We start from the raw sequence: 272,339 nt of genomic DNA, 5'->3' as shown, positions 1-272,339 counted from the left end.
CTATATATGCATACATTTAGGAATAATGACGTCACCCTTTCTAACACGTGGCTGTCATGGTGAGTATTTTATCAAGAGGTTAGTTAGCATGAGGGGGTTGTCTTTCCTTAAGTGCGTTGCTTCTGTATTTAGCAGTAATTGTTGTGCAGATTACCCAGGCCTATTTCACTGTACAGCCCTCCCTGAGCCCTTGGAACCAAATTCAAAATCCAGATTCGTTTGATTTCATTTACTTACAAAGGACTGCTGTGAAAAAGGCACATGAATGAAGAAGCAGAACATTTGCCAAATTGCACACAAATAATGGGTTCAACTTTTCGGGTTGGATAGAAACCTTCAAAAGGAGAAATGACTAACAAAGCCTTTTCCTTAAGCGAGGGGCAGTCACAGTGACTATGACCACCTGTTTTCTACCATGTTGATTTAGGCGTTTGTAGCAAAAAAGCATTTTCAGATCGAAGAAGGGAGCAGGATGGGTTATGCCATTTCATCTTACTTTCAAGACACGCGGGAGCTAGGCCGCAAAAGCAATTTAGAGCTATGCAAATAATAGTAACATTCTCTGACTCCTTGGTGAACAGTGCAATGATCCTTGCAGATAAGAACCAGAGTTTCTTTTGGGAAAACCAAAAAAAAAGGACTTATTGCCGCATTTTGAAATCTATGGCGCTGAGGCTTTGAAGATGTTAGAAAGTCCCACATGCATAGCCTTACCGTAATCAACTATTGATTTCATTAATGAACCAACCGTGGTGTCATGGTTGTCCTTAAGTATGAAAGGAGGAATAATCCTGCAAAGCTATCAAAGTTCAACAACAAATGACTTGTCAGTTTCAGCTATCTGGCAGACACGTTTAAATCAAAAATAATGTATTTTATTGGAAAAGGTCATAGGCAGACAGAACTCATCTGCAGAAGGGGGCCGGCATAGTGCATTATTAAGATTATGTTTGGGGCCCAGGAGCAGAAATTATGTTTTGTTTGAATTCAACTGCAGTCCAATATGAAGCATCCAGCAACTAATCGCATCCATAAAGCGGGAAAAGTTACGAAAATCATACTGAGGCACCTTTACACTGACATAGAACTAACATCCGCCTATAAATAAGAAAACCATATTTAGTAAAAATTGATAATAAAGGCGAGATGATATTAACAATGATGGAGGTGGGGGCTGGAGCACATCACACTGTTAGCCCTTCTCTAAATTCAGACAGAATCTAACCAACTGGCTAAGAGTAAATGATATCCAATTACCCTGACCATCTCATCTCTCTTGACACCTCTGACACCCACACTTGAACGTCCACCTCTGATCAGCCTACTCTGTGCCTGAACTGCACTCCGGATGTATTGAGCTCACTGTGTCACTATGTTATCTTGATCTGCAATGTACACTGCAATGACTCTGGTGCTTCTCGACCACTCCAGTTCACACCGTACATAACTGTAACTGTATATTGCCACTTGACAGATACTCTTGTATATTCCTATGTTTATCCTGCACATATGCACCCTGTAACTAAACCACTTAATCACTTAATTCACATTGTATATACTTATATATTGTAACATATTTGACCCCCCTGTATATTCTTTGTATATCTATGTATCCTTGTAACTAAGTTGAACATTTTCGTATCTTTTTTGCGCCCTGATGCCCCAGGGTCTGGTGCGCACTATAAATAAATAAACTAAACTAAACTTTCGTTATACACAAAGAATAAAAAGGACTCAATCCGACCATTTGGGTACTGTCTTGAAAATACCAAAGAAGCCATGTAAGTGGTGCCTCTGAAATATTTACTATGCTGTTAAGTTGACGTAGGAGGACCTGATGATCATCTGCATCGTTGGCTGCGGAGAGGTCTAGCATCATCCATAAGTTGATGCATCCATCATCGACAGGCAACAAGATGTCTTCAGATACAGACACCAGTGGCCCAATTATGAAGCTGAAACGCAGACTCATAAGTATTCCTCTATTGTTTTCTGACATTTGCATAGCACTCCAATACCTAGGGGTCTTAGCCCATTGTTTGTCTCTGGAGTATAGCTCGGGGGCAACATGCTCGCCTTGGAAGCAAGACAGTGTTAGGTAAGATTTTCATAGGAATGATAAATCATCCTGACATGTGTCAACCCCAGAACTTTATGGTTTACTGGTGGATTATTTTTTCTCACACTTCAGTCAGTAGGAACTTTTGTCCACACTCACAGAGTATTTTACACTTTTTATGGGTGTCATTTTTTAGACACTCCATATTACCTTTTAAATTTTATCCTCTTTGACAATATTTGGCACATACTATCTAATGTTGCTGGTTTGTCCTTTGGCCTCCCATTTTTAACTTTCTCTGGCTAACCTTGTGAGAACTACAGTTCCCAAGGGTAGAACGGATCTTTGGATCCCTTTTACATTTTATTAGGTGAAACCAGCACACCTCACCTTATGTGGAGTGCTGGGGAGATACAATGTATCCCCCTTTCACACTAGAACTGTAACAATTTGGTTACAGGGACAAGCTTACCTTTAAGCCAGTCAAGTGGCACAGCGAGTAGAGCGCTCACTTTGACATCCGTGCAGAGCCTGCTAACGCAGGTTCGAAATCCGGCGGGGCCAAACTCAGCCTTTCATCCTTCCGAGGTCGTGGGTAATAATAAGCAGTGCTCAGATACCTGAGGTTCGTAGCGCTATATAAATGCCACATTATTATTATTATTATTATTAATGGCTTGTGACAGTAATACCTTTCACTAATTCGGTGCACCTTTACCGCAGGCTGTTTGCACGGCTGCGGTAAAGGCACCTAAGGGTGCTCATTTTACCAAAGCGGCCCGTGTCTTATTTTTTCACCATTTTAGTGTTTCTTGTCCTTCTCCTGATATCCAGGGTGGGAAATTCCTTTGTGTTATTTTTATCCTCCTGTGTGGGCTTGTCCTGTTTTGTGTTAATCACTAGTGTTGGGAAGCTAAACCGCTCTCTATGCTTCTCCAGCGTACGGGCATATTCTTCACAATACCAGTTTTAAGAGCAAATGCATGAGACTTTGTACTTTCTGACTTTTTAGTCTTGTTATGCATGTCATGTTGTCTGACTTGGCACCAGAACACACTGGCTTTATCTAGAGAGGGGAAGGAGAATTTAGGGTTGGAAAAGGGGTTGAGTGTACTGAAGCAGGGTCATACCCAGGCTAGAGAGGCCTAAGCTCCAGTCTGTTTGTGAAGGCAGGCAGCGACAGAGGAGTCCAAAACTCCACAGCCCTTTGTCTTCCTCCTTCCCTGAATGGGATCAAATCTCAGTTGGGGGCTGGCTGTCCTGAATGGACAACCAGATCGCCCCTTGTTGTAAAACGCAGCGAGAGACTGCAGAAGTTGTGCTGTAGTTCCTGTTAAATGCCCCGGACCAGGAAGCTGAAGACAAGCTGACAATTGGAACCAAAATCAAAGAGGATGATGGAGGATAAGCGACTGTGACGATTTCCAGCGACCAGAGAGCTTGCTGTGTAACCTGTGCCTGCTGTAGCCCTTCCTTCCAATCAACCTGGGGGCACCGAAAACGACGACCCAGAGCCTTGTGAGACCCACTAGACTCAAGAAGACCTGCCATATCGTGCTGCGACCTTGCAGGGCTGCAATACCCTGGGACCCCGAGCCATCTGACAGTGCATGGTCTTCCGAATTCCGAATCTCGCTGAAACTTTGTGGGCATCCTGCTGGAATCCCAGAGACATGATTCGAGTCTGAAAGGTCCCCTCACCAGAGTGCTGGACCTTTGTAACGGCGAGAATCCGACCAGCGATATTCGTTATTCATCAGTGCTGTTTGAAAGGCTCTGAAACCACAAAGAGATGCTGAATCCAAGAAAATCTGTAGCTGATGAAATCCTCTCCCGAGTACTGCCGCAGGAGCCCGCCAGACGTCCTCCCTCTTGTCCTCACGACTGAGCCCCTGGAACAAGGGTCAGCTTGGCTGCAGCAAGGAGGAATCCAGCTGGAGCACTTTCTTCAAACCAAAGGTACTGTGGGGGGTTTGGGGGACTTACCTTATTCCAATAAGTTGTGCTTTCTCACTTCAGAACGGCACTTGCTTAACTTTTGAGTTGATCTCAACTCCCCTTGCACAGGCTTAACAGCTTGCGTTCCTCCATTGATTTTCCTTAACTATCTGACTTTGTGAAAAACTTTATCCAAAGAAGTGCATCAGAACTATTGACATAGTCCAATTGACCGTGGCTGTCCTGGCATCTTAAAGGCACCCTTTTACATCTATTGACTTGGGCATTACTTGTCCCCTCATAGGTTGTAATTTATTGAACACTTTTACTGCTGAGAAATACTTACCTAGATTTCATTAGAGGATTCAAACTGTTTTCATATTATAAGAAAGTATGTTCTAACCTTTCTGAAAAGTATATATAAGGTTGGTTTACTTACCATAGAATTGTTCTGCCATTCTGAAAAGTAGATATAACGTAATTTTACTCACCTGTGAATTGGTTGTGCCTCTTCCCCAAAATTAATGTTGTTGGCTTCACTTAACTATTTCTTTCAGAAAATTAGTGTGTAAGTTTCCCAACTGGGTCTTGCTTCCGCTGACTTGCTGTTAACCTGTCCGGAATACGTCTGCATTAGGTTTTACCTACCTAGAATTACCTTGAGGCATTTATAAAGAGTACCACTGGCTTTTGCTTTCCCTGTTCTGTTTTAGACAGACACAAAAACAGTCTTAAGTTCATACCTACCCCAAGTTGTTGATAGATCCTTGACTATGGGTTTAACTTACCTTGAGTTACCTGTGTGCCATTCTAAAATAAGTTACACGAGTTACTGCTTATCTCAATCTGTGTTTCACCAATCTCAAAAGCACCTGTAATTGAGTGTTCCACTATTCACAAAACATATATTGTCCAGTTGACTTATTATGTGAATTCTTGCTGAGCATCACGGTACAACTGTTAGGGTCTACTACCCTGGTATTACTGAATGTAATCTGAAAGTAACCATTGGTTTTACTACCCAAGAATAGGTGTGTCCTATCCTGAATGGGTTTAAAAAGGTTTGACTTCCCTAGAACTACTGTTAGATGTTCCAAATAAGGTCTTTGGTCTGTGTTCCTTCAAGCATTGTGTTGTTTTGGTTTTTATAATGTGTTTATGACTTTGACCAGTACTTACCCCAAGACTTACCTTGCCCTAATTGTATTTAAAATAAACCCTTATTTTGTATGATACTTCTGTTTGTCAGTGTTCCTATTGATTCATTTGTGTTATATGGTTTCTTTGTAACTGTCTACAGCCCTCTCTCCCTCCTAAGATAAGCCTGGCTGCTCTGTCTACGCTACCATAAACTCAGGCGGTACATCCTTATCCCAAGAGTGTAGTCTTGTACTGTCTCAGTTGAATGGTTTTGATGAAGTTGTGTAGAATATCAGAAAAACTGTCCTAACAGACGGCGCTGAGCAACACAGGTTTGATCCGTGGGTCCGCGCTTAGAAACCTCTAGGTATTAAGCACTTTATAAATACCCAATTACAATTACATTGTTTATTAGGGTTGGCTTCATTATTTTGGAGAATGCTCTATCGTGGCATTGTACTTCATGATCAAGTCCTTTGTGCTAAGACCTGATTGGTACATGACTTTGTATACTGTGATGAATATTGGGAATTCGTCCCTTTTCCCGAAGACTAGAGAGGCGAGCCTGCTCCACAACACCCTCCCTAGGGGTAGAGGGAAATGGAACCTCAATGGGAGGACTTCTCCTTTGGGGACAAAGACTCCAATTCCTGTGAGGAACCTCCTATGAAACCATCCAACTATATCCTTTCACAAACATCCAGTAAGGAATCATATGAAGAAAATACAACTATGTATTATTGCCATCAGGAAACTGTGATTAGTCCTTTTCAAGAAAAATGACCATTTACTGGGACGAGGAGGAGTACCGGTGGAGGAGGAGAGAGGACAAAACAAACAGAGAGAAAGAAATATGGGACTGTGCCAGGGAAGCTCCACAGCTATGTAATAAATGTGAGGGGAGGAGACTGGAGAAAGAGAGAGGAAGCCTACAAGTTAAAAACCAGCTTACTGGCGTACACACAGACGTGACTGGATGCACATTGTCCTGTAACGGAGAAGAAGCAAACTGCATAAGGAGATGTGTAGCAGCGGGAAACCAGAGAGAACAGAAATCAAGATGGGCGCGAGGCATCCAATCCCATAGTTGGAGATAACTGAGTGCTGGCACGAATACAACCGAGCCTTGCTGGACCAGAGGTCCCTTGAACAATGTCAGTACCATGCTGTTATCCAGAAAGGGGAGAGAAGCCAACAGGCGCGAGGCTTCCTTATCCAGAAACAGAGAGAACCAAGTGGTGGCATGACCACAACAGAACTGTGGTGGACCGGAGGCAACTTGAACAACGCCGGTATCACTCTGTTACCCGGAGAGAGGAAAGAAGCCAACGGCCACGCAAGGCGTTGTTATCCAGAGAGAGACAGCCGAGTGGTGGCATGACCACAACAGAACCGTGGTAGACTGGAGGTTCCTTGAACAACGCAGATACCACTACATTGGAATTAACAGAGAATTTACCGTGAGGAGCCAACTTTTATTCAAAATAAAAGGGGGTTGGAAAAGGCCTCACTATCCCTACTCTAGGAGGTATTTCTCTGCCTAAGTCAAAACAAAAGGTCTGTCCATCGTCATAGCGTCCAAAACAAAATGGCCTGTGTCCGAAATCCTATCCTTGCCCTCACATTCTATAAAACAACTCTAATATGTGAAGGGTAATGTCTGTAGGCCTGCTAAGTGCCCAAATGTTCAAGTTCAAATAAAATGTAAAACTCAACAAAAAAGTTCCCAATGAAGGAAAGGTCACAGTTCCAGGGGACAACTCTCTTCCCCAGGTTTCTCTTTAGGATAAAGTTCACAGTGCTAGGGGGCATCTCCTTTCCCCAGGTTTCTGTTCAAGACACTTCAAGTTCCTGTGGGCCTGAATCTTCCTTAGGACTCTTTGTTCAACAAAATACTTGTATATAAAGCACAAGTTGCATATACGTTCCAACTTCCTAGGCAACCTGGTGTACTTACCCTGCCAGCTTCTTTTCCACTTTGTTTAACTTTGCTTTCAGTCTTAATTTTTGTCTGGTGTATTCTCCTGCCAGGACTTCTTTATGTGACTTGTTTTGCACACTTGCAAGCTTGGCTTTGGCCTGGTGTACTTTCCTGCCAGCGCTTTTCCTCTGTTTTACTTCATACAATTGTAAACGTGCCTGTGCCTGGTTCATTCTCCTGCCAGGGCTTTTCATCTGATTTGCTTCATACAATTGCCAAACATTAATTTGCCTGGTTTATTTCCCAGCCAGGGTTTTTCATCATATTTGTTTTATACAACTGCAAACTTGCTTTTCTGTCACATTCATCTGATTTGATTTAACCAATCATAAACTTGCTTTTCTGTCGCATTTATTTGGTAAACCCTTTTTGGGTAATATTGGGTTTCATATTCAGTGATCGAAGGGAGAGGGAACGGTCGGGAGCTTTGTTCCCCGACTTTTATCTTTTTCTGTTTACCATTCCTCTACTTTTTACAACCATATTCACATTCTATATAGAGGATTTGTCCATTCATGTCAATATGCAAGTGTACCGTTCTAATAGGAGCCTTAGTAACTAGTCACACTATTGCAATGTCCCGGCTGCAACCTCTTGTCACATCTTGCACTATGCTTCCGCCTACCCTTGTCCCTGCGAAGACCACAGTTCCACTACTTTTTTCTGTACACTTCTACCACTGTTCATATGATATGATATGACATTTATAACGCACCTATACACAAGTGTTTCTTCTCATTCACTTCATACATGTTTGTCCTTCTACAGCAGCGTTGCCGAAGTGCTCCAGCATCCCATTTTCTCTCTCTCTAGGACTCCCTGGTGTCTTGTGGCATGATGTGATATGATATGGCATTTATACCGCGCCTATACACAAGTGTTTCATCCTTCGGTTCCTTCGCGGTAGACAGGAGGCAGCCCTCCGGTGTCCTGCCTCCACCTCACAGGCTCGCTGGCTTCACCGTACAGCTTCCAAGTCCTTCACGGATCCCCTTTTCCTCTGGGCTCTTGCACCATGTTCGTGTGGCAGTGTTGTTGCGTCCAGCTTCCCATGGCCACAGAGAGGGCTTGACTTCCCCAGGCAGCGTTTGTTCACTCCATGCTGGGAAAAAATGTCACAGCACCTATAACACGCTCACAAACACTTAAGCGTCTCTGGTGCTTCTCGTCCCTGGTGATCTCCATTACTCAATTCAGCCTCCTCCTCCCAGTATTGTTAGATGTATGAGAGTTGTAGGCAGTCCTTGGTCTCTTGTCTATAGAGTATTGGAAGGTGTTACCAGTAGGTCTTATGGATGGTTGAAGGGAATCAGTACAATAGGCCAGTAAGGCCTGTGTAATGGAGGGGGTATCCTTAAAAGGCTAAGGGGGATACCATGTCTCATCCGATGATGTCAGATCACCCCCTGAGGGTCACCTCACCCCATCTGGTCCTCCCTCATGTAACCGCCCCCAAGGTCAGGATCAGGTAGCAGCTGCCATCCCCTGGCCACATGGGCGGAGGCTAGTGCTGGGAAAGGCGTGATGACATCATAGGATTTATCACTTTACCAGCAGACGGGACAGCGAAGAACCCATTTGTGCAGCAATATGAAGAAAAAGCAGGAGAAGAATCATGTGAGGCCAACGTGACAAACTGGAGAGAAGGTATCATCCGAATAATAAACCCAGTGACGTTATCCCTTAACACTGCAGGTAACGGGGAAAATGGGAGACCCGGGAGGGGGACAGAGAATCGTTACTGGAATGCTCATACTCGTCCTAGTCAAGATAAATCATTAACATTTAACGAAGTGAATGAGAATCTTTATTGGAGTATGTATACTTGTCCTAGTCAAGATAAAGCATTGGCATTTATCGAAGTGAATGAGAATCATTATTGGATTATGCATACTCCTCCTAGTCAAGATAAAGCATTGGCATTTAACAAAGTTAATGAGAATCTTTATTGAAGTACTCACACTCGTCCCAGTCAAGATAAAAGACTGACATTTAATGATGTGAATGAGAATCTTTATTGGCATAATCATACTCATCCCAGTTAAGGAGAAAACCATGACAAACTACAATGTGAGAGAGAGAACAAGCGGGACTTCATAGGGAGAGACTCCGCTTCTGGGGACAAAGACTCCTGATCCATGAACAAACTCCCTACAACCCTTTCTCGTGGGTCAACTTTAACATCAGGGCTTACCATGAGTCTACCAAAACAAGCCACTGCTCGTTATTGTAAAATATCTTCCAATGTTGAACATGAAGAAACCACTGAGAAGAAGAAAGTGTAGCAAGGAATGCTGACCGCTCCATGGTTGGATGCCAACCAAACTGTGACAAAGAACAATCGAGCAATACAGATTCCCCACTATAATCCTCCGCTGGGAAGGATCCAGGAGAATACGATAAAAAGAAACGATGGACTAAAATGGCAGAGTCCTGAAACCCGGGTGTTTCAAACCAGCTCATGCCCAGAAGGTGGAAGAGACAGAGGAATCGCCCTTCGGGAGGAACCAGCCTACTGGAGGAGGCTGGAGGCATTGAAAAAACAGGGTGCCAAGCCATGTAGGGGATGTAGGTCACAGGAGAAGGAAGAAAGGCAAACAGTGGCGTGACCTACAGAGGGTGGACTATGCAGTCCTCGAACAACACAGCGGCAGCTGCACCATTGGCTATGCGGAGCTGCGATCCACAGGAAGAAGCAGGAAGCAATCGAGTGAATGCTGAGGCCGTTCAGCATCCCAGTATCGTCCCAACCCGGTATACGGACACAGTGACAGCAAGGTAACGGGAATGGTAGGAGACCCAGGAAGAAACACGGATCGAGAAACAGTCAGGCACTACTCATACTCGTCCCAGTATATGGACAAACAAAGAGAAGAGTGGGGAACACTCAGGAACTACTCCTACTCATCCCAGTATATCGTTAAACATACAGAAGTGAAGAGTATGCAGGGATTACTCATATTCGTCCCAGTATATTGTCAAATGTACAGAGGAATGAAGAGCATGCACTGATTACTCATGCTCCTTCCAGTATATAGTCAAACACACAGAAGAGTGGCGACCACGCAGGGACTGCTCATACTAGTCCCAGTAACTGATCAAACATACACAACAGTGAAGAATACACAGGGACTGAGTGTACTCATCCCAGTATTTGGCCTAAACTACAGAAGAGTGTGGAACACTCCGGAACTCCTCATACTCGTCTCAGCGAGTGGATTAAAACAGAGAAGAGGGGAACTTATCAAGAAATGATTAGTTCACCAAATAGTGTTCTGGAGTAACTAAAGATGGAAAGAGACCCAAAGATAAATAACCCAATAAAGAGGAATGTAAGTTCTGTAAGAATAAGAGAGAGACAAAGGGCCTCATTAGGACCCAGGCGGTAAGGGTTTACAGCAGCGTAAACAGCGCCGACCCTTACCGCCTGATTCCGAGGTCCCTTAGCGCCATGGAGGTTTTAACACCTGCTTTTAGCAGGTGTTAAAATCCATGGCGCTAAGGGACCTTGTTGTTAATTATGCCACCGTAATTTACGGTGGCGTAATTAACGCCTTCCCCACTCCCATTATGCCCTATGGGGCAAAAATGGGAATGGGGAAGGGTAAATGGGTTAATGGGGACTTACCGCCCCACTCACCTCGGAATGGGGCGGTAAGTCCGCCAACCACCATGGCGTAAACAGAGTTTACGCCATGGTGGTAAAGGTACGACCCAGGCGGTAACTTACCGCCTGGGTCGTAATGAGGCCCAAAGCATCTCAGAGATCCAAGGTCAGACTGTAATCCAAAAGTGCCCAAACCCTAAAATAGCAGCAGCAGGAGGTTTGTCAAACAGAAGGACCGGAGCACCAAAAGGGTGGGAAAGCCCCCTTGATGAACTACATAGACTGGTACAAGAAATAGACAAGAACTATTTGAAGATCATCTATTGAGGCGGGGAAGCCTATCCAGGAGAAGGGAGACATTTGCCTGGAATTCAAGCTATTTTCTCTTAGTGGTAGGGACATAGAAGATTTGTTTTGAGACAGAGGACAGACTGATTACTTTTGGACTTCACTATTGGTGACAAGCACCTTATTTAATTTGGTTAGGCAGCACAACCAATAAAGATAGGGATAGTAAGCCCTTTTTCCTTGATTAATTTAATAACTCATTGTTCAAATGCCGGAACCTGGTCTGCCTCCTTGATCTAACCTACAAAATGTGGTGTCAGGAGTGGGATGTTGACAACCCGATAATGAGTTGGTCCACATAATACTTTCCACCAGCCCAACCTCTGAGTTAGAAGTAGAGACCGACCCGGTCTACTTACCAGGGGATGTAGGACTACTCCATGTTTGGATGCCAACCAAACTGTGACGAAGAACAGCCGAGCAATACAAATACAACACGTGAGAGAGAAAATTGACTATAATCCTCCGCTGGGAAGAATCCAGGAGAATATGATGAAAGCAAAGATGGACTAAAATGGCAGAGTGCTGAAATCAAGGAGTTTCAAACCAGCTCAGGCACAGAAGCTGGAAGAGACTGAGGAATCCTCCCTCGGGAGGAACCAGCCTGCTGGAGGAGTATGGAGGCACGGAAAGACCAGGGCGTCAAGCCATGCATGGGAATTAGGTCTTAAGAGAAGGAATTAAGGCAAATTAGTATTGTTATCTGCAGAAGGCGGACTGTGCAGTTCTAGAACAGCAACAAGACCGCTGTAGCCTTGGCTACGCAGGGCCACGATCCAAAGGATGAAGAGGCAGGAAGCAATCGCATGAATGCAGAGGCCGTTCAAGATCCTAGTGTTGCCCGACCCGTTATACGGACTCAGTGATGCTTTCCGTTACAGAACAGGGCAACGGGAACAGCAGGAGACCCCGAAAGGAACACAGGAATTAGGAACATTTGGGAAATACTCCTACTCGTCCCAGTATATGGTCCAACATACAGAAGAGTGAAGAATATTCAGGGTCTGTTCATACTCATCCCAGTATATGTGTGAAGGCATCATGAAGCAATAAACAGAAAACAGACATAAAGTTCTAAATAAAATACTTTATTAAATCACATGTCAGACAGGTAGAAGGCCTAACTTGCCCTATGCTAAGGTTGGATTTCCCTACCTGAATGAAACTAAGGAAGACTGAGTCAAAGAGTTCATCTTAAAATTCTGTCTGTGTCCAAAACCTATACTTGCCCTCACAACTAACGCTAAACAATGTGTAGGGATTTCAATAATAAAAGATTTAGGGGGCGCTGCTGAGCTGCAATAAGATGAGGACGTGAGAGCTTGGTGCTCCGTCATGCCGCTAATATCCTGCACAATATCCTCCTGACGTTTGAGTCTGTTCTGGAAACAGAGCTAAGTGATTGAGTGGTGAAGTGACCAGGTACACATTGTGAGCTTCCCAGCATGAAACGGTGCAAGGAAGTAAGAAAACGCAACACTTCCAGCTTGCGATACTCTGCGGCTCTGAGGAACGGTTGCCATCTTGCCAGGTATCGGGCACAAGACCCTGAGGGCCCAGACTGCGGTCTCCACCGCTCCCCGTGGCAGATCGAGCCAACAGCTGTGGAACCCCAGGGTCAGTGTACCCTGGGGAACCGACCGACGGCAGAGTTCTGGGAGGAGCTGGGGGAACTTCGGTTCAGCAACCGATACCCTGGACCCCGCTTGCATAATGCAGGGTCTGCTTTGAAGTGCCTAGGTGAGAGGGGCGGCGGACCGGCGCACATACAGGGGCCAGTTGATTGGCGTCCTGTCCTACAGGCTAGAGGAGAGGTGGACACCTGTTGGGGGACTGGGCCGGGAGTGTAAGCGGTGTGACGTGTGGCTTGCTCCCGGGTGGGGGCATACAAGGATTGCCCACAACATAAGGATCCCGAAGCAGTGGCTGCCATGCTGTTGTGGCAGCTTGAGGCACGTGCCGCGCCTGATCTGCCACAGACTCTTGTGACGGGTGCGGGCACATCGGGGGCTGCAAAATATTGAAATAATTGGCTCCTGGAAAGGGAGGTGTGACAGAGCTTGAGCCTCAGTGGGGCCGCCTGGAGTCTTGAAGGTGCACTATCTTGGGCTCGAGGACCGAGCCTCTGGAAGTGGGGCTTATTGGGGCATCGAGCCGGTGGGTAGCCCCTTTACTGCTGGGATGATACAACAAGGAAAGCAGCGCAGACAAATTGGTAACAGAGATAAATGGGTGTCCACACAGATTTAGAGGTTGCAGAAGGCAGGTGGTGATATTCTGGGGCGCCCCCTTGGCAGCAGAATGGCAAAAGAAAAGGGAAAGAAGGAAAATGGACCAGTTTGCGGCTGGTGGACCGAACACTCTGCAGACTTCCACATGGATCGTTCAGACCACTGAGGACCAGACTCTAGACCCGGCTATTTCACTGAGAGATATCTGGGGTCATTAATGAATCCCGCACTTCTATGGAGGAAGGATAGATGGCTTGTCTTCAGAGGTCTCTTTCCTACGTCAGAACCTACGCAAACTGTCTTCACAGATGGGGAAGGTGAGCAATGGTTATCGGACGCAGAAGATGTGGTAAAGCATCCTCTGCATACTGGGACTACTGAAAAGAACGGAGGGCCCCAGCATGGAACCTATTTTGGAACAGTGTCTTACGGACCTCATGGTGCCAAAGAAACTGTCCAACTTCTTCTCTGTGGAAAGAGCCCACAGGGACCCCAGTAGCAAACCGGTTCTGGGAGTGCACGCACACACAGTAATAGTGAGACTATTGAACTACAAAGACAGGGATGCTCTTTTGCAGATGGAATGGGCCACCTGACCCATCATACTTAATGGTGTTAGAATTGGGTTTTTCCCCGATTACACAACAAGGGAGGTGTAGCGGGCGAGAGCCAGTGGCATTAAATACGGCCTTTTCTACCCTTCGCAACTGAAAATATATCATGGGGTAAAGGCTCTCCTTTTCACTGCACCACATGAGGCTTGGGAATGGTACGAGATGAACGTCCAGCAGATGGCGGGACCAGAGACACAAAAGGAGACTCAGCAACGGGTACCGGCACAGGTGCCCTCCTCAGCCTGTACTCCCAAGATTCGTCAGCACTGGACGATTTGTGCAGCATTCCGAAACAAGTGACAGACAGATGACGACCTGACACTGAGGACACTAGAAATCGCAGCTCTATGGCATCCCATTGTTACTAACAGACACGATCTTAAACAAATATGGCCCTTCAACGGCGGACTACCAGGGAGTAAACCCAGAAGATGCCCCGCACATCATTGGTTTAGTTAGGGAGTGCAAGGTTTGTACGGCCTCTGGGCGACAGGTACTTCAGTTGGGGGATAAGTGCGGGTGGGGGGAGATGGGGAAGTTTTTCGACTATTGTTGATTCACATTTCCTGGAAAAGATGGGGGTGGGCAACTGTTCAGTCGGTTTAAATTTCAATCCTGGCCTAGGTGTGGGTGGCCGAGATCTCAGCAGATTGAACATGCAAAGACTAATGACTCTGCACCCAGTGGTTAAAGTGTTATGATAGGATATGATATGATAAGTCATTTATGATGCACCTGTAGACAAGTGTTTCTAGGCGTGACAAAACAAGGAAGGGAGGACGGAAGGAGGACAAAACAACAATCTTACTAGGCCTTGTGTCATTCAAATCGCGCAAGTGCAGGGGCAGGAGGGGGTGAAGTGCCAGGAGGGGAGAGTGCAAGTAACTACTAAGTGCAGCCGGGAGGTGGCTCATAAGTGCAGAGAATCAGGGGACTGTATGGTTGCAGATATAGTCCCTTAAGTGGTTGAGAGGCCCGGAGGCAGTGCAAGGGCCACCGGTCATGCAGCAGCCTGGTGCCGTAAGTTCAGTGGGTGGCCAGGTAACCAGTATGCGCAGCAGACAGGAGCATCAGCAAGGGAGATGGAGTTGAGGCAAAAAGGAAAGTCTTGAGTTGCTTCCGGAACCTTAGGTGGTCCTGCTCAAGCTTGAGAGAGGAAAGGAGGCTGGTCCAGAGGGAGGCCCCAGCCGAGGACAGAGATCTACCCCCCACTCTCTGACCCTCAGAGAGTTGGAGGTGGATGAGCCGAGGGCTCGAGAAGGAAGATGTCTAGGAATAGAAAGTTGGGTGTAGTGCGGCCCCTGCCCCCAGAAAGCCTTGTGGATGATGCAGAGGGTCTTGAACTTGATCCTCGCAGCCACAGGGAGCCAGTGCAAAGATTTCAAGGCTGTAGAGATACGATCCCTGGGCTTGAGGCCAAGGACAAGTATTGCAGTCCTGTTCTGGATAAGTTGTAGAGAGCGAAGAGTAGAGGCAGGCAGATTTAGAAAGAGGCTGTTGCAGTTGTCTAGCCTAGGGAGGACCAGGGCTCTGGAAACAGTGAGATTCTGGGGGAAAGTTAGAAAAGGAAGAATACCTCTGAGGAGGTGCAGCTGATAGTTTGACTTCTTAGAGATGTCGGAGATGTGAGGAGAGAAGGAGACGGTGGATATGATTTGTATTTATTTGTATTTATTTATTTGTATTGCGCAGCCTGCCCACGGGCATCAGGGCGCATATTTAGAAAGGTGGTTACAAGAAAGTGTTACAGCAGGCAATTAGAGGTTACACATATATATATATATACATAAACATATATAAATTATGTACAACATTTACAGGGGTAATATACAGATGCATTATATACAAGGTAGCCGGGAAGGTGCAGCATGATGACCCCAAGGTTCCTAGTCTCACTGGAAGGAGCAGGTAGAGGGCCCAGGGTGGGCGGCCAGTGTGAGAGAGGGAAGAAAGGAGCAGGAGTCCCAATGAGGAGGATCTCAGTCTTACTGGCATTAAGGCAGAGCTCCTCTCCGGTTTTGGTCTCCTGCAGTGTACCGCAGGGTTCGGCCCTTTCTCCCCTGCTTTTCAATTTATATATTCGCCCTTTGCTGATCTTGATTCATCTGTTTGGGTTTAGAGTCTTCTCATATGCAGATGACACACAGATGCTGTTTACACTAGACACTTAGCAGGGCGATGTAAGAGATAAGCTAAAAAACTGCCTGGAAGCTGTCCGAGTCTGGATGGAGTCAAATTGGCTCAAGTTGAATGGCGGGAAGACAGAGATTCTGATCTCGGGCCCACCAGGGGCTGCTGATGGATGGTCCGATGCTTTTTGGCCCACATAATTGGGCCCATTACCTAAGCCTTCCATGACAGTTCGTAATTTAGGTGTAACGCATTCGGAATCCCTGGCCCTCATTATGATACTGGCGCTAAACCATTGAGCTATTAGCACCATGGTTGGTGCCGGTATCGTAACGAGTCCGCCAATGTTCAATGGGGAATTACCACCCCATTCCAAGGTTGGCGGGGCGGTAATTCCCCATTGAACATTGGCCCTTCCCCATTCCCATTTTTGCCCCATAGGGCTGAATGGGACTGGGGAAGGCGGTAAGTACGGTACCGCAAATTGCGGTACCGTACTTACCTCGAGATTCCCTTTGCGGGTCCCTACTTTAACGGCTGGTCTAGACCAGCCGTTCAGGTCGGGTCCCGCAAAGGGACCTCGTAGTAAGGCGCTAAGTGTTTAACGGCGCAGCAGTCTTTTACGGCGCCGTTAAACGCTTTGCGCCAGGGTCCTAATGAGGGCCCCTGTCTATGGAGGCGCAGGTTAACTCAGTGTATGGTGCATGCTTTGTTAAGCTCAAACAGCTAAAGCAAGTCCTCTGATTTATTTCAGATACATTTCATGCTCAAGTAGTGGCAGATTGTGTTCATGGGAGTCTGGATTATTGTAATATTGTTTACCTGGCACAGCCTACCTTTCTTATGCAGCACCTGAAGGTGCGACAAAATGCAGCAGTGCGTTTGGTTACCCACTTGCCAGCCAGAGCAGGAGTAACAAAGGCTAGACAATCTCTCCATTGGCTCCCAGTAGAGGCTCGGGTACAGTTTGACGCTTTGCATTTGACAGGATTACAACCTTCACTGATTTCGTCACTCAATTCCGAAAGACCCCCTACTTCCTCACCTGATTCACTGGAGAGAGGCTGAGACTCCTTATCCCGTCTTCTTCGTCTTGAACCTCGCTTTTGTGGAAGAGATATGGTCTCCCTCGGAGGGAAGCCACTATGCCTGCCTCAGTCTGTACTCCTAGGGATCCGTACGTTAACAAATCCAGGACAGGGAAAGGCCAAGGCAGAAGGTCCGATGCCGAGCTCAAAGGAAGCAGGGAGATGCACTGAAAGGTGAGTGACAGGAGGGAGGCGCGCTGAAGAGGAGCGCAAAGCTGGTGTGACCAGGAAGGGGAGCGGGAGACCCGCTGGAAACTGCAGGCTGACGGGAGCTCAGAGAGCAATAGAGTGCGAGTCGGGTGCAAAGGAGAATCCAGAGCAAAGGTAGGAACTAGCCCCGTGCGAGAAATGCGAAACGAGGGAGAGCCTGAGAGAAAGCAAGCAGAGCCAAACGGCTCGAACGGAGCAGAGACAAAAAGAAAATAGCATCTCACCCAAAGGGAATTCAGGGGTTATAAAGCACTGATCGCCGGGTGCCGACTGGCTAAGGCAGCCCGGCGGCGGCCATGTTTGGAAACGACTAGAGTGCTGCTGTGGGAACAACGATGAACGTGGCACAGTTCAATGGCGCCGTAGCTTCCATCGGCTCCCCAAGCACCACTCTAACAGGCGCCTGACAGCATTATGCACCGTGCACTAGGTGGAAATTGATGCTTAGCCATCCAGGAGAAACTGGTTTAATATAGCCTGGTGCGTTGTTTGAGATCCTCAAATGCAGCACTCCTTCAGATACCCAACTACAGGAAAGAACGTTTGGGTGACCAGGCCTTTTCAGTGGCCGGCCCCAGGCTTTGGAATTCGTTGCCTGAAAAAAGCATCTCAAAACGTATTTCTTTAGATAAAGCTCAGAGATACTTACCCCCTTTGACACCTGGGTTCCTTTTGCATCTATCCTGACTATCAGTTGTTTGAGCGCCATGATGCCTTGAGTGTTAGAGCGCTATACAAATAAATTGATTGATTGAATGAACCAGGCAAGGGCCTGGCCAGAGATACCCAGTTTGTCTCGGAAACAATTGAGCAGGATGGCATGGTTTACTTTGTCGAAAGCAGAGGATAGGTCAAGGAAGATGAGGACAGGAGGAAGGTTTGAGTCAAGATTGGAGAGCAAGTCTTCATGGGTGTTCAGGAGAGCAGTTTCCGTGCTTCTGGCTGCTCTGGAGCCAGACTGGTGGTCCTGGAGACAGCCAACAGATTCAGTATGTAGATTAAGTTGGGAGATGGCCAGCTTTTTCAGCAGGAGGCTTCCCAGAAAAGGAAGGATGGAGATCAGGCAATAGTTTTCCAGAGAGAAAGAAGCGGCAGAAGGCTTCTTAAGAAGGGGGTGCACAAGGGAGTGCTTAAGGGGGGACAAGAAGGTTCCAGTGGCAAAAGAGTAATTGCAGAAATTGGCTAAGGCTGGAGCAAGGGTTTGAATGTGGTCTTTGATGGTTCTGGAGGAGCAGGGAAGCACCTGATCATAGATCAGACTTGTCTAGAAAAATTATTGGGAGTGAACAGGGGGAAGGAGGAGAAAGGAAGAGGAGAACCAGCCGGAGAGGGGCCTGAAGAGGCAGTGTAGGTAGAGGAAGAGAGAGTGGACAGGATGAGAAATGGGATGCCAAGGCCATGCAGAGGGCCTGGGAGGGCCAGGGACTGCAGCAGGATTGGCCAGCTCCTTGCATATTTTGAAAAGTTCTGAGGAGATCAAAACAAGGGTCAGACCATCCACCTTATGGCGATTTTGCAATTTGCAAAAAAATCGCAAAATTTGCCATTTCCCGCAATTGCCGCTATAAACCATTAAATGAGCGCGGACAAGACACTTTAGCTTAGTGTGTCCTTTTTCCCGCTCATTTAATGATTTAGAGCGAACACAGCTGGCTGCTGATTGCAGCAGCTTGAGGGTTAACACCTCCAGCTTCGCGTTGCAGGCCCAGGATTGAGGGAGGGTCAAGCAGGCCTGGGAGATGCACAGCATTTGGCTGTGACCCAAGGCACCTCCAAGGCTCACTGAGTGCCCGCCCTGCCGAGCTGACAGAGTTGGTGAAGTGTAGCCAGGTAAGCACTGGCCTGTCCACTCATCTGCCCCCAACTCAGAGCACCCAAAGAGGCCACTGGACTGTTTTCATTACTGGCGCTCGACAGGAAAGTAAATTACTTTCCTGTCGAGCGCCGGAAAAGAAAGCATAAACTTAATGCTTTCTGACGCTCGTCTAAAATTGGTATCATGCAGCCCAAGGCTGAGCTGCATGATACCAATTGAAGACTCTCGTAGCTGTATTAATTTCAAATTGCTTTACAATTATTGTAAAGCAATTTGAAACAAATACAGCTACGAGCGTTTGTATCATGCAGCCCAACCTTGAATCAAGGCTGGGCTGCATGATACCAATTGAAGACTCTCGTAGCTGTATTAATTTCAAATTGCTTTACAATTATTGTAAAGCAATTTGAAACGAATACAGCTACGAGCGTTTGTATCATGCAGCCCAGCCTTGAATCAAGGCTGGGCTGTATGACACCAATTACGCACAAAATTGGGTGTTAAAACTTATGAAAGGCAAATGCCATTCGTCCTGTGCAATTTTGGTGGTTATGCAAAGCCAATTTAATGATATGTGCATATTTCACCTTGATATGCTAATTTCTGATGACATCACATGCCATTGCATTTGTTGATGAGTCCCCCCACTTTAATTTGTAGGACTTGACCCGTGGTAGTGTTGTGACGTTTCATTTCTGTTTGTGGGTGTGTTAAGTCACCATGTGTAGGTGGCATAACCAAGGAATGATGACCACCCAAGAGAGTTCATTGTTTGGCTAGGTATTATGGGCTTGCAGTTACTGCCACTGCATTGCCCCTGTGTCTTGGGCCTCATGGATTTCTTCCATGGAGAAGTGTAGAGTTGTTCCCCCTCTCTCCTGGGGTCATAGGACAAGCGAAAAGCAAACCTATGGGCTTCAACCAGGGTTACACCTTTGAATTCAAGCCCCTCTGTTTATTTGCTTTCCACTTGTCTGCTGGAAGTAGTGGCGCAGCACCATTTCCATGGAGCTGATCAGGCTATAGCCCCCCTCCCCCACCACAATCCAAAATGTTAGGCTGTGGTGACTCGACCTGGCTGTCCAACAGAGCGCGGCCAGACAGAACACAACATTTTGTTCCTCACTAACAAAAGCCTTGCAATTACTTGGTTTTTGTCATGGATGGCACTCTATTAAGAGTGGCACAGGACACCCAGGAAGGGTTTGGGTGGTTGTGCCAAAGTAAAGTGGACAGATAAGTACACACACAGCTGAAAGAAAGGAAAACGAAGAGTAGGCAGGTGTAGCATGGAAAAAGGTACAGAATGGATTCCCTCATGGGGTGTATGCAGATATAGAAAAAGAGTATTCCACAGACCTTAGGAAAACTCTAGCTTCTGCACAGTTTGCTATAACAGAGGCCCACGCTGTTTGCTCATGGCTTGGAACAACAGCTATGGGTGTCTGTAACGCAGAAAACGAGACAAGGGAAGGGGCAGAGGTTGCCTGACGGAAACCAATAGACAAGCTCAATACAAGGGGTCTACAAACAGTACAGGAGAAGACACTAACAGACAAATCCAGGGAAAAGGAAGTCGAAATAGCAAACTAGCAGAAGGAAATGAAGGGAAAGCCATATAACAGGATTGGATAGGAATAAAGAAACAGAGGGTTGAAAACAAGAAAGAAAGCAAGGGAGCACCAGTCAGGAAACAGGGAGACTGCAGTTACTGAAAGTAAATAATGTAGGTAAACTGTTGTGGATAGCAGAAGACGGTAGGGTACAAGGTTGAAAGCTCAGAAAAGCAGGGAAGTAATGAGCAAGCCCAAAGGGAGCAGGGCTGTAAGGAAGGAAGCCCAGAGGGAAAGGGCTTAGGGCAGCAGAGTGAAACAGGCTGCACGGCAAGGAGCCCAGAAGGGCCGGGCAGCAAGGAGTGAGCCCAGAGGAGTAGGGCCGCTGACTGTAGAAGGCTGCAGGAGGACTGTAGAAGGCTGCTAGACTGGAAGCCCAGCGGACGAAGACTGTAGGTTGAAGGCAGCGGAGAGTGATCGGCTGCAAGGTAGGAGCCTGGAAGGCAAGGGCGGAAGGTAGCAGCGGAGCATGATCGGCTGCAAGGCAGGAGCCTGGAAGGCAAGGGCCGAAGGTAGCAGCGGAGCGTGATCTGCTGCAAGGCAGGAGCCTGGAAGGCAATGGCGGAAGGTAGCAGCGGAGCGTGATCGGCTGCAAGGCAGGAGCCTGGAAGGCAATGGCGGAAGGTAGCAGCGGAGCGTGATCGGCTGGAGCCTAGAAGGCAAGGACGGAAGGTAGCAGCGGAGCGTGATCGGCTGCAAGGCTGAATCCTGGAAGGCAAGGACGGAAGGTAGCAGCGGAGCGTGATCGGCTGCAAGGCTGAATCCTGGAAGGCAAGGACGGAAGGTAGCAGCGGAGCGTGATCGGCTGCAAGGCTGGATCCTGGAAGGCAAGGACGGAAGGTAGCAGCGGAGCGTGATCGGCTGCTATGCAGAGAGCCCGGCAGGGCACTGGATCAAAAGCAGGAGTAATGAGGAACCGCAAACAAAGATCCGTAGCTCGAAGCAAAAAGGTGCTGGAAGGACTCTTAATGCAAGAGACTGAGCCCCTCCAGGCAGCAGCTTTTATACTGCCCAGCACAGAGGCACGCTAATTGGTCGCACCTGGCTAAGCACACCTGCAGACAATCGCCCACCTCCCTCTCTGTTCCTGAGCTGGGTGAAGCAGAGCAAATCCCTAGGGCTTCTGGGGATTGTAGTTCCGATGATGACCAATAGGAATAGCCAGGAATAGATGGTTATAGCCAAGTGCATTGTGGTAAGTGAAGTTTGTTGGAAAAAATAGAAAAGTACCAAAGTCTCGAAAATGGGAAATAAGGTCCATATTGATCGCCAATGTATGCGCCCATGGCGCAGGCATGACAGTTTTATGCAGTTTTACGCCGATTTTTTTTTCTTTTTTGTGCCGCAAAATTTTCCATTTCATCTCGCAATTTTCTGGAGGGTATGAAGGGTGTCCCTTGCAGAGTGAGTCGGGACAGAGGATAGAATAGAGAGAGAGAGAGTTGCAGAGGTCGCAAAAGACTCAGAGGAGTAGCTAGTAGCATCCAAGTGGATGTTAAGATCTCTGAGGAGGAAAAGTTGAGAGATAGAGGTAAGGGGGGAGGAGGAGAGGTCAGTCCACTCATAGAGGAAGAGGGTGACCTGGCCAGGCAGCCTGTAGATGGTGGCCACAGTGAGAGGGAGGCCAGTAGAGATAGAGAGCCTGCAGTCCAGGCATTCAAAAGAGGAGTAGGCCTTTGCAGGAATGACAGAAGCAGGGATCCAGTCTGGGAAGATCAGAGCTACTCCCCCTCCAGGACGGTTGGTTCTGGGTTTGGAGAGGATCTTGTAGTTATCAGGGAGGAGTGTCAAAACTCGTGACAGAGCTAGCCGTGAACCAAGTCTCTGTCAGGCCGAGTGCATCAAAATCAAGCTCTTCCACGGGACGGCAGATGTCCAAGGTGTGTTTGACAGCAGAGGGATGGTTAAGAGTACCAACGTGGAACTGATAGCCACATTTGAAAGACTTCGGTGGAGGGGTACAGGCATGAGATGCGCCCAGTGGAAGTGTTAGAGGAGCCAGAGAATGGGCAGAGGAGGAAGGAGGAGATGGAAGGATAGTCAGAGAGGTGGGAGAGAGTGGCGGAAGGAGGAGAAGGAAGACCGGCAAGAGAAGCATGGGAGGGTGCCAGATGAGAAGCGGAGGAAGGAGGCGGCAAAGGAGCCAGAGCGGTGGTAGATAGGCATAGCAGGAGAAGAAAGGAAGTTGATAAAACATGGGAAGTGTCTATCGAAAAGGAGGAGATTAGCCTGAGGGCCCTGGACCAAGGCGGTACCATTTAAGTAGACATTAATGATGGTCTTGGAGGATTGGAAGGGGCCCAGGAGGGCCTCCCACCGGGTACCACCATTAATGGGAGAGGAGGAAAAAGGAGAGAGAACACACACCATCTATGCGGTTCATAGGCCTGGAGATTGAACGACAAAGAGGATGTTGGTAAGGGTCTCTCTGGGGGAAGCACTGGTGTATGTATGAGCGATAGAGAGGCCTGGGTTGGAGACCAGGTTGTTCCCTTTTTAAGCTTCTTCCTACCAGACTTAATGAGAGGGATAGGATATTCGATAGAATAGCAGTTAGAGAAGATAGGGGAGACAGAGAGCACCATAGAGGGTGCAGGCGGAAAGTAAGGGGGGGCAGCCCAAGCAGGAGACGGGGGTCACATTCGTGGAAAACAGGAGGGAGGTACACAGGAGGGTCAATACAAAGAGAGGCAGCAAGAAGTACACCACAGATCAAGCACACTAGGGCCTTGCGAGGTCCTGGCATGAGTGGAGAGAACAGTGCACGCAGCAAAAATACACTACAATGGAACTCAAGGCATGAGACTGCAAGTACAGTACAGAATACACAGTTGGTGGTCAAAAGGGGCCAAAGAGGGGAAGCAAAGAAATGCAAGCACTGCAACACGTACACAATACAATAGTAACCCAACTATTAGCTTGGAATGTAAACGGTCTCTGCTCAGGAATTAAACGCAGACTAGTGCTGCAGTATCTCAATAGGTACTCACCAGACTTTGCCCTTCTCACTGAGACCCACCTGGCAAGGCCACATTGTAGATTCTTTGTGCGGTCCAATTACAGAACCGCGTTCCATGCAGGCTTTGACAGAGGGGCGCGTGGCGCTATGATCTTGATGCATAAAAGGCCACCGTTCTGAGTCATTGAACAATAGTCAGAGCCGTTGGGTAGGTTTGTATTAATTTGGGGGGAACTATGGGGAGCCATATGGGGAATTGTAGCAGTTTACGCCCCCACCCCCTCATTATAAAACAGCTGCTCGATGATCTGCAGTAGCTCATAGTGCAGGGGGAGGCAGAAGTGTGGGTCCTGGGGGGTGACTTTAACAATGTGATGGATACAGGGTTAGATAGGTCGCACATTGGCAAGAGGAATCCAGAGCTGCCCACCAGGCTCGGCTCCTTTTCTCAAGCCATGGGCTGGATGGACCCCTGGAGACACCTACATGCGGTAGAGGTCGGGTACTCCTTCTCAGGGGCTCACTCTACATTCTCTAGACTAGACTACCTCTTCATCCCAATGGCAGAGGGCCATAGATTGATCACGGCAAAACCTTTAGCTAGAGGAATATCCGATCATTTCCCACTCTTGGTCGAGATCAAGAGTGGGCGGGGAAAAAAGGTGCCAGTATGGTAGCTGAATTCATACTATCTGGGGTTCCCGTAGTTCGTTGAGGCGCTAGCACACACCACACAAGAATACTTCTCGTTTAATGAAGGGTCCGTGGATAGCTCGATGACAGTCTGCGAGGGATATAAGGCGGTTCTCAGTGGGGAGGTGATCTCCTGTGTCACAGCGCTTCGGAAAAGGCATGTACGGGCAATTGGGGAGGCGGAGGTGGTCGTGGAGAAGGCAGAGGTACTGGCATCCAACACAGAAGCAAATCAACTTTATTTATTCAGGTAAGCGCAGGAGACACTTTGCAATGTTGCCTTGGACAATGCGAAACAGGCACACCAGATTCATGAAACAGGACAAGGTGGGGAAAGTACTTGTGTTGCTAGACCGAAGGGAGCGGGGAGGTGGGCAGGTGCGCTTTCTACAGAGTGATTACTGGTGAAGACCTGATGGGAGATGCAGGCATTGCACAGGCATTTGTGGGGTACTATGAGTCCCTTTACGGGGTCCCGCCCAGCTGACAAGAGGATAGTGAACACGGGGGATGGGACCCAGTGGTTCTCCCACAACTATCTGATTACCGCAGCACTTTTCCAACTGCAGGCTGGGAAGGGCCCGGGACCGAATGGCTTCCCAGTGGAAGTCTGGAAAAAACTCTGAGGGGTAGTAGTTGGGCCTCTCCATCCCTTTATTTTTGGAGAGTCGGAGGGAGGGCACACTCCCGGATGACTTACGGAAGGCCTGATAGTTGTAATTCCCAAGCAGGGCAAACACCGGATTGTTGTGCCTCATATAGGCAAATTTCATTCATTAATAGATTAGCCAAAATGTTAGCCAAAGGTCCTTGCAAACCGTCTCATACAGGTAATGGGGAGCCTGGTGCATCCGGACCAATGCGGTTCATGCCAGCTGAATCTACCCGCATGACGAAGGGTGCAAAAGGCGATGGGCCAAGCCCGTACGATACCGGGACCGCTAGCCCTACTGGCGATGGACGTTGATAACGTTTTCGACTCAGTGCGCTGGGACTCATTGGCTCTTTGGAAAGCATGGGATTTGGGGAGAACATTATGGACTGGGTGCGCCTCTTGTATAAATCACCGGTTGCAGAGGTATGGGTTAATGGACTCTGCTCAGGGGTCTTTCCCCTATGGCGAGGCACACAGCAGGTTTGTCCCCTCTTCTCCCTGCTGTTTACTCTGGCGGTGGAACCGCTGGCTATTAGGCTCCGAACAAGCATGGACTGGGTGGGCTTCAAATGGCCCTGGGGAGGTGAGGAAAGGATTTCGCTATATGCTGATGATCTTCTGATATATATGGGTGACCCAGCAGTATCCTGCCCAGTCGTGATGAAGATATTACGCGAATATCAATGCCCTCAGAGTAAACTGGCAGACATCGGTCCTCTTCCCCATATTGAGTGGGGCCGCGGCGCACCCACGGGATTGCCCATACCAAATCTACATGTCAGGATTGCGATACTTGGGGATTCAGCTAGGTGACCAGCTCTCACGGTTTCTTGACCTCAACTTACACCCAATAGTGGAAAGGTCTAAGTCCGATGTGGCACACTGGCAGTCCCTCCCCTTGAGCTTGATGGGTATAGTCGCATATTCAAGATGATATCCCTTCCTAAGTTTCTTTACATGCTCCACTCCATGCATGTATATGGGTATTTGAGAGAATATACTGGGTTCTTAGATAATTATTATGGGGGAGCGGGCAGGCACAAGTTGCACTGAAGACGCTCCAATGGTCGGTCTGGGAAGGGGGAAACGACGTCCTGTGTCTGCGACAATACTATTGGGCAACGCAGTTGGGTGTCATGAATGATTGGCTACATGGGAGCTCCACATTGCCTCATATTTCTGCGGAGCAGGGATCGATGAACGGGAAGGCCCAGATGCAGATGTTGTATGGGAGACAGGAGTAGAATGTGGGGCTCCTGCTTATGTCAAAGCACGTGCAACAGGTCTGGACAGAAGCACATGGGCATATTGGTTGGAGGGGCAGGCCGACACTAGGCCAGCCTCTTTGGTGCAACTCACACCTCCCTGAACTTTGCAAGATGGGTCACTTTAGACACTGGGAGAGTAATGGGAGTATGCAACTGGCTAATGTGGTGAAGGAGGGCCGTCTTGTTCCCTTGGAATCCCTACAGGAAGGATTTGCTCTGAGTGGAGGGGAATGTTTCAGATATCTACAGTTGTCGCATGCAATAAGGACCCAGTTCATGGTATTGAGTGAAATCCCACTATGCTCACTGCTGGAGCCGAACATGTCTTCTGGGCGAATTGAGACAAAGGTTACGTCTACATTATACCAAATTGTTTTGTCCTTTGGCACACAGGAGTTAACTCACCTCAGGCAAAAGTGGGAAGTGGATGTGGGCCCGATGAAATCCGAGGCATGGGTAGAGGTTCTGATGTTCCCTTGAGAGATAGGGCTATCCACCAGACTGCGCCTGATACAATATAAGATTCTGCATCAGGTCTACTACACCCGCATCAAATTATTTGACTGGGGGTGAGCTGAGAACGATTGTTGCTTGAAATGCGGGAGGCCGGGATGCACATTTTTTCATACCCTATGTGAATGTCCGCAGATCCAGGTATTGTGGGGGAAGTGTATAAGTAAATATGCAAGGGTAATGAATGTGGAGATCCCAAAGGACCCGAAATGTGTTTTGCTTGGAGTCTGGGAGGAGGTGGGATTTACCAAATATGAAAAGGTCTTTCTGGCCGTGGCTCTGGGACTATGTAAGAAAACAATGGCAGTTAAGTGGGGGTAGTGGGGCACCGAACCGCTCGCGGATAGCCAGTTGGGTGGCAGAGATGGACGTTTGCATGACATTAGAAAGAAGAGTGTATAATGCGAGGGGATGCCCGACCAAGTTTAGTAAGGTCTGGGGTAAATGGGTGGAGAATGGTGGTAGGTAACGATTTTGTGGAGTTGGGAGGGAATGGATGAAGGCAGTAGGGGTTACCAGCCACATCGAATCTTTGTGATGCGTCTTGTTGTCTTACTCCTTCGGTTTACCACTTATGTCATTATGCTTTGCAATGTGAACTATGATTATTTGGTTTCATTTGTTGTTAAAACAATAAAATGTTATATTTTAAAAAGTCATTAAAAAAATAGTGTTCAACTCAAAGTTCTGAGCTTCTTCCAGCAGCCAGCTCTCCTTTTCAGCTCCTTTTCCCCCAAGTATAAGAAAGTTCCACAAACAAGTCTCAAGATTACCTTTCTCCAGTTAAAGGTGATACAGTTCAAAACCAATCCTCGGGGTTCCCTTCCCCAAGTTCCAAGCAACACAGTTCACAGAAAACAAAAGGTCTTAAGGCCTCGTTCTCAAGACCACACATGTAGCTCCTCAAGTCTCAGGGGTCCCTTCCCCAAGGCATTAACATCATCCTCACAATGTCTTTGGTTTTCAACATTTAGGGCTCATTGGTCTAGGTGTAGTTGTCAGACCGAACAGTCCACCGTTCACAAGTCACGCAACCAGGATCCCCGACTCTCGGCCTCTTGGCTTTGATGTGTTGATTTACAATCTTCTGGCTTTTCCTTGTCAGCCTTTTGGCTCTGCCATCACTTGTCACTCATCCTTTCCAGTATTTGGCCTTGTCACACTACATTCATTCATAAAAGTTCAGTTTAAGGGTATTCTGCTCACACCCACCTTCTTGTGACCCTCTGTCACTCTTGTGCCCTTTTCTGTTATTCGTTTTCACATGGGCATTTGGGTTATTCACTTTATTTGCTTGACCCATTTTATTTTGATATTTTATTGGTCATTTGTAGTGCCTATACACAAGTGTTCTGAGGCGCAGCAAGGCAGGAGGAGGGGAGGGTGGAACAGGAAGAAGGAGAGTAGCGATCCTAATAGGCCATGTGATATTCAGATTGTGCAAGTGCTGGGAAAAGTGCAAGGGGGAAAGGAGGTGGGGGAGTGCAGGGGTTGGGTAGCCACAACTAAGTGCAAAGTAAAGTGGCTTGAGGGCTACAAGGGTACAGGCCGAACAGCTAATTGAATGAGCTGGGCCTGTGAGGGCATGTGCAGGGTAAGGTTGGGAGCGTGGGGACAGGGGAATAAGTGCAGATGTAGACTGGGCAGCGGAGGGCCTGGCGCCCTGTAAGAGTCTGAAGGAACCAGGCCACCAGTCTCAGGCAGAGAGGGCATTAGCAGGGGAGAAGGAGGGGGGAAAAAGAGACAAAGAGGAATGTCTTGAGAAGCTTCCAGAACTTAAGCAGGTCCGGCTCAAGTCTGGGCGGGGCAGGGAGGCAATTCCAGAGGGAGGCACCTGCAGAAGAGAGAGATCTACCCCCCACTATCTGATCCTAAAGAGAGTTAGAGATAAATGAGCAAAGTGCTCTAGTGGGGAGGTATTTAAGTAGAGAGAGAGTTGGATATAGCATGGTCGCAGGCTTCAGAAAGCCTTGTGGATTATGCAGAGGGTCTTGAATTTGATCCTTGAAGCAACCGGGAGCCAGTGGAGAGATATGAGGGCTGGAGAGATGCAGTCCCTGGACTTGAAGCCAAGGATAAGTCTTGCTGCCCTATTCTGGATTAGTTGAAGGGGGCAAAGGGAAGAGTTAGGAAGATTGAGGAAGAGGCTGTTGCAGTTGTCCAACCTGGAGAGAACCAGCGCTCTGGAGACATTGGGCCTCATTATAAGCATGGCGGTAGCCGTGCCTGTAAAACAGGCACCGCTGCCGCCGGAGTTGCATTTTTACTGGCACCCTTCAATGAGGAATTACCGGGTAATCTGACATTGCCGGACCCGGTAATTCCTGCATTGCGGGGTACCGGTGCCTGTCAGTCCCCATTCCCATTGAGCCCTATTGGGCTCAATGGGAATGGGGACATCGGATGCACCGGCATCATCAACGACGGTGCCGGTGCATCCAACATGCTGCGCTCGCGGGTGTCGCTCTGCCTGCCAGACCTGGCGGGCTGACAGGCGCCCGCGAGCACAGCTCGTAGTATGGTGGTCCGGGAACTACGGTACCGGCATGCTTAACGGTTCCGTAGTTCCCAGACCGCCATGCTTATAATGAGGTCCATTGAGTTTCTGGGCCCATGAAGGTTTTGATTCCATTCAATACGTTTAATGCTTAACTTAAGGGCTTCATTCAATTCAATATTCAATAAGCATTCATGTCGCTTAATTTTAAAGTTCCATTCAAATCGGTATTCAATATGCATTGGTTTTGCTTAATGTTAAAGTTCCATTCAATTCAGTATTCAGTAAGCATTGGTTTCGCTTAATTTTAAAGTTCCATTTAATTTGGTATTCAATAAGCATTGCTTTCGCTCAATTTTAAAGTTCCATTCAATTTGGTATTCAATATATATTTGTAGGAGTGCCCCAGTGTTCAAGCGTCCTCCCCGACACTCACCGGCTCGTTGCCTCTCCTTCTGGCGGTTCCCTCTACTTCTCCTTCACCGCTGAGGCCAGGAAGTTCACGCTCTCGAGCTCCGCTCACCTGCTACGTATCTCTCTTCATGCTGGCAACAGGAATGCTTTTTCCTGAATGCGGACAGCATCCTTTCTTCTTGGGACTCTCTCACAGCGCCTGCTGCTGATCAACTGTCACAGAGGCTCCCACACTTGTAATAAGTACACAGCCCACTGGCTATGTCTGTGCAAGTCCTGTGGGGAATTTTTCGGAGTCCTGGCTCCTTGTCCGGTCCCATCCCGGCTGCCTCTTCTGAAGCAAGGGCCCCTGCGGGTATCTCGCACACAGGCCTCCCTGTTGCTCTCTGCTCCACTGGTTTCTCTTTATACACCTGGATCCCCTTGACAGGCTGCAGGTGTGGATCTCTTATGAGACTTGCCTGACCGTAATTAAAGCGACATGCCGGACCCTCTTAGCTCTTTATAAGCATCTTCCTTGTCCCAGTACTAAAGTGGTGAAAGTGTAGTGTTCATTACTTTTAGTTGCCTCTTCCTCGTCCCAGTACTAAAGTGGTAAAATGATGTAGTGTTAATTCCTCTTAGTTGCCTCTTCCTCGTCTCAGTACTGTAAAGTGTCATATGTGGGAAAAGGAGGGGAACAGCTTTACAATAAATGATAAAGGACATTGGGGGGTTTGTTTGATTCCTAACAGGACAAGGGGATACCCTGTCTCTCCTAAGGGTGCACCACTTTTAACCCCTCTCCTTTCCCCTCTCCTCCTCCTGCTTCTAGGCTGGCAATTTTCTTTGTCAATGGGATAGGGGTAACAATATCCCATGATTGCAAATGGGATAGGGGATTCTTTGAGAGAATGAAGTGTTAAATATCATCTCACCTGAGGACATCTCGTCTCCAATCTCCAAGGATTCTCCACCCAGGTTATCCTCCCTTCTCTTGTCCACCCCCATGGTTGGTATCCAAGAGCGATGTTCTTTCCCTAGTCACCTGAGAAGAGGTCCCAAGGGGATTATATGTGAGGACGACATCAGGGTTCTCACCTATGGTCAAAGCTACAGAAGAGTGAGGAACACTATGGGACTTCTCATACTCGTCACAGTATATCTTCAAACATACAGAAGAGTGAAGAATACAGAGGGATTACTCATACTAGCCCCAGTATATGGTTAAACATAGAGAAGAGTGAAGAATACTCAGGTACTGATCATACTCGTCCCAGTATATGGCCAAACTACATACGAGTGAGGAACACTCAGGGACTACACATACTAGTCCCAGTATATGGCCAAACTACAGACAAATTAGGAACACTCAGAAACTCCTCAAACTCATACCATTGAGTGGACTAAAATTGAGAAGGGTGGAACATATCAAGAAATTATTAGTTCACAGAATATTGTTCTGGAGGAACTAAAGACAAAAAAAGACCCAAAGATAACCCAATAAAGAGGAACTTAAGTTCTCTGACAATAAGAGAGAGACGAAGCATCTCAGAGACCCAAGGCGAGACTGTAATCCAAAAGGGTGAAAACCCTAAAATAGCAGCAGCAGGAAGATTGTGAAATAGAAGGACCGGGGCACCAAAAGGGTGGAAAAGACCCCTTGATGAACTACATAGACTGGTAAAAGAAATAGCCAATAACTCTTTTTTTGTTTTAATTCAAAATGTTTCAGTTTAAAATAAACTTTTCATTTTGTCTTATCAAACATCTTTCATATACATTTAGTTTATATACATATCAGTCAATTCTCTTTTTCAATTTTGTCCATAATCTTATTCCAAAAGTGAAAAATTATATAAATCACCCGTTTCTCAATACCTAACAATACCCGCGCCCATCTTTCCTCGGGGCTCAATGTCTTGTGTGCGGTCTCGAAATAGGATCGGCATACATTTCTCTCATGTTCAAGAGCAGGACAGGACATAATAAGATGATACAAGTTTTCTGTTTCCGTTTGATTTTCACATATCCGACAAGAGATTTCATTATTTTCTTGTTGTTTAGTTCTTACTAGTGTTTCTCTTGTGGGTAGTATGTTTAACCGGAATTTCATGAAAAACTTTCTGATGCCTTTATCGGGAAATATAAACAAGTACGATGGCAATTCGTTGATGGCTCTAATCTCAGTTTTACTTGTCTGATTTTCGTTATAACGGGTTATACTTTAATTTGTATTTATCCAGTCATTATACGTGGTTTGTTTCTTGGCATGTTGAGGTCTCATTTGTAGCATTTCTTCTGTTATATCTTCTTTACTTAGTGCTAATGTTATTTGTTGTTTCCATTTTAATAATGCCCTTGCATTTATAGGATTAGGCTTTGTCTGAAAAATTTCTAGTGCTGGCACTTTTTGTTCACATGTTATTTTTCGATAAAGATCTTTTCCAGCGTACCACTGAGGCGAGCAATTGAACTGCTATTTCGGCCCGAATACAGGCTGGAAAAGATTTAGGCAGCCTCATTATTTTCCACCAGAAAGTAGCTTCTAGTATGGGCCATATTCTCTCAGACAGATTTAGTAATGTTTCACCTCCGTATGTAAGTATCGGAATAACCTTGCTCCTATGGAATGTAATAATTGGCCGGAACGAAAATGTACCATATTTTTCATGGAGTATATACCCAAGTCTCGCCAATACCATTACTTTTTTTTGTAGATGTATCTCTCATTCTTTTTCTTCCATTGTTTGTTTGTTTTTATTATTTGTAATGCGCACCTAACCCATGGATAGCAGGGCGCAAGAGCAACAAGAGGATTGTATAACTTAGGTTACATATGGCGAAATGGATGGAGTCTAGCTATGGTTACAGTACTGGACACATCCGCATCATTGAGAACAGATACAATAAAACATATTTGCACGCACCCAAGGAAGTACAGAAAGTACTGTTGGCTGTGGAGAAACACTACGAGCTATGCTCGAAATCCGAACAGGAGGAGTGATTTCAATGCAGCACCGTTTTTGGATTAAAAGCCTGCTGGACCTTTAAGAAAAATCTTGATCCTTCGATCATGTGATGTTCTAAACCCGCCCATCAGGAACAGTTAAATACCCAGCTTCCTGCGCACCCTGCGCGCGCACCCAAGGAAGTACAGAAAGTACTGTTGGCTGTGGAGAAACGCTACGAGCTACGCACGAAATCCGAACAGGAGGAGTGATTTGAATGCCGCACCGTTTTTGGATTAAAAGCCTGCTGGACCTTTAAGAAAGTAAATATTCACGAACAATCACGAACATTGCTGTGCCAATATAAGCACTTTGAATGAACGTTCGCGTATGTACTGTGTAGTCTGTGTAATCGCCCCTTTTGACAGCGATTATTGAAGTCTGTTCTCTGTTTTCATCTCAGAATCTTGATTGATATGTATATAAACTAAATGTATATGAAAGATGTTTGATAAAACAAAATGAAAAGAATCTTGATCCTTCGATCATGTGATGTTCTTAACCCGCCCATCAGGAACAGTTAAATACCCAGCTTCCTGCGCACCCTGCGCGTGCACCCAAGGAAGTACAGAAAGTACTGTTGGTTGTTCACTGTGCGATAAGCGACAAGCAAGGTGCAGTGTGGAGGAATTTTAGTAGGATAGAAGGGGGAGATAACTCGTAAAGATTACTTCAAGGGTAAGGTAGTTTGTGTTGGTTGATTAGTTGTCCATTGTTTACGGTTGACTCCTTGCTTGAGGTTAGATCAACATTAGAATAGGCTCACAAGCTGTTCACTGAACAGTGAGTTCTTTCCTCTTTTTTCTTGTACATTGAGAACTCTCTTGTTTGCCAGCTTGTACGTACGTTTGTGTACCTTTGTGTACGTCCACACTCCCCTTAAGCCAAGTCACCAACTTCTCATTGACGTCAACTAATTAATCAGTTTTGGTTACTGAAATCTTGAAAACTTTACGGTATTTAGAGCCATGGCTGGGGGATTGCAGAGCAAATGCAATGAGTTGGGTGCTCTGACTCTTGCATCTACTCATACATCTACTAGTATAGATGCGCTTGTTTGTAATGGCCACACTTCCTATATTGAACCCGCCACCTTAGAAGTAATAACTTCAGGCACTCCCGTGGAGGTTAATGCCTGCGCAATTCTTCCATCACATGCGGTTATGATTCATGCCACTGAAAAGAGTTTACCATCTACCCCTTTCTCTGCACCTCTATCCCGTCATAGAAAGACTAACAGCCCTGCAGGGCGGCCCCCAGATGATGTGTACGGAAGCTGTTCCGAATCTCCATTGACTAATCAACTTCTCAACGAACAGCACGATTTCACTATAAAAAACATGGTTGTCCTAGACGACCAGGTGTCTCGTGCTATTGGCATGCTAACCCTGCTCGTCTGCGGCCCTTTGAAAATGCACCATTTGGTAAACTCTCATCTATTATGCGATCAAAGTCCTGTAAATGAGCCTGATAGAGATTGCAATCATGAGGTGCCGCCGCCTTGTTTATCATACTCCTCTGACTCGGCTGATGTTTTTATTAGGCCCTCCCAAATCGATCTATCAGGGGTCCCTATTCACACTATCGAGAAAGACTTGCAATCCCCGTGCACTTTTCCAGTGATCATAAAAATACTTGATTTACTGGATAAAGGACATGATTTGACCCTCTTGGAGCTAAAGAATGTCAAAGTGACTTTACATCACCTATGCTCCCAAATGGATAAGATAGAAGGGTTTATAATTTGTGCTGATACGATAAGATCTATTAACAGTCAACCCATTCACTTGGCTCCTGCTCAATTGGAAAAAAGCATCCAATTGAGTTATGAGGTAGGCTCATTGCCTACCCCCCTGCCAGTTATCCCCTCTGCCCCCCCCAACTTGTAATTGTACTCATGAAATAAAAGAACTTAAAGCCTCATTAGAGGCAATGAATCTCATAATTACCTCTCATTTTGCTCAGATACTCCAACCGGCTGACTCTCCGGATAGCCCTTCGACCTTGGTGAAAGTACTTAATGAGCAGCACCAGAAAGAACAGGAAGGTTCTCCCACTGAAGAGAATTTCTCTTTTATGTCACGCCGTGCAAAATAAACTAATCTAAGAGTAATGAAAAGATATGCTAAGAGGAGAAAGGAAGCTATGGCCAAAAAGTCCACTAACAATGTGGTTAATAATCCGGTATTACCATTACCTGATCCCTCTCAGACTCTAGGCCAAGAAACTGTGATAGTAATTTCCGATGAGGAAAGCATTGATGTTCTACAATTATCCAAAGAAAGTCAGGAAGCACTTATACCGATGCCAAATTTGAAAGCAAAATTACCACCAAAAATCAAAAAGACTGATATAAGCTCTAAAAATCGATTGGAAGCTGTGAAATTGACAAATCTCAATCTTACTTCAGCAGATATACCTAAAAAAATCTCTGTGGATATCGCTGAAATAAGAGCAATTGAAGTAGAGAGTAAAGTGACTGAAATGACCTCTGTTCCTAATATCAAATCAAATTTAAACAGCTACTTTCCGATTTCGGGAAGAAGTTGTACAACTAGGAAAGATTCTATATTTGAACAATCTAGCTCTAATTACAAAACCACTACTGACTCCAAATTGCCTTTGAAAAAATCATACAGTGCTGCGTGTCTTGACGCATCACGCTGTTCAGAGTCCTCTTTGAAAATGAATGGGTGTAGTAATGCTAATATCTCAAACATGTTAAATGCTAAGGGCAAAATTGCCCATGTAGAAATGGAACCTGGGAAAGGCAATTCTAACTCATTAAGCTCTTTAAATGCAAAGGAAAATACCCCCCTTCCATCTAAGGAGGCGATGATGGGACTTACTACCTTACCCAAAACGAATATCCTGATTGAGAGTGAAGCGATAAAAACTATCTTTGCTCCCAACCGTATTTCCACACATGGTCCTGCACTTAGTAGATCTCTGCCTGAAAACAGTAATAAGGACCTAGTTAAGACCCATCAGGATTCATTTGAAATATTGAGGAAAGCCCTCCAAGAAGGCACGTTTAATGCTGAAACATTAACGAAGTTATTATCATCTGTCCCATCGAAGATGGACAAAGTGGAAACGATTCCTCCCTCTAGTTTTGAACAGAAAATCTCTGAGAGCTCCCACCATGGCACACTTGAAATCCTGAGAAAGGCTTTATATGAGGGATCTCTGAATGTTTAAAAGCCTACTAATCCATCAGCATCCATTCCAGTGCAGATGGTTAGGGTACAAATCGAAGAGAAAAATCAGGAGAATTTAATTGAAGTAGCTAAAATTTTTTACCTCGTTGGCCTTGAAGGAGATATGATTACTACTGCGGGGAGGCGCATTAATCGCTGTTTTATCTTGGCCTTATTTTCACGCATTCCTCAATTGAGAATGATAAAATCAGAGGACATTTTGAGAGTATCCATAGCTCAGACTAACAACTGCAGAGCTATATGTTATCTTAGCTCGGTGACTATTTTGAAGTTTCTTTGGTTTAATCATGAAGAGATAAAAAATCAAGGACTTAACCTATCCACTTTTGAATTAGAATCAACTGCGGTCGATTTTTTAGCATATACTAACCCTGCGCTTGTTAAGACATCGGCGTCTGGAGAGATTACTCAGATATCTAATCTCAATGCTGACTGCGACTTGCATGCTCTTCTAACTCAGGTAGACACGACAACATGTATCCCATGGCTTGAACCATTGATCACTGCCATCGTGGGGACGAAAATCCAGCCCTCTACCTCATAGCAGCCTGAAAAAACTCCCCTAAATGTCCTCTCATGGAACTCATGTGGCTATGCTAACTTCATGGGCTGGCACTCATTAACATTGCCTGAGAACCAACCAACGATTTTAATTTTACAGGAAACAATGAAAATGAGTTCCTCTCCTATTCCGGGATAGACCACATATTGCATGCTTGCCAAGAGGTCTCTTCAAGGCCGACCGAGCGGGGGCCTTGCAATTGCAATTAACAATTCTGTCAATTTACAGTCAAAGTGGATATGGGAATCGGCGAGTTTACTGGGTGTAATCGATAAAATTCCCTTTAATTTTAATAATATCATTATATTGGAATCCTGCCGGTGTTACGATTGATGCAATCTGGATGAACTTGTTGATTGTTTAGAAAATATATCCAGCAAACATCAGTCTTTAGAAATTATCATTGGTGGGGACTTTAACTGTGATTGTAGATATCTGAGTGAGAGTGGAACTTCTAAATCTTCTCACGTATAACGTGGAAGGGGTGCGAAATTCAGAGAGTTACTTGGTGACTGGGACATGGATATGGTTGTAAGTGTGGATATGAAATCACAAATTACTTGGCCACGAGGAACTAAAGCTTCAACAATAGATTTCATATACACTACAAGAATCCTTGCCTCACTCACGTCACCTTTACAGACCAGCCATATATTAGCTAGTGATCATGCACGGATTTCCTGTACGCAGAACTTGGAATGTGAACTATTGGCCTTTGAGCCAGCTTTGGCTTTAGTAGAGATTGATCGCCCTGAAGTTTCCATTAGATGGAATCATGGTTTGTGCCTGCAATTTGTTAAGCATGTTTCGCATGAAATATGAGTACTCGGCCATCCAAAAACTAATAATGAAATGCCAATGATTAAGTCCTACATAGAATTGATTAATAAAGCACTTATTCCTTTTAGCAAAAGGTATATAAAGGTTGACCATCCTCATCCCTTTGATTCTACTTGCAAGCTTTTAAAAAGAGAGAAAATAAGGCATTAAGACAACTCAAAACAACTTCCTTGGGAGTATTGTATTGCCGAAACAAGCGGCTGCAAATCCTGAAGGCTTACAAGCAGAATCTCAGACATGCTCGCATCCTTAAATATAATAGGGAGAATTGTGACCTCATAAAAGCTATAAAATCACATGACACTCGAGTAATCTGGTGCACAATTAAGAGTGGCGACAAACGCTCTGCACTGGTTACTTCTAACTGTATATCTGACCAAGTATGGCATGATTATATAACAGCTAAATTTCACATTCCAACTAAATTTGAGGCTGTCCCAGATGTACAGCTATGCTATAGTAGGATCACACCTTTGGAATGGTCTTTGAAAGATCTTAAATGGGCCATCACAAGACTATCTTATTCCAAATCTAAAGGCCCCGATGGCCTTTCCCCTTGTCTTTACAAAGCTGATCCTGAGTTTTGGGTGGGATTTTTGAAAACCAAATTTGACTTCATTATCAATACCGGCTTTATCCCCCCCACATGGACCACTGCGAATATTGTTCCAATTTTTAAAAAGGGCGATCCTACCTTACCGCAGAACTACAGGCCCATCCCTCTGATTGATACGGATGCAAAGCTGTTTGCTATTCTCCTCCTACATGATCTTGAAAAATTCATAGAGGAAAACGATCTGTATTCGAAATATCAAATAGGCTTTAGGAAGGGAATGAGTACTTCTTTGAATGTTGCTATTATGGCTTATATGATAGTTGGCACAAGAGGAAAGAACTCCCAATCTGTTTACATAGCCATGATAGACATGACGTCAGCGTTCGATAACGTAGTACGAAATCTCTTGTGGAATAAAATGAGAACCATGGGAATCCCTTCAGTGTTACTTTATTGGTTCATTAAACTCCACACTAACACTTCCTATAAAATTAAAATTTCAGTTGATGGCAGAACTACAGAACCAATTAGAATATCCATTGGGCTCAAGAAAGGCTGCAACCTTGCCGCAACATTCTTTAACTTATATCTTTCAGATCTTGATAAAGAATGGGAACACAGCAACCTGTTCTCTGTTAAAGTCGGTTCTTTGTGGATTGCGTTTGCAGATGATATTATCATTGTTGACCCTATTCCTGCGGAGCTGCAAACGAAGCTCTTACTTTTTGAAGAATTTGCAGTCGCTCATAATTTGACCCCAAACCCTGCAAAAACTGCTATTTTGAAATTTGGCACCAAACAAAATAGCAAGGGATATCGATGGGAGATCATGAAAACCCAAATCCCTAGCTCTACTAGTGCGATTTACTTGGGTTACAATCTCTTATCTCAAACCTCAATCAACGTTTGGACAGACTTAATTAAAAATAAGACGCGTCCATTACTGTCCCAACTAAAAATGATTTACTCAAAAATTTTGTAAATTCTTACTAACACCAATGATTGATTTTTTGACGTTAAAAATAGAAAGTGCCATCTTATATTCTCTTGACATCTGCCTGTGTGACATGAGTGCTACATTAGATTGTATCCAGGGGTCATTGATAAACATTTCTATGCATCTACCAATGTCCGTACCAAATGCAGTATTCCGTCATGAGTTTGGGCTTGTGGCATTATCTGGATGGTGGAAATGGCGACAATTATGTCGCTACGAAAAAATTAATTTTCCTCCCAAAAATTCACTATATGAAGATTTGCAAAACATGCTGGATTCTTCTAATTTGGCTTCCTTTTCCCAATACCAATCTAAAATGCAACATCTACTGAACTCTTTATGTATCTCAATCGAAGACGTCCATCAGCGTCCAGGTTATGCCAAAAAGAAGCTCTTTGAACAGGATTGGCGGTTAACAATAGAAAGAATATCTTCTTATAAAATGTATAAGGAGTACGGCGCATTCATCAAACAACGTATACCAAGATTTAATCATGTTGTTTTATTTCCATGTAACCATACTAAAAAGCTTACATATGGTACAGAATGAACCTATATCATACCAGGGAAAGAATTGCTAATTGGAGCAACAAAGATGAACCTAAACAAACTAAATGTTGTTTTCGCTTATGCAACAAGCCCTTTGAAACTATGAAACACCTTATTGTTGAATGCCCTCATTTAAAATCAATGCGAACTAACCGTCTGATGACATTTGTAAACATTGATTTTGAGGACTGTCTGCAACTTCTATGGGACCGAATGATGCAAGGTACGCATAAACCCCTGGTCTTTGAATTGGTTAGCCTGTGTAAGCATATTGAAAAAAAACTTCTTAGCTTTAATAACTAGAAGATATCTATGGCAAGTTGTGATAATTTTTCTTTTATCTGTAAATATCAATGTAAATGTAAATATTTTATTGTTCTTTTAAGATTCTTTTGTAAAGTTTCTACATTTTGTAATTGAACCATAAACAAATACATTTTTAAAAAAAAAAACATATTTGCAGAAAGTATAATATACAACATTTACAAGTTATAGCTAAGCATATATTAGTGTTCCTTGATCCAGTGGATAAGATTGGATCTAAATTGTGTGTAGGGAAGGTCTTCCCTTAGGGGTGGCGGTAGAGAGTTCCAATGTTGTGCAGCTTTAACGGGAAAGCTACTCCCCCGGTCGTAGTGCATTTGAATCTCGGCACCAAGAGGAGGTTAGAGTTGGCCTTTCTAGAGGGGCGGCAGGAAGTTTGTCTGGTAAACCTCTTTGCCAGGTAGAGAGGGGCAGAATGGTGGAGACATTTGTGGATCAAAGAGACAGATTTAAGGAAGATCTTGTCTGTCATGGAGAGCCAGTTGACAGATCTTCTAATTTCTGAAATGTGGGCTTTCTTCGGGAAACTGAGGGCTGCTCTTAAGGCATTATTTTGCAAGATTTGAATCTTGTTTGTGATGTATTTGTTACTGCCTATGTATAGCGCATTACAATAGTCCAACTTGAACAGGATCAAAGCTCTAGCTAGGGTAATGCAATTATTGGAGGATAGGAAAGGTTTGGCTGCTCTGATGAGTTTGCAAGTATAGGATGTGGCGGAAGCCATAGCGTTTACTAGTTTTTTAAGTGTTAGTGTGGAGTCTAAATGGAAGCCAAGGGTTTTTACGGCAATGGTATTATTGTCAATTTCGAATGAACAGTAGTTCTGGCCAAGTTTGTTAAGGTTAGCTGTTGTGCCCAAGATGAGGAGTTCCGTTTTGTCATCATTCAGGCATAGACCATGGGAGGCCATCCATGCCTGGATGATGAGGTACACTCTGTTTACAAAGGCCCAATCCTTGTCATAATGCCCTGTCAACGGGATGCGGATCTGGGTATCATCGGCATAGTTCGTGTAGGTGATACCCAGAACGTCAAGACCATCGAAAAGGGGCTTTGTAAAGATGTTGTACAGCGTGGGCGAGACGCAGGAGCCCTGTGGCACACTGCAAGTTATAGGTATTGGGTCCGCAGCTGCTAACGGGGAGAAGACTCGCAGTGTTCTGTTGTTGAGAAAGGACTGAATCCAATCGATTGCCTCTTGGGGGAAATGGGCTGCCGTCTCTAAGTGCTTGCAGAGGATCTTATGGTCGACCAAATCGAATGCTGCTGAGAGATCAAGGAGCAGCAGTAGTGCCATCTTGCCCTCGTCTCTCAACTCAACAATTTGTGCCTTAGGGTCTATAAGCGCGGTCTCAGTTCCATGTTGGGGACTGAAGCCTGACTGTCGGACTCCTAAGAGGTTGTTGTATTCAAGTTATTGTTGGATTTGTAGGTATGCTATTTTATCAAGGATTTAAGTAGGAATGGCACTGTGGTGATAGGACGGTAGTTAGTGGGGATGGAGTGATCTACGTTTGTTTTTTGAGGAGAGGGAGGACCCAAGATTGTTTCAGGTTGTTAGGTATGATACTTCAGGTGAAGGATGCATTTATAAGTTTGGTAATGAAAGGGGAGAGTTCACGAGCTGCATCTTTTATGAGTTGCGCTGGGCATAATTCACCATGGCAGTTTGAAGGTTTAAGAGTAAGGATGACTTTTTCAACCTCTATAGTGGATACTTTGCGAAAGTTAAAGTGGGGGATGGCTGCATAGGGTGGAGTCAAGCTTGGTAGTGGTGCTGTTGTATTAGTGTTGCTGGATTTGAGGTGGTAAGGAGAGTGTCTTTTTTGTTATTGATCTTAGTTTGTAAGGTTGTAATTTTATTGACCAGAACATTTTGTATGCCCGTGCACCAGCTTTTGTCCTTGAGGCAGGAGTCTGGAGTTTGGATAGGGGATTCTACCTCTTTCAGAATAGCAAAAAGCTCTTTGGTGTTGGACTTGGCTTGGGAGATGCAGAGATTGTAGGAAGTTTGTTTAGCAATGATAATTTCTTTTTTATAGAGGGTAGCTTGTTTGCTCAAGTTATTCTTATTGGTCTCAGATGGATCTAGTCTCCATATTTTTTCGTGACAATGTTTCTCTTGTCCGATTGCTTTTAGGTGTGGAGTGAACCAGGTATTCACGTGTTTGCGAGGTTTGCTCTTTCTCATTTTTAATGGTGCTATGACATCAAGGGATGATAACATCACTTTGTTGTACATATCTACCATAGTGAAGGGATCAGTGTGGTCTGAGATAGAGTTGAGAGTGGATGATATCAAAGGGAAGAGGATTTCTGGAGTAATATTTCTTTTGTTTCTGGTGGGGACTGCTGGTGCTATACTGTCGATAAGCAATGGAGCTGATGCCTCTTGTGAGAACATAATCAGATGATGGTCGGACCAGGACTGGGGCATTATGGAAGTGACCATGATTGGGCAGTTGTGCTCGGCAATCCAGTCAAGGGTTCTGCCTTTGGTGTGGGTGGGAGCTGTGATATTTTGGGTAAAACCTAATTCCTCTAAGGAATTGTAGATTAGGGGTGCATTAGAGTCTAGAGGGTCACTGAAGCCAAGGTTAAAATCTAGTATGATGCTTTGAGAGGAATTTTTAAGGTTGTTAGACAAGATGTTAGTTAGGTCCACTTCAAAGGATCCTAGAGGGCCTGGAGGTCGGTATATAAGGTGGATGGATACTGACTGCGTGTTGGATATGGCTAACTTGGCGGTTAGAAATTCACAAGAGTCAGTGTTGTGGGGTGGAGAGAGTCTCAGTGTAAGGTTAGTTTTAGCTATTATGGTGAGGCCTCCACCTCGCGAGGTGGTACAATCTAGTCTTAGCAAAGTGTAGTCATCTGGGAGGCTAACATAATTGCTGGACCAGCTGCGGGGTGGAGCCAGGATTCAGTGATCGCTAGGAAGTCCATATTTTCTTTTTGTAATAGATCGGCTATTTCTGTTGCGTGGGAAACCATAGAGCGGGCATTTATAAGAGCACCCTTAATCCCAGACTGTGCTGGTTGGGGCAGTGTAGGCTGTACCCTAAGATTGCATTTCAGGGCAGAAATGGGCTCTCGGAAAGTCTGCTATTCAGTTGGAGGGGATGCTGTGAATGGCTAGTTTTGCAAGGGCTGGTAGTAGCATTACTTGATGCTTTTTTAGGTATAGGGTCGTACAGTCTTGGGAGTCTTGTGCGTAATTTGAGGTTCCTCTTTAATAGGGTACAAGGTCTAGAGATCCTGTCAATCTGCTTAGGGAAGTTGTGCGCGGACGCTAGTGGAGGTGTGTAGTGTAACATAGTGAAGTCTTGCAGGGTGATTATGTGGAGGAGTGTCCTTAGTAGGACCGTGTAGAATAGTGGGAGGTACATATCGTGTGCGTAGGGCTGGTTGCGGGGTGGACCAGGGATAGATGTGCTGTGTGGGTAGCTATGAGGCAAAGTTCATAAATGGGACCACAGGTCTATAATTTGGCAACTGAACATGTGACACAAATAGTGGGTTGAACAATGTAGAGCTACTTTCTATTTGCAAGCAAGGCAGAGTAGATCTAACAGCACTAGCATAATGCATGTGCATAGGACCTAAGGCTAAACAGTAGGTTAGATGCGCATGTGGCGTAAATAAGCTGGTATGAGGCTAGTATGCTAGGTAACACAATGGGGGGCATACAATCATAGGCATTATAACTTGAATAGTGCTGTGTTGAATACAGTATAGCGTGCTAGTAGCTGTAGAACTACTGGCAAACACAGTGCACAGTACATTGGTTGTTCACCTAGCATTGATGGCGGTTCAGATGGCAATGCACTAACAGGCTAAATGCAGCTATCAAATTACGATGTAGTGACAGGCCAAATGCAACTATCAACTGGCGGTGCGCTAACAGGCTAACTGCAACTATCAGGTGGCAATTCAGTTATCAAATAACAGAGTAGTAGCAGACTAAATGCAACCATCAAATGGCGGTGCGCTAACAGGCTACCTGCAACTATCAGGTGGCAATTCAGTTATCAAATCACAGAGTAGTAGCAGGCTAAATGCAACTATCAAATGGCGGTGCGCTAACAGGCTAACTGCAACTATCAGGTGGCAATTCAGTTATCAAATAACAGTGTAGTAACAGGCTAAATGCAACTAACAGCTGGCAGTAGTATGCATGTGCAATTGTAAGGCAATACAGTAGGTATAACTCACAGAAGGTGATGCAGCAGGTGGCTTGGTATAGATAGCATGTGGCATTACTTGGGAGCAATTATCAAATGGTGCTACAAATTGGGGACAAGTGGTAGCACAGTTACAGGCAGACAGTGTTTACATTTAGGTTACCTCTGTGATGTAGAGTACTGCGTTGGATCACCAATGAGGTCTGGTGTGCTGCGAAGACAAGGTCCAAGGCTTTGGGCCTGGGTGAAATTGATAGGCTCAGGACCTAGATGGGCAAGGGCTAACTTGTGGACAAGTGGGGCAGTAAACAAGGCTAATGGCGGCAGAGATTGGTGCCCTGGTGCAGCCTGCAGCTCGGTCAGCTCAGTCAGGATCCAAGCCTTTTCTGAGAGCCTTCTCTCGAAGGCCGGCTCTCGCCTGATGGCGATCCGATTGGCTACTTAGCCGAAGGATGGGCCAATCACGGCGATTTAGTGCTGCCTCAGAGGGGTGAAGAAGAGGTAGTCCTGGAGGCGGCCAACTTGGAGTGGCTTAAAGGCCTTGTGGCAACTGATGGTGCAGATGGCATCTGGTAGGTGCAAACGGGGTAAACTCCTCAGATATGGAGGATGACTAGGCGGGTCCTTCTCAGTTTACCAGTGGAAATGCAGAATAAATAAAAGTGCCGATTTCGGCAACTTTCCAGTGCACTCGCGAGGGGCTAAAGGCGAGTGAATTATGTAGTCCTCTCTTGCCTTCTGACTGATCACAATTCCCAGATACTTGTAAGAGGATGCAATGCTGATTGGACAGCTATTGATGAGTATCACTGGTTTCTTTTAATTTTGTTTCGGTTTCATAATAGCCATGATTTTAGCTTTCACTATATTTATTTTTAAGTAATTTCTTTCCATATAGTCTGCCAGCAATCCAAGACTCTCCTGTAGACATTTAGGTGTTTTATCAAGCAATATGATGTTGTCTGCATACATCATTATTGGCAGCTTTGCAGAGTTTATTCTTGGTGGATTTATTCGATTAGACTTCATTTCACATGGAAGATCTGATGTGAACAAATTGAAAAGGGTTGCTGCGAGCGGGCAACCTTGTTTTAGCCCATTCCCGGTCTCAATATAGGCAGTCATTTGCCCATCTTCAGTTAACCTTACTCGTATTTTTGTTGAGGAGTAGAGTAGCCGTATTGGTTGTAATATATGTGTGGGACAGTTTCACTTTTCCAATTTGTTCCATAGCAATTGTCTATTGACACAGTCATACGCGAGGTGTAAATCCACAAAAGCTAATCAGACTTGTTGGTTGGAGGTCTTCGCTTCATGTTTTATTAGATTCAGGAGAAAGAGGTTGATATTTGTGCCAACTGCGCGGACAAAACCAGTTTGTCGAGGAGCAATCCGTTTATTTTCCGTAGCCCACTCCGTTAGTGTCCTCAATAAAATGGTAGCAAATATTTTTCCCAATGGGTATAATAATGTGATGGGCCTGTAGTTTGTTAGAATCTCTTTGTCCCCTTGTTTAAAGATTGGAATAAGAATCACTAGTTTCCAAGTTGAGGGTATTTGCTTCAGTTGGTTAATCAGAGTGATAACTTGTAATATCATATCCACCCATATCTCTGGTGACTCTCTGATTTTTGCATTTGTGAGGCCATCTGGCCCTGGTGCTCGCGAGTTGTTGAATTTCATGATTATTTGTAAAATTTGTTGTCTTGTTATTGTGATTTTCCATCTGTTCATTTTAGGTTGAACTATAAGTTCAGAGGTTACCTTCTTCTTATATAGAGCAGTGAAGTGTTCCAGCCAACGGGCTTCGGTAACATTTTGTCTTTCAATGTTGGGCAAATTGTGTTAGATTTAATAGACTCCATAGGTCTCAGGTGTTACGATTAGTAAGGCAAGACAGCATCTGCTCTGAATCACGTTGTAACATGAAGCTTTTATCCAATTCTGATATTTTTGTTTGGCTGTGTAGATTGCAAGCTGGGATTCTTTAGTTCTTAACTTATTTAAGTCTCTGCATAGTTTTTGAAGCTCTCTTTTTTTCCTTGCAATTAGCAGATCGTAACTATGGGTGTGTTGCAAGTGTTGTTTTTTACGAACTTTTTGGGGTTGATAATGCGGTTCGAATAGCCACTCGTAATTTCTTTTTTCAAGATCTTTTTTTTCTGTGGCTTGGTATATCTGAGTTAAGCCTATTACGTCGACAGGTTTTAGTCTCAATCTTGTGGCTATTGCATTCAATTCCATAGAGGGAAGTGTAATTTTCTCTTGGTAGTAATCTTGCTTCGGCCATATCATAGAAATCATGCAATGGGCACTATTGATATTCACTGTAATTTCTGATTTTATTAGTGTCTTCACAATGTTCGCCGAAATGTATATATAGTCCAGTACTGCTTCCGAAGTACCTTATGACCATGTCGGAATTAATCTTTGTTTTGCGTTCTGGTAAGTTCCCTTAAGACACAGATTTCTTGTTTTCATTTCTTTCATCCAAGATTTGGCCCTCTAGGACAAGTCGTTCTTATCTTTTTGATTTCCAAATTTATCAAAAATGTGTATATTCAGGTCTCCACAAATTATTATATCAATTGCCAGAAACTTGTTGACAAGTTTATCGAGAGCTGTCAGAAATGTATCTAAGTATTGTGTTTCATTTACCGCTAAGGGATTCCAATACATGTTAAATATAACAGTCCATGCGGGCTGTTTACAGTGAAATTTATTTTGTTGTTATAGCACTACATATTGGATCCAAGGGGTCAAGTTTCTTGATTCAATCGGTGTCCAAAGAGAGGTAATTTTTATCATAGTGATCTGTCCTGACGACGGTCTTCCTTTCTGTTGTGTGATTCCTGGATTATTTGAACTATTTGAAGATCATCTATTGAGGCTGTGGAAGCCTGTCCAGGAGAAGGGAGTCATTCTCCCAAACTTAAGTTGTTTTCTCTTAGTGGTAGGGACAGACTAAATTAGTTTTGAGACAGTGACAGACTGATTATTTTTGGACTTCTCTATTGATGAGCACATTAGTTTGGTTAGGCAGAGCAACCCATAGATTAATAAATTATTGTTCAAATGCCAGAACCTGCTCTGCCTCCTTCATCTGAACTACGAAAAAGGTTTAAATAAAGAAGAGAGATATAATATGAGCGAAACAGAGAATACAAGTAAAGCCCAAAGAGGAACCAGAGACTGGGAAAAATATACCCAACACTAGAGAATCCAAGGGGAGAGCCTTAAGTATTGGATATGATTTCCTTGGGAAAAGAGAAGGATAACTATACATCAAATAAGTCATGAAAAGAACAAGAAAGAGAATAGTCACCAAAGGGCAAAGAAAAAGAAGTTGAGTGACCCTATAACTAAACTGTATGAATTGATTAAAACAGTCACCAGGAACTACGTGAGGATAGTTTACTGAATTTTGTGCAAAACAAGTTTTTAGGAGAAGGGGCTCATTCTCCTGCTTTTGTTTGTTATAATATGTAAGGAAGGTATGGTATCAAAGTAAGACAGACACAAGTGATCACAGTTCAAGGGTGTTTATTAAACTGTAAAATGGGTGAGATAAACGCCTAATCTAAACCTATATCTAAGATGGAAGCAAGCTATGACCATCAAATAATAATAATACAGTCATAGTGGAGTCTTGTCAAATAATAAGGGCCTATACTAAAACAAATCGATTGCCAATCCTTACAGCTATGCTACAAAATAGTGTGGGATAATGTTCACATAAAAAGAAAGAAATGTTCACCAAATGATAAGTCAGGATTTTATGGCTGGGTCCGCCTTCACCACGTTTTTAGCACCGGACAAGGCGGTACTCTTGAGCACAGTGCACTCCTGGCCTTCTCTGACACAAGGCTACAGTTCCTTTTCTCCTTATCAGGGCCTTCTGTACTCAAGTCTCTTTTATGCAAAGTCTCTTGCTTCAGAGGGACTTATGTGCCATAAATAACAAAACAAAAGTTCCTTCTATTTTTCTTCATGTCGGGCGATTACTCTTCAGCCTTGGAACCCCCTCAGCCGGGCTCCCATCATTCTCTCAACGTTAGCCTTACTCAGTCGGGCTCAGACCAACTCACCATGGACATCCCTCAGTCGGGTTCACGTTTGTCATCACAATGTTCACGGGTGTATTACTGCTCACCCTAATTCGCAGGCATCCCTCAGCCGGTTTAACATTTGCCAAAATACACAGTTCAGTTAGCTTTTTCACCATGCAGGATTCACTTCCCTTAGCTTTCTCCTGGTATCCCTCCATCGGGTTCATATTGTAATTTTCGCATAGTACAACAGCGAGTTATCCTAGACCCTTTGGGTTCTTCACTTACCTAAGTCCGGGTCTTAGCCCGCAGTCAGGTTTTCCCTTAAGCCCCCAGTCAGGCTTTCCCTGAAGCCTCCAATCAGGCTTCACACAATTCTATCACCAAGAGGTGCCCGGGTGTGTTACTGTTTGCCCTAATTCGCAGGCATCCCTCAGTCGGACTCACATTTGCCCCACTAGCATAGATCACTTTGCTTCCACAACTTGTCAAAGACTTTCGACTGTACTAGGGGTTTGGCTTGTCCCTCGTATGACCACTTTGACACCCCCTGCTGGCTCCCCTAAGGCCTCTGGGTACTTGCAGTTTTAATAATCTTAGTTCAAAACTTTCCTTGTTCAGTAGAGGGGCGGCTGCCAGAGACCTTCGAATGAGCGCCCTCGTGGTGCTAGACCACTCTGTCTCTGGTGCCAATTTTACACAAGGGTCTCCCTCTGCCGGGCTCGAGTCTCCGCTCATAATTCACAAAAAAGGTTTTGGGACTTCTAGTCCTAGAATGCACTGTCCGGATTTTGCTCCCACTTCTCAGCTCCCCAAAACAGCACTTCTGGCATTGGAGCTGCAGGAGCTAAAAGGGGATAATGTCCTGAGGTCAGTCTCTCTTCTGCTGACCCTCAGAGAACTGGATTCACCTGACTGGCCCAGGGAAGGAGTCTTGCTGTGGGTACTACCAGGCAACCCCAGCTGCCTCTGGTCTTGCCTTCTGGAGGTACAGCTCCCTCTCCACAGTGCAGTCTCTCCTGGACTCACAGGGCCAGTGTCAGGGCGGTTTCTCCTCTTCCCGGTCTCCCAGGGTATCTGCAGCTCTTCCGGTCTTCCTCTGGCTTCAAGCACCTTCCAGTATCCCCATCTCGCTCTAAGTGTGCTCTCCTGCTCTGCCTTTTATTCTTCCTGGGAGTAGTGATTGGATCCAGGTCTGAGTGGTTGGAAGGGAATGCCTGACCCTGCCTATCCTCGTTAGCGGGACAACATGGCGGTCATCCATAGGAGTTAATAGCCCAGGGATTCCAATGGGTAATCCTTATTCCTCCTTGTGGCTTCCTCTTCTTCGCAGTATTTGAAGGACACAGTGAATGAAGGGGATTCTGGGAAATCTAGCGAGTCGTAGATTTTGCAAGCAAATCGGCTGGATATTTAAAAAAAGGCGTGTCAACAAAAGAACAGGGATTATAGGGTTTGTAGGGTTCAACTGAAGAGGAGGGCAGGTTATTGTTTGAAAGGGGGGAACAGATGTCCCGTTGTGGATGAATGGGTTTTATCCTGCCTTTTCTTAAAGGAAAGCACTGGGGTAGGATGGGACTGTGGTGGCAATATTCTAAAAAGACTTAGGGGTTGTCGGGTATGGGTGTATTCCAGAAAAAGGGATATCATGTCTCGCCCAAGGGCGTTCCTTCTGCGGCCCCTAAGGGCCCCTTTCCCAGGTGATCCTCCCTCGCTTTTCCACTCCCAGCATCTAGATGTTTGCCGCTTTAGGCTTGTTACGTTGGATATGACTGCCTGCTTTGCTCGGCTCCATCAGGCATTCGAGAGTCCTCCTTGACTCGTCACACAAGTTGCCTCTACCTTTATTGCTGACACTCCTTGCATTTTGGAATCCTGATTTCCAGTCACTGGCTGGTGTACTCATTCTGCAATTCCAGCGTTCCACTATGTTCACTGTCTAAATAATCTGAATCACCGCCTCGTGCCTACCTCCTGCTACCAGAACTCTTACTTGGACGCTCATCTGTCAGCATCTTCAATCCCTGGAAAGACACCATTTGAATAGGATACTGTGCACATCCAGGACGCAATGCAGGTACACCTTATGCACCAACCTGGCTTAGTGTGGCCCTTGTGCCGGTCGGGCATAGTTTCCCATACTAACATTCCTGTTATTATTTTATCCCAGTCGTTGTTTGGATTCAGTTTTTTGATTCTTCACCACCCACTGCAGTTTAATCTGTACCAAGTTAGGAAGGGTCTCTCATTCTTATTGTAGTCTTCTTCCACATCTCTGTCAGGGGATAATTCTCACCACAGTCTTTTAGGTCCTTGACGGGGGGCGGGTCTGGCACACTTCGCATCTGAGTATTCAGTGCTCAAGCAGGTGAAATTTATTTTCTGCTTAGGGGGTTGTTAACGCTCTATTGTGTGCTAATCATCTTGTCTTTTCTTGCAGCCTGGTTTACTGGCGGTGTGTTCTCCCTGCTCTTTTTTTTTATTTGTTCCTCGGGCGGGTTACCTTTTCTACTGCAGAGGGGTATATCATAAAAAAGAGTTCCCTCAAGTGAGGAGGCCTAGGTTAAGGTATAACCCAAGGCTCTTCAATCAAGACCATCCTGACTCACAATTGGCTGTCACCACTGCTCCTCCGGAACTCTTGGTTCAGTGAGTAACAGAATCAGAAGCCATGGAAGCATCTGAGACGCTGGCCACGTTGATACAGATGTTCGTGGACCTCCAATCTGAAATGTCTGCTGCTCACGACGCATTGCATCACAGAATTGATGCACTACAAGACCTGGCCCATTCCTGTGCCCATTCATACGATATGGCCGGGGCTACTGCATCGGCTGTAGTTTCCCTTTACCCAGACAAGAGCCCATTCAAGCCCTGATGTCCGCGCAATTCCATTTGGCCCCTCCGGAAAGGTTTGCAGGAGACCCCAAGCAATATCGCACCTTCATTAACCAATAAAAACAGCATTTTCTATGTCGCCCCTCCTCTTTTCCAAATTCAACGTAGGAAAGCTGCCTTCGTCTTGTCATATTTGGGAGGAGCCGTGGCAGCCTGGGCCAATCCTCTCCTTGAAACCAACAGTCATATGCTGTATGACTGTGACGCCTTGATTATGGCCATGAATAGGGTCTTTGACACAAGCTATAAAACTCAGGGTAATGATCTTGAGTTTTTTAATCTTCGTCATGGAACCACCACTTTATTGACGTACCTCACCAGGTTTAACCAACTGGCAGCAGACTGGCCTGAGGAAAAGAGGGCTGCAGTCTTCTATAAGGATCTGTCTGAAGACTTTAAGGACATGCTATCCACTGTTCCTGTGGTTCCTACCTCATTCACTGACCTACTCGATTTGGTCCTGCAAATCCATGCACGTTGTGCCGAGTGCAGAGAGGAGAAGAAGCCGGGGTTGCTAGTCACCACGGCTCATGAACCAGCAGCTCCTTCGGTACCTGCCCCGGAACCCATGCAGGTCGACGATTGTTAACCTTTAACAATAACTATTACTTCCAAGTGCACACTCCCCTGGTCAGACAGCAAAATCCAGTGGAGGAGACAAATGCAGAAGTGAAAGACCTCCCGGGCAGCCCTGCCCCTCCCTCACCGGGAATCATATGACCAGTGAGAGAAAGAGCACAACTCCCAGGGAAAACCTCTGTGGGAAAAAAACCTGTGTAGATGCAGGCAACAGGACTTCAGGAATAAGTCTTGAGATAGGTCACAGTCCTCTGGAGTATGGAAGGCGTGATGGCTGTGGTAGATTCTCTAAGGATGAGAGACAGAACAGGTAAGTATTCTGTAAGGAGAAGGCAGAGTAATGAAATAGGAAAGGTTGGGAAGCTAACACTTACTTACAAATCCTAAATGAGGCAAGCTAAAGTGCATAAGTAGACCCAAATTGCTGTAGATAAGAGCACCTATGTCCAGAAATTCTAGGAGAAATCTGCCCTAAGGAGAGAGAGCGGGTTACTTTCTGAGAACAATGGATGAAGATCCAATAAGAGAACTGCTGGCAGAACAAAGACTCACTTTCCTGCGAAAGGCGGGAAAATTGCAATTCGCTATGTGGTAGATGGATGTGTAAGAATCGCTTGGTAGAATGGGAGTAAGAAACGGAAGCCACTTTGGGATCTCGGCAGAAGAAGAGCGCCGTTGGGAATGTCTAGATGTAGAAAGATTCAGATAAGAAAGTTTAGAAGGTAGAAAGTACACACATTAGTGGACGCAAAGCAGAAACCTAGGAACGAATTTACGGAGCACCGGTATACACAGTAGCGACGCATCGGATTGCTGTCATTCCGTCCATATATGGAATCACGTGACCAGCCGGTAATGTCCCTTGTGAACGTGAATTGACTGCACCGCTGTCTCCTGCACAGTCAAGGAAGTCGGCGCCCATATTGGACGTACTCTTTCGTATCCCTCCACATAGCCGTCTGCGCTGCCAAAGAGACCAGCGCTGGTATGGTGTAACAGTATGCCTCCTCCTCAAGGGTGGTGACCCCGCCTTCCCCGATTGGAACCGGAAAAACTGTCGCACCAAACGGGGAGCGTGAACTCCAGAAGCTGGTCCTCAGGTTCATTCAGCCGGGGAATACCCCTTCCAATCTATGAGGAATTGAAGGCAACCCCTATGATAACGAGACTCACATATGCTGGCCACTTTGTATTCAGGTCCTGTCGCAGTCATCACCGGGGGAGGAAGAGCCTTGGTTGTTCTTAGAAAACGGTCTTTCACTGACAACTTAATCTGTGAAAGATGAAAGACCGGATGTATGCAAGACCATGAAGAGGGTAATGCCAGTCAAACTGCGGCTGTTCCCACCAAAGACAAAACTTTGAAAGGACCGAAGAATTTAGGAGACAGTTTAGAAGAGACTAAATGCCTGGGAAGAAAATGTGAGGCTTACCAGACCGAGTCTTCCACATTCAGTGCTGGTATCTCGCAGCGATGGCGTTCTGCATAACATTTAGCTCGATTTTGTACAGCTTGAAGGGACAAACGAGCGATCCGATGCTGTCAAGACTTGATTGTCGTGAAGATTAGAGAAACCTCCGTCCACAAGTACCAAACAGAGAGAATGTAAGACCACTCTCTGTGCGATCTTTCAGGCCACAGGTGGGAGGTTCTTGAAGACCGGAACTGCGGAACACTGGAACCCCAAGGCCGCTGTAAAGCAAAATGCCAATTAGCATCAAACGATCACAGTCAGAAATACAGTGTACGTAAAGGACTATGAGCGGCTGACCTAGGAATGGCAGTGATGTTGTTGCTAACCAGACAGGGCTTAGGGATGGACCAGACAGGGTTTAGGGATGGTTCCGTGGAGAGGGCACGTGAGCAGCACCCCAGATGGAAGTAGGGTGGGTTGAGAGGACTCACGGCGGCGTGTAGTGAACACCACCTGGCCCATCTGTAGATGAGATTGGAGAACACAAAGGAAGTCCGTGATAACAATCCTGAAGTTTGCCAAAGGAAAACCAAGAGTGGGTGTAGAACGCCGAGACAAAAGGAAATCCAACAGTAGTCCAAGTTGCAGTTCCGTGGTCTAATAGTCCGTGAAATCAGAGTTCAAAGTCACAAGAGAAGGGTATATCCAAACAAAGTCCGTGTGAGAGTTCCAAGGTCGTAAGGTTCGTGGAGCAAGTACAAACAGTGGTCGCCGTACAGAGTTCCGAGGAAACAGCTGTGAAGCAAAGAGTAACGGGCGAATCACTGCTTAAGTACTGATCGCTTCCGCATCACGTGACACACAGCCGTACCACGTGACCGGGAACCAACTGTTACGTGACATGGACGCGAACGTCCACGGATGCTTTCCCCAATGCGCCATGGCAACCGCCAGTGAAAGAAGGGGTACCTCAATCGGGGCTGAACACAGCGCCTGCCGCGCCCCAAATAAGTGGCATGGCCCAGAGGGAAAAGGGGAATTTGCCACTCACGTGACCCCCGCCCTACGTGAGTAGCAGAGGAGGAAGGTGCAGGGTCTTGGAGCGGTATGGGGCACCTAGATGTTGTAGGGACATGTGTGGGAGTGTGGTGTGTGACAGACGGGAGCGTGACAGATGCCCATTTTGTATATCTGTTATGAGGCTGTCCACCCCAGGACAACAGGAGGAGGGTGATGTTACTGTAAGTACAAATGAAGGATGATACCCATAAGAACAGTGAAAGGGACTAGTCTTCAGAGCAGAATGAGTAGCGTTGTTGTATGCGTATTCTGCTAATGGTAGTAGGCCCACCCAGTAATCCTGTGCTGCTGAGACAAAACAGCGTAAGTAGTACTCTAGTGTTTGATTAAGGCGTTCTGTCTGTCCATTGGTCTGGGGGTGATAGCCCAAGCTAAGTGCTCTTTTGATCCCCAGTATGTGGCAAACGTTTTTCCAGTAGAGAGAGATGTATTGGGTCCTCTATCTGACACAATAGTATCTGGAAGGCCGTGTCGGGAAAATACTTCAGAGATGACTATCTTGGACATCCGAGTGGCCCCTGGAATTTTGAGCAATGGGGTAAAGTGAGCCAGTTTAGTGAAATAATCTATGGTGACCATAATAGTGGTGTGATGAGACGAAGGAGGAAGATCCACTATAAAATCTGACATATCACTTGCCAAGGCCTATCCGGGATAGGCATACGGGCTAACAGACCAAACGGTGGAGATCGTGAAGTCTTGGATTGTAAACAAATCACGCACACTGCTACATAGTCTCGTACGTCGGATTGCAGATTGGGCCACCAGAAATGGCATTTGATTAGATTGAGGGTGGACTGATAACCTCAATGACCAGCAGCCCGGGAATCATGGCACATTTCAAGCACTTCCTTTTGAAGAGCAGGGGTAGGGACAAGGACTTGTTCCTCGTAGAAGTATTAACCCGATCTTTAATGAGCTGATGAGTAGACGCAAGATTCTCGCATAACTGCCAGTGTTGGGAAGTATCTTGTTTTAGCATTTGAAGAAATTCAGTGATCACTGCAACAAATTTAGCTTTTGGAAATAATCTTTCCGGGTAGAATCTGTTAGTTGGAGGATCCTTGCAAGAAAGGGCATCTGCTCGTAGATTTAGATTCCCCGGTAGGAAGGTGAATTCAATCCGAAAGGGTAAAAAAAAATGGGCCCATCGCGCCTGCCTGCTATTAGTGGTATGAGCTTGCTGAAGTACTTTGAGATTTTGATGGTCTGTACGAACTTCCACCGGAAAAGGTGAGCCTAACAAAAGATGTCTCCATTCCTCGAATGCCCCTTTGATGGCTAGTCGTTCCTTCTCGAGGACAGAATAGTTTTCTTCTGATGGATTAAAGGTCTTTGACAGGTAAGCAATGGGTCTTTCTTCCCCCTGATCAGATCTTTGAAGGAGAACTGTCCCTAAAGCATGGTGAGAGGCGTCCGTTTCGACAATAAATTGTCGAGACTGGTCAGGAGTGGACAAAATAGAGGCAGATGTGAATAATGTCTTCAGAGTCTCAAAGGCTTCTTGGGCTTGCCTATCCCAGGAAAACGAAACCTCCTTTTTTAGGAGTCTGGTGCTAGGAAGAATTGTCTCTGAGAAACAGGGAATACATTTACGATAGAAATTTGCGAAACCCAGAAATCGCTGGATTTCTTTAATGGTCTCCAGAGAAGGCCAGTCCAATACTGCAGACACTTTCTTGGGGTCCATAGATATTCCTTGAGCAGACAAAACGAATCCCAAATAGGTAACCCGTTATCGGTGAAATTCGCACTTCTCTACTTTACAAGATAGTTGGTTGGACTGTAGACGGTCTAAGACAATGTTGACATGTCGAATGTGTTCTTCTTTGTTTGAAGAAAAGACCAGAATGTCATCTAGGTATATGATGACAAAATGGAGGAGAATATCTGCAAATATATTATCCATAAATTGTTAGAAAATTGCTGGCGCACTGACCAGACCGAATGGCATAATGCGGTACTCGAAATGGCCAAATGGTGTCCGAAAGGCAGTTTTCCACTCATCACCAGGAGCAATCCGCATAAAAAGAGACGCACATTGGAGGTCCAACTTTGTGTAAAGAGACGCCCCCCGAACCGCTTCTAAAATATCGGTTTTCAAAGGCATAGGATATTTGTCAGATATGGTGATCTTGTTGAGGCCTCGATAGTCGATACAAGGTCTAAGTTTCTCTGAGTCTTTCTTGGGGATGAAGAATAGGGATGCACCAGCAGGAGATTTAGAATCAGTTATGAGTCCATTCTGTATATTGGAGTGAAGATATTCTTTGAGAGCTGTCTTTTCTCATTGCGAAAGTATATACATACGTCCAAATGGAATTGGCTTGTCCGGGAGTAAATCTATGTGACAGTCGTCTCTCCGGTGAGGAGGTAATGTTGGAAATCTGGGCGTCGAAAACACACATTGACATTGTCGATGACATTCTGGTATAATACCCAACAAGACTAATTGAGGGAACAACACAGGTCTCGGCAACCTCTGAGGAATCTGCACCCCTACTGAATCTTGGGAGAGACAATGAGTTACACAATATTCTGAGCCTAAGAAAAGAGTGCCCGCCGTCCAGTTTATGAAGGGGTTATGAGTACGTAACCAAGGAACACCTAAAATAACAGGGAAATGGGCAGCCTTTATCAGCCTTTATCAGATCGAATACTAAGGTCTCCTTGTGAGATGCAATCACACATGTTACTGGTTTGGTTTGTTCTCGAATGGGCCCAGACCTCAAGGGGCTATCGTCTACCCCTTGAATAGGAGTGACAAAAGATTTGGCAACTCTAGCAAACCCTTTTTCGACAGCCCATTGATCATCTAGAAAGTTTCCAGCTGCTCCACAGCATAACTCGATCAGGTAGTAGTATAGTCAGGGATAGAACTGTCATAGTCTAATTGACTGCGGAAAATTCAAGAGATAAACCGATCCTATGAGGCGAACCCTTTTTGTGTACTCCTGCCATGGTTCCCCCCACGGCAGGGGCTTGGCGTTTCCTGGAACAGTGATTCGTATATGGCGGGGAGGAACTACCAGACAATCCCGTAGAATATGTGAGGATGACCCACAATACATACATGAACCTAAAGTCTTTCGCCTTTCTCTCTCGATAGCAGAAAGTGGACTTCTCACCGATCCTATTTGCATGGGTTCTTCCACTGGTATTGGCTTGCTAGTGGTTGGAGTGTAATCTGTGTGTGGTCGAACCCCTTTCCCTCTCTTCCTCTCGTGTGAGCGTTCTTGGAGGCGGTAGTCGATCTGCATGGTGAGGGTAATCATGTCTGCCAGGTTTGCTGGATGAGGAACTTTAGAGACTTCGTCCTTGAGTTCCTCAGAAAGTCCTTGTCGGAATAATGTGAGAAGTCCGTCATCAGGCCATCCCGTTTCGGAGGACAACTGTTTAGATTGGGTGATATAAGACATAGGGCCTCATTACACGGAAGGCGGTGAACCATGGCGCTATTAGCGCCATGATTCATGCCGGTAAAATACCGGCACCGCCTTGGTGGAAAGGGGAATTACCGCCCTATTCCAAGGTTGGCAGGGCGGTAATTCCCCCTTCCACCATTGCCCTTCCCCAATCCCATTTTTGCCCCAAAGGGCATAATGGGAATGGGGAAGGTGCTAATTACGGCACCGCAAAATTGCGGTACCGTAATTAGCTCCCTGGTCCCTTTGCGGGTTGGTTTTAACGCCTGCAAAAAGCAGGCGTTAAATTCCCCAACCCGCAAAAGGACCTCGTAGTACGGCGGTAAGGGTTAACGGTCACCGTTGCCATTAATGGTGACCGTTAACCCTTACCGCCGTCCGTGTAATGAGGCCCATAAGGTCTTTGGTCCCTTGTTTTAGATCAAGAAGCTTCTCCTGGGTAGTTACTGAGATTTCCTGACGGCTAAACATTGACTTTAGACTATTAGTAAAAGCCGGATAGGAGTCAAGAATTGCATTGCCTGAGGTGACTAATGGGATGGCCCAAGCTAAGGCTGCTCCCGATAAGTGTGACATTAGGAAGCCAACCTTGTCCTTATCAGTTGGAAAGAAACAGGACTTGAAGGTAAACTGGACGGTGCAACTATCCAGAAATTCCTTCAGTTTGTGAGGATCCCCATCAAACTTGCCCGTATGCAAAGTAACTGGGGGTGTATCTGAAAATGCTTGGGCGACTTGCTGTCTCAACTGTGCGTTGTCTTGCTTAAGAGACTGCATTTCCAGAGACAGCGACTGCATAGCTGCCATAAGCTTCTGCATTTGTTGCTCCATTGATAATGCTGTCTGCCCACTATTTCAATGGCATCGCTAACTGTTAACTGTTAACAATAACTATTACTTCCAAGTGCACACTCACCTGGTCAGACAGCAAAATCCAGTGGAGGAGACAAATGCAGAAGTGAAAGACCTCCCGGGCAGCCCTGCCACTCCCTCACCAGGAATCATATGACCGGCGAGAGAAAGAGCACGACCCCCAGGGAAACTCTCTGTGGGAACAAACCCTGTGTAGACGCAGGCAACAGGACTTCAGGAATAGGTCTTGTCACAGTCCTCTGGAGTATGGAAGGCGTGATGGCTGTGGTGGATTCTCTAAGGATGAGAGACAGAACAGGTAAGTATTCTGTAAGGATAAGGCAGAGTAATGAAATAGGAAAGGTTGGGAAGCTAACACTTACTTACAAATCCTAAATGAGGCAAGCTAAAGTGCATAAGTAGACCCAAATTGCTGTAGATAAGAGCACCTATGTCCAGAAATTCTAGGAGAAAATCTGCCTTAAGGAGAGAGAGCGGGCTACTTTCTTCTGAGAACAATGTATGAAGATCCAATAAGAGAACTGCTGGCAGAACAAAGACTCACTTTCCTGAGAAAGGCAGGAAAATTGCAATTCGCTATGTGGTAGATGGATGTGTAAGAATCGCTTGGTAGAATGGGAGTAAGAAACGGAAGCCACTTTGGGATCTCGACAGAAGAAGAGCGCCGTTGGGAATGTCTAGATGTAGAAATATTCAGATAAGAAAGTTTAGAAGGTAGAAAGTACACACATTAGTGGACGCAAAGCAGAAACCTGGGTACGAACTTACGGAGCACCGGTATACACAGTAGCAATGCATCGGATCACTGTTCTTCCGTCCGTATATGGAATCATGTGACCAGCCGGTAACGTCCCTTGTGAACATGAATTGATTGCACCGATGTCTCCTGTACAGTCAAGGAAGTTGGCGCCATATTGGACGTACTGTTTCGTATCCCTCCACAGAGCCATCTGCGCTGCCAAAGAGACCAGCGCTGGTATGGTGTAACAATGATGTTCGCGGACCACTGACGCCTGCAGAGCGAGAATATCATCGCTCCCACAACCTCTGTATGTACTGTGGGTCTTCTGAACATCTTCTTCACGACTGTCCCAAAAAACCTGTGCGGAAGGCGGGAAATGCGAATACCCAGCGATGGACAGAGTCCTTATCCTAGGGAAGCCTCTGATGGACTCCCAGGATCATGCTTCTTCTGCTCCTTTTACCCTTCCTGTGTTTTTTTCACAATCCTCCACCAAATCTTTCGCCGCTTTGGCAGTCATTGACTCCGGTGCAACGGGAAACTATATGGACATTCAATATGCACTCACCTCCGGTATTCCAACTCTCAGGAAATCGAATCTGGAAGCTATGAGGGCCGTGGATGGTACTGCTCTTGTGTTACGGTTGGTAACCCAGCAGACCGCTCAGATCCACATGAATACAGAGGGAGGACACACTAAGCTCATTTCGTTCGATCTCATCACGGCTCCTCAGTTCAAGGTCATTCGGGGCCTTCCTTGGTTGCAGTTCCATTACCCAGTCATAGATTGGGGCTCCTGACAAGTCAAGTTTCCCTCCACGGTTTGCTATGACAAATGTTTCCAAACCCATGGTGTTACGCAAAGAACTCCCTGTTGAGACACGATCAACACTTTGTCTCTCATCGGCTCAGTTACTACCACACCCATTTCCAAAATTCCAGCAGCGTACCAGGCTTTTCTGGATGTGTTCGATAAAGGAACAGCAGAAAGTCTACCTCCACATCGGCCCTATGACTGCTCGATTGATTTGCTACCTGGGTCCAAAATACCGACTGGCAGAGTCTACTCCCTCACTTTGAAGGAAGACAAGGTCCTCAAAGAGTATATAGACAAAGCCCTTGCCATGGGTTTCATACAACCATCCAGATCGCCGGCGGCGTCTCCTCTCTTTTTCATTCCGAAGAAGGAGGGTGACCTCATGCCCTGGATTGATTATCGAGCCTTGAACGCCATAACCGTTAAGAACCAGTACCACTTACCTCTAATATCAGTGTTACTGGATCGGTTGGGTTCCTCCGTCATTTACACCAAACTGGATCTCAGGGGTGCCTATAATCTGGTTTGCTTGAGAGAGGGGGATGAATGGAAAGCGCTTTCAAAACCAGATATGTCCTGTTCGAATACCTAGTTATGCCGCTTAGTGTATGCAATGCCCCGGCCACTTTCCAGACATTCATGAACAACATCTTCCATGACATCATCAACCAATATGTGGTTGTTTATCTTGCCGGCTTGTACTATGTACTGTAAGCATGGCATTGGTAGCATAGTGTTAATGATATTTGGCACAGACAAACTAGACATGCTTCCGAATTTCAGTGGCCAACCAATGGTGGCTTTGAGATTCCTCGTATAGAATATTTAGAGTCTATATTGTTGAAGAAAAAAGCTAGACCTGCAGCATTTGATGTATTACAAAATTGGAAGAAAGAAGCTATGCAGCAACTTAAAAGTAGAGAGAAACATGTGCACCGTCATATGTCCAACGCCGAAAAAGCGTTGTTGTATGATCAAAATAAACAATCAGAGTCAGTTAGAAATATGTATAGGGCTTTTCAACTTGGTATTCAGAAAATATATCCGTCTAAAGATTTTCATGTATCTAATTAATTAATTGACAAACTTCTAAATGAACGAAGGCCTGGTGCCACTGCGCCACCTCCGTATGTACCTATTCCTGCTGCTTTACCTCTTCCTGCTGTCGTTCCTGCTCCCGTAGTAATTCCTGCTCCTCCTATCGTTCCTCCTATTGCTCCTCTTCCTACGGTTGTTGTTCCTCCTCCTATCGTTGCTCTTCCACCTGTACTTCCGCCCTTGCCTACTGTTACGGGTCTGGTAAATCTGTCTTCTACACCAGTGATAGCACCTTTGTTACCGATTGTACAAGATTTGTCTACTCTTCCTCTTCCGACTGATTCCGTCCCACTTGTAGTTGATAAAGGAGCAGAATCAAAGATTGTAACTCGTAATACTGTGTCTAAAGAGAGAAAGCGCGACTTGACTGCATGGGCTAGACAGTGCATGGAGAAGGGTGAACAATCTGATGTTTTTGCCACACTCTCTAATCTAGAAAGTTTTCCTGAGAAAAATGTTTTTATCGAAGGGTTGGGAATTCATTTATCTGTAATGTGGAACAGACTGGATGATGTAGATCTCCCACAAGGGTTGAGGGATCTGAATGTTTTAGCATATTCAATAGATACTGCAGAGAAAGTATATGAGCACGTCGAGAGGGTTTTTGAGTATAGAAGGGAGTTGCAAAGGTTACGGAATGAAGAAATTGATGGTGATAGTTTGAATGCTATTTTTGTGCAGAAACGGTTCCTTCCTCGTTGTAAGTCGATGGGTGAGGAAACGCTTATTTGCACAAAAGATGCGATTAGATGGATTTCAGACATGTCGATATCTCCCGTAGAAGTATATGACAGGTATAGTCAGTATACGCCAGAAATGCAGAGGAAAGTGATACAGGTTATGGTAGAATACCTGCAAGATGAATGTATAAAGAGAAAGATTTGTTGTCCCACAGAATTATTGAATATTTATAAGAGAGCCTTTTCGTCTGACACTCCTTCAGCTGCTTTAGCGCTCGATTTAGCTCTGTTGCTCAGTTAGCGTTTGGAATTTCCTATCTCTCAGTTGCCTATGAGAGAGGTTCCGCCGACATTTGTCCCAAATGTTGAGGTTCCAGCTAATGCCGCAGCAGGCACAGCTGCTTATGACATTCCTGCTCATTATGTATCACAGTTTGTTCACGTTCCGTTCTCAAGACAGGAAGTGAAAACCAGTAGACAATCCATCCCAGATATTAGGAAGAATCCGACAGGGTTCTCTAAAGAGATATAATCTGTCTTGCAGTCGTCAGTATTTACTCTGAGTGATATAGATTTGTTATTTCCTGTGCTCCTACCCATTGATTTGTGGAAACAAATTAGGACTGTAGACGATGCAGCAGGGTTATGGGACACATGAGATAATATGGTTAGACAAGATAGAGATAGATCAGCTGGCAAGAGACCGCCACAGGTACTACTGACTTTGCCTGATAGAATAGTGTTGAAACGAAAAGCCATAATCCCTGAGAGAAGGATGGTTTGGGACAAACTTACTGCTTGTGTCCAAGGGAAGTCTGAGGGTGCTACCAAGTCTTTAATCGGTTTGAACAAGTGTTCTCGGATTTCAGTGGACAAGATTTGAGCACAGAGTCTGTAAAACGACTATTTGTAGAAAAATATGTGCATGGATTGTTGCCTGATATCCAGTCGCAAATGATGTCTTCTGAGAGCGCTTGGCAGGCTAAGTCTCAGTCTGAAGTATTGCATATGGCTCAGTACTATGAAAACCGAGTCAATAATGAAAAAGAGAGAATTGAAAAGAGAAAGGGAGACCTGAAAACTAAAGTTCTATTGCAACAGATTGTTAGAGGCCCTAGAGGGGGTTTGAACACAGTTTAGGGGACAGTATGTTCCACAGGGTAATGCACCATTGGGTCCTGTACACGCAAACCAATGTGCTTATTGCAGACAAGAGGGTCATTGGCAAGCACAATGCCCTATCCTCCAGCAGAGGTCGAATAACACATTTGGTGCCATGGGTCGACGATCCAGAGGCCGCCCTGGGGCAGGGGATCCTGGTAGAAGCCAGTTCTCTCAGAATTCGCAGTCTTTTTCACAAGACAATCAGTCACCGAGTGTGGATAATTTAAAAATGTTTTATCATCCTTCTACTGCATATCTCTCTGAAGACCTTCCTTTTGATGACATTTTGTTTCGCTAGGATTGCCTGAAGCAGGGTCTGGAGCCAATGCCTATTCCCGTTAATCAGAAAGGTCCCTGCGTTGAAATAATAGTGGGAAATAGGAAACATCTATTCTTGATAGATACAGGTGCACAGAAGTGTCCAATTGACCATTCACGGGTTCCTAACATTCCACTGTCAGGGCAAACCAATGTTTCTGTAGGGTTTTCTGGTACACCAGTAGTTTGTCCGGTTTCTTCGCCGGTACCGATTACACTGGGTCCATTTACGGATCACTGTCCATTTCTTTTGACAACGAACTGTGGAGAGAATTTGTTGGGGTTGAATCTGTTGAAAGATTTAAATGCGGTAATTCATTGTTCTTCGGATGGAGTGCATGTGACGATTTCACCACAGCAACTTTCTCCCTCATTTCCCGACTAGACCTTTGCCGCCTGAATTTAGTGATGTTCCGGAGTGTTTATGGGCGATTGATGACAATGATGTTGGTGTTCTACAAATTGAGCCTGTTAAATTAATTTTGAAACCAGGAGTAAAGTTGCCACATATTCCTCAGTATAAGATTTCGGTTGATGGTGAGCAAGCTTTGAAGTGTATAGTCTCTGATTTTGTACACTGCGGGGTAATTGAGGAAATTGCAGGTAGTTTGTGCAATAGTCTGATTTTGCCTGTGTATAAGAAAGGCAATAATGCAATTCCTTTTCGTTTTATCATTGATTTACGCGCTATCAATAAGATTGTTGCTCCACAATTTCCTATTGTGCCTGATGTAACGACGATACTAACTATGATTCCAGCTTCTGCTACTCACTTTAGTGTTGTAGACCTTAAGAATGCTTTCTTTAGCATTCCTATACATAAGGATAGCAGATACCTGTTTGCGTTCACCTTAGGGGGACAATCGTTTACATTCACCCATGCGCCACAGGGGTACACGGAAAGTCCGAGCATTTATAATAGGGCTTTGAAAGAGCAGCTTGAATCACTCGAGTTGCCTACCACATGTACACTGCTTCAATACGTAGATGATCTTCTTTTAGCTGCATGGACATAAAGCTTCACTCAAAAAGTTCCAATATGTCGACAGGAGGTCGCCTATTTAGGCTATCTCCTGTCAAAGGAGGGAAGAAGGTTGACACCTGAATGGATTAAAATCATTTCTAGCATGTCTGTCCCAAATACACAGAAGGAAGTTAGAGCCTTGATAGGAATGGCTTCTTACTGTAGGCAGTGGATCCCGAACTTTTCCTTAGTGATTAAACCAATGTTGGCTTTGACAAAGAAGGGCATTTCTTTGCCATTGCCGTGGAACTTGGAACACCAGAAAGCGTTTGATCTGCTCAAGCCTGCACTGTGTTAGGCACCAGTTTTGGGCACACCAAATTATGAAAAGGCCTTCGAGTTGTATGTGCATGAACGTGATGGATGTGCTTTGGCTGTATTAACGCAGGAACATGGAGGGAAGAATAGGCCGTGCGGCTACTTTTCTTCCGCCCTTGAACACAAACGCAACACCTCACCTCTGCACGATTAACGAGATACGAATTGATCTTGTTCGCACCGCACATTAAAATTCAGAGGTGTTGTGTATTGAATCCGGCTGAACTTTTACCTTTCCCGCAAGACACTGCTTGCAGTGACGAAGTGTCACATGACTGCCTTTACACCACAGAGCAGGAGACTAAAAGCAGGATCGACCTGAAAGTAGGGTTGTAACGATAAACCGGTATACCGGTATGAACACTGTGAACAAGTTAACTATCATTAAATTACCGTTATCTTGTTTGTCACGGTATACTGATATCGTGTTTGTAGTGCACGTGTGCAGTGCACTTTACAATATGCAAACCCGGCTGTGGAGGCACTGGCTTCTATTTGCAGTCAGTGAGCCTGGGACTGGAGGAGGATTTTGCCCGGGGGCACTGGCTTCTGTTTGCATCCAGGAGCCTGGGCCTGGAGGAGGAGTTTGCCCGGGGGCACTGGCTTCTGTCTGCAGTCCGTACGCCTGCGACTGGAGGAGGAGTTTGCCTGGGGGCACTGGCTTCTGTTTGCATTCAGGAGCCTGGGCCTGGAGGAGGAGTTTGCCTGGGCTGCTTACAGTAGATGTGCCCGACGCCGACACGTGTCTCTGAGTGAAGTCAGAGAGACAGTTAGCTCAGTACTGTCGGAGTGCTCGTTCGGGCTCCATAAAACCACCCTGAACAATTCACGGCCGGTGCTGCTGTTAGTGGAGCAGATTCAACAGAAGCTACTCGAGTGACAACAGAAAGCAGATTACAAGCGGGTGTTGGAACGGGCTAATTACATTTGCAGCCCTTTGCCACTCCAACATGGTCTGGTACCCTGGATTCTGAATCAGACGCGGCAGCAGGTAGCACAAAAAGAAAGGTATGTGTTTCTTTCCCCAATTGCATGAAAGTGCAATATAAATAAACGGCGCCTTCTCCTGAGCCAAATAGGCTGCATTCAAGCACTGGCAGTTTTCCGTGGCTATGCAGGTCTGCAGGCATGGGGGTGAGGTGGACTGGGGCCAGTACTGAGGGGATAGGTAGGCATTACAAGACGTGGCCTGACGAGGACTGCCAGAGGTGGAAGAGGCAAATAGTTAAAGTGTGGATTAATAGGGAGATGAGACCTCGGGTAGGCTTTGTGGAATAGTACAGGTAGGTCGGGTGGTACAGATTGGCAGTGCAAAATTATACAAGTGGGTGGGTGTAATTATACGACAGTGAGGTGAAACGGAGGGGCATCCATGAGCTAAAGTAAAGGTATGAGTGTATAGGGTATGTGCGGTCAAGGAAGGTATCCCACCTTTTGCTGTAGCGAGGATGTGGGGGGCAGTCCTTTGAGACACAGTGAGATGTTACAGCCACTGTTTTTAAATCGGGCAGGGGTCAGAAAAAAGCATAGGGGAGCCACAGAGCCTGGCATTAAGCTTTACCTGAGGGGGGTGAGTAAGAGATCAGCAGCCTTTTGCTATGGCGTGGGAGGGTGCGTGCGAGCCTCTAACTCCAGCATTAAACCTGGTTGGGTGTGACTGTGAAACCTGCAGCCCTAGCCTACGGTGAGCATCGGGGTTTAAATGCAGGCTTTACCTGAATGGGCATGTGGTGGGGGTCTTCTGACCTTAACCTGATGACAGAACTGCCTGCAACCTTGAAACCTTATGGGGATGGGAATGGGGGGAGGGCGTATAGGTCTTTACCTGACAAACAGCTGCAGCCTGGGGAGGGGGCATGCAACCTAGCGCGTGTTTGTAGGGTGACCTTGACGAGCTACTAGTTGCTGTATTAAAAGATGGGGGCCGTAGAAGGGGGGGGGAAATGGGAGGGGTGTCGGAGGCAGCAAGGTACTGCAAGGGCAGGTGCTCAGGTTGCAAACACATTTCTTTTATCAGTGGCATGATGGAACGTTTCCAACTCAAAGAGCTTGCAAAGCACCAGTTACTTTGCAGATCTGTGATAGTTAAAGTGAGCCACACAAAGCACCCATTTAAAGCCATCTTGAAATGCAAAAAAATAAAGTTGCTTTATGTCACTCACTAATCAATTGTCCTCAACATCACAATGAATAACAACGAGCCGCAGGTTTGTTGCAAGGCATCTCCATACCCATCTGAGTTTATTACATGTCTGAATGTACACAGTTGGCTTAAATAGATTTTTCACTTTGATTGACATCTTGCATTCTGGGACTTATAGTTTACCGTCCGGGATGTAGAAATTAAAGCCACAATGATATTCATGTGGCTTTATTATGCAATTGCAATTTTCATTTTTTGTAAGTAAACTTATTATTACTGTAGGCCTTGAAATCCAAACTATTTTTACTGAGTAAAGCTTGGAAAGTAGATATATGGTCAAATTTGAAGAATGGATTAAAATCCCTGCTTCACTCACTGTTCAGGCAAAGTTTGTGACCCTGGTCTGGCCCCCGGGCCCTCCCTCTCACCCTCGCCATCTGCCCGGCCATCGCACTCCCTCCTTTTTGGATGCAGCCAGAGAACCACGCGTTCCTTTTTTCACTTCCACCACTGCCTAACTGGCAATTTCATGTACATGGAGCTTCCCAGGGGCAGCTTGTTGCAAAAGTGCCCAGGTGCTTCCTGCTAACATTTTAACCTTCTAAAATAAAATAAATGCTCATGTTGTATTGCCCTTTATATACAACAAAACGTGGGGCTTGCAGCAGCCCTCTCCAGTCCACTGACTCCAGCCCTGTGCCACTCACCGTGATGGCCTGGAACTGCAACTGGAAAACGAGTTCATCTGATCTTATTTGTACAGATCAGCTCGTTTTCCAAATTGCACAATACAGACCAAATGCACAGCACACTCGAATTCCCATGCAATTGCTTGCAAGGTCGCTGTACCATCACAAGGTGGGATCAGAGCTGGAGTGGAGGTCTGCTGCAAGGAAGGCGGGCCCCATTGTTGTGGCCTTAAAGGACGACAGGATGCGGCAGTGGGTCTTTATTGCAAGACAAACAGGTGGGCATAAACTTGGCTGAGTGCAACAGGGGAACTACTCACAGTTCAGTTCAGGGCCCTCCCAGTTACATCACTGGGGGCAAGGTGTGCACAAGGATGGCACGCTGCAAGCTTCCAGAGCCCCCATGTGGCCTCCTATGGCTTTGGACTTATGCCCTGGAAGCTGGAGTCATTAGGCTCTTCAGGGCCTCAGCTTCAATGGCTCCTTATCAGGAGCAGCGCTCTCGGTCGACCTGTTTGGTCTGGCGCTTCGCCAACACTGGCGCTTCGCCAACACTGGCGGGAAACATTGTCTCGCGGAGCGCGGGCTCGCGAGATCTCGTTATGCCCAGAACTCGCGAGACCACACTCCCGCGATCAGGTGACGTCCCCACACACCTCCTTTACTGGGAAAAAGGATGGATGGTCATTCCATGACAAAGTCTGCAAACTTGCTGGGTCTCCTTCTCTCCCTCTGGGGTCTACTCCGATCTGGACATGGGGCAGGACTGCGGGAATGCTCTTGAAGAGGTGCAGGCGATTCGAGTTCTCCTTGTCTTGCTCTTCGCTGTGACTCCCTGAGTGGGGTTGAGGAGTTGGGGCTTGAGAACTCGTTGCCGTAGTGTGACTCCGAGTTATCTCTTTCTGAGAGGTGAGAGTTTTCAGATGTCTCCTGGTGGTCTTGATCTTCTCCGGCTTCCCAGTGTGGCTGTTCAATGGATCCTTTCCTGCGGTACATGGCCACCCTTTCTAGATTCCATTTCCTTCCGTCGCTGGTGCAAATGTGGTTTGACCCTTTCTCCAGGACTTCTATGGGACTGCTGTATCTGGAGCCAGTCGAAGTGTCTTTGTGGGGAAGGTGTATCTTTACTAGGTCGCCTTTGTTAACTACTGTGTGGCGAGCGGCTCGACGCAAGTCCCCTTGAGCCTTCATGGCTTCTTTGTTACGCTGCATGCGGAAAACTACGTCTTCCATGTCCACTTCTTCGTCAGCCCTCACTTGGTGGAGCCACAGTGGTACCAGCGTGGATGCTGCCCTTCTCCCCCTTAGCAGATGGAATGGCGAAACACCTGTGACGGCGTTGGGGGTGATGCGGTGGGCTGCTACAGCTTCCTTGACTGTCTTGTACGGGTCTAGGCCCGAGGCATGCACCAGTTGCAGCACCCCTTTGATGAAGCGGTTTGCCCGCTCAACCAGGCCGTTGGCCTGTGGGTGGTAAAGACTTGCTCTCCGCTGTCGAATGTTGTTGAGTTTGAGGAATTTCTCCATTTCTCGAGAGACCAGCTAGACTCCGTTGTCCGTGACAAGTTCTTCTGGTAGGCCTTCCCGCTGGAATACGGCGGTGAGTGCTTCGATGACTGTGCTTGTGGTGATGTCTGAAGAGAAGTCAACTTCGACCCATTTGGAGAAATAGTCGACCATGACTATCCCGTATTTGTCTTCTGGGGGCATGTTGTCCAAAGGCCCAATGAAATCCAAACCTAGTTTGCGCCACACCCCTTTGGGGACTTCGGTGGACAGCATGGGAGCTTGCCTCACGGCTAGGCGCTTGTCACTGTTGGTGCACTCATGGCACCTTTCGACCATTTGTCGTATGTCCTGGTCCATGCCTGGCCACCAGTAGGCGTCGCGTATCCTGCATCTGGTCATGTTGCATCCCAGATGGCCTGAGTGTGCTCTGCACAGTATCACTTTGCGGATTCCGCTGGGCGGGATGACTTGATCACCTCTGAAAATGAGACCGTTCATGGTGGTGATTTCCTCGTTCACCTTCCAGTATGGATGAAGGCCTTCGGGGATCGCTCTCTCGTCGGGCCACCCTTCGCGAACCCAGGCACCTACGCGCCGTAGGCCATCGTCCTGCTCGAATTCCTCCTGCCAGTGGCGCTCACTCAGGTCCATATACTCGCCGTTCCTCAAGTCACTGATGGAGGCTACTACACACTCATCTTCCAAGAATGTGGTACCAGGGGCGCTTTGGTTCAGGAGCCTGGACATGCAGTCCGCTTGTGCGTTTTTCCAACCCGCAATGTGGACTATCTCATATGTATATTCTTGAAGCTTTGCGGCTATCCTGGCCTGCCTCGGGGTGGCAGTCTTGGTGCCGCCCAGGCTCAACATGTGAATGAGGGGTTTGTGGTCGGTGACCAACCTGAATCTCGTGACCCAAACGTAAGATCTGAAGTAGTCGATGGCCCAGGCACATGCCAACATTTCTTTCTCAACGGTGGAGTAATTCTTCTCCGATGATGATAGCGCTTTTGATGCAAACGCCACAATGTTTTCAGTGTCTCCCTTTTTCTGGGTCAAGGTGGCCCCCAGGCCGTATGCGCTGGCGTCTGTAGTAATGCAGGTGTCCCATTCAGGGTTGAACGGTTTCAGGCATGGCACGTGTAGAATTCTCCTTTTGATTTCACCGAACGCTTTGTTTTGCTCTGGGCCCCAGGAGTAGGCTGCCCCCTTCTTCAGAAGCTCCCTCATGGGGGATGTGATCTCGGTGAACCTTGGGACGAATTTAGCATAGTACTTGGCTAGGCCCAGGAATGAGCGTAGTTCCTCTCTGTTACATCGGAGCTGGGGCTTCTGTTATGGCCTCCATGAGGTTCTTCTTGGGGCTGACGCCTTCACTTGAGTTGCAGTACCCAAGATATTCTACCTTGCTCACTCCAAAGACGCATTTTTCGTGGCGTAGATGAACGCCCGCCTCTTGAAGCTTGTTCAGGACTGCCCTAAGTGCTTTGTCATGGGTCTCGTTGTCTTTTGCATATATGAGAATATCGTCTTGAAAGAAAGAAACATTTGTGAGCTCTTTAAGTAGAGAGTTCATCATCCTCTGGAATGCGGACGCTGCCAACGACAACCCAAATGGCATGCGGATATATTGAAAGGTGCCGAAAGGAGTGATGAACGCTGTCAGGGGGCGGGAGGATTTGTGCAGATGAATCTGGTGATAGGCATCACGCATGTCCAGCTTCGAGAAGATTGCTGCCTCTTTCGTCATGAGGACAATCTCGTTGATGCTGGGGAGAGGAAAGCTATCTGTGACTACCTCTAGATTCAGGCTTCTCAGGTCAATGCATATTCTGAGGTGGTTGCTGGATTTCTTTTTGACCAACACCACTGGACTCAGCCACTCCGAAGACTCCACGGTCTCGATGGTTCCTTCTTCGACCATCTTCCGAAGGTGGGCATCCAATGCGGGTCTCGCTGTGGCAGGTACTGCCCTGACTTTGTGTTTCACCGGGACCGCGTTGGGTTTCAAACAAATCTTGTGGACAAAGTTTCTCACTTTCCCTGGGTTCTCGGAAAACAGGCTCGGGAAAATCTTGAAATTTTGCGCTGCTCCTGAGGAGACCATGAGTACCTGTTCCGGAGTGCTGGGATCTAGTTTTATGCTGAGTTTGTGTTGATCGTCCCATCGACAGTTGCACCCCCGAACACCGTCGGTTTTTGCCTGGTCGTTCTGATCCCTACTTGTGCTTGTCCCATCATCTCCTTATATGTGTTGATGGGAAGGATTGTGAGGTCAGATCTGCCATGACACGTGTTTCCATTCCGTCCACTTTAATGGTGCAGTGGGGCTTTTCCCTCCTGGCATGGGGGGCGTTGACCATGACGACCATGGGTCTGTCCTGTAGTTCGTCATCATCGCTTTAAGCGCAGTTGCCATCGACGCAGGAAAAGGTTTTCTCCCGCCAAGTACATGCTGGGGCCACGTGACCAATGCGTCCGCACTTGGAGCACTCCTTATTCCTGGCGGGGCAGTCGCGATCATTCGGCATGTGCTTGGTGCTTGCGCATCTATAGCATTTCGGCACCTCCTTTTGCCTGGGGCATTTGTCTCTGGGGCTATCGCGGGACTGCTTGTCTCTGTGCCCTCTCCATTGTAGCTCCGCAAGTTCGGGCACGGGCAGGTGACTTCCCGCCTCTTTGCGTCTGCTGGAGGTTTCTTCCTCCGCCCTGGCAATTTGGATGGCCTTGTCAAGGGTGACCTACTTTTCTTGGATGAACTTGTCCTGGACTTTCCTAGAGTTAGTGTGAACGACGAGCATGTCGCAGATAACTTGTTCTGCATTTTCGCCAAAGGCGCAAAGAGAAGCCAGCTCCCTCATCTTGGTGACGTAGTCGTCCACGGGTTCGCTCCTTTCCTGTTTGCTGGTGTAGAACCTCAGCCTGTGCAGTACCACGTTCTCCTTATTCGTGAACCTCTTCACAATGCGAAGAGTCACTTCCTTGTAGACGTCGTCGTCGGCCGCAGGTATTGTTTTCAAGCTGGCAAAAATGCACTGACCTTCAACCCCCAATGCATTTAGCAGCATCGCCCTCTTCCTGACGGGGGCATATCGCGTGCCTCCCACCGCCTCCAAATAGGTGGAGAAAAGGGGCTCCCACTGCATCCATGGAATTGCTGGGGTCCCTGGCGAAGGGAGAAATGCAGGGGGCGGTGTGGCGCCTTGCATGGTGGGCCCGTGGGTCTTTTGATATCCTCGTCGCCACTTATGTTGTGGCCTTAAAGGACGACAGGATGCGGCAGTGGGTTCTAATTGTCTTTACTGCAAGACAAATAGGTGGGAATAAACTTGGCTGAGTGCAACAGGGGAACTACTCATAGTTCAGTTCAGGGCCCTCCCAGTTACATCACTGGGGGCAAGGTGTGCACAAGGATGGCACGCTGCAAGCTTCCAGGGCCCCCATGTGGCCTCCTATGGCTTTGGACTTATGCCCTGGAAGCTGGAGTCATTAGGCTCTTCAGGGCCTCAGCTTCAATGGCTCCTTCTCAGGAGCAGCGCTCTTGGTCGACCTGCTTGGTCTGGCGCTTCGCCAACACTGGCGCTTTGCCAACACTGGCGGGAAACGTCTCACGGAGCGCGTGTTCGCAAGATCTCGTTATGCCCAGATGTCGCAAGACCACGCTCCCGCGATCACGTGACATCCCCACACCCATGTTTAATTCCTTTGGAAGCATAACATTAAACATGGCTTTTTTTTATTTAACACAAAGTTAATTCTGTCAGCCAGGCCCGTTGCTTTGGGATCCATCCCCAACCCCTACCAGTCCAGTACCAGTTAAATGTTACTGTTTTGCCCAGATCCTCCAGCACGTGCAGTGCCACGTTAATAGCCCTGCTTGCACTTGCAGTGCAGAGCACACAGCAGCACATGCTTTGCAAGGGCTCATCAGAGGGGAGATAGTGTAACCCCACTGGTCTAGTTCTACCATCCGAGGCAGAGAAGACTGAGCTATTAACTGCAAGAGTCCAATAGTCTACACATTACATAGCCAAACAATAAACTCTCTTGAGGGTCATCATTCCTTGCATGGCAAAACTATTTAATAGCCGGTAAGATAGCAGCAGGCCCTTAACTTGCTGAGCTATCTGTGTGATCTGCATGTTCCAATCCCTACTAAGTCAACTCAGCCTGTCATCTTTCTAAATGGGCTTTAGTCCCAGCTCCTCAACCCCCCTGCAATTTTGGATTACAGTTACTTGACTATTTGGCATCCCCAATGCATTCCCTGTACATTAAGTAATAAGGCAATACCTTTGGGGAAAGAGGGCCTACATTTTCCCACACTGCTGAGTCCTGACTGAGCCAAATGTAATGCATTGGCTTGCACACAATCACACATGTCATATGATCCGAAAAGTATAACTTTTTATATGGCCCTGTCCCCCCTGACCCAACCTACTATGCTTTAAATGTCTTCCAGATGTGTGCTTCTTTTTTAACCATGCTCTTTCAGCCTACAAGCAGCAGCACCACAGCTTCTGAACCCCTGCAAGTACTTTTGACACCATGCCTCAGTGACTAGAGCTTCCTTCCTCCTCCTTGTGACTTCATTTGAATTTACACCCTTGTGTGTGCTATGTCGCGATAACCGCGGTATACCGTCATTTCAAATGAAGGTTATCATACCGTCAAAAAATCAATATCGTGCTATCCCTACGAAAGATACTCCTTTGAACAACCCACAAGGGGAGCTGTTTTTCAATGGATCCTGTTTCAAACTTCCGGATGGTACATCCACAGCTGCTTATGCCATCACCACATTGAGCACGATTGTGGAAACCAAGAGAATCACGCATAACTGCGCAGGCTGCAGAGATTATTGCATTGACTCGAGCTTGTGAACTTTCCGAAGGGCTTAGAGTAAACATATATACTGATAGTCAGTATGCTTTTGGGGTAGTTCACAACTTCGATAGATTTTGGACAGAACGATGTTTCTTGACCTCAAATGGAACAAAGATCCAATATGGCTCCTTGATAGTGCGGTTACTTTCATCGCTTGTACTCCCCACTCAGTTAGCGATCATGAAATGCGGAGCGCATCAGAAAATCATAAATGATGTAGGAGAAGGGAATGCTTTTGCTGACCAGATAGCCAAACAAACTGCCACTGATCTCTATTCAGAAATGTACACTGCAAGGGAAGCCACAAATGTCTGTACCATAGATGAGGGTATTGAATCTGTAAAGAACATCCAAGCCGGTGCCACGTTAAAAGAAACTAAGCAATGGGCTGAGGGTTTGACGAGGTTGGATGATGACGGGTGTTGGGTGGATAAGTTATAGGGAAAATGGATGCTGCCAGACGCGTACATTACAATGATGGCCGCAATGGCTCATGGGCCCACCCACATCTGTGCAAGGAAAGTGTGCAAAATGTTAGAAAATGTCTGGGTGAACGATAAGATCTCGAAAACAGCTGACCGCTTTGTCCAAAGTTGCATGATTTGCCTATAGCATAATATGGGAAAGGGTCCATCGACACCAAGGGGTAGTTTTGGTCCACCTTCTGTCCCCTTCGAAGTCATCCACTTTGATTTCATTGAAATGGAGCGTTGTAATAATTTTAAGTACGTCTTGGTTGTTATTTGCGCCTTTAATAAATGGGTTGAAGCCTTTCCTGTGAAAGACCCTACAGCAATGACAACGGCGAAAACCATGCTCAAGGAATCTTTTCCTAGGTTTGGTTTGCCAAGAGTCATCTGGTCGGACAATGGTCCACATTTTATCACTGCTGTAATTCTGCAGATAAGCGCGGGATTGCAGATCGATAAACGGTTCCATTCGGCTAGACATGCTCAGAGCGCCGGATTGGTAGAGAGACAAAATGGAATTTTGAAAAATAAGCTCGCTAAGATGTGTGCCGGCACCAAATTGAAATGGCCGGACGCCTTACCGATAGTGTGCTTTCTATGGACTGGGCTCTCCCCCTATGAGGTGGTTATGGGAAGGCCAGCTAACATTTGGAATGTGCCAAACCCCCGGTCCCTGAGTGATATTGAACATGTACTTCTTTCTGACTACTGTGACCGGTTAACTAAAAATCTGTATTTGATTCGAGGGGCCAGGTCACAGCATCCGACCAGGCCAGTGGGTGTGGGTGCTCGTGAAAGCATTAGAACGAGCATCCTGTCTCGCACCCCGCTGGAGAGGCCCACACCAAGTTCTTCTGGCCACACAGACTGCGATCAGGGTTGAAGGAAAAAGGCACTGGATTCATGCGTCGCATGTCAAGAGGATTCCCTTCCCTTTGCCACACGATACAGAAGATGCAGAAAATCCTACCTGCTCTGCTTCTAACGATCACTCAGCATTAAGAAGTACTCAGAGTGCTTCGGAGACACTCCCTGAGCCCGTGGGGCCTGGGGAAATAGCCACTTCATCTCCACACTCTCCTACAGATCCTTTTGCACCACTGTTAGGTTCTGTTTTGAATTCACCACTTCCATCAGGAAGCAACGACACGTTGTTCGCAGATCACGCCGTACCAGGAGTCACAAGGTACAATCTGCGTCCACGGAGCTAGACTTACTGCACGGTTCGGCTTTGCCACCAGGAAAATCACCATAGGGCTTGTCTTTTGGCCCTGTCTTTTTGCATACAAAGAATAATTGTTGGCTAGGGATAGGGAAGGACTAAGAAAACACGCGATCAGGAGATCGACAGCAAACAAACTCTGGAGTTTTCATTTTGAACAAATAATGCCTGCTACTGCCTCCACCCGTAGGGAACAAACAAGTGATAGTGTGGCCAGTATAGACAATGGACAATCGAATGCACGGTCTCTTAAAACGTATTGTTGTCTTGTAAGCATGTTAACCGGTTTCACAATAGTAATTGCTTTGAGATTTTGGTATTTAGAAGAGGTACATCCGCTCGAAATTCTTTTGCCCACTGAAAATGTACCCACTGTATCTACACCTTTCGTGCATCTGCACACGATATCTCCTAGAGACTCTCAGCATAGACAGTGTTATTACAATAATACTTTACTACTTATAATGAATGCAACACATGCCATTTTGAACAAGTCTAATTGCTGGGTCTGCTCTCATTTACCGCAACATGGAGCAAGGGGTTGGGCTGGTATATTCATCTTTTGCCTCTGACTACTGCATGTTATGCTCCTTTAAGGGCACTATTCTTTGGCCGATGGAATGATAGCATCTCGGGGAACTTTGATGGAACAAATCTGAATGAGTTTGAAAAACGAGTTCTAACGCCCCTGGGATGCTCACTTTTTGCAAATAGGAGCAAGCTTAACGTTGCTTCAATTAGGCCTTCCGATAGACTGTCTCGACCTTTTCAATCTCTGATCTCTTTCAAGATGGCTCCTATAGGCAATAGGGATGCCATGCCAACTTCCTACACTGTTAACCATAGTCCCGACTCAGTTTCTTTCTGCATACAGAAGAATGGTACTCAGTCAATGGGTGATTTCAAGGGTTGCACCAACGTTGCAAACTTGACCAGTGAGGACAGACCTTTGTATGTAGGCGAACCTGTCTACTTCGTTTGCGGTAATGAAGCTTTTCCATGGTTACCTAGGGATTGGCAGGGAACCTGTTATTTAGGAATTCTGTTACTAGGGGTATTCATAGCAAGTACTACAGAAATCTCTAAGGCTCGTCCAAGGCGGGATGAGAATGCCGATACTTCATCACAAGTTCTGGGTGACATAGCGAAATCCTTTGTACCTTTTTGGGGGCAAATACTAAACTCTGAGGATATCAGAAGACTAGCGAGAGTACTGGAGAGAACTATCAACCGGACCACTGACATACTCTATAACATGACTTTAGAACAGAAAGTGATAAGGTTAGGGGCACTACAGAACCGGGTGGCATTAGACGACATCCTAGCTGAGCGTGGTGGAGTATGTAAATTAATGGGGTCCGCTTGTTGCATTTTTTCGTACCGGATTCCTCCCCAACCATATTTAAGGCAATACAGAATCTGCATGTCCTTAGTTCAGAAGTGCATGTTCAGAGGGAAATTGGGATCTTAGCACTTGGTTCTGGGACTTCTTACGATCTGGGGATGGAAGCTACTTTCGGTCTTATTGATTATTCTGGGTATTTTGTTGTTCTGCTGTTGCTGTATACAATGTCTTCCTGTCATATGATCAGTGTTAGGAGGATGTTGTGCACAGGCTATGGGAACATTAGGATAAAAGGAACGCGCACCAGAAAGAATGACCAATGAATTTGTGTTGAAGGAAATTTCTGTCACAGACCTTATGGCGATCGATATCTCCGATGATTGTGATTCAGGTTGTATGGACATTGAGACGTGGAGTTACTTGTAAAGTGACTAAAAGTAGTTTGGCGCTTGGCTTAGGCCAAAAGGAGGGTTTATTAAACGGGAAATCATATTGTGCCTCCTTCTGATATATATTGGCCTAAGCCTAGTCGCTCCCGGAAGAAAACCGCATTCCAAAGTTCTGATTTTAGATCGACTTCGCCGCCATTTTAGGATCATCCGCCATTTTGATTTCTGTTCATATGTAATTCTCTGTTCTAAAATGGTGGACTGTGTTTCCAACTTGTAACCAAGCCTTCCTGACCTTTGTGCCTCGTTAATGGTTAGACTATCCGCGGGCTGAATGTTTAGACTAGGTAATGAGACCTTGTCCCGAACATGATTTGTGGTCTAAGGATTGTCTGCACTAACAAACCTCATCCACGAACACACATTAAGGACAATGTAATGCAAATGTCGAGCGTGGACACTGGCAGAACTACATTGTGAAGGGATATGTGCTAAGGCTTACTGCTAAATCCAGGAATACACTCTGCCATTGTAACTTGTTGGTAATACAAACCTATGTAATCCATGTGCATATTATAATATGAGCTATATGTGAACTCGGCACGAACTCTAGACCACAGATTATTAACCTGTAGAGGGGCTGGACAATATTGTTGCAAATGTATAAAAACCCGAATGTTTAGATGTCCAGTACCTCTCTCCTCACTCTGATGGGCTGGTACTCAATGTGATGTATTGAGAGCCAGATAGCTATCTGTATTTCTGTTTCTTTGTAACTGTACAGTAGATTAAAGATCTGTGAATCTTTATACCCCATGTTTGGTGTATTTCCTTTTGTGGCACTCAGCCTCGATATTTCCTTGTTTTTACAATGTGAACAGTGTTCTACCCATGTTTGCACTGTGCTCCAGTGCCTGTGGGATCATAACCTCTATGTGAAGGCAGAGAAGTGCGTTTTTTCCTCCACAGAAGTGAAATTCCAGGGGTACGATTTAACGTTCCACGGCATTAGGATGAGCCGCTCCAAAGTGAAAGCTGTATTGGATTTTCCCATGCCTAATAACATCAAGTCACTCTAGTCGTTCCTGGGATTCGCAAACTTCTACCATCGCTTCATACATTCTTTCTCCCGCATAGCAGCTCCTCTCACAGTACTGACTAGCGCGAAGAAACCGTTTGTTTAGAACTCCGAGGCACAGAGTCCTTTTGAGGCACTGAAGACTGCTTTCTCCGCTGCGCCCTTCTTACAACACCCAAATCCAGAGCTACCATTTTTGGTAGAGGCAGACGCATCCAGCATGGCAGTGGGGGATATTCTGTCACAGTACTGTCCGGATTCTGGTGACATCCATCCTGTTGCATTTTTCTCCAGGAAACTTGCTCCTTATGAGCAAAACTACACTGTCACAGAAAGAGAACTGCTAGCCATCAAGGTTGCCTTCAATGAGTGGAGACAACATCTGTTGGGGGCTTGTCATGAAGTTACTGTTTACTCTGACCATCGTAGTTTGGCTTTCCAGTCCATGAAATGTCTCACAGCCCGACAAACACGCTGGCACCTCTTTTTCTCCCAGTTTGAATTCCGGATCACTTACCGCCCTGCTTGGATGCATGCCTATGTGGACACGCTTTCCTGGATTCATCCTGGTTCCCGGGCAGTCAACAGTAACGTCTCCCAATTGCTTCCTAGCCAGGTGGCCTGTGGCTGTACTCCTCAGTCCTCATTAAGAACCCTTATTAGAGAATGGGTTTCCACCCATCCGGAAGAGTCCCTCAATCTTAGCCTGGACATTGTTCAGGGTCTCCCCTACATCCAGGGGAGACTGTTCATATCCCCCGGGGAAGCCAGAATCTGCGCCCTCCATTGGTCACATGATTCACTTATAGTAGCGCACCCAAGTCAACAAAAAACCTAAGAACTACTATGTAGTTGGTCATGATGGCCTTCCATGGCTCTCAATGTGGTTAACCACCTCCACTCATGTGCTGGCTGTGCCCAATGTAAGACTCCTAGAACCAGGCCCGTTGGTCTACTGCAACCTCTTCCCGTGCTACACAAACCATGGTATATGCTCTCAATGGATTTCGTTGTGGAGGTACCTGCGGTACGGGGCTTTGACACCATCTGGGTAGTCATTGACTAGTACACCAAAATGGCCTTGGTCGTCCCTTGGGCTGGGCTTCCCTCGGTGCCAGCCTTCGCCACACTTTTCCTAACAAAAAGTCTTCCGTCATTTCGGCTTGCCTTTTGTCATCATCACGGATCGAGGCACTCAATTCACCTCGCATTTCTGGAAGACTTTTGCCGCTTCTCTTGCTATCGATGACAGGTACTCCACAGCAATCATCCACAGACGGACGGCCAAACGGAAAGGGCCAACGCCACAATGGAACAATATCTCAGGTGTTTGTGCCAACAATTCCACGACAATTGGTTGTCAGTTTTGCAGCATGCAGAGTTTGCTTACAAGAACTCGGTTTACTCCGCTACTGGCGTTTCACCTTTCTTTGCTCTATACGGCCAGCACCCGCATTCCCTGCCACTAGATCCTACGCTTCCTGCTGACAACTCGGCGCTCACGCTTGTGTTATAGATCTAGACATGAACTACGCGGATGTCCATGCCCATTTGCGTCAAGCACAGGACAAGGCCAAACGGTTTGTTGATGCCTACCACTCTCCTGTGCCTGATTACAGAGTGGGGATGCTTGTTTGGCTATCCACTAAACATCTCGCCATTCCGGGAAAGAAGGCTCTCCTCCCTCGTTATGTTGGTCCGTATAAGATCACTGCGGTCATAAATCCAGTGGCGGTACGTCTGTCCCTTCCTACAAAATGGCGTGTTCATCCCATTTTCCATGTATCGCTGTTGAAACCCTGCCATCCTGTTACGTGGTTGCTTGATCGGCCTGTTCATATCTCTGTGGGCGACCAGGAGGAATACGAAGTTGCAGTTATTCTGGACGTACGCTCACACAATGGACGGCCATTCTCCTGAAGATAGGACTTGGGAGCCACTCGAGAACATCCATGCCCCAATCCTCCTGCACAAGTTCCATGCCTCCAGGGGGGTGCCCTTGCCTTTGGGGGTGGATACTGTTACATCGCCCGTTTCTCGGCCTCTCCGACCACTCAAAACGAGAATCACCCTTTCGGAAATGGCATGTCGCCGCTCCTTTTTTCCATCGTTGGAAGCTGCCCTGGAAGCGTGTAGCAGCCACATTGACACGGCAGTGACCTGTTGCCTTGACAACGGCGGCAACACCATCACGGGCGCAAGGTCAGCTGACTGCTGCCGTCGGCCCCGCCTCCAGCTATGCTTGAAAAGCGTAACTGAACAGAAGCTTGCTGCTTCTGATTGTAGCGACTACCCAATTCTAGTATTCCGATACTTTCCAAATTGATTGCCATGATCCTTGACTCGGCTTGTATTACGGATTGGTTACCCTGAGACGTCACTTCTGGTTCCCATCCTGCTCACGTGTCACTACTGCTTGACGTCTTCTTTTCGGCTCCTGTTTACCCACTTGCTCCAGACTTGCGCCGGATGCGACTCGAGGTACATAACACCTGACCTCTGGTCTCAGCATTCATTGTTCATCTTGGTTGACAACCCTGGCTCTCGCTACAGACTGTGTCCGTTTCTGGCCCCAGCCTTTTGGTAACTTTGCTGTTTGCCACTTTGGGCTTGTTACGTAGGATATGACTGCCTGCTTTGCTCGGCTCCATTAGGCATTCCATAGTCCTCCTTGACTCGTCACACGGGTTGCCTCTACCTTTATTGCCGTAACTCCATGCATTTTGGAATCCTGATTTCCAGTCACTGGCTGGTCTACTCATTCTGCAATTCCAGCGTTCCACTATGTTCGCTGTCTGCATAATCTGAATCACCGCCTCGTGCCCACATTACGCTCTACCAGAACTCTTACTTGGACACTCATCTGTCAGCATCCTCAATCGCTGGAAAGACACCATTTGAATCGGATACTGTGCAAATCCAGGAAGCATTGCAGGTACACCTTGTGCACCAACCTGGTTCTAGTGTGGCCCTTGTGCCGGTCGGGCATAGTTTCCCATACTACCATTCCTGTTAATTATTTTATCCCAGTCATTGTTTGGATTCAGTTTTTTGATTCTTCACCACCCACTTCAGTTTAATCTGTACCCGGTAAGGAAGGGTCTCCCATTCTTATTGTAGTCTTCTTCCACATCTCTGTCAGGGGATAATTCTCACCACAGTCTTTTAGGTCATTGAGGGGAGGCGTTTCTGGCACACTTCGCATCCGAGTATTCAGTGCTCAGGCAGGTGAAATCCCTTTTCTGCTTAGGGGGTTGTTAACGCTCTATTGTGTGCTAATCAACTTGTCTTTTCTTGCAGCATGGTTTACTGGTGGTGTGTTCACCTGGCTCTTTTGTGTGATTTGTTCCTCTGGCAGGTTATCATTTCTACCGCAGAGGGGTGTATCATAAAAAAGAGCTCCCTCAATTGAGGAGGCCTAGGTTAAGGTATAACCCACGCTCTTCAATCAAGACCATCCTGACCCAGAATTGAGCGTCACCACTTCTTCTCCGGAACACTTGATTCGGTGAGTAACACCTGGCCACCTGAACAAAGGATCCCCGGGGCCTACCAGTGAGAACACCCTCGGTTTCTCACAAATAGCGATAGGGTTAGAACAGGTTAGTTTGCACGGTGGACAGATTCTGTTTGGACTCTCACTATCGACTGGCAAGCAACTTAGTTTGTTTGGTTAGGTAGGAAAACCCCATAGTACAGGGAAAGATAGGCATTTATTCTTTTTGTTTAAAAAAAACTCTCAGTGAGATGGATAATCAGAGTATGTGTCCTTCTTCTGACCTGCCACACTACCTTATTTCCACTACCTCCTCATCTCTCTGCTGCCGTCCGCTGCCTTGCACCATTCCCCTTTGCCCCACTCTATCTACATTTCAGCTCACTGTCATGTCTCCTTCCTCAAGCCGTCATCTGAACCATTCTTTGGTTGGCAAATGGGTGTCCCTATTCCAGGACTTCATAGAAGTGTGCTTTCACGGGCGACACTCCCATCACTTGAATCTCTGTTTATATGTTATGTGATAGGTCAGAAGAAGGAGAGGGACCAAATGGTGGCATGGTTACTGATTTCCTTATTCAAATAATAAATGAAAGGCTTATCTCCCCTAACATAAACCCCTACCTAACACAAAACTAACTATGGGGCTTGTCATCAGTGATGTCTTCCAAATCAATAGTCCGTCTTCCATCACAAAACTAACCTATCCTGACCCTACCATTAATCAAAAGGTTCGACATAAAAAAAGGGTCCAGGAGAATGACTGCCTTCTCCCAGACAGGCGTCTATGGCCTTAATAGTTCTTGGTAATGCTGTGAATCAGGTCCTTTAACTCTTCAAGGGGACTCGTACACCTCATGGGGGTCCTCGTTCCTTATGTACACAAAGTTCCTTGGTACATTCACTGCTGACCTTGACCCTTCTCCCTCTGTAAGGGAGGCATGATATCGCAAGTAGATACAGACACCCAAGTGATTGGCAAAAGGTGGGGGGGTTGAAAAGCTCCGAGCTTGCCCTATAGCTAAAGATGGAAGTACTCGCAACCATCAAAGTAAACAAACACAGTCCTAGTCATGTGTCAGTCAAAACAAAATGGCCTATACGAAATGAAATGAAAATGTATTTATGTAGCGCTCAATGGACTCGTAGGCGTGATGGCCCATACAGGACGAACAGAACATAAATCAACATGAAACATAAAACATATAGCATAATAAGAAACCAACCTAAAAACCATGTATTTCACGTGATATGCCAATCGTCCCCAGCTATAATAGTACTCTTAACAAATGAATTTCCAAGGGAACAGTTAAAATATTAGTTTACAGTTTGAGGCCCCTCTAGGTAGGTATTTGCATATCCTAAAATAGTGTGGCAGTGTACTAGACCCACAGCCCACTATGACACAGTCACTATTTGGTAAAGAGCACCACTCGCTCAAGTCAATTCTGTGAGTAAGCTTCAGGTCGGATATTCTAACCATCCCTGGACCTGTACGTAGTTATAATCAGGCGAGCAACCTATTTCTCAGGGAGTTTCTAGTCTCCCTTCCTGCTGCTTTCCCAATATTGAAGATGACAAAGTTTCGTTGGTCCATAATAAGGGCTTGAGTGTTGGTATCATTAATGCTTGACATTTGGGATTTCCTTATTCGCACAGGCCTCTGTTTGAGTAGCGTATTGCCAGCTGCAGCTAGAGCTTTAGGAGTTTGATCCGGCCTGAAGTCAAGTACCAGAGTTGAGGGAGGTGTTTCCATGACAAGACCCTTAGGGTCAATATTAAGATATTTGCCCTGATCAATAGTAGCAGGTGTTGTCCTGACAGCGGCAGGGAGGCAACTTCTTATTGGGGTAGTTTGAGATACTTGGTTCAACATCACCTCTTGAATGTTGACTTGGCAGACATGATCAGATTTTGGCAACTGTCTAAAAACGGCTGCAGGGGCTTGTACCTCGGTCTGTGTTGCGATATATTCTCTGTGCGGACATGTGACAGAGATCAGTTCGTTCAGCGAATCCATCAGAGAGCAAAGATCCGTCAGACTATAGCATTGAAGAAGCTCTTTAGAGATGCTTGTTTTAAGATGCAAGAATAGAATGCTGGCAATATCATCATTTTGAGGAGCAACCTTGCTATTATCTCCTATTTAGTTAGATGGTAATGGTGAAGAAAGATCAGGCTCCCTTCTGGCATATTTCTTTATCCCTGCCATTAACGAGGGCATGGCTGGGGAGAAATTGAAATCTGTGTAATCGGTGGTACTCATTCCCGGTGAACGTTCTGGAGTAGCTAAACCTATTGTATCATGTGTTAGTGTTGATCCATCCAGGTCCTTATTTAGATTTTTGCTGGAGGAGTCAAACACCTTAGTCTGATCGACAGAGGCAGTGAGATGGCTCCGTTGCAGCCTCTGTCTTCTGCGAAAGCCCAAAGCAAGGACCTCAGAGAGACAGTCCCTACTAAACATCGGGGAGGCGACTGCAAGGCCGACTGCAGTCCAAAGGAATGCTGCCCTTGGCCCCTTTTTAAGATACGTCATGGTGTGGCTCGGGAGTTGTCAAACGAGCATGAAATGCAGAAGAGCGCACTAAGTAAGTAAAGCCCTAAGTCATAAAGATTGTGTAAAAAGATTACAGTGGTTAATCAGGCACTCTGATTCAGTAGGGGACCAAGCACTTACCCCGTCAGCTGGTTGATATCATGCCGTGCCGTAATGTCATGCCGTAATGCCGGATATACGAGCTGACTGCGCACAGCAGTTAATCCAGGAGCACCGGACCCCACGTGAAGGTAGAATCCACGCTGTCTCTCTGCTCCTGGGTACCAAGCAGCAGCGATGTTGGCCCCAGACATCAGGATATCCCCCTTAACAGATCTCCGAACTCGGGCAGTGACCTGCAAACCTCGCTCGGCGAGGACGAAGAAATTTGAGGAAAGAACCTACTGGGATCCCAAGAATGTCAGGCTGCACCGCAGCAGAGAGTTGCGGCCGCCTCCGACGTCCATCTTCCCTGGTGACTTATTGCTATTGCCTATTCCTTACTCTACCACAGTAAATGTGCATAGAGAAATATTTATATTTAAAGGAAAAAGCAGTGTTCAAAACAATATGTCAAGGTAACTGAGCAAAACTCCCTTCCCCACGTTTTTAGCACGGGATAAGGTGGCAAACTCGGATCTTAGAACACACTCTGGCTTTAGACACAAGGATTCAGCTCAGGACGCGGGCCAGGGCCTTCCATGAAAAAGTCTTTTGGTCGCACAAAGGCCCTCATCACGAGTTTGGCGGTATCTGGGTGCATATACCGCTGAGCGGTCTTTGCATTAACGCCGTGAGTTGTGGCGCAAACAACACCCCAGCATGAGTTGGCGGGCACGCGCACACGGACTGGGTGTTAACGCAAATAGGGTCGGCGGTAATGGTTGCTGAGAACCCGGAAACTCTGCGTACATTGCGTTACTGTCAGCGTCCCACTCTATTAGCTCGTGCTGAGAGCACGTGCAAATAGCATCATGGGAAATGCGTCACCGCCGGAACGGGAAACAAAGTGGTAGCCATTTTGGAAATCACAATCCGCCCAAAATCGCAGCCCTGCAAGCCACCCACACCAACAAAAAAAACAGAAAATGTCTCAGGAGTGTGTGAGGGGCAAGTCTGCCCTGGACAGGGTGCGAAAACCCACGTTTTTCCGACTCAGAACTGTCAATACTGGTGGAGGAGGTCATTTCCCACCAGGATGAGCTCTATGGCCCACAAAAAAAAAAGACAGGCTCACAGCAGCACACCCTGATCTGGACATCCATCAGCCAGAAGGTCAAAGCGGCGGGCCGTGTCCCCAGGGATGGAGAGGACTGCCTCAAGCGATTCAATGACCTGCGGGTCCATGTCAGGGTCCTCCTGGCCCAGCACAAGAATGAGTCCATGGCAACTGGCAGAGGGCCACCACTACCACCCCCAGAGCTGACACCATGGGAGGAGCAGTGCACCATCCTCATTGACATGACATCCATTGAGGGAGTGGGAGGAGGGAGGCAGTCACTGGCACCCAAGAGGTTGCAGGTGAGTCACCCCCCCTTGCAAATACCATTGTAACTAGGCCACCACTCCATCCCCGGTGTGAATGTCTGACAGCCGGGCACTGTGAGTGGGTGCAGTGCGTGTGACCGACCACAGCCACCCATGACTGCACCCTTCTACCAGTGCACCCAAGCGACCCCAGGTATCCAGTGTAGTCAGTAGGGCAGCCAATGGACACATGCAAGCACCATGGCAACACATCCATGGCGTGGGCACAGCAATTTCAGGTGGGCGTGTGTATTACCAATCACCCCCCACTGACAGTGGCATGCCAGCTGTGCATTTTCATCATATGCATTAAAATGCCATCCAAACAAGTCTGAACAGTGTTCCCCACCCACGTAGTATTCCCCAGTAATACCAACATTGTGAATACTAAACAGGTCAGGGCCAAGCATGATTGAAACTGCCACCCCCCTGTAAACCATGAAACGCATGAAAATAATTGGATGTGCCCTGGCCTCATGCCATATACCCTATGTACCCTACAGACATGCAGGCATCATCGGAGGGTAATGTGGATGATGAGGAGGCAGGCCCATCCCGACGTCTGCCCAGATGCACCTCCACTAGCACCACCACCCTGCGAAGGGCCCGCAGGATACGCCAAGGTGGAGGACACACCCCACCCGCTCAACTCCCCCAAGCCACCGGGGGCTCACCACCTCAACGCCCCCAAGCCACCAGGGGCTCACAGGATGTAGAAGTTACCATGAGTACAACCACCCCAGAGGACGGCAACTCGTCCTGTGAAGAGCAGCATGCCGTACCTGTGTTTACACCAATCCCCAGTCCAGAGCAGCAAATGGCCACACCCGAAGTGACCCCGGAGCATGTGCAGAGTCCATGCCACAGTTTGCATGTCTGTGCACACCGCTGTCACCGACACACACCAGTGGCGGGTGAGGACACACCCTCATATGGGTCACCTGCTGCCAGCCCTTCTGTCCATGGCAGCCCCACCAGACAGGCCACCACGACGAGCAACAGCACCCCCACTACCCCGCGTAGACCTGCCAGGCACAGCAGCCCCCCACGTTAACACAGGAGGAGGTCCGGCACTGCAGTCATGGCACGCCTGGACGTGATTGAGGAACGCGAGATGCAGATCGAGGGCATGGCCGCCCAACACAACCGCCACATCAAGGCCATCAGCAATTCCATTTGGGGGGCTGCAAAAACCATGGCGTGGGACAATGCCTGCACACGTAAAGTGGTGGAGGGAGGTACTGTGGCACTCACAGGGTTTGGGCAGAGAGTCTGTGAACTATGCGAGGTGCAATCTGCGCATGCAGAACAGATGTGTGAGGCTAATAACCTCCTTCACCAGCAGTTGGCTGCATTGCTGCCATCAACCTCAACAACCCCCACCAAGGGCTCCCTACAGGGGTTACCCAGGCGTCGGTCACTGCAACATTCACAATGGCACTCACCTGAAGGCAGAGGACGTGGAAAGCGACAACGTCCTTGTTAGATGGACAATGCACTGTTGACCTGAGGGCCGGGCACATTGATCCATATGCACTGTGTTGGGGAGGGGGAATATGTGCTGGGGAGTTGGTGAGGGGAGGAGGTACATGTGTGCAGGGGAGTTGGTGGGGGAGGGGGGTTTGTTCCATGCTAACTAAAGACCGTTGAAACATGACAGAAAGCTAGGACATTCATGATTGTGTTCAAATGCTGCTTATTTTACAAGTGCTCTTCGTGACATGTGCCCATCCACCAAATCAAAAATAATTGTCAATCAACGCCTGTCTGGCCAACCTCCCCTCCCTTTCCCCATCCCTGTGTGCATTAGCCCTGGCTACGGGCACATGGTCATCGTCACTCCCAACCCCTGGGTGTTGCGCGTCAGCATCAGGCGGTAGTGGAACATGCCTACGGCAACCGAAGTTGTGCAACAAGGCACAAGTGAGTACAATCCTTCTGACTTTTTCTGGCGCGTACCTCTGTGCCCCTCCAGTACGGTCCTGGCTGCTATATGCCAGCTCTGCAGGAGTTTGTGGATTCCGCACAGGAGTCATCAGCCATGTGAGCTGCGGGTATCCTGAATCACCCGCATGGGATGAAATGTGTACATGATGCCTAGGTTGCTTCACTGGGTGTGCAAGCAATACGCATCAATACACTATGCACTGTGGTCATCTATGTGTACAACGGGTACATGCATTGTGACTGCCTGATTGGTATACATCCATGATCTTCAGGGACATGCATGTTCTGACCCGTACATGCAGCCTGTGTCATTGAGTGAGGTGTTCTGTGGCAGGTTACCTTTGCATGCACTTGGTGTTAATGGACTTGCAGCAGTTGATGATGAGCTATGTGTATGGAATTGTGTGGAACACTCATGCCCAACAAGTACCGTCATGTTACCACATGTCCTTTGATTATGGTGTATTCATGTGCCCCGTGTTTTCTCTGTAATGTGCGCCATGTCCCTTGTAGTCAATTTTCTACATGCACCACCCCCTAGGTTTGATTGGCACAGTGCTGCATCCATGACGTCAGGATGAGGCTCCCGTCATGTCTGGCTGTTCACGGGCAATGTTCATTAGTATTGGGTTGTGGCTGTTCAGTAGCTGGTGTGCCGTTAGCTACATGGCACAATATTTTACATTTTTGCATGCATGTAAATGGGCATTCAGGGGTCACTCTCTCATGGATGTTCATGGTCGTGTATTTTCAAGATCATCTACAGTGGTTTTGTGGATGGGTATTGCATTCATCTCACTTAGCATTCCTGTGTGGTGCCCTGGGTGAGGGTGCTCTTGAGTTTTTAGGGTGAGAAGCAGCACTGAAACACAGACAAGGTGCATTGAGGGTGTTGTGGTCCCATATGTTATGTTGATTTCACAAGTGTGTGCCCATCACCTTCTGTGGGTTCAGGTGTGGTGGCCGTGTGCAGGTGTCCTTGTATGCCACACATACATGGAACTGGTGCTGTGATGGTGCTGGCTGGGTCTCCTGTTGGCATGCAAGGATTCCTGTGGGCCTGGCCCCCTACATTTGGTGTACTGCAGCATGCATTTCAGGCAGGGTTTGTACTCACCCACTATCCATGTGTGTTGGGCCTGGTGCCTCTCCATATAGGCTGGCAGTGTGCTGTTGCATAGCACCATGGAGTCGTGGGTGGATCCTGGGTAGCAGGCGCAGCAGTGAGTGATATTCAGGTCTGGGCTACAGGTCATCTGCACATTGAGAGAATGGAAATGCTTCTGATTCCTGTAGGCTGCCTCATGGTCCCGGGGTGCCACCAGTGCAACATGTGTGCAGTCTAGGGCTTGGGAAATGGAATAGAGCTGTGCCTTGACTTCGTTAAACTGTGCCTGGGTGGTGGGCAATGCTATGTGTTCATTCACATGGCGCAGTGGTGCATCCAGCACCTGGCCCAGCACAGCACTGAATGTGGACTGGGCCATACCATGCATCATGGAAACTGTGTGCTGGAATCTGCCAGTTCCAAGGTATTGTAGGACTGACGCAAGCTTCACGAGTGGGGGCACAGCGGTGCTGATGGAAATCCGGCTAGCTATGTCACCTTGGATTGTGTCCAGCAACTGGGTGATGGTTGCCCTGTCCAGCTTGTTCTCTGATACCAACTGACCATCAGTCAGGGCCCAGGGTGTTGGCCTGACCCTGGAGATGGCTGGCTGCCTTGCTGGGCCTGGTCTCTTCCTCCTCCTCCTCCCCCTCCTCTGCTCCCTGTGCCCTGGGCTGGTTGTCAGGCCTCTGTAGCTCCCGGCGTAGCATGTAGAGATCCACATCAAGGCTCCTGGATCCAAATGACATAGTGTTGGGACTGGTGTAGGTCTTTTGTAGGCCTCTTGTGTGCATTGTTTCCACCTGGGGCTGTATTTCCGTCTCCTCCCTGCTCCTAATGGCAACATGGTGTTAGGATGGGTGTGTTAGGCATGGGTGGGTTTTTTGTAGGCCTCTTGTGTGCATTGTTTCCACCTGGGGCTTTGTGGCTCTCAAATGTGTTCTTTTACCTCCAGCATTTGGCCGGGGTATTTTCAGCTGTATTAGCGCAGGTTTTCCGGCGCTAGGAGCTCCAAGACTGTACTTGTTGTGATAGGTCTGTAATAGTGCGTTTGGTTGTCTGCGCTATTACAGCCGGCACTATTACAGCTAGCTGTAATATCGCCCGACTGGAATTGCGTCGGCTGGATTGCAGTCGTGATCCGGCGGAGCGGTATTGGTGGCGCTAATACCGTTACCACTGGATTTAAGGTATACCGCCCAACGCGTGATGAGGCTGAAAGTCTTTTGTTTGCACAAAGTTTCTTATTCGCAGGATGCCTGGGGTTCATTCAACAAAACAAAAGTTCTTTTCCTCCAGGATTCATAGTTCACAAACTTAACACTTTATAGTTCACATAGATCTCCCTCTGTCAGGATCAGACCTTTCGATTACACTTTCTCACAGTTCGTTACAGGTCTCAGACGTTCCAAATCACAATTGCTCACAGTTTGCTACAGGTCTCCCTCATACCTTTCAAATCACAATTACTTACATTTCGCTTCAGGTCTCCCTGGGTCGGGTGCGGACCTTCCAAGTTACAATCGCTCATAGTTCGCTTTTCTCATCAAAGACTGTCTAATGTGTGCTGGGTTTTACGAATACCTCAGCATGACCTTTTCGTATCTATTTTCCCACTGATGCCAGATACATTTGTCATTCATGGGTTTCTCGGCTTTTCACTTTTCCGCTTGCAGCACTATGCACATTTAAACAGAGACCTTTGATTGGGCACTTTCTTTATACCGGACCACTCTGTTATCTCGTATCATGTCTCACTTGTTCGATTCACAGTTCAACAATACTTTGGTGGCTTAATCACATTTTACTTTTACTTGCATTTTCTCAGTATATGCGCAACCTTCATTCTCGTGATACACTGTTGCGGCTTGTACATTTTATCTTCAACACAGACCGGCCTTTCACAGCTTTCTTTCACTCACTGGCGGTGCTGGTTTCTGTACTCACGTTTTTGATCTAGGAGCCAAGATTGATACCACAGCTGCTGCTTCATCTCCCCAACTCTGTCACTCAGCCTGGAGGGTTGTTGGTATCCTTCGCACACAATGTCAGATTCACAGTTCTCCTTCGTCAGGGTCACTTGTGCATCCTTCAAGATTCTTTGGAGATAATCATCATTTGTGGGGACCCCCAAGTTCTCTCCACTCCTTGATTCTGCTTCTCAGCCTGCCGTCCTGCTCCACCTGCTTTGCTGCTGCCCCGAAATAACTGTTCCTTCTCGTACCTTGCCTTGCTCCAATTTTACAAACAAAACATTTCTCTGGACTTCCAGTCCCACAAGGCCCACTCTGATTTCGTTCCCACTTCGCCAGCTCCCCTTTTGGGAGCTGCAGAGTGTCTTAATGGGATGTCTCTGAGGTCAGTGTCTCACCAAGTGCCCCATCAAAGGCCTGGGTCTCTGTATCTAACCCAGGGGAGGAGCTTTGGCTTGGGTGTTGCCAGGTAACCGCAGCTGCCCCTGGTTTGGCTTCCTGGAGTCATAGCTCCCTCGCCACACTGTAGCCTCCCCTGTACTCACAGGTTCAGTGTTCTGGCAGTCTTTCTCCTTCTAGGCCCTCCAGGGTTTCTACTGCTGCTGTTCCTTCCTCCCGGCCTCTGGGCACCATCTAGCATCCCCAGCTCGCTCAATGTGTGCCTGTGTGCTCTGCCTTTTACACTGGGAGGCTTAGGCGGTTTCAGGTGGGAATGATTGTAAAGGGTGGCCTGACCTTGCCTGACCTCATTATCGGGACAACATTGTGACTGCCCATAGGAATCCTATGTGCATTGGTTCTTATGGGTAATCTTCATGACTCGCGTTTTTCCTCTTCTTCCTCCCAGTGGTTTTGGAGAAGAGCAGTGGGGAGGAATTATGGGAGTTGTAGTGTACCCTGCTGATTACGGGTACATTGGGTGAAATGTTAGAAAAGGGGGGATAATCCTTTTGCTGTAGGACATGGGGTGATACAAGTGATTTCCTGTTCCTTCTTTCCCTACGCCTCTCTATTGTCTTGGTTCCTGTTGGAATTGGGGAGGGGGCAACGGTAAAGGATTTGTAACAGTCTGTGAGGATGGAGAACATTTTGGAAAATGAGGTGTTGTGAAGATGGGAATACTGTGTCTCGCCTTTCGCGCTCTACCGCTTCCCTCACAGAGGACTCTCCACCCAGGTGAACCTCCCTCGCTTGCCCACCCTGTGAGAAACCTAGGGGTATTCTCACATGTGGACCCCAAGAATCCTCTATTCATGTGGCCAGGGCACGGCCATCGCCTTTGGATCCAGACCCTGGGGACGGACCAGTGAGGGAGGATCACCTGGGTAGAGGAATCTGGGGTTGCATCAAGGAGGGTACCCTGGGTGAGACACGGTATCCCCACGTCTCAGAGAAGTGAGGAAGATGAAGTCACAGAGGCTTTTGAGGGATATTGTCATCCAGACCCCGCCTTACACCTTGACTTACCCTCAAAAGGAAGGAAGATAAGAAATCCATGGCTAAGTGTAAAACAAACCTGTCCTTTCCTTCCTGACTGACTTTCCCAAATAATTTACTAAGACAGGAACAACTACCCATTAATTTCCTTTTCTATCATACACAAAACTGTTTCCCTGAGGTGAGAACAGCACCTTCTTATTATCCAACACACAACTCCCCCTCCACACTTCCATCTCTCACTGGAATGAGGAAGAGGTGACTAGGAAGGATGATGATTTCCCATAAGAACAATCTGACACACGTTAGGGAAACTGACCTTCGAAAAAAACAATGTCCCATTACGAGGGTCAGGCAAGTCAGGCCAGCAGAGCCCAGAACTCACACCTGCAACCTGTTAAAGAAGCACAGATGTATAAAAGGTAGAGTTCTTGGCAGAACAGCAGGCAGCAGTTGGTAGAACTGAAGCAAGGCTGCGTGGCTGAGTCCAGCAGGGGATCTCTTTTCAATCCCAGCCCCACTTGCTAGCTGGACCAAGGCAGAGTAGGACGCCGGAACGCTGACATGGTGTGGCTGGAGACTTGTAGCGTGGCGAGGGAGCCAGAGCAAGGAGGGCTGTTACCAGCAGGTCAAGTCCTGGCCATCGCTGCTTCCTCTGGGGCGGATGCCGATCTCCAGGGAGTCAGAGAAGCAGGTGGTGAGACCCTGACCTCAATCCACCGATCCTCAGGAGTTGCCTGCTATTGCCGCGCCACCTGGGTGAGTGAAGGGGAAAAGAAAGTAGCGTGTGTAAGGAACTCATGGTGGCAACAGTAAAGACAGACACAAGTTATCACAGTTTAAGGGTGTTTATTGAACAATGAATGATTGGTGGAAAAACACATAAGCTAAACCTAAATCTAAGATAGTAGAAAGCGTCGACCATCAAATGAAAAATAAGGCAGTCCTTGTGGCGTTGTGTCAAAATAAAAGGGCCTATATTAAGAAAAACCCATTGCCAAATCCTTACAACTAATTACAGAAAGAGTGTGAGATAGGCAGGGGCGTTGCTAAGGGGGGGCTAAGGGGGCTGTAGCCCATGATCTTTTGGTTGTAGCCCCGGATAGAATCTCAGGAGCTACAGCCAAAAGACTAGCTAGCCCCCAGTCCCAACAGTTCCGACATCAATTTAGCCCCGGGTCTTTTCCAGACCTAGCAACTCCCCTGGAGATAGGGTATCAAAATAAAGGAAATGGTGTTCAAATAATAAGTCAAGTTGTGATTGCGTTGAGGTCTCCCTTCCCCACAAGTTTAGCACGGGACAAGGTGGGACTTTGGAGCACAGCACACGCTCATGCCTTACCGGCACGAGTTGACAGTTCCGTTCCAGCTAGCACAGGACACGTTTGAGCCTTCTCAGCATGAGTTGATAGTTTCATTCCAGTTTTCAGGTTCTTCGAGGGTAAAGTCTCTGAAAAGATGCGAGGATGCGAGTAACTTTTCGTAAGTTTTATTAAAGCGGGCCCACCTCCACACAGCTCCACCAACTGTTAAACATTGAAACCCTGCATTCCAGTTCCACGAGCTACGCATTACAAGTCATGCAGCTCGTGCAACTGGAACACGGGGAGATAATTACAGTTCCTTACATATCTTCCCCCTTATAACAATTAAATGTAACACAACAATGGAATCTGAACCCCAGAAGTAAACAATAGCAAGGTAGAGAACAACATATAAATGCATTAAAATAAAACTATAATAAAAGAAAGAAAATTAGAGAAACAACACAATTAGAACAAAACTATATAATAAAATACAGAGGTTGTCACTGAACAAAGTCTTTCAACCAGTTAGGTTTACGTGTGAGTCTCTTGTTGCCATCACAATCGTTGTCTGATTGGACACGCATAGTTGCAGGATCATCACTTTCCCTTTGTTCTCTTATCAAACTCTCCTCACTCTCATTCTGCATTTCCTCACCCACTCCATCTCCAGAATTTCCAGCTTTAGCCAACCTACCCTGTGATCAGACTTCTCCTCCCTCCATGAGGACAACACTCCCACACACTGAGGCAATTCTCTTAGGACACAAACATTTAATGTCCACACACTTTTGCGTAGCCCTGGGATTTTTTACCCACACCCAATCTCCAACACTCCACTCTCTATTCTTGGCACACCCCCTCCTGTCAAACGACTCCTTATTCCTGGTTTGACTTCTGGCAATCAACCTCATAATGGCATCCCTGTCCACTGCCACTGCCCCTGCCAAACCTAACCAACCAGGACATAATTTGGTTCTGGGCTCTCTTCCCTTAAGAGAGACAAAAGGAGATACATTTGTAATGGAGTGAGGGGTGGTCAAGTGATTCATCATATGATTCAATACCTCCCTCCAAGGTTGTCCATTGCGCATCGCTAGCTGAATCCCTCCTTTGATATATCTATTTACTCTTTCGACCAACCCATTTGCTCTCGGGTGATATAGAGCTGTCCTGACATGTTTAATGCCATAGTCCTCCAATACATTTCTCATAAATTGAGAGACAAATTGCACACCATTGTCTGAAACTAATTCAGCAGGGCAACCTTCCCTAAGAAACACCCTTTCCAAAAAGGACACCAATTCTATTGCCGTCACTTCTCTTACCACTTCCCACTCCACCCATTTAGAATGGAAATCCACTAGAACAAAAATGTACTTAAACCCATCCCCTAAACCAGTCACCGGTCCCAGAATATCTACTGTTAGCTTCTGCCACGGTTGACCTGGTACACAGTTGGGTATAAAAGGTACTTCCCGCACAACCTTGTTTTTGTCACTCAGTTGACAAGTAACAATGTCTCACTCTCCTTTTTGTAGCCCCTTCACCCAGATGGCCTTGGTGTGCTAGCCCTAACAAGCTTCTTCTCACTGCCTCAGGGGGTACTATGAAACTCCCCCTCCTTAACCTGTCTCCCACTAGACTTAACTAATCTCGTATTTCCCACCATATCTCACATTTGTTCTCAAGCAACTCTTTATCAGGCCACCCTTCAATCATCCACTGCTTTATCAGACAGAGATCATGATCTACCAGCTCTGCTTGTTCCCACTCTTCTTGGTCCACACTTGCCAATTCAGCCACCACATACTCTTCCTCCTCATCTTGTGCCTGGACTGTCTGACCATTACTTACTGGTAGCCTCGATAGACAATCCGCCACCAAATTATTTTTCACAGGCAAATAGCAAACTCCAAAATTGTAGAGTTGGAGGCCAAGACCCCATCTGCTTATCCTTGGTGATCCTGTAGCCCACCTGCCACTATTAAATTTGTTTGTTTGTGATCTGACCGTACTGTGAACTTCCTTCCCCACAGAAAATATTTGAAGTAGTTAACTGCCCAGAACATGGCCAATGCCTCCTGTTCTATTACAGAATACCTCCCTTCAGCCCCTCAGAGCTCTAGAAGCAAACGCTATCACCCTCTCTACGTTGTTAGTATCCTACTGCAGTAATGTAGCTCCCAGGCCTAAAGTACTGGAATTAACCACCAGCACTGTATTGTCATTAGCATCAAATTTCCCTATAGAGGGAGCTTGTACAATCCCTTGTTTCATTAATTCAAAAGCCTCTTCACACTGTGTAGACCACTGGAATCTTATACCCTTCTTCAATAGAGCCCTTAATGGTGTCGAAATTCAGGCAAAGCCTCTCACAAACTTGTGATAATATTCCGCCAACCATAAGAAACACCTAAATGGATCTTTATCACTGGGACATGGCTCTTTCTGGATAGGATCCACTAGACTTGACTTGGGTTTAATCCCTTGTGTGGACACCATGTGACCTAAATATTCAACGCTATCCACAAATAATCTGCATTTACTCCTTTTCACCATAAAACCAGCTTCCCCCAACTTTGTCAACACAACTCTCAACAACCTGTCATGCTCTTCACTCGACTCTGCATAAATGTAACGCTCACCTGATTCCCACGGAGGCGCAGGTCTGGCTTCGAGTGCTGATGCTTCTTCAATGGTGAAGCGCAGGACTCTGAAGATGGACAGGAAGGGCCCTCTACTCTGGCTTCTCCGGCTCGCAGGAATATTCCCCTGTGCGTGAAAAGGGAGTATTACCTACTGACTGAGTTATGATCAAGCCTCCCACTCTCTTCCAACCCTCCACGATACCCTTCCACGATTCCCCGTGAAGTCTCACCTTAGGGTCAGGAAGGATGAGCTCTCCATCCTGCTTCTGATGCAGGGGCGCGTTGAAACCCAGTTACTTCACTGGATTGAGGATTGATGGGAGTTCAGGTAAGCTTGACTATTCAGGTAAGGCTCTGTAAAGGTTCTGTTGCAAGTTCAAAAGTCCAAGCTTAATAATAATGTTCATTGTCTTTTTGCAGCAAGCGCTAATGCTTATGTCTTTTTTTCCCCTTAGGGGCCGGGGTTCGGAATGCCGGAGATATGGCACCAACCTGAAGTGAAACGTGCAGTTCCAGTTCCAGTAAATGGCAGGTTAGTTCTGGATGAGCGCTCGGGAACTGACTTTGCATACGCTCATTCAATGTCTTTGTCTTTTTTCCCCATAGGGGCCGGGGTCCGGAAAATGCCTGGAAGCGGCAAGACCCGAAATGAAATGAGGTAAGTCTTATTACCTTCCTTCTCTCACCTCTTATTCTTGTCTTTTTCTCTAGGCTCGGGGAAGTGGCTGTGTATCCGGATGATCGCTGCTGAAGATGGAGGAACCCAGGAAAGGTGAGTGAAATGCAGCGCTGCAGCGATCGTAACAAAATGCTTTTAAAAATAATGTCTTCCCTTTCAGGATCGTCGGTGATGTCTCCGTGGTGCAGGTTTAGCTGGTAAGGTCTCTTGTCTCCCTTTGCAGGTGACCCAGGATGCTGACAGGCGTGGCTGAAGTCCCAATGCAGGAGCTGACACGGTGAGCATCCAGCTGCGAGGAGCAGAACAACGCGAAGCGTGAGTTGCAGATCGGGTGTGGTTTAAATAGCTTTGGAAGAAGTCCCAAGTGTGTATCCTTCCTCCGATCAGGTATGTATCCTTCCCCGACCACACCCGGGTGGAAAGTAGTCCCACAGGTAAAGTAGTTCCATTCAGGCCTCAAGAGGGCCTGGATGTGGCAGCATGGTCTGCATCAGGTAAGTGCACATGAAAACACTTGAACACATCTCTAGCTTTATGAGCCTGGCGCCTAAGGCGCCAGGACAGAGGTCCAACATGAGCCTGGCGCCTAAGGCGGCAGGACTGCGTCCAAAGGGCCCCAGCTTGGGCCCGCTGGAACTTCCCAGGGGGAAATGATGCCTGCCTCTGGGGTCGCTGGGTCGGACCTGGCTCCTTGGAGGTAGGCATCATGACAATAAACCAATATGTCATCCTGGAAAATTATCACATTCTTAACACCCTCCATCACCATCTCCATCACCCTCTGAAAAACAGAGGCTGCTGAAGCCAATCCGAATGGAATCCTGCAGTAGTTGAATGTTCCTTCAGTGGTGATAAATGAAGTTAGGTGTTGACAATCCTCCGAAAGTGGAATTTGATGATATGCTTGCGATAAATGGATTACTGAGAAACATTTTGCTTTGCCCAATGTGGTCAATTCCTCACTGATGATGGGTAAAGGGTGACGATCCACCAAAATATTCTTATTAAGGTCTCTTAAGTCAACACAAAGTCTTATATCTCCGTTGGTTTTAGTAGCTACGACAACTGGCGACAACCACTCTGAACCCTCTATTCTCTCTATAATGCCCTTCTGAAGTAACACTTCAATCTCCTCCTTCACCTTTTGTTTGAGATTCTGTGGGACCAGTCTAACCTTGTGTATTTTTGGAACAGCTCCCTTCTTTAGTCTAATACGATGTTTGTAACCTTTCAATCTTCCCAGATCCTCCGTGAACACATTAGAAAACTCTCTTTCCCACTGGTCTCTCACTTCCACAACAGTAACTGGGCTCTCGGCATTAGCCTGGATTCTTAGGCCAAGCTTTTTCTGTTCAGACCAGCCTAACAATGAAGATCCTTCGTTGGTAACAAACACATCAGCTTCAAAGCTTCTTCCTTTAAATTTTATGGTGGCTGGGAACTTCCCTAGTAATTCTATTTTGACATTGCCATATGTTATGGTTCTATACCCGGAAGCTCCAATTGTTTGATGTCCCCATTCGCACATTTCTCCAAAGTTTTCCTAGACATTATTGTTCATGGAGTGCAGCTGTCCACTTTCATGGTAACCACCCTACCATTGATCATGAAAACATCAATCGGCCCCTTATCCTGACTGGACAATTCTCCAATTTCCAATACATGTTTAACCTGTTGATATTCTCCAACATTTTCTTCTTGTTCCGGACACCTAGCATTGACATTGGCCTCAATGTTCTCCACTAAAGCATTCTCCTTGCAAACTCTGGCAAAATGCCCTTTCTTTTTGCACTTGAGGCAACTCGCATTACGTGCTGGACAAAATGGATTAGGTGAAACGTGTCTATTACTAACACACTTAAAACATTTTACATTTCTTGCGTAGTTAGTCTTCTTGTTGTTCCGCATCACTGCCACTTCATTGATCTGTTTGTCTATTCTCATGCTAGCCATGTATTTGGACGTCTCCTCCATGCCTCTAGCCACCTCCACTGCTTGCTCAAGGGGTATGTCTTTTGACAGCAGCTTTTCTTGCACTCTGCTGTTGTTAGTGCAGCGCACCAATTGGTCGCGAATGAGCGACTCTGCCAAATGTCCAAATTCACACGAATGACTGAGAGTTTGGAGTGCTGCAATAAAGGTTTCTACAGGTTCATGAAGATCTGGGCCTCTTGAAAAAAACTTGTGTCTCTCGAAAGTGACATTTTTCCTTGGTTCAAAATACAACTGTAATTTCCTGATTGCCACAGAAAACTGATCCTCTTCCTCTTGACCCATCTCCGTGGGTTCTGCCAGGTCGTTGAAGACACTGCGTCCTTCCGTTCCCAAGTTGTGCAGCAAGACAGCTTCCTTCCTAGACGGAGCAAATTTATCTCCCCCAAAGGCAACCAGGTAGGTGTCGAACAATTTCTTCCATCCGTCCCATCTGATGGGTGGAGTACCTGGGTCAGACAAGAAAGGTGGGGGAGGAGGCAAACTGGCGGCTACCATGATCACAGGACGACCTCAGATAGGAGCTAAAGTCTTTATTCTTTGTGCCCAGACAATTCACAGTTTTGCACCTCTGCTGTTCTTCCCTAGGCGGTACAGTCACTGCTGTTAACTGTATAACGTATGGGGAGACAAATATACAGCTTCAGACACTGTGCCTTGGGCTATTTTAAGCGCATATCCTTTGTTCCCACTCAATTTACAGCTTTGCACCCTTACTGTTCTTCCTTAGGTGGTACACTTAATGCTGTACATCTGTTAAAAATGTAGAGACAATGGGCCTCATCACGACTTTGGCGGTAACCCTTAAATCCGGCGGTAGCGCTATTACCGCCGGATTTAAGGGTCCACCAAATCAGGACTTCGGCGGATTTCGCCCCAGCTCTGAGCTGGGAGGAAATCCGCCGAAAATGTGCGCTATCACCGCCGGCGGGAAATCCGCCAGCGGTAAGAGCGCGAATTTTCCCCATTGAGCCCAATGGGGAATGGGGCATTCCCGAATGGGCTCAATGGGGAATGGGGATTTACTTTACCGCCGAACTCGTGATCCGGCGCTATTAGCGCCGGGGAGTTCGGTGGTAGGGCTAATACCGCCGGCGGTAATACCGCCGGCGTTACCGCCCAAGTCGTGATGAGGCCCAATGAGCGGCTCCAGCCCCGTGTAGTAGGCTATTTTCCAAATGTGCTTGTCATTATATTACAGCATGTACGGCACTTGATTCCTCCACTACAATCTGGGCCAACTGCTTCCCTATTGCATTTAATACTGTAATTGAGGAGATACTTCTAAATAAGTGGGCGGGGCAAAACGAAGGCACGCCAACATCACGTTGGCCGCATCAACGCTCATAAAGGAGCGGAGTGGCTTGCATGGGGGCCGCACGTAGCTGTCCCAGGTCCAGCTGCGGTATCATTTGTTGGCCTTTTCCGTCGGCCGCTTCTAACCCAGGGATGGCCTGGAGCAGCATACGCCGTGATGGCCGTCACAGCTGCCCCTGCTCTGGCTCACCAACGACCCTCGGGATGATGACGCAGGAGCTCCTCCTCACGCAGCGATCAGCTGCTCGCCGGCACCACTTAGCTCCACCGGAACTCCCGTGGCAGTCAGTGTGTGGCGGGCCCGCTGTAATCCTCATCGCCACTGAAAAGATGCGAGGATGCAAGTAACTTTTAGGTACGTTTTATTAAAGCGGGCCCACCTCCGCTCAGCTCCACCAACTGTTAAACATTGAAACCCTGCATTCCAGTTCCACGAGCTATGCATTACAAGACACGCAGCTTGTGCAACTGGAACGCGGGGAGATACTTACAGTTCCTTACAGTCTTCTTTCATTAAAAGTCTCTTTCCTTCAAGGCCTGATGTACTCAACAAACGCACTTCATGTAGATTTTGGATGAGAGCTTCACCCCTGGGTTCCCCTCTTCTGGGCATAGACTCTTTACAATATCATATTAAAATAATTCATAAGACAGTTCCATTCTCAGTGAACTATGGGTGATAACTTTCCACCCCTGGATCTCCCTCGGCCGGGCTCGGATCCCAAATGACATGGGGGGACACTTCCCTTCCCCTTGTCTTGCTTTTTGCACTTGAGTTGAGGCTTCGTCATCCCTGGGTCCCCGTCTTCCAGACGCAGACCCCTTTCAATATTTGTCTCGGTTCTCAGCCGCCCTCTTCCGGGTTCACTATGGCTTTGCACAAAGACAGTTCAGCTTTTTAACTTTCAGCCGTCTTAATGCTTTTGCAAACAATTATTGTGGACATCCCTCTGCAGGGTTTACTTTTGTCAACACTGATTTCCTGGGAATTTAGACTTTGCCCCTTCTCATCAGCATCCCTCTACCAGGTACACTGTTGCCAAACTTTATGGAACACAGTTCATGTATTAGTACTCATCATACAGGATTCCCTTCCCTTCGTTTTCTCAATCATCTGTCTTCGCCTCTTCCTAAGGCCTTCTGTTATGGTAGTCTTTCTACCACTGGGTAATTCCCCAGAGTTTTCTGCTTGAACACCCACGTGGTGCCGGCGTCCTCTGTTACTGGCTTTCCCCTTGTTTCTCAATCGTATCTTTAAAAGTTCAAATTAGCCTTTGGCTACTTTTCGTTTAACACCGTTTGGTTTCTTATCAACACTCCCCATGAAACCGGCTGTGACGAACCGCTTGGCTTTGGAGTCAAGGTTGGTACCACTGAGACAAGGATCTCTCCCCGGCTTTGTCTTCAGCAGACAGAGGAGGGTCTAGCGTACCGTAGATATCTGCTGCAACAGACGTTGGCCTTTGTTCGCAGTCTTAAGTTTCCATCTGCAGAGGTTTCACGATCCTGGGCGGAAAGGACAAGGTTGTGTCTCTCCTTTTCACCCTCTCCGTATTCACCGGCTTCTGTCTCCTCTTTAACTGCTGTGCTGAGTTAGCCTTCATGCTGTGCAGTCTGCCTTGCTCGTCATGTGCTCTTGTGCTCCACCTTTTATCCCTGTGGGCAAGTGAAAGGGCCGTCAGGTGTGAGTGATTTGGGTCAATTACCTGACTTTGCCTCACCCTTCTATTGGGACATGTCATGGTTCTGGTGTTAGTCCGTTGTTTTCCGTGATGTCTGAAAGTGTTCATATCGGAAAACAGGGTTGGGTGGCAGTGTTTTGGAATATCCTACTTGGTGGGATAGAGAAAAGGTGCTGAAAGAAGGGAGATTCCGCGTATCACCCATCGGTATCCCACTCCTACTCCCCAAGGACTCCTTATCCAGATGATCCTCCCTCACTAGTCCACCCCCAGGAATTGGATCCAATAGCGATGGCCGTGTCCTGGCCACCTGGATGACAGATCCCTGGGGTCTAGCCAGGAAGACACCTTCAGGGGCTGAAGCAGGACAGAGATACAAGTGGATATTATAAGTTGAAAGCCGAAAGAAGAAAAGGAAGCATTACATTCTGGGAGATGTAGTGAACTATAAATCGAAGTGTTCCTGCAGAGGTATTTGCAAAACCCTTGCACAGTCGAAAGTCTTTGATAGGGAAAATTGTGAAGGGGGAGGTCTGAGCCCGGCAGAGGGAGACCTGTGGTGAAGTCGAAAGAAGTGTGATTTTAAGGTCCGAGCCCAGGCAGAGGGAGACCTATTGTGAACTATGAATCTTGAGATTTGTGAACTGTAAAAGCGAAAGTGAGCAGAGTTAACCCTGAGAGAATGGGAGAGTAAAAAGCTGAACATTGAACTTTGAATTGAAGTGGTCCTGTGGAGGTCTGTAAGGAAAGCCACGCACATTCGAAAGTCTTGGAAATCCGAAAACGGTCTAAGCCCGACTGAGGGAGATCCGAAATATAATAAGTTTGGGGAAGGGAGCCCCTGCAAGTATTGTTCAACTTTTGTTGTGAAAGGTCTGAGCCCGACAGAGGGGGGCCGCCATAAACTTTTTGTTGAAACATTATTTGGAAGTCTGGGAAAGAGACTTTGGGCCTGTGACAAATCTGATGGAGAAAACACAGCAGATAAACAATCAGGCTCTGGCTCTGTCAATACCAGGTCAAGCAGGGCAACCAAGGGTTAACTATGCTGCAGGGAATAATGGACAGCTTAAGTAACCAATCAATAACAGAGACGCCAGTGTTGACATTTTTCCTTGTTGTTCCTGTCGTTGCTAGGAAACGGAGGGGCTCGAGTCCGAAAATGACAGTTATGGATGGGCGTATTGAGTGCTACAGATGAAGCCGAACCTGGGAGAAATTATATAGTTATATAGAAAACGAAGGAAAAGATGCGCCGTTGCGCTGTTGTCACGTTGAGTTATTAAAGTTTAAGGCGACCGACTGCAACGCTGGAAGAGAGCTGTCGAGCAGAATCGCTGACGAAGCCCGAGACGAAGGGGGGGGCGAAAAGCGGAGAAGGGAGAAGCCCGCAGGTCCGTTGAGAAGGAAAACAGATCCCTTCAACTGAATAGGAGATCGGGGAAGAAACTGCACCGGTAAGCGATCCGAAGATCGTATGGCAGTTGAGGAGGCGGAGGCTGTGCGAGTTCGTATGGTGTCGAAAGATCGCACTGGACAGCTGAACGCATAGGAGAAGATTCCTCGCAGACGTCGAGGTAAGAAGAGTAAATATAAACAGACACAGAAGTCGATCGGGTACAAGAGGGCTGAAAGAAATGTAACTGAAAGTGCAGGAGGGAGTCGAGACAGAGAGAGAGAGAGGAAGTGCAAGTGGACAGTGAAAACAAGGAAAGGTGTTTTTGCTAAAAAATAAAAGAGCATTAGACAAGGAAGAACTTTAACTAAAGAACATTGTAGACACCTTGACAAGTCTAGAAGAGAGAAAGAATAATACATAGATTGAGGAAAGAAGCAATATCAAAAGAGACTTATTTGATTTATAAACAAAGAACCAGTATTGCCTATAAGCGGAGATGGAAAACATATAAAATAAAGAGAAGACGTCATGAGAGGAAAGAGAAGTTGAAAGAGAAATAAGGAGAGTTGTGATAACAGAGACTCATAGAAAGACTTTGAGAATTTTAGGAGACTTACCTGAAACAATCCGCTGTGTTGCATGAAGTTAATGCTCAAGACAAGGTCGTCAGGAGAGTTAAAGACGTATCCTTTTACCTACAAATAGAGAAAGTTATAGTTAATAAAAAGATATTAAAGAATCAAAATAACATACTTACAGCCTTAGTGTAATTATTTACCACCCCGAGTATACCGGCTCACAGGGCCTCATTACGAGTCCGGTGGTAGCCGTGCCGAAAAACCAGCAGTCTACCGCCGAACCCGTAATACCATTCCGCCTCCATGATTGCCAGAATCACCAGGGCATTACAACCCGGTGACCCGGTAATTCCGGAGGCGGAATTCTGTAAATCCCCATTCCCATGGAGTCCCATAGGAGTCCATAGGACTCCATGGGGATGGGGACCATGGAAACACTGGTTCCGTCTATGACAGAGCCGGTGTTTCCATGTCTGCCTGCAGGCGGGTGGTGTTACCCCCGCCAGGTCAGACCTGGCGGGAGTGACACCTCCCGCTTGCAGGACTCGGAATCAGCCGGTCCGGAAACAACGGTGGCAGCAGATTTACTGCCACCGTTGTTTCCGGATCGGCTGACTTGTAATGAGGCCCTTTATTGTGGAAAGGCCCTGGGTTGTGTCCTGAGCTTCATCCTTGTGCTGAAGAAGCCCATGTGTTCTAAACCCCAAGTGTGTCACCTTGTCCTGTGCTGGAAACGTGGGGAAGGGACCCTTGTTGCTCAGATATCCTGACATATCATTTCTGAACACTATTTTCTTTACATGTGCACTTTCCAAACACACATTTGTTATTATAGCGTAGGGGCAGGTAGGTTTTGTTAGTATAGGCCATTTTCTGTTCATGGACACTACTAGGACTGCATTATTTATTATTTGATGGTTGAGTGTGCTCTCATCCTTAGAGATAGGGCCAGATAGGCGTTTACGCAATCCTCATTGTTCAATAAACACCCTTGAACATTGAATCTTTTGTGTCTGTCTTCACTTGTGATACCATGCCTCCCTTACAACCCCCAGGGTCTGGATCCAATAGCGATGGCTGTCCCCTGGCCATCTGTGAAAAGGATCCCCAGGGAATAAGTAGGGAAGAACCCTTAGGTTTTTCACATGTTCCACCCTTGACTTTATGTGAAACCTTCCCCTAGCTTGACTAGACTGAGTTCCAAAGTATTTTTCATTAGGTTCCAACTTCTTTCTCTTTCTGGGACAATGATTCTGAGACTCCCTATGCTCTTCACTCTCCTGTCTTCCCTTTCCTTGGGACTTTGCTATCTTTACTTGTTTTAAATCATTCCTACCTACTGTTTCGAGTGTGTATAATCTTTAGGTACTCTTTACTTGCTTTAATGTGTTCCCCAATATTGTGACAAGTAGGAATATTTCCCTGGGGTTCTTCACTGATTTTTAAGTAATCACAATAATGGGACGAGTATGACTAGTCCTGTCGTATTATTCACCGTTTCTCAAGTATTCACAAGCACTGGGATGAGTATGAATAGTCCCTTGACATTCTTCACTTAGTTTCATATACTCTTCGCGCCCTGTTCTCATCCTGGGTCTCCCGCAGCTCACATTACCTCTTTGCAATCGGACTGGCGTCACTGGTTCTTCCTGCAGGGTTGGGCTCGCTTGGCTAACACAAACACCTCCAGTGTTAACTTCTTCCTCCAATACATGGCTCAGAGAACCCTTCCGAGTACAGTCTTGGCGTTGTTTGTGGACCACACTGCCCATCCTTTCAGGATGACACCACTGCCTCCAGTTACTTTGAGAGTGCATGCTCGGCTCTCTGCCTCCTCTGTGTCTCCTCCTCTTGGTAGCTTCCTGGTACGGTTTCGGTGTTATTTGCAGACCACAAGGTCCACCCTTTTTGGGTCACGCCACCACCTCCAGTTGCTTTGCAGGCACATGGTTCGGCGCCCTACCTCCTGTGAGGGGTCAGAAATGAGAGGCGGACACATAGTTGTAATGTTCTTAACACTACCGATTTGTATTCAAATAAAAAGGGGCTGGGATAAAGGCCTATCTGTCCCTATCCTAACAAGAAAGTCCCCGCCTGTGAAACTAAAACTAAAGCAAGCTGACCTTGTGTCCAAAAGCTATCTGACCCTCACACTAATATACACAATCAAAAGGTGCAAGCTTGTCTGTTTCCAACTCAACAAAAATGTGCACAAATCCAAAAGTCTAGTTCCAACAAAACACTCCTTGTGTCCAGGCATCGATTCCCTTCCCCTGAACTATTTCAGGAACACTGAAAGTGTTTTGCTCCAAGAATCCTCTGTAAAAGTAAATGAAAATGCCTCTTTCACAACATGCTTTTCTCACATTGGCAAAGCAAATGTATTTTCTATACAACACTTTTCTCAGGATGGTAAAGCAAATATCCTTTCTACAGAACACTTTTTTCAGGTTGGCAAAACAAATGTCTTTTTGACTTCAACAACTGCTTCAAATGAAAAAAGTGTTTCTTGCACACAACTGTTCAAAATGATAACTTCCTGGTATACTCCCCTGCCAGGGATTTCTCAACTGAATCTCTGGATATCCTGGTGTACTCCTCTGCCAGGCATATTCCAATGTTATCTTTTTCTTTTCTCCGCATTATGAATTCCTGGTGTACTCCCCTGTCAGGAATTGCCCCCTTCTCGTGCACACAGATCCCCTGGTGTACTCTCCTGCCAGGTATCTCTCTCCAAAAAGGGCTCACTACCTGACGCATATCCTCCTACAGGTCTTTGCGACAATGTTCACTTTTCTTTAAAGTATAACACAGTTGCACTTCTTCACTGTGCATACATTGTTAACTCCAGGTATCACTTGTTCCAACTTCCCCCTTATTGATATCCCACATATGGGTGTGTGTTCAAGTTCTGTCTTTCAGCTAGTCTTTTTAGTTTCTTTTGGCTTTGGCAATGCTTGTTTTAAGTATCACCCAACTAACATCTCGTTTAAGGAGACTTGTACAACTTTTGCCCTTCTAATTCTTCTTTAGTGTCTCTTGGCCTATGGAAATGCATGTTGCAGGTTTCCATAAATTGACATCTCATATAAGGAGAATTGTACCCTTTTTACCCGTATCCTTCAATTCTACTTGGACTGTATTCAAAATGACTCCCTAAGTATTTGTTAACTTGATAGCACGTCCCGGGGCCCCCAACTCCTCTGGGTTGACTCGCTGGTGTAACTTTCAGCTGCAGCAAAGAGTTTTCGTCGGGCAGGCACCCCCAGCTAGAGTTTCTCTCGGTTCCTGCGTCGGCTTTTCACTCCTTCGGTGATGGAACCATTGCCACGCCACAAGACTGCGTCTCCTCCGGTCCTATGGCAAATGACCTCTTGCTCCTAGTGGTCCCACCAGAGCACCCGCTACTACTTCACTGGAGTTCCTCTCCTCCGGTACACAACGCCTTCAGGCGGTTGCCTGTAAGTGCTTTCTTCTTCCTACATGGATCGCCTCCGTGACTCTGCCTCTGCCTCTGGGTTCGCTTCCCTTTCCGGGCTCTCTGCATCTTCCCTCTCCTTCTTCTTCGCTTGAAGGTGATTTCCAAGTTTAAGTGTCCCGGGTAGATGATTGTGAACTTGATAACTAGACAGCACGTTATACTTGGCATCACTTTCATTCCACATTGACTCCTTGAGGCTTTCTGGGACTTGGAGTCGCAAGGGTTTTAAGACTGTTGTAAGTTACTACTGTGATGCTGGAAATGCATCGAAGGGAAAAGGCCTCTGTATCCTTGTCCTTTACTGCTTTTTATCGTGTGTTCTGTCGTGTTTTCCGCGCAGGAGTTCATGTGGGACTCCTGGCGGTGCAGCTCTGTTTCTTTTGGTTTGGTGAACGGACCCGTGGAATACCCTTATGGCACCCATGGGTGGGGGTACAACCCTGTGCCCCTAGTGTATGTTTTTGGGCACCTGTGGGTGGCCCACAGAGCAGGGTATGGGCTGGTGGCAGCTCCATGCTGAATTTGACATTTTGGGATACCCGGCCCTGCCATTGGGATCAGTTGATTCCTGATGGAAAACAAGAGGGCCCCGGTGGCCTCTTGCTTTCTATTACCCATTACCTTGTTTTCCCAAAGTCCTGGGAAGCCCTGACTCTGTCCCTTCCCCCTGACTGGCTGTTGGATGGAAGTGCCATATATGGTGTTGTTGTAAAGGCCCAGTCAGACTAGCTGGAGCCTTCCCGGTAATGTATGTTGTGGGTACCTCCTGTGGGTGGGACCTGGGTGAATAGAGTGTGTGACGAATATGCATCCTGTGTTGTGGGTGTCTAGTATCTGGTGGTTGACACAATGACTGAGACAACCCTGCCCGAAAACGGTATGAATGCAGCTTGGAGTGTTGAATGGCTCGGTACTTGTCCCAATACACAAAACTTGTTGTGAGTGTCTGGAGAGAAGTGAATGGCCTGAATACCTCGTGTGCCTGATTGGCTGCCTGCCTGCATGAATGCCCGTAGTCGTGATTGGATGCTTGAGTGTGACCCAGCGGAATGAATGGGAGATCAACAGTATATCTGGGGACCTCTCACTGCTAGGAATCGTGTTCAGAAACTGAAGTCTCCACTACGACGAGTAACTGGATTAACTGACGCTTGACCTTGAAGCCCTGCTGGATGAGAAGAATTGCAGTTGCTCTCCTTCACAATCTGAAAGCTGCTGTGCCTCCAAGGACTGACCCAGAGAGGACCTGGTAAGGCGCCCTCTTCCCGAGCTACGAGGGACCATTGTGCACAGCTGATCCTTGCCAACGCTCCCTGGTAGACAGACCTACGACAGGCTGCCGACCCGATACAGGGACTGCTGCGGAACTCCAAGGAGAAGCACTCGGACTGTTGTCCGCCACTGACGACGACCGCCGTCGCCGACCGGAGGCGCTGTGCTCCCGTTTGCCTAAGAACTTTCATTGATCATCGGACGCTCTCGTCTGCATCGTCATCCGCTTGTCTCCCGCTGGAGAAGGCCCGACCGTCGATGCGCCGAGGAGTATCCACCGGTGGGTTTCCCGCCACCTACAGAACGCCGAGACGCCGACAGCTCGACACCCGTGCTGGGCCACCGTTCTTTTTTTTTTTTTTTTAAATATATTTTTATTTTATCTCAACCAAACAACATTACAACAAAACATAAATAAAACACTTCAAACAACAAAACCAAACAAACAAAAAGTAAGGCACTGCAATCCCCGTCCCTCCCCCCTATGAGCCTGTAGAGTGTCCGCCCTCAGTGTCCGTTCCGTGCGGTGGGGCCTCATCGCTCTGAAGTCCAGCCGAGGCTGATCCCGCACCAAACAGCTCAGCTAACAACAACTTCCATGCCGTGAGAGAGCCTATTTCTTCCCCATCCCCTGCCATACTGCCATCTTGCCACGCTGTCGTTTCGGCATCCGCCCATTTTTGGAGATCCCGCCACCAGACCTCCACTCGCGGCTTGTGACATTTCTTCCACTCCATGGCTATCCTACGTTTGACAAGCACATAGGCCAGATCTTTAAGTTTCTCAACATGTCGAAGCTTACGCGCCCTGGGATACCCTCCCAGCAGACAAGCCCAAGCCGAATCCACCTTAAGTGTAATACCCCTCCCTGCCAGCCTCCGCGCCACTTCACCCCAGTAAGTTGCAATCACTGGGCACGCCCAGAACATGTGTATCATGTCCGCATTCTCTTCGTTACACTTGGGGCACGCCTGGCGCCCACTTCCTTAGAATTTGGAAATTCTAAGGGGGGTCATATATGCCCTGTGCGTAATATAGAGCTGTATCTGCTTAAACCTGGCGTTCCTCGATACCTTTTTGTGGTATCCCAGGGCGCGCTCCCACATCCCATCCGACATCGGGGCCCCCATCTCCGCTTCCCACTCCAGTCTAAGGTGCCCCAAATCCTTCCCAACCTTTGTCATCAACATCTCGTACAACCTAGAGACCTCGTGTCCACCCTCTGATGCGTCATACATAGTCTCCAGCGTGGCATCCGGTTCATCGGCCAAAGTAGTTTCGGGCCACATGCTCCGGACCTCCCCGACCACCCTATGATATGTTACATATTGACCCCTGTGTAGTCCCGACCCTGCCTCCAGTTCATCGAACTCCATCAGGGTCCCATCCTGCCAGATGTCGCCCATAGTGATCAATCCCACTGACTCCCAATACGTCCGGATAATAGTTCTCAGCTGCCCATCCTCCTTTGCCAGGGCGATCAGAGGGAACTGCGGCATACACGGCAAGGGGTCACCCATCATCCGACAGGCACGCCGCCATATATTCCTGCCAAGGGCTAGCATCTTAGGACGCTCTCTCATCCATGAGCCAGTCACCCAAATCACCTCCCGCAGATAGAAGGGGGAACATTCTTTCCCTAGCAGCCTATGTTCGGGGGTCTCTTCATCTGAAAGCCACCTGGCCACATATTGCAGTTGCGCCGCAATATAATAGGCCTCAACGTTCGGCAGCTTCACGCCACCTTTCTCGTAAGAGTTCTGCAATTTCCATAATGCGACCCTGTTGCGCGTGCCGTGCCACAGGAAATTCCTACACACGCTATGTAACCTAGCGAAAAACTTCCTAGGTATCATGTACGGGATGTTATTAAAGTAATGCAGGAGTCTGGGCAGCACCACCATTTTAAGCATAGCTCCGCGACCCATCATAGCTAAAGGCAATCTTCCCAGAACCTCATGCACCTCTCAATCTTTCCCACAGCTAGTTCAGTGTTATACTTGTGTTCTTCCTCGGTCGTGTGATACACGTCAATGCCCAAGTACTGGAAGGCGCTCGTTGCCCACGGAATCCACAGCACCGGCAACCTCTCCGCCGGTATCCCCACATAACTGCCCAGCGGGAATAATACGGATTTCTGAGGGTTAACCGCTATGCCGGACAACCAGGCGTACCTCTCCAATACCTCCAAGATATACTGCAAATTCTCTTCTGGATGTTTCAGGTATAACAGCATATCGTCTGCATACAGGGATATAAGATGGCACTCTCCTCCCACCTCTATGCCCACCGGATCATACTGCTGCCGGAGGTAAACTGCTAAGGGTTCGAGGGCCAGTATGTACAACATTGGGGACCAAGGACATCCCTGCCTGGTACCTCTGCCTAACTGCCATCTATCTGACACCACTGCACCCGTACGGACCCTAGCCAGAGGCGCACTATATAATAACTCGGCCCACCTCATGTAGCATGATTCCAGTACGAACTACCCCAAAGCCGCCAGCAGTCATGGCCATCGGACGGAGTCGAACACTTTAACCGCGTCCAGCGCCACTATTGCCATTTCGCTGTCCTCACTGCCCCCCCATTCCACCACCCTGTGAAGGCGCCTGTGATTGTGAGTAATATTCCTGTTCGGGACATAGCCCGTCTGGTCAGGATGGATCAGCTTGCCTATTACCCTCCGCATTCTGGCCGCCAGGACCGCTGTCAGGATCTTGCTGTCCTGGTTCAGCATCGACAGGGGCCGGTAGGAGCTACAATCATGCCCCGGTTTATTGGGTTTGGGGAGCGGTACTATAATCGCCTCCCTGAGTGATTCCGGCAGCCGCCCCACCTCGAACGCTTCATTAAACATCTCCAGCATGGGCGGGAGCACCTCCTCCCCATACGCTTTATAAAATTCACTGGGGAACCCATCTGCACCTGGGGCCTTACAAGTGGGTAGCTGCCGCACAATCTCCTGCAGCTCCTCCAGAGTGATCAGAGCATCCATCTCCTTTCGCTCTTCGTCACTTATCTTGGGCAGGCCTATGTCTTCAAGTACTACCTCTATCTCTTCCCGGCTTCCCCCCTCTCGATCCTCATATAATGTCTGATAATATTCTGCGAATGCTCCATTCACCCCTTCCTGGGTGTCCTGCTCCACTCCCTTTTCAGTGATAACTGATCGGATCGGGGATCTTGGGGTCTCGCTCTTATACAGCCAAGCAAGAAGCCTGCCCGTCTTGTCTCCCCCGGCATGCAACCTCTCAATATACTTCCTGTAATTCAGATTACAAAGCCTGTCCCAATGTTCTGCGCACCTCTGTTGCAAATTAATGACCTCCTCCATGTCCGTCTCCCCCTCCCCCAGCTCTCTCTCCAATTCAATCTCGGCCCTCTGCAGATCTGCCAGGACTCCTCCCATTAATCCTTTGGATTTAACAATGGCAACCCCCCTCATTACAACCTTAAAGGCCTCCCACAAAGTACCAGCCGACTTGACGCTGCCTGTGTTCGCTTCAAAGTAAGCAACTATCTCCTCCCTCACTTCCTCTCTGAAGACTGGATCCCTGAGCGCTTCCGCCCTAAGGCGCCATGTTGGAATTCGCGCACGTGGAGGACAAAGCTGCCAACGCATGACCAGGGGCGAGTGGTCCGAAAGGACTCTCGCCCTGTAGTCTATCTGGTCACACTCCGCGACAACGTCCGGAGTGGCGAAAAAGTAATCCAGCCTTGTGTGTAACTGGTGCGGGGCCGAGTAATGCGAATATTGCCTCACGCCAGGGTGTCTCGTCCTCCACACGTCTGCCAGGCCTAGGTCTACCAGCAGCGCCTGCAGTACTCTAGCCGCCGGGCTGGGCCTGTCCACCCTGTCATCTGACCTGTCCTCCTTGGGGTCTAGTACACAATTAAAGTCCCCTCCCCAAATCACAGGACCCCCCATCCCCTCACCCAGTCTAGTGGTCAGTGTCCTAAAGTATGTCGCCGTGTCACGGTTGGGGGCATAGGTATTTATGACGCACACTACTTTATTTTCCACAAGCCGCCTTACCATGACCAGCCTCCCATCAGACTCCACAACCTCCCCAAGTAGCTTAAACGGGACATGTGGTGCAACCCAAATCAGCACACCTCTAGCATAGGCAGAATATGTAGATCCAACTACAGTCCCTCTCCACTTTCTCCCCACCAGTTCCAGTTTATCCCGTGTCAGATGTGTCTCCTGTAACAAGGCGATATCTATCTTTTGTCTTTTTAGGTACAACATGACCTTGTTACGCTTAAGGTAGCTGTTAAGCCCTCTAACGTTCCATGTTAGTATCCTAAGGTCCCCCATGATGCATCAGTAGCTCCCATCCCTTTCCCAGGTCCACTCGCCTCCCCCCTACCGCAAGGGCCCCCATCCCCAGTTTCTCTCCCAGGCTCATATAAAAACTGACCCTCCCCACCCCCCTAACCCAACCAACTGCCCAGCTCCATCCCTGGATCTCAGGCATCCCTGTGTTCGGTTCTCTCTGGAACCCAAGTAGAGAACCCGACAGGGTGTCACCCCACACACCGTGACTAACCTAAACTCAAACTGGGGTACAAAGAACAGTCCCCGGAGGCTCCCCTCCCACAATTCCGTATCCGCACACATGGACCATGTTTCGAAGTCCTAACGCATACACTACCATAACAAAGTCCCACCAACTATATTCCAGTCCCAATATTCATCACCCAACCGGGCCCGCAGCGTCACTTATCTCTTCCCGTTCCATCTGCCATCCGCTCATCTGGCTCTTGAGGACAATTTTGTGCATCGAGCCATTCCATGGCCTCCTCCGGAGTGTCAAAAAACAGTGTCTTAGTCTTAAAGAATATCTTCAATCTGGCCGGATAGAGCAACATATACTTGTACCCCGCTGCCCGCAATCGCCTCTTGACCGCCCCAAAGTTCATGCGACTACGCTGCACTTGCAGGGTGTAGTCGGGGTAAGCAGTAATGGTCGCCTCTCATCGCTGTATGGTGCCCCCCTTACGAAAGTGCTCAAGGATCCTTTCCCGATCCCGATAGTTAAGGATCTTGGCGATCACAGGCCTAGGTGGGTTCCCCGGCGGTGGTCTTCTGTTCAAGGCCCTATGCGCCCTCTCCACCGCAAACCCCTGCGACAGGGCTCCCCCAGTGATCTCCTGCAGCAGCAAGTTCTCAATAAACTCCGTGGGGTTCTGGCCTTCAGCCCCCTCCGGCAGGCCCACGATGCGAACGTTATTTCTCCGAGCGCGTCCTTCCGCCTCTTCGGCCCTACTTTCCAAGTTACCCACCCGCTGCCCCAGGGCATGGATATCGCTCTTATATGCAGTGCAGTCCACCACAGTAGGGCCCATCTCCTTTTCCAGAGTTTCCGTGCGCTCAGCAAGGGCTCGTACATCCTGCCTCAGGAGGTTCACGTCCTCCTGCACCGCCCCGACCTGTAGTTCCAAAGCAGTTTTCAATTCGACCACAGCAAGTTGGAGCTTGGTCTCCCACGTTGCCTTCAGGTCCGCGATCGCAGCGAGGACCTCCTGGTTCGCACCCCCGGCGGCCATCTCTTTGGTCTGAGCTTTATCCTTGCTCCTGGCACCTTCCAGGCCGGGCGACGTCTTGGCGTATTCGTCGAGCGTAGGCTGCTTATTCTTCGCCCTCAGAGGTTTGTTCGACATATCTCCAGTCAGGAGCGTCCTTCTGGCAGCGCTCCGGTCCAGGCCAGGGAGGAACCGTGCCCATACACCACGACTCAGTTGAGAGTCCCAGCTCGCCCCACAGCCTCGGGCACCGCTGTTGTACGGCGCTCCCCCCAGATGGGCTAGGTCGCGCTGCCCCCTTTGTTCCGCTGAGAGGGCGCACGTATGCTGTGGTCCCAATCCACCGCTCCTTTGTCCCCTCGTCAAGCGGCGGCGGCCATTTTGTCGTCAGTCGTGATCTCGCCACCAGTGCTTCATTCGGCTCTTACACGTGCGCACCACGAACCCGTGTAAAAATGTGTCCTCGCGTGCAGCCGGACTTCATGTTCACAGTCTTCCCACTTTCTGCCAAATCACAGCGGTCCTTGCGCGGTATCAGTCGGATTATGTACGGATCAGCGGGAGCTCCGGTACAGGCACGTCCTTTCACATGGCTTCCAAGCCACGCCCCCCTGCTGGGCCACCGTTCTTCATCATCTCTTTGCGGTCCAGAACTATTGTCACCGAGGTGCCCCGCACGCCTCTTCCTTGCAGGACGCCAACGGTCTGTCGTCGACGAGCACCGCTAGGAACGAAGCTGCCACTTCCTTGCCATAGTTCACCCTGTTCACCGTCGGACGTTCGACGACCCGTGACTCCTGCCTTAAAGGGAGGGCACTCAAGAAGGGCGGTCGATTCCCCGACACCGAACGCCAAGTTCCCCGACACCTCTCGACGATCCGTGGCTCCCGCCTGAAAGTGAGGCGCTCAAGAAGGATCGGTCGGTGCATCGTCGGAGAACTCTACTCCACTTGGTACCTTGGGGGGGGGGGTAAAACCTTAATAGGAAGAAGTAATACTATTGAACATATGGACTGGGCTTGTGCTATATTTCTTTATTTACTGGTTGCCCAGGTGGGGGGATCTCCACACAGAACTGTGCCTATTGGTAGGGGTCAGCATTCTGCCTATTGTTTCAACCATCTTACGTTCCTGCCTATCTCTATTGCTGGTTTACTCGTTATTGATCTGTGTGACATTTTAACCGTACAGTTGATGCACTTTAATGAGATTTGATAACATTAGTGGTACCACTCTAGACGTGTATATATTTATCATTATTGACTTCCAAGTACAAAGTGCGTTATTGTGATCGTGTACATACCTTTGAATATTAATTATATAAAGACTGTGTTTTCAGTAATACAGTGTGTGGACATTCCTTTGTGGGGGTTCGGGGACTACACTGTATTTAAGAACCAGCCCGCATCACCTCCTGAGAAGCTCGGCCTTGATTGCTCATCCATTGCTACCTTATAGAGAATCTTGGCTGGGGCCCGCTGTGCCTCTCCTCTACCAAATAGAGAGCAAAAGTACAGACACCCCCTACCGGTCTTTACACTGGTGGCAGCGGTGGGATGCTTATGGTTTTAAGACTCAGTGTATAACCGTGCCACTTACAAAATATCCGCACTTTGTTCGATTAAGGTTTGGGTGTGTACAAAATAACTGCATTACAAGCAATGGAGTCTATTGCGAATGGTAAATTGACTCGGATGAGCTTAGAGGCTCTCCAGAGTGCTTGTGAAGCCAGGGAATTAGACTTTGTGGATAAGTCTAGGGCTGAGCTGATAGCTGCCCTGGTGGACTACCAGACCGATGGTGAAACTCTTGATGAGGGGGGGAATGCAACCAATGAGTACTCTGCCCCTGGGGTTTCTACTGAATCTGTTTCTGGGAATTCCGCCATTCCTGCTGCCTCTGGTCCGAACCCCAGCAGTACCTTGGAGCTTGAGTTATTAAGGATGGCCTTTGAATATCCCAAGTTAGAGATAGATGCTGATCTTAAGAAGGAGGAGTTGGCTCAACAAGTGGAACTCAAGAATAGGGATGTTGAACTCAAAGATAAGGACACTGAATGTCAGAGAATCCAGCTAGAGAAAGCTCGAGTGGAGACTTCAGCGAAACCCAGTGAGAGTGTCAGGTCCCCAGCCACTAAATTTATGAAGGATTTGGTTGGTGTGTTTTCTGAGGGTTCTGATATCCTCCAATGGATTGAAGCGTTTGAAATGGCTTGTGCAATTCATGATGTTGACAAAAGAGATTGGGCTAAGTGTTTGCTAAGCAGAGTGCCTCAAACTGGATATGACTGTATTCTGAAGCTGAGTGTGGAAAAACGGGGTCAGTATGAGTGTATGAAATCTGCTTTGATTGCCAAGTTTGGCAAGACACCTACCCAATACCTTAAAAGGTTCAGGGATTTTAAGAAAAGAGAGAATGTGTCTTGGGTCGACTGGGTGAGTGCTGCGCACATGAATATGATGGAGTGGATTGACGGTTACAAGGCGAAAACTTTTGTTGAATTGGCCAACCTATTGTTTTTTGAGCATTTTTCTGAAGCCTGTTCACCAGAGCTACGTCAGTATGTAGCTGACCAGAACATTTTAGATCCCTTTAAGCTGGCTAGGTTTGCTGACAAGTGGGTCTCCCACCGGGTGTCCCCTAAGGACTCCAGTGGGAAGGACAAGGACAAAGAAAAGGGGGCCTCTCAGAAAGCTGAGGAGTCCCAAAAGCAGTCACAGTCGAATAAACCTAAACCCTCCTCTCCTAAGACCCAAAAATCTAGTGGGGATAAGTCATCTGTGGGTGGGAATAAGAGTAGTGGTCCACCTGCTGCAAAGCAAGCTCCCGGTGGTTCCAGTACCGTACCCCGCACTCACAGCACTTGTTGGGACTGTGGGGCTCTGGATCACAAAAGGGGTGACTCTAAGTGGAAAGGTAAGGCACTCGGGGTACAGGCTGTCAGCCTGACCTACCCTTACCCCATGTCTGAGGTGGAGGCCACTGTCCTCCCCTCCTCTACCGGAATCACTTTTGGTGCTCCCGTAGAGATTTCCTTAGTGTCCCTTGGGGCCTGGGACCAGTACGCGGAAGTACTGGCGACTATCCCACAGAACACCCGTAGATTTTTGAGAAGTGTCCTCCTGAATGACCAGCCTTCTACTGGTTTGAGAGACACTGGGGCAAGCATGACAGTGGTGGACAGGACCCTGCTCAAGCCAGAGGACTATGTAGATGCTCCTCTGAGAACCACCAGGTTAGCTGGTGGGCCTCCCAAATTATCGCCTGTAGCCCGAGTCACACTCGTAATTGGAGACAAGACAGCAAAGCTTCCTGTCCTGGTTCAGGACAACGTCCCTGCTAACATTCTGTTAGGTAACGATCTAGTCGAGTTGGGATTGATCACGGATGGTCTTCCCATGACTGCTGCTGTGGTCACTAGGTCACAGGTGACACCGGGTCTGGCTGTGAGTCAGGTACCCGAGCCGAAGGCGCGGCCTAAGGCACCACGAAGGAAGAGCAAGAAGGCCACCTCTGTGGAGGGAGCCCCCTCTCTTCCTGCTGTTCCTACAGCACCCATTGGGATCCATGCTCCGGACGGGCTGGGTCCAGTGGCAAACCCCGTCTCAACTCCTGTGGGAGAAGAGCCAGAAGACTCTCCTGTGGGAGAGGTTCTCAACCCTGAGGATCATCCAGATCTTCAATGCTTGGAAGCTGAAGGGGGACCCTCCCAGGCAGACTTCTGTAAAGGACAGAGAGAGTGTCCCTCTCTCGAGGGTCTGAGGAAACAGGCCCTGTCCCAGGCACAAGGCGAAGTGCCTAGGACTTTCTGGATTTATTGGGAGGGTGAGCTCCTTTTTAGTGAGCCCACTAAGCCTGAACCTGGTGCCCTCAAGAGGTTGGTGGTACCCCAGGTTTACAGGCCCTTCCTACTGCAGTTGGCGCATGAGGTGCCCTTGGCTGGTCATCTTGGTACCAAGAAGACCAAGCAGAGGCTCTCTGCCCATTTCTACTGGCCTCGGATGGGAGTAGAAGTGGAGTCCCACTGCAGGACCTGCCCAACTTGTCGGTTGTCTGGCAATACTGGAGGCAGTGTCATTGCCCCACTGCAGCCATTGCCAGTGGTTGGCACACCGTTTGAGAGGGTGGGCATCGACACTGTCGGTCCCCTTGACCCTCCCACGTCAGGTGGACATCGGTTCATCCTGGTTTTGGTAGATCATGCCACCAGGTACCCTGTGGCTATACCCCTTCGGACTGTTACGGCCAAGGTGGTTGCCTGGGCTCTCCTGGGCATTTTCACCCGTGTTGGATTCCCCAAGGTGGTTGTCTCTGACCGAGGATCCAACTTCATGTCTAGTTACACGAAGACCATGTGGAAAGAGTGCGGGGTAACCTACAAGTTCTCTGCTTCTTCCACCCCCAGACCAATGGTCTGGTTGAGAGATTTAATAAAACTCTCAAGGGCATGCTAGGTGCTTTGGAAGAGCCCCTAAGGAGGAAACGGGATCTCCTCCTGCCATGCCTGCTGTTCGCTTACCGAGAGGTACCTCAAGAGGGTGTTGGTTTCAGCCCCTTTGAGTTGCTCTTTGGAAATCCCGTGAGGGGGCCCCTCGCCTTGATCAGAGAAGGTTTGGAAGCCACCCCTCCCGGTCCCGCCAAGCAAGTGGGGGACTATGTGTTAGGCCTCAGACAGAGGATGACACAGATGATGGGACAAGCAACAGCGAATCTCAAGGCTAGCCAGGAATTGAACAAATACTGGCATGACCTTAAAGCATCGCAAGGGGAGTGGACTCCGGGACAGGAGGTCCTCGTGATGGAGCCTACCAAGCCTCGGGCATTGGCAAATAAATGGACTGGACCCTTCCGGATAGTCTCCAAGATGGGAGAGGTCAATTATCTGGTTGACATGGGAATCCCAGGGGTAGCCCCTCAGGTATTCCATGTTAATAGGCTCAAGCCGTTCCACAGGCGAGCAGAAGTCTCATGTCTCTTGCTGGCTTCAGAGCAAGAAGAGGATGAGAGTGAGCCCCTTCCTGATTTGCTGCATAGCAACCCTCAGGATGGCTCAGTGGAGGGAGTACAGCTCTCTCCAGATTTGACAACCGAGCAGCAGGGGGCCTGCAGGACTTTGCTCCAGCAGTATGCCTCTCTGTTTTCGCTGACGCCAGGCCTTACACCGTGGTGTAAGCACGAGATCGACACTGGTGACAGCGTGCCTGTCAAGAGCAGGAGCTACCGAATGTCAGATACGGTTAAGAACCACATCCAGGCTGAGGTCGCCAAGATGTTGGATCTGGGTGTTATTGAACCCTCAACCAGTCCCTGGTCCAGTCCAGTGGTCCTTGTCCCCAAGGCAAGTTCTCAGGCCGGTACCAAGGATTGGAGGTTCTGTGTGGACTACCGAGGAGTCAATGCCGTCACCAAAACTGACGCGCACCCACTGCCCCGGGCTGATGAGCTCGTGGACACCATAGGTCCTGCCAAATTTGTGAGCACCTTTGACCTCACCTCAGGCTATTGGCAAATAGCTCTGAGGGACCATGCCAAGGAAAGGACGGCATTCTCAACACCAGAGGGACTCTACCAGTTTAGGGTCATGCCTTTTGGGTTGAAGAATGCCCCTGACACCTTCCAGAGATTGGTCAATCATGCTCTCAGTGGGCTGGAAGCCTTTTGTGTGGCTTATTTAGACGACATTGCCGTCTACAGTTCCACTTCGGAAGAGCACTTGACACATCTGGGTAGAGTGTTGCAGGCCTTAAAGAGGGCTAGCCTCACTATCAAGGCCACCAAGTGCCAGATAGCTCAGGGGAAAGTCACGTATCTTGGTCATGAGGTAGGAGGGGGTCAAATCCAACCTCTCCCCAGTAAGGTACAGGATGTACAGGACTGGGAGACTCCCACTACTCAAACCCAGGTGAGAGTCTTTTTGGGTCTCACTGGGTACTATCGCAATTTCATGGCGGACTATGGAACTATAGCTGCACCCCTGACAGCTCTGACTTCACCCAAGCAGCCAAGGAAGGTCAATTGGACTGAAGACTGTCAGAGGGCCTTTAAAGGCTTGAAAGAAAGTCTGTATCGGGCACCCGTGTTGTGTGCGCCTGACTACAGCCGACCCTTTATCGTCCAGACGGATGCCTGCGACTCCAGAATTGGAGCTGTCTTGTCCCAGTTAGATGACAAAGGGAGAGAACATCCTATCATATTCATCAGTAGACAACTCAAAGGTAGAGAACTTAGGTGGGCTACTGTTGAAAAGGAGTGTTTTAGTATAGTTTGGAGCCTTAGGCATTTTAGGCCCTACCTTACAGGTCTACCTTCAAGGTCCAAACAGATCATAAGCCCCTAAAGTGGCTTATGCAGATGAAGGGTGAGAACCCGAAACTGCTCAGGTGGTCCATTGGCCTGCAAGGGCTAGACTTCACCATAGAGCACACACCAGGGAAGAGTCAATATAATGCAGATGGCCTTTCCAGAAGGTATGTTGACCGTCTGGATGAGGGTGTCTATACCGTGGGAGATTAGGCACCCTCCACCTCAGTCTGGGGGGGTGACTGTGATGCTGGAAAGGCATCGGAGGGACAGGGCCTCCGTATCCTTGTCCTTTACTGCTTTTTATCGTATGTTCTGTCGTGTTTTCCGTGCAGGAGTTCATGTGGGACTCCTGGCGGTGCAGCTCTCTTTCTTTTGGTTTGGTGAATGGACCCGTGGGATACCCTTATGGCACCCATGGGTAGGGGTACAACCCTGTGCCCTTAGAGTATGTTTTTGGGCACCTATGGGTGGCCCACAGAGCAGGGTATGGGCTGGTGGCAGCTCCATGCTGAATTTGAAAGGTGCGCGGAGTGTCCTCCATTTTGGGATACCCCGGCCCTGCCATTGGGATCAGTTGATTCCTGATGGAAAACAAGATGGCCCCGGTGGCCTCTTGCTTTCTATTACCCATTACCTTGTTTTCCCAAAGTCCTGGGAAGCCCTGACTCTGTCCCTTCCCCCTGACTGGCTGTTGGATGGAAGTGCCATATATGGTGTTGTTGTAAAGGCCCAGTCAGACTAGCTGGAGCCTTCCCGGTAATGTATGTTGTGGGTACCTCCTGTGGGTGGGACCTGGGTGAATAGAGTGTGTGACGAATATGCATTCTGTGTTGTGGGTGTCTAGTATCTGATGGTTGACACAATGACTGAGACAACCCTGCCCGAAACCGGTATGAATGCAGCTTGGAGTGTTGAATGGCTCGGTACTTGTCCCAATACACATAACTTGTTGTGAGTGTCTGGAGAGAAGTGAATGGCCTGAATACCTTGTGTGCATGATTGGCTGCCTGCCTGCATGAATGCCCGTAGTCGTGATTGGATGCTTGAGTGTGACCCAGCGGAATGAATGGGAGATCAACAGTATATCTGGGGACCTCTCACTGCTAGGAATCGTGTTCAGAAGCTGAAGTCTCCACTACGACGAGTAACTGGATTAACTGACGCTTGACCTTGAAGCCCTGCTGGACGAGAAGAATTGCTGTTGCTCTCCTTCCCAATCTGAAAGCTGCTGTGCCTCCAAGGACTGACCCAGAGAGGACCTGGTAAGGTGCCCTCTTCCCGTGCTACGAGGGACCATCGTGCACAGCTGATCTTTGCCAACGCTCCCTGGTAGACAGACCTACGACACGCTGCCGACCCGATACAGGGACTGCTGCGGAACTCCAAGGAGAAGCACTCGGACTGTTGTCCGCCACTGACGACGACTGCCGTCGCCGACCGGAGCCGCTGTGCTCCCGTTTGCCTAAGAACTTTCATTGATCATCGGACGCTTTCGATCGGTCGGTGCATCGTCAGAGAACTCTACTCCATCAGGTACCTTGGGGGGGTAAAACCTTAATAGGAAGAAGTAAGACTATTGAACATATGGACTGGGCTTGTGCTATATATCTTTATTTACAGGTTGCCCAGGTGGGGGAATCTCCACACAGAGCTGTGCCTATTGGTAGGGGTCAGCATTCTGCCTATTGTTTCAACCATCTTACGTTCCTGCCTATCTCTATTGCTGGTTTACTCGTTATTGATCTGTGTGACATTTTAACCGTACAGTTGATGCACTTTAATGAGATTTGATAACATTAGTGGTACAACTCTAGACGTGTATATATTTATGATTATTGACTTCCAAGTACAAAGTGCGTTATTGTGATCGTGTACATACCTTTGAATATTAATTATATAAAGACTGTGTTTTCAGTAATACAGTGTGGGGACATTCCTTTGTGGGTGTTCGGGGACTACACTGTACTTAAGAACAAGGCCGCATCACCTCCTGAGAAGCTAGGCCTTGATTGCTCGTCCATTGCTACCTTATAGAGAATCTTGGCTGGGGTCCTCTGTGCCTCTCATCTACCATATAGAGAGCGGAAATACAGACACCCCCTACCGGTCTTTACAACTACATTGTTGGACGGACACTTTTGTAACCATTATAAACATTAGATGTTAAATGTGTTTTAGAGGTGTTATGTACTTCTGAGTTGAAAATTAAGTTCTGTTTGGAAAGTTTAACAAAAGGTGTTTTCAGGGTTTTACCATTGAAGAGTTCTACATAATGGCAACATGCCATCAGAGGCTCTGAAATGAGTTTGTCATCTTCACTGGAAAGGAAAGAATACTCTGTCCCACCTGTTGGAGTCACCACCTTGCCCTGACAGCCATCTCCTCCTGTGTGATCCACCCCCAGGATACCACCCCCAGGGTCAGGATCAAGTAGCGGCTGCCTTCCTCTAGCCACATGGAAGGAAACTTTAGGCCGGGGATCAGTGATGACTCCATAGGATTCACCACACTCCTCCGTGTCCCCTTCTCATTGTGGTCTTCAGCTTCATCTCGACTGAGGACCTCCTGGAATGTCCTGGCTTTCCTCTCTTTCCAGGTTCAAACTTTCCAGGCCACCCGGACATTGTTCACGTGTCCGTCTTCTCTTTCAAGGGGAAACGCCGGGCCTTCCCCAGCGTAGACGTATAGTCCTTTGTTCCTTTTCGTTGAGGATTCTTTATTCCTCGCTCTATCTCCTTTTTCCCAGTGTGGTTGACTGCCAATCATGGAGTACTCTGCATGTTTGCATACTCTTCCTCTTCACAGTATAAGTGGTTTGCTGGCGGTCATTACTGATAACATTGCAATAACAAACAGTTACTGGTTTGAAGTGAGTTTGTTTCTGATTTTTTTATTGATTCCTCCAAAAGGGGTCTAGGGAGTTCCTTGACGGAACAGGAGTCCTTGTCCTCAAGAGGCGAGTCTCCCTCTGTTAGGTCCTGCTTACCGCCAACCCGAAGGGGAATGTTGCGTAGACGGCTCACCTCCCTAGCCTCACAGGAAAGGGCTCCGCTTTGGGGAGAAGTGATGTGATCTTGTGAATTGACTGAGAAACCTGAGGCGTTTCTCCCAGGTTATTCCCAGGGATCCTTTGTTTAGGTGGCCAGGCAAGGGCCATCGCTGTTGGAGCCCAACCCTGGGGGCAGACGAGCGAGGGAGGATCACCTGGGCAGGGGGTCCTTGGAGACTGCGAGTAGAGCACCCTTGGGCGAGTTGCAGTATCCCATTTATTCTGATGCACCCCTACCCGATATCCCAGCAGTCTTTATGGGATAGTGCCACCAAAATCCCATCCACCCCAATACTTTCCCTTACTGAAAAGGAGGAGAAAACAGGGGAACTCATGATTATCTCTAAACCCAAATACGAATTATGCCTCTCCACAACACTACAAGTGCCATAATCCCATTCCCCTATTGAAACCCACAAGGACTGGGACGAGGAAAAGGCAGATCGGAGTCGTGAGGATTACCCATAGCAATCAATACCCATAGCAATCAATGGGCAATGGATTCCTATGGGCAGTCTCCATGTTGTCCCGATAGTGAGGTCATGCACAGTCAGGCAGGGAGGGACAACTACTCACACCTAAATCCAATGAACTCTAGCTGGGAATATAAAAGCAGCAGCCAGAAACAGCATTGTGAGCGAGTCAGGGATGCTGGGAGGTACCGGAGAGAAGGAGAAGGCCCTAGTAAGCTGCATAGACCCTGGGAGACCTGGAGGAGAAGAAAACCGGCCAAACACTGGCCCTGCTACCAGAGAGGGGATTGCAGTGTGGAGGAGGAAACCACTTCCAGAAGGCAAGACCAGGGGTAGCTGGAGTTGCCTGGTGGTACCAACAGTTAGACTGCTCCCCTGGGCCAGGAAAGCAAACCCAGGACTTTGAGGACAGAGGCAGAGAGAGACCCTGACCTCCTTCTAACATCCCCTTTTGGCTCCTGCAGCTCCCAGTGATAGAAAATGCCATTTCGGTGAGAAATAAAGTGGGAGCAAAATTAGCCCAGTGCATTCTGGGACTAGAAGTCCCAAAACCTTTTTGTTGAAATTGTGAACTCTGGAAGGAGGCTCGAGCCCGGCTGAGGGAAGCTTTCTTGCTGAAGTTTAATAAGGGGTCTGAGCCCGGCCAAGGGAGAACCTTGAGGAACTTGAGGGTGCAGCAAAAGAGAAGACTCGAACCAGGCTGAGGGAAGCCTTTTAGGTGAATTGTAAACTTTGAGGGGGATCTGAGCCAGCTGAGGGTGAGGAACGCAGGATGGTTCCGAGCACATCAGAGGGAAACCCAGTGGTGAAGAAAAAGATGCAAACCAAGCATTCAATACAGCCGGTGAGTCAGAGGAAACTGTGTGAAACCGGCCTGTGTCAAAAGAAGGTTGCAAGTGGCAAAAGTGTGAGAAGATATCTGTTGAACTGTACATAAAGAACTGTTAAAAACACAGGGGAAAGACCAGCTGCAGAGGGGTCCGGCGCCACGTAGGTGCTCACTCGAAAGACTCTTGCTGCTCTCGCTATTGTTCAAACTACTGATACCAGAAGGCCTTAGGAGAGCTGCAAGGAAAAGGTCAAAGTGCTCATAGAGGGGTCGAGTAAAACCCCTTGTACAGTCGAAAGTCTTAGTCTGGCAATAAATTGGAAAGCTTAGGGAAATAAATCCTGTATTGTGATAAAGCAGAAGGAACTGTATACCTGGCAAATGTGAACTCGGCTGAGGAATGTCTGCAGAACGGGGTGAAGAATGACACCCCATGAACATTGTGTTGACATAAGTGAACCTGACGGAGGGAGGTCCACAGTGGATTGTTTAACAAGACATTGAGACTTTGAAAGTAACAGGTGAAATCTTTGAAATAAACGCCGTAGTGAACCCAACGCAGGGAAGCTAACATTCAAGAAGGTTCTGAGCCCGGAAGAGGTGGATCCAAGGGTTAAAAGTCATCACCCAATGTACACAGTTAAGGAAACTTTCTGTTTTGTTATTTTGAACACATCCGGTCCTCGGAGACAAGAGACTTTTTGCAGAAAAGAGTCTTAACCACCAAAGATCCTGATACTGGAAAACGGAACTGTAGCCTCCTGCTGGGAAAGCCCTGTTGTTTGATTTGCTCAAGAGGCTTGCCTTGTGCTGTGCTAAAAACATGCGGAAGGAGACCCCGGCTATAACATCCTGACATTATTTGTGAACACTTCTTTCTTTTCCTGTGAACATCATCCCTCACTATTTTGTAATTTAGAGGTAAGGTTTGGCAATAGTTTCCTTTAGTATAGGCCCTTTTTATTTGACAAGACGCCACTAGGACTGCTTTATTATTATTTGATGGCCATAGCTTGCTCCCATCTTAGATTTAGGTTTAGATTAGGCATTTTTCCAACCTACCCATACAGTTTAATAAACACCCTTGAACTGTGTTTACTTGTGTCTGTCTTACAGTTGTGTCACACCCCTGGAGTATTACACAACTCCTTCCTAGCCACGGAAGCCAAATGAAGTTGACCCCTCCCACCTTGGTTGGCACGGGATCCTGATCTTATATATAAACAGTATCACAAGGAACCCGAAGTGGGGAAGAGGGTTAGGGAGAGGTTGTGGATAGGTAGGGGTTGTTAGGACCACCGGGTCGAGGGTTATGGAACTTGTAATGGGATAGGGAAAGGGAATGAAAGGGAAAAACATACAAGACACTTATATCATGAAACATCAGTAAATCCTTCTTAATTAGGATTCATCCTGCCTCCTGTCCTCCTAAATACCCGTAACATTGCCACAAACATAAGCACACAAAGCGTTGTTAATGGCCATGAACAACATAAAGCAACCAGATAACATAAACATAGGATAAGCCACAGCATTCTACTGGAGCTCTGCGAGCGTATGTGAACCAGCATAGACTCATGCCGTGACTACATACACCAATAATGCTTGCGTGAACATGACTGACTGGGTTTTAACGTAATAACAAGAGCAAGCAGCCACAAACAAGTTAGCAACACTTGAACAGTTCCAAAATATGTTTGCTGCCCATGAATACTCCAAATTATATTGCCCCTGAGAGTCTATATGCCCCAGAGCTGCCTCAGAGCCCTTCTAGGGAGCCTAGTTAGTGCCCCGAAAGACGTAGTTCATAACGTGAAGAAACAAAAGGTGTCATGGCACCACCATATACACATGCACTTTTACTTTCTTGCAAAATGCACTTAATTGCCACTTATCTGAACCCTGGGGATGCTCACAATCACAATCCCAGGCGAAGCAAAGATTCGCATTGGCAGCCTCGCCGCCGCATGTGTCTCTGCCGGAAAGCGTGTAGCGTGCCCTTCACTGCCAGGCCCTGCTCGCGGCACTAGGAGAGTACCAGAGCGAATCTTGCGGGGAGAGAGCGCCTTAGCATGAGTTCACCGCCGGATCCGGGCTTTATTGCAGTCTTCTTCCTCACAGTAACACCAACCTCCTCCAACCCGTGCCTGCATCCAAAATCACCAACAAGCAGCACGGGTCGAAGAGTGGCTTAAGAGCCAACATGATTGCAAATTGTCCGCACCTGAATATAACGGTCAAAAGGATAATGGGAAATGTAGTTTTCAAGTCTTTTCCCCATTCGTAGCTCTCCCAAGGTGTGTTTTCCATGTGCATAGCCCCATTTTCCTAACAGTTGCCACCATGAGTTCCTTACTTATGGTGTCGGATGTGGGATCTAGGCCAAATGAAACAAGTTGGGGACCCCATCGGAGTAAGGACCAATCCCTGTAGGATTTTATACACTGCCAAAAGGGTCAGTTCAACAACCCCATGAATATATTTCTTACATGGATAATTCCACCTCCCTTTTCCCTAGGAAAAGACCAAATACCTCAAACTCGTTCTTCGACAGTGGGAGAAAGTCTATGGGGAGCTCCCGGGCAGACGAAACCTGACACTCTGGCTACATAATGGGAGTTACCTTTCACCCTCTACGCCCTCAGGCAATCCTTCCTGAATGGAGGATGGTGGAAGGCAACATATACCATCTCCTGTGTCTCCAGAATCCATCTAATCCCAGGGAGGGGTAAGATCCTGATCTCCCAAGAGGTACAGATAGATTTTCCCAGTAGCTCCACCATCTATGTCATGCCTCCCAAAACGAAAGACCTGAAGATACTACCACTCCTTTCCTGTGGGAATGAGTTGAGATTTGTCATACTTAATCTCTCTTCTCCACCTTTAAGTATAATGAGAGGTGAGAGGTTGGGAAATCTTGCGTACGGAAATACTTGGGAGCCCCTGCCTAAAGGAACCCCGGAAACTCTGGTTGTCCCTGACCATCCCTAACAGGATTATCCTGACGAGTCTAAGAAAGCAGAGGAAGGGACACCATTCCTTAGCATCAAAGTGTTCCTCACTGTTTCTACAGCCTTTCGTTCCAGTGGGACCAGTATCCTCTGACCCTTTAACCATTTAACAACTTTTTTCTTCTAGGTACTTCCACTTGTAGGGACTAGTGTGAGGGGCCCCCTCTCGCTATATACTTGCGTTGTGCTGCTCCCAGCTACAGGGACAAGTGTGATAAGTCTCTTGATATTCTTTACTATCCTTGCTGGGTTCACAATTACTGGGACGAATAAGATGAGTACCAAAGCACTCTTTATTTTCTTCACTGGTTTCACAAATACTGGTTTGATGAGTACTGTAGTATTCTTTATCTCTTTTACTGGTTTCCCAACCACTGGTACGAATGTGTTTTTTTTGCCCTGCTCCTCTCCCGGGTTTACCACCGATCCTGTTACCTCTACTTTGTTGGATTGGTGTCACTGGTTCTTTCTGTGGGGTTGGGCTCACTTTGTGATCGTAAAGGCTCCCAACGTTTCTTTCTTCTTCTTGCTGCGGCTCAGCAGAGCCTCCTGCTCGCCAGTCTTGGCATTGTTTGCGACCACACTGTCCACCTCCTCGAGGTCACATCACCACTCTGGCATGGCTTTACGCATGTGCGAGTCGGCTCCTGGACTGCTTTTTCTCTTGGTTCGCCACGTCCTCTCAGTCAAGGACCTTCTCCTGGCTTCTCTTTACCAGGTTTGAAGTTCCTGGGCTTCACCTGCTCGGTGAGGACTCTCCGGAACAAGTCCTTATTCACTTTTTACATGGGTTAGCTGGATCCTCCCCAGCATAGGACCGCAGTCCTTTCTCACACTCAATGAAGTATCATTCACTACTGCATTGTTCATACTCTTCAAAGTATTGTCTACTCTCCAAGGGGGAGTGATCAGCATTACTCCTCCATTCTTCTTCTTCCCATTAAGGTTGGATTGTAATCTTTTAGCACTGTTCATGCTTTCTTCACTCTTCCTATTATCAGTAGATTTGAGTTTTGTTTGATTAGTGATGTTACAGTAATAGACAGTGGTCTGTTTAGGCTGTGTCCTTTGATGTCCTGATAGTTTGAGGGGCTCATAGGACAGTGGGTCAGGGAATTCCTTCACGGAACGGTAGTCTTTGTCCCCAAGAGGGGAGTCTCTCCCTTGAGATCCTGCTTACCTGTCAAGGTGGGCCCCCGGGTTTCCCGAATACCTGTGGTTTTTGCCTTCCTTTGATCCAGGTTCCTCCCCAGTGCTGGTGTCCACTCCGCTCCCACGATAGTATGGCAGGGAAGTTTGCCCCCAGTCCGAGGATGTTGAACTCAGTCAGAGAATGGGATCCCACACCCAACACCACGGAAGGCACCACCTGGAAGGGACCACCCACATATTAATGCGGTGTCAAGACAGTGCGAACACTGACCTGGGGGCCCAAGGAGTCAAGAGGTAAGGCAGCAAGAGGAGATGAGAAACAGTTAGGGATCTCCCAATCTCGATAGTTGACATTACTCAGGCAATCAACCAACTTCCAACTGGGAAGGCCCCAGGCACAGACGGCCTAACCGCTGAATTCTATAAATGTTACAAAGAAACTCTTGCCCCGTACCTCCTGCAGGACTGGCGTGAGTCATTTGAGTCCCAATCACTTCCAGGCACTATGCGAGAGGCAGTTATCACAGTTCTGTTGAAACAGACCAATGTGGCTCATATCGCCCTCTGTCCTTAATCAATACAGGCGTGAAAATATTTGTGAAGATTTTGGCCACTCGATTGATACCTGTTATGCCGTACATTGTCTACCCTGATTAATCAGGATTCATCCCTGGCAGATCCACAGGCCTTAACCTTCGGCGTCTCTTCAATATTTTGGCAAATGTTGACCCTAATCTACATGTCGTAGCGGCCACATTAGATATCCAAAAGGCATTTGACTCATTCTCTTGGCGATTCATGTATGATGTATTGTCAAAGCGCGGGTTTGGTAAGGAGTTTCTTAAGGCCTTAAATCTCCTTTATGCTGCTCCGGTGACTAGGGTTAGTATGAATGGGCTACTCTCTTCGCCGTTTATGATAGGTCGTGTCACCTGTCAAGGATGTCCCCTGTCGCCCCTAATCTTTGCTATTATAATTGAACCCCTGGCAGACCTAAAAAGACTTAAACACAGGCATTGCGGAGTCCGCATGGCTGCTGAACCGCAGATCAGCTCTCGCTATGCAGATGATGCGTTAATATACATTCAGAACCCACACGAGCGTCTTAGGCCCATTATGGAAGATATCCAGAATTTTGGGGAGATGTCGGGTCTCCGAGTGAACTGCAGTAAATCTGAAATCTTTCCGTTAACTGATACCACCCCCCCCCCCGCCTGCGAACCTACACGGGTTCAAATGGGCCTGACAACTATACATCACCTGGGTTTGATGGTGGCCAGACAGCACCCCGCGCTGTATGACTACAACTACAACACATACATGACTCAGCTGCGAGCTAAGCTTACGGGCTGGGCCCGTCTCCCCAATACAATAGCAGGCAAGATTGCACTTCTTAAAATGACATTCCTTCCTAAATTTCTATACCTTTTCCTTAATATACCACTGTGGCCTCGGTGCCCCTTCTTTCAGGAACTAGAGAGCGAGATCTGCAAATACGTATTCGCACTCCGGGGCAGTGTGACTGAAGTGGAGCACATTAACACAATCATTTGACAAGGGTGGGCTTGCTGCTCCTGATTTCGAATTATACTGGATGGCTGCACAATCACAGTATGCAGCCTTCTGGTTTGGTGAACCCCCTCCACCCTCTGCATGTATTACTAGAGCGACAGTCCCCAATATTTTTGCCGATGACTGTTGCTTCAACTCTGCTAGTGTCACAACGCTGGCCTGGCGCAAAATCTTGAAGGCAGTTAACACACATGCCCCTTTTCACAAGTATTTCCCATTATGGAATTGCATCCCATCCCTGCGCCATGCCGACCCCGGTGCGTGGGCAACATGGGCACAACAGGGATTCCACAGATTGGGGTCATTGTACCCGGATGACAACTTCATCCAAATCTCTGACACCGCAGGGTTTACACGAGGTACGTCCTCTGAATTGCTGCAATATGCAGGCCTGCGAAAAGCTGTTTCCCAACTAAGCCAGAGGACAGCGCCCTACTATGGTGTATACTAACTAAGAAACTTGTACAAGTCGGGTTGTTTGTATTATACCAATAGGAAATAGGCCATTAGTAGTGTGACATAGGAATCAGAGTGTGAGTTGTAGACACATTGTAAGATCCTTAAAGAACATCTGCAAACTTTACTCACTTATGGTATTGCTACTTGTGTGGTTTTAAGCATAATGTATATGTTTTATGTATGATGATCATTTTTATGATTGTTTTATGAAATTTAGAATCTTAATAAAATTTTGTGATAATTGATACCACTTTTGTTGTGGGATGCTCACAGAGCAGGAGGTCTGTTTTATCCCTACCTGTGACTCAGTACCGTTTTGAGAATAGAGTACTAACAGCGGGCAACAGTCGTAGTCGAGTGTCGTCCCTATATCGTTTAATTCAAACATGTTCAGTTATAGTGCATCACAAAACACGCACTAAGTGGGCAGACGATCTCCAACTCGATGTTACCGATGATCTCTGGGGTGCTATGTGTGCCCAGACCCAAAGGGTATCATTTAATTCCTGCTTCCGACTGACACAGCTTAAAGTGCTTAACCAGTACCATTACTCTCCGAAAAGAATACGTATGTTTTGAAACGAGGGTACTGGTGCATGCTGAGGCTTTGCTCATGCTGGTTACTTTCATGTGCTGTGGGACTGCCCACGGCTGGCGACCTTTTGGAGAGATGTGTGCACAACACTATCCAAAATAACTGACACTGATGTCGCCCCCGCTCCATTACTATGCTTGTTTCACATTCCAAATTCGTTATCTGCCACTGTTACTAAATTGGTGCTGCTGTATCTCCTTCTGGCCAAGCACTGTAATGTGTTGCGCTGGACAACAGAGACCACTGGCTGAAAGATGTGACATGGGCTAATGATATGGAGGAGCAGTGCACATATATGCAGCGGGTTCAGTCATGACTTGGAGGCATTTGGAACCCCCTTACACTTTACCTCTGATGCCTGGTGACAGATACAGACAAGACTCAGTCATCATATTCGGCTTGAACTCCCCTGCAAAACTATGCCCTGGATACAGGAACTGTGTCAAACCATCTTTCCCACACACCCATCAGTACACTACTGGACTATAGATCACTAGATTCTGTGCTCTGTCGTTCCCTTATCTGTTGTGATTCTGTGAAACCTATTTTACTGTGTTGTGTTGTGTAGTGTAAAGTGCTTGAATAAAGAAAGTTAGGACCCAGTAGGTAGTAATGGTCCAAGGTTACTGAGAAGACAGGAGAGGAGAGGAGAAAAATTAGGCTAAAAGCTGGCCAGGGAAAGCAGGGCGAGGCACAGCTACCTACAGGAGAAGGCAGAGCAAGGTACAGATACCAACAAGGGCAGCGTCAAAACCATACAACAAGAATTGTTGCAACGCGCTGATAGTGGCGTCAGTTTCCCTTAAGTAACCGCGTATGTGAACAAGGCTTTGTTGGGTTGCCCGTAGCTACCATGTATTGTGCATGCGTGGAAACTGACTTCCGGTTCGCATTGCATGTGCGTGTCAGGCAAGATGGCAGACCCAGTAGATGAAGCCCAGTGAGGAGAACCATGCTGCAGCGTTCCCCGGAGGCAGCGATCCACCAAGCGCCAGTGGACCCTCCATGTAAGGTAGGGACAGCGCTGCAAGAAAGGCTAACACTGTGACATACCGCCCCCCCAGGGACCAGACGGAAAACCAGGCTTCCAAGGGTATTGCAGAAAGAATACAAATCAAACGGCGGGCATGTACACGAGAAGCAGGCTCCCAAGAATGATCACAGGCAGCATAGCCTTTCCAGGAGACCAGGAAGTAGAGTCGACCACGACAGATACAGGAGTTGCAAATATCAGCCACCTCGTACTCGGGACAGTCCGACTGCTAAACCGGTCCAGGACGAGGTTGAGGACGATGAAACAGATCCGGCTGATGAAACACAGGATGAATTTTCCAAGCCGGAGGTAAGGTAAGATGAAAAGCCACAGATTAAATCCTGGGAGACACCCGAAAAGGGCCAACGAAACAAAAAGCATGTTTCCGATGGACGTTTCGCAAAGGTAAATTCTTGGTGGAGAGCCACACCTTGTCCCCCTGTTTTATAGGGAGGTTCTGGAGTGCGATGCTCGTCTGCAGCAGACTTGAGTTGGGCCTTGGCATCCATGTGATGGCTGGACACCGTGCAATGTATCTCCTGTAGGTGAAGGACTAGATCGTTGATAGACTCCACCGGACCGGGAACCACTGCTTGCATGGGCAGGACTTCTGGTATAAAGCCCATGCAACAGTAGTAGGGACTAACCCCGGTTGCAGTATGAATAGTGCTGTTGTAGGCCACCTCTCCCATGAGTCTGTTTGCATACCACTTGTGAAACAGCGCAAATATTGCTCCAGAGACTGATTGGTGCATTCAGTTGTCCATTGGTCTGTGGGTGGTAACTAGAACTGAATGTGGGAGTGACTCTGATTTGTTTGCATAATGTGGCCTAAAAGCGGTATGTGAACTAGGATCCCCGATCAGAGATTATTTTGGTGGGTAGGCCGTGCAGACAAAATACACGAGAGAAAAACACCTCTGCCATGTGTGTAGCTGTAGGAAGCCCTGGTAAAGGCACAAAACCGGCCATCTTGGAGTAACAGTCCACAACAAAGATGCCTGTGAATACGTTGGACAACAGAAGTCCGATCACGAAATCCACAGAAACAGTGTGCCATGACTGAGGTGGTACTTCCAAAGGCTTCAAAAGTCCAACTGGACGTGTATGGACTGTCTTGGTCTGTGTGCATACAGGACAGGTGAGCACGTATTCCTTCACTTAACCCCTCAACCTCAGTGACCAGAACTGGTGCTAGATTAATTCCGTAGTGGCCTGTCTCCCTCGGTGTCCAGCTAGCTTGGAATCATGCATCTGAGACAACACCACCTGTTGCAAGACAGGAGTCGGGACCTACAATTGTTCTCTGTGAAACAGAAATTCGTTGTGTCCGCAGGCGTCCTTGTCATGAAGTAAATCGGTGCTCTGAGGTTCATGCACAGTGGCCTGCTTGATTCGCTCCAACAAAGACTGTATGGTGGCAAGGAAGTGCTTCGCGGGGACAGCACAAAGCCTGGGGTACCCCCCTCTCAGTGGCCTACAAGGAACGAGACAAGGCATCGGCCCTTCTGTTCTGGGTTCTCGGGATGTAGGCAACAAAGAAATCGTATTGAAGGAAATAGAACACCCACATCGCCTGCCTGCAATTCATGCATTGCTGAGTGCAAAGAAACTGTAGATTCCAATGGTCAGTCCGGACTTCCAGTCTAATCGGGCCTCCTAGCAGATGTTGACGCCATTCCTCGAAGGCAGCCTTGATGGCGAGCAACTCCTTTTTGATTATGGAGTAATTCCGTTCACTGGCAGACAATTTCCGTGAATAATAGGCCATTGGCAATTCCGAAGGGGACTAGGGCTTGTGAGAAACTGAAGGTGTCTCCCTGGCTAGTCCCTGTGGATCTGTCATCCAGGTGGCCAGGACACGGCCATCGCTATTGGATCTAGTTCCTGGGGGTGGACCAGTGAGGTAGGATCACTTGGATGGGTGGTCCTTGGAGAGTGGGAGTGGGACACTGACGGGTGAGACGCAGTATCCCCTCTCTTTCAACACGTTTTCCCCATCCTACTGTTTATTCATGCATTTCATTACTTTCTGCATTGCTCACCACAAGGGTTAGTACCTGCCAAGATGCCCGCTATGCGATCCAAATTCACACCTTTTGCCTAATTCACCCATGACCTGATTGGCTGACCTTCTCTTCTGCCAATCCTGCAACGCTGGCAGGTGTAAGCCGGCCCACCAATGAAAGGCACACAAACTAAGGCTCCTGTCCCGAGCCTGTCGGAGCCGGGAGGAACCCCCACAGCCCCTCTCCACACTATTGCAACCAGTTGCAACACCAAGACATACATCAGCTTCAACAACGCTGTGCCTCATCAGCAGGCCCCCCGAACTCTACGGCCGGCATAAAGGTACATTGCGTCTCATTCGACTAACAAGACCTTAATGCTACCATAACTATATATGGTGCCGAACTCAGTTTCAGACTCGTATTACCTCCCCACGAGTAATACTAGCCTCTGATCCGCTGTAGCCCCACCTAGCCACTCATTTCCCAACCTATGTGCGCCAAAATATAATCGGTACACCCTGCTCCCTGTAAGGTGAACCCGCCCTCTCCAGCCAACCCTCTAAACACTGAGCCTCAATATATGGCCGTACACTATACCTGTGGTGCTTCACCACGCACCCCAATTGTTGAACTGTGCCCGGCATTGTGTATCTCGATGCCTTACCGCCATGGCTGAACTGCGCTCTGCATTGTGTATCTCGATGCCTTACCGCCATGGCTGAACTGCGCTCTGCATTGTGTATCTCGATGCCTTACCGCCATTGTTGAACTGTGCCCTGCATTGTGTATCTTGATGCCTTACCGCCATTGTTGAACTGTGCCCTGCATTGTGTATCTCGATGCCTTACCGCCATGGCTGAACTGCGCTCTGCATTGTGTATCTTGATGCCTTACCGCCATGGCTGAACTGTGCCCTGCATTGTATACCTTGATGCCTTACCGCCATGGCTGAACTGCGCTCTGCATTGTGTATCTTGATGCCTTACCACCATGGCTGAACTGTGCCCTGCATTGTGTACCTTGATGCCTTACCGCCATGGCTGAACTGCGCTCTGCATTGTGTATCTTGATGCCTTACCACCATGGCTGAACTGCGCTCTGCATTGTGTACCTTGATGCCTTACCGCCATGGCTGAACTGCGCTCTGCATTGTGTATCTTGATGCCTTACCGCCAATTGCTGAATTGCGCTTTGCACTGTTTATCATGATGCCTTACCGCCAATTGCTGAACTGCGCCCGGCATTGTGTATCTTGATGCCTTACCGCCAACTGTTGAATCGCGCTCTGCACTGTGTACTTTGATGCCTTATCGCTACTACGTGCCACTATTGCCCCTAGGCACTGCGTCCAGCGGCATCATCGCACCATGCATAGCCCACGACCCATACTGCGTGCAACTATATCACTGCCCTGTGCTACAGCCCAGTTCTCTGTACACAATGCCCCATTGTTAACATCATGTACACCCAGCTATTTGCCCCCTAGACAACGCATACCTTATCCCAGTCCTGCACAACTGCCCCTTGAGCCTCATTTAGGCAGTGTCAGGCTTAGACTGTTTTTGCCATTTGCTCATATTCCACCCTGAACCAACCAGCCCTCCACAGCCACCTGCAGGGACCCGTAGCACCCGGCCAGGAGGGTGTCCCGGCTAAACAGCCATACCAACGCCTACACAGCATCCCCATCCGTGGCAGCACATCATGGGCAACCCAATAACTTGCTTAGCAGATCCTGGACCCTACAGGCATTCAGATCAGCATGCCACACACATCCACACACCGCCACAGCCCTAGCCAACCACTTCTTCTACTGCCTACTACCCCAACACACCACGATCAGAAACTCCAACCTGTCTTCTAGAACCAAATTCTTCAGAGATATGAACACTAACACCCCCAACATCCTGCGCAGGAATTCACTCCTCACCTTGAGAACCACCCTGAGCTCCACACGCCTCAGGACTCCCCATCACAACAATTCACTCTCTGAACCACCCAAGCACAACCACCATATTTTAGGCACATTCATCAACACCAGGTCTCTCCCAGCACACGCTCTCGACATTGCAGACATAATCACAACCCATAAATTAGACTTATTGGCCATAACCGAATCCACCCCATTCACCTCTGGGGAACTCCTCTCAGTGAAAATATCACCACACCCTACCGTCACCATTAACATACATCTGGTTTACAGACCCCAGGGCCCACTCTTTCATTTCAAAATGACGTTATCCAAATCCTTTCGTCAAACGCCAAGCCCAAATCCCAAACCCCAAACCATTTTATTGGGTGACTCCAACCTAGGCTTCTGTGACCCCTCAGACAAAGACCCACTAACACCCGCCAACACCATGACAGCCCTCGGGCTCTCACACAGGATTCACCATCCCACACATGCGAAAGGCCGCACTCTTTATTGGCTCGCAGACATCAACTGCAGATCCACTATTTAGTCCAACTCTCCGTGCCACTGGTCTGACCACCATCTCATTACCTTCACCTTCAAGACATCTTCTAACAAGACTGTCTCCCCTAAATTAGCACCAGCCGCACCCACCAGAAACAAAAGAAACATAACGGGCGTCAACCTATTGGCACTACTGCAAACCATCTTCTCAACACAGATCAAGGACAACCCTGACCTGACAGTGATGTTCAGAAACTACAATGACACCATGCTGGCTGCCATTGACCAACTAGCCCCGCTGGCCTTCCGCAAAGCCAAACAACTCTCTCACCTCTACGGATGGTTCACCCCCACACTAAATTCCCTTAGGAAAGAAAAAAGAAAAGCTGAAGCACTTTGGATGAAATCATCTACCGAACCAAATTAATTAGCCTTCCTCAAAACCGAGCGAGTTTACAAAACTCAAGTTCTCCAAATCAAAAGTGCTCTCCACAGTGACAGAAAAGCCAACGCTGATTCGAAATCCAAGGAACTATTCTCTATACTCAGAGAGCTAGAGACTCCCATCCCTTCAGTGGATAACTGCAACAAAAACGCAACCTGGTGTCTGAACGTTCAGAACGCACTACTAGGCTTGAACTTCAAGCTAAAATAGCAGAAAAAAAGAAAACATTAGCACAGTCTATAGCTACAGTCAATAACCAACCTTTAGCCACTAACAACTCTGAATTACTGCTATTCAAATTCACCAAGGTCACTACCTCATAAGTACTACAGATCATCTCCACACTTAAACCATCCAGATGTCAAGGAGATCCCTGCCCACCTTCAGTCGTCAAGGACTGCACTCCCCAGCTTGCCCCATTCATCACCGGCCTCATGAATGCCTCGTTTGACAACAACTCTGTCCCAAAAGACCTAAGAAATGCCTGGGTGCAACCACCTCTCCACAGCCGCACAATTCTAACCTAACACCACACAATGGATAAAATCGTTCCTCTGAGAGAGAACTATGAACTATTTTAAAAAACCATCCCTCGACCCAAATATTCCCACAAACTACCAACCTATCACCCCCATACCATTCTTATTAAACATTTTAGACCAAGTGGCATACCTCCAACTTCAGAAATATCTAGAAGAAAATAACATCCTTGGACTTAGGCAATGCGGTTTCCGCCCCGGAAATGGGACTGAAATAGCACTCCTAGATTTAAAAGTCCAAATTCTCAAACTTAAGGATGAAGGGAAACTTGCCCAACTCCTCCTACTGGACCTCTCAGCCACCTTAGATTTGGTGGACCACATCTTATGTAACCACCTTTCCACAGCCGCACAATTCTCACCTAACACCACACAATGGATAAAATCGATCCTCTGAGAGAGAACTATGAAGGTCTTCTCACCTAAGGCAGAAGCACCACCCACTCCTGTCACCTGTGGGGTACCACAAGGATCATGCGTGGCACCCATTTTGTATCACATCTTTACAAAGCCACTGTTCGTCCAACTTGATGGCCTGGGCATCTCGTATACCAACTATGCAGACGATACTCAGGTCCTCATACCCATCACAGGGATCACGCCACAGATACCACCACTCTCAACTCCATCTACCAAACCATACAGGCTTGGATGGCACACCATGGCCTGTGCCTCAATGATGAGAATACTGAGCTACTACTCATAGGCTCCCAACTCAGGCTCGCCAAACTTAGCTCGGAATTTCAATCCTTCAACATTGACGGCAACACCATACCAGTATTCAGCCATGTCAAAACACTAGGATTCTACTTAGACTCCTCTCTAGCGAAACATGTGAATTCCACTGCCTCTGCCACTTCCTACACCTGCAAGCTGATTAACACCTGCAGACATTTCCTCTCACCCGACAGCTGCATCACCCTGGCGAGAGCACTAGTGTTAACCAGACTTGACTACTGCAAAGCATTAGACACGCGCACCTCTATGTACAACATCAACAAACTCCAGGCCCTTCAAAATAATGCCATCAGAGCAGCGCTCAACATTCCTAGATCAGCACATATCTCAGAAACTAGACTTAGACTCCACTGGTTACCCATTGAAGAACGAATATGGTTCAAAACGCTCACACTGACCAACAAGTGCCTGCGCCGGGTAGACCCTGCCTACCTGGCCGACACAATTACCAAAACTCAATCAGTCAGACCCACCAGAGGAGCCTACAAGCATCTCCATGTCACCCCTAAGGTCAAACTCCAAAAAGTGGGCGGCTCTAGCTTCCCCGCGATGGCTAGCAAACTATGGAACGCCCTGCCCATTCACCTCAGAGCCCAGGACTCCTTTTGGATCTTCTGCAAACAGCTAAAAACACACTTTTTCACACATTAACCGCACGTGTGATAAGGGTGGAAATGGAAAACTGCTACAACTGTAAATAACTGTAAAGGGCTGAAATGTATAACTGTAAGTAACTGTAAATATCTAACCATCGAAAGATGAGTGTATGTGTGTAATCGTGTAACAATTGTAACCTTTTCCATGTAAGCAAGCGCACAGATGCCCTAGGGCTTGGCGCGCTATACAAGCAACAAAATAAATGAATAAATACATAAATTAATGAATTAATTAGGTAGTAATAGCTCCAGGAAATGAGGACTTTCATTAAACATCAAAAGACAATTCTGCTATCGAACCTCAAAACACACAATACAATTCATGTTGCTTTACTATCTAATTGGCTAGGTTTTTGTGTTTTCAACATTTAAATATAAACAGGAGAGATCAAATGGCCAGACCTTAGAGAAATAATGAATGGTGTATTCTGTCACAATGCAGAAAGCTGCTGCATATTAATGATTTCCATACAATTTTTGCACAAGTCGGCTGCATGTCACATACATTTTACTGTCTTGCAAAGGAGAAAAGTCATTTTTACTCTCTTAAAATCACATTTACTCTCAAAGTTTAAAAATAGGGCGTGAATTACTCCCACCTCAAAATCTTATCTGGAGCACTGCGCACAGGTGTATAATTTTGTAATGAAAACAAATCAATTCTTTTCCCCCTGCATAATCTAGAGCAGGCCTAGCACACGGCAAAACAATGAAGTTGCCAGGTGTGGAATAACATCAATAGAAGGACACAACATTCACATGCCAACGGCCCAAGAACTACAAGGAAATACTTCAATCACAACTTATTTTAAAACACACGTCCTACTCCGCTCAACCCTCATGGCAGAGTAGGATTGTAAGATGAAACATCAAAATGCACTCTATGTAACATTTGTTTTGACATGACCTTAACTGGCTCAAGCATTCTCCTGATGCATAATATACAACTACATTTAAAAAACAAAGATGTAGTACTTGCCAAGTGGATGCATTGAAATTAACCTCATTGTTGCCTTTCCCAAACGCAATAAATTTGAAAGCATTGATACGGAACATCAAAGGATTCTTTTGTGTTTGTAGCCATAATAACCTAACCCAAAAACGTTATTTGTCCAATGAAACTCTCCTTAAAATCCATCATTTTATGTTTACAACGTCCTCTATGGCATGATGTAGGCACTTACAGGAGCTTTTCATGGAACATGTTCCCATCCGCTGGAAATGTTGGCATCACATTGCCATGGTGATTGAACACGTTCCTATCAGCTGGAAACGCTGGCATCACATTGCGATGGTGATTGAACATGTTCCTATCCTCTGGAAACGTTGGCATCACGTTGCCATGGTGATTGAACATGTTGCTATCCGCTGGAAACGCCGGCATCACATTGCCATGGTGATTGAACATGTTGCTACCCGCTGGAAACGCTGGCATCACATTGCCATGGTGATTGAACATGTCCCTATCCGCTGGAAACGTTGTCATCACATAGCCATGGTGATTGAACATGTTCCTATCCTCTGGAAACGTTGGCATCACATTGCCATGGTGATTGAACATGTCCCTATCCGCTGGAAACGCTGGCATCACATTGCCATGGTGATTGAACATGTCCCTATCCTCTGGAAACGCTGGCATCACATTGCCATGGTGATTGAACATGTCCCTATCCGCTGGAAACGTTGGCATCACATTGCCATGGTGATTGAGCATGTCGCTACCCGCTGGAAACGTTGGCATCACATTGCCATGGTGATTGAACATGTCCCTATCCTCTGGAAACGGTGGCATCACATTGCCATGGTGATTGAACATGTCGCTATCCGCTGGAAACGGTGGCATCACACTGCCATGGTGATTGAACATGTCCCTATCCGCTGGAAACGTTGGCATCACATTGCCATGGTGATTGAACATGTTCCTATCCTCTGGAAACGTTGGCATCACATTGCCATGGTGATTGAACATGTCCCTATCCGCTGGAAACGTTGGCATCACATTGCCATGGTGATTGAACATTTCGCTATCCGCTGGAAACGTTGGCATCACATTGCCATGGTGATTGAGCATTTCCTTATCCGCTGGAAATGTTGGCATCACATTGCCATGGTGATTGAACATGTCGCTACCCGCTGGAAACGCTGGCATCACACTGCCATGGTGATTGAACATGTCCCTATCCGCTGGAAACGTTGGCATCACATTGCCATGGTGATTGAACATGTTCCTATCCTCTGGAAACGGTGGCATCACACTGCCATGGTGATTGAACATGTCCCTATCCGCTGGAAACGTTGGCATCACATTGCCATGGTGATTGAACATTTCCCTATCCGCTGGAAACGTTGGCATCACATTGCCATGGTGATTGAACATGTTGCTATCCGCTGGAAACGTTGGCATCACATTGCCATGGTGATTGAACATGTCCCTATCTGCTGGAAACGCTGGTATCACATTGCCATGGTGATTGAACATGTCCCTATCCGCTGGAAACATTGGCATCACATTGCCATGGTGATTGAACATGTTCCTATCCTCTGGAAACGTTGGCATCACACTGCCATGGTGATGTTCCGTAGTGCCGTTAGTGCACATGGCAATGTCATAATTCTCTTTGTGATCTGAAACTGCACGGAGCTCCCGGCCACCCAATGCGCTGGCCGGGCTGGAGACGCCCTACATGGTGCTCAGTCGGTAAACGTCAGAGTGAGGATAGCTCCTCGACCACTCACCACCGGGCGGAGCTGTCAGCTTCCGTAAGCGCTCCCTCACACATTCCGGGGGCACTCCCCCAACTCTGCACAAAGAATGCCACCAGTTGTCCCCCAGGATACCCCCTCCGCAACTCAATTGGCACTCCCATGCAGCGTTCCCAAGTCTCAACACTGCAGTGAGGTAAACGTCTATCACAATTGTAATTTCACGCTGCTGAAAATGTTAGTGTTGTTCAGCAAAAATGCCCGATCACATTATGACAACGAACCGTGGGCTGTCAATAGCTGGTGCGGCTGGGGGCAAATTCTGTGATGGGCTTACAATGTCCCTCAATTCAAGCACTGGTTCAAACGCTGGGTGAGGATGGAATCTCAAACAAATGGGGGAATGGTGGGTGTCTGGCAGTCGCTGCTTCCCCCCTACAGCTCTCCTTACTTGGTTGGTTCTGACCATGCTGCTGTCCTGCACGTTTCCTGGTCACATTAGCGGGTACTCCTGGGTTCAACTCGTCGCCAAAATGTCGTGGTTATGCTAGGGCTCAATGGTTAGCACACAGACCAGCTGCTGAGCCTCTGTCAAATACCCGGCGAAATTGCCCCTTCTGGACCTCATGGTCATTGTTACGAAGGGCTTGTACTCCTTGTTCCTCCCAACATGGCCGTACCAAGCTCCGTGCTACGCACTAGCTTTTCACGTCGTGGCAGGTACTATAAATTGGTCACGCCCCTGCGGGTCAGCGCGTCTCAACGCTATCTTCGGTAGTGACCCGACGTGTGCTTACCTTCTACATTGGTTCCTTTGATCCTCTTACTTCCTTCCTTACCTTCTATCCTGTTCCTGGATTTCCCCCCCTACTTACTCGTTCATCGCTAAATCCTGGATACCCTGGGACCACGAACTTCCCGGAACTCTGAACGCATCCTGCAACCTGACGAGGCTCGGGCGAGCCTATTCAAGACCCGAACCATCCACAGGAAGAGTCCTGCTGCCGAACCAGGGAGATCCGATCACAGGTGAGACGGGGGAGATTTACGACAGTTTGAGACGCCAAACGATCAATACGGATTCTACCATGGAGAATGCTATTCAGGACCTGATGCGCGGAATGCAAGAACTTTCCACAGAGATGCAGAATTTAAAAGCCGAGAATGCGGCGCTAAAACAGCTTGTCTTGTCACGTGACTCCGCGAACAAGGACAGCGTATTATTGGGAGGAGTGGTTGATAAATACGACGGTTCAACAAAGACCTTACGTGGATTCCTGGATTCTTGTTTGGTACATTTTACCTTCAAGCCCTACTATTTCTCAACTCCTAGGGCTAAGGTGGGCTTCATAATATCGCATCTTTCCGGTAATGCCCTTACATGGGCCACTCCTTTACTCAATTCAGGGGATGCTCTCCTGGATGATTATGAAGGGTTCATCGCGGAACTCAAGACCATGTTCGAACGTCCAGAGCTGGTCCACGGTGCTCAAGAGAAGTTACTTGACTTCCAACAAGGATCCCAAGACATGTTGACCTATGTTACAAGATTCAAACAGCTAGCCAAAGAGGCGGACTGGCCCCTGGAAGCCAGTTTTACCTTGTTTCGCAGAGGTCTAAATGAAGAGATTAAGGACGAATTAGCCAGAGTGGCACGTCCTAGTTAATTCCAGGCCCTCCTGGACTTGTCTATGCAAATAGACTTCAGAATCCAAGAAAGAAAGGCCGAAAAGAAAAAGAATAAAGTCTCAATTCAAAGAAACTCCCCAGAGAATACTACAAGGCCCAAATCTGCCAAGAATCCGAGCACTGATTCTGAACCCATGCAACTTGGAGCCTTTCGTGGACCAATTTCCCCACAGGAAAGGTTAAGAAGGATACACACAGGCTTATGCATGTATTGTGCGTCAGATAAACATTTGTTTAAGGAGTGTCCTCTGGCTCCTCCCCGACGCTCGGGAAATGCCAGCTCCCGATCCTAAATGGAGCAAGGTTTCGGGAGAGCGATGTTTGCTCCACATCAATTCCATCCTTGAACTCTCCTGGACAAAACAAACTGGTGATATTACAGGCCTTTTTATCGCCGTTCAAGGACAAGGTCTACACCATACTGGCCTTGGTGGATTGCAGAGCAATGGGAGTCTTCATTGATCAAGATTGGGTCAGAAGTCATAACATTCCTTATGAAGCAAGAGGTTTTTCACAGCCAGTGGAAGCAATTGACGGAAGACCTCTTTCCTCAGGACCCATAAGTCTGCAAACAAGGGAGAACCATCTTTCCATAACATTATAACATTATAAAATCAGCCCATTACCCCTTGGTTCTGGGCATGCCCTGGTTACAAAAGCACAATCCATATATCAACTGGACGGCCGGATCCTTATTCCTGGGCTCGGAGTTCTGTATCAACCATTGTTTAAACCATAGCTCCCATAAGTCTACCAAGGTGTCCAGAGACACCACTCATGGTTTCCAATATTGTACAAGTTCCAGAGATCTATCAAGGGTATGCTGATTTATTCTCTACTGCCATTGTTCAAGCCTTACCTCCACATATACCCGAAGACTGTGCCATAGATACTGAACCCTCAGCAGTGGTTCCCTTTGGCAGGATGTTTATCCTTTCAGAACCCGAAAAGAGAGCCCTCTGGGAATACCTAAACACTAATCTTGAGAACGGCACCATAAAACCTTCAAAATCACCAGTTGGTGCTTCATTGTTCTTCGTTCCAAAAAAGGATACCAAAGAGATCAGACCTTGCCTGGACTATCGGGGCCTAAATCAATGCACTCTGAAAGACAGATACCCACTACCCTTGATCTCGGATATCCTTGAAGCTGTGAGAGGTGCAGTGATATTCACGAAACTGGATCTCTGAGGTGCTTACCATTTGATCCGTATCCGGGAAGGAGACGAATGGAAAACAGCCTTTAGAACACCCTTTGGTCACTTTGAGTACCTAGTCATGCCCTTTGGTCTGACTAATGCTCCCGCAGTCTTCCAGCGTTTTATGGATAGGGTGTTCTCTGACATGTTATTTCTCAATGTTATTGTCAACTTGGATGACATATTGATCTTCTCCAAGGACTCCTTGAAACATGAAGAACATGTAAAAGCAGTACTTCAACGTCTCCGTGAAAATCAACTCTTAGCCAAACCAGAAAAATGTTTTTTTCATGTTACATCAGTTCACTATCTGGGATTTGTCCTCAGTTCAGAAGGAATTAGTATGGACCCTTCAAAGGTGAAGGCCAACTGGCTTGGCCCGCCCCAACATCTGTTAAGCAAATACAATCCTTCCTGGGGCTTGCCAACTTCTACCGGAAATGTATTCCCACCTTTTCCGAGATTGTTCAACCCATTGTTAATCTCCCGAAGAAAGACGTTCCATTTAACTGGTCTATACCACAAGACAAGGCATTCCACCGCTTAAAAGAAGAATTCACTCAGGCCCCCATCCTGGCCCAACCTGACATAAATCGTCCTTTTCTAGTGGAAACTGATGCCTCCAATTACACCATAGGAGCAGTTTTAAAACAAGAATCCGATGATAAGTTGGAACATCCCATTGCTTATCTTTCACGGACCCTGACCACCAGCAAGACCCACTACTCAGTTCTGGAGAAGGAGTTATTGGCTATTCGTCATGCCTTCACTGAATGGAGACATTTACTCCTGGGTGCTAAATATCCAGTTCAAGTCCGTACTGATCACCGAAATCTTCAGGTCCTACAATCCATGGAGTGCAGGAACAGTAGACAAGCTCGATGGGCCTACTTCTTTGCTCAATATCAATTTCAAATTTCACATGTTCCTGGATCGCAAAACTTGATTGCCGATGCCCTTTCTCGGCGTCCCAACTACGTTCCCTTGGAGGATAAGATCTATCCTAAAATGTTTCCACCCACAATCTTTGTAGCTCTAGCGATCAATCTCCTGGAAGAAATCAGAGCACAGACTCAATTATCTGAACTCTGGAAGGACATATCGAAGAATAATCCCTGGCGTCTGACAATCAAGGAAGGATATTTATTCAAGAACAATTCAGTGGTCATTCCGACAAAAGAACTTCAACAGAAGGTAATGAATCTATGCCATGATACTCTTCACTCCGGCCATCGAGGAGTAACCAACACCTTCCGTCTTATACAAAGACAATTCTGGTGGTCAGGGATGAAGTCCAGAGTAGTTCAATACATCAAGACCTGTGCTATTTGTAGTCAGAACAAATACGATAATCAGAGGCCGGCGGGTCTGCTTCTACAACCTACGTTGCCAACCAGACCCTGGGAAGTTATTGCCACTGACTTCATTGTTGAATTACCACCTTCCCGAGGATATACAACCATCATGGTAACCATTGACTTGTTCACTCATCTAGCTCATTTTACACCATTGTATAAACTACCATCTTCCTCAGAACTTGCTGGAATTTTCCTGGAACATATTTTTCGTCTTCATGGCCTTCCTTCCAAGATTATTTCGGATCGGGGACCTCAGTATATTTCACAATTCTGGAAACATCTCTGTCGTGTTCTAGGAATCCAACGTGCCCTTTCTTCAGGCTATCATCCACAAACCAATGGGGCAACGGAACGAGTAAATCAAACCCTGGAACAATATCTTTGTTGTTTTGCCACCAAGGTTCAAGACGATTGGTTTAGCCGAATTCTCCTACAATAACTCAGATCATTCAGCTCTCAAGATCAGCCCTTTCTATTGCAGTCAAGGTTATCATCCGTCTGTTTTACCATCGGTTCTTCCAGAATCTACTCCGGTACCTACCCTTGACTCTTGGATTCAGACGCTGATCGACTTACAAAGAGAGGCAAAGGATCAGTTAGAACAGGCCCAGAATCGAACCAAAAGATATGCAGACTTTAAGAGAATACCATCACCTTCCTATTCAGTTGGTGATCAAGTCTGGTTAGCCTCGAAAATGTTACCTCGACATCTACAACCAAACAAATTAGCTCCTCGCTATTATGGTCCATTTTCTATAAAGGAGATCATCAATCCTGTCTCCTTCCGACTTAAGCTCCCAGATTCCTGGAAGAAGATACATCCAGTCTTCCATACTTCCCTGTTGAAACCCTACGTTAGTTCTACTCGAAAACCCTTCAAACCCACACCTGTTGTTGTGGACGACCAGTTGGAATATGAGGTGTCCAGGATATGTGATTACAGGTATAGGAGGGGTCGACTAAAATATCTGGTTGAGTGGAAAGGCTACCCCCCTAGCGAGAGAACATGGGAACCAGTTTCTAATTTAAAGACCCCTCGTTTGCTCAGAAGATTCCATCTTATTCACCCAGGCAAGCCTGGAGGAACCAGTCTTCGGAGGGGGCATGCTGTCATGACCCGGCGAAATTGCCCCTTATGGACCTCATGGTCATTGTCACGAAGGGCTTGTACTCCTTGTTCCTCCCAACATGGCCGTACCAAGCTCCGTGCTACGCACTAGCTTTTCACATCGTGGCATGTACTATAAATTGGTCACGCCCCTGCGGGTCCGCGCGTCTCAACGCTATCTTCGGTAGTGACTCGACGTGTGCTTACCTTCTACATTGGTTCCTTTGATCCTCTTACTTCCTTCCTTGCCTTCTATCCTGTTCCTGGATTTCCCCCCCTACTTACTCGTTCATCGCTAAATCCTGGATACCCTGGAACCACGAACTTCCCGGAACTCTGAACGCATCCTGCAACCTGACGAGGCTCGGGCGAGCCTATTCAAGACCCGAACCATCCACAGGAAGAGTCCTGCAACCGAACAAGGGAGATCCCGATCACAGGTGAGACGGGGGGAGATTTACGACAGCCTCAGTTGTAAATCCAGGAGGGCTTTATTGTACATATATACAATTGTATAGATTCAGTTACTTGTAGTTATGGTACAGGCATGTGGACACGCAGGCACCCACCGGCCATCCTCACATATCCAGCTTAGGCCCCCAACTGACACAGGCGGAACACTCAGATACAACACTCACTCAACATTCTCCTGAGCTGCCAATCATAACACTCGCCACACATTCTACAAGCATACATCAATGGCCAGCAGGACAGGACAAGACTTGACTACATTACATTTTTTTCTTTTTTTTAAATTCAGTTTATTACAAACTTTTAAAAAAAAGAAAGAAGAAAGGAGATTTCACACAGAACAATAAGTTGTTTAATAAGAAATAAAATAGTTAAATCGCAAATCGCCCTTTTTCAGGGCTACTCAATTGTATAATAAAACATTTGAAACGTAAAACCAAGACGAGAATTCATCAAGGGGAGTAAGACCAACCAAAAAGATAGAGATGGTAAAAGTGAGGGAGAAGAGACAAGGACAGAATGGAAAACAAAAGAACTGGTCAAATCCACTATTGCTCGATAGGATGGAGCCACGTTCATTTGGTCCAAGCAGCCATCAAAGACGGTTTCTTTCCTTTATTTGAAAAGTTCTCTGAGTAGCCGGAACACAGATCTCATGGTTAATAAACCATTAAACTCATGGATTTATCATTCTTTTGTTCAATTCCTCGAGGGAGAAGGACAAGGCAAAAACCGATTTGTTGTTTTCTCCCTTGTACATTCTTATCCACCACTCCTCTCCTGTTAGTGATGGATTCGTCACAATAACGATCCCCATGTGTCTGGTTCTCAGATCTTTCAGCTCTGGACAATAAAGGACAAGATGTTTCAGTGACTCTTCTGAGTTTTTGCAGAATCTGCGCGAGAGATCTTCGCCTAAGATTTCTTTTTTCTTGTTCTTTATTTCTTTAGTCTGAAATAAATGTAATCTGAACTTCAAGAACGTTGTTCTTAGCTTCTTACACAGGAATTGTTCCATGTATTTGGGTAACTTATTCGGAGCTTTCGCCTCCCATGCAGAATTCCTCATGCAGTTATGCGGTTGTCTCTGGTCAATTGTATCGATCCAGTCTTGTTGCCATCATTTATTTTTTACTGCATTTGGGTTTTGTATCAAGGTTTCTTCGTCAATATTCAGTTGTGTAAGGAGAGTTACACAACTTTGAGTCCACTTGTATAGTAGTGTATCTTTTCCTGCCTCTATGGGTGTGTTAAAAATCCCAAATTGTGTTAGGTTATCCGCTCCTAACACCTTCCTATACAATGGCAGTGAGTTCCAAGTAACTCTTGCGTTGATGGAAGTCAAACTGATCTCATATTGCATGCAGGCTGTGAGGAAGCCTTGGGGAAGTTGGAGAATTTGCTTCCAAAATATATGTTCACATTGAGCCCACAGTGAATACGGGCAACCAAACAATGGCTCTGCTCCGTGAATAAGTGCTGGAATGACTTTGTTTCTATAGAAGCTTACCACGGGTTTTAAGGAATATTTACCAAACTTTTTATAGATCATAGCCCTTTGGGCAGCCATTTGCTTCCACTTCATTACGCTTTTTCTCTTCATTGGCTCGTCAGTGATGTTAGAGTTCATTGTTATTCCTACGTATTGTGTTTGAGAAATGCTTTTTAGTGCTTCTTTTCTCAAATTCCATTGAAAGTTTGTTTAGGCCTTTTGTTAGATCCTTGTAGGTTTTTTAGCTCTAGGATTTCTGTGTAATCAACGTTAATTTCTAGGCCATTTGTGTCAGTATATTTTTTCAGCACAGCCAACTTGGGGTCAAGTCCAGGAGGACATTGTCATCCGCATATATCATCCAGTATATTTGTTTTCCATTAATTTTCGACGGGAACGATTGTGGTTATTCAAGGGCAATGCCCACGTCGGCTATAAACAGATTAAAAAGTGTTGCGCCCAGGGGGCATCCCTGTTTTACTCCTCGGAAATGTATTTATTGGAGCTGACACTTGTCTGTTTTGGTCCAGGCGATTTTGAATTTGGGTGTTAGAATACAATTCTTTAATTGCCAAGATAAAACTTACTGGACAAACTCTTTTCACCATTTTTGTCCACAGCTTCTCCCGATCTACACAATCGAAGACATGCGCCAGATCTTCAAAAGCTAAATAGATGGGAGTGCCTTTGCTAATTGCCTCCATTTTTAAAAGGTTTAGAATTAGCAGATTTAAACTACACGCCACACCTCTTACAAATCCTGTCTGTCGGGGATCGAAGGCTCTGACGAATTTGAGCCAAGCTGTTAATTGGACAAGGAGTTGAGTGGCAAAGATTTTTCCTACCATGTCAAGTAATGCTATGGAGCGGTAGTTTTTCGGCTCAGATCTTGTACCCTTTTTAAAAATAGGCACTTATATAGCAGGTTTCCAAGAGGACGGAATTCTTCCTTCTTTTAGTATATTTTTTAAGAGTTTATCAATGAAGTCGGCCCATTCTTGTAGCTCTTTTTTTAGCATATAGTTTGTCAGGCCGTCCGGGCCCGGGGTCCTTGATTAACTAATTCGCCTGATGTTGTTATAAATGTCTTCTCTTGTGATCGAGATATTCAAGTGATTAAGTCTTGGAAGTACCGGATTGATAGATAGTTTCTTAAACAGGCTTGTGTAATGGGTGATCCATTGCTCTTCTGTCACCATGTTACACTGGCTCTCAGCTTGAGGCCTCTCCATTTCATAGATAATGGCCCAGAAATCTCTAGAGTTTCTCTGGGCCAGGCTTCTCAACATGGTTTCCGCGTCTCGTTGTTCCATAATTCCTTTATGCGCTTTTAGCCAGTTTTTATACTGCATTTTCTTTTTCCGTTTTTCTTCTCCTTGATTTGGAGTATGATTTCTCAAGATGTTTCTAATGCTCATTCGTAGCTCTCGTTTTCTGGCCACGATTTCTGGATCATAGACATGTTTTTTAACCAAGAATTTTTTAGCTCCCATCCTTTGTTGTTTGTATATTTGGACCATTGGACTATATTCTATGAAGTCATTTTCAGGATGCGTGGTCTTTTTTTTTTTATCTCTATCTTGTCCATTCTCAATCGATTCTGGCCAGGTTCTATGTTTAGAGATGTTTACAGAGTTCTTGTTTCACATGAGAAGCCCATTTTTATTAGATTATGTTCACTTTGTTGTGTTTTTATAACTTTAAGGTCAATGGTGTCATTTACCATGTTATCAAAAATAATAAAGTAGTCTCGTAATGAGTTTTGGGTTCCTCTTTCTCATGTTGCATTTGGCGGGACATCACCGTTGATGTTTCCATTAAGTAATCTCATTACTCTCACTTCCATCTCTTCCAACCAAGTTATTTTAAGTAAGTTTTCCCTATTGTTTTTGGCGGATCCATTTTTAATGTGGGTTTCCGTTCTTACTATTTCCATATTGAGATCGCCACACAGAATCATATGCGGATTGAAGTTCTCAGCTACAATGTTATCCAAAAGATCGCATATTTCATCTATGAAGGCCATCTTTCCTGTGGCATGATGTTGCCAGTATATATTAAGGATGTCAATCTTGTTTCTCTTTCCACTCGAGTTCACTTTTGATTCTATGTTGGTGAGTTGGATATATGGGAATGGGTTACTTGTACTTAATATTCATATGCCACTTTCCCGCTTGATCAAGGTGATCAGCCCGGACATTGGCTGTCCTCTGCTCTGAATGATCGCTGGGTTTAGCGCTAGTTCATAGCCTTCAACACATGGTGCTTTTGTTACCCATGTTTCCTGTAAACATATGATGTCGGAGGGATCAAGGATTTTTGTGGAATTACTAAACAGGTGTGCAAATCCACGAGTGTTCCAGGTGCACATCTGCTTTGTAGTTGCTGCGCACTTAGCAGGGCGTTAGCTGGACTTATTGCTGCTCAAAGCGTCTGCTAACCAGTTCCAGGTGTCATTTGTATTACGCCCACCTTCATTTTCTTTCATACTTGGTTTAATCCATGACTTGGAATTTTTATTAGTCTTTTTGGGTTTATAGTTTCATGGAAGGAATTATTTTCTTTTCACAGTCCACCCTTTCCAATGGCATTTCGTGATTTTTTCTTTTGCTCCCAGATGTCGTTTTTCTTATTTGTGGGGTTCAGATGACTAGAGATGTTTGAGATGGGATCTCTGGCTTCAATTTCTTTGATATAAAACCCAAGATTCCGTAGCTCGGCCGATCAGTCGAGTATTATGTCACAAATGATCCTTGAGTATATATGTATAAGTGCACGGTTAAACTCGATTCTGTGATGAATTCGACAGTCTTTTTGTCATTTGACAGGATAGCTTTCAATGCAGGGATATGATGAAGTAATTGTAGGACAATATACCTACACAAGATAAGGCCGTCTCTACTTGTATTACTTCTTTCTAGTAACAGACAATAACTTTCCTCTTTTTTTGTCTCTTATTTGAGTACGTCTCTCTAGATGACACAGAGGAGCGATTGTATGTTCCGCATGTGGGCACTTCGTCATTCCGTCTTTACATGCTTTCTTTTAAGGGTCTGCCTTACATCATAATGGACCGATGTTTTCAAATCGGCATTCGTACCAGAAATAGTGTATTGCAATTTCTTATCCATACAATGTTTTTGTTTTATTATTTCTGCCATGTATACTATCTTTTTTCTTCGATCCACAATTGTAGTGAATTCGTCTTTTTCCTGGTTCACGTCTTTGTCATTTCAGGGGGGGGGAGTCCTGGGCTCCTCTAGGGTGGATGGCATAAAGCACACTTATTTGGTTTGTTTTTCTTCGGGAGATGGTTGCTCCTACTGGGGATCGTCGACCAGCTCTTCCTCTGTTTCCGAGCACCAGACCATTCTGGGCCCTCGAGGCTCGACGTATGCCACGTCTTCCTCTTCGTCATTTGTGTCATAAGTCGATAGATCAAGTAGTTCCTTTGCCATAGTGGTATCTTCAATTTCTTCCACTGTTAAACTATTGTTTTTTTTGTTTTATTTTCATAAATATAGGGCTTAAATGTTCCTTAGAAACTTACAAGAATTTTTAGCATTCTTGGTCTTTTGTTTTATCATGTTTTTCATTTCTTTTTACATTTGACGTGGTTTGTTTCCACTGTGCTTTGATTTATGGGTTTCTCTTTTTTAGTTTTATCAAATATTGCATAGGTCTCGTTTGTTTTCTTTCTGAAATTTTCCGCGTCCAGGGCCTCGTTTGCAGGGTTAATAATAGATCCCTCTGCATTCGTCGAGGTTGAAGGGAGATCCACCACCATTTCCTTCATTCTCTCGATGTTGGTTTCTGTAACACCCACAGAGGCCACCTTGATTTGAGGTGGCGCTGACCCATCTTTAGTGGCTATCAGTTTCCCATCATCGCCTATGTTTGTAATCGGGACACTCAAGTCACTGCTTTCCAGTTCCTGATCTCTGATGTCTTTTGACCTCTTATCCAAGACCGATGAATTAGACCTTTTATTTTCTTTTCTTTCTTGTTATACGTCTGAGTTAGCAAGTTGCTATTCGTCTCTAGGGATGTTGTTTCTTTTTAAAAGCAAGAGAGCTTCTCTAGCAACCTCTGTTAGTAATCTTTCCTCCTTTCCATTGTTCGTTGCTCTTTCATAATATTAATTGATGTCTCATTTTAGTGATTTTCTTATATATTTGATGTTTTATTTCTTGTAGATCGATTTCAAGCTTAGTCATTTTTTAGTTCACCATGGCAATAAGAGTATTTTGATCACTGTAATTCTCATTAAATTACTGATAAAGTTTTTGAGAGCGGTGCTATGGCAATGGACATTGCTGACAGGACGTTGGGTCTTAGTTCGTTCACCATGCTTTCAACCATTTCTTGTTGCAGTTTTGACGTTAGCTGGTCGTTCGGGTAGATCTCATTTCTTTTAGGAGCAATGTTCTGTGTTTTCGCAAAATCTCTTTAAGTAAAAGGAGACTCGAGGGCTTTCGTCCTCCGAGTCCTGAGCTCTTTGGTTGGGTCTTCTCACGACATATGATGTTATTTTTGATCGTTTTTTTCACAAAGGGATTTCTTTTTTGTGAGCAACATATTGCCGCGGAAGGGCTAGAGTCAATTTGCTGCCTTTTCAAGGTTTGTCTATTGGGCAGCGAATGCCTTTGCAGCTCTTTTTGTGTGTCTCTATCCAACATCTTCGGGTGATTTTCCTACATCATTGTGTTACTATCAGTCCTTAAATTGACTCCCTGTCTTTCTCTGTCATCTTGATTTGAGTTTCCCGCTCTACTGCAGTTTACTCTCGCGTTCAATTCCATTCGATCCTTGAGTAGTTTATCAGCAACTGCGATGGAATTACGGCGGGCAACGTTTTTGGTGTCTTGCTCTTCAAGGGGTCCTTCCGGGTCATCCAAACGGTCGGACCTGGTCTTCGTTTTATTTGTATCAAGTTCAGTGCACGGCTTGTCCCTCAAATTGGGTAACCAGTCCCAATTTTCACAGGGAGCCGAACCCTCTGTACCATTTCTGGCCTCTCACTCAATGTCAGAGGCACTACATCTTGGCTTATAAAACACTCCACGTCAACGGCCTTTCCTTTTTTGGGGATGCCGTTCTTTCTCCAAGGTTCGGTCCTCATCCTCTCAGCGTCCCTCTTTCTAGTTTGGACGAGCTCAGTTGCCCTCCATGCCAACACTCAAAGCTGCTGGATCTGAGTCACCTCTTTCTTGCTGACATTCCTAGAACTGTCACTCTCAAGCTCGGCCTCGCCTGGCATTTGTTCAGCACAAAGCCGATTGAGTTCCCCTGTTAGGGCAGACTGTGCAAAGCAACTTATCAATTTTCCTGATGTTATATCTTTGACTCTCGGAGCGCAGACTGGCCATGCTGATCTCTTTTACAGAGACACTCCTCCTGGGGAGTAGTCAAAGACCGGCTCGGAGGTGGCTAGGGGAATGGGGGGGGGGTCTCGAGCAGCGCCTCTGGGATCATCGCCGGATTGCACATTAGAGTTTGCGTTCGAATTCACTTGCTCTGGGATGACGCTAGGAGTATGATCTAAACAATCAGTATAGTATTCGCTTTCTCTCCCCACACACCTCACACTTACCTGTTCTATGGTGCAGGCATTTTCTGCATTTTCAACAATATTCCGCTGTTGCTTTAGTGTTAGGTGCGTCAACACGGAATTACAGCCCTTCATCTGCAGGCGTGTCAATGGTTGGTTCGCAGGTTTCCTGGAGTCCATTGCACGTTCACTGCTACCCCACTGCCCACAAGGAACACAAGAAACACTCCCACAACACCCCACGACGCTCCACGTCGGGGTGAGGGATTTTAAGGATACACTCCGCCTTCAGCTGTAGAAAGTAAAAAAACATTTCTTCAGGATCCAAAGTCTCGGGCAGCACACTGCACAAAAGAAACACTCCCACAACACTCTGCGACGCTCCGTGTCGGGGTGAGGGATTTTAAGGATACACTCCGCCTTCAGCTGTAGAAAGTAAAAAAACATTTCTTCAGGATCCAAAGTCTCGGGCAGCAGGCTGCACACAAGAAACACTCCCACAACACTCTGCGACGCTCCACGTCGGGGTGAGGGATTTTAAGGATACACTCCGCCTTCAGCTGTAGAAAGTAAAAAAACATTTCTTCAGGATCCAAAGTCTCGGGCAGCACACTGCACAAAAGAAACACTCCCACAACACTCTGCGACGCTCCGCGTCGGGGTGAGGGATTTTAAGGATACACTCCGCCTTCAGCTGTAGAAAGTAAAAAAACATTTCTTCAGGATCCAAAGTCTCGGGCAGCACACTGCACAAAAGAAACACTTCCACAACACTCTGCGACGCTCCGCGTCGGGGTGAGGGATTTTAAGGATACACTCCGCCTTCAGCTGTAGAAAGTAAAAAAACATTTCTTCAGGATCCAAAGTCTCGGGCAGCACGCTGCACACAAGAAACACTCCCACAACACTCTGCGACGCTCCACGTCGGGGTGAGGGATTTTAAGGATACACTCCGCCTTCAGCTGTAGAAAGTAAAAAAACATTTCTTCAGGATCCAAAGTCTCGGCCAGCACGCTGCACACAAGAAACACTCCCACAACACTCTGCGACGCTCCGCGTCGGGGTGAGGGATTTTAAGGATACACTCCGCCTTCAGCTGTAGAAAGTAAAAAAACATTTCTTCAGGATCCAAAGTCTCGGGCAGCACGCTGCACAAAAGAAACACTCCCACAACACTCTGCGACGCTCCGCGTCGGGGTGAGGGATTTTAAGGATACACTCCGCCTTCAGCTGTAGAAAGTAAAAAAACATTTCTTCAGGATCCAAAGTTTCGGGCAGCACGCTGCACACAAGAAACACTCCCACAACACTCTGCGACGCTCCACGTCGGGGTGAGGGATTTTAAGGATACACTCCGCCTTCAGCTGTAGAAAGTAAAAAAACATTTCTTCAGGATCCAAAGTCTCGGGCAGCACGCTGCACACAAGAAACACTCCCACAACACTCTGCGACGCTCTGCGTCGGGGTGAGGGATTTTAAGGATACACTCCGCCTTCAGCTGTAGAAAGTAAAAAAACATTTCTTCAGGATCCAAAGTTTCGGGCAGCACGCTGCACACAAGAAACACTCCCACAACACTCTGCGACGCTCCACGTCGGGGTGAGGGATTTTAAGGATACACTCCGCCTTCAGCTGTAGAAAGTAAAAAAACACTGCTTCAGGATCCAAAATCTCGGGCAGTACGCCACACACAAGAAACACTCCCACAACACTCCGCCACAACACCTCCCAAAACAAAATCGTTTGCTTTCACCTGCCCCAAGAGCCTAAAAGGTTGAGAGGTATGCCCCCGCCATGGGGGTCAATTTACATACCAGCCAAGCCTTACCCGTCCATGGACTTTGATGGGCTTCCACGTGGCAAAACAAGATCTTCTGTAACTGTTTTCACCCTCCCTGGCAATTCCCAACATTGTGAGGTATGGCTGGCATCTGGAATTCTCCTTCTTGCCTTCCTAGTGGACGCGTTGAGTTCATTTTGGGAGCCTGGGTTTCATCAGTTAATGCAACCTTGTTTCCTCTCTAGCTTGTCTCCGCTGGCCCTGTTTGACTATTCTCTTGGCAGGATTCCCCTTTGTCCTCCAGTGTAACACATACATGTAAATTAAGTAAAACCAGACCTATTGGCTTTGCCAATGCTTGCTTGGTTCCAATACTTCCAACTAGAGCCCATTCCAGTGAACAAGTGGCCCCAAGATGACGTGTAGTCCGTCTTTCGTGTTTAGTATTGTAGGAAGTGCCTGAGTGACGTCGGGACTTCGCGCGTGCGCATTGCGAAGTCAAACCCCCTCCTCTGACAGACCGCTCTCTGATTGGGCGACATGAAAGTTGGCACCTGCGCATTGGGCCAGTCAAGCCCCCTCCTCTGACAGGCGCTCTCTGATTGGGCGACACGAGGGGTCCCCTTGGCGTAGGTTGGCGCGAAGGGATACGGAGCTGCGCGCGGGAGTGGGCCGTGGACAATAGAGTGCAGGGAGCGCTGAAACGCCGAGGTCCCCGAGGAATCCAGTTCCAGGGTTTCTGAGCGCCCCGCCCGTCCAGAAGCCCCCCCTGATCCGGGCACCGGTAGCGCCAGAGCCCGCACAGCCGCCGCGAACCCGCCCCCAGAGCCAGCAGCGCGCCCTTCCGAGGCCGCCCGCACAGACCCAAGCTGGAGGAGGGAAGTCCCGCCCCCCGGAGACCGAGGCACGGCGGGGGTGGCATGGCGGACAAGGAAGGTGAGCGGGCCGGCCTCGGGGAAGCGGGGGGGGGGTGATGGGGGTGCCCCAGAGGTGATGGGGGTGCCCCAGAAAGAGGGATGTGCATGGGAGTGAGCGACAGGCGAACAGGGAACAGGGGAGGTTACAGAGGGATGCTCAGGGGGAAAGGAAGGGTTTCAGGGCAGAGGGAGGGGCACATAGGGACAAGTGGATGGGGAGAGGCTCAGGGAATGCATTGGGGCAAGTGATAGGCTCAGGGGAAAAGGGGTTCAGGGCAGAGGGAGGGGTGCATTGGGACAAGTGGATGGGGAGAGGCTCAGGGAATGCATTGGGGCAAGTGACAGGCTCAGGGGGAAAGGAAGGGTTTCAGGGCAGAGGGAGGGGCACATAGGGACAAGTGGATGGGGAGAGGCTCAGGGAATGCATTGGGGCAAGTGATAGGCTCAGGGGAAAGGGGTTCAGGGCAGAGGGAGGGGTGCATTGGGACTAGTGGATGGGGAGAGGCTCAGGGAATGCATTGGGGCAAGTGACAGGCTCAGGGAACAGGTGAGGTTGCAGAGGGATGCTCAGGGGAAAGAGGGTTCAGGGCAGAGGGAGGGGTGCATTGGGACAAGTGGATGGGGAGAGAGGCTTAGGGGCAAGTGACAGGCTCAGGAACCAGGTGAGGTTACCGATGGATGCTCAGGGGAAAGAAAGGGGTTCAGGGCAGAGGGAGGGGCACATTGGGACAAGTGGATAGAGAGAGGCTCAGGGAATGCATTGGGGCAAGTGACAGGCTCAGGGAACAGGTGAGGTTGCAGAGGGATGCTCAGGGGAAAGAGGGGTTCAGGGCAGAGGGAGGGGTGCATTGGGACAAGTGGATGGGGAGAGAGGCTTAGGGGCAAGTGACAGGCTCAGGAACCAGGTGTGGTTACAGAGGGATGCTCAGGGGAAAGAAAGGGGTTCAGGGCAGAGGGAGGGGCACATTGGGACAAGTGGATGGAGAGAGGCTCAGGGAATGCATTGGGGCAAGTGACATGCTCAGGGAACAGGTGAGGTTGCAGAGGGATGCTCAGGGGAAAGACGGGTTCAGGGCAGAGGGAGGGGTGCATTGGGACAAGTGGATGGGGAGAGAGGCTTAGGGGCAAGTGACAGGCTCAGGAACCAGGTGTGGTTACAGAGGGATGCTCAGGGGAAAGAAAGGGGTTCAGGGCAGAGGGAGGGGCACATTGGGATAAGTGGATGGAGAGAGGCTCAGGGAATACATTGGGGAAAGTGATAGGCTCAGGGGAAAGAAAGGGGTTCAGGGCAGAGGGAGGAGCACATTGGGATAAGTGGATGGAGAGAGGCACAGGGAATGCATTGGGGCAAGTGATGGGCTCAGGGAACAGGTGAGGTTGCAGCGGGATGCTCAGGGGAAAGGGGTTCAGGGCAGAGGGAGGGGCACATTGGGACAAGTGACTGGGGGGAGGCAGAGGGAATGCATTGGGGCAAGTGATAGGCTCAGAGAACAGGTGAGGTTGCAGAGGGATGCTCAGGGGAAAGAGGGGTTCAGGGCAGAGGGAGCGGCGCATTGGGACAAGTGGATCGAGAGAGGCTCAGTGAATGCATTGGGGCAAGTGACAGGCTCAGGGAACATGTGAGGTTGCAGAGGGATGCTCGGGGGGGAAAGAGGGCCTCAGGGCAGAGGGAGGGGCACATTGGGGCAAGTGGCTGGGGAGAGGCTCAGGGAATGCATTGGGGCAAGTGACAGGCTCAGGGAACAGGTGAGGTTGCAGAGGGATGCTCAGGGGAAAGAGGGGTTCAGGGCAGAGGGAGGGGTGCATTGGGACAAGTGGATGGGGAGAGAGGCTTAGGGGCAAGTGACAGGCTCAGGAACCAGGTGAGGTTACAGAGGGATACTCAGGGGAAAGAAAGGGGTTCAGGGCAGAGGGAGGGGCACATTGGGACAAGTGGATGGAGAGAGGCTCAGGGAATGCATTGGGGCAAGTGACAGGCTCAGGGAACAGGTGAGGTTGCAGAGGGATGCTCAGGGGAAAGACGGGTTCAGGGCAGAGGGAGGGGTGCATTGGGACAAGTGGATGGGGAGAGAGGCTTAGGGGCAAGTGACAGGCTCAGGAACCAGGTGTGGTTACAGAGGGATGCTCAGGGGAAAGAAAGGGGTTCAGGGCAGAGGGAGGGGCACATTGGGACAAGTGGATGGAGAGGCTCAGGGAATGCATTGGGGCAAGTGACAGGCTCAGGGGAAAGGGGTTCAGGGCAGAGGGAGGAGCACATTGGGACAAGTGGATGGAGAGAGGCTCAGGGAATGCATTGGGGCAAGTGACAGGCTCAGGGAACAGGTGAGGTTGCAGAGGGATGCTTGGGAAAGAGGGGTTCAGGGCAGAGGGAGAGGTGCATTGGGACAAGTGGATGGGGAGAGAGGCTTAGGGGCAAGTGACAGGCTCAGGAACCAGGTGAGGTTACAGAGGGATGCTCAGGGGAAAGAAAGGGGTTCAGGGCAGAGGGAGGGGCACATTGGGATAAGTGGATGGAGAGAGGCTCGGGGAATACATTGGGGAAAGTGATAGGCTCAGGGGAAAGAAAGGGGTTCAGGGCAGAGGGAGGAGCACATTGGGATAAGTGGATGGAGAGAGGCACAGGGAATGCATTGGGGCAAGTGATAGGCTCAGGGAACAGGTGAGGTTGCAGAGGGATGCTCGGGGAAAGAGGGGTTCAGGGCAGAGGGAGCGGCGCATTGGGACAAGTGGATGGAGAGAGGCTCAGTGAATGCATTGGGGGCAAGTGACAGGCTCAGGGAACATGTGAGGTTGCAGAGGGATGCTCGGGGGGAAAGGGGGCCTCAGGGCAGAGGGAGGGGCACATTGGGACAAGTGGCTGGGGAGAGGCACAGGGAATGCATTGAGGCAAGTGATAGGCTCAGGGAACAGGTGAGGTTGCAGAGGGATGCTCAGGGGAAATGGGGTTCATGGCTGAGGGAGGGGCACATTGGGGCAGGTGGCTGGGGAGAGGCACAGGGAATGCATTGGGGCAAGTGATAGGCTCAGGGAACAGGTGAGGTTGCAGAGGGAGGGGCACATTGGGACAAGTGACTGGGGAGAGGGAATGCATTGGGGAAGTGACAGGGAACAGGGGAGATTGCTCAGGGTGAGGATGCTCAGGGGGGAAGAGGGGTTCAGGGCAGAGGGAGGGGCACATTGGGACAAGTGGATGGGGAGAGGCTCAGGGAATGCATTGGGGCAAGTGACAGGCTCAGGAAACGGGGGAGGTTGCAGAGGGATGCTCAGGGGAAAGAGGGGTTCAGGGCAGAGGGGGGGGTGCATTGGGGCAAGTGGATGGGGAGAGGCTCAGGGAATGCATTGGGGCAAGTGATAGGCTCAGGGAACAGGGGAGGTTGCAGAGTGATGCTCGGGAAAGCAAGGGGGTCAGGGCAGAGGCACATTGGGACAAGTGGCTGTGTAGAGAGGTGCAAGGAATGCATTAGGGCAAGTGATGGGTTCAGGGAACAGGTGGGGTTGCAGGGTGATGCTCGGGGGAAAGAAAGGTGTCCAGGGCAGTGGATAGGCACATTGGGTCAAGTGGCTAGCGAGTGGGGCAGAGATGCACAGTAAATGTTTTTGGTACGAGTGCTAGATCCATGGAACAGAGGAGGTTGCAGAGTGATGCTCAGGAGAAGAAAGCTGTTCAGGGCAGAGGGAGGGGCATATTGGGACAAGTGGCTGGGGAGGGATTCGCAAGGAATGCATTGGGGCGAGTGACTGGCTCAGGGAATAGTTGAGATTTCAGTGATGCTCGTAAAGAAGGGTTCAGGGCAGAGGGAGACACATTGGGGCAAGTGGCTGTGGAGAGGTGCAGAGATGCTCGGCAGAAAGGTGTTATGGGGCAGAGTAATGGCACAGTGAGAGAGGGGCTTGGAAAAGGGGAGGGGTGCAGAGAGACTGGGGAAAGGGTTTCAGAGGCATAGGGAGAGGCACATTTCTGCTAGTGACTGGGGAGAGGAGCCGGGGCACGGGATCTATTGGAGGGAGCGACGGGCCCAGGGAAGACGTGAGGATGCCTTGGAAAGGGGACAGAGATGCGAAAGGGAAAGGTGGGTTTAGGGACAGGGGGAGTGGCACAGTGTGGCAAATGGCTGGGGAGAAGGGCAGAGCGTTTCAGGAAAGTGGAGGTGGGAAGAGGGGCTCTGGAGACTGAGAAGGACAGAGGTTTGTGAAAGGGGAAACGGATGCAGTGGGAAGAGGGCACAGAGAAGGTAAGGGAGTGAAACGGGGAGGAGAGGGGGTTAGGGGCAGAGACTGGCTTGAGGCACAGTGGGGAGAGGAACAAGTAAAGACGCTTGGGGGAAGACAGTGCTATGGGTGACATGCTCAGGAGAAAAAAGTATAGAAAAGGCTTAGAAGTGACATGGGTCAAAGGCACGCAGAGGCCGGGGACATGGAGTGATATGGGATAGAGTACTGTTTGGGGACAGACGTGGCTATCTTAAGCACTTTTGGGGAACCCCCTTTGCAAGGCCCTCTTCCATCGAACCAAAGGAATTAATATTGCTGCCTCCTCTCGCCACAATCACCACATGGCTTGATAAGTTGCCTTGCAGTAATCAAAATGAGTGTGGGTACTCGTCTTAACCGCTTTGTTCTTTCTGTAATCGGATTAATGAACAAGTCGCCTTTCATGGTCAAAAGTAGCGTCCATGGGCCACCAGCACGCGAGGAGACATACCCTTCCACAGAAGATGGCACAGTAATGGTAGTGATGCCAAGAGTATATTTGTCCAGGATCACTGCATTGTCTGCTGGAAAAGCCAGGATACAAGCATTAATATTTTTTTTCATTGTGATTTGATCAAACATTTGATCTTACAAAAAACAAGATATACAAACAGAATTAAAATACACCTTCTTTACCTAGTTATAAAAACAATACTAAAATAGTTTAAAAAAGGCAAAGGAACAGAGAGGAAGAAGAGAGAGCATTCATTGCACAGTTTTGATTTTGGATTACCTGTCAGACTAACAATTACAAGTATGCTCATCATTTGGAGGTTACTTCCTAGGTTTTACAAATCCACATCTGCACTTATTTCTAGACCTACGCCATACTGCTATGTTAGTTTTTATAGCACCCACTGTCTGATGCAGGCACAGTGCTGATAATAGCACCTGTTGGTGTGCGCTCACCTGGGCTTTTCTGATACTTTATGACATTGAGTGATGGTAGACAAACCTCTGGAAACGTGGGGCTAATCCGCAGACTTTTCTATGTTCACCGCGCGACATAGACTTGTGTACTCTGGGTGGAGACAGCCTACAGGCGCAGCCATCCTGGTCAGATTTATTTGGAATCTGACAGGTGCAGTACACAATGCATCTCGGAATGGGGAGGGCCAAAACTTTTCTCATGCCATGGCCTGCTTAAATAATTGTCAAAGGCTCCATGGATCCACCCTGTCAGTTTGTTTACCCTCTGCAGATGGTGACAGCTATTAACCTACTAATAGAGTAAACTTCAAACAGGCACACATGTGGCCTGGCTTCAGAGGCTAAAACAAAGGAGACAGGAAAACCCCAGTAACCTTTGATATGCACTGTCAACCTGAAGCCATCTCGCGCCTCTGTATCAAGGGCAGTGACCTGTTATGTCTGGCATTATGTATTTACAGTAGCCATCCCCGACTCGGGACCCCATTCAGAAGGTAAGAGTATGTGGTTTGCGGAGCCCTATCGACTGGTCTCGACACAGCTTCAAGGGAGATCTGCTTCTTTTAATCAGGAACCACAGAGAGCTCAATTAACCGGAGAGACCTTTTGATCCACAACAGACAGATGGGTTGGACTACCCCTTTACCTTTTCTGTTGCAAAACACTCTGGTTATTACGTCATGCATACATGAGATTGTTGCTAGGGACATAAGGTAGGATTAGCCTACACCAATCACTGGGGCCATTTGACTTTAAACGATGGTCGAGACCCACTTTTGGCCAGAACTGAAGGCTTTGGAAGGAGTAACAAGAATAACTAATTTGGACCCTAGCTGAAGGTACAGTCTGCTTTACAGCTTCCGCCAGTGAAGGAAGGCCAGGATTCCCAAAGAGGTAAGCAAGATCCCTCCCCTTAACATCTCCCAGGGAACAGAGGGAGATATTGAATCCAGGAGACTCCCCAGCAGCTCCTGAACTGGTACTCAACCATCACACAGTGTGCCCTGCTAGACTCTGCAAGCAAGCTTCCTAGGTGGGAAGTGCCAGAGAGTCTCTGAACCAAATCCAGGACAAGGCTGGTACCTTCCAACACTCGTCCTTTAAGGCAGACGGCCAAAAGCTGAGAACAGCCCAGCAACGAAGCTAGGAGTGCATCAGCCATCGTCTGCCGTAAAGGACATTTTTGAGCCAGTTGATCCTCTTGCGCTACAACCGACGGCACCGCTGACCCTTGTCACACCGCAGTCACTAACGTTGTCCAAGACTCCTCAACAAATGCTTTTGACCCGCCAACCAGCATTGAGACAATGATTCCTGACCCTGAGCGGCCGTGTAGGCCAGCCTGCAGCCGCCCGTTCAGCCTCACTCGCCAAATTGCCCTGAAACACTCTACCCTGTCGAGAACCAAGAACTTCTGGTTCTGTCTCCGAAGGCCCCTTGTGAGATTTTATGGCCCTTGACTCCCTTTGTGCTGAAACCAAGTGTCATTGAAATATTGTGATTGATTACTTTACAGAGTACCCTCCGGTCAGTATCCAGAGTGCATCCCTTTTCCTTCTTGAAACTGTCTTCTGCATTCCTTTACACTTTACAGGGTGAGTTGTATTTTGTAGTGTGCTGGAACTGTCTGAGTAATAACAAGTAGACATTTGTATAAAACCTTGACTGGATTTATCATTGGGTATAATTGTATTTTCGCTGCGTTGCAACTACCCAACGATCCACAAACTTGCGGCGATACGCCAGCCTTTCCGTCCATATTACCAAATGTGGGCAAGGAGGCTTATAATTTGCTTGTTTCCCATCTGTTCGGATCCCTTCTGGTGTAATAGAGGTGTGGGGCTGATTGATGGTTTAGAAACCGATATTCTTCCCTGGAACACTGGTGACCCGGAAGTTGACTAGGAAAGACTGAATCAACCGTGCTGGAATTTGGTATTGTAATCTTGCACCTGAACCCAGATCTCTACAATGTGTGCCTAACACCATGAGCTATCTTCTGAACCATCACTGCACTCCTACCAATATGTATTTAAAATTTGATTATTGCACATGATCTGTATAAATCCCACAGAAAGGTGAAAATGAGTTCACTGTAGAAAATGATATATACCACAATTGAACATTGAAATGTTACTGGATGAATTGATCAGGGCAGAAAGTACTTGTTAATAGACAGACAGGCAATGGGGTTAGAGCCTCTGTGGCACGCCATACAATGTCCTGGCATTAGTTTGGTAAACAATGGGAACTGACTTCTTAAGATCAGGCAGCTTGGTGGGGGCTTGGGGCATGTGCTTTTGCCTGCCCATAAAGACGTATCTGCGGGCAGAGAGAGACAGTGGAAAGAGAACTCCGAAAAGGGCAGAGGATGGTGGGGCACAAAAGCGGGATATCCTGGGAATGAGAGGAGTTCTGAAAATGACACCGAATGAGTATTGGATGCTTTCTCCGACTCCCCCCAACCCCCTTTCCCTCCCAGCTGGAGAGCAGTGCTGTGCTTTATCTTGCACCTGTTGACAAGCTAATATTATTTGTCCCCAAGGTGGGACTTCGGCATAGCCTAGTTTTCATTTGGACTAAACCTATTGCCTGTCTGTTAACAAGTAGTTACTGCCCTGATCAATTCGTGGAACGACGAGCACGTCACACCAACCTAAAACCCAACCCCACAATACTTACTCCATCAGAATTAGAACACTTACAGAGCGCGTTAGAATAGCACAGGGAGCGTGTCGCACAAACCTAAACCCCTGCCAGGCGTAACCCCTTTGCCCATCCTGATGGGATTGGGAATATTAGCGAGCGCCACACTCTGAGTTCTGTATGTTAGTGTGTTATATGCAGTTTAACATGCTAACAAAAACACTCGCCATTTCTGCAGACTTATCTCACTCAAAAATCTCACCCAACCATCTCTCGCACGACAACCCGCACGCACTTCACAACACCGCATGAGGACTGACATCGATCCGATACTCTCATCAAAGCTCTGCACCCGGTGTGTATCGAATTGAAGCTGCCAACAGAACAGCACACCTCTCACTATCCGACTCCCGCTTCACCTTACTAACATCCCACCTTCTCGTTTGCAGATTCGCCAGAGCGCCTGGGGACCAACTCCTTTGGTGACGGTGCGCGGTACAAATACCTTTAACATTTTACTTATTGTCCCTCCACTCAACACTGAAATGGCACTTAAGACTTTTTTGATTCGAATGAAATTGCACCACTCCTCCAGCCATATTCTATGGAAATTTTAGTGAACTTGCTTCCTCTGAGACAGCTATTGTGTCATCGGTACGAATATATAATACACAATGGAAGAGGTTAAAAGAAAGTTCTGGGTAATTGATTGGTCTAAGATTTTAGCAGATTTGGAAAAACATAGAATGTGGAGGCCTTCCCAGTTCATTTGGAACTGCAACAGTATATAAAACCGTTCCCAAACCTAATGAAGAGACGAGAGTACATGCTCTTGCGGTTTAGTTGATTGGAAACGGAGTTGTCTGGCGCAAGAGCTTGTTCTCTGTGCGTCTATAATGTTTCGACTCTGTACGAAGATGAATCCTGTTGAAACATCTGTGGATTTCTTGTGATCACACTCATTTATTAATGATATCTGGCTGTGTTTGTCCATATAATAGTGTTTGCATTCTGATTTCTTTGGCAAAGTACTTCAGCTGGCAAGCGATGTCCTTAATATCCATAGAATTCGGGCACAGACATTTTTTGTTTAATGTATATTGTGTATTGATGGTGCTTGATCTGCTGCCAAGATGCAGACCCTGTAGAATTACACTGTAGAATTATGCAGTTTTTTTGTTTTCGGATTGTATTTTATTCAGTATTATCTTAATATGAATATTTCTCCTTTATCACATTAAAATGAAAAACGTGTGCTGTTGCCAACCCTGTCGGCCAGGTTTTGGGCTTAGCTAAGAACACTCTTTATATGTTGGAACATGTAGATTCATACTTGTAATCATGAAAAGTGAAATACACGTTCCAGAATGCAAGTCACTGCTGGCTAAAAAAAACAGGACTGACATGATGTGGCATGGGGGGTGGCGGGGTATTTGGTGTTTTGCTTGTCCCTCCGTGTGCTCTGTTAAGTAACCTCTTTCCTTCCATCATGCCAGTATATTACTATATTCAACGTTAAATCTGCTTCATATCGGGATGGGGGGGGTGAGGGAGGGAGGGTTGTTTATTTATTTTGACATTTATAGCAGCATACTAAATCCTAGTCATCAAGGCGCTAGGGCATGGTTTAGACAGCAAGATTAGGATTATAAGTACATCTTGATGTACAATGGGCAGTTTAGTGGGGTAATACCAGTTCCGGGTTTGAATGCAGAGGGTACATCGATCCTTACAGGGATTCTTGTGAGAAAAGCAGTGTTTTGAGCTGTTTGCGGAAAGCCAAATAGGAGTGCTCCAGTCTCAAGGATGGTGGTAAGGCCTTCCAGCTTTCGGCAGCGATTACCGAGACACTGGTGCCACCTGCCCATGTCAGCTGGAATGTTGAGACGGTTAGTGAATGAGTGAGTAAGTCGCGAGTCAGTTTTGGAGAATTTGGACGACAGGTATTCTGGAGCAGTGTTTGAGATACATTTGTGGGTCAAGGCCCGTGTTTTGAAGCAGATGCGCTCTCGGACTGGCAGCCAGTGGGCATTTCCATTTCGCCTGGCTTGTGAAATGGGATTTAATTTTTTTTAAACGAAAATTTTTTAATTTATTTTTTTTGCAATGTTTAAAGCTGCCCTTGGAGCATTGGTTTGAATAATTAGCAACTTGTTGACGTTGCCGGTTGATGTGCCTGCAAAAAAGGCTGTTGCAATAGTCTAGCCTAGAGCCTACCAGTGCTCTAGCGACGATGAAGCAACTTTCTGTGGAGAGGAATGATCTGCAGGCATAGTACGTTTTGTGGTGTAGGCTACCGAGAAAGCGATGCCCTTGACTTGTCTGGATTGTGACAGGGTGGGGTATAGATACCCGAGGGTTTTGACGTTGCTGGAGACCAGGATGGGGTTGCCTTCAATGTTGAATGATTTGTATGCCGGATCTAGTTTGAGGGATGATGAGCTGACAAGGAGCAACTCGGTTTTGTTCTCATTGTGATGGCATATGTGTTGCCATCCATGCTTGGATGGTTTGGTACACCAATCTCAATTATTCTGAGTCAGTAGGGTAGTCACCAGTGATGGGTAAGAGCAGCTGCATATTATCAGCTTAGCTTGTGTCAGAGATGCCCAGTGCGTCAATCAAAGAGTGGTTTGGTGAATATATTGTACAAGGTGGGTGATGCACATGATTTTTGAGGGACACCGCACGTGACTGGAATGTGTGGGGCGGAGGCAGAAGTGGCGAAGACTTGATAGGAAAGAGGTGATCCAGGTGGTGGCCTCTGGGGAGAAATGGGCTGAGGAGTGGAGATGCTTGGTGATCCACCAAATCAAAGATGGCCGGGCGATCCAACAAAAGGAGGGCTAGCTTTTATGAAGGGCGAGTACCTTGGTAGTTTGAAACTTTTATTCAACGTTTATTTTGTTTGCAGTAAATGCCAAATAAAAGTTTAACTGTGAGTGGTTGGCCTCTGGGTGGCAGCAATGTGAAAAACAAAGTGGGGTTGTGGTGAAATGTACCATTTTCAGAAAGGTGATATACATTTTTTTTTGTGATCCGTTGCCAAGGCTCAGGTGTATTTCTTAGGTCGAGTAGATAAACTAAGTTACTCGACCCGCATGTTTAGCACACTTTTAAAGATTTTGCCAGGCCTTACTCATCTTATTAATGTCATACTTCAGCGGTAGACAAAAATGCTATATTTTATGTTTTGGGTACAAATAACGTCTGACATTAAAAATATGAGTACAACATTGCTAATCGAATGGGTTGGTTTGCTAATTAAGAAAATGTTAATTAGCATACTCTGCTAATCAATTTTTGAAAGCGAATGTATGCCTTTCCTGAGTCTTGGTGGCCTGTCAAGATTTAGGGTGGTGGTGGTGGTAGCATGGTGATAGCAGTGCGCTTAGTTCTCGCCAGATGACAGATGGGGAAATGTGCTGGCATTTTTATTTTGTTGCTGCATTGTGCCCTTATCCCATTGTATATTGTTTTTACTCCACGGCTTGCCCCCCACTTGAATGTTTGCCATCCTGAGGCACGGAAACTGCTCTTCAGAACACCCGTGAAGAACTGCTAGAGGCCCTTGATTCCAACCCTGCTGCCCTCTTCCTCCTTGATCTCTTTGCATTTGACACAGTGAACCACTCCATCCTCATAAAAGGCTCCATGATACCCTTGGTATCTCAGAGCGGGCACTGGACTGGCTCACCTCCTTCCTGACTGACTACTCTTCCAAAGTCATACTGGGCACCTTCTCCACCCTTACTTCCTCCTCCACCTGTGGCGTCCCCCAGGGCTCCATTCTTTTGCCTTGGCTCTTTAACATCTATATTACTCTACTGGGACACCTTATTTCCCCCAACCTCCATTGCTATGCTGATGACGCACAACTCTTCACGCTTCCTACAGGCGTCCTTGCACCTCCATCCTTGACTGTCTCTCAGATATCCAGGCCTGGTGTAAGTCAAAGCCAGCAAAACTGAGATCCTCCCTATTGGGACCCTGGCACCCAAATACTTCCCTTCATTCTGGCCTTCTTCCATGGGCTCTCCCCTGGCTCCCTCTTCGGAAGCCAGAAACCTTGACTCCTCTCTCTCTCCTACTTCCCTCATACTCGGGACATTGCCAAGAAGTCCCACTTTCAGCTTTTCCTTCTGAAATCAATTCTACCTTTCCTCCCCTTCCCCCAGAAACTCACGTTTCTGGGGCTCTGGTTCTTTCTAGGCTTGACTATTGCAATAGCCTCCTCCTTAATCTACCCTTGTCCACTCTGGGACCCCCCCCACCCCTACGGCTAAGCGCGAATAGGGCAGCAAGAGTTATCCTTGGTCTCAAACCCAGGGACTGCATCTCTCTTGCCCTACAAAGTCTTCACTGGCTCCGATCGCAGCACAGATTAAATTCAAATCTCTGCATCATCCACAAGGCTGTCTGAGCCTGCGGACCACTCTTTCGGACTAAATACTCCCTCTCCCCCACGCCCCCCGACACCTGCGTTCCTCTGGCACCAACTCCTTGCGTGTGAATCTGTTTGTAAAACAGCGAGCTGGTGGTCGATCGCTTTCCTCAGTGGGCTCCCTTCTTTGGAACAGAATCCCCTCTTCGTTTCAAGCAGGACCTCCTTAAGTTTCAGGAAAAACCTGAAGACCTTCTGCTTTACCTCTTCCTTCCTTCCTTCCCTCCCTCTCTCCTGCTAATCGCACAGTAGTTTGACTGGTGTGCAGGGCCCTTATGCATCCTCAGGCCCTGACCTCCCACATCTCATCATCCCAGCTGCTGTCTATCCTCTTCACTTGCCTCTGCTCACTCTCCACCACTGGAGGTTGCACTTACCTTTCTTCATAGCACTTAACCTGCTGCTCTCGATTACATTGTTGTAATTACACTATCATCCCTGCCCCCTCCCTGTTGCCCTGTGGGTGCTTTAAAACAGTATTTGCTTCTTGTATAAGCGCCTAACAAGTGAACAATAAATAGATAAAAGCTTTTTTCTTTTTTGTTTGTTGTTGATCTACCTGGCTTGTAAGCATGTGTCGAGTACTGTTCTTTCTGCTATGTAGCTGTCCTGCTGTACAACGCCCTTTTCTCAATGATTGCATTTCTGTGTTCTCTAGCGGCCTTTGACGATGCGGTGGAGGAGAGAGTGATCAACGAGGAATATAAAATATGGAAGAAAAACACCCCATTTTTATATGACCTGGTGATGACCCATGCCCTTGAGTGGCCCAGTCTGACTGCACAGTGGCTGCCCGACGTGACCAGGCAAGTTCTTCCAGTCATGGTGGTCCTCCCTGTTGTAGCCTATTGTTAATTTGCACCTCACCTCTTCTGGTTGTTTACATGTTGCTCAAAGCTGTGCTTATGTCTTGTTTTTTTGTGTTTGTTTTTTTTTTTTTTTTGAGCTGTGAGAAGAGATTTGCTCTTGGCTGTAGTGGTTGCTACAATTGCTGGTCATTTTGTACTGGATAGGAAATCTTGACCTGGTCGCTCTTCACCGTTAGTTAAAATAACCCATGCCTTTTATTCTGATAAATTAATCCAGTGTTAACTCCCAAGGCCTCATGTCCGTTCACTATGATTTACTGTAGCTTTTAATATACTGCTGCCGCATTGGATGTTTTATTCATTCTGTAGGACGCCACGGTTAGTCCTCTGCTTCTTGAGTGGTCGTTCCCTGCCTCACTCGCATTTGGGTACAGCATCATATGTGCCGGTTCATTCGCCCGCACGGATTGGAGAGGTGAGGTTGTCCTTCTTGCCATTTCTGCTCACATGTACATTATATTGACAGAAATTGAGTGGTACCGCTCAATAGAGGTGTTGTAACAAACAGGCACTAATTACAGGCACGCAACGAGAATTGAGGGTTGGGTCAAGGGACCCTTGTTACTCTGATGTCGCAGAGTCCTGGTTGACAGTTCAGGTATCGCCTGAGGGGGTCCCAGATGTGTTTAGGTCGACTAGTAGGTGTAATACCTCTTGCATAGCAATCTTCACATTCATATGTTTCAATCAGGTCTCGGAACCATGTATGAATTCTGGGGGCAGTTTTCGCTATTCAGTGTCGAAGAATATTGCGTTTGGCCATCTCTGGCGCAACTGAAAATAGCCGTCGGATCTTTGTGGGGACTTTCCCAATATCCCTCAGGAGGTATTTCCAGGGTGTAGCTGGCATTTGTATCTCGAGGATATCGCTGAGTTTGGAGGTAACTTCTTCACAGATATGCCTTGTGGGAGGGAGTTCCCAATACACATGGAAGGAGTTGGCCCCAGGGAGCCTGCATTTGGGGCACAAGGATTGGGATGGTTTGGACGGTCAAATTTGGCGAATAATATTTCTTTTCCTGGGGTGATATGCAAGTGGCTTAGTATTTTGTTTTGGATCAGCCTCAGGTTAGCGTTTAGTGATATGGATTTGGTATATGACAGTATCTGGCCCATTGTGTGTCCTCGATTACCATTTCAAGGTCTCCTTCCCATTTGGATTTCATAATGTTCTGGGAGAGGGGAGGGCTTGGACCGTGCTGTATATCTTGGAGATGGTGCATTTAAACCCATCTTGATCCATTTTATCTAGCATGAATGGGTGGGACGGTGGCTCTGTGGCGCATGATGGCCATTTGTGTTTTAGTGCTGACTTTAGGCAATGGTATTGTATGGTTACTGTTGGCCCCTGCCCGGATCTACTTGGGGCTTCGTCCAGTTTTAAGATTCCCCATTTGGGAACAGGTCCCCAAGTTTAGTGACTTTCCTGGGATCCCATTTCTTTTGCATCGTGGTATCAAGTGAGGGGGTGATGTCTGGGTTAGGAGTATGGGCCCAGTATGGGTGTGTGCAGCCTACTCTGTGGAACAGTGCCGCCCAAGCCTGTGTTATGTGGGTCACTGGGTCCATGCCGACCAGGTTTCTGTGTTTCTCAGGGAATATACTGGATCGTATGTCGACGGGGGCGACGGCTTGTTTCTCCACTTGTATGTGGGCGTATGCCTCAGTGTCTTGTAACCAATACTTGCCGTAGTGAGCTTGCGCAGCATAATACAGGGTAAAGTCCGGTGTCGACATGCCTCCTATATCAAACTTCTCACTTAATTTGGCCCAGCTCTGTCTGACCGTTCCACCGCCCCACACAAAGCCTGAGGCCAATCGTTGCAATTTCTCGAAAAACGCTTTGCTCGGCCAGATGGGGATGTTACAAAATAGAGTAACTTGGGGACAACCACCATTTTCAGGGGGGCAATGCGGCCATATATTGAAATGGGGAGTTTACTCCATATTGTTAGTTTGGTTTCTAGCTGCGCAATGTAGGGACCATAGTTGGCATTATAGAGTGTCGGTAGCTATAATTATTCTGAGATAGGGAGCAGAGTCTGGTGACCAGCAGAATTGTGCCATGGCATCTGACCTTGTAGTGCTCTGTGCCACAGGGATTATCTCAGATTTAGCATGATTCATTTTATACCCCAAAAATTTGGCAAACTGTAATGTCCTGTATAACCGGTAATAAGTTGGTGTCTGGGTTCAGTAGATATAGTAAGGTGTCATCTGCGCAGAGCGAGGCAAGCTGGCGAGGGACCACGTGTCGGAATGCCGTGGCATTAGTGCTTGTGGCCTAGTGTCAAAACTTGCAACCTTAGTTCCCCTCCTTTCCAACTCCTCCTCACCTGAATCACCAGCGGAGTCTTCTTGGGGTTCCGTTTTCTTTTTCCTTCGTGTCTTTCTGGTATCTTTACTCTTCTTTTGATGCAAATATGGGCGTGATTTCCCAGAGGCCACCATGACCGGATAGGAACCGAATCCCAGAAGCCAACCCGCTATTCCAGGGAAAAAGCCATAAGCTGAAAAAACCCTGTGTGAATGGTCTTCAGGTTGTGTAGAAGCAAGTCCAGCCTTCTCTTCTGTGTAGTATGCACTCTGGTATCGAATGTTCATACAGTAGTTCTCTCCAAAAGCAAGGGTAAGATAATAAGGACCACAAGAGTACATGGAGAGAACTGAGATCTTTTTCCAAAAGGCAGTTCCAAGTAGCAGGTGGTGCCGAAGGAAATGAAGGTGCACTACTGTAGATAAGGCACTCCAGGAGCACAGGATAATGGCCGGATGGTCGAAGAATGGCAAAGACGGCGAACCGACAACCCAGTAAGTAACAGCCTAGAAAGGATAGACTGCCACTCGAGAGAAGAAAATCCAGACGGAAGAAAACGGTGCAATTAAAATAAATAGGAACAATAAGCAATGAAATGAAACTGGAAGGCAAGGTGAAAGCAAACAAGAGACGTAGCAGGGAAGGATTGATACAGAGACTGAGGAGTTAAAGAGCAAACCACAAAGTGCGATTAACAAGGATCCAACCGTTATAAGGAAAGCTACCCGAAAAAAGGTACGAAAAACGCGGTGTAAGATAGTCGAAGAAAAGAGATGAATAATCAATTGGAAGCAATAATGGGTAGCGAGAGTTCAGAAACACAGCGCTGGGAAGATACAAAAGTACTTTGATACAACGCATCGGAGCACTGGTGCGTTGTGCGTAAATACGTGCTGACGGCCATCTTGGATGAGGCATAGACCGCCACACGAAACTTCCAGCGTCCATCCATCAGTTCCAAACCTTCCAAGGTCGATGCATTACACCTAGGTGTACCGCCATTCCCTCTATTGTGAGAGCAAGAATTAGAGGAGAGAACGGGCATCCCTGACGTGTGCTTCTCTGTAGGGTCAAGGCTGGGGGGACATGTGTGTTTTGTCTGAATTTTAGCTCTGGGATTTTTATATAATAGCTGGGTAAAGCTTTGGAAATGTGGGCCGAACTCCATACGGTTCAGTATAGCGTACATGTAGCACCAGGACACTATGCTTTTTCTGCGGCGAGTGTTACCGCTACCGCTACTGCTTCAGCGTCGGGGCCCAACTGCGCTATGATCGCAAAGAGTCTCCACATGTTTAGGGATGTGGATCTAGTATGTATGAACCCTGATTGATCAGGGTGTATCAGCTTGTTCATATGGGGGAGTAGTCTATTTGCTATGACCTTAGTGTATATTTTGGTGTTGGTATTAGTGATGGGGGGTGGCTTAGGGTCTTGTGCGGGCTTGTGTGGTTTAAATAGGACAGTTATGGTGGCTTCCCTCAAGGATTCTGGGAGCGTGCTGGACGCTAGGGCTTCTTACCATAGTGCTAGTATTCTGGGAGATAGCTCGTCTGCGTAACATTTGTAAAAGTCAGCTGGGAGGCCGTCCGGACCCAGGGCTTTACCAGCCGTCGGATCTTTAATTGCCTGAACGATTTCCTCAAGAGTAAAGGGGTTCTCAAGTAATTCCCTGTCGCTCTGTTTTAGTCTGGGCAGTGGAATGGAGGACATATATTGATCTAGAGAGAGGGTGGGGTGCAGTGTACCAGTTTGGTGAACCGTAACAATAGAAAAAACGGCCGACGTGCGTTTCAACCAAAGTCTTTCTCAAGGCATTGAAGTTGGGATGGGGGCTCCCATTGAAATGTGTGCCTGGAAACCACCCGGACGCTGACGGACCACCGGCCCAGAAATCTGCTATCCAGCATCTAATCAACGCCCTACTCGGGGTTCTTCTACATATATTCCAATGGGAGCCCCCGCCCCAACTTCAATGCCTTGAGAAAGACTTTGCGTCGGCTGTTTTTTCTATCGTTACGGTTCACCAACCTGGTACACTGTACCCAAGGTGTTATGCTGCACTTGAAATAATAAATATGCCTGCACACACAAAACATCTTCGAACTGATTTGTGTAGTAACTAAGGGGCACCAACCCCCTTGCCAGCGCCACCAACCAACTAGGTTTTGTCAACCCACCCTCTCTTCAAACTTCCTGGGAACCATGGAGCCTGGTTCCCCGCCAAAACCATATACCGGCTGCTGGCTTAACCTTGAATAAAGACAAGTTGCATAGGGGACCTGGCTGTCCCGAAACCAAGCTCCTCACCCCTTGCAAACATATATTGATCTAGTTCTTGCGTCGTTACTTCGGTGTTCTTGTACTGCTCAGAGAAAAAGTCCAGAAAGATTTTGTTGATCTTGTCCGCATTTGTGTGAACTGTCCTGTCTGTCTGTCCCATTGATGGACGTGATCGGTTTCAACCCCGTCTCTGCTTTTATCAGGTTCGCCAGCATCTTCCTGGCCTTGTTACCCTCCGCATATCGTCTGCCTCTGGTTGACTGCATGGTATATTTTATTTCCTGGTCCGCCAAGGCTATGAATCTTTCCAGCTGTTCCTGCAGTGGGTTAAGGGACTCAATGCCAGGTGCTTGTGCAATTTCCAGTGCCCGGAGATAGATTTCCGACTGATTAGGTCGTTTCTGATAGATTTTAATGTGCCCAATGATTTGGAAAGGAGGTGGCTTCTAGTCCAGACTTTTTTTTTTTTAGTTTATTTTTGAATTTTGAATACAAACGCACCAAAATGGTGCTTTGTCGAAACCATTGGAAAGGGAAAAAGGGAAGGAGGGAAAAGAGAGGGGCATGAGAGGAAATGAAGGGAAGATGGAAGGAAGAAAAACAACACAACGTTACCCAATCCCGAGTTCCCCTCCGAGGCTGCCTCCGCTCCCACCCCCGCAAGATGAAAAAAGCCTGATACCGTCCTTCATCAGAGTCTGCTAGATTAAAAATTCAGTGGAGTGTTGAGGATCTTAGGTCCATAATCTGCTTTCAGGTACCAGAAGATGCAGTACTATTTAGCAGATATGCAATATATGGTCCCCAGATGTCAGGGGGGGGGGGGCGTGCATGCAATGTTAGGGTTCTTATAAATTTGCTTTCCACGTCCTGGCAGTATGTTATGTCTTTTTTCCACTCTTCAATTTTGGGTAGTGGGCCTCGGCTCAATGTCATGGCGATCCTCCTTCGGGCCAGCACCAGAAGAAGGGATGCTAATTTACGTGATGCGGGTTGAAGGTATTTAGTGAGACCCAGAAGGGGCGCCTGTGGTAGTGGGGTCACCTGTTTGCCTATGATATTGGCAGTTGTTTGTAGAACCAAGTTCCAGAAATGCCTTATTCCAAGGCAGTCCCAAGCTAGGTGGAGGAAGTCCGCACGGGCCGCCGCACATCTATCGCATTGGGGCAACGTTTCTGGGTGAAGCTTGTGTTTCTTAACTGGGGTATAATATGTTTGGTGTGCAAAATTGAAGTGTATTGGCTTATAGTGAGTGTTTAGTGCAACCTTTTGAGTTTGACATAGGATATAGGACCAATCCTCCGTGGGTATTGTCTCCTGAATGGCAGTTTCCCATTTTAGCTGTGTTTTAGGGTTGGGTTTACCAAAATCGACCACCAGGGATTTATATAGCAACGAGACTAACCTCCCCTCCCCCTGAATCGTGTTATGCAGTAACTCCCACGTGGGGGGTTGTTTGGGAAATGAGGGAAATTTGTGTAAGGTGTGATGTAGTCTAAAGTAAAGGAATACATCCAGGGAAGTGTTTCCGCCCCTATCTTTGGCCATTTGTGGGGTTAGAAAGGTGCCCTCTGGGTACAGGTCTCCGAAGGAGTGGACATTAACATTGTCAGCCCATATTAGGAATACTTTTTCATTCGTGAGGGGGATGCCGTGAATAAATCTGATGGGCAATAGAGGGGCGAATCTTACGTCCACACCATATTTGGCCGCCATCTTTTTCCAGATTGCGTATGTAGACAAGACTGAGTGTGCTGTACGGAACTGGGATCTGACTTATGATGACAGCACTTAGCAAGTCGGGTGAGGCCAGGGCTCATTCCACCTGCACGTGTGGGCGAACAAAGCCGGTTTACTGGCCCATATTGGCACCAGGACTGCCGACTTGACTTTCTGGAGAAAGGATTTGGGGAGGAGTAGTGGGATGTTTATGAATAGATACAGAAGCTTAGGAAGAACGACCATTTTAGTCAAGGATGTTCTACCCCATAGCGTTGGTGGTAACGATTTCCACCTGTTTATACGTTCCTGCATAGAGTTTAACGTGGCAACATAATTATCTTTGTAGATCTCATGATGGTTACGTGACATGTAAATACCCAAATAGCGCACCTTTCAGTGCTCCCATTTAAAGCATGATCGTCAATAAAATCAGTTGTATTGGGAGTCGAGGGGAATACTACCGATTTGGAATGATTAGTTTTAAGACCAGACATTTGGCCGAAACTTACCACTTCGCACATTACAGGGTTAAGGGTCTCTTGGGGGTCACTGATGCACAACACAGCGTCATCAGCGTAAAGAGAGACAATCAACCTGTGGGGGCCTAGTTTAAGACCTCGGTGCAGGTAGTTTTCTCGTAATCTCAATGCCAGGGGTTCCATGATCAGGGCGAATATCGGGGCTGAAAGCGGGCAACCTTGTCGTGTTCCCCGCTCTAATGATATGCTTGTGAATCTAGTGGTTCCTAGAGTGACATATGACCGTGGGTCGTTGTATAACAGAGATACTAACTTGATAAAGAAATTGCCGAAGCCCATTTGCCTAAGCGTTGCCATCATGAATGGCCATTCTACAGAGTCAAACGCCTTCTCTGCGTTGAGCAGTACCGCAATTGCTTGTATCGTTGGATCTATGGCCTCAATGACCCCGAACAGTCTCCTGATGCCGTATGTGGTGCTGCTTACTGGGATGAATCCGGCTTGGTCTCCAATCACCAGAGCCGGCCTGAGAGGGAGGAGCTGTGATGTGAGTATTTTGGCTAGGATTTTATTGTCCAGGTTGATTAAGGAGATCGGCCTGTAAAATGCGCAGTCATCTGCGGGTTTGCCGGCTTTGTGCAGCACCATAACGTTGGCTTTGCGCAGTGTGGGGGGGGAGCTTTCACGTTCAATTGCTTCTTCGTAAACGTGAAGCAGGAGTGGGGCAAGGATGGACGCGTGGGCTTTGCACAACTCTCCAATGAGCCCGTCTGGGCCTGGCGCTTTCAAGTTTGGAAGGGATTTTATTGCTTCCAAAATTTCCTCCTCTGTCAGCGGTGCGTTCAGTGGTTCTCGCAGGTCTGCCTCCACCCAGTACAACTCGGTGTCGTCGAGATACTCTTGTATAGATTTCGGATCTGAGATACCTGTGGAACTGTACAGTTTCTGATAAAAGTTCCAAAATGTGAGAGCAATTTCCTCCTCGGTGTACACTCGCTGCCCTTGATCGTCTTTAATGCATTCAACTCGAGTCAGGGTTCTGTCCATCGACAGTAGACGGGCTAACAGAGCGCCTGGTTTCTGTTCTTCCCAATATTGTCGGACCTGGCGACCGCGACCCAAGAATTTTATCTCTCGTTCGGCCGTTTCCTTGAACTTCAGAAGTTCTTTCTTTAGTTTGGCTTGGGTGTGCGAGTTTGGAACAGTGAGGACCTGGAGCTCCAGTGTCTTCAGACGTTGTTCACTGTTACATAAATCTTTGTGGATCAGTTTTAGTATGCCATTTTCTTTAGCTAGGCATACGCCACGAACAAAGCATTTTAGAGCTTCCCAGATGGTACCGGGCGAGTCAACAGAGCCATTATTTGTCTCGATGAAGGCCATTATTTCTTTGCACAGTTCATCTGCGAAAACTGCATCGGCAAGTGTGCCAGGTTTGAATCTCCAGTTAAGGCCGGGAACTGCTGCGTTCGCTAGGGAGATGTCGAGAGTGACCATTGAGTGGTCGGACAAGGTGCGTGGCAAACTTTGACTCATCCCCCAGTCGAATGGGCTATGGGTGGACGCCAAGATGTAATCAATCCGGGAACTGGTGTTATGGACGGCAGAGTAGAATGTATAGTCCTTCGCATCTCGGTTGTGGTGCTTCCAGGTGTCGGATAGGCCAAATGTCTGGCATATCTCCGAACTTGAGTGCTGGCTTTGGACGGATTCCCCGCTGTGTTGTGGGATTGATCAAGTCTGGGATCAATTGGTGTGTTCAGGTCCGCTCCCCCATATATTGGCTGCTGCGTTGGTCTTTCCTAGTTGGGACATCACCCAGTTAAAGTTGTTTGGGCTATCAGTATTCGGTGCATAGGAGTTCACCATTATTACTTCCTTTCCTGCGATTATCCCTCTCACCAGCAGGGCTCTCCCCTCAGAATCTTTCTGCGAGTCAATTACACTAAAGTTTGTTCTACTGTCTATTAAGATTGTCACTCCCCTGGCATAGGAAGAGTATGATTAGAAATACCTATGACAGCCCCAGGATTTGGCCCAGTGCAGTTCCGACTTTGGCAGGAGATGAGTTTCCTGCAGTATGGCAATGTTGATTTTTGTGTCTGCGGAGGTACTGGAAGATTCTCCTTGCTTTCGCTGGCTGGTTGCCCCCACAAATGTTCCAGGTGGCGACTAAGTGTTGGCACTGTCATCTGAGAGCTCTGTTGAGTTCATGTTTGACAGGTCCGGGTGTTGCGACTGATGGCTTGATCCGTATGAGTGACTGGAGGACTTGGCTTCCGATCGGATAGCTTCGTGCTGCGTGATTGTTGTGGAATGGGAGTGCGGGGTGTAAAGCGGCCGTACTGAACTCGTATCCCTCCCTTGAGTGGGCAACCCCCAACTGGCCCGCGACACAGTCCCTAATAAACCAAACTGTCAACATTGCCGTGCAAGGGGCGCTGGTAACCCTCCCAAGAGGTTTGCTCCCTCCCACTGTTACGCTTTTATTTCGTGATGATGAATGTATTGCGTTGAGGGAAAATGGAAGCCTTTGATTTGTTTTTGCACCCGGAGATAACTTTATGGCGGGTCTCTTCTTGGTCGGTGTCCCCTTTGTGGGAGACCATTATTTTGGGCCGGTCTGCAGCCTGCGCGATCCTGGTAGTCACTTGTTTCTTCAGGTGTGCTGAAAAACTGAGTTTTCCCCTCGAATTGGATGCAAAGTTTCGCCGGGAATAGCATCCAAATATTGAATTTGGTTTTCTTGCAGCCTGCGTTTCACAGCTAGGAACGACAAGTCTTTGTGTCTGGACCGCTTGAGAAAAGTCTGGGAAGAACTGTATCTTATCTCCCTCGTATAGTAGATCCCCCTTTGTCCCTTGTGGCCCAGAGGATTGCATCTCGATCCTTAGTTTAGTAGTTTAGCTATGATGGGACGCAGGTTCGCCCCCGGGGTGGGTCTTGAGTTAGGAATTCTGTGGGCTCTTTCGACTACGAAAAGCTTGGACAGGATCTCGGGGCCAAACAAGTCAGTGCAGATCTTCTCTACGTGTTCCTCCATCTTGGAAATCGGTTGGTGCTCTCTGACTCCGACAATCCTTATGTTATTGCGCCGGGAGCGACCTTCCAAGTCCTCATTTTTGGCCATTACCACTCTCATTTGCGCCTCGAGTGAGGACGCTCTGGTCGTCAGGGCTGACGCCCCATCGTCAAGGTCGGAGACCCTTTGCTAGACTGCATCCAGCCGGTCTGCATGTTTGTCCAACCGGTGTTGGAGCTGGTCTACTTTGGAGGAGAATGTATCCAGTTTGCTTCCCAGGCCACCTATGCCGGCTTTAAGATCAAGTAGCATTTCCCTGATGTTGAAGTGCAGCGTCTTTTCTCCGTCATGCCCTGGGTCCTGGGTGGGGGATTGCGATCTACTGTTGGGGGGGGGGGGGTGTTTTGGTAGAGGAGCTGCTTTCAAAGGTCAGCTTTCTCTGTGACCTATCGGTTTTCCCCATTCTTGTTGTGGATAGGGCCGGCTGTGTCCCCGGAGGCGGTGTGGCAGCGATTTTCGGGGCTCAAGTCTGTATATAGTTCCGCAGCTGGATATTCGGAGCCTCAGGGCCACCAGGGCTCCCCGCTATATTTCGTTCCTTGAGTCCGGGGGTACCGCTCACTACCGAGTATTCTTTGCTGTCCCCTCCGACATGTGCAATGGTGTCGCGCTTCGAGACCCCCTCCGCAGCTCTCCTGTTCTCAGGGAACGGGCCTCCGGCCCGATGCAGCCTCGAGACTTGTGCCGCTTGCTTGTCGCACGGGGGAGATCGGGATGTTCAGCCTGCCTGCCGTGCGTGTGTATGCAGCTTAGGGGTGTACAGGGCGCTCGTACCTGGGCTCCTGTGGGCCACGGCTGGTTGTGCCGGTGTCGGGCAGCTCGCTTTTCTCAGGCCGCACCCGGATGCAGCGGTGACCGCGGGGCCCATCCAGCGATCTCGGAGCTTATCCTGAAGTTGGCGCCGCCCAGATGTTGCAAACGGGAGGCAGGCTCCTCCCAGCCGACTGCCTTCCCGCACCCCGGCCATTTGCGCCCGAGCAGAGGCCGCGTCTCTAGGCCTGCAAGAGGAGGGGGGGGGGGATCCTTTCCGCCGGGTGTTCAGAGGCGAAGCGTCAGGTAACAAGCAGATTAATCGCAAATTTTGGTTCCCAAATGCTTCGTCTAAATATTGCTGGCGTCAGGGCTTAATATCACCATCGCGATGGCTGCGATTTATCAGGATCTCTGGGGAGCTTCACGCAGCTCACAGGGAGGCTGCCATCTTGGACGGCTCTCTAGCGCCCTCTCTAGTCCAGACTTTTAAATGTTTCCCAGAGCGTGGTGAGCGAGGCCATAGTGCCCTCGTTGAGGTTGAAGAATTCGATGATTTCTGCTGAGGTTCTATGATTTGTCTCATCACTCAGAAGGGATGGCGGCATCCACCATGTGCGATGTAGCCTTTCAGTGGCAACCACGTTTATTTACAATAGCATCAGTGAATGGTCTGATACCGTGTGTGGGAGGATGGAGCATCTATGCATCTGTGGGATGAGTTCTGGAGAGAGTAGCCAATAGTCTATTATTGAGCTGGTGGAGTGCACGGTTAAGTAGAATGTGAACTCTTTCAACGCCGGGTGCAGTTCCCTCAACACAGCCACCAGTGGCATCTCAACATACCCTTATCTAAGGTTCTAGCTGCTTTGGAATGAGGTCTAGGGGGACCGGCCGATCTGTCTACGCGAAGTTCAAGAATCATGGTGAATTCTCCTCCCCATATCCTGGCGACACCTGTGTCATGACTTGAAGGTAAAACTCTGGGCTGTCGATGTTTGGCCCATATGTGTTTACAAGGATTACTTCCTGGTTATGTAGTGAGCCCCATAATATCATGAATCTCCCTTTGGTATCAGTTACTGACTTTGGAAGCTGGTGCGGCAGTGTACACTGGTAAGCACGCCTCTGGCCTGCGAAGAATCTGTGCCAATTCACCAGGGGTCCCCAATCTCGGGTGAAGGAATCCACGACTCTTGCCGTTGCATGTGTCTCTTGCGGGAATAATTTATCGACCCTGTGACGTCTGGCATAAGCCAGTATTTTCCTGGCCTTTATAGGGTTTGCCAGGCCTCGTACGTTCCACGATGGGAGACTCGCGTTATTCGTTGGACCTGTTGATCGTATTTGGTTGGACGGTATCCTAGTATTGGGCCTGTTAACGGTGTTGTGTGGTCCATACTTGATCCTAACGTCATTTTCCATCTTAACCCAACCCTCTTGCCCTTCTCAACCTCACCATCCCTCCAACTGGACAGTGTATTTCCCAAACTTATAATGGCCTGACTCAGTGGGTGGCTATGTGCGACCACAACTGTAAACCTTGGAACTTGCTGCACATGTCTGAGTCGTAACCTCCATTTGCAGACGAGTGGGAGTGCTGACACTCCCATTATGGTGCTGGGCTTTAACTTGTGTATGAATGCTCGGATTGCTGTCGTCCTCCTTTGCTCTGGGCTTCGGCGATGTGTTGCTCGATGTAGGACAATGCTTCACCGGGTGTTCCCAAAAAGTGGGCTCTACCCGCATGTTGAATTCTTAATTTGGCAGGGAACCGCTTTGCATACAGTATTTTCCTTTCCTAAGTACCTTTTTAACCTGGTCAAATGTCTGGCTGCTTGGACCCCATTAGAAAAGTCAAGTCTGGGTAGATATGTATCCGGTTGTAGTCGTGGGACAGGGAACCTTTCTCGAGTGATCGGCGAAAGGATCAGGTCGCAGTAGTTGAGGAGGCGGGCTATTATTGTGCGTGGGGGGGGCCTTGTTTTGGGTGGTGGGGCCTGCTAGCAAGAATTGCTGCGAGAACTGGGCTTCTGGAAACAGTGGCCGAAGGACTTCCTCCAGGTATTGCTCCATTGGTACATTCGTGGTTTCTTCCGCCATCCCAACCCCCCTGATGTTGTTGCGACAGGATCTGGATTCGAGATCCTTGCATTTGTCCCAGGTATATTTAAGGTTCTTTTGGATATCTTCAATTGCTTTACCATGTGTGGCCGATGTATCCTCCAGGGTGCTCATCCTTTCCTCTGCCTCCGACGCCCTGGCGTTCACTTTTTGTATGTCGGACCTGATGGAGGCTATTTGTTAACGGCGGCGAACCCGGCTTGTAGCGCATTCATGTATGGCTCCACGTTTGGTTCTGTGTGCGGTTGGCAGCGACTAGGGTTAGCTTGATTGGAGCACTGGGAGACTTCCGTGTCTATTGGTCCTTTCTTATTGCCCCTGGCTCCTCTTGTCATGTCTGTCGAGTGAGCAGTGCTTGTGGTGCTTTTCGTGTGGATCGGGAAGATGACTACTCACTGTTGTTGCTCGTTCAGGCAATAATGGTGGGTTTGGTGAGTAGGTATGGAGTTGAGGGCCCGTGGTGTCGGCCCAATTCTTGGCAAGGTGTTGTAGCCTTCCGGTTCCTTATGTATTTACCCCAGCAGAGTATCTTATCTACTACCGACTGTCCGTGTCTATCTGGGGTTTGAGCTCCCATACATCCTGACCCGGCTGTTGTGGCTCAGAGCTGTGTGCCCATCAATCTTGGCGTGAAGAACGTGTTCCAGTACAATTGATCTTATGTGGCATGTGTGATCAGTGCCCCCGCTAGTTGAATTGGGGTATTGTTCTGTGTGCACCCGCCAGGGGCAGTTATGTATTGCAGCGTGCTGCGCGATCTGGCAGTTTCTTTCGCTATGGTAAGGGGTTACTGGGATCCTCAGAACTCCGTTTGCTGGGCCTCCTCATGGGCACGGAGAACAATGGCACAGGAGATCACCGGGCCGGCCGACACCGATTTGAAGTCCATTTCCTGAGCTGATCTTGCATGACCGGGATGCAGGTCTGAATAACCCCCGCCGAGCGTCCGGGTGGTGTGGAGGCAGCAGGGCTGCCAGATGACCAAAGGGGAGTCCTAACGTAAATTCCATCTCGGCGGAAGGAGTGCAGCAGGGCTTGGGTTTGATGGGGCTCTGGGGACTCCATCATGGGCCGTTGCCGCTCCAAGTGTGCTGGGGACCCTCCTGTGTACGTACCTTCTGCAGTGTGATCTCACCTGCAGCGCCGCCCCGTCTCTCTCCTCTCTGTTGGTTAATGGCAGGGTCTGCCTATCGGGTCGGTCATGAGCTGGCTCAAGCGTGCACAGCCTCCCCCAAAGGCAGATGATTGGCGGCGAGGGCTAGTGGTGGCGCTCTGGGTGCCCGCTGCCATTCAGCCTCGCCACGGCTGGTATGAATGGAGTTGTCTGGATGACCAGTGTAACTTCGTCTGCCCCTCCAATGGGTAACCAGCCCCCGCCACTGGCTCCACCTCTCTGCTCTCGGGGCTGCTGCCAGGAAGATCTTTTCGAGATATCCCAGCACCTGCGAGTGCAGGCTCTCTCCGACCTTTTGCACCGCTGTGAGAGCAGCAGTTCGGGAGGTTTGGATGCGCACCGCGCGTACTGCTCTGTCTGCTGCTCCCCACTGCTACTAGAAGATGAAACATGTCCCTCAGATGTTCACTGATGGTGCCTTGTCGGGTACCGTTTGCATCCCAGATTTCCTTTCTGACCGTACAAGCACCGCTCCACAGGATTTCAATGCCTGATATACGGGGCTACGGACATCTTTGCTGGCGCACAACAGCACCCAGCTTCTTTTCCTCAAAGCTTATTACAGGATTACATTTTAAATGTGCCTTGCATTTCGTGTGCGTTCACTACTATTTACTGTAGCTTTCAATATACTGCTGCATTGGATATTTTATTCATTCTGTAGGACGCCACGGTTGGTCCTCTCTCCGCTTCTTGAGTGGGCGTTCCCCGCCTCACTCGCATTTTGGTACGGCATCATCTGTGCCGGTTCATTTGCCCACGCAGGCGGAGTGCGCAGCAGGCGCGCCGTCGGCACGCCAAAGGGGGGGCCTAAAGCAGGCCTGTCTGTACGTACAGGGTGGGACTTTATTTTATCCTAGGAGGGCAATTCTGACCGTGGCACCATCTAACACCACGTTTCCTTGCGGTTGGATGGACAATCCCAAGACAGGCTTGCAGCAGCTGGATCAACGGGCTCAGAGCCCAATTGATTATCGCTGATGCTGCTCAACACCAGATCATTGCCTGCTAATGCGGCTGACATTCACCATCCATTGTCAGGCCGCCGTCCTGCTTTACTTTGTCTTGGGTGCAGGCCATTCCTGAGAACTACAGAATGGTTTATCTGGACTGGCCCCCTCACCCCAGGTGTGGGTGGGTTGGCGGTGATTTTTAAATCTAACCTTGATTTTTTCTTAAAAATAAATGTTTTATTGGTTTTTCAACATAACACACAACATTGCAGCATTTACTTCAACATTCCAGCAACTTCCAACTTCTGTTAACCTCCCCTCCCCAAGCCTGCATGTACCTCCGTGATATGTCTATTCCTTTGCTCCCCTCCAACCTGAGTCAACTAATCCTTGCCATTTCCGTTCTTCTGGCTGAACACTGCAATCGCGAGGGCTATCCATTGCAGTAAGTCTACACCAGGTTCTATCTTTAGCTCTGCAAGCGCCCACTCCCACACTCCTGTTTCCGCTGTCGACCACGACCATTACCGCAAGTCTTCCCACCACCTGCTAACACTCGGTGCTGTGGGTTGCTTTCCATCTCATTGCAATGCTGTGCTTTGCCAGTACATATGAGATCTTTAATCTTACCCAGTGCTTACTGTTTTGTTCCCCTCTTAAACCGCCCTAGTATGCATGCCTCCGGGGTTTGTACAGCGTAATTCCTCCTAAGGCCACCTTGGTTGCAATACCCCTCCAGAATTCCTGTATAGTAGCACATTCCCAGATAATGTGTATCATACCTACGTTCACCGCTTATCATTTGGGGCACTCCTGAATACTTGCTCCCTTAAAGTTGGATATCTCCTCTGGTGTTAAGTAAGCCCTTTGGATGATGTACAATTGGAGCATCTGCAATCTAGCTTTTTTTATGATGTGTAACAATGTTACCACATTCCTTTTCTTAGTGTTCTGCCCAGTTCTCTCTCCCATCCCACTTTGCAGGTAATTCCCTCTCGAGTTACATCATACGAGTACATCGTGCAGTCTAGATATGGCATGGCCCCCCTCCGAGACATTTAACATGGTTTCTACGTCCTCATTAGTTGACATGGTGCATTCGACCACCTGTCCTTGTATGGCTCTGTGGAGCAGGAATTGGAATGCCTGTGGTTGCATGCAATTTGGAAAATGCCACCAGTTTATCTCCCTCCCATAGGTCCCCAATTGTTGCAATTCCCCTTGGCTCCCATTGTGTTACTCCAGTTCCCTTTTGTCTGCCATTGCTGCCGCTAGCGCTGTCTGTGGTGACATCGAGTCTATGATTATAGTCTTGCAGGCCCACTGCCAGATTTGTATGCCTTGAGTTATTAAGTGTGGATACTTCTCTTGCCTCTGCGGGGGTGCCTATACGAGCGCTGTGTCTATTGTGGGCTCATCTGCCATCCACTGTACTACATACTGTAGCTGGCACGCAAGATAATACACTTCGAAATTAGGGCTCCTCGGCCCCCCCCCAATTCATAGAGTCTTTGTAGTATGTTGAGAGCGATTCTATGCCTGCCACCTTGCCACAGAACCGCCTACATTATGTCTAAATCAAGGAAGAACTTCTTTGATATTGTACAAGATATTTCCGAAACCGTTCATAAGTCTAGGTAAAGCTAGCATTTTCAGTTGGGCCGATCTACCTACCATTGATTTTGGGGGGGGGGTAGCCTACCTCAGAATTGCATTGACTTTATCATCCCCTCCTTAACTCGAATGGTGTTATGTTTATGGTCTTGTTTGGGGTCATGGTATATATGCAGTTCTATACATCATGGCAAGAGCAACACCAGTAGCTCGGAGACTTGCTGCCAACTGAGCTAGCGCAAAACACTGTATTTTGACTTGTTGTCTTTATCCCCCACAAGGTACCAAAATGATCAAGGACCTCCAGCACATACTTGAGGTTCTCCTCCGGGTCTCGCAAATATATCAACATATCGTCGGCATACACTGATATGCTTGTCCCAGTTTGTCATTCCTATATCTCTGTATTTCTGTCTCAGGTATTTATCACTTTTCGTAGTCTTGTGTTAGAGGACTGCTGTGCGAATCTTTCCTGGTTTAGTAATGACAGGAGGGGTCTATAAGATCCACAGTCGGTGGCACTTTTGTTCGGTTTTAGTAGTGGAATTATTAAAGCTTCCCTCATGCTATCTGGTAAGAGTCAAGTATCATATGCTTCATTGAATACCTTAGCCAGGACCACAGCCAGGATACTAGCATTTTCTTTATACTATTCACCTTGCAAACAGTCTGTTCCTGCGGTTTTGCCAGAGGGAAGCAATCTTATGGTAGCCAAAACTTTCTCTGAGGTGATGGGTTCATCTAACATCCCCCTCTGTTCCTCGTCTAAATTTGTTGGGCATATTAACTTGAGCACATCCAGGAGATCCACTTTACTGTTTGCATGTGTATCTTTATACAGCTCTTCATGATATTCCTTGAATGCTAAGTAAATTCCTGCTTGTGTGTTCTTTATCTGTCGATGTATTGCGTATATTGGAACCTGTATCCTTGCTTTTGTACAACCATGCTAACATTTTACATGTTTTATCTCTTTGTGCGTGTAGAGTAGCTGAATTTGCTCAGCCCGTCCCATTGTGTTAGACAAGTCTGGCGCATTTTGATCTCTTCCTCCAAGTGGTCTTCCCCACCAGTATTCTTCCTCTCTAGCTCTGCGATTTGTGCCTCTGTGTTAGCTGTATCAGTAGTTATGGATTTTATTACTCCACCTGTATTATCATCATTTCTCCTCTCATCACTACCTTATAAGATTCCCATACTGCACTTGTTCTATTTACACTTCCTTCGTTGACCTCCAAAAAACGGAGCATTTTCTGATCTGCACTTGAACGCCATGTCTAACAGTGCTTCGCTCCTGCGTCTCCAGCTGGGGATAGGAGGTCTCTGTGCCACGATCACCCATTTAAGCAGGAGTGGAGCGTGATCGGAGAGTACTCGGGGTAAGTATTTGGTCTCTACGAACTCTTGTTATGTCTTCCATTATTATAAACAAGTAGTCTAGCCTGGGATATACTCTGTGAGGCTGAGTAATGAGAGTAGGTGCTGTCTTTATGTAAGGACATCCAGATGTCTGCCAATTGAAATTGGGATAAGAGTGTGTTTAGGACTTTGGCTGGAGGGGCCGGCCTTCTAACTGTGTGGTCAGATCTATTCATCGCTGGGTTCAGGGTACAATTAAAATCTCCCCATACGGATCTAGTCTTGTGTACAGCGACTTAAAGAAAACAGTGTCATCTTGATTAGGCGCATAGGTGTTTACGATGTGCACCTCCCTGTTTTCAAGCAGGCCATGTATAATGATATTTCTTCCCTCAGTCTGCTTTTGTGTACAGACCTTTGAAGGGGATTGAGGGAGCAATCCACGTAAGTACCCCTCTTGCATACACTGAATAATTCTAGCCCACCACTACTCCCCATTTTTCTGGTATTTTCTTCAGTTTCGGTTTGCTTAGATGCATCTCTTGCAACATTGCAATGCCCCCTATGTCTTCTCAAGTATGTGATCACCCTCTGTCTTTTGCCATAGTTGTTCAGACCGCAGACATTCAATGTCCTAATCGTTATGTCCCCCACCATTGTATGTGGCTTCTCAATTTCAATGGGAACTGTAGCCCCATCTGGTACATCTATCCATGCCAGTAGCGTGCTGTTTTCGTGCCTGTCGGCCCCCCTCCCCCAACGTATATAACAAAACCCCTCTAAACTTAAATTGTCCAGCAATGCATTGCATGCTTGGACTTATCCCGCTTCCGCTCAAAATGCCGCTGGATGGCCGGGCTCTTTGTGCCTAACGTGTGGGTGCAACACTGCACCCTCAACAAAATAGTGTGCGGTAGCAGAGGGACTGCTCTCGTTGCACTCCTGTTGCAAGTCTTACGTGTCCCTACCTTGCTGCTTCTGTAACATTCCGCAACGTAGTGCTGCGGGTATACATCTCTTGTCCAGGTTCATCCTGTCTGGCTCCCTGCGGCTATGTGTATGGCATCCTTAGGTTTCTGCTGCCGTTGTTTGGACGCTCTCCATCCAGTTTTGTGCTTCTGTGGGCAAGAAGAAGGCTTTCCCGTTCTATAGCGTCTTGCATTTGGCAGGATTGATCAGCATGTACTTAATCCCTGCTTTCTTCAACATTTCTTTTGCTGCAATGTCATTTTGTGTGAAAGGTATAGTCTTGGAAGAACGCCAACCTGGAGGATAAGGTGAGGATCTTTTCTCTATCCCTTTAATTGAGCAGCTTTGCTATGATGGCTCTGGGTGGTGCTCCTGAGGAGGTTTTCTTACAAGGGTGCGGTGAGCTCTTTTAATGGTGTGCCCTTGTGTCAGATTTCCTGAGCCAAGCTCCTGTAGCAGTAAGTTGGTGGGATCTGCTCACTCCGTGCCCACTGGCAGGCTGACAATCCTTGTTATCTGCCCTCAGCATCTTCGGCCTCAAGTAATTTGACTCTCTGCTGCAGTACATAAACTGCTGTAGTCGTTTTCACTCTTTTCGTAGTTCTCGTGCACCTGTATCTCCAGCTTTTTGGTGCGTTCAGCCAGACCCCGAACATCTTGCCTCAGCAAGCCCACGCCTATCCTGGCCTGCAGCACAGCGATGGCGTTGAGGATCTGTTGATTACCTTGGTTGGTGGCTTCTTCCTGATCCTTCGCTTCTCTTGCACCTGTTTTTTCCCTTTATTGTTTGCTTGACTCCCTCCCTGCACAGTTCTTGTGTTGGTGGCTTGGCTATTTTGGAAGGCAGGGAAAGGGGTGCGCCTGTCATTTCTCTGTGGACATACCAGGGGTTTATGCCTGTGCAGTTCCTGTGTGCTCTGTGCACTTATTTATTGCCGCTAGCCTAGTCTTCAATATTGTATGCGCACCCTAAGTCTGCCACTGTGGCAACTCTATCGTGGGGTCTCCTTCTCCCCTCAGTTTACATGCTTGTCTCCTCTTGATATTATTCGAGTCCATCTGACTGCTTTTAATTGTTCCTGAGGGCTTGTTAACAGCCTTCTCCTCGCTGTGTCCCGACAGGCCCACGTGTTTTATAACTTGTGCCGGCTATTGCTCCTCGCAATGTTCCTCGCGTCCCGTTCCTCCCACATGTTATGGCGCTGCCGGGCGTGTCTCCAGGTTCGCCCCTAAACTATGTCCCTTGTGCTCTTGTCGCTCTGTGCGGGTCAGAACTCCTCGTAGAAGTCCTTTCCCCCAGGTTCTATGGCTCAGCAGGGGGTCCCTCGGCGCCCATCACCTGCCTCTCACTGCGCCGCTGGGTCAGAGCATACCAGCACAACCTCTGCTATTAAGGGCCAGGTAGCCTGTAGCAGACCCCCCCCCCCCCCTCCCCTCCCATCCCCTTACTGTGACTGGTGCCTATTCTCTCAGGCACTGTCTTCTCAATTGCATTTCCGTTCTTTGCCGGTTCTGGGTCCCTCTGGCCTGGCCGCCTGCTGCATTTCTACCCATGCTGGTGTGTCCTGACTACTCTTCCAGTCTTCTCTGGCTTCCTGATCGTGCTTCGGCAGGTTTGCTCTCGGGATCCTCGTCTGGTCGAGTCCATACTGCGCTTCCTCACCACTCGCTGCGGTGCCTCTTCGCCAGCTTCCTTCCCCTGTTCTTGTCGTGGGTTGCAGAGCCTCAGCAACCCAGTCCACAGCTGAGGGAGTCTCTATCCGCCTCGCTGGTGTCCCCCGTGCGTCTTCAGTTGAAGGGGGGAAAGTGCTTAAAAAAGGTGTCTTCCATGTCTTCGTGAGATACCGCTCTGTTCTATTGCTGCCCGCTCGGTCTCGCAGCCGCCTCTGTATCACGCCACCATGTCCGCCATTTTCTCCCAGTCTTGGTCTGCATGCAGTGTTTCGTGGCGTATCTTGCCTGTAGTGCTCATTCGTTCCCGGTTGTTGCCTCTTTATGACAGCAGCAGGGTTCCCACATTCTTTAGTCTGTGTTAATTGTTCCAGCAACAACACACATCATTTATCGGATGATCAGGTGCTCTCAACAGGAACGTCCTCTTCATCTGGCTGCTAGCCACGCCCCCTTTAAATCTAACCTTATGGTTACTCGGCTCTGTTGCCCTCACTCTTTGGCTATGGAAGCTCTATTGTTGTGATGTGTTCTCCCCTCTCCTTACTTGTCATTTCCTGACCTTCCTCAAGGCTCTTAAGTTTGTCTTCTTGAACCCTTGTGTTGTTTTGTGGGACTTTAATGTGAAATTTAACTGCTCTAGGGCCCCTGCCATGGATGTATTTTTTTCACTAGTCTGGCTGATCTTGACCTTGCACAAAATGTTCATGGATCCACCCATAGGCTGGGAAACGCACTTGACCTGGTACTGGCTGACGAAGCTCTGCTAACCTTCCAGTCTGTTGAGCCTGTACTTTGGTCTGATTACTATTTCACAATTTGGTGACCTGCATACTTAAAGTGGGTTGGGTACAGTCTAATACCCTCCCACCCAACCCCCCCCGCTTAGAGTTTGGAAGCACTGTTGGTACTCTGCCAACTTGCAGGGTTTTGTCTTGTCAGTTAAAGCAAAATGTCTGGTGGCTCCTGCTGCTTCTCTCTCAGGTGCTCTCCTGCTCTCTGCAAGAAGCAGCGGATGAAGTGGCCCCTCTGTGGCTTATTCAACCATGAGGGTAGGCTCCCGTCGGAACTGTGGTTCTCCAAATAGCTCGCCTCAAACATAGGCTGAGCGGAAGTGGTGTATTGTCTACAACCCAGATCTCAGAGCCCAGTATAATGTTCTGTAGCTTATTTCTCAGCTAGTACAGCTGCCAAGAAATCCTATTTAGCTCAGAAAATGGACTCTTCGCTGTGTCAGCCTAAGGCTCTCTTTGCGATGGTTAAATCACCATCTTCCTCGTCTGAATAGGTTTCTATTGTTAGTCCTTCTCAGGAGCTTTGCGACTCGTTTTCTCAGTTTTTCGTTACAAAGATTTAGACTATCTGAGCTAACATACTAGCACCTGTAGCGGTATCTACCCCTGAGAGTGAACGATCAGGTTCGAGTGGCTTGACTGTACTGAAAGAAAGGCCATCTTTTCCTCACTTTACTGAGGCAATGGTATCCACTGCCATTCAACAAATGAAGTCAGGTGCTACTTCAGACGCGGCTCCATTGGCAGTTGAGAGGTATCTTTCCCCCAAGTTATTGCGGGAGAATATGATGGCTATAAATACCTCCTCGGTCGGTATCCTGTCGGAACTTGGTCTCCACAGTCATCCCCACTCCCCCTTTTGAAAAAGCCTTCGCTTCAGGCCTGGCCGGGGCACACAAAGTGTCTTGGTATTGGTTCAGGACGATATGGGCAGGCTGGTGGATGCAGGTGGGGTTGGTGCCCTGATTTATTTATTTTTTTTTTTTAAAGATCTATCTGCGGCTTTTGAAACTGCTGACTCGGTTCTGAATCTCTGGTCAGGTCCTGGACTGGTTCTCTTAGTTCCTGGCCTACCGCACTTGGATCCCGTCTCTTCCTCCTTTCTTTTCTGATTCCTGCCAAGGAGTGGTCCTGTCTGCCTCTCTATGAATGGTTAAGTCTCTGCAGTGTCCCAAGCTGGCCATTTCCATCTTAAAATACTGAAAAGGGTGCTTTCCATGTTACTGGCCACCCTGCGTCCGCTGGTGGTTGCAACCATGGTGCTGAGCCGATTGGACTATTGTAATGCTCTATATTTTGCTCAGCCCAAGGGTATAGGCCAACTTCTCCAGCGCCTGCATAATCTTTCCCTTCATGTCGCACCGGGGTTGCATTATGGGGCCCATTTCACCAGTTTTTGTATTTTGCACTGGTTTCCGGTAGCCCAGCGGATCGGGTTCAAGGCTCTGTGCATTGTTCATCGTACGCTGCATGGACAGGAGGCAGGGTATCTCCGAATAAATTCACCCGCTACCTTCCAAAAGGGCCCCTTGCGATCTGCTTCGGCAGGCTTGTTGTGTGCCTCCCTCCTCGTATTGGTGGTCGGGCCTGTTCGGTGGCTGCTGCTCAAGTTTGGAATGACCTTCCATTGGCATTAAAAATACTGGCAAATCACTTGGCTTTCAGAAAGGCATTAAAACATTTCTGTTTTAGGTGACAGCTGTTGAACTATTGGTTCTCTCCCTCCCTAACGCCTTGATACCTCCGGGTGACTGCGCACTGTACACATTTCAATAACATAACCTGTCTCTTGTGAGACTAATCATGCAGTTTTATTACGAGGCAGTATTATGATGTGATATGACATTTATAATGAGCTTGTACTGTTTGTAGGTACGAGAAAGGAGGTGGAAGCAAAGGGAGGACAACATAACTATCTTACTAGGTCATGTGTCATTCAGATAGCGCAAGTGCGGGGAAGAGGGAAGGGGGAAAAGTCTGTCTTGTGGAGTTATTGTGAGGCGTTCCTTGGCAGTCATTTTCTCTTGCATGCAAACCTTTAGGTAATAACGGCACCCTGATACTTTTCATCCTATAGGGAGCTGTCCGTAAAGTGTTCCAATTTCTCCAACATGGGTCTGGCATGGATTCACATGCTCATGAATATTCCCTGTTGTCAGGCCGGGAAGCCTTGGTAAAATAAAGTTTTGCTTTCACTTGTCTTTCTCCTATAAACCAATCAATGAGCCCTAAGCCCCTCCTCTTGCAGCCATCTTCAGATTTTTACCACACGTTCAAGTGTTGGTAGTCCTCGTGTTTTGCTCCATAGCATTATTCTGCGTTCGAGTTTGTTAAAATTTTCAATTTTTGTCTAATAGAGCCTATTTGCTCTTTCGTGCTTGCCACCGGCAAGCAGGGATCCATTCGTCAGCGTCTTTCGTCGCCCCTCAAGGGCTAGAATCGAGTTTTCATCGAAGATTCCGGAAGGCCATCAGGCCTACACTGCACGCCGGACCATGTTGGAGGAGGACTGAGGTTCTCTTCAAGCTCTGCTCCAGCTGCGGCCTATGGGACGGACAAACACTGGACAAACTGGACAAACACTCCAGTTCCTCTACTGTCTCCATCCTGACCACAAAATGGCGAATTGTGAGATTTGCCTGGGATTCACAAAACACTGCGTGAAGGATCGACATAGCAGATAGCGTGGCTCAACGCCAAGGCCTCTACCCTGGGCGGCAAGCAGTGTGCCTGCCTGATCCTAGACCGGCCGGTCTGAGGAGCGGGTTCATAAGTCCTGTCGCCCCATCCGTTGGGGTCCAAGACCAGGCCAACCACTGAAAGGTCAGTTTCCGTCAGGGGGAGTGGAGGGGGGGGGGGGGATGTCCGCAACGAGCAGTGCGCGATCAAATTGACCTGCTTCCATCTCAAGCCATCGCTTAGAGCTCCTTCGGCCAACCACGGGAAGCTGCAGGAGCAGGCCAAGGCACCGAGTAAGGTGACCAACCTGCCCTTGAAAGCCCAGGTGAAATCGTCCTTGTTAATCGAACTGGTGGCAGCTGCCATCTTGAAGGCCAAAGGGGCGCCCCCACGCCCCCTAGTGATACGGGGACGGATGCGACAACATCCACATGACGATGCAGGTTCATTCCACTCCATGGTCCCCTGCGCGTCGGAGCTCTTCCAGCTGACGCCAGAATAGACCAAAAAGGAACGGTTCCTGTACCAGCACCGAGAAGCTAAAATGAAGACCACTCTGGCAGTGCCTCTCCTAGAAAACGCTTGGGGTGAGGGCCTGGCGCTGATGAAGAATCACGCCCAGAGACCGGCTGGAGAAGTACCGAGTCCGCATCCAAGTGCTTGCGTTTACAGCCTTCCCCAGACTCTGTTGTCTCATCGGCTGCGAGGAAGAAGTCCTCGAATCCATCACCAGCCTCTGTTCCCCGGACAGCGAGGGGAAGAAGTTGGACGCAATGGACCGAAAGGTGATTTACTCGGCAGCAACGACAGTCAAGGCGGCAAATGCGCTTGCGATCCTGGCCTGCTACGACGGGGATCTGTGGTACAAGATGGCCATGTTGCTGGAATTCCTCCTCGACGACCAGCGTGTCGAGGTTCTGGAGATCCTCCAGGAGGGCCAAGTGGCATCGGACCGTGGCCCTTATTGCGGACACAGGGTTCAGCTAGATGGGGAACAGTGTCTGCCTGTTGTTGTGGCTGGTTGAAAGCCATCAACTTTCGGCAGGAAGTTGACGAGGGTCCTAGACATGCCGTTCAACGGGGACCATCGCTTTGGGACGGCTGCCGATGACTCTTTGCAAGCCATCAAGACCGACGGACACAGCCCCGGCCCTAGGCATGCCTCAGCAACACGACCTTCCTTTCGTACCTCAGGAGGCAAATCCGGGAAGACCGTCAACTGGTTTTGGCGGATGATTGTCCTCTTACCGTCAACCCCCCTCCCCAAACGCTCCCACCCCCCCAACCCCCCCCCCCCACCCCCCACTCTTATTTCACAACCCAGGAGGCCTACAGGGGTCTCGTTCCAAGGCTTTCGGAGGTGGCCGCTGCTGTCGCTCCCCAAGATGGCACGCAGGCCCCAAAGCAGGACTGAACCGGCTGGGACGTCTGGCCCCCACCCATGCACCCTAGTGGGAGGCCAGCTGGCGGGCTTGGTCAGCGAGGTCTCCACCGACTGATTGGTGCTGGACGCTCTCCCCCACAGACGCACTCTAGAGTTCCAGCAGAAATGTCCGCGGATACCACCGGTGGCCCGGCAGGTGCAGCACATACCTCGGTTCCTGCAGGAGGTACGGGCCATGCTGAGAAAAGGGGCGATGGAGCGCAGTCCAAAATGACTGACTCCAGGGCGCCAGAGTTTACTCCAGATACTTCTTAGTAAGAATGGGCCAGAGTCCCATTCTCGATCTGCATCTACTAAATTCCTCAAGTCCCAAAAATTCAGGATGGTCACGTTGCAACACGTGCTCGGCCAACTGGAGAAATGGGACTTCCTAAAGTCGCTGGATCTGGGGGACGCTTTCTTCCACATCCCCCTTCACGAGAAGCATCGGCAGTACATGTGCTCTGTCGTACATGGAAAACACTACCTTTAAGGCCCTTCCCATCAGACCGAAGTTGAAGCCCAGGGTGTGTATCAAGTGCCTGGCACCAGTGGCGGGCCATCTACATCTGCAAGGGATTCATGTGTACCCGTATCTCGACAACTGGCTCATCCGGGCCAAAGGGAAATTGGCATCGACCACACGGACAGGACCGGCCTGCTGCTGACAGGTCTGGGATTCTCTGTGAATTATCTGAAGTCCTGCTTGATTCCATCGCAGGACGCTCTGTTCCTGGGGGCCAGGCTGAGCACGGACTCCTGCCGGGGGGCCCCCCTCGGAAGAAAGGATTGTGGCCATTTTGGGCAAGGTACTACAGCTGTTGGCACTGAAGATCGCTGCAGTGCGAGCCATCAAGTCACTGCTCGGCATGTCGTCGTGTATCTACCTGATCAAGCTCTGCAGGTTGCTGATGTGACCCCTCCAGGAATTCCTGGATGCCCGGTGGATCAAGGTGTCTGGAAGCTTCAAGGACTAGATTGTTGTCGATGAGGAGTTCCGTCGAGCAGTATGGTGGTCGGGCGTGCCCTCAAACATCGCCGGGGGCACAGACTTCCAGAGCCCCTGTACCAGGAGACGGTCCCCACGGACGCTTCCCTGGAGGGCTGGAGAGCCCACACTGGACGTCTCCACACCAGAGGCCTGTGGCTACCGTAGGAGAGGGATCTACACATCACTGCCCTGGAACTGCGGGCAGCGTTCTGGGCCCTCAAGTAATTTCTTCTGTCACTCAAAGGCAAAGTGGTGAGGGTCTTCACGGACAATACCACCACAATGTTCTACATCATGAAGCGGGGGGGGGCGGCACCAGATCCCCAGCGCAGGACTTTTGGCACTGGGCCGTCGCCCAAGAACACTGCCACTGACTCAGCAGGGAGCTGCGCTCTTGCCACGAGTTGGGGCTTCGGCAGGATAAAATGACACACTTTTTTCTTCAGGTGGGGAAGATCCAGAGGTTCGCCAGCAGGTTCCACCGGCCAGGGAGCATGGGGGACACATTCTCATTCCTGTGGGAAGACCTGTTCTTATGCGCGTTCGCCCGGTTGCCTATACTACTGCAAGTAATCGGTCAACTCAAAGGGTGCCGATGCAGGATGAATCTCGGCACCTGTCCACCCCCCACCGGCATGGCCGAGTCAAATTTGGCACCTGGTCCTTTTTCAGCATGTCAACGTCGCCTCCACTCAATCTACCAATGGTCGTGGATCTGCTTGCCATAGGAGGCGCGATCCTGCACCACGAACCAGGATCACTGAAGCTGAATGCCTGGCTCCTGCAGCCTGAAGTTCGGTGGGTACAAGCTTCCGGCGGACTGCAGGGAGGTTCTTGCTAGAGCATCGTCGACTCGTGCTATGGGCACAAGTGGAAGCGTTTCGTGACTTGGTGCCGGTCGCAGAAGATGACCCTCTGAGGGCCGCAGCCCCTCAGAACCTTCCGTACTTGTCATTGGCTATGTCGGGGCTGGTGCACGCCTCCATCAAAGTGCATCTGGCGGCTATCTCCCGCTACACCAGGTCTCTGGGACTGTGAGGGTGGTGCTGCGGATGCACCCTTCCTTCATGCCAAAGGTCCTGTCGGAATTCCATCTCGACGAACCTTTTGGTGTTACCTGTGTCTTTTCTGCACCTTCGTCGCTGGCTGAAAGGACGTGGCACTCACTGAATGTGGCGCGTGCTCTGAAGTTCAATGCGGTGCGCAAGAATAGTTTAAGGAAGGCTTAACTTTTTGTGAACTTTGGTCCTGTGAACCATGGCAAAGCTTTGTCCAAGGCTTCCATTTCCAGGTGGCTCTCCGGCTATATCGCATACTGTCACCGGTTGGCTTACCGACCGCTGCACGGCCCTCAGAGCCCATTCCACCAGAGCGATCGCTGCGACGACGGCGTTCCTGTCTGGGGTGCCCCTGCAGGACATCTGCAGGGCTGCTACGTGGAGGTCTACGCACACATTCACAAGATTCTCCTGCGTCGACAGGGATTCCAGGGTCGGCCAAGCAGTGCTGTGACACCTGTTTGGTGTACCTCCTGGTGAGGAATTGCTTCTGTTGAGCCTTACCGCCTCCCGTGGTTGTGTAATGTTGTACTGCTATGTATTCTTTATTCATGAATGTGAATCCATGCCAAACCCCATGCTGGAGAAGGACCAAGTTACTTACCTGTAACTGTTGTTCTCCAGCATGAGTCTGGCATGGATTCACATGCAAACCCTCCATCCTGCCCCTCTGCGGCTCTTCTTGGTCATACTGCCACTTTACGTGCTACCAAATCTGAAGATGGCTGCCAGAGGAGGTTCTTTAGGGGGTGGCGGGGGGCAGTCATATAAGGGGGGGGGGCAGTATGACCCAGAGCTCAACTATTGGTTTATGGGAGAAAGACAGTTTATAAGTGAAACTGGTTTTTCTTTTACCGAAGATTCCTGGCCTGACGGCGGGGAATATTCATGAGCATGTAAAACCATGCTGGAGAACAGCGGTTAGAGGTAAGTAACGTGACCCGGCTGGGTCTGGTCACCCGCAAAGTCAAGTGGATCCTTTGGGTATGATGTCATCTGCATCAGGGGAGGCAGGGTACGGTGCGTTGACACATTTCTCTGCTCTTCCAGGAAATGATCTTGTAGGAATCCATGCTTGGGACGGACTGGCCAAGTGGGATACTGGCTCTGATGCCTTGTGTAAGCATTGTCTCTGATGATGAAGACCCGACCTCCTCTGAAAAGCTTGCTTGTCTTTCCAAAGGCAGTATTGAGTCAATTGGACCTCCATAAGTTGTAATTTTCAGCTGTTTGTGACCGAAGTAGTCCACGCTCCGTATCCCTGCAAGTTTGCGACCTAATGGGGGAGGGAGGTAGGGCAGTCTCTGGTATTGCAGGGAGTGTTTTATGCAGCTCTTCAAGCAAGCTGGACTGAGGTGGAGTCACTGATGGAGCATCTGTGCAGGAGTATGAGGGTAGGGTACGGTGAGGCTGTCTGTTTCACTGGGTATGAGCCAAGTACCAGGAGGTGCCAGCTGTGTCCTAGTGGAGACGGTTCAGGTAAAAAATGGATTCCTCATTCCCAACTGTACCTCTACTTTAGCTCCATGCTTTTTCATGTCTCTACTCCTAGGTCATACCCAGGGCTCAGGCTCTGCGAGTTACAGATGCACTCTGTGCTGGGTCTGCATAGAGACTGGACAGCAAGTCTTCCTTCCGAACAGGATCGATGAGGCTTTCAACCCAACTGTGTCTGCCAGAGCGGGGGGATGCGAGGGGCTTCTGCTAATTAGATTCCCCTTGGTCAATAGAACTCCACTGCTAACAGATTCTGGGCAGGACTTAGTCGTAGACAGCTATCGGCAAAACTGTCTTGCGATTCATCATGGCTTTGGGTTGACTGCTCTGTTTTGGGATTCGTCTCCTGTGTTGCACTAGAGAAAAATGCTGACCCTCTTTTTTAAGTTGGAACTTCACGAGCAGGTTTCAGCTTCCACTAATGGAGGGCCTTGAATTAGTTCATGATAGACCTTGCTGTTTCCATGCTATTAGTCAGTCAATCTGCTAGTCTTTTCTCTTGCAGGCCCGAAGGGAAGGACTTCAGCATCCATCGCCTGGTACTGGGGACCCACACCTCTGATGAGCAGAACCATTTAGTAATCGCCAGCGTACAACTCCCAAACGACGACGCTCAGTTTGACGCTTCACACTATGATAGTGAGAAAGGCGGTAAGAGAGGCAGATCTTCTTTTGCTACTGTACAGGTATACTGAAAGTAAACCTTTCTCTGAGATTGCAAGACTGTTTTTTTTTTTTTTTTTTTTTTTTTTTTTTTTTTTGAGATCTTCCATTAATTATGGGGTTGTTCTTAATGCCCCATACATGTCGATTTAGACTAACTGCCACTGATATAACTGTTAAACGTAGATGTCAACATAAATAAACTGGCTTTGTAGCATGTAGTCCTTTAAACGTATGAGCCACAACAGAATGAAAAAGGTTTCCACCATTCTAAAGAGATTATTAATTCCTTTTGGTATTAAGTAATGTAGCACCTAAATGTCAATCCTAAATTACTTCCTTTATGGTGCCATTTAGCCTTGAAAGCTTTACTCCTACGCGAGACACATGCATGCACAGCAGACAACGCGCACACTCTCCAATCACCCAAATAATGCAACCCATACTGTGTACAGTTGGACTTCTACATGGCCAAGATGTACTTCTCTCATGCATTGTCGCAGGATAAACATGTGCATTGGTGCTGTGAACCTAAGGTAGTCTGTTTTGCTTCGAATTACACTACACACACCTGTGCGCTTCTAACTATATTGTCTACGTTTTGTTTTAAGACCATGTTTAAAACTGATTTAGTACTCAGCCTATATATAAATACGTATTTATTTGGTAACTGGGATCGAAATTACGATTGGATAAGCAGGAGCTAAAAGCAGCTCCTGGGTATCCAGCCTTAACCAATGACCAGGAGCTGCCACTGGGGAATGAGGAGCTAATACATAGCGTTCCGCTAATATAACTTGCGCATAAGTTGCAAACATATCCTTCTGTCCATTATTTAGGACCCCCGTATGCTTTAGATGTCGTACAGATGTGTCCTAATGTTTGTTTAGAAGGTTGTCCCAAACGCACAGAGATAAATTCACATGGGTATATTCAGTGCTCCAGATAATATTTTTAAGGTGAGTATTTTACACATGATTTTTCAAATTGGAGAGTAAATGCAATTTCAAGAGTAAAAATGAGTTTTCGCCTCTACAAGAGAGTGAAACTTATGCAACACCTACACCCAATGCATACGTAAAATCAGACCCATAGACAAAAAGCGTTGTAGATCAAAGTTGTCTGGCTTGTGCAGAGTCCTTCACTCCACATGCAAATGGCACATCCCGTCTGGGCACATAGTAAGAGCACATCACTCCACTTGATAAAGGCATATATCCTCCCTAAACATGCTAGCTACGCATCTCCGCTTGACACATACTAACGAGTACGCCAAGTACTCTGTGTACATGGTAAAGGCACATCTACTTTCATCATTTTCAGAGATGTGCTGTTAGCATTTGAAGAGCAAATTTGTGTCCTTTGCATGTGTAAATTGCACCTTTACACTGTGCATGCTAACAGCACATCTCTGTGCATATGCTAATGACAGACATTGTTTTCACGTATTGATAGAACATGTTCTTTTTAGCAAGCTTGATATTTGTACACGTTAACAGGACACATCTTTACCCACAAACAGTTAGGGCAATAGCGCAAAACAATCATATTCCATCGTTTTTCACAAAAAAGTGCCGGGTAAATCCCTTGAGCGCTTCCAATCCAGATTCCTCTCGTCGGCCTTGCATGATGGAATGATTGTTTTGCGCTATTGCCCTAATTGTTTGTTTTGAAAAAGGCTCTTGAGTAGCCGAAACACGTGTTAACCAGAAATGGAGGGCTTTGTGACTTCAAATGGAAAACTCTAAAATTTGCACACAGTTGCTGCATGTGATCAAAGTTGCAACATATAAAGGAAGGCATTCTTGAAACATTTGTGTGGCGCAATCATTGTGTGGCAGACCACTTTGATCTGTTTTCAAACCAAGGAGGTAGGGGATTGGGTCCTCCAAAAATTTGCCACACCAATGCGACCCAGCTGAGAAGCTTTAAAATTAATGTAAGGTCGCCAACAGAAGAGGTTGTACCCACACTCATTCCCATAGAAAAACTCTATAATTGCAGCTGTGTTGGCTCCCGCCCCTTTATTTCAGCACTTTGAGGGGAGAGGTGGGGGTGGCTGGTGGCTTGTGAGAGTAAGCCGATCTACCTGACCTCTCCCATGCAGGGGCACAACAAAACATACATTTCGTGGGGGGGGGAGGGGGGAGAATTAAGTCGTGATGGGAGGGGCCACTTCAGAAAATAGGCAGGGCAAACCTGGAGGCTCTGCTCCCACTGTTCTACCTAACTCCTCCCATGGTCTGGTGTGGGGAAGAACTATTGAATAGTATATTTTAAAGCACAATATGCAGAGGTGATGGAAGACTTTCTTGAAAGTAACAGCTTTAAAGTTGTACTGCGTTTGTTCAAGTACATTTTTCTGAGCACACACAGTAAAACATTAACACCGCCAGTTTGGGAGAAAGACTTCCCTCACCTCCCTGCCTATCAAAATGCAAGTGCACACATCCAGGGGTGCACCTAAGCTAAAATGTAGGGTGGGGCTAACCCTTCAAATGTTGGGAAAGGCACTAACTTCCGAGACTGTGGAGGAGTGGCAAACTTACTTGTGTAGAACATCTAACTTCATTACTCATTGTAATAAGAATATTCTAGTGCAGCTTCAATGTTACAATCAGTTAACTGCTCTCTCCTTTCTTTGAGTCTGAAACACCCACTTTTTGCAGAACCTGAAGGTGCTAGAAAGTGTGAAAATGGCAGATGGTGTGCAATGAAAGACTCAATATCCTAGCATAACGGGGCATTGCAGAGTGTGGGGCAGTACTCTGGACGGCCCAAGCACCTTCGGTGGCTGGGAGCAACAGGGGAGAAAATGGAATGTTGGTTCTACCACAGTCCGCTATACTAGAATCTCTGGTGCTCTGACTGGCTGGTGACACCATGTCTGCCTGTCAAATCCAGTGTTACAAGAATGGCGGAGGGCCAGTGCAGCAATAATGCAATTCTATGCAGCAGTATTGGAGCCACTAGCAGAGGAGCACCATTCTCCAGCATGGGGTCTGGCATGGATTCACATGCTCATGAATATTCCCCGTCGTCGGGCTGGGAATCCTCGGTAAAGAAAAAACCAGTATCAGTTTCGTTTCTGATCTGTCTTTCGTAGTAGTAACCAATCACTGATCTCTGCGTCATACTGACCACAGCCAATGACTGCCCTCTACCTAAGCCCCGCCTCTGGCAGCCATCTTCGGATTTTTACCGCACGTTCATGTGTTGGGATCCTCGTGCTATTGCTCTCGAGCGTTAGTGCTATTTTTTCACGTTTTTTTCTCAAAAACTTCGATTTTTTTTTCGGTCAAAAAGAGCCTCAAGCTCCACCGATTCTTCCTCCGATCAACGGGGACCCATGTCGGATTAGTCTACGCCCCTCAAGGGTGAAGATTTCGTCGAGCTACGCTTTTGGAGGACTCCAGAAGTTTCTCAGGCCCATCTCGGACATGGCCCAGGAGAAGGGAAGCTCGACGCCCGGAAAGCTGTTCAGGGTCTGCCCTGGATGCCAGCCTCAGAATGTCTTTAAGGAGGACGAACACTCCTTTTGTCTTTACTGCCTACATGAGTACAAGACGCACGTGGAGAAGGACTGTGCGTTTTGCGGCAATATGTCGGAGCGGGCCATGAAGGACCGCCATCAACGTCTCGCCAACTGGCTGGAAGGGAAGAGCCCGTCAGGCGAGAAGAGTAAGAAATCCGAGCAGTCTTCTAAGACCTTTGAGGACGCCCCGGCGACGGGGGTCCAACACAAGGCCAAGCACCGCGAGTCCGCTGGCACCGGGAGCGCCGAACGGTCGGGCTCTACGGGCGCCAGGCAGGGCGCATCCTCCCCGGCACCATCAACCACGAGCCAACGCTCTGGTTCGGGTAAGAGGAAGTCTGAGCACCCGGCGAAGCTCCTGGAGAGGCCCTGGTCGAGCTCGAAGGCCCCATCGGAGGGAGAGCGAGGCAGTCCTCCCCCCCCCCCCCCCCCACCCCCCCAAGGAGAAGGCGGTGAGCGCACCTAAGGTGGTGAAAGCCTTAATCCATCCGGCCAAGGCCTCTAACGAGACAGTCGCGGCGGCCCTGGCTCAGCCTGTAGAGGCTACACCAGTGGTGGTGACCTCGGGGCTCAGTCTCCCTGCCACTGCGGAGGGAGTCCTCTTTTATGCCCATCGACAGGACCCCCGTGAAACTTCCGACGGAGAAGAAAAAGGGGGGGGCAGGAGGTCGTCGTGGATTCGGCCTCAACCTCTGAGGAAGAGCTGATCGAGGTCCTAAACCACGGCGTTGGCGTGGAAGAAGACCAGCCTGTCGGGAGGGATCCCGACGTAGGAGACGACGATATCGTCGAGGTTGCCGACGGGGCCCCTGACCGCCCGTCGGACTCCCCTCAACCAGCGCCGCAAGACAACTCGGCAGCCATTTTGTTGGCTATACAGTCCTTATGCTCGGAGATAAGGACGAGACTGCCGTTACCACCAGCGGAGGAACCGCTCCCGACGGGGGACCCAGAGCCAGGCCCTTCTGGGAGACCTCCCCCTAAGAGAAGAAGGATTCACCCTCCACCTCTTTTTCAGCCATCGCGCCCTGTTCAGACCTCCTCCCCGTCCACGACTCGTGGGGATGATACGGGGACTGACACGGCAGCGACGTGTACGGACGACGAGGTTGGATCGTTTCACTTCATGATCGCCAGGGCATCCGAGCTCTGCCCGGAGGAGAAGGAAGGTTTCCTTTATCAACGGCGCAAGGCCAAGAGGAAGACGGTCCTCTCCGTGCCTCTACTGGACGATAGGATGAGGGCCTCGAGAACCCATCCACGACGCCGGCTAGAAGGGATCGGTACGAGAAGTACCGGGTCCCGGACGCGGCCCCCTTGTGGGCACAGCCGACCCCGGACTCCGTCGTCTCCGCGGCGGCCAGGAAGAAAGCGGGGGGGGGGGGGGTGCGGCCTCCACGGCGAGGGAAAGAAATTGGATACGATGGGACGCAGGGTCATCTCGTCTGCAGCGACGATTAAGGCGGCCAACGCCTTGGCTATCGTAGCCCGCTACGACAGGGAGCTGTGGTACAAACTGGCCCCCCTGCTGGACTTCCTACCAGACGACAAGAGGGCGGATGCCCTAGAGATCTTGCAGGAAGGTGAGGTGGCGTCGGACCACGCCATTACGATTGCGACGGACATCGCCGACACTGGATTTCGCCAGTTGGGCAACGGTGTGTGTCTTAGGCGGCGTGGATGGCTCAAGGCTACTGACTTCCGTCAAGACGTGCAGACCAGAGTCTTGGACATGCCGTTCGATGGAAACAACCTGTTTGGGAAAACGGTGGACGATTCCCTTCAAGCCATCAAAGCAGACACGGAGACGGCCCGGGCTCTTGGAGTTCTCCAGCAACGGCGGCCGCCCTTTCGGAGCGGCGAAGGCGAGGGTGCCTCCAAAGGTTCCGGCGGATGATTTTCCACCTACCGTCAAGCGGCCCGTTCGTCGTTGCAGGAAGCTTACAGGGGACGAGGCAAGTCAGGCGGACCCCGCCGTCGTCGGCAAGGAGGTCAAGGCGGCAAAGCCTCGTCGAAGCAGGACTGAAACGGCCGTGGGGTCCGGCCCCCACCGAAGCACCCCGGTGGGAGGCCGGCTGGCGAGCTTCGTCAGCGTGTGGGAGTCCATCTCCACCGACCGTTGGGTGCTGGACGCCCTAGCCCAGGGTCACACGCTCGAGTTTCAAAGAAGGTGCCCGCGCGTCCCCCCTGTGGCCAGGAAAGAACTTCACGTCCCTCAACTTCTCTTGGAGGTAAATGCGATGCTCAGGAACGGCGCCATCGAGCTCGTCCCAAAGAGGCTTCGGGGCTCCGGAGTTTACTCAAGATACTTCCTCGTGAAGAAGACGGGAGGATGGCGTCCCATCCTGGACCTACGACGACTGAACAAATTCATCAAGGCACAGAAGTTCCGGATGGTCACCCCCCAACACGTCCTGGGTCAGCTGGAGGAGGGTGATTTCCTGTCGTCGTTGGATTTGGAGGATGCCTACTTCCATATTCCCATCCTAAAGGGACACCGAAAGTTTCTCAGGTTCGTGGTCCAAGGCCGTCACTATCCGTTCAGAGCCCTTCCCTTCAGACTAAGGTCGGCACCCAGGGTGTTCACCAAGTGCCTCGCACCGGTGGTGGCGCAGCTGCGCCGAGAGGGGATCCACGTCTACCCCTTCCTGGACGACTGGCTCATCCGAGCCAAGACGAGGGAGCTCGCCGTGGAGCACACGGCAAGGACCGTCCAACTTCTCACGGACCTGGGATTCTCCGTAAACTACGCCAAGTCCCACCTATCAGTTTCGTTTCTGATCTGTCTTTCGTAGTAGTAACCAATCACTGATCTCTGCGTCATACTGACCACAGCCAATGACTGCCCTCTACCTAAGCCCCGCCTCTGGCAGCCATCTTAAGATTTGGTAGCACGTGAAGTGGCAGTATGACCAAGTGAAGAGCGCAGAGGGGTAGGCGGGAGGGTTTGCATGTGAATCCATGCCAGACCCATGCTGGAGAACAACAGTTACAGGTAAGTAACTTGTTCCTTCTCCAGCATGGGGTCTGGCATGGATTCACATGCTCATGAATAAAGAATACATAGCACAACCACGGGAGGTGGCAAAGGCTCAACATTAAGCATTACATCAAACTCAACATTAAGCAAATCTTACCTCCTCACCAGGCTCACCTTAGGCGAACAGGTTGCGCAGCACTGCTTGGCCGACCCTGGACTCCTCCCTGGAATCCCGATCGACGCAGTAGAATTTCGTGAAGGTGTGCGTCGACCTCCACGTAGCAACCCTGCAGATGTCCAGCAAGGGCACACCAGATAGGAACGCCGTGGTAGCTGAGATCGCTCTGGTGGAATGGGCTCTCGGACAGCCAGGCAGCGGTCGGTTTGCCAACCGATGACAGTACATGATACAGCCGGAGAGCCATCTGGAAATGGAAGTCTTTGAGAGAGCCTTCCCCTGATTGACCGGTCCAAAATTCACAAAGAGTTGTGACGTCTTCCGAATACACTTTGTGCGGTCCACGTGGAACTTCAGCGCTCTAGCCACATCCAGCGAGTGCAAAGTCCTTTCAGCCGGCGACGAAGGCGACGGGAAGAAAACGGGCAACACCAAGGGTTCGTTGAGGTGGAAGTCCGACGGCACCTTGGGCATGAAGGAGGGATTCGTCCTGAGCACTACCCTTGTGTCGTGAAAAGACAAGTACGGGGCCTTGCAGGAAAGGGCCTGGATCTCTCCCACCCGTCGTGCGGAGGTGATGGCCACAAGAAACGCTGTTTTCCACGACAAGAACTTCAACGGAGCCGAGTGCAGAGGCTCGAACGGAGGTCCCATGAGCTTGGTCAGCACCACGTTGAGCTCCCACGCCGGGGCCGGAGCCTTCACCGGCAGGAACGATCTGAACAGTCCCTTCATGAACTCTTTCACCAGACGATGAGACCACAAAGACGTCCGCCCCGTGGTTCTGGTGTATCGGGAGATCGCAGCAAGATGAATCTTGATGGACGTGTGCGCCAGTACAGCTTTGGCCAGCGTCAGTAGGTACGGCAGTACTTGGGGAGCCGTAATCCGCAGAGGGTTAATCTTCTGTGCGTGGCACCAGACGGAGAACCTCTTCCATTTGTGTCCGTAGCATTTAAGAGTTGAGGACGCCCTGGCCTTTGCAAGAACCTCTCTGCAGTCGGCCGGTATATCGTATCCTCCAAACTCTAACGCTGCAGGAGCCAGGCCTGCAAGTTCAGCGACTTCGGGTCGTGATGGAGGATGGCGCCTCCTTCCCTGGAGAGAAGATCTGCGTCCACTGGCAGCTTGATTGACGGGGACGCTGACAAGTCCAGAAGGTCCTGGAACCATATCTGCCTCGGCCACGCAGGTGCGACGAGGATCATCCTGCACCGTGACCTCTTGAGCTGGTTGATGAGCCGGATCAGCAATGGCAATGGAGGGAACGCGTATAGAAACGGGCCCTCCCAGGGGAACGAGAAAGCATCGCCCATGCTCCTCGGCTGGGGAAACCTGCTGGCGAACCTCCGGCGCTTGGAGTTCGTCGCCGTCGCGAACAGATCGATCTGGGGTGTGCCCCACCGTCGGAAGAGGCGGTCCACTAGATCCTGTCGTAGTTCCCACTCGTGGCACGAGCGCAGCTCCCTGCTGAGTGAGTCGGCGATGTTGTTTTTTTTTATCCCTGCCAGATGAAACGCCACCAGAAACATCCCTTGGGCGACGTCCCAATGCCACAGATCCTGCGCCTCCCTGGACAGGGCTGGGGACTTGGTTCCGCCCCGTTTCCTGATGTAGAACATGGTGGTGGTGTTGTCGGTGAAGATCCTCACCACCTTGCCCTTGAGGGACGGAAGGAAGGGCCTGAGGGCCCAAAACACTGCACAGAGCTCCAGGACGTTGATATGGAGGGACTTCTCCGTCGGGAGCCAAAGGCCTCTCGCGTGCAGATTTTCGGTGTGCGCTCCCCACCCTTCCGGGGAGGCATCCGTGGTCACTGTCTCCTGGTGGCCGGGGGTCTGGAAGTCCATGCCCGCGTCAGATGCGCGCGGGTGCCCCACCACCGGATCGCTCGTCGGAATCTCTCGTCGAGTGTGATCCTCTCCTCGAAGCTGCCCGTCGTCTGGATCCAGCGCGCGTCCAGGAACTCCTGCAACGGGCGCATCCGGAGCCTGCACAGGGGAATGAGGTAAATGCAAGAAGACATCATTCCGAGGAGGGACTTGATGGACCTCACTCTGGCCGCGTCCACAACCAGCATCCACTGCACCTTGCCCAGAATGGCCCTCGTCCTTTCCTCCGACGGGGAGGCCAGAAGCGACACTGTGTCGAGCTTCGCTCCCAGAAACAGCGCGTCTTGCGCGGGCACCAGATCTTGGGTTTCAAGACCTACAATAATGTCCTATAGAGTTTACTAGCATAGTAAAGCATCATAACATGTAAATCCTTATAGCAGCATTTTGTGCCAAAATAATATCGCTGTACCTTATTTTCCACATCCTGCATGAGAAACTAGAAGATGCAAAAGGCAAAACATCCTGGATTTACCCACTTCATTTTCAGCGCTTTAAAAATGCCATAAAAAATAAGTTTTGCCATAAACTCACTTAGGTTTGGAGATTCGTCACAAACTTCCAACGTGTTATGTATGGTTATTGAAGACTATTCAATTTAGGACATCAAAGCAAACTTTACTTTTTAGCATATCAAGCTATTAGATGTTATGGGTATGAACACATTTTAAAAGAGTGCATTCTTTGTGTTGCTCGCTTAGCTGTCACAGATTTGGTCTTTCAGTTACAAATTCACCATCATGTGTAAGAAAGGCTATGCTGCTGACAAAAGAAATGCTACAGTGCCATCTAGTAGTGGAAAGTATTATTTTAATGAATACATCAAAGCGTACGCAGTAGAAAATTAATTAGTGTATTTGTCATAACGTGCGTATTGAGCCTTTTTACACATGAAATTATCTGCAGGCTTGGGTATATTTGTTCAGCATTAGTTGGCCTGGGGAGCCAAAAGTAGCTGTTGGTCTCGCTCTAACCAGGCACTTCTAAGCTACAAGCTGGAGCTAAATACTCCCAGCTCCCCTCCGTTTCGAACCTTGGGTGACCTAACGTTGCAGCCTGCATCCATCTCCTGATTTAGTCGCTTGCTTTAAGATCTGCTAGTAAAGCAAGGCCCGAGTGCTTGTAACCTCTCATGCCCTCCATATTTTATGCAGGATAAGTCACTGACCACAGGGCGACCCCCCCCCCCTCTTTTTATTTTATTTTTTTTAAACGAGTTACTGCCCTATGGGAGGTTGGACTACAAATAAGTAGGAGGAGCATTCTCGTTGAAGAGGTTTCTTGATGTTGGTGTGGGCCCACTAATCCTGTGCGGTGCAAGCTGCGCAGGGTAATTCATAAACGATCATCCGGGTAAGAGTCTGTACTGGGGAAGTAGTGTATTTCTGTGCATCTCTCGATACTAACATGTAAAAGCTTACAGAAGAATAAGCATCTGGGCGATTACTCCTTCTCCACATGGTGATTACTGGCATAAGAGCCAGCATTCCACTCATCACTCCTCCATGGTCTTGCTTCTGCTCCCACCTGCTGTTCTGCCTTCCTGCTCTTTTCCCCAAACCCAAACCGAATCTTTCCTGCTTCACCAGTTAATGCAAAAATGTAAATTCGTATCTAAATTTGTTTTTAAATAGCTGTTGGAATCCCTCTGCCACCCTGCCTTTCCGCAAACCAAGTTTTCCCATTCCACATCTCCCCTTCTTAACTACTTAATTCCTGCAGAACCCATTCCAATTGGGATTTGTATTACTGCTCCAGCTGCATTGGTTGCCAAGAACTGTTAGAGCTTGCAATTGAGGCACTGTTGTACAGAAGCAATGCACTAGCTGAGGGTTTTAAGATGTGGGTGTTGGCATACCCCACAAGAAACCTCTGGCATTAATATAGGGGGCCTGGTAGGTGTTCTGGGTTTTGTAAATGAGGATCATCTAGCCCACGTTGAGATTTGAGTTCTCCATGGTGATCATGGGGGTCCCATTATGCCCTCTCCAGAGTTTGCATCTGTATTTCTCCAGCACAGCATTATCGAAAGTGGATTAGTTACTCCCCACCTGGCTTTGACAATGCATCCTCCTCACACACTGTGGACCATTGCAGTTTTATTGTAGTTACCTTCTCGGGCAGTCCCTATACTACTTTTGCCACCAGCTCTTCTGGAGGACACTAATGCCATTTGTGCCGTGCCAGTGATGGATCTGGTAGAATGGGGATGTTGCTAATGAACCATAAGCAAGTTTAGTCTTTCATATTGCATGTGTTCTGCTGAACACATTGGCATCTGCTTCTTTCTCCCCGGTTTGTGCCAGACGAACATTCTAACCATGGATTTTGAAGGTTGACTCCAGTGAAACCCCTTTTCAATTGTCTTAATTGAAGCTCCCTCGGAGCAAGAGGGAGTGTCTTGACGCTGGCCTGTGGTGACTAGGAATGGGGTACAGTCCTAGGAAAGAGGTACAACAAATGTCCCACAAGTCTCGGGTAAAGTGCTGCTCTCCGAATCTTCCTGGTTTACATGCGAGTTAATAATGTAAAGTGTCTGTATCTGCTGAAAATGTGGGGCTAGTTACGGGGACCCCAATGGCAAACAGCCATGTATAAATAACTGTAAATGCAGCGCACATATGGCCAGACTCCATATCTCCCTGCAGGTATAAGACCTTTCACTGAAACTGCACCGTATGTAAAGCAGGAATCCTGAGCAATATGGAAAACAGGAAATGAGGTCACCCTCCCCCTTCCATCCCAAGGCATAAAATAAGCAGTGTTGCATTGCAGTTTGCTACGCAATTCTGTCAGTTTGCTAATCAAATGGACACTTGTGTAGCAAAGGTAGCTATTTAAGTTGCCAACTTCAATGAAAGCACAGCTCGTCTTGCATTCCTCTCTTGCCCTCTATGCTCTCTTCCCCTTCTTTCTCTGTTCTCTTCACGTCCTAATGGAGAAAAAGTGCAGCAGTAATCATCTCCACTCTTTTGCTAAAGTCATGTGTGAGCGTGCTAGGCAATAATTTCTTTTTCAGATAATTGCAAACCCAAAATAATCGGGATGCTACTTTCATATATCCTGTCTGGCAAACACCAGAATGTGTAACTTTTTTTTTTCTTTTTTTTTAAGACAGCCATGCAATTCTATCCCTAAAATGCAAGTTGTTACATAATGCATAATTAGATTATTGATACTGTATCATCTCCATGCTTTACAGTAAAGTTTAGGTTGGTGTATCTAAATTTCATTGTCAACTATAATTCATTTTGTTTGGGAAGATGCATCATATTGACGAGTCGACACTTTTGAAAATGTACATGATCACATGATCAAATGCTTTTGATGGCAAACCTACTTCTGGAACCTGCAGGTTGCATACATCATGCAAGTGGTGCTCAACCGATAAGCGAGTCCATACTCCTTGACATTCTAAATATCACCCAGTTGCTTTATACCAGGTACCCTGAAATTGAGATGACCACAAACTACAATATTCCATCTAGTTTGCTCGGTTCTCTGCCTGCTACACAATCCACTCTGCTTTTAGTCTCTTTCCTCTTACTTAATGAATAAACAAAGCGAAGTAGATGCTTACACAAAGTAGTGATCAATAGTTCCATCCAATCTTTACATCTACAGATCTATTGCAATACCAATGTTAGGCAAGATTCTATGCAGTACCCTTAGGGTGCATTAAAACAACCCTGACCTCCTGGTAATAGCAACCCAATCTTTGGTATAAGTCTGTACTACACAGGTTGGTAGTGTGGACGAGTAGCCAGGCTTATCTCAAGAGGGGTCAGTGTGAGCTGTAGCGGAGTTGCACAGAGATTCACAGTGACAAGTATTCATGCAAACACTTACACACAGGGTTTCTTGATGAAACAATTCTTAATCTATTTACCAGTCAGTTAATGTAAGCCTTCTTCAGAAGGGAGCACTGTAAACACCACACAAATATACTTCAAAACTATACACTCTTAAATTGAGAATCAGTAAATACCCATTTGGGATGGCATACAACCCACAGGTGACTTCAATAGTTAGCCTACAGGGGACGAGGCAAGTCGGGCCGTCATCGCCAAGGAGGACAAGGTGGCAAAGCCTCGTCGAAGCAGGACTGAACCGGCCGTGGGGTCGGGCCCCCACCGAAGCACCCCGGTGGGAGGTCGGCTGGCGAGCTTCGTCAGCGTGTGGAAGTCCATCTCCACCGACCGTTGGGTGTTGGACGCCCTGGCCCAGGGTCACGCGCTCGAGATTCTAAAGAAATGCCCGCGCGTCCCACCCCTCCCCCCCCCCCCCCCCCCCCCCACTGGCCAGGAAGGAACATCACGTCCCTCAACTTCTCTTGGAGGTAAAGGCGATGCTCAAGAAAGGCGCCATCAAGCTCGTCCCAAAGAGGCTTCGGGGCTCCGGAGTTTACTCGAGATACTTCCTCGTGAAGAAGACGGGAGGATGGCGTCCCATCCTGGACCTACGACGACTGAACAAATTCATCAAGGCACAGAAGTTCCGGATGGTCACCCTCCAACACGTCCTGAGTCAACTGGAGGAGGGCGACTTCCTGTCGTCGTTGGATTTGGAGGATGCCTACTTCCATATCCCCATCCTAAAGGGACACCGAAAGTTTCTCAGATTCGTGGTCCAAGGGCGTCACTACCAGTTCAGAGCCCTTCCCTTCGGATTGAGGTCGGCACCCAGGGTGTTCACCAAGTGCCTCGCACCGGTGGCGGCGCGGCCGCGCCTGGATGGGATCCACGTCTACCCCTACCTGGATGACTAGCTCATCGGAGGAAAGACAAAGGAGCTCGCCGCGGAGCACACGGCGAGGACCGTCCAACTACTCAACGGACCTGGGATTCTCCATAAACTAAGTCCCACCTGGTGCCCGCACAAGACGCACTGTTTCTGGGAGCGAAGCTCGACACAGTGGCGCTTCTGGCCTCTCCGTCGGAGGAAAGGACGAGGGCCATCTTGGGCAAGGTGCAGCGGATGCTGGTTGCGGACGCGTCCAGGGTGAGGTCCATCAAGTCCCTCCTCGGAATGATGTCTTGCATTTATCTCATCCGCCTGTGCAGACTTCGGATGCGCCCGTTACAGGAGTTCCTGGACGCTCGCTGGATCCAGATGACGGGCAGCTTCGAGGACAGGATCACTCGACGAGAGCTTCCGACGAGCGATCCGGTGGTGGGGCACCCGCGTGCCTCTGACGGCGGGCATGGACTTCCAGACCCCGGGCCACCAGAAGACAGTGACCACGGATGCCTCCCTGGAAGGGTGGGGAGCGCACACCGAAAATCTGCACGCGAGGGGCCTTTGGCTGCCGACGGAGAAGTCCCTCCATATCAACGTCCTGGAACTCCGTGCAGTGTTTTGGGCCCTAAGGTCCTTTCTTCCATCCCTCAAGGGCAAGGTGGTGAGGATCTTCACCGACGACACCACCGCCATGTTCTACATCAGGAAGCAGGGCGGTACCAGATCCCCAGCCCTGTCCAAGGAGGCGCAGGATCTGTGGCATTGGGCCGTCGCCCAAGGGATGAAACTCGTTTCATCTGGCAGGAATAAAAAACACCATCGCCGACTCGCTCAGCAGAGAGCTGCGCTCGTGCCACGAGTGGGAACTACGACAGGATCTAGTGGACCGCCTCTTCGATCTGTTCGCGACGGCGACGAACCCCAAGTGCCGGAGGTTCGCCAGCAGGTTTCCCCAGCCGAGGAGCATGGGTGATGCTTTCTCGTTCCCCTGGGAGGGCCTGTTCCTATATGCGTTCCCTCCTTTGCCGCTGCTGATCGGGCTCATCAACCAGCTCAAGAGGTCACGGTGCAGGATGATCCTCGTCGCACCTGCGTGGCCGAGGCAGATCTGGTTCCCGGACCTTCTGGACTTGTCAGCGTCCCCGTCAATCAAGATGCCAGTGGACGCGGATCTTCTCTCCAAGGAAGGAGGCGCCATCCTCCATCACGACCCGAAGTCGCTGAACTTGCAGGCCTGGCTCCTGCAGCATTAGAGTTTGGAGGCTACGACATAACGGCCGACTGCAGAGAGGCTCTTGCAAAGGCCAGGGCGTCCTCGACTCTAAAATGCTACGGACACAAATGGAAGAGGTTCTCTGTCTGGTGCCACGCACAGAAGATTAACCCTCTACGGATTACGGCTCCTCAAGTACTGCCGTACCTGCTGATGCTGGCCAAGGCTGGACTGGCACACGCTTCCAAGATTCATCTTGCTGCGATCTCCCGATACACCAGAACCACCGGACGGACGTCTTTGTGGTCTCATCGTCTGGTGAAAGAATTCATGAAGGGACTGTTCAGATCGTTCCCGCCGGTGAAGGCCCCGGCCCCGGCGTGGGAGCTCAACGTGGTGCTGACCAAGCTCATGGGACCTCCGTTCGAGCCTCTGCACTCAGCTCCGTTGAAGTTCTTGTCATGGAAAACAGCGTTTCTTGTGGCCATCACCTCCGCACGACGGGTGGGAGAGATCCAGGCCCTTTCCTGCAAGCCCCCGTACTTGACTTTTCACGGCACGAGGGTAGTGCTCAGGACGCACCCCTCCTTCATGCCCAAGGTGCCGTCGGACTTCCACCTCAACGAACCCTTGGTGTTGCCGGTTTTCTTCCCGTCGCCTTCGTCGTCGGCTGAAAGGACTTTGCACTCGCTGGATGTGGCTAGAGCGCTGAAGTTCCACGTGGACCGCACGAAGAGTTTTCGGAAGACGTCACAACTTTTTGTGAACTTTGGGCCTGTCAATCAGGGGAAGGCTCTCTCGAAGGCTTCCATTTCCAGATGGCTCTCCGGCTGTATCATGTACTGTCATCGGTTGGCAAACCGACCGCTGCCTGGCCGTCCGAGAGCCCATTCCACCAGAGCGATCGCAGCTACCACGGCATTCCTATCTGGTGTGCCCTTGCTGGACATCTGCAGGGCTGCTACGTGGAGGTCGACGCACACCTTCACGAAATTCTACTGCGTCTATCGGGATTCCAGGGAGGAGTCCAGGGTCGGCCAAGCAGTGCTGCGCAACCTGTTTGCCTAAGGTGAGCCTGGTGAAGAGGTAAGAATTGCTTAATGTTGAGTTTTGGATGTAATGCTTAATGTTGAGCCTTTGCCACCTCCCGTGGTTGTGCATGTGTATACTGCTATGTATTCTTTATTCATGAGCATGTGAATCCATGCCAGACCCCATGCTGGAGAAGGAACAAGTTACTTACCTGTAACTGTTGTTCTCCAGCATGGGTCTGGCATGGATTCACATGCGAACCCTCCCGCCTACCCCTCTGCGGCTCTTCACTTGGTCATACTGCTACTTCATGTGCTACCAAATCTGAAGATGGCTGCCAGAGGCGGGGCTTAGGGAGATGGCAGTCATTGGCTGTGGTCAGTATGACGCAGAGATCAGTGATTGTTTGTTTGTTTATTTATTTGTATGGCGCACCTTACCCAGGGGCAACAGGGCGCAGGCAAAAAGATAATTCGAAGCTTACAATGTTACAGAAATATACAGTTGAAGTAAAGAATATTCAAGGATTACAGGAATAGGAAATATACAAATCTTCATACATGAAAAATCAATATCTATACAGGAGAGAAATATACAGGTGTGTACAGGGCTGTTGGAGGCGAGGGCAAGGCCACAAACAAGGGTATCAATATCTATACATGGGTATAGAAAGTGCAACGAAGTACAGGGGTTATTGGAATTCAGGTGACTGATGAGGTGCCTTCTAAAGTGCAAATATGGTTGATCAGCTCTTGTGTGGCAAAGAGTTCCAGAATGTGGCAGCTTTCACCGGGAAACTGTTGCCACCAATGGTGGAGAGTTTGAATCTGGGAATTATCAGGCAGTTTGAATTGATAGATCTTGTTTGTCTGATGGAAGACTTTCTCTTTACCTTGTCCATCAGATAACTGGGGGCGGCATTGTTGAGGGCTTTATGGGTTAGGGAGGCCAACTTTAGTTTGATTTTGTTGTCTGTGGAGAGCCATTTGTGTTGGCGTCTGGTGGTGGAGATATGATCTCTCTTATTAATGCCGAGGGCAGCTCTCAAATCATTATTTTGTAGGATTTGTAACCTGTGGATAATGGCTTTGTTAGCACCGTTATAAAGGGCATTACAATAATCGAGCCTAGATAGTATGAGTGCTCTTGCCAGGATCATACAGCTGTCATTGGATAGGAATGGTCTGCATGCTCTTATTAATTTGCACGTATACGCAGTGGTGGATGCTAGTGAGTTGACCTGTTTAGTGAATGACAGTGGCATCCAAATAAAAGCCGAGGGTTTTTACTTCCCTGGATACTTTGATAGAATTACCATCTATGTTAAATTTGGCATAATCAAGGCCTAGTTTGTTGATATTTGTTACTACTACGAAAGACAGATCAGAAACGAAACTGATACTGATTTTTCTTTACCGAGGATTCCCAGCCTGACGACGGGGAATATTCATGAGCATGTGAATCCATGCCAGACCCATGCTGGAGAACAGTTACAGGTAAGTAACTTGTTCCATATCCCACAGAAGGCATTTAAACGTTGGGAAATCTGAAACTTTCCTGTGCCACTGCACTGAAGGTGCTGTGTGACAATGTAAAAGATGATGCCTATGGAGTTTGTCAGGCTCCGTAAACAAAAAGAAACCTAAAGCTCAGGAATCACATTAAAATACATGAGCGGGGGAAAAGGGTCTCACTCTCTCTAGGTTAAAAGAAAAAAAAGTGCTCAAAATCCAGCAAAGTTTCTGGGGGTCTCTAAGCTAGGCAATTCTCCCTAACACCAAACACTGTAGTTAGCCCCCAGTGCTTGCTTTGATTGCATTATATATTACCACCTGCGGGAGACAGCTGGCCAAGCAGTTTTCAGGAGGGTATGGGCTGGTGGCAGCTTCATGCTATGACATGAGCTCAGAGTATCCTCCATTTTGGGATACCCAGGCCCTGCCATAGGAATCGGTGGATTCCTTGCCTGCTGCTTTGTTTTCCCAAGTCCTGGGAATCCCTGACTCTGTCCCCTTCCCCTGACTGGCTGTTGGAAGAAACATGTGGGAGGGAGGGAGGTGCCAAATCCAGGCCAGACTGGATGGAACCTTCCCAGTGACTGCATGTTGTGGGTAAACCCTTGGGGTTGGACCTGGGTGAATGGAGTTTGTGACCAATATGCACTTCATGTTATGGGTGTCTGGTTTCTGTGTGTGTGACACAATGAATGAGACAGGCCTGCCTGAAACTGACATGAATGTAGTGTGGTGTGCTGAAAGGCTGGGTGCTTTCCCCAATCCACATTCCTTGTTATGGGTGTCTGATTGGAAGTGGATGGCCTGAATGCCTGTGAGCCTGATTGGCTGGCTGCCTGCATGAATGCCCTTCTGTGTGATTGGCTGGCTGAGCCTGGCTCGGCCATAGTGAATTGGGGACGGGTGTGTGTATCTGGGGAGCTCTCACTTATTATTTGTTCAGAAGGTGTAGTTGAAACTTGAAGCTGATGCTTGAAACCCAGCTGGAGGGGAGGATTGCTGCTGCATTTCCTTCGATGTAATCCAAGAGCTGTCGAGGACTGATTTAAGAGAGGACCTGTCTCTACCCGAGCCAAGGAGGACCATCATGCAGAAACTGCTGTTCGAGGCACCCTAGAAGCCAGTTCTGTGAGTCTGATGTTTGCAGAATGGGTCCGCCGAGAATCCTGAAGAGTGCCTGGACATAGTGGATCGCCCGAAGTCCATTGGCATCGACTGGGGTTCGGAAGATTTCCGTGACCGCTGGACGCCAAGTCTAATTGTGTTGCCCAGAAGCTGGGACACCTTGACGCCGTGCTGCTAGACACCTGGGGTCGAAAGTTCCAATTTGCCTTGACAGGGGGCTCCCTTGCCATCACCATCGACCACTTTGTCCCGCCGGAGAAAGTCGGTCGCTGGCTACCCAGGAAAATCTGCTGGTGCGCTTCCCGCCACCAGAAGCCGATAGACGTCCCAAGGACACTGATGGGCGTGAAGATCCGAGGTCCAGCCTGTGGTCCAGTCCTGACCGCTGAAGCTATCCCGAGGTAAGTGTTGCAGCTGCAGGCCAGAGGTCCACCGAAGTAACTCCCGACACCCGCTTCTGAGCCTCCATCCATCACTGAGTCCTTTGCGGCACTGAACGTTTTGCATCGCGGTTTACTGGACGCCTCAATTTACCAGGACTTCCACGATCGAGCCTCCAAGAGCACCGCAAAGGTCGAAGCTGCAGCATCACTGCAAGTATTCTTTTCTAGCAGTATCTCAATGCCCAGTGGCTCCTGCTTTAAAGGGAGTCATTCCTCGAAGAACACAGTCGATGAAACTCTACCACTACAGGTACATTGGGGTGGTTAAACTTTTTAACCAAGGAGCAAGGCTTATTAAGCATTCAGGACTGGGCTTGTTAATTCTTTTATTACAGCTTGCCCAGGTGGGGGAGGGGGTTGCTGTGGGATCCTCCTTCAGAATTGGGTATCTATATCCAAAGAAAGCATTCTGCCATTGTTTAACCTTTACCTGCCTTCCTTCCTTATTGTCTATGGTGATGGACCTTACTGAAAGATTTGTATGCTCTAATATGACTGCCATATAATGTGTGATACCACATAGCATTGTATAGATTTGCCGTTGCAGAATGACCAGAGTAGAAAGTGTTGTTTGTGTATACATCTCACCCTACTTATCCATGCCTAAACCGCTGCGCTTGCTTAACCTGCACAGAGGCATTGCTTTACTCTGGATTTGTCCCAAGCAGCCTCAGTGGCTGGGTCCCCTTGGTTAAATAATTCAAGTTGTAAGGTACAAGGCATATAAAGTCACTCGCCATCTTTACTCTGCACGTTCATACAGCGTGCCACTTCTTAGTCTCAATGGCTATTCGTGAGTGCAAACTTTGAGGCCTGGTTCCCCTCCGTTCAGTCTGTTGATAACCCAGGAATTGCAATTCCCCTTCGGATGGCCCATCCTTGCTCCAGCAGCAGCCTTGTGCAGGTTGCACCTCATGGCCTGGAAACGGCATGTTACTTTGAGTCCCAAAATCAAGGGCCATTCCACCCATAAGATCTGTTACCAGGCCTGGACATCCTTTGTGACATGATGGCTTAATTCAGTGAAGCCAAGATTAGGAAGTTGAGTATTCTACTCCCTATTTTTTAAAGTTGAGAGTAAAATGATTTTTAGGGAGTAAAAAAAGTCCAATTTCCAAAGGGAGTTTTATAAGCTGGTAAAATTGTTTACTGGAAAATGTTTTTGGAATCCTCTTTGCACCTAACTATATACTGGTTTACTTCTTCTCACCGGGCAGTTATGAAAGTAGTTTCTTCCTATGGTATGGTATGGTGCTAGTGCACTACTGGTCCAAACATCCATTGAGCTTTATGGGTGAGAGCTATTTTTATTGAAAATTTTGACTCCCCATTTTTATTTTTGGGAGTATCTGCCTATTTCCAGGGAGTAAAAGGGCCGATTTTACTCTCCACATGTCCACCACTCCCTTATCTGTAGGGCTGCCTTCTTTGTATCGCCAGTCTCTGTAATCTGATCCGTTAAGATCTTGTCCAATGGTTTGACAACTGGTTGGTTGATTTCAGCCTGTGGCTCTGTTTGCTGCGACTTAGGCTTTTTTTTGTTGTTGAAATCTTTGGGCATTGTTTCAGTGGTAGAATCCTATGTGGGTTGCCTATTTCATCTTTTATCACGCCCGACTGAAATCTCCACCGCCCCCTTGGGATTTCCACTGGTCCTTGGGGGTTTTGAACTATAAGGCTTTTGAGCCACTTTTGGAGAGTACCAACGCTCGTCTGTGGCTGTCACCGCTACCAGATGATTGAGTGAGTTGGTGCCTATTATGGTTCTGAGCCACTATCCCACCTACCTTTTCTCTTGCTTAATATTGGAAGGACAGGTTGCTTGTATCTTGAACAGTTTTGTGGTATCCCTGAAACCCAACACATTTTTAAAAATGTTGTCACTGGAAGTTGAGAATTGCTTTCCAGAGGGTGCAATGCAACTATGTGTTAGTTTCTTGTCTGAAATGTATTCCTCTACGATGGCATATTTTCTCCTGAAGCCAGTGGAGTTTGAAATGAAACATTCTCTTGCAAAAGCTACGTCCAGCACTGTTATGTTTTTATTATTTTGTTGTGGGACCACAGTCTGAATATCTCTGGGACTTCAAAAGCTTATACATTTTACCATCTTGGCATACTATTTTCGATGGCCCAATAAAGGTATCTGAACTAGGACATTGCTATGCAGAAACATCTACTCCCGTAAGTCAGCCTACAGGGTGGGTGGGTTGCCTACAGGGTGGGTGGGTATGTGTGCGCATTTCCCAACTGTGGCTATCCTTGGTCGGGGTGTTGGGTATGCTTGGAACTTTACTGTGTTATTAAGCTTGAGCCGTGCAGGCGAGCACAAAGTACAGTAGCTGCTCAAAAGTGAATGGTATGTGTAAATCCTGCTCTACCATGGGCTGTATTTGTGATGTTTTATTGTTTAAAGCGCAGACCTAGCTCGAGGGCAGTAGAGCGCTGTACAGAGTGTGGGTAGCCGGCATTTGGGCTGTCATCTTTAGCGCAATACTGTGAGGTATGTGCGTCAGTCTGTGTTCATTGGAATTGGTCCTTGGTCAGTTGGTATTTTGAGTGATTATCTGGGCATTCCGAGCCGACACCAGGATCGAATTCCAAGAAGTTATCACTTGTTTCAACTTTTTCAAACTTTAGGGCCTCTTTTCCTTTTTGTCAGTTCAATAAGTCCTAGTGGCGGCTTCTTTTCTAGCGAGGTACTATAACTACCTAGGATAGTCCCATATGCATGATGGGTGCTTTCTGGGGTCTAGTCCCGTATTGATTCTGGGTCCAAATTATCCCAACGTTTTTGATCAAAATCCAAAACCAATCCACCTGTAAGTTCGCTAGAGACTCCTCCTTATGTGACCATAATGTGATACTGGCTGTACGTGACCTTCATTAGGGGGCTCTGAATAAAGAGCATGCCTGCCTCAATTGCGGTGACCAGCCTCTAACCGTGGCAGTATTTGCTAGTATCACGCCAAACTGTTCTTGGGTAATATTGTACACCTTCTCCCTAGCAGTGGAGGCCTTGAGCACGGGAGGGATCCTCTAGCACTGTTGACAGCTCATCAACTTGCGGTTGACCAAGGTGTCTGTGCACTCCACCTCTCCGTCTGCACTGTCCTAGTATCAGGGCTCCCCCAACAGACAAACGAATGGACACGTGTGGGTGCTGCTTCTAATCCGTTGTTGACACCCTGGATCAGGTGGTCGTGCCCTCTGTCCCTTGTTGATGAAAAGGGTGCACCTCTAGTTATTTCTGTGAGCCTAGGGCCTCGCATCCCCTAATGGGGCCGCCTCTATATCAACAAGCTCTAATTGTGGGCAGTCACCCTGCATACCACTCTGCCTATACGTCCCTTCTGGGTGTGCAGCAATAACCAATGTTTGTGGGCCTTCCCGGATCCAATATCGCAAACACGCCAAAAGTCTGGGTGGGCTGTAGTGCTCACGGTAGCCTGTGCTTTTCTCTGTAGTGAAGTGTTCAAGTACCTCAAGTCGCAATCCAATGTAGGCTTCAGAGCAGCACAAAGGCCGCGCCCATACCATACCACTGCGATGGCTCCGCTGTTTTATGTTGCACCGGGTGTCTGCTTAAGTGCAGTAATGCAGGATTTGCATTAATTGGGTAGGAGCAGTTCGTATCAGCATAAGTCGGTGCCACGCCCTCAGTCTCATATAAGACGCCATCTACCATTGCCGATGCAAAGCCAAACGTGTCACTCTGGTGTTTCTCCTCTGTTGGGTTCCATGTGTTAATATCCCTGCAAAAATATTGCCATACAAAAATATTGCTATATTTCTGCGGCGATATCAACGCATGGAACCTGCGAGGGACACCTCAGCAAACCCCCGCATTATGTTTAAAGTCTACATAGGAGCGTGAAGATTGAAGCCCCAACTTGTACCTTAACCTATGGGCAGGCTCAACAGAAGATTAAGGGCAAACTTCCGAAGTTTAGCCTCCATCCAGGCCAGCTTTTTTACTAATGGATTTATATCTAGGCCATAATTAAGGGGGGGGGGAGAATAACCTTACCAATATAAAACTTAATCCGGGGCACCCAGGAGAATCTGCAGAAAGCGGGTTTTAATTTCTTCATTTGACAACCCAATTGAATCAATTTGCCATGCATTATTGACCTCGCATGTTCCTGTGATGGGAAAGATTTCACTGTGCAGCCCAGATACTGTACTTCCTTAACCAGCGGAATTACCTCCCCACAGAGCCTCCAGCTGAAAGAAGGGACTCTTTAGCAGACGTTTAAAAACCCACTACTCTAGGCGGTTTACCTTGAGATGATTATACCGTGCATACTCTTCCATGGCACTCTGCAAACGCTGGAGTCCCACTGGGGTGTAATCGTGCAAGAGAATATCATCTGCATAGGCTACCTAGTCAAACCAGTGTCACCCAAGCTCTGCAATGTCTGTAAAATATAGGTTAAAGAGGAGGGGAGCCTCACCACCCTGTCAATAGGAATCGATGCAGGCCAAGTACCCCGAAGGTCCAGCTGCACCTGTAATAGAGAGCGCTGGTGGAGCTCGACTATTACTAGTAATGATGCCGCTAGGCCCCACATAAGCTTCAACCCCAAGTGGCTTCTGTTTATTAAATCAAAGGCCTTGGAAAGATCGATTTCCTCATATTGAGGGGAACCACCCTTCCCAAAAGAACTATTAGAAACTGTACTCGAAATGAATCAATCCATTAAGAGAAGTAGACAAACCTCATCTGAATCCTGTTTGAGGATTCCATTCTTGTTTGGCCAAGTTCCAATTCCATCAGCACCATTCCTGTAAACATTTTACCATCTGTGTCAAAAAGAGAAATTGGGCGGACATTTTTGGGATCCCCCTGATCGCCCTTCTTGGAAATGGGGATAACTATTGCACCCCGCCACGGCTCTGGTATGGAGCTCAACCTGACAACCTCATTGAACAGATGGAACAGTATGTGCAACTACAAGGAGCGTCCGATTTTAGTATCTGATTGGAAAGGCCATTCGGTCCTGTCGTACGCGATGCAGATGATTTCCGAGTTCCTGTACGGATTGCCGTGTGATATTCAATTTCATCATAACTTCACTTGAATGTCTTGCTAAACCAGTGGCAGATTGTGAAGAGAAATGGTCCTGCCCCACTGTCTCCTGAATAACATTACTCTGACGAGCAGTTTCCCTTTGCACTCGAGTGACCAGCAGTTCCTAGAGTTGGTCTTAGCAATCACCCTAAGCATCTCTTCTCCATCCTTCTGTAATTGAAGATACCTGTGCGTTTTAGACCAATTTCTATACTCGAACGAAAATTCTCTAATTTTCGACCTATGCTAAGGGATTTGTTAAACTCCTGACATCTCTCCTATACTCTATCTTCCTTTTGATGCGTTTCCTCATCCAATATATGTAAATGTTTAGATTCGACTAACCCGCCCAACGGACTTGGTGAGTTAAATGCCCACAGGAATTCAACAAAAGCAAGGGGATTACAGGATGTCTTATGCTCCATTTCCTCACAGGTTGCTACAATTCTTGACAGGCCTTTATTCAGCCTGGATCCCCCTCGAGTAAATTTTACAAACCTATTTCTACTATTGTTGACAAGTACATTAACAGGATAAATCATTACTGATTCTGTCGATGGAACAGAGAACAGCCCTACAAGCATGTCGTGATCACATGACCCCTTTGCCTTGACCTGGAAACAAAATCTATCAAACAAATCTTTGGATAGAAATAAGTAATCAATTATTGAACGTTGCAACCCTCAAGACAGGTCGTAGCTAGAGGAATGTCAGCTTTGATGTTCCCATTAACCATGCACACGTTTCACTTAGGAAAGAGTGGCAATGATTACCATTTAGTGTAGGTTCACGAGATTGACCATCAATCGCCAACATTTTAATACATTGGGAATTTCGATCACCTATTCGGATTATACTCACAAGCCCATGTGCCATCTCAATATGGCTCACAACTTCTGCCAACAACTATCTGCGAGGTTAGAACCTGCGGGGTTGCTATATATGTTAATTATTCCCCAGTCCAGGGTCCTGCTGTGATTCCTCAAATTTACTTTTACAGCCAAGATCCCTGGAATCTGATTACTAACCATTTCAACTGGGGAGAAAATAGAATTTCTAGTTGCGATTAATAAACCCCCAGCAGGTCTCCCAATTCCTTGGCCTTGTGCCATTTGGTCCATAATGGTGAACCCATCTACATCAAAAGTGGAAAACTGCCATGTTTCCTGCAGGCAATTATATTGTGATGATTAAAAATCGCCTCTCTGGTTGACATATTTTTAAATGAGCTGGAGCCCCGCATGTACCATCCCATCAGTTTTATCTCCTTGTGGAAGACCTGGGAAATTATCTCTGGTACTAGGGACCAAATATGTTTCTTATCCAGGGGCTTTTGCAATAGTGGTAACCCTTTTCTGTGTTTTTAAAATCGAAATCAGTTGCGTACATTGAGGATGTAGACCTATTCAGACCCAAATGAGAAACCACTTTTTCACCCTCCATCGCAATATCATATAAAGGATCTGCCGTTATTTCCAAACCTTGTTTCAATAAGGCTCCTGGTGCAGCTCCAAATATTGCATTGGACCCCAACCTGGTCATAAGACCAATTTCTACAATGGGCATATATTGCAATATGGTATTGCAGCCCTGCAAGGTCGCAGCATGAGGTGGGGATGGCTCAAAATGCAGGTCTTGAGTCTAGTGGATTTCAATAGGCTCTGGGACGGGGTTGTTGTTTTTGGGACCGCCAGGTCGATTGGAAGGAAGGAAAGGTTATAGCAGGCTCTGCTTACACCGCAGGCTCTCCGGTCAATGGCAATTGCTACAGCCGTTGTTTTTCTGTTTCTGCTCCAGTGGTCAATTGGTCAGCAGCTTCCAGGTTCGGAGTATTTAACAGGAACTACAGCACAACTTCTGCAATCTCTCCCTGTATTTTACAGAAAGGGGCAGTCTGGCTGTCAAATCAGGACAGCCCCCCTCCCAACCCCACATTGAGACTGGCCTCCTTTGGGGCAAGGTGAAAGATGGAGCGGCAGTGATTTGGACTCCTCCCTCTCTTCCTGCCTTTTCAGACACTGTTGGTTTCTGGGGTCGAGTGGGAAATGCAACCATTTACTAGGTCTCCATGGGTATCTAGTACACTATTCAACAATACTTGTTCCCATGTTTGAAACTTCCCCTGCCTGCCAGCGATATATAGCCAACCCTCATTCAGTCAGTCAGTCAGTCAGTCATCAATTACTTCATGAAGCTTGATGTGATTGGTATCTTGGTGTACGCGCTCTTAGCAGGTTTCTGTTACACTTTTCAAGCTTTCCCAATACTACATTTCAGGATCCTCTATTGATGACACTTTATCAATAGAGGATCCTCACGTGATTTTAGTTTCTGTACAGATTTTAAATTCAAGTCTTACAGTGAATAGTGTGGCTTTCATGGCATATACAGTTCAGATTTATTTCAGAATATGAAGATTCCATAGAAACACACAATGGCAAAATGCACCCTTACAGTGAATGAACTAGCATAACCATGGATAAACAATCATGCAAATAGCGCAATACATTATTAGGACTCAATAAAAAAAGCACACAGCCTTTACTGGGTGCTTCCAGAGGGTTGGTTCAGGTTCCTAGGCCCTTGTCCTCCTAACATTGTTTCTCTTGCGTCTCAGAATTTGGTGGATTTGGTTCAGTGAGCGGTAAGATTGAAATTGAAATTAAGATAAACCATGAAGGAGAAGTGAACCGGGCAAGGTATATGCCTCAGAACCCCTGCATTATCGCCACGAAGACCCCATCCAGCGACGTCCTTGTGTTCGACTATACCAAGCACCCTTCCAAGCCAGGTAACTGAGCGTGACTGACTGCATGAATGAATGAATGAAGCTAGTAGTCTCCCCAGGCGCGTGGCTGCTTCACCGGGGATCAGTACATTTCACACAGCTTCAGCAGGGAGGTCAGTGGTTGAAGGGAACCATCCTTATGTTCATTTTAGAGGCTTGCTCTAGAGCAGAGATCTGCAATGTTTTTTCTCCATGCGCGTTGGACTACAACTCCTGCAACCCTAGACATTGGTCAGGTATCCTGGGCATCATACTCTAAAAACATCTGTGGAACCAAGGGTTGCTGAATCCCACCTCTAGAGTAGCATTTGTTCTTGACTTTGCAGAGCAGGCTACAGTGCTCCAGTGATGGACTAGGGCATCTGCGTTCTGGATAACACTCCTAGAACAATTCTATTTGCCATGTTTGGGGTGCAGGACCGGAGCAGTGGGTGGCATCTGATCTTGATCTGTCAGTTGGACATGATTAAATGATGGATGCAAGCTTTTGGTTGGTTTCTGTTGCTATTCTCTGTTTGATTGTGACGTCTGTTTGATATTCCTTGTTAAACACTTGAAGCTACATGTACTATGTCACACTTCCTCTTAGACCCATCGGGAGAGTGTAACCCTGACCTGCGGCTCCGTGGGCACCAGAAGGAGGGCTATGGCTTGTCCTGGAACCCCAACCTCAGCGGGCACTTACTGAGTGCATCCGATGATCACGTGAGTGCTCTATGGCTCTTAAGAGCTAAGCTTGTATCATGCCTACGATCAAGCCTTCTGTCTCCTGGAATATGGACTCTGATCCCACCCCTATCCCAGTGTGGATGTCCCAAGGTGGTGGTCTTCCCCCTCAGCTAACATCTTGCTTTCTCTTTTGCAATGTCTTGTTTGAGGATTTGCACACCTTCTCCTTTCCTGCCCTCTCACCCCTGAACGCAGACCTCCAGCTGTCTCGTTGTCCTCCCTCCTCCAAGCTCACAAGCTTGGTATCCTCTTGGACAGTAAAGTAAAACTCCACCACTTACTCAAGTCTACTACTACCCCTGCTAGGACCAACCACATAACCATCAGGTCTCCACCCCCACCCACCCCATCCTCCTGGTATTCACCCGGATGGACTGCTGATGCAGCATGCTGTTGGGTTCCGCTCTGTACTCCTTTGTCCGATTGATGCAATTCTCACATGCTCGAATCACAGCCTTTGCAATTTCCCCAAGTCCTCTGCCAAAATCATCAGCCACACTAGTTGGCTCTCTATGCACAACCAACCCTTTTCACATTTCTACTAGCCTTAATCTGTTTAGACTTGCCCCTTCCACCTGTGCACGCTCAGCTCCTGCCACTGTTAAGCACCCTTCTTTATAGCACCCTTTTCTCAATCTTTCCACTCCCCAGACCTCCCTACCCAGCCATTAAAAATATGGCTAGCATATGCATTCAAGCCAGCCCTCAAACGCCACCTGCAACTTAAAGGGATACCCAACATGTCCTGATGCCTTCTTGCCCTCCCATGCCTTTCTAATTTGCCCTCTCCATTACCAGTGATGGAAATCAGTGCTACTGTGTCGCGGCCCATTCAAGGTTTCTTTACAAAGCCACATAAACGGCAAACCAAGTCGAGTTAACTGCTATTATGCATTTATATGTGGTCCCCAAAAAGAATTGCAAAGGATTATCCGAGTGCACAACTAACGAAGAAATTACTGTTACAAATGCGTTCAAGCAAATTGAGCAACTTAATGGGAAAACTGCAAAAGTGTGCGCACCAGGACTGCTGTGCTGTCTCGAATATCAAGATTTTCATCTTCAACATCAAAAAACAAAATCCAATGTGAAGGCTCTGCTTTTGCTGGCTGTGAAGTGCTTAGAGCCAAGCATTTTCCAGAGGAACTCTGAATTGATTAAATGAATCAAAATTGTTAACTTAATCAAAAGCTTTGAATTCTTATATTTAGTGGTTTGTGAAGCAATTGAACTGTGCAAAAGTTCTACTGCACACTTTACTGCATTGGCTGTTCGAGGAAACCTTTCAGCAAGAGTACTTGGGTTTTGGAGTTTCTTGAACTGAAATATATCTTATTTAAAGCGTTTAGTAGTCTGTTAGCTGAGTTTGCTTATATGGTAGATCTTTCTTGGCTTAACCTGTAAGATCGAGATCCCAAAGAAAACCCCATTCAACTGTTTGGGCAAATGAAATGCATTTAAAATAAGTTAGTTCTGGCATGAGGAAGTAAGGCGTTCATCAATCGAGATGCTCGAACGATGTTGAACAAAACCACAAATGTAAGCTTTTACAAGTGGCTGAGAAACATTTGCTTGTGGATCAGGAAAAATGTGCACATTATTTTGCGAACTACTTCGATTGGATCCGCAGTCCGTTTCCAACATCGGCTGAAATTTCAATAGAACTATTTTTTCTTTTTTTTTCTTCTCTTAAACTTAGTGGTCACCCAGAGGAGCCATCACATTTTCCAATTTTTTTAAATTTTTTTTTATTGAATTGGTTGAAATAAATCAACCTTTCAAAATTCATGTATCAAACATTACAAAAATAACAAGCAAATATTATCACACATTGAAATAAGAAATAGACACTTATCATTCCACAGTTCAATGTTATGTGGTTAGCAGCTACAATCTAATCAGAGAGGCAGAGCATTACATTGCAGACCCTGCGGCACTCCTATCATTGCACAGAGTGATGTTATCAATGTGTGGCAACATTTTTTTCAAGCATTGCTTAATAAAAACATACATCTTACCAGAATAGACAAATAAAAAATACTTCTTAACAAGTTAAACGTACTACAAATTAACAAATCAACCAACCCATAAAACCTGATTCAAATATAATTGCTAGCTGCCGTCCTTAGCTCACTAGTCCTAACCTCTAGGTTTTATTGTACCATGGAAAAAGTAGAGTAACATTGGTTTATTTAATCACCACAGGCTCATTATCCAAATTCAAACTTTCGAGGAAATTAACAGTTGCTATTTGAATCGGTAAGTAGGAGGAATTCAAGATTATCAACCAGCATTGTTCAGAATCCAAATAACCCAAGTACCGGCAATGTCTTCCAAATTGCTTAGATCTTAACGATGTTAAAGCCGGTCATTGGGTAATTAGGTGCTGTAATGTCTCAGGAATGGTAATTAAGTTACAAAAGCGACAAAAGTTTTCTGACTCTAAGATGAACTTACGTTTCCTCAATATTGCTTTGGTCGGCCAGATATTAAATCATAGTCGCAATATTGCAGAATAAATTTTTACTGCAGGAGCTCTGATAAGATACAATGGGAGCGTTCGCATTTTTTCGGGGGATATCGGTTGACATCTCCATCTACATAAGTTTAACATGACCTGCATGTTTTAATCCAATCATTAGTGTAAATCTGTTTTTTTGCTTTGTCAGGATTATTAATGAGTGTCAATGGAAATATTTGCCACGCCAAGAGCAGAATAGACCGTATTAATCCATGACACAAAAAAAGTTTGTAGTGTTAAACATATGTACAGTGAGCTCTTTTAAGAGAGTATTATGTTTAGAGGATGTTAGACATTTCCTGAACAAGGCACAAAGGTGCCAAGTGTACAAGGCTTCCAATGATATTAAACCCAACTCATAGCGAATCCAAGCGACGGGTATAGAGGCTGGTAATTGTAAGATGTTTTTCCAAAATGTACTTTCCCATTTGTTGAATCTGAAGTTAATTGGTAATGTTTCCAGACCATATAGCAAACCCGGGACAGCCTTTTGGTTCCAGTAGGTAAGGGCTGGTTTTACTGAAAATTTCCCATATTTGGCCATAATTAATCTGGTTTGCGAGATGGCTGTTTCAACTTTCTTATCAGCTCTTTCCAAATGTGCCTTTGATTGCTTGTTGAATTCAAAGGTCATCCCCAAATATATATATTGAGGAACAACCATAAGATTAGTTTGGCTAATGTTCCACAAAAACGACTTGGCTTTCCTTTTAGGAGAGTACACCAGTATTTGGGTTTTATTGGTGTTAATCTTCAAGTCCTTGTGCACAATATAAGAGTTAAATGCTAATAAGAGTTTTTGTAGGCCAATTTGGGTTTTAGACATTAAAACGATATCATCTGCATACATTAGACTTTTGACTTGTTGATTATTTATTTTTGGAGAATTAGGGCCGTGTCATGAGAGCAATAGTTAAATATCGAGGAAGCCAGTAGGCAATCTTGCTTTAACCCACGAGCAGTCGGTATGGCTGCTGACAAGACCCCATCCAGCGAGAGACGAATATAAATGGAGGTCTCAGAGTGGAAGGCAAGGATGATTTCAAAAAGTGTTTGTGGACCGTGATCTTGTTTCAACTTGCCAAATAACCGAACTCTAGAAATAGAGTCAAATGCAGACTGTAAGTCAATGAATGCCAGAAATAGAGCTTGTTTCGAGTGTTGGCACAAAGTTTTGATGGAATTCAATGCCAGCAGGTTAATCTGTGTGCCCATCCCCGCAATAAACCCAGTCTGAAAAGGATCTCTAAAAGAATTCAATAGGGTCCATTTATTGAATTAATTTAAGATGAGTTTAGAAAAAATCTTTCCAGGGGAATCTAACAGTGCAATTGGGCGATAATTATGTGGCTTGCATCTGTCGCCCTTTTTGAAAATCGGGATGATAATTGACGATTTCCAGGATGATGGGATAGAGCGGGAATGGACAACTGCTTGGAATATACAATATAGGATGCAAGCTCATTCCACCCAATTCGCTTTAAGCACGGCATTGGAAATACCATCCGGACCAGCGGCCCTTGAAGTGCTTGCTTTTATGATCATTTCTTCTATGTCCGTGATGGAAAACTCCAACTGCCATTGAGTTGTCTGAGTAATAAGAAATGATTCATGGTCAAATTTAGGGTCAGCATAAAGTTCTTGATAGTACTCAACCCACTGCTGTTCACTAAGTGAATTTAATTGGGCATCTGCGTCCCTAAATTTCCAAGCAGATACATTTGTGCAGAATTCTTATTTGCTTTTGCTTATGCTTTGGCCATTGCTTCACTGTCTTTCTGGAACATCAACGATTTGTGATCCTTTAACCAGTTCTTATAGCAAGTTTTTGCATTTTCTAATTGCCAGTGATCATTGGTATCCGATGCTAGAATGCGTCGTTTGATTAGTCTAAACTCTGTCTTTCGATCTTTGACCAATTGGTCATAGGTATGACAATGCTTTATCTGATTATTTCTTGGAATAGTGATCGTAAGAGCAAAGGGAGCGAGAATGTCAGTGTATTGAACGCCCACATTAGGTAAGTCAGACTTTATCAACTTCTCAAACGCAGACTCTAGCATCTGTCCATTTCAATCTGGTTCTAGCAGTATTAATCCCAACCCCCTTGATTGATAAGGGAGCTTTTGTTTTTGGTAATTGCCAAGAGATGGGAAGAGATAACAATTTATGGTCCCTGCCAGGGTACACAATGATTAGGAGCTCCTGGGTTATTCTAAATAAGTTCTGGTCAACAAAAATATAATCAATGGTACTTATACTATTATTACGATACCAAGTTGTTTGGGCAGGAATATCAACCCTAATGGCTCCATTGACCATAACAAAATTCTGTTCCTTCATAAGGTGTAACCAACAGAGAACCTCCTTCAAATATGGATTAGAGGTTGAACAATCCAAATTTAAATCCCCCAGAATGATGGTATAACTGGTGGATGCCGCAATATTTACAACGTCCAACATCGATGTAAGACCAATATAGAAATCCTCATCTAAACAGGCGACAGGATTTCTATACACATTCAAGACAGCAAGAAATAATGTATTCGTATCAACCTTGACCAATTGCAGATGACTCCTAAAAGTAGCCCATGGTGGAACACGAAAGCCTGCTTTTTGATTAACAGCAACGAGTAGTCCTGAGGAGGGTCTACCTCTGTAGTGTGTAATGCAGGCAAAAGAGTAATATCATATCCATCCCACACAGGAGGAACCAAGAGCCAAGTTTCCTTTAAGGTCAGAATATGATTAACAACTGGCATATTCTTAAGAGGCCTGCAAGTGGCTGTGCCCCCTTGTATTCCAACTGCCAATTCTTAGGATGTTTCCATTTTTAGTCGTTAATGGTTAATTCTGTGTACCAAAAGAAGCTCCTTGTGTTCTGTCATTGTTAGATCTAACAGACTGAATACTTCCATAAATGTTCGATTTTGCAATGGGTTCCTTTTGATTTAGTATAAAATTCGGATCCTGAGCCAATAGGAACCACATCTCAAAAGGACATTTCAGCTTGCCGTAAGGTATTAGCAACAATGCCTGATGGAATCCATAACCGAATGATAGATGTCGAAGTTGCAGAAATACATTCAATTTGTTCTATGTCATTCGTACTTCTTGTAACTCCCCAACATCTCTGAAGATGTTCAAAACACTTGTTCGAGGTCATACGAAGGATAGGGCCCTTCTCGACCCCTTAAAATAAAAGGAAAAAGGGAAGATTTTTTTGTAATCTGTGATGAATAGTGTGGAGTTCGACTAAGTTGAGGAGTGGAAAGACTGGTCATTCTATGTGGCTCCAAGTTCATGTGTTGGGAATGCGCTTCTTTAGCAATTGGCCTTTGAGACTCAAAAATATACTGATCGTTACTGGTAAAACTACGGACCTCAGTAGAGAGTTAAGATTCCCTGGAAAGGGAGGAACCGGGAGTCCATTACAGATGGGTGCATCAGAAAACTTTTAATTGATTTGTCACCCCTTGATTCTGCGCTACGGTGGATAAGGCGGTTAGTTGATAGCAGAACCAAACAAAACACTTTTTTTAATCAAATCCTTACCAAATGTTTCGAGCTGTTCCTTGCTCCAAAGACATTAGAGATGCAACCAACTCGTCCAACGGAGCATATGAGGATAAAGGCAACTGAGCTGGAAGAAGCTTTATGGGGGCAACCTCTTTAGTGGCAACTGGTAAACAAGGGATAGATTTTATGGGCGCAGTGCACCCTGTAGGAGAAGGATTAGTAATAGTTGTGCTCAGAGTACTATCAGACACCCCCTTTGGAAGCGAACCTCCAATCGCTTTAAAAAAAGCATTCAAGGTGTTTTATGACCTCTTCGAGCCGGCTGATTCTTTGTTTTTTGATATGGTTTTTCTGTTATTTGTTTCACTGGTCTCTTGCCTCGCGAGCCTAGAATATGTTCAGGCTGGAGCGCGGTAGATGGGGACTCATCCTTATCAACGGGCGAGAGATCCAACAATGTCATTTACAGGGCTAGTAGTGGGCAGTGCAGGAGATGAAACATCTTCAATGGTACAAATTACATTAGTAAATTGCGGAAGGGAGGTGACCAACCCCGCATGATCACCATGTTCAACCTCAGCCGAAAGGACCTGAGCTGCTGTTTGAGAGTGTGCTAAATCAGTAAAACTACCACAGGTTATGATGGCGGCCTCCATTGCGGGCAACGCCCCTTCTCCAGAATTGGATCTTTCATGGATTCACATGCTTAGAATATTCCCCGTCGTCAGACTGGGGACCCTTGGTACACATATATAGTCGTTTCCTACAGGAAAAACTTCCGACACTTGTGTGTCCTATCCACGTCCTCCCCGGGGACGTCCACGCACGCCCCATAGGACGTAATGGTATATAAGCCCCGCCCCCGCGGGTCCCATCAGATTTCAACCGTCTCCAAAGATAGTGGGATCTCCTCGCGTAGTCTCTACTGCTAGATTTTTCGAATTGTCGAACTCCTGTGAGTTTGTTAATTTTATCGGGATGTCGGGAAAACCTCTATTTCGCCCGTGTGCCACGTGCGGATTGAAGAAGGTTTACGAGGGGGACAGCCATTTAGACTGTATTTATTGCCTCCACCCTCACCACTTGGCAGACCAGTGTGAAATATGTAAAGGTTTTTCCCAGAAAACCCGGAAGGATCGAAATCGACGGCTGGTATCCTGGTTAAATGACGGTGCGGGAGCGTGCCCTCAGTCAGAGGTGGGCTCTGTGCGCAGCGTGGCCTCTGCGAAACCATCAGGAGCCCCTCGACGCTCAACTTCGTCGGAACCTCCGGCTAAGAAGTCACGACCTGTGGAAAAGGACATTCCACGAAGTCACTCTTCTAAGGACTCTTCTAAAGACTCTGCAAGAAAGACATCTTTGTCAACTTCGTCGAAGGAAAGGAAAGGCCTAAATCCTCCTCGGGCGATCAACACAGATCAGCCACGAGTAGAGATTCGGATAAACGCAGGGAGAGCGCTGTGAAGGCGGGACCGCCTAAACCACCTGCAGGCCCAACGTCGACGACGACGAACCCGTCGGTGTCCTCTCTGCCTCTGACGCCGTCGATTTCACCTGTCATCAACCCAGCGACGGCCTCGGCGACGATGTCCTCGTCGACGGAAGTTCTGGCCTGGAGACCAGAAGTATTCGATATGGGGTTGCCTGACACATTGCTACAGGAACAGGCAGCGTCAATTGCCTCGAAAGAAGACGGCTTCAGAATTGTGAGCCCGGAGGACCTCGGTCTACGAGCCAGGTTCCCATCAGGAGCAACCTGCTCTCAGGTGTTTACCCAACCTCCAAGCTCTCAGGCGACCCTGTCCATGGAGGTACTGTCCTCCTTACACTCGCTGCTGAAATCGCTGGACGAAAGGCTTCCACCTGTACCGTCGACACCCCCCGTCGACGAGCCCGGCCCTTCACACCTCACGACTAGATCGATCGGGGTTCCAACTATTCCAGCAGTCCAGGAGGAGGGTGAGCTTTCGGACTCCCTATCTGACCACGGGTCAGCTTCAGATATATCCCTCTCACCATCTAGGGATCCATCCTGGGTGTCGGATGTGGAAATGGAAACACCAGAGTCCCACTCACCCGTCACCACCGGACGATATAGGTGCTTTTCATTCCATGATGGAAAAAGCGTGCAAGGAGTTTGGCCTGGTCCAACAGGAGGAGAAAAAGGACTGCTTTCTTTTTGACCATATGGGCAAGAGTAGACTCTCAATATTCTCAATACCCATTTTAGACCATGTCTGGAAAGAAGGTGTTCAAACCATGCGTCACCCATTTTCTGAGCCTGCTGTCAAAGGCCGCATTGAAAAGAAATTTAAAGTACCAGACTCTACACCGAAGTGTCTTTCGGCTCAGCCTACACCGGACTCGGTGGTGTCGTCGGCGGCGACGAGAAAAGCAAAGGCCCAACATAAATGCTCTACCCCTCCAGATAATGAGGCGAGGCGCCAAGACGTGTTTGGTAAGAAGGTTCTTTCTGTGGGGGCCTCAACGGTGAAAGCGGCTAACTCCCTGGCGATTGTGGCCAGATATGACAGGGAGATGTGGCACAGACTGGCACCTATCCTGGACCACCTCCCGGAAGAACATAGAAGAACGGCGATGTCCTTGGTTCGAGAAGGCGAAGAAGCATCTAATCATGCTATTAACATAGCGGTGGACCTGGCAGATTCGGGCTTTAAACAAATAAATAACGGAGTTGTTCTAAGACGCCAGGCTTGGCTTAAGTGCACCAACTTCAGACCCGAAGTACAGTATAAAGTTTTGGACATGCCCTTCGAAGGTGATCTTCTTTTCGGAGAAAAGGTGGACGAGGCCTTGCAGGGCATGAAGGAGGACTCAGATACAGCATGCTCGTTGGGTGCTCTCCAGAGTGGTAAGCCCTTTCGTTCTTTTCGTCCCTTTAGAGGAGCATCTGGAAACTCAAGATTCTCGGCAACCAGGGATAGATCCTTTGGTAGATCAGCGTATCCTTCCCAAGGATATAGACGCGCCTCTCAGACCTCAAGCCGGCGCAGAAACTTCCAGTCCTCCAAGAGACGACCAACTTATTCGTCGTCGACGAGCAAACAGAAAGACCAACAATGACGGGAAGCGTACCGTTCTGGGAGGAAGGGTGTCAAGCTGCATCGAGGAATGGGAGACCATCACAACAGATCAGTGGGTTTTGGACACTGTGAGGTACGGACACTCCCTATTGTTCAAATGCAAACCTCCAAAATGTCCACCAATACACCTATCCCAGCCACATCTAAACATCTTGCGGCAGGAAGTAACATTCATGTTACAGAAAGGCGGCATCGAATTAGTCCCTGCATCGCAGAAAGGCCTAGGGGTATACTCACGGTGTTTTGTGGTAAAGAAGCCAAACGGAAAATGGCACCCTATTCTCGACCTGCGAGACCTCAACAAGACCCTACAGAGTCAAAAATTCAAAATGCTTACACTGCAGGAGGTGATCAGATCCGTCCAAAGGGACGATTTTTTGGCGTCACTAGATCTACAGGACGCGTACTTCCACATTCCGGTGTGCCAGAAACACAGGTGGTTTCTGAGGTTCATGTTAGGTCAGACACACTACCAATTTGCAGTGCTCCCATTTGGTCTAAAGTCCTCCCCAAGAACGTTTACAAAATGTTTGGCACCTGTGGCAGCCTGGCTGCGAAAGCGAGGGCATCATGTATACCCGTACCTCGACGACTGGCTTGTGAGGGGATCCTCCCCAGCGTCGACCAACGACAGCGTACAAGCCACCTTACAACTTCTGCAACGACTGGGGTTCGCAGTGAACTTCGAAAAGTCTTCTCTAAAGCCCTCAAGGAGCTTGAAGTTCTTGGGAGCTCAATTCGAAACCCACTCGGGAATAGTGAAACCGTCCCTAGACAGAATATTGAAGATCGAACTACTGACGAGTCGACATCGCCTACAGAGCACATTTTCCGTGAGGAAATATGTGGCAATCCTGGGTTCCATGGCTTCGTGCATCCACCTAGTAGCAAACTGCCGGTTGTTCATGAGGCCTCTACAGGAGTTCCTGTCGGACAGATGGAAGCAGGCTACGGGCCGGTGGTCAGACAGGATAACCGTCGACGACGAGGGTGTCATCAGATCCCTCCAATGGTGGAAAATCTTTCACAACCTGGACAGAGGGTTCCTCTACAAGAGCCGGAATTTCAGAACACCATCACGGACGCCTCCCTGACGGGCTGGGGAGCACACATGAACGATCACCAAACCCAGGGCAGATGGTCTTCGACCGAATCGCACCTACACATCAACGTGCTGGAACTGAGGATAGTGAGGTGGGCCTTGAAATCATTCCTTCCACATATCAAAGGATCAAAAGTAAGAGTGCTGACAGACAACACGACAGCCATGTTCTACTTGATAAAGCAAGGCGGCACCAGATCCAGGACCCTTTCGGCGGAAGCTCAAAAGATCTGGCACTGGGCGTTGAAACACAACATATCCTTAGTGGCTTACCATCTCCCGGGTGTGAAGAATGTGCAGGCGGATTCCCTGAGCAGGACAATGGCTCAAATACACGAGTGGGAGCTGGACAACGGTCAGCTACAAATAATCTTCGAAAGGTGGGGGACCTCATCAATCGACCTCTTCGCAACGAAAGAAAACAGGAAATGCGAACAGTTCGCGAGCAGATGGCCTCAAAAAGGATCCCTGGGGGAAGCGTTCTCGTTTCCTTGGACGGACAAATTCCTGTACGCTTTCCCTCCGCTCCCCCTTATACGGCGGACAATCCAGGGGATTCGCAGGTACAAATGCCGGGTCATTCTAGTGGCACCGTATTGGCCGAGACAACCATGGTTTTCCGACCTCCTTCATCTGTCGTTGGAACAGCCTATAACTCTCCAGAAAGTGCCGAACCTACTGTCCAGGGACAAGGGAACGGTGTGGCACCACAATCCGGACAGCCTAAACTTAACAGCCTGGCTCCTGACTTTTCAGAGTTCGGCAGCTTGAAAGTCTCGTCGGATTGCCGGAGAATTCTGCAGGCGGCTAGAGCCCCTTCGACTAACAAATCATACATATGCAAATGGCGAAGGTTCTGTACGTGGTGTCAAACACAGCACGAAATTCAGCCTTTAGAAGTAACCCCTGAGCAAATTCTTCCGTATCTTCTTCACCTAGCTGAGAGTGGGCTGTCATCGTCGTCCATCAAAGTGCACTTGGCGGCCATTTCAAGATTTACGAGGAGGAGACAGTCTTCACCATTATTCAGCGACAGACTGGTGAAACATTTCATGAGGGGTCTCTTTAGAACTTTTCCCCCTACGAAGCGGTTCCCACCGTCGTGGAGTCTAAATGTGGTGTTGGCAGCTTTAATGAAACCTCCTTTCGAACCAATGTCCTCTTCATCCATGCAGTTCCTATCGTGGAAGCTGGCTTTCTTAATTGCCATTACGTCAGCTAGAAGAGTATCGGAATTACAGGCATTAGTCATAGACCCTCCATATATGAGATTCTTTAAAGATAAAGTGATACTATCAACTAATCCTACTTTCATCCCGAAAGTACCGACGATCTATCACAAGCACTCGACCATTGCTCTCCCTACTTTCTTTGCGACCCCGTCGTCGACGGCGGAAAAGGCTCTTCATACGCTCGATGTGAAAAGAGCGTTAAAGTTTTATCTGCAAAGAACGCAAGAACTCAGAACTACCAGACAGCTGTTCATTGCATATGGTCCGTCGACGAGAGGGAGGGCAATCTCCAAGCAAGGACTGGCCCGATGGGTCTCGTCGGCAATTGCTTTTAGTCACTCCAAGGCCGGGAGACCCTTACAAGGGCACCCTAGAGCCCATTCGACGAGATCGACAGCCTCCTCCGCGGCGCTGTGGGCAGGAATTCCTCTGACAGACATCTGCCAGGCGGCGGTGTGGTCTGTCCCACACACGTTCACACGCCATTACTGCCTGGAAAGGCAGCATGCGGATGAAGTACAGATGGGGAGGGCAGTGCTGCGCCATCTTTTTCAATGAGGTAAGCCAAATGGTGAAACTGTTGTCTTTTACCTTGCCGATGTTTGGTTTTTTCCTTGATGTATCGCCTTAATATAAATATGTTACTGCTTACGTGTATATGTATGTGTGTATATATATATATATATATATATATATATATACACACATACATTTGGACTGGGAGTGGTTTAATTTTGTAATGTATGTTGCGTTGCATTCTCACCTCCTTCTAGGATACTGCTATACAATCTATTCTAAGCATGTGAATCCATGAAAGATCCAATGCTGGAGAAGGGAGTAGTTTCTTACCTGTAACTCCATTTCTCCAGCGTTGGTATCTTTCATGGATTCACATGTGCCCACCAGCCTCCCCGGAATGCAATGTGCAGGATATGTGCATAAACAGGTTACCCCTTTCTTCTTTGGAGGGGTTGAAATCTGACGGGACCCGCAGGGGCGGGGCTTATATACCATTACGTCCTATGGGGCGTGCGTGGACGTCCCCGGGGAGGACCTAGATGTGGATAGGACACACAAGTGTCGGAAGTTTTTCCTATAGGAAACGACTATATATGTGTACCGAGGGTCCCCAGTCTGACGACGGGGAATATTCTAAGCATGTGAATCCATGAAAGATACCAACGCTGGAGAAATGGAGTTACAGGTAAGAAACTACTCCCTTCTCGAGGAGAGGGAACCATCCCAGCAGTGGGATTGTAGCGCTGAATCCATTGTGTGATCTCATCCAGTTGAACTCCCTGTTTATTCATTTTATCATTTAATATGTCAAAGATTTTATGTAGGCCAAGAACTGAGGTGTTGATCGCATGCAAACCCAGTTCTAACATTTTTGGCGTTGAGGGCACTACACAAGCAGATGGTTTGACCGCTCTCGGTGTAGGGAGAGCAAAGGAAGCAATGGCTGAATTCGCAGGAGTGGAGTGGGACTCGTGTGAAATATCCGCATTAGAACAGCTGTGTGATTGGATTTCAAAGAAGTCGAAGATTCACACTGACTAGCATATATTAATATGCTTGAGCCATCTAGTGCAATCGGCCTAATTGGTGACAAGTTAGTTACAGAGTTTGTGCTAAATTTCCTCTTTCCATTTCTCGATTTGAAGGCGGCAAGAATAGTTTTGTCAGAAATGGGATGATCTGGCCGTGGACTCGCCAGTAAAGGGGCCGGAATTCGATGCACCGTTTGAGGCGCGTAATTGAACGCGATATCTTCACTGTCACCAGTCACCTCTTATTGCGTATTCAGTCAGGCATCATTTTTTTGCGGCAACAACACATTTTGGGATACAGCGGGCTGGGTATCAGGAAGCCTAGGTGATGGGATAAAAGATGGTAATTGTGATTGAAATGTCTTTGTTTTATGGCGTTATCTGGCATATTTGTTTTTAAAGAATAGGGCACAAAAGCCATAAATCAAAATAGCCGCCTAGTAAAGGTTATTCGAAACAGCAAGTTATCAGAGTACAAAACTCACAAAGGACAAGCCACGGCCACTGCTTCGCGGCAAAGCGGAACTTATCCGTGAACTTGCTCGTGTGCCTGAGAGCGCCCTTTGTAGAAACAATGACACACCTTTTCCTGGGCGGGCCTTGGTTGAAAGTGTCAATCAAAATGGTGTCCCAGTGAAGGCAATCCGCTTGAGCATGCAGTGCTAGATCATAGAAAAAACAAACAAATGAAAGATCAGACTTGATAGTGTAACGCCCAACCGAGTTCCAATTGATTCCAGGCTTCAGTTCCAATCAGTTCCAAGCAAACAAATCACCTGGTTAGATATAGCGAAGACCTGAGTCCACAAGGAAACACCGTATCAAAAAAGCAGATGAGTAGTCTTCACGAGCGGCAAAGCGGAACTTATCCGTGAACTTGTTCGTGCGCGCGCTGTGCGCTTGAGAGCCCCCTTTGTAGAAACAATGACACGCCTTTTCCTGGGCGGGCCTTGGTTGAAAGTGTCAATCAAAATGATGGTGTCACAGTGAAAGCAATCCGCCTGAGCACACAGTGCTGGTTAGATATAACAAAGTCCTCTGAGTCCACAAGGAAACAGTAGCAAAAAAGCAGACGAGATGTTTAGTGTAAAGTAAAATGAGACTATCCAATAATTTCTCAACCCAATCAGCTGTGTGACCGCAGCTGCTTTTCATTAGCAACACTTAAAAGCTGCAAGAGGGGCAACTGTTAACATTAGGCACTATTGCTTCACAACACTCTCGTATCTCGACAAAAAGTGTAATTTAACTGTTTCTTTTGCATTTTTCTACCCGGCAAATACAGTGCTTGCAATTCATATCTGTATTTATAGCCTGCGAGTGTGCCGCAAAATTAGTTCTACGTGTGCCAAGAGTCATGGTTTGCAGAGCACTGATGTAAATACACTGCCACCCCCTCCCCCGCTATAAATCTGCCTCTGTTCCTTTGTCAGGCTGTTTCACTCCCCACCTAGTACAGTAATATACAATCTGCAGCTCTCCAGGTGATTTGGACTAAGTCTCCCAGGATGCCGCACAAGCTATGCTGACTATTGCTGGTGGGTGGTGAAGTCGAAAACGTGGGCCAGAGATTGCAGACCCTTGATGTTTCAACCCCCTTATTCCTGCTGCACTGGTCAAATCTCTGTAATGGAAGGCACCTGCATGCGGGTTTACCCTGGCTGTCTGTATCGCAGATGCTTTTTATTGGAACACCATGTCTCGAATATGCAATACAGAGGTCTGTTTTTCGGTTGGTGGGGCAGTTGCTCAGGAAGCTTGTTTTCATCTTGCGCTTGCGCTCTCATTTCAGACTATCTGCTTGTGGGATATCAGTGCTGTCCCAAAGGAGGGAAAGGTGGTGGATGCAAAGACTATCTTCACTGGGCACACTGCAGTTGTGGAGGACGTGTCCTGGCATCTGCTTCACGAGTCTCTCTTTGGATCTGTGGCCGATGATCAAAAGTTGATGATGTAAGTAGTGCTGGCGTCCTTTTCTTATTAGAGGTTCTCCCTGAGCAGGGTTGGTTTTCTGTGACCCCTGGTTGGAAATAAGAACCAGATACGAATATTAATGCGTCTCAATCCTTTTCTGCACTCGGGGGTGCATGCTCTGGTGGGTAGCAAGCCATCTTTTAGGGGTTTCCTAGCCTTCCTGTTTGGCTGTGAAGCTGCACTTCTTGTGGTGGTGCTTTCTATGGGATTTCTAAATGAAATGTGGCATGTGTTCAGTGTTCTTGCCTTTAAGGTATATGGGTAGTATGTGTAGTCTTGGACCTATGCACCATCTTTGCAGCTTGTTCCTGATGGCCAGTGTCAGTGGAGCGCTTAGCCCTGGGCACAGGGTGTCTGCATTGATGGCTCTTCAGATGTTTGGATTTAAAATGTCCATGATCCTTCACCAGTGACTATGCAAGCCAAAGATTCCAGACCCTTCCTTAGTGCACATGGTTGCCTGCTTGTTCTGAGCCACTCCTGGTCCAGGCTTACCCGGGTTGCAATGAAGTGCATATTTGTCACGCATGTCCTATTTACTTTCTAATCTATTTTAGATGGGACACTCGCTCAAACAACACCTCCAAACCCAGCCACTCTGTGGATGCTCACACGGCTGAAGTGAACTGCCTGTCCTTTAATCCGTACAGTGAGTTTATCCTGGCCACAGGTTCTGCTGATAAGGTACGTCTGGCCTGAGACTTGGGCAGAGATTTGGGGCTTGAATTCACTTTTGGTGACTTAATTTGCATGCCTCATTGACCGTTTCTGTTCCCTGTTCAGACTGTGGCCTTGTGGGATCTGAGGAACTTGAAATTGAAGCTGCATTCTTTTGAATCGCACAAGGATGAAATCTTTCAGGTACTCATGTACTCTTGCTGGCTTTTTCCCATATGTATTTACTTGTATATGGACTCTCTACATATATTTGAGGGATTTCTTGCATATAGCCCAGTGTGTGTAGCAGAAAACCCTTTTGAAGCGACCAAACCGGATGGGACAGCCCACTTTTACGGTCCTTTTTCTCAATTTAATTTGTTTGCTTGAAGAATAATTTCCTTTTCTTGTTCAGTTGCGGGCTGCACCACCTGAAGCCAGAAAGCAAATAGCGTTTTAACTTTGCATTGTAAAAAGTGATGGCATGACCTCTCTAGCCTTTTGAGAGGATACCCTTGGATTTTGTTGTGTGCATGCTTGTTTGTGATACGTTTTCGATACTTTTAACACCGGGTCCATAAAGCATTTCCAGTGAGGAGCTTAGAAGGTATGTTAACCATTCTCTCAAATGGGTAATGCAATTCTTTTGAAATAGAATCTCAAAAATAGTTCAAGGTTTCGAACACCTACAATGGCTACAACAATGTTGAAAGAGTACGAAGGCTGACTTGAGGATGCAATGCTGAATTTGCTACAGATGGGGAACCTTAATCTGCAATTGCCATCCATTCTACAGTGTTTTAATGAATTAGTTTTTATTTTGTACAGGGAATGCACAGTTTGATTCTGAACTTTTTTTCTTTCTTTATAGGTGCAGTGGTCTCCACATAACGAAACTATTCTGGCCTCCAGTGGCACAGACCGAAGGCTTAATGTCTGGGACCTAAGGTGATGCCAGCCACTTGGTATACTGTTAATGTCTGGCAATCTAAGGTAGCCGCTGACTGCTGTTAATGCTTATGCCACTTCTGTGTTGCTGATCTGGCGTTCTGGGTGGTTGGTAGCTCCAGGCAAGTGTCCATCTTTGCTTTCCCAATCATGTTGCTCACACTGTTCTGAGCTCCTAGTTGGTAGTGGGCTTTGCCCATCTATCTTGGATGCTGTGTATACGGAGTGAGACCCTTATCACCCAGCTTGCACAGTAACACGGTTTTACACTTAATTGCTGCACCTTCCTAATGTAATTTTCTGTTTTTCAGTAAAATTGGCGAGGAACAGTCTCCCGAAGATGCAGAGGACGGCCCACCTGAGCTGTTGGTAAGTTACTGGCTGCAGGCCTTGGCTAAGTAACTGAAATACCCTCTCGCGTATAGTGGCCTGGAGGATTAATTTCCGCAATGCATTCCATGAGATTACACCATTGTTCCCACATTTGGTTATGTTGCAGTTTTCATTGAACACGTCCCTGTTCTTCGTGGTGAAAGAGGTCAAAATGTTTGCTTGCACTGTACTAAAGGGTCAGTGTTCGCAGGACTTATTCCGGGTGTAGGATCTGTGAAGGCTGGCAACCTTAGCACGCAATGGTTGCTAGAGTAGAACCTTTGGTACCTGTGACCAGTCAGTTTTCTTTGCTTGTTGATGGGATTCCTTTTTTAGGCTACAGATGTAGACTTATTGTTTTTGGGGAGTCACTGAAGTCTGAAGCCTTCACTCCATTTAGTCTACACATTCTTCCGAGCTTGTCACAAGGTACGTTATTGTACCAAAGCTTTCTCCACTCCTACATCATTCTCCCTCCAAACTTGTGCAACCTCGCTCATGAGACTGCTGCACAGGTGCTTGTGATGCCTTTCTGCAGCCTTGGGCCCCAACACAGCAGACTGTTTTCTCAGTCCATTCAACATCACACTAGCCTCCCGCCCCACTCAATCTTGATGGGCCAGGCCCTTTCCTCCATACTCTCCCTAACCCCTCCCCCCACCCCCAATCCCGGGACAGTTTGTGGGCTGTTCTTTACCTGTTCAGGTAAGGACCTGGTTTTGGGGTTGAGGGGTGTTTGGAAACTCCCCAAGTTCCCCTGCACATGTATTGCCAAAGCTAACATGTAGGTAGTAGCCTTTCTCAAGGGTATCTTTGTGGGTCCTGGTAATTGGGGCCACATTGTCCGCATATGCAGCGGTGCACATGATTGATGTCCCAATGTTTGGTGTCTACTGTCAATTTGTTTAAGTTGTCAGTGACAACACACACATTTAAACAGTGGTGCCAGGACACAGCTCTGCCTTACCCCAACATTAGGTGAGCAATTAGCAACAAGTTACCCCTCTTGCTATAAATTACTAGTTTTACTGATAAATACCTCCAATTGGAACTGTAATAGTGTAAAAAATGGCTGGGGAGCATATTCCCACATCAAAATCTTATTTGGAGCCCTGCCTCAGTTTGCTTCTTGGTGTTACCATAAACTCAAAATTCACTTTAAAAGTGGATTAACTTGGCACAATCTAAAAAACAATGCATACAACTCTGTTATGACGTTAGTCCAAAAGTAAACCCTCCCTCTAATCAGCTGGCCATACCATGAGGAATAATGTGTTTCCGATGACATTTGCTGAAGTGTGAAACTTGATTAGTGAGGGGTCCCCATCAAATGGGTTAGAAAAGCTTACATCATCATAGGCAATTTGATGCATCTGCAATTCCTATCGGCATCGCACCAGGAAGAGCCAAATCTCATGAATGAACTCGCGTAGGTTTAAAGCTCTTCAATTGGCTGCCTGCTCTGGAGCTTTCCTATGTTGTGTTATGCTATGTGTCTGCTTGTAACGCGCTGCTAGCCCGCAGGCATCCGAGCGCGCAGAACCAAGAAAGATCAAATACACAGTTCTCTTTGTTAAACTAAAGTTGAAAATAAAGGATGATCTGCACTGTTCATTGGGGTTTTCAGCAATTTCCTGAACCTCTGGTGGTTCACTTCTTGTCGTAATACCATCTGCAATTTGTTCCAGTAGTGTGCTACCTTTACCGGAAAGGACCGACCTCGCCCGAGTGCATGATTAGCACAAGGTTATGTTTAAAGTAATCCTGTCTGTTGATCTTAAGCATCTTCAGGGTTTGTAAAAGGAGAAATGTGTTTTTTTTTTTTTTTTAAATAGCTCAGGCTTCTCCATATAAGCATCTATGGATTATTGTCATGACCTTAAAGTTAACTCTGTCCTCCGCTCTTAACCAGTGGAGGGCTCTTCTCCCTATTGATACATGTTCTGTTTTAAAACCGCCCATACCTAGCCATTGTGTTACCACTGCCCATACTTAGCCACTGTGTTGACAGCCATTGTACGCTCTATAGGATGATCCCCATCCTCTTCCTCCTGATCACCCTTTGCCCCACAATGACAACAGCAAACCACAGACCGCAGCCTATGCCCACTGCAACGTCAAACTCTGATGACGAGCCCCGACTGACCAGCACCCCAGACACTAACCCACAAACTATAGAGATAAAGATACCTACCACCCACCTACCACCCCATAACAAATATCCCATGCGATACCTTAAGTAGAAATGTAAAACTACGATCTAGACTACCCAAAATCTATGAACCACCAGCCAGACTAGCCACCAAACCTAGCAATACAAGAAACCACCAACGCAATGCCCCCAAACTAGACGCATCCCCCACCAAAAGAGATTCTCACGCTTGCAGTCCTACTAACCACCACCGCAAATCAAGCAACAGACCCACCAAAAAGAAAAGCCATGTCACCCCTGCGACACCCAAACCAAAAATACCGCTGAATTGTGCCCTTAATGCTAGATCAAGCGCATGCCACCGAAATTGCCGATCTCATCCAAATAGGCGATTATGACCTTCTAGCCATAACGGAAACCTGGCTTCACCAAGCAGCAGGACCCGCTTTGATGCTTGCCCTGCCCCCTAACTACAACATTCTCAGAGAGGACAGAACCAACTCTTGGAGGCGGCCTAGCCATCATCGCTAAAAACAACCTTGCCATAACAATAGAAATGCCCTCAATCACCAAATCTTGTGAATCCTTAACTGCCAAACTCTCAACATCACCCTCCCAATCTATCAATATACACCTCATCTATAGGCCTCCAGGTCCCATCGGAACCTTTTAGGAGGACATCTCTATGATCCTCTCAAATAATCTAAAAAACTCATCGCAAGCCATCCTCCTGGGAGACATGAACCTAGGTTTCAATGACCACAAAGACTTGCAAGCGACTAACATTGCCAATGTCATCACAGAACTGGGATTTACCCAAAGAATCTCACAACCCACCCACGAAAAAGGTCGAACACTCGACTGGGTAGCCAACCACAACTGTAATGTAACAATCACCGATATCTGCCCACAAATCTGGACAGATCATGCACTAATAACCTTTCTGATAAATGAAAACGCCACCCAACCCAAGGAAATTGTACTGGCCCCACCCATACCGACCAGAAATAAAAAAAAACATAACTACAGACAAACTGCTACCACTTATCCTCCCAACCCTAAATTCCTTATCTGAATCGCTAAACCCAACAGCCCTAGTGAACGAATTCAACTCAACCATGGCCACATCCTTGGACACTATCGCCCCGTTGAAAATGAGAAAACGCAAGCCCAGAGCACACAATACCTGGTTCACCCCTCACCTCAAATCCCTAAGAATTGCAAAACGCAAATGCGAATCCGCCTGGTGACTAACTCCATCAGAGACTAAAAAATAGCTCTCATCAGTGCCTCTAAGATCTACAAAAATGAAATGAGGAAGGCCAAAAAAGAAAACTTCAACAACAGAATACTACAGGCTAAGTCTGGAACCAAAGAACTATTTCTTATACTAAAGGAACTAGAAAACCCTATCCCTGCTCCAGACAACTGCGATAAAAATAAAACGTGATGTTCCAACATCCAAAAAGCTCTAAACAACAAAATTGCCACACTCCAAACCAAAATTGAGAAAAAGAAACAAGCTATACCCACCTCAACCAATCCAAGTGGTAAACCACCCACCCCCACCAAGCCAGAACACAAATTCAACTTCACCAAAATAACAATCTTGGAGATTGAAAAAATAATACTCTCGCTCAAACCAACTAACTGTCGAGGCGACATATGCCCAGCCCAACTGATAAAAGACGCGGCCAGAGACCTTTCCCCATTTATCACCAAACTTATTAATGCTTCCTTTGCATCAGGCACTATACCAGACAATCTTAAGCAATCATGGGTCCTCCCCCTCCTTAAAAAGCAAACCTTGGACCCCGCCATCCCGACTAACTACAGACCAATCACCACGGTACCATTTCTGCTAAAAATCCTAGACAAAGTGGCCTACCTACAGATCCAAAAATATCTGGATTTGCACCAACTATTAGGTACCAGACAGTCAGGCTTCAGGTCTCAACATGGCACCGAAACTGCACTTACCGATCTCAAAACCCAAGTCGATGAGCTGAGAGATCTTGGAAAAACTGCCCTTCTCCTCCTACTGGACCTCTCAGCGGCATTTGACCTGGTGGATCATGATGTGCTCTGTACCCACTTGGAAACCGCGGCCCACTTCTCCACACATGCCATTGCATGGATCAGGTCGTTCCTAAGCGGCAGAACCATGAGTTTTCTCCACCTCCGCAGCGGCTGACCCAGTACCTATCACATGTGGCGTCCCCCAGGGATCCTGTGTCTCTCCGACCATGTATAACATCTTCACAAAGCCCCTGTTCGATGATCTGGACCTTCTGGGTGTCACCTACACAAACTATGCAGATGACACTCAGATTCTCATCCCACTCTCGGGTGGGATTATGAGCAGGATTTGGCCTTGGTGAACAGAATATACCTCATTCAGGCATGGATGGCCCGTCATGGTCTATGCCTGAATGATGACAAAACGGAACTTATCATACTGGGGAACACACAAAATATCAAAAAACTGAACGATGACTACTCATTATTTGTCATAGATGGCAACACCATTAAAGTAGCGAAAGAAGTAAAAACACTAGGTTTTTACCTCGACTCTTGCCTCTCCCTAACAAAGCAGGTGAATGCGATGGCCTCTAGCACCACTTACACCTGTAAGCTGATTAGAGCAGCTAAACCATATCTATCCACTGCCAGCTGCCTCACCCTATCAAGAGCCCTGGTATTATCCAAATTGGACGACTGCAATGCACTATACATAGGGTCCAATAAACGCACATTGCAAAAAATCCAAACCCTGCAGAACAACGCCCTTCGAGCCGCCCTAGGAATCCCAAGAAGATAGCACATCTCAGACGTCAGAAGACAATCTAACTGGCTATCCACAGCTGACAAAATTAATCTCAAGACAGCATCACTGGCTTTCAAAAGTATTAATGACCTAGCCCCCAAATACTTAACAGAAAGATTCAAAAGAAGAACTTCTAACAGACCTACCAGAGAAGCATACACCAACCAACTAGCCGTGCCCCCATTTAAGCTGAGCACAGCCGGAGGCACCAGCTTCCCTGTCAAAGCAGCCCAGCTATGGAACTCCCTCCCATCATCCTTAAGATCTGTCCAATCTTATCCACACTTCAGACTCAATTGCATTAAATGGCTCAAAGAAAATGACCTATAACCTACTAGACTCAGACTATTCGTCTGACCCACCTGTTAAATCTGCAGCCGAACGCATACCGCGTTCATCACCCGCTTAACCCACCTTGCTCCCGACACTCAACGCTTACTGTGTACACATCCCTGTGCACACTCACCTGCACATGTAACCACGCATACTGTCATCACTTACTGTTGACACACCCTGTAACCCACCTGAAATGTAGTAACTAACACGTACATTGTCATCATTTACTGCTAATGCACCTTGTAACCCTTCTGAAATGTAGTAACTGTAACACGTACATTGTCATCATTTACTGTTAATGCTCCTTGTAACCCTCCTGAAATGTGTAACTGTAACATGTAAGCTTAAAGTATTCTTGAACACGCGCCCGGATACCCTCGGGTCTGGCGCGCGCTACAAATAAATAAACAAATATTTTTAACTATGCGAACTGCATCGTTTTCCATGACTTGGCACTTTTGGATTTCCCTCTTCATGGCTCCCAGCAATAAGGCATTGCCGTAGTCAAGATGCGTCAAAATGATGGCTCTAGCAATTGTCGCAGAGTTAACTTCATTGATGAAAGGTCTTATCGCTTTCAAGAGGCGCAAATAGTAGGTGGTGGTTTTCTGCAGGTAATTAACCTGTACCTCAGATCCCACCGATGCTTCCACCATCCCGAGAGTTTTAACGTACGGCATCACCGGGATGATAGCCTCTTTGATGGTTAAAGTCTTATATTCCATCCCCAGCTTCGATCTGTCCTGTTGCGTTCCGAAGATAATCAGTTCAGTTTTTGTATTATTTAAGCACATCCAATGATGTTGCATCCAATAATCTATAACCCTATAACCTGATATACCTCTGTAATTTTTCTGTAATCAGTGGTATAATCACCCTTGAGTTCAAAAATCAGCTGCGTGTCATCGGCGTAATTCGTGAAGAATACGCTAATGTGTTTCAGGATTTCATAGGCTTCTCAGGTTCTACAGTAAAGGAGACAGGCTTGCTCCCTGCGGGACTCCATATAAAATGGCGGCTGCCTTAGAGAAATTGTCACCCCAGTGTACTCTAGCACTCCCATCTTTCAGAAAAGATGACAACCAGGCCAGCGTTTTGGGTGAGCGACCTGCTCTTTTAGCCAGTGCCTCCTGAAGGAGCTGGTGATCCACCAAGTCGAAGGCAGGCAGCACTTGGGTCCAGTAGCATGAGAATGCCTGTTTTACCTTTGTCTATCAGTCTAGCATGTGTGGCTGAAGGTCCAGCATGGCCGATTCGGTGCTATGGGAGACCCGGAAGCCTGATTGTTAATACAGTAACTTCAGATCTTCCACATTCTTTTGCAGTTGGTTTGTTGGAATTTTATTTAGCACCTTCAGAATAAAATTCGAATTTGTGATGAGCCGTAAATTGCCGGGATCTTTGGGATGCAACCCTGCTTTTTTGACTAATGGGGTAATTGTTACCTCCTTAATCTCCTTGTGCACCACACCTTCACTAAAAGATGCATTAACCATCCTCGTCAAAACCGGGGAGAAAAGTTCTTTATGCTCCAAGATGATTTTTGTGGGCAGAATATTTTCTGCACACGAAGTAGATTTCATTTTAGCCATTACCTTGCATAAATCATCCGCAGATATGGGCGAGAACCTAAAACTCTCTCTTACTTCCTATTTATGGTTTCAACTGGAGTAGCTGGTCTGTCCATCAGTTCTGGCTGTGATAATGTTGTTTCTGGCCTTTTGAATCTTGGCTGTGAAAGCTTCCTGCACCCCATCAGTCTTCACTGGTGGGTATATGAGGTGGGGAAAGTATCCTGGAGTTTTCCATTCCCTTAAGTATATCAAAGATTTTACTAGATGTGTTTGAGGCTGCCTCGATTTTCTTTATTATAATTTTTCTCAGCATCCTTAACACCTTTCCTATAGATATGTTCAGCACTTTTCCAATTTTCTTTATTTACTTGGGTTTGATTCTGTCGCCATATTCTTTCTTTGGCTCGTTTCGCCTCTTTTTTTTTTTTTAGATCTTCACTGTACCATATGCTGTGGTTATTTTTTCTCAACAATTTCTGTTTCAGTGGGGCAGTCTCTTCCACCAAGGCATGCATACGTTGTATTTCGTAAACATGCTTTCAGTCCTCCTTTTCAAGAAAGGACTCTGCAATCTTCTGTAAGCATGGTTTCAGTTTATCAGGGCCTATGTTTTTTCTACTCCACCCCTTGATTTGGAGGTTTTCAGTTTGTATAGACTACGTATTCAGTTGTAATTCAAGAGTGACTAAGTAGTGATCCGACCATATACATGGTTCGATAATGACATTATGGCATTTCAGGTTATTGGTAAATACCCAATCTAACTGATTCCCTTGGAGTCGTGGGTTCTTTATTTAATACTGGAAATCCCAAATTCTTCATGGACTTCTCCAGCAGTATTGCTTCTTTGTCCTCCATATTCCCTCTCCTATCTCCTACTAGCAGCGTAGACGTATTGGTTGAAATGAGCTTAGTTACTTGAGAGGTAACTTCATTCTCAAAGTCCGAAACTAAGGAAGGAGGTCTGTATAGAGCAATGATATTTAGACTGTCATTAGGTGTGTATGTGAGTTTTAGTTGAATTGTCTCTCAGCCTGTACATCTTCAGCCTTGTATAACTTCAAAGTGTCTCTGGCTATGACGGCAACTCCTCCACCTATACCATTCTGTTTTTGTTGTATATTATGTACCCCTCTGGTACTGCATTTTCACACACTGGGTCGATGGGCTCCTTCAGCCAGGTTTCTGTTATACATAGTAGGTCTAGGTCCTGCTTTTTAATGAGGTCATAAACATTATGAACATGTTTATTTAAAGACTGCATATTTAGCAGCCCCACTTTCAACTTTGCTGTGTTACAAATATATAATCAAGTTTCCTCTCTCCTACTCCCCCCTCTGCCTGTCTGGAGGGACCGTTTGTCTGCGTTAGATTCCCGCTAATTGCTGGGTTTCCAATTTTAACTCCGTTAGTCTCCACCATAGGGCTCCTCCTGCTCTCTCTACCATGTTAGACTGTTTACCTCCCTTCATTGTCTGAATCATGTGATAGGTTGTATGAGCGAGAGTGAGGGTACCGGAAAGCTGTAAAGTAAGAAATGAACTGATTTGAGCACCCCATGCACCTCCTTGCACAGACTGAATCAGACTGTGCCTGCCCGTGCGGGCTGGTGCGTTCGTGCCGGGGTTTGAAGGGAAATGGTGTTCTAGGACTACAATCCTTCTGGGGATTGTAGTTCTTTACTGATATAAAAGCGTGCTTTTACTCGCGTCTCACAGGATATGGAGTCTAAACAGATTAAACACTGAAACACAGAATGTCAATTCTAGCGTCTCCCCCCACTATTAGCAGGTCTTAAGCAAAACATTTCTAAAACTCCTGTTGCTGAAGCACACGATACAAATAAAGGCTAAATTATGTCTATTAAACGAAGATAAAATGTACATTTTAAAATTCTTTTTATTATTGCATGATCAACTTATGGCCTAACAACTATTACTGTAGGCGATAACTATTGGCGATAACGATTGACCTAATTGGTACGTGGCAAGTATTGGGAGATTTGAGTGACTCAACTTTCTATATTTACGTAATGGGCACAAGGTACTTGTGTATGTTGCATATGCTCTGTTTTTATTTTCATGAGCTTCATGGCTTATTTGCCGTCTGACCTTCTTCGCACAGCTTCCTCTTTGCCTTGCATATGTTAGTATAGCATCACTTATGTGACTTAGTCTTGCAACAGTTATCTGGCCACTATGGTTCCATTATGTCAGTTTATAAACTCCACCGCTCCCACAGCTTAATCTGTGAATTACACCCTCATGGAAAGGCTATGCTTGTGTGTGTGTGTGGCTGAGGTTTGAGCGCACCAGTCTGAATATCAGGACAACACTTGGGTTTTTATTTTGAATGCACACACCTTGAATCTTCTGTATTGGCTAGCACAATGGGTGGTGCCATCATGGCCGGCATGCATGCAGCCAGTGCTTCTGTTGCCCACTTGTTTGCCTTCTTGTATTTATTTTCCAGCACATCCACAGTTCCCTTTTGCCCTATTAGTGTTCTGGGGGTGGCAGTGGAACTTGTGCAATTCCGTTTGGTGCAAGGGCATTCGATGTTTAGAAAATACTGTTAAGCATTGGGAGCGCTCTGATCCCCACCTGCATTTATTGAGATGTGTTGTGCTTTCTAAAAGCAGTGGAGCTCTTTGTGTACACGATACACATGCTTCTGTGAGGCACTTCTTTTGGAGTGTAAATCGAGGAGTGAAAATGTAGTTTGTCATGCTTGAAACTTGTTGTTCAGTGATGGGACTGTTTCTTTTTTTTAGTTTATTCATGGTGGGCACACTGCCAAGATCTCAGACTTCTCCTGGAACCCCAATGAGCCTTGGGTGATCTGCTCTGTCTCAGAAGACAACATCATGCAAGTCTGGCAGATGGTGAGTGACCTGCTGGGAGGGCACTGGCATTTGTTTTAACCTTGGTCTGGCATTTCAGACCAGAGTTTATCAGGCCATTGGCTTTGCATTGATTGCTGTACAACCTACTACAAACGGGGACACATGTCTTGGAATCGCAGACATTACTTCATCGTGTAGATAGCATGCCTTTTGAACACCTGTTCTGAACACCTGTATAATGTACTTTAATGGTGCTCCATCAAAAGTGCCTTGCTGTCACAGATGTCTCAAAGAACACTCCCAACACCCTTGACGGTTCAAGGCTGGCTCTACAGCAGTACCTCCTTCGTCCAAACCAATACCAGTCCAAACCAATACCACTCCCTACTCCCCAGGTTGGCATATACAGAATGTTCCCTATTGTCTAAGCTCTGGCTTATGCTGAAGGGGAAATGCCTAAAGACCAATGCCTGATCTATCCTGCCTCCGGCACTCCTAACTCTCATCTCCTACTTCCTTCTCCGCCTGTGGTGTCCCCCAGGGTTCTAACCTCTCCCCCTGGCTCTTAAACGTCTACCTTGCTCTGCTGGCACGCCTCATCACCCCCTTTTCCCACAACTTTCAGTGTTGTGTAGACGACACACAACTCTCAGACTTCCTTCTGACCCTCTTGCACCTTCCATCATCCCTGACTGCCTAGCTGCCATCCAGTCCTGGTGCACCTCCAACGATCTCTGCCTCAACACCTGTAAAACTGAGATCCTGCCCATCAGGACACATGCTCCCTCCTCCTCCTTCCCTTCACTGTGGCCATCCTCCATGGGCTGTGCGCCTGCTCCTTCTGAAGCCAGAAAACTTGGGAGTCCTCTTCGACTCCTCTCTCTCCTTCCTCCCTCACATTCAGGACATTGCCAAGAACAATCACTTTCCGCTTCATAGGAATTCTCGCTTTCCCCCTGCGGCTCAATGTTACCCGAGCCTTGGTCCTCTCAATGTTCTACTACTGCAACAGCCTTCTCCTGAATCTACCTTCTTCCACTCTGCGACCCATCCAGCTAATCCACAATAGGGCAGCAAGACTTATCCTTAGCCTCAAGCCCAGGGACTGCCTAGAAAAGTCTTTACTGGCTCCCAGTTGCTGCACGGATTAAATTCAAATCCCTCTGCATCATCCAGAAGGCTGTCTGGGCATGGGGACCCAACTGTCTACAACTTTCTAACTAAATACTCTCCATCTAGAACTCTACGTTCCTCTGGCACCAACTTGTGTGTAAGACGTTTTGCTAAACAAAGGGCAAGAGGTCGATCACTTTCCTCAGCTGGCTCCCTCCTATGGAACCACCTTCCCCTCCCTCTGTACCTTGAGCAGCACTTAAATTCCAGAAGCTCTTCAAGACCTTCTTCCTTTACATCCTACTTCCCTCTTCTAAGCCCAGTTGCTGTGATTGATGTCCTGGGCCCTTCTGCATCCTCATTTGACCTCCCAAATGCATTCGCCCAAGCTTCTGTCTTCCCTCAGCACTTCCACCCACCTTCCTCCCTGGATGTTTGCACTTACACAGCCTGGAGCCGCTTTGGGTATAGCACTCCTTAGCATGCACTTTCATCTGTTGCTCACCCACAAGCGCACACACACTCCAGCACTTACGCCCTCTTCTTTGCTGCACCTGCACGTTCAGAATACTCACAAGGCATAGTAGGTTTGTCCTTTTTTTCCCCCTTTCCCTCCACTGTTTTAAAATGTTGTGTACTTTAATGTTTCACTCCCCTGTTGCCTCCCTTTGCCCTGTGGGTGCTTTGAAATAGTATGTTTGTTAATCTGCTCAGAATCACATGCTGTGCATATAGTCCGACATCTAGTGGCAATCGCAGAGTATTGCATCTTTCTTTCGCGGATCGAAAGGGGACGTCGACATGGGTGTGCATGTAACACTATTCCTAACGTGACGTGTAGTGTACCCAAAATCCCTTGTGGGTTGATGTCCCTCAGATTGTTTTTTCCCCCTGCCCAGCTAGCTGGTCGTCATATGCAGAGCTCGTAAGAGAGATTTCAAAAACATGAGACAACTTTTCCCAGGACAGTTGGTCATTTGTCTTAGGCTACTGTGGACCCCTACGCCGAGATGTCTACGACTTTCGGCAAATGGTGCTTTGGCCGACGCTGTCGACCGTGTCGCCTCGGCCCTATGGCCAGGCCTATACAGTAGGGAGAGTGGGGCCCCAGGGTTTAATTATTTAAGAATGCATTTCCTTTTCCCCTTGTCTTGCTGCCGCCCTTTACCTCTGCTATGGAGAGGACTCCATTTAAGTTCTGTCCGTTATGCAACATAAAGGATCAGTGGAAGAACACTCGCCGAAAGTGTAAGAAATTTCTGCCTCGTGTTCACGCCGAGCAATCCTGCAAGTCTTGCCAACTTCTCGGCCAAAGACGTTAAAAGATCAGAAGATGAAACGGTGGGCTGCCTATGCCATTCAGCAGGCCTAGAGTTGTTCCTGCGTCAGCAGAGGCGCCTCGAGTGACGAGGATTCTAGCGGCAGCCATGGCTCCGATGTGGAGGCCATAGACCTTCATGCGGATTTCATTTCCCAGTTGCCAGTCCCGACAGGCAGGCCACCGGTACTGCTATGGGGGAGACTACATGCTGGCGACAGGGACACACCTGCACCACTGAAAGATAAACACACAACACCACGGACTCCCTCGACAGGTAGAGGAGGCAATAGGCGTCAAGAGGCCTGCCAAAGGTTTCAGCGGCACCTACCAATCCTCATCCGTCGTCACGGCATGCATCCAAAGGTTTCGGCGGTCCCGAAAACCTCAAAGGTGCATACAGGCACGTCAATCTCTCCCTAATCCACCGGAGCTAAGCAATCTCGCAAACATTATTTCAGCTATGAATAACCTGATAAGCTCGTCCTCATCAAGAGGAGTATTCAGAAGTCTCCCAGCCCCTCTCTCAGGCTTTGTCTAACAAGGTCCCTCATTCTGAGAACCCCTTTTCTCCTGAAGACTTTGCCTCCTCCTGACCCCTCTGGTTCATCCCATTTGACCAGAGTGAGGTTTGAGAGCTGTGTGAACAAAAGTTTGTAGACTTCTGACAATTTTTTTCACCCCTAAGAGAACTATGGAGGAGGGTTACTGCCCTAGTTTTCCAAAAGTGCAAAAACTCTTCACCCAAAACCTGCAGGAAGAGGTTTGAGTGTTGCACATCTGTTTGATTGGCTGGGTTCCTAGGTAAAAGTCTGATACTGGAAGCTGAACAGGTAGTCGAGCACTGGACCTGACTCCGAAGAGGAAGATGAAGAAAACACATCTGAGATGATTTACAGCTACCGGAGAGCCTGCTGTGTAACCAGAGCCTGCCGTTACCCTTCCATGCAACCTGGGGGACTCTGAAAACGACAACCCCAGAGCCTGGTGAGAATTATTAGACTCAAGAAGACCTGTATGTTGAGTCATCCCATGTCGTGCTGGGACCTTGCAGGGCTGCAATATCCCAAGACCCTGGTACCTCTAGCCATGGAGCATTGCATGGTCTCACGAATTCCGTATTGAGCCAAAACTTTACTGGCATCGTGCTTGTCCTCCAGAGACGTGAATCAAGTCTGAAAAGTCCCCTCACCAGAGTGCTGGACCTTGCAAGTGACGCGAATCCGATCAGCGATATGCAGTCTCTTTCTGGCCCCTAAAAAGGGTGGCAAAACCAGAGCTACATCCAGCCGCGAAAACTCTTTTGATCCCTGCTGCAGAGGTCCTTTCAGTGACCTGTCTTCAGCCTTCATGACAAGGAATCCAGCGACTGGGTTTTTGGCTGCAGACCCTGAAGTCTTCCCCTGTTTAACCACCTCCTGTGCTGGGTAAACCATGTGAAGAACCTTTTGCATAGAGCCTGCCCCGTGATCCCTGATGCACAAGTCCTTCCTGTGTCCTGTCTTCAGTTTTCATGATAAAGGAATTCAATGACGCAGTTTTTGGCTGCAGATTTGAATTTCTTGCTGCAAATCTTCTGTGTTGGCTGGGGTATTAACTTACCTTGGGCCTTTCTGATTCCTGTTAAACTTTGGAGTGTTCTTGTGATTGGGAATACTTTCATCCAGTTCACCCATGGTACCTGCTGGGATCCTCTTAGGGTGTCTTCTCAGCCTCTTTTCCTTTGCAGGTTGGGAGCAGGTGCAAGTGGATCTAGGTCACCTGACCCAAGCAACACCCACCTTCTTAGCCCTGCCTCTTCCTTCCTGCTCTTAACTATTAGATCAAGGGTGTCTCTCGCCCAGGCGTCTCTAGCGAAGGGCAGACGAAGAAAAGGTAAATTTCTGTTTGGTCCTGTTCGGACCAGGAGTACCCAGGGCCCGATCCCCTGCTCAGACAGCAGGTAAGCATGCACCAACATGTGTTACTCCCTCTGTCCCCACACGCCATCCCCACTGCCTCTGGTCCCCCCCCCCTTCTGATGTTCCCTTGTGCCCCCACCATTCTCGCACACAGGTGTTGCCTGTTTTGCTTGATTCTTCAGCCTACGTCTGCATGAGTCTGTCCTGATTCTGGTTTCACCATCACCGTCTTGTGGCCAATGCTGGATTTGACTTTTTTGGACTTCATTCATTCACGGTGTGTCACCCTTTCTCAGCTCTCATGCTGGACTTCCTTTGCATCTTGTACTCATGGTGGCCCTGAATCATGCTGTTCCCATCTTCATCTTGTATCCTGGCTTGCAACATTATGTGTTACTTCTGACTCTGCAATTGTATTCACTCTCCCCTCTTGCTTCTCCACTCTTTTGACTGCTAACTCTGTTCTCTCCTCCTTTCCCTTCTCCCTTTTCCTATATCCTCCCCTTACTTTCTTCTATGCACTTACTCTTATCATAATTGTCCCTGGACCTAGTATGATAGCAACCTCGTCTCTCCCCTCCCCATACTGGTTTAGAAGGCAGGTAAAGGGGAGGTACACAGAGCCAAAAAGGGGGGGGCAAGGCAGGGTGGGGTCTCAGACACTGACTAGGGGGCATGAGGGCACACAGACACCACTCACTGGGGGGCAAGGGGCACACAGACACTCACTGGGGGGCAATGGGGCACACACAGACACTCACGGGGGGGGGGCACGCACAGACACTCACGGGGGGGGGGGCACACACAGACACTCACGGGGGGGGGCACACACAGACACTCACGGGGGGGGCACGCACAGACACTCACGGGGGCATGGGGCACAGACACTCAAGGGGGGGCATGGGGGGGCACACACACACACACTCAAGGGGGGTATGGGGGGGGCACACATACACTCGAGGGGGGCCATGGGGGCACACACTCGAGGGGGGGCCATGGGGGCACACACAGACACTCACGGGGGGGGGGGCACACACAGACACTCACGGGGGGGGCACGCACAGACACTCACGGGGGCATGGGGCACAGACACTCAAGGGGGGGCATGGGGGGGCACACACACACACACTCAAGGGGGGTATGGGGGGGCACACATACACTCGAGGGGGGCCATGGGGGCACACACTCGAGGGGGGGCCATGGGGGCACACACTCGAGGGGGGGCCATGGGGGCACACACACTCGGGGGGGCCATGGGGGCACACACAGACACTCGGGGGGGCATGGGGGCACGGGGGCACGCACAGACACTCACGGGGGGGGGCACGCACAGACACTCACGGGGGGCATGGGGCACAGACACTCACGGGGGGGCATGGGGGGGCACACACACACACGGGGGCACACACACTCACTCAAGGGGGGTATGGGGGGGGCACACATACACACACTCAAGGGGGCCATGGGGACAGACACTCGAGGGGGGCCAAGGGGGGGACAAACACTCGGGGGGGCCATGGGGGCACACACAGACACTCGGGGAGGGGGGGGGGCATGGGGGCACACACAGACACTCGGGGGGGGGGGGGGGGGGGGCATGGGGGCACAGACACTCACGGGGGGCCATGGGGGCTCACACAGACACTCGGGGGAGGGGGGGCATGGGGGCACACACAGACACTCACGGGGGCCATGGGGGCACACAGACACTCACGGGGGGGCATGGGGGCACACAGACACTCACTAGGGCAGGCGATCCGGCGTACCGTGGTGGACGGGGGTAGACAAAGGGGCCTTAGGTTCGGGCCTTTGGAGGAGGGCCGGCCAAAAGCCTGCCGGCCTCCTCATTGGCCAAGATGTTGCAGGCCACGGCCAATCCTGGGCCCCACTCACGCCAGCCCCAGCACTCCAGTGCGAATCAAGAGGGCACAGCCATCTTGGAATGGCATGCTCACAATGGCTTTCAGTGAGCTTACAGAAGAAAGTTCAGTGCAGCGGAGCGATCTTTGCTCCATTAAGTGACAAAAGTCCAGCAAGACGATCACGTTCATCACATCTGACATGTCGTCAGGCCGAGTACGGTAGGTAATTTCACATCCTTACTGTTCATGGCCTGTAAGAATGTCATTGTATTTTTCCTTGTTCCCTCCCTTGCCTTGAAGCACTTTGAAACACATTGTGTATAGGCGCTATATAAATAAACTATCATATCACAAGTCCCTGGACCCTAACTAACTGTAAAGTGAACAACTTACTTGAACAGTCTTCCACAGGAAATCTGACTTTTTCCTGCAGCAGAACCCTATCTCAGCCTGCCTACAGCTGGTTCCTAGACCACTCGGGACCCTCTTCTGCCCCTGAGTGAACTTGTGCAATAGAATAGGGAAGGGGGGCTGGATAAGTAAATGATTCTGTCTGGAAAAGTCTAACGGGTCTAAAAGTACGTACTTCATCATGCCCTAACATATATACAAGAATGCGATTAGGCTAAGGCTGGTGGTGGGGAAAGACAATAACCATGACCTGTAGCAGTAAAAGGGTTAAACAGATGGCTGTTCAGGCAGTCCTTCATCAATAATCCCGAACTTATGTAGTCCAACCCTATGAAGAGAGGAGACTAGCGATAGTACAGTTGTGCGTAAATAAAAAAGCGGGTTCACTTCATCGGGCTGTAGCTGCTCAGGAAGGGGCTTGATGTGATTTAAAAGGTCCTATTCCTACACTTTCGGATAGAGTGACTTTCGGAGTGTCAGGATTCTATGGTACATTGGTACACACTTTAAAGACCCATTTAGGTTTTCACTTAAATGTACATTACTAAAACACTAACTGGAGGTGCAGGAGGGGTGACCAGGAGGATTCAGTTAAGTATGGAAGTGGATGTAGATGTTGGGGGGGTTAGTGATTGGGATTATGAAATGTTTCTAAAATGTTTCCTTAACATGGCATTCAGGAAGCCTTTGTTTTCCTTCCCCAGTGCAAGATGGAGGCTCAGCCCTGCAGCAGTGAATGGAGGGCCCTGGTTGTGAGGTAGTTTGGAACTTCACTGGGAGTTCTAAACTGCCTTTCATTGTAGTTCCCCAAAGGACCGGTCACAGCTTCTTAGTTCTGTAAATTAGTTATAGTAATCCTTTTAAAAATCAGTTCCAGAAGATGAGAATTGGAGAAACTACAGAATCTACAGAGAAGCAAGCAGGTGCAATCTTCTGAAGCTGTAATACAGCTGAAGAAAGCAAAGTTCTTTCAGTTAAACTATTAGACACTTTCCAGTTGATAGGAATTCAGAACTAAATATGAAAAGTAAATTAACTATTTCTTTAACGTGATTGGCTTTAGAACACGAAATTTGTATGTACTGAAAGCAAAGTTTGTTTGCTAGAGACAGTCAGCTGGTGTCTCGTTTGCGCGCGCTTGTGTGATGAACTTCTAGTTCGACAGTTCACGTATTAATTATTAATCGCGCGTGCGGTCGGAGTCCCTCGCGTGACTATGTATTAACACTAATATATGTAAATATTAACAGTAGGCAAACCATCGTAAGAGGTTAGTAGTATTTATATAGTAGTCTGCGCGTATCTTGGTGTCCGCGTGGCATTAGAGGAAAGAACCTGCTAACGTAGCGAATGTGCCATACGCGACGAGCCGAATCTGTTTCCAGGAAGAAGTCAAAATCCAAAACTCAACAGCCATTGGGTTTCAGCGTGTCAGCAATCAGCAATGTTAAAAGTTAAGTTGAATCAACGCAGGTTCGCTCGCCACGAAGAGAAGTCGCAAAGGCGTTTCTTGTTATCGGAGTAAACGCACCGTAAACACACAGTTCTGCTACAGGGCAAGGGAAGCAGAGCAGCAGGTTAGTTTTCAGTTGCAGTGAGTGCTGAGGAGCAAGTGTTTTGAGTCGATTACAAGCAATAGAAGGCGTAGTAGTGAAAAGCCACGCATGCAGCCACAGTTTAGCAATTTGTGAACTTAAAGGCGGCAGTGAGCAGTCAAGAAATAATACAAGTAAAGACAAGTCAATCCACAAGATTCAAAATGGAACAGCAGCACTTTGGAAATCTACATTAGACTGACTTTTTTAAGCATTCATCAGCAGAAAAGATACCAAGCCTAGCCGCTACCAAGGCATAGGCAGCAGGTATGGAGGGAACAGGGTGGCAAAGCAAGTGAAAGTTATCTGTAAGAAATAATGGCAGAGCAGTTAGTAACCTGTTGTCATTAATGTGTAGGTCTTCACAGACACAACCATCCAGTTCAGTCCAAGAGGGCGTCGGAGGGTGCCAGAGAAGACCTGTGTTTTTTGGTTTTCCCCTTTCCCCTTGGGTTTGCCAGCTTGGTAGTTATGTCAGTACTGAGACTGTTGGGCAGGCAGACTTGTGGGGTGCAGGGGTAGGGGGGGTCTGGTGGACCAGCCTCACTCCTGCTGGAAGATTTCAGACTGGACCTGACACAGTTCAGGAATAGCTGGGGAGAGCAGGCTATCCCAGCCAAGGTGACTATCTTTTGAGGGTCACTTGTGTGTAAAAATGGATAAATGTGCCAGGGGGCCACTGTTAAGTTAGGAAAGTACTTGCTGACCCTCGACACGGTCCAACCCACTTTGCCTGTTGGTGTTAACCCTGCAGTTTCAGGATGCTCCGGCTCTAAAAGACTGCAGTACGGGACGGTCGTCCGTGGTGGGATGTTTGCTTTTTCTCAGCACTTGAAGGAAGGTGGTTTGTTACAGTGCGGCTCTTCTCAGGACACACGAGGCAGGAACTGCAGGCACTTTCAGTGATGGTCACCACAGCGACGCATGGACCGCGAATGCTTGCGGCGAGGCCCACACTTAAATCGCGACCCAGAGGAGCTAGGACAACGGGGCTTGCCCTGAGAGAGCCCAGGACCACAAACTAGCGATTCCCAGAATCTCGTCTCAACTCAGGACTGCGGCGTTCCTGTGCAATACCCTGGGTTCGAGCTGGTCAGTTCAATGGATGGTCCAGGAACATTTCCAAAGAGGCTCTTTGCAGGGTAAGTAGGAGATGCTGAGAGTAGTTGTTCTCCTGCACCCACCCCCCCCCAAATACTCCAAAGAGGTGAAGTTATCTTGCTGCCGCCTTGGTACGATGGAAGAAACGGGGGTCCGGGTGCTATGCCTTCCAAGCACGGCACCAGCAGTTCTTTGCTTCTGCTTTCTTCTTAAGGATCCTTGGCTCTGTATTGTTTGTTGATAAAGCGCTTCTACACAAAACAAGTGCTTCAAAGTGCTCCAAGACGGGAGGGGGACATGGGATATCCTTCATATGGCCTTGGACATTTCAGAATGATATACAATAATCAGCATAATAGGCCTGACAACAATCCTGCTGATTTCTGCTGTGAGGTTCGGTATGAGCTTCAGTAGATCGACCTGAAATGGATGCAGAGCCCCTTCTGTTATCCAAGATTCAAATCGTGCTCAAATCGCCAATGGAAGAGCTGCTCTCTTGCATGCATTCCAGGCGTGGACCAATCGTGGCCCACTGTTCCAATCATTCATGGCTACCGGACCTACTGGCAACAGTAGTGTGGATTGGGACCACAGGCCCAACTCTCTTCCTGTGCCCTAGCACACGTGACATGCAGGAGCCCGCGAAAGTTGTGGTTTTCACAGGAGCCTGCATCCCCAAATAAGGAATACTCTGTTCTCTCAGCATGGGGCAAGGCAAAGGGACAAAATGGCCAAAGGACAGAACAAAAGACTTTGTGGCATGGCATTTTTGCCACTGGGCGGTCTTTGGCCAAATGCGGTATGGTCCATAAAAACGAAGTAAAAATACTTTAAACTGCTGCCACCTGTCCTAGGCACACTTGTATAAACACCAAGCAATCCTTGGATGCTGGCTAGGGCGTTAAAACAAAAGGACCCCTATGTGTACAAGTGTTGTAAGGTACTTGCCACATAGATAAGGCATATAGATAAAAAGTTAGGGCAACAAAGACTAAGGGAAACATAATTTCCCAGTATGGACAGCCCGAAGGACGTGACGGATGCCCCATGACAAATGAGCGAAAGCCCAGAGGAGCACAGCTGAAGGCTGTGCTTCACTGGAAAAAGTGAGGTTAGGTACTCCAAGCAAATAGTTTGGGGGGTTCACAAATGGAGGGAAAATTGCACTTAAGGGAAATCTTTCCTAGGATCCGTCTTGGGCCGGATCGCCTCAAATTCTGGAAATTTCAATTTCCTTTTCACCTCCTTCACCCTCTCTCTCCCTAGCTAAATCCCACAGTTGCTGTGATTGGCAACCAGGTCCTTCTGGTTCCTATCTGCCCCCCCCCTCCCCTATAGCCCTCACCATCTACCCACTCCCAGCACTTGCGTTTGGGAACCCACCGGCCTGTGCTATCTGCACTTGCTGAATTGGTAGTTGACCACTCTTACCAAGTGATCTCTGCCAGGCACTTAACAGCTGCTTGCAACTTACTCCTAGCACTTAATCCATGTTCGGTATTCTAAAGAAGCTTTATGCTTTGGTCTGTGTACCTTTTTAAGCATTGTTGATTTTATAAATGTGTTCTTTGACCAGTACTTACCCCAAAACTTAACTTGGCCTATTTGTATTTATAATAAACCTTTTATTTTTTTTAAATACTTCTGGTTGTCAGTGTTTCTTTTGAATCCTTGGTATACTACAAGTTTAGTGTACTTTCCTACAGCCCTCTCTCCCTACGATCAGCCTGGCTACTCTGTCTGCACGACCATATGCTTGGGTGGTACAGCCTTATACTAAGAGCGAGTCTTGTGCTGTCTCAGTTTAATGGTTTTACTAAGCCCTTAGTTGGACTTCAGGAAAACTGTCCTAACACACATCATAGCACATCACATGAATGAATAATTTACAATATTCCATTATACAAAGGAGAAGCGCGCGTAATATGCAGATAAAAGCATACATAGCAACAATTCCATCAATACATTATGTATAAACTGGTTAAAAGCATCTACTATCCTTATAAATTCAGTCGCAGCAAAGGGTAGGGATGTGCCACCGTCCCCTGCTCACAATTGCCCAACACTCTTGTGTAGGTGCTCAAGGTTGTTTTATAAATATAAACAGATACAATCCTCCACTCAGCCAGAGCTACACATCGGATGTTTCAAAGTTACCCGTTCTGACTGATCGTGTTGGGAGCAAATTAAGCCAATCTCAAAGTGCTCATGTAGTCTGCATTTAGAAATGTATTTAGATCTGGAAGATGGTTCAATGCCTTTGATTTGCCTCTTAAATTGTCGAATACCTTGTGCCAATGCGCAACCCAACATCACACATCCATATCCATGTTGGCTTTTAATAAAACCTTCCTTTCCCAGTGCATTTTTATCCACAAAGATCGAAACCTGTCATATTCCGTTCTTCCTGTGCTATGTTAATGTCGGCTTAAGCACTGCTCAGGGGCCCAAAGGGAGGTGGTCTAATCAGGAAGCAGATCTGAGCATTGTGGAACATCGCAATCGACGTATTAAAGCAGTTAGCTTGGCGTTTAGGATCCCTTCATTTTGGGATTTCCAGTAAAAAGTGGTGTGTGTTGTGAGCTGACCCCTGAGGAGTCGGTCTCCTCCAGAAGACTGTTTCCACACCCCTTTTAACCTAGAATGCATGAATTGCTGAAGTTGGAGTGATCAGTTTACTGTTCTTTCGAGGATAGACTGGAAGGTGCTCCTCTGGGTTTGAAATTAAGATTGGGTAAGAAGTAGCTCAAAGTTGAGCTATCGAGCATCAACCATTGACCAGGAGCTGCCACTGGGGGACGAGGAACTAGTACATGTTTCACAAATCTAACTTTCAGATGAGATGGAAACCTAAAATTTGTGTCCCTTTTTATGACCCCTTGTGCTTTGAATGTTGTATAAAGGTGTCCTATTTAAGGATTGTCCCAAACAGAGTTAAATTTACATATGTGTCGGTTCGGCATCAATTGGTCTGGGCAGCCAAAAGTAGTTCCTGGTAGCTTTTGGTGTCAAGCTAACCAGGCACTAGACATTTCCCACCCCTACTGCTCAAATCTAGCGACCCTTGAATGTGCTTGTCTGCAGTAGCTAATCTGTGCAGGACAGCCTTGTGCTGGTTGTTTGCCTGATACAGGGAACATTATTCCTAATCATGACAGTTGATGCCCTACTGTGTACCGGTCTGGCTCTTTAGTCAGAAAGGCATTTGGCTCATTGCTAACTGGGCTATGAATATTAACTGTTTTTTGTTCCCCATTTCTACAGGCTGAAAATATCTACAACGATGAGGACCCAGAGGGCAGCGTGGACCCAGACGGCCAGGGCTCCTAAAAGCCACTGATTCTTCTGCCGACGACCTGACCAGAAGATGGGATTCACATGGGTTTTGAGATGCACAATGTTTGTGTTCATTCATTTCCTGCAACACCAGCACTAGGACTGTGATTCCCCGAACCCCCCCACCCCCATACCCCCCCGAAAGTGAGCTTATTGTATCAGCAGGTGCATGCAGCGTGCCAAGTCAGCACCCAGCAAATATCGTACGCTTGGCCAACATCCACTTTTATGTTGTTTTAGCTTTTTATTTTTTTATTTTAAACGTATACCGAAAGGTTGGGTTTTCTGTTTTAAGGATCTACAACTCTGAAGTTTTAAAAAACAAATTGTGCTGCTAGTATGTTGGGGGCATGAAGAGCCATTTGATGCTGGTGGCTGTTGAATGCCAGAACTTCTGGTTATGGTGGTTACAGCAAAGCTCTCAGATAAACAGGTCCTTCGTACCCTGCATGTTTTCTGGGCTACCCTGTAGTCCAGAATAGTGTTCCCGAGGGGTGAATGCTGTCCTACGTATGAACGTCTTTGTGCCTGTCCAGTGGGGTGTTTACATCCTATGGGGCCATTTCCTACCCTGGTCTTCCTTTGTTATCATAATGCCATATGTGCGGTTCCGCCTTTGCTGGCATGTCTGTGTGCCCCTTGGCTGTTCTGTATGAGTGCCTGTATACCTATGGTCCGGTACGCCTTGTTTGTGGACAAAAAGGGGCTGCAAAGGACATGCTTGAGTAATTTGGCCTTTTCTGATGGAAAACTATTTGTCTCACTTTCAGGTGGGCCTCCGTCGCCGGTGTTTACCAGTCTTTGTGTTTTTTCATATTGTTTTTCCTTTCTGTGAAATGGGTTTTAAGAAGAAACAAACAAAATCCTGGGACCACCTGATGTTGTATGTACTCCTAGTCTTTGCACAGACTCTACCCTAGGCTTGGGATAAGAGTAGTGCATGACTGGCTAGTGGGACAATAGCTGTGCATATTTTTCAAGCACCAATCCCAGACCACTCTATCCTACACCTCCTTTCCCTGCCAAGGGGGGGCGGTGGGGCAATTTATTCCTGTAGCCGCCGGTCTTTAATCCGGAAGGGAAGGCTGTTGTAAGCGCTTCAGACAGAATAAATTGTTTTTATACATAACTTGTGATCAGTGTCTTATTTCAGTAGGTGTGCGAGTCCGTGGGACCCAGTGCTGGATTTTCAAATGTTATTTCTTGTGTGACTGGCTCGAACATGACTGCCAGTGTGAAGCGAGTGCCAGGCTCTGTGCTGAGTCAACTTGCTGGCCACCTCCTGTGCATAAGCCTTCTAACTTATGAAATGTTGATTGGTAGAGCTATGTGGAGGTGGACTGTGGTGGGCTTCCCAGATTAGCTACTTTTCATTTTTTTTTTTTTTTAAACTTTTCTTCATTGGCAAGAAGTAGCAGCTGGTTTAGCACAAGTTACAACAGAAACATAAATACACATTCCATATTTAAATTGTGAATGATAGAATACAAATTCTACAGAGGGTCACATATGGTCCTAGCAGAGGTCAAAGACAGTAGAGGCATTCATTGTGTAGTGTGATCCGTCCCAGTGTGATCCGTCCCCTGCTCAGGAGAAGGGGGAGATGACAGAAGCTCCAGATCAACTTTGCGGTTCAAGTACCTACAACACTCTGTCCATATGTTTGTAGGGCGAGCATTACTGGGCAACATATTAATGTTGTCTTCCTCACACGATTGTGTCCAGGTGAGGGCTTTCAGCCACATCTCTAGGGAAGGGGGGGGGGGGAAATCTGCGCTTCCAGCATTGCAGAATGCATTTCTTGGCCACAATCGCTGCCACATTCAGAAATTTAGCCTCCCGTTTCGCCTCAGCTCCCTCCCAGAGCCCAAACAGAAGAGACTCTGGGTCGATACAGAACCCCACTACTTCGGAGAGGGTCTCCAGCACCGCATTCCAAAACGGGGCTAGCGCCCACAAGACCAGAACATGTGAGCGTGGTCCGCTTCATTAGATCTGCATCTCTGACAGGGGTGGGATTGGTCTCGGGCAAATTTCCCTATCGCGTAAGGAGTGTAGTACAGGCGATTGAGTAGCTTTTATTGGATACATCTAACTCTGGCGTTAAGAGAAACCATGCGTGTGTGCATGCACATCTTGGACCACATAACATCTGAAATGACTTCATCCCCCTGCCTCGTCAAAGTCCTTGTAGTGCTTGGGTTTAACTAGACCTTTCCAACTCTGGCCCCCAGTCAGCTGCATATTTCAACTGGATGAGCAATTTCCTACTGGAGTTGGATGTTGGTGGAATAACTGTGTATAGCCTTTTTTCTTAATCCCTGCTCAGCCAAGGTGTATGTGGCTTTGCTTTTGAAACAAGTTTTGACACTGTGGGCGATTTTGTTTTTAATAATGTAGGAGGTTTAGTCAAAGCTGTGCTATTACTTTGCAAGTATCATTGACTGTCAACGGGATTGGCTGGGACCTCTGTGGTGTTCAAGGATCCAGATGGGGGAATAAAATATTTCCACTTCCCAAGCCCTATTTTGTTTGTTTGGAGTAAAAAAAATATATATTCTGGGCGTAATATAGTAATTCCAAAGTTTGTTGGGGGGGAGGGGGGAAGAGGGGAGGAGTGGTTTCCCAAAAGATAGAATGTCTTGGAAGCCTTTATGCTCTTGTGTCCCTTTGCATACAGGTCTCAACTCTTACATCGCCAACCACCACAACCAGTTCCCGGTTTTTCTCCTACTAGGCCTGTCTGGATTTGCTCCACACTGACGCTGTGATGAATCCAATGGAGTCATCGGATTCTTTGGCGGTGACCTCGTCCCATGTGGCCAGGGGACGGCAGTAGCTACCTGACCCTGGGGGTGGTAATATGAGGAAGGATCACGTTGGGGGAAGACTACTATCGGGGAGGTGTGCTAACTTCATAGGAGAAGATGCCGTATTCCCCCTGCCCCCCTTTCCCATGTGGAAGACCCTCCGATACCAGAGTTCCTAGTGGCCTGTTGTCAGCTAACGGTTCCCCACTGTAGAGAAGTCAAGAAACCTCTTCTCTAAACTACTTTGGTCAGGACCCCACCTTTGACTCCAACACCTACAACACATCTTTTGTTTCTAATATACATTTATGTGGAATCCTTAAGAGGCCATGTAGTCGTTGAAAGTCCAATGATATCCATGGACTCCCACAGGGACCCAGGTACTGAGACCAGGAGGATGAAGTAGTTTGTCCAAAGAGACAGGAGCCTGAAATACAGCACCCCGGCTAGTTGTTTCTCCAAACCTTCAGTGCGCAGGACATTTAAAGGTGGCAACCGCACTATGGGTAGAGACAGTGCAGGAGAGGACGTTACCCTCCAGGCTGGGGCTCGCAAGCGTGAAGCACACCAAAAGGCTTGCTGGAACGTAGAAGGCCACCAGAACAGAAGATGTGCGTGAACAGGGTTGTGGAGCTGCGCAGGAGCATCTGGATGACAGACCGATTGAAGAGGCTGCACTCTTCAGTCCGGACTGAAAGGTGAAGCGGATGTCGCTGCTGAGCCGGGCAGGATGCTGGAAGGGTGCCTGTACTCACCGCAGTGGAAAGCGGGTGAAGGAGCAGTCCTGCAGAGCTGCAAACTGAATCTGAAATTCTGGAAGAGACCGTTGAGTCTGCCCAAAGAAGCTTGGGGGGACCCTGGGGCATTCAGACGCAACAAGACCCGTTTGTTTGGTACGAAATTACTGATGCAGAAAATGACAAATGTTGTTTGGGCGCCGCAAAGGCTAAACCTAAACTCGATACCCAATAGGAAGAATGCTTGAATGCAGCCAAGACTATATACAAAGGCAAACCCATAGCCAATATAGATGCAGAAGATGCCAGTGTGGGAGAGCAGTTTGAACAAGTGTTTCCATAGACAGATGTACCAAGTACCTCGTGGTATATGGTATTTGGTATAATGAAATAGCTGAGAAACACAAGTCCTGGAAAGGGAGTATATAAGGCAATCTATAATGTTACAAGAGGTTGTACAGAAAGGCTGCTAAAGAGCGTTATTGCTTAAGGTCTAAAAGAAACACTTTTCGCCATCCTATTTTTAAAGATTCCAGGAGGAGGGAACCAACCTCTGGATCCAAGGGTCTTTACCTTGGAAAACATTTTTGTTGGAGCTATTCTACTTTATATTTTGAACACTTTAACATCAAGTCAGACATTTACTTGCACCCTTTGTATGGTTTGTAGTGTGAGGGCCATGATAGGATGTTTTGGACGGCTTATCTACTAGACAACAACCGAAACAAGGAACCAATTACCCCTCTAAGTCTGATCCGCTTTGTTTGGTGCACCACTTGTTGGCCCTATCACAAAACCAAAATTGATAAGGTCTTTCACACTGACTTCACCATTCATGTTACAAAACATTTTTATTTATACACACTAAACATAAAATCAGTTAAGACTACTTGTATGCAAATGTATACAGTCGTTTTATCAAAGACTGGGTTAGTAAGTGACTGAAATCTTACTACAAACCTAGTTGGCCTTCTATGAGGTCGTAGTACAGACAACCAACAAAAACAGACATCAATATATCTCAAGGTTGGTATTATTCTGTCCTGTGTAAGTCACAAGCTTTTAACAGATCTTTCGAAATGGAATGTGTCCTCCCACGTATTCCTTATCTTTGATAAATCCACTTCCAGCTTGCTGGCCTCGGAAAAAATAAAAATTCCCAGTAGAGGGTGCAGCGCGTCGACGTCCCTCGAGCTGGTGTCCTTCGAAGGCCTCGTATCTGCACCAACGTCATCATAAGTATATATAGTCTTGCGCAGCGTCCATTGCTCAGTTCAGTTTTTACGCGCTTTGTAAGCCTCGGAGCACAACGCTCGGTTCCTCAGTGAATCTTTGCTAAACTTCGATGTTATTGAAAAATTCTTTGAATCTACGATGGCATCTTTGTCCGCTTTGTCGATGCCGCAATCCGGTTTCAAAAAATGCTGGGATTGTGGAAAAAAGATGCCGTTAACCAATCCTCACAAGATCTGCGTGTGGTGCCTGGGCTAAGAGCAACAGTGTTCGGAGTGTGATGAATATATGTCCATGATGGCGGAAACCTTGAGGGAGTGTAGGGGGAAGCTGGAAAAAGACTGTTAAATCCTCTAGCCCTTCGAAATTGTCCTTGGTCGAGACATTTGTCTCCTCGCCATCGGAGAAAACATTCCTGCTTGATCTCGTAGCGGTTCTCACCACTCATCCAGTTCGAGACATACTAAAGAGGCGTCCTAGATCACCTTCCCCTTCATCTTCCAACTCGCCAGAAAGGGTCACCTGCCCCACTAAACACCGCTCTCCAG

At 47.7% G+C, this 272,339-nt stretch overlaps 1 protein-coding gene across 1 annotated transcript; it reads left to right on the top strand.

Annotated features, from left to right (window-relative positions):
• Positions 1-157,299: 157,299 nt before the first annotated feature.
• Positions 157,300-268,140, top strand: RBBP4 (RB binding protein 4, chromatin remodeling factor). Its single transcript, XM_069622461.1, has 12 exons — positions 157,300-157,695; positions 170,606-170,753; positions 200,261-200,406; positions 226,762-226,935; positions 227,522-227,637; positions 242,482-242,642; positions 243,221-243,347; positions 243,447-243,524; positions 244,192-244,268; positions 244,580-244,637; positions 254,303-254,413; positions 266,940-268,140. Exons 1-12 carry the CDS (start codon positions 157,680-157,682, stop codon positions 267,003-267,005), a joined length of 1,278 nt encoding a protein of 425 aa, XP_069478562.1. The 5' UTR covers positions 157,300-157,679; the 3' UTR covers positions 267,006-268,140.
• Positions 268,141-272,339: the final 4,199 nt, after the last annotated feature.

This window comes from Ambystoma mexicanum, chromosome 11, assembly GCF_040938575.1.
Source record: "Ambystoma mexicanum isolate Mex_15411 chromosome 11, UKY_AmexF1_1, whole genome shotgun sequence".
Classification (NCBI taxonomy): domain Eukaryota; kingdom Metazoa; phylum Chordata; class Amphibia; order Caudata; family Ambystomatidae; genus Ambystoma; species Ambystoma mexicanum.
This window is presented reverse-complemented; position numbering and strand designations above follow the sequence as displayed.

What these genes read in the sequence shown, in the direction of transcription:
- RBBP4 (XM_069622461.1), top strand. An exon ending in GATGATCAAAAGTTGATGAT is followed by an intron (nt 242,643 to 243,220) that starts GTAAGTAGTGCT and finishes AATCTATTTTAG; the next exon opens with ATGGGACACTCGCTCAAACA. An exon ending in CTTAATGTCTGGGACCTAAG is followed by an intron (nt 244,269 to 244,579) that starts GTGATGCCAGCC and finishes TCTGTTTTTCAG; the next exon opens with TAAAATTGGCGAGGAACAGT.